This window comes from Brassica napus, chromosome A6, assembly GCF_020379485.1.
Source record: "Brassica napus cultivar Da-Ae chromosome A6, Da-Ae, whole genome shotgun sequence".
NCBI classification, from domain to species: domain Eukaryota; kingdom Viridiplantae; phylum Streptophyta; class Magnoliopsida; order Brassicales; family Brassicaceae; genus Brassica; species Brassica napus.
In genome coordinates, this window is record NC_063439.1 from 17,982,389 (window position 1) to 18,265,265 (window position 282,877).

Sequence of the window (282,877 nt, forward strand, 5' to 3'; positions counted from 1 at the left end):
TTTTTTTTTTTTTTTGCTCAACTTCAACTGATTCATTCACCCATAAACTTGGTACAAGACATTTTGACACACAATGTTTCTACCACATATACAACACTGCATCTTAGCAACACTCTGGAACACTCACTAGGTGAAAACTCACTCGGATCCAGCGCAGCCTAGAGTACAATGCTGTATTTTTTAACCACAGTGAGATGAGAGAGCTCCACGACTCGAAGCAAACCATCTCTTAAACCACCTAATTAGACCTCATGATACAGACACGTTTACTAACTTAATGAGACAATCCTAAAAACGAGATTACAAATTATACCAAGCTGTTGGTCCCTTAAGATCGGCGTGATAAACTTGACCCAACAACATCATCACCTTAGGCGTGTTCCCGCATTAGTTTTGTACCACCAGCTTTCAACGTGCTGATCCTCAGCCATAAAACCGGACAAACCTATCCGGAATGAAAGATCGAGCCTTGGTAGCCAGCACGAACCGGAACTGTGAATCCAAGTTTCCAGCGGTGTGGGGCTCGGACCACCGACTAAATTGATTTTCGCCGGCGCTGGGATGTCGAACCACCACCACGTACCCCTTAAAGGTAAGCTCCTCCAGTCGACCACTCCTTCGTCGCAGACCTTCGGTACATGTTATCCCCGAAAACCAGAAGACAAACCACCTTTCACTCGCCGTCAATCCTTGCCTCCGAAAGTCTCACCTCCATGTGCGAAGGTAGATCCATGACGGAGAACTCATCACACCGAGTCACGCGCCACCACCGGTTAGGAATCGCCACAGATCTGTAAAGGGAAAATCAGATCTTGCTCATCCTCAAGCTCTAAACGCCGACCCACTTCTCTTTCGTCGCCACCACAGCCTCGCCGCTGTTCCAGAGGGAGCCGGAATGCGACGCCAACGGATCCGGAGATCCGCCGGGAAAATCCCAACTAACCCAGAATCAACGAGCAAGGAGACCAGATGAAAGACAGAAAAGAAGAGAGCAAAGGAAAAAGGAGATGAGGGGAAAGGAGGAGCCTCCGGCACCGGCACCGCCGGACCGGAGTTAGGGTTTCACGGCTTTGATGTTAGAGATGGACGAGAGCGTTTGTTAGAGAGAGAAGTTTTTTTTTTCACCTCAGATGCTTTATTATCAGTTTTTTCATTTTTTTGTTTAGAGTTTAGGTTTAAGGGTTTAGAGTTGGGGAGTAGGATTTTGGGGATAAGATTTCAAATTTTAAAAAAAAAAAAAATTCAAAAGATAAAATGCTACTTTGGTCATTTTAGTTTTTGAAAATTATTTTTGTGACATGAACTTAGAAATGTGATATTTTGGAGATTTGCCCGTGTTATTAAATATATTTTGGTCTTGATCGTCCAAAACGTAACACGATTGGATGACTAAAAAACAATTGCAATGTTTGTTTCTCTCTCGAGTCGGTATGATCTCACAACCACCGAACCACAACACAAAATGTAACTATTGCGGCCACTGGTGACCGTACCGCCCCAAACGCAAATTAAAATATAACCTTTGTTCGGGACTGCACTAGACATAACGCGTGTGCGCGTATAGGCCCTTGCACCAAATCAATTAGTAGGAGATTATACAGACTAGTAGAGAGTAATTTAGTGGTTTCTATGGGTTTATATAATATGAATCATTAATAATGTGGACAGATGGTGTAGTGGTCAGTGATTTTGTTATTTATCACGTGTCATGGGTTCGAATACAGGTGTGTGTTTTTGGTCTATTTTATAACCTTTTAGGTTAAATGAAATGAATACGAAAATAATCATGTCTTTTACCTCAAATCCGCAATTCTTAGAACTAACTACAGTTGCCATTTTTTTTTGTGATTTCCATTGCTTTTCTTGCTAATCTTATATGTTTTAATCAACCTATGATAAATCTATTAAAGAACATTTAATTTCGGATTCCAAATCTACAAAAATGATAAGTTCAACTTTTCCGATTAACTGAACCCTACGTTCAAGGCCAAATCGCAATACGCTTTTCTGGTGTGACTTTCCGGTAGCCTTAAGCCGCATTTTTGAACAAGGCATATATAACTAATTAATTTCTTCAATAAATTAAACAAAAGAACTTTATTTGAAGATGTCGCATTCAATAGTTGGTAGATATAGCTCTAAAAGATCATATCACTTCTCTATCACACACACATAGAAAGTGAAACTTATTCAACACTTCAGGTAGAGAGAGGAAGAGAGTGATAGCTAAGTTATAATTAAAGACTCCCAAAAATCTGAATAGAATCTTCTCTTCAGAAAGTATAGAATAAAAAATCACATAAAATAAAATAAAAAAAGCACATTTCCTTTGCATCATGAAAGTTTTTGTCTCTGTTTACATTTACATGTGCCTATATATATGGGTTCATATAAGCCTAGAGAATCTGCCAGTATCGGAATATACATTCAGTACGTCTTTCATGATCTCAACAACATAAACAAGACAAAACGCTTTTGTCTCTTTGTCCAAGTCTACGAGGAACCAGGAGAATAACCCATTCTAAAATTCTTATAAATCTCGCATATATAAGAAGAAGATCCAAGTAAGTTTATTTCAACCATGTGCATGTGGTTTCTAGTTTTTGTGATATACAATCCAAATATTTAACTTTGGTTTTCCAGATCTTAGGTTATAACTTATAAATATAACTACTCTCTTCCTTTTCTTATTTAAAGGACAAGACGACATTGTTTTTTCTCCTTTTGTTGGAAAGTATGTGATGCTCATTACTTATTTCACGAATGTAGTTTTTTTTTTAATAAAACGATGTTCATTGTTATTTTTTCTCCTTTTAATAACATTTTCATGAAATATAGTGAGCATTATGGAAAGTTAACTACTTGTTTAAAACCCATGCATATATATCATGATTCTTTTTTGAAACATCTATAATATTAAAACTAAAGTACATTTTGATATTGTTTGGAAACATGAATAACAATATAAATGATAATTGTTTGGAAACATCGATAAGAGTATAAGAAAAAGATGTATAGTGTTATTTTAGTAATTTTTTTTTCTTTTAGTAATTTAATTAATATAATTAATTTAATTGTATTTCCATATTTCACACAGTTTAACAACTTCATTAATTATATTACTTTAACAAAAAATCACATCACTATTTATATTACCAAAATAATAATAGTGCAGATTTTTATTTATTAGTTAATCAACATTATTTTTTTGTCAATTATAAAATCAAATAACTGTGTTTTGCATATGGTTAAACGTTCAGTTTATTTTGTTTTACTAAAACTTTTTTCTTTTAGTTTCAATCGGTGAAAAATTACGTAGCCAAAAATATAATTCAAAACATGTTTTTGTGAATAAAATAACAACTTAAATCAACATAATAAAAAATGTATTACATTTTTTGTCACTTAATTTTTCACTCCATAAAATTATTTTACTAAATAAAAAACTCTTTCTATTTCACTTAATTTAGCCAAATACATATAAATAGTTCTTTTTATTAGTTTATAAAATCAGTTAGACATGAACATTGACTATCCATTTAGGTACATGTTGTTTCTTTCAGGTATCATTTTTTTTATTGAAACTAATCCCCGCTTGAATATTTATAAATTTATGTGTGGGTTTTGAGTTGGTCATTCTCGGTCTGGATGAGTTGGGTTTTGATGTATAGGAACCTAAAAAATATCTAAATAACAGATGTATCTGAAACGGGTCCGGACACTTCTAAAATAATTACGACGCATCTAAAATAATTACAATTAGTTATATTACGACACATCTAAAATAATTACAACACATCTAAAATATATGACACTAACTATGAAAAACAAATATCAATGTATACAAATGTAAAAACCAATATCCGCGCGAGATCAATCTCTTGTGTTATGTTATGCGTGGAATTTGGTACTAACGAGAGACATTATGAGTATTCCAACGTAATATTTATGATAAATTAAAAAAAAATAACCTTTTCATGATGAAATGGATCAAATATATACTTTAAATCATAACTATGTGTGTGGAAAATTAAACACACATCATCTCTATGTAGACTTACTTGAATACTTGATTTCACATTAGCTACATATATCTTTCTATTCACCTTTGATGATAGAGTATATGTTACACATTGCAACATTGCAACATTGCAGAAAATTAATTTTAAAAATATCAAATATATGGAGGGTCTCTCACTCATTCCTCCCGGTTACCGATTTCATCCAACCGACGAAGAACTCGTTGACTATTATCTTAAGAAGAAAGTTGCATTTCCAGGGATGCAAGTTGATGTTATCAAAGATGTTGATCTTTACAAAATCGAGCCATGGGACATCCAGGGTATGTATGCATTCTAACATCGTTAGTTGTTAAAGGGTAATTTTATTTAAATCAAATGACATTAAATATTTTTCCTATATGTTATATATTTTATAGTCGATAATGTTTCTTTTTTTTATAAATACAGAGTTATGTGGAAGAGGAACAAGAGAAGAAAGGGAATGGTATTTCTTTAGCCACAAGGACAAGAAGTATCCAACAGGGACACGAACCAATAGAGCAACAGGCTCAGGGTTTTGGAAAGCAACAGGTCGAGACAAGGCTATATACTCGAAGCAAGAGCTTGTGGGCATGAGGAAGACTCTTGTGTTTTACAAAGGTCGGGCCCCAAATGGTCAGAAATCGGATTGGATAATGCATGAATATCGTCTTGAGACAGATGAAAATGGACCACCTCATGAGGAAGGATGGGTGGTTTGTCGTGCTTTCAAGAAGAAACTAACGACGATGACGAATTACAACCATCCAAGAACAATGATGGGATCATCATCATCAGGCCAAGAATCTAATTGGTTCGTGCAGCAAATGGATGTCGCTAATGGTAGATACTACCATCTTCCTGATCTAGAGAGCCCAAGAATGTTTCAAACCTCATCATCATCGTTACATCATAATGATAATGATCCTTATGGTGTTTTACTAAGCACTATCAACGCAACACCAACCACATTAATGCAAGGAGATGACCAAGTTGATCATGGTCAAGTTATTACTAATGATGATGATCATATGATTATGATGAACACAAACACTGATAATCATAATGATCAAGTGATGGATTGGAAAACTCTTGACAAGTTTGTTGCTTCGCAGTTAGTCATGAGCCAAGAAGACGAAGAAGTTAACAAAGACCCATCTGATAATTCGAGTGAAACATTTCATCATCTCTCTGAAGAGCAAGCAACATTGGTTTCAATGAATGCATCGCCTTCTTCTCCATGTTCCTTCTACTCTTGGTCTCAAAACACACACCCATAAGATCCATCTTCAAACGTGCATGTGTGAATTCGAATGCCTTATTATAATTGAATTGAGGCTCATGCTTATTGATATGTCATACGCATGTCTTAACGAATTATTAATTATTATTTTTATACAAAAATTGTTTATTTATTATGTAAACTTTATAGCTTGTTTATCACCCGGTGCAACTTTATAGTTTTATGAAATATATAAACAAAGACTATAATTATTTCTAAATGTGGTTATATACATCTATTAACACAACCAACAAAAAACTTATATCATCCTTCAAGAAACACAAAAATCAAAACAAGGACACAAGCAAAATCAAAACATAAGCAATTTAAGAAACAAGAATCTACAAAGTTTGGGAACACAAAGGGATTACACATAAACTGATATAACACAACACACTAAAAAGACACCAGAGAGAAGATTCGAGGGTTGACTGATAAACAGACACTCCCATCATTATTATTTTTTTTCTCACCATAATTAGAAACATTCTGAAGAAGACACTAAACAAACAAAATAGGCTAATTAAATTATTCCAATACACAACAAAAACAACCTCTCAATCACGTACCCACATAGGTTCCATCACTCTTCTTGAGTTTCAAGCATCTGCACAATCTGAGTCACTCCCTCTACGATTTCATTGCGGATCATACTGTCTGGCATATCGAATGTTCTTCTCCTCATCGACAACGACTTCCCTTGCTGCGGTTGCGGGTCTACAACCTCAAACACTGCTTTCATCTCATCCACCATTGATCTCTTTGCTCCTCTAACCATTACATCAACTCCCTGATACCAAAAGTTACAAACAAGTCCCAAAAGTTCTTATCAGTCAGCACCTTAAAAACTGTCTAGCTTGATCTTACTATATAGAAAAACACTAAGAAGTACCTCTATGCAACCGTGAGGAGGAGGACAATGATCTTCTCAGAAAACTTCTAGCGCTCCTCTGCATCACGAGAGATCACGCGATTAGTTGAAGTTGTGGAATGAAGCTCTTAGCTCCTTAAGTTTGGTCTTTGTGATAGCTAGATCACGAAGAGCAAGCACGTAATGCTTTTGAGCGGCAAATCAGATAAGCTCTAAAAGACCTCTGGATCATCACAGCTGCATATTCAGGCGGCATTTCCTTGTTCTTTCCCTTCTTGGTCCTAACTGCTTCACTTCTTTTTGAATACGCCTTTATAACCACAACCATTAAGATAAAAGCAAGTACATCAAGATGGGTCTGTATATGAAAATTAGTATTGCCACACAAGGGAGTAAAGGTTCAACTTTTGAACACACTAATCTCAATCATGCCAATCAAAATCAAACTACTGTTTTCAGACAAGTTTATAAACTAAATACACACCAGAAAAACGTCTTAATCACATATAAACAGAGTAAAAAAACAAGAGAATATAAATAAGATGACTTCTTCTTCTTCTTCTTCTTCTTCTTCTTCTTCTTCTTCTTCTTCTTCTTCTTCTTCTTCTTCTTCTTCTTCTTCTTCTTCTTCTTCTTCTTCTTCTTCTTCTTTCTCAATCTCTACGACATGTGGCTTCTCTTTCTTCTTCTCCTTTTTTCACCTTCTTCTCGCCTCCAGAGGAAGCTTTGATCGTGTACGTGTGCTGCATCTCTCCGTTCTCCCTCTCCGACTTCAACTCTGTCATCCAGTTGTAACTCTTCTTCTTCTTCTTCTTCTTCTTCTTCTTCTTCTTCTTCTTCTTCTTCTTCTTCTTCTTCTTCTTCTTCTTCTTCATCTTCTTCTTCTTCTTCTTCTTCTTCTTCTTCTTCTTCTCTTTCTCCGCCTCAGCAGCCTCAGCCTTGGCCTTGGTCTTCTTCAGAGCAACCACATCCTTCTTCTCGCCTTAAATCTTCGTCGTCCACGTGTACTTGCCTTCCCCAGGACCCTCCAGCTCCGCCTCCCAATTGTACTTCCTCTCTCCGGAGCCCTTAGGACCGACCATTCGCTCGAACTTAGTTTCGAGCTCGGAAACTCGGTCGCAGAGATAGTGGAGAGGATACTCCGGCTCCGCCGTCTGGCGAACCAGCTGGTACTTGCAAGACGGGATATATCTTGATTTTGACCAGATCCGTCACAGTTTCGAATAGATCGAGAGGGAACGGTGATGGGAATCCGAAGGGGAAGGCGAGTTCTTCGACATCTTCATCGTCGTGGATGAAGGAAGGAAAGAATGAAGAAGGGTCGAGAATGGAGGTTTTCTCGGACAATGAGAGGAGAGCAGGTGTAGTAGGGATCGATGAGATCGAGTCTACAAATCCAGCTCATGATGGTTGTTTTTGACTCGGGGTTAAGTTATCTCAGCGAATCAGGCCACGAGTGAGTATGGTGTTCAAAGTAATAATGATATCGATGCGACGATGCCTAGTGTGATAAGAAACAAAAGCTCTTTTGATTTGTCCTTGTTTACGATGATGTCGATGAAACGAATACAAGAATGAACAAGACGACAAATTCTTGAGTTTTACGTAGAACAAGTGGGCTTCAAATGGCTAATTTGACACCTTTAAATCCGGTTCGCCATTTCCATGGTTTTTGAATTTCAATTTTCAAATAAAGCTTCCGATGCTTGCATTATAATATGTGTAGAGTACAAGAATGTTTCTCACTAATTAGACACCCACTTGTACACTTGCCGCTCATGTGGAGGACCATAGTTGTAACCTTTACTATTTCGATGCTCAAACTTCAGAGCAACCTCCAAGATGCTACTTTAAAGTGTATCTAAACATTAGAAATTTGATTATAAATTATAACCTTTTTGTTGACAATAAAAATATAACCTTCTTTCGTTTTTATTATAAATTGGTATACATCAGTTTTTTGATATAAAAAAGAAAAATTGGTTTAGATAACCGGGCCGATTCATAAATTTGAATAATTGAGAATAAACACACTTCCTACACGTATAAAAGGACCGAAAAGACCCTGAAACGTGTGAAGTATTACGGCAACAAGAGAATCTTTCGGTGGGTTTACACAAACCTGGTAAAAAGGTAGACGGCACATTGTGTTCGGTTTTTATCACGTGAGCCACACTACAAAAAAAAATCTTACGTGTTCTTTCGGCTGACTTTCTGACTAAGGATTGAAATGGCAAATCATATCAGGTAACCTCTAACGGCTCAATTGTCTATATCGCTTATTATATAACCTTTGCTTTGGTGAATGACCCATGTAAATCTCTCAGGCTCAGACCAGTTAAGTTGGCTATAACTTAATGGCCTAAGGCCCAAATATAATTCATCTGAATGATTAGGCCTCACAAACCCGTAAGATAATTAGGGTTTTCATTCCAGGAGACTTTATATTTAAGGTTAAATTTTTTTCTTCCTGGAAGAAGAAAGAAAGAAGTTGAAAACATGGCTTATGCAGCAGTGAAGCCCCCGAAGGCTGGTTTGGAAGAGCCACTCGAGCAAATTCATAAGATCAGGATCACTCTCTCCTCCAAGAATGTGAAGAACCTTGAGAAAGGTTTTTATACATCTTTTCCTTTTTGATTTTGATGGCATAACTGTCTCATTTTAGCAATCACTTTCTTGTAATGGTTTTGATTTTGATCAGCTCGAAATTTTAGGGTTTATAGGGCTTAACTATTTTAATCGGTTTAAAAAATCTGGTAGAGGAATCAAAATAGCCGATCTAGGGTTTTGCAATTTAGGATTTAGGGTTTAGCAAAGGTTGTAGCTTTATTCGAATTGAATGAAATGGAAGATTTTTGGTCAGAACAGTGAAGGAGTGTTTTTGATGTCTTACTTGTTCCGTGTAGTGTGTGCTGATTTGGTTCGTGGAGCTAAGGACAAGAGACTGAGAACCAAGGGACCAGTAAGAATGCCCACCAAGGTTCTTAAGATCACTACCCGAAAGGCTCCTTGCACTACAAGAAAACAACGGTATTCTGACGGACGTTCCGACGGAAAATGAAATCTTCGGAAAATCCCGAGAAATTTCCGAGGATATTCCGAGGAAACACAAAATTTGGTTTCCTCGGAATTTCCTCGGAATATACCGACGGAATTCCGAGGAAATATCGTTTCGTCGGAATATTCTTATGGAATACCGAGGAAAATTGTATTCCTCGGAAAAAACCGATGAATTCCGAGGAAATATTATAGACGTTAGAGAGCTGTTGGGGGATTTTAAAAATTCCGAGGAAATTCCGACGAACTAGCCGTTGGCATCGGAATTCCGTCGGAATTTCCTCGGTCTGTCGGCAGGATTTCAACTATAAATACAAGCACCCCTCTTCCTCTTCATTCACTCCATATCTTCATCCTCCCTCTCACTCTCTTTACACACGAATTTGATTCATAAAAAACATGTCTTCTTCAAATTATTTTCGTTCTTGGATCGATCGACCTCATTTGGATCCAAACACGAGATTGCTTATGGAAGAATACCAACGAGGTATAACCGAATTCATGGGGTTAGTTCACCGACAACCGTAAGCAAAAACAGGTATATTAAGATGTCCTTGCTCTAATTGTAAAAATAAAAAGGTTATTAAAGAGTGGGATGTTTGGATTCATCTATATTTGAGTGGGTTTACACGAAGTTACAAAATTTGGTATCATCATGGGGAAACTGATTATGAACATGGTAGTACTAGCGAACCTCAGCCAGCGGTTAGATTAGAAGAACCAATTAGAACGGATGTAGATTATGGTGTAGGTACTGAGCAGATGGTAAATGATCATTTTAGAGGGGAAGATTTACCCAAGCCGAAGCTAGGAGATTTTATGATATGTTGGATGCTGGAAAGCAACCATTGTACGAAGGTTGCAGAGATGGTCATTCAGCTTTATCATCTGCTACAAGATTGATGGGCATTAAGACGGATTATAATTTGGCTGAAGACTGTGTGGATGCGATTGCTGATTATGTAAAAGGTATTCTACCCGAAGATAATGTAGCTCCTGGCTCATACTACGAGGTTCAGAAACTCGTAGCTGGTCTTGGTTTATCGTATCAGGTAATAGATGTATGCAGAGACAACTGCATGATTTATTGGAGGGCGGATGAACAGCGGGTTTCATGCAAATTTTGTGGAAAGCCTCGTTATAAAGATACGAGTGGAAGAGTTCCAGTGCCATATAAAAGGATGTGGTATTTGCCTTTGACGGAAAGGTTGCAGAGGTTGTATCTGTCTGAACGCACAACGCAACCAATGAGATGGCATGCGGAGCACTCAACAGATGGTGAGATCAGACATCCTTCAGATGCAAAAGCGTGGAAGCATTTCCAATCAAAGTATCCCGAGTTTGCGTATGAGAGAAAAAAATGTCTACTTTGGATTATGTACTGATGGTTTCAGCCCGTTTGGCAAGAGTGGAAGACAGTATTCTCTATGGCCAGTCATTCTTACACCATACAACCTACCCCCAAACTTGTGCTTGCGACGAGAGTTTTTGTTTCTCTCGATTCTCGTTCCCGGACCGTATGATGTACTCGGCCGTCGACAAGGGACATCCGACTTTCACTGACTTTCCTCTCGAGAAGCAGCATATGTGGTTTCGTCAGTTTGCGGTAAGTATTCAAATTTTTTACTTATATTTTCTATTTATTAAAACTATTTTTTTGTAAATATTAAACTATTTTCTATATTTACTAAACATTTTAAATATTATTAAAACTATTTTTTTAATTATTAAACTATTTTTTATTTATTAAAATTTTTTTTTGTAATTATTAAACTATTTTCTATATTTATTAAACTATTTTCTATATTTATTAAACATTTTAAATATTATTAAAACTATTGTTTTTAATTATTAAACTATTTTTTATTTATTAAAACTTTTTTTTGTAATTATTAAACTATTTTCTATATTTATTAAACTATTTTTTATTTATTAAAACTTTTTTTGTAATTATTAAACTATTTATATTTTTGTCCATAAAGTTATTAAAATATTTATTAAACTATTTCAGCAAGAATTCAACTGAAATTCCGATGATACGCTCTCTATCTATCACCATTTTGTCCATAAAGTTATGGACAACTATGGGAAGCAGATGTACGAGTGGAAGAAGAAGTGGGAAGCAAACAAGGTAGTTTTTAATTTATTAACAATTTTTAATTTATTAAACTATTTTTTAAATTATTAAACTATTTTTTTTAAAAAAAATTAAAAGATCCCAAAGTCGATGAACGACACGGTCTGGAAGAAGTTGTGTGCGCATTGGGATAAGGAAGAGACGAAAGAAACTTCTTCCACCAACTCCAACAACCGCAGGAGCGACCGTAAAGGGAAGGGCATCTACAAGCATAACTTGGGTGCTCAATCTATTGCCACTCTGGGGGATCGCATGGTAAGTTCAACCGTTTTTTCTTCAATTATTTAAGTTTCATAATTTTATTTTTTGTGCATTTCTTCAAATTTCTAATGTTTGTTTAATTTATTTTTTTTCAAGGCGGAAGAAAATGAGGGCGAGCCAGTTGATGATCTCGCCCTAATGAAAAGGGCGTATACCAACAAGAAGACCGGCCAGATTGATGATGGCCTTGTGAGGGGCGTGGTCGACCTGGTCCAAACTCAAGTGTATGACGAAGTGTCTCAGCTTCAAACCGATGATGACGATTCGACGGCTTCGACCAACTTGTCCCGGGTTCGAATCAACGAAATCGTTGAATCGGTAAGTTCTTTTTTTTTAAAGTTCAATTTATTTATTTCTTGATTTTTATTTTATCATCAATTTATATTATTTAAATTTGGTTATTTATATTTCAGTCGGTTCCAAAGAAGAAGAGACGTTTGGTCGGTTTGGGTCGTCGCTCCCGGTCGGCTGTTCCTTCTTCTGCACCACCGCCATATGTTGATCCAGAAGTTCTTACGGCTCAGCTGAAGGACAAGGATGATCGGATATCTGCGTTGGAGATCCAGATGGCAGCTCAACAGGCGGGCTATGAGACACGGAAGAAGCTGAACGAGCAGATGATGGAGATGATGAGGAGGATGTACCCAAACGAGGTGTTCTCGAACATTCAAGACCCGAAGTTTTTTTTTTTTTAACCAAAAACTCGGAATGTTTTATTTAACTTTGAATATTATCTACTATGTTTTCAATTTTAATTTTAATTTTAATTTTAAATTTTCGAATTTAAATTTCAAAAATTTAAATTTTTTTAAAAAAATAATTTTTTTAAAAAATTATTTTTTTCCGAAATTCCGAGGGAAAGAAGTTCCTCGGAATTTTCCGAGGGACATAAGTTCCTCGGAATTTTCCGAGGGAAGGAAGTTCCTCGGAATTTTCCGAGGGACAAAAGTTCCTCGGAATTTTCCGAGGGAAAGATGTTCCTCGGAATTTTCCGAGGACCATGTTCCTCGGAATTTCCCGATAAACATTCCGAGGAATATTTCGTCGAAACTTCCGAGGATTGGGCCATCGGAATTCCATCGAAATATTCCGAGGAAGGCGTCCCTCGGTATATTCCGAGGAACCTTCCGACGAACTTGGTGTCCTCGGAGTTTCCTCGGAATTTAGTTTCCTCAGAATTCCGTCGGAAATTTCCGACGGAATTCTGAAGAAATATGAATTTCCGAGGAGATATTTCCGATGACTTCTTTCGTCGGTATGTCCTCGGAATAGCGTTATTCCGACGACATACCGACGATTTTTGAAACCTTCTGAATCGTCTGGCGAGTTTGGGAACTTCAGTTTCCCGCTCTTTTTGCTCCCAAATCCAAAAACCCTCATTTCAAAATTCCAAATCTGCTCACCTAAAAAAAATTATCCACACACAAAAAAAAATTGATTGCAGATTCGTCTCTCGCAACGATTCAATTTACTGTAGTAACCTTCAATCTCCGACTCCGATTAAAGCGAAGTTCCATCTTGCTTCTGGGTTCCCAATTTGCTTCATTTAATCTGGGGGAAGATGCACATAAAGGAGATATGCCTCGAAGGTTTCAAATCATACGCGACGAGGACGGTCGTCTCTGGCTTTGATCCCCACTTCAACGCGATAACGGGTCTGAACGGATCGGGGAAATCGAACATCCTCGATTCCATCTGTTTCGTTCTGGGTATCACCAATCTCCAGCAGGTCCGAGCTGCTAATCTCCAGGAGCTCGTCTACAAGCAAGGCCAAGCTGGGATTACCAAGGCCACCGTCTCCGTTACCTTCGACAACTCCGAGAGACACAGAAGCCCTCTCGGCTACGAGGAGCATCCCGAGATCACTGTTACTCGACAAGTAGACTACTTTTCTTCTTCCCTCTGATTTTATCTTTCATTTGCTCTTACTCATAGTAACGTTTTGCTTTTGGTTTTGAAGATTGTGGTTGGTGGTCGGAACAAGTATTTGATAAATGGGAAGCTTGCGCAACCAAATCAAGTCCAGAATCTATTCCACTCGGTGCAGCTCAACGTCAACAACCCCCACTTTCTCATCATGCAAGGGCGTATCACCAAAGTCTTGAACATGAAGCCTCCCGAGATCCTCTCCATGCTCGAGGAAGCTGCTGGCACAAGAATGTACGAGAACAAGAAAGAGGCTGCACTGAAGACGCTTGAGAAAAAGCAAACCAAGGTTGATGAGATTAACAAGCTTCTGGATCATGAGATATTGCCGGCTTTAGAGAAACTGAGGAAGGAGAAAGCGCAGTACATGCAGTGGGCTAATGGCAACGCAGAGCTAGATCGACTGAAGAGGTTCTGTATTGCCTTTGAGTATGTTCAAGCAGAGAAGATTAGAGACAACGCTGTTCATGGGGTGGAAGCAATGAAGGCGAAGCTCACTAGTATTGACGAGGAAACTGAAAAGGCACATGAGGAAGTAAAGGGTATTGAGAAACAGATAGAGGATTTGACTCGGGCAAAGGAAGCCAGCATGGGAGGGGAAGTAAAAACTCTGTCCGAGAAAGTGGATTCGCTGTCTCAAGAGATGACACGTGAGTCATCTAAGCTTAATAATAAGGAGGACACCCTTCTGGGAGAAAAGGAGAATGCTGAAAAGGTTAGAGAGATGACGAAAATGTTTTTTTTTCTGGTTCCTGTTACAACTGTTACAAATTCTCAGCTATTTCTGACGTCTATAACTTCCTACTTGTTGTTGCTAGATTGTTCACAATATAGAAGAGTTGAAAAAATCCGTAAACGAGAGAGCCGCTGCTGTTAAGAAGTCTGAGGAAGGAGCGGCTGACCTAAAACGAAGATTCCAGGAACTCTCCACCACATTGGAAGAATCTGAAAAGGAGCACCAGGTAATACCACGAAATAACATATTGTTGTTTCTTACCAGATAATATTCTTTTGATTTATGTTAACTAGTCTCCCTTGGTTATTAGGGCGTACTAGCTGGTAAAAGTAGCGGAGATGAAGAGAAATGCCTAGAAGATCAACTACGGGATGGGAAGATTGCTGTTGGAACAGCAGAAACAGAGTTGAAACAGCTGAAAACCAAAATAGGACACTGCGAAAAGGAGCTAAAGGAGAGAAAATCTCAGTTAATGTCAAAACAGGATGAAGCCGTTGAAGTTGAGAATGAACTTGGTTCTAGAAAAGGTGATGTGGAACGTGTAAAAAAGATACTTGAATCTATTCCTATTAAAGAGGGTCAAATGGATGCATTGGAGAAGGTTAGCATGGTCATCTTAGTTGATTTCATCAATTTTTACATTTAAGTATACATCTCTAACTGAAATATTCGTTTAGGACCGTGGATCTGTACTTGAAGTTGTGCAAAGGCTGGAAGATAAAGTCCGTGGTTTATCAGCTCAATTAGCAAATGTTCAATTTTCATACCGCGATCCTGTGAGAAACTTTGACCGATCAAAGGTGAAAGGTGTGGTCGCAAAACTAATAAAAGTAAAAGACAGGAACTCAATGACAGCGTTGGAGGTAAATTGGGTATCTTATCACTACACAATACGCATTGTTGGATTTTAATATTCTCAAGTCACTCTGCTTCTTGTTTTCAGGTTACTGCTGGTGGAAAGTTGTATAATGTTGTTGTGGACTCAGAAGAAACTGGTAAACAGCTCCTTCAAAATGGAGCTCTTAGGAGAAGAGTTACAATTATACCTCTGAACAAAATTCAATCTTACGTTGTTCAGCCTAGAGTGCAGCAAGCGACTGCTAGATTGGTATGTGGATTTTTTATATGGTATTTCCATATTTAATTTCATTTTTTTGGTTCCTTGCTAATTTTCCATTTATTTTCAGGTTGGGAAGGATAATGCAGAACTGGCACTTTCTTTAGTCGGTTATAGCCAGGATATAAAGGTATCTGATATGTAATTCTCGTTATATCAAGTTTTCAAGAGTATCATAATGTCCATGGCTGATAATCTTCCACTTCATTCATGAGCTCTGATAAATGAGTTTCAACTTCTGTTTTGATCGAATCATGGTCTTTTGCAGAATGCTATGGAGTATGTTTTTGGCTCCACTTTTGTTTGCAAAACTACTGATGCCGCAAAGGAAGTAAGTCTTTACCACGCATTTAGAATTATAGTGGTGTTGCAGCGGCTTCATATAATTTTTGACTTTACGTGGAATATGCATTGCGTAGATTATTTCATTTGTCTGAGCTATTTTTCTAGTTACCTTATATGCATTTGTAGCTCAGCCTTCGGTATATAGATTGTTAAAGCTATCTCTGATCATTAAAGCTAAGTGAAACACATGATATATGTCAAAATTTTAAACACCATGTACTCTCTTTATATTGATGGAATGTACATTGTATGGCCTTTTTGGATCTGGTTCTAGCAGTTGGAGAGTACTCTTGACGGATCAGATCTGATAACCGATTCTAAACTTTTATTGGTTATAATTCCAACATCTACTGTACCTTATTTCTTGTCTCATTGTCTTCGCTACTCTTTAGTGTTCAATCTATGCCCTGCCCCTCATTGTTTCTTCTGCAGGTTGCTTTCAATAGGGATATTCGAACTCCAAGTGTCACTCTTGAAGGTGATATTTTCCAGCCCAGTGGTCTTCTCACTGGTGGGAGTCGCAAGTATGTTTTTCTTTCTTGGAGTCTTAGATCTCTTACGAGACTTGATTTCTCATGGATGTGGTTCAGAAATGCGTAAACTCAAAGATAAAAGCATTATTTTCTTATATATTCCTTTGCCTTAGGGGTGGAGGTGATCTCCTTAGGCAACTTCATGACCTGGCAGAAGCCGAATCAGAATTACAAGGACACCAGAGGAGGTTAGCTGACATTGAAGCACAGGTAAACCCTTAATCTATTTTTCCGCCGAGATAGAACTTTATAATGCTATCTGATTGCTCTCTTTTAGCTCCTCATGTCACAGTAATAAAGTGTTTTCAGTACTTCAAACTTTAATTGCTTGTTTATCTTGACATCTCAGATCAAAGAGCTTCAGCCCCTTCAAAAGAAATTCACAGATGTTAAAGCACAGTTGGAGCTAAAAACGTATGAATTGTCCTTATTCCTGAAAAGGGCTGAACAGAATGAGCATCACAAGGTTTATATCTCCGTCTTCTATCTATATCTTAAACTAAATTATCTGTTTCGTATTGTCTTTTATTCATACTTGAGCCACATATTTACACTTTCGATCCCGCCTACCTATCTATATATAGCTTGGCGAAGCAGTACAAAAACTTGAAGTAGAGCTTGAAGAAACGAGATCCCAAATTAAAGAGAAGGAACTGGCTTACAATAATTGTGTTGATGCTGTCTCCACATTAGAGAAATCCATCAAAGACCATGACAAAAACAGAGAGGGAAGACTCAAAGGTTTGGAAAAAAATATTAAGACCATTAAAGCTCAGATGCAGGCAGCTTCCAAAGATTTAAAGGTATTCTAGATTTTTCAGTCAAGTACTTATACGCCACTGAACTACTTGAATCATAATTTCTTTTATTGTCCCGAATTATCCAAATTTATCACGGAAACATTGCCTTCTGAGTTTTCGGAGATTTTCATAAAATCTTTGGCACTTCCAAAACTCGCTGTAACGTTCTGTGGTTCTTCATGCATACAGAGTCATGAAAATGAAAAAGAAAAACTTGTGATGGAGGAAGAAGCGATGGTTCAGGAACAATCGTCCTTGGAAAGCCAGTTAGCTTCATTGAAAGCCCAGATTACCACTCTGACTACGGAAGTAGACGAGCAGCGGGCCAAGGTGATTATAGTCACTACTCTTGGTTAGATTTGTTGATAATGAGGAAATATATCATGTTAAGATATGATTCCTCTGCAGGTTGATGCCTTACAGAAGATTCATGATGAGTCTCTTGCCGAGCTCAAGTTAATACATGCAAAGATGAAGGAATGCGATACACAGATAAGTAGTTTTGTCACTGAGCAGGAAAAATGTCTACAGAAGCTTACTGACATGAAGCTTGAGAAAAAGAAGCTGGAAAATGAGGTTTTTTTCTAACCTGCATTGGTTTATGCTTTTTTTATGGAAGTGCTATTCGTCCTATCCCTTGTTCCTTTTTAATGTTTTGTATTTGCCTTAAGCTTCTTAATGGGTAAGAAACATTTATCAATTTAAGAGGGTATGCTGATTGAAGTGGAACTGAATATAAAATTAAAACTTCTGGTAACTTGATTATGATATAAAGAGGATAAAGTTGGTTTTGTTCGTAAGAATTTCTACAATGATTTTTAGTTTATTGTAACTTCTACATGTCGAGTGATATACTTTCCATGAGAACTCTCTCCAAATATATTTTATAGGTGGTAAGGATGGAGACGGATCATAAAGACTGCTCAGTGAAAGTCGACAAGCTCGTTGAGAAGCATACATGGATAGCATCTGAAAAGCAGCTTTTTGGAAAAGGAGGGACAGATTATGATTTTGAATCTTGTAATCCGTACGTAGCTAGAGAAAAGCTCGATAAGCTCCAGTCAGATCAGTCAAGGTATGTGTAACATGTATCTATACTAATCTTCACATTCTGGGAGTGCAACATAATAATCTTCTTCTGTTGCTGGTTATTCATTATCTTCATAAAGCTTGGAAAAAAGAGTGAACAAGAAGGTTATGGCTATGTTCGAGAAAGCAGAAGATGAATACAATGCGCTGATATCGAAGAAAAATACGATTGAGGTTAGTTACTGAGTGATGAGTGCCTGCTGTATTTCAATAGCTTCGTGTGCAAATCACTAATGGAACTTTTATTCACTAGAATGACAAATCCAAAATCACGAAAGTGATTGAGGAGCTCGACGAGAAGAAAAAAGAAACCCTGAAAGTTACATGGGTTAAGGTTAACCAGTAAGTTGCCTCCTTTTTTCCAACAATGAGTCTATTGTATCCCTTTCCATATCTTTTTCTGATGTGTATCTTTGTTAAATCATATGTTTAGGGATTTCGGATCAATTTTTTCAACTCTATTACCTGGTACCATGGCAAAGCTAGAACCTCCTGAAGGCGGTACTTTCCTTGATGGTCTCGAGGTGCGTGTTGCCTTTGGTAAAGTATGGAAGCAGTCTTTGTCTGAACTCAGCGGAGGGCAAAGGTCCCTTCTTGCGCTATCATTAATCTTGGCATTGCTTCTCTTCAAACCTGCTCCTCTTTATATATTAGACGAGGTATATCTTTTGCTTTTTCAATTTCAGATTTCTCAGCAAGTGAAAAAAGAGAAACATTCATGATTTTGTATTATTTGTCAGGTTGATGCAGCTCTTGATCTCAGCCACACACAGAACATAGGAAGAATGATAAAAGCTCATTTCCCTCACTCACAGGTCAAATCTCCATCTCAACCCTTTACTTAATCATATGTTGTCTACTTTAAATCCAATGTTTGGTCTCAAAACTGTCTCTGCTTCTGAAACCTCATTTTTCAACAGTTTATCGTGGTTTCGCTGAAGGAAGGAATGTTCAACAATGCCAATGTTCTTTTCCGGACAAAGTTCGTGGATGGAGTTTCTACAGTCCAGAGGACAGTAACAAAGCAGACCAAGTGATCAATCTCTGCTTATACCTCAATTGAATCATCAGCAAACAAGTATCCACCACTGCTCGGAACGTTTTCATTGTCCATAATTTATCTTTATGTTTCGTATTGCTCTTTGCTGTGAAGAGATACTCGGTTTAGATGTTTGTCTTAATGAGATTCAAAGCTGGTTCGGTTTTTTTATCGGTTCTGTTTGTTTTGTAACAGATGTTTCTTTGTAGCTGAACGGTATTGATGTTATATTTACGAGTGAAGAAACAGTATAATCAGGTTTTAGTATTAAACAAGTAGAGATTGTAGTATAAACAGAGCATTCATACTTTTTTCTACTTTTCAAAGAAGTGAAAGTAATGCCTCAGGGTGAAAAATGAGAAATCTCATGCAGGTTCTGGTCGGATCTTTCGGAAACATCCAAAACTTTCTACTCTCTCGCAGATACTCACGCATGGGGATCTTCTTAGCCGATGCAACTCTAGCACATATCTCTTCATTCATGGATACTACTTGCTGCCATGTCAGAAAATCAAGTCATTGTCCAGGCATTTTTCACTATCTTACAACAAACGCATGAGAAGATTTCTATGAATACATAACAAATCTTAGAGTCATTCACAATTATATCAAAACGGATCTTCAAGATATTCAAGATCCTTCTCTGAAGCAGACTAAAGTGATCTCTGCTTATACCTCAACCGAATCATTTGAAGTACAAATCACTAATCCAGCTTTTGCAAGCTCATTCAGATTTTTAGCAACTTTTTTTTATTTGTGGATCCATTGTCCTTGCTCTTTTCTGGCATTTTTTTTTGTAATTAAAGAAAATCATTTCAATGTTCGCGTCCGAAGACTAAGGAAAATAAAACCGAAATAGAACAATTTGCAACCAATAGGTGCGAAACAGAGATAAAGCTCCTAAATAAATCCAAGGAGAAAAGGTAAGGGCTGATATACTGCGAACGTCATCACCAAACGGTGTGTCTTGGTCACAGCAATAGCCGAGCTGGATAAGAGGTTGCTAAAGCTTCTCGTTAATGTGAAAAGATTCGGTTTAAGTAAATAATAATGCAAACCACTTATGATGGTGGTCTAATAGGATTCAATGCCGGTTCGGTTTTCTTTAATGTTCGGTCTGTTTGTATCAGTTAGGGGTTTACTACAAATGTTTATTTATAGCTGAAAAGAACTTCTGTGAGTTGGTTTTTATTGGTATGGTTAGGTTGATTAACGAGAAATACGATAGATTTATTTTTGTTTATTTTTATATAGCAATAACTACTATCACATCGTGATGCTCACAGATTAACAAGAAACCATAAAACTAATTTTAATTCATGGTTTGATTATTTTTACCTGTTTTTCTCTATAAAATATATCCAACTCAAACTACTTACAATGCATTTTGTAATGCTGATATTTATGTTCCAACCACCATAAATTAATTCTATTAGCAACCAACGGAAAGGTGCATTTGATCTAATTTTGTTTCAGTTTATTTTTAAGATAATTATTCAACATATATCATGCATGAGTCACTGAAATTATCACATAAGTAGCAAAAGAAATGGATTAAATAATTTAAAGCAGAGACACATTTTGTGATTCGAATTAATGTACACTTGAGACGTCAAACGGTTGATGAAAATTTTGATAAAATTAAATTGGTAGTAAGCGGTAGTTGACATTTAATTCAATTTACAAAGCAAATATTTATATTAATATGACTGCGAATTCCAAATAAAACAATAAATCACATTGGTAAGGATCCTGTGGGCCAATTGTCATACTCACGGGTTTGACGCCAGGCGGAGGCGAACTGCCCATTCTGTCACCAAATGCGGTACTGGGTGTTGGGCCTTGTCCCCAACCCAGATAAAAGCCCTCTCGGATGAAGTGGACCGATGCCTAACCGGACCCAGGGGAATGATCCACGTATGTGGAGAACCCCTGGATTATCAAAAAAAAAAAACAATAAATCACATGGAAAAGATTTGTGAAATCTTCTGGCGGTGCACTAGAAATGCAGGAACATGACTGTCTTTAGTTGTAAAATACTACAAGAACCAACATTGCATTGAATATGTCAACGCTTAAGTCATATGTAATTTAGTTAGTAAGCCAACGTCGATTGCATGCGGTCACCTTCGAGTTGACTTCCATTATATCAACTATTTTATGTAAATCAAATCATTGACAACTATTTTATGTCAAACCGCCCTTTCTAACATATATTATTATTATATCATCATTGAAACGAATATTCTTTCCTACAAAACGCCTCTTCAAATGTGGATGAGATTCTGATAGTATATGATTCATAATATCACAATCTGTTCCTGCTGATTCTTAATATTTGAAGTATATCATATCTTTGAGTGTTACGTTAAAACAACTTGGAAAGTAAGAGTATGATTAACCCGGATTTTTAATTTAGAATTTTTAATTCATAACACTTTTTTGTTTTTTATACACTTTTCGATTAAAAATCGGTATTTATATCTCTTATTTAAGAGCCGGCTCTTAGCTTTCTTAGTTAAAAGCTAAGAAACAGTTCTTAATCGAAGTTAAGAACTCCATCCTAAAAACTAATCATGGTCTAAGAATCACGCTGGCTTAACTAAAAACTAAAACATAACTACTAATTCATGGTTACTTTTATGACACAGACAAAAGTTAAGATTCAAATGTTTCTACTGTGATTTCAATCATAATTAATTATTATTAATGTTGTAAACTGTAAAAATAAACAGTATGTTATTAGTCTGATATATTATATTATGAAAAAGGAAAGATAACATGTATGATTTATGATTTCTGTTATGAAAAAAGAAAGATAACATATACTGTATGATTTATGAAATGGTTTGTGAAACAATTGGAATATTTTCTTAAGAAAATGTTTAAATTAACACTAATTCATTTCGATTAATTACTAGACTAACACCAATAAAAGCTTACTAAATATCCCATGTTTTTGGTTAAATACATAATATCCAATAAAATCAGAAATAAACCAGTAATACAATAACGAGTTTGTCTGTGTCATAATTAATTTTCTCTATTGTTGGTAACACTCACAATAGAGGAACTATATCTGGAAATATTACTTGTCATTTACCACTCAAATATTATTAGGCCGTTGCTTCGTTTAGAAGTCATATAGTATGAGTTAAGATTAAACATTCGCAAGCAATTAGCTTGTAAACTTTCCAATAAACCAAGTTGCAGAATAAAAATGTAAGAACAACCATATTTTGGGAAACACTCAAAACACTAATGAGGAAATTTATTGAGGAGACAAGATATCATCTTGAGGTTTGAGAGATGAGGATTTGGGTAGGCTAAGAAAATCCCAGAAGACATGGAAAACTCTCATGCTTCGATACCTCCCTAGTCCCAGTTCCAAATTACATTTGACAATTTAAAACATTAAACTATCATAGAATACTCCATATATATATGTCATATTCTACATATAATAATTCATGTCATAAGGGAAACTGTTTTAGAAAGAATTTAAAAGTCAAGATCGTTGACCTTTTAATGGCCTATATAAACACATCATAGTTTCAACATTCAACAGACAGAAAAACATTGGGACTATAGAGAGAGAAGGAGAAACAAAAGTAAAAGAGACATGAGGAGTGACATGGCACGTCTCAGGTGTGGGAAGACGATTCCATTGCTCGGAATGGGGACTTATTGTCCTAAAAAAGATCAAGAGAGCACCATCTCAGCCGTTCATCAAGCCATCAAGGTTCATATTTCTCTCTTCTAAAATAATTTCATGTCTTTACTTTTAACTACAAAAAAAGTTTACCAAATTATCTTGTAATATAGTGTGTTTTTTTTCTTGCATATCACTTTCTATACCATCCCTTGATGAGTATAGTAGTTATCACTTGACGACCAAATATGATTAAATTTTATAGTAGTATAAAATCATAACTTGTTATACAAATTATCTACAAGTAATATAAAATAAATTAGAAAAACCAAAATACAGAAATGTTAGCTATTCCAATTTCAATAAAGAGTTTGTTAAGAACGTTGTTGTAACTTCTGATGTCTCATAAGCTTACTTCTTGGAATGGTGGCAGATAGGGTATAGACATTTTGACACGGCAAAGATATATGGATCAGAAGAAGCTCTAGGAACTGCATTGGGTCAAGCTATCTCTTGCGGATCTGTCCAAAGAGAAGATATCTTTGTCACTTCAAAGTTATGGTCTAGCGATCACCATGACCCAATCTCTGCCCTCACACAAACTCTTAAGTGAGTTTCTCTGGACAAACACAAACACTCTCCTACAGTACTATGAAGTTCGACATATCAATCTCATGACCATATTGTTTCTGACTTTATAGGACAATGGGGCTAGAGTATCTAGACAGTTACTTGGTGCATTGGCCAATAAAGCTAAAACCAGGAGTGAGTGAGCCTGTCCCCAAGGAAGACGAGTTTGAGAAACATTTGGGGATTGAAGAAACATGGCAAGGCATGGAGAGATGCTTGGAGATGGGTTTGTGTAGATCCATTGGTGTTAGCAACTTCTCTTCTAAAAAGATCTATGATCTCCTCGATTTTGCTTCTGTTTCTCCTTCAGTTAACCAGGTTTGTGTGCAACGCATTACAGATTTCTTGCTTCCTTTTAGCTAAATTGGGTAAACTAAGATTTTGTGTTATGTATAGGTGGAGATGCATCCATTGTGGAGACAAAGCAAACTAAGGGAAGTGTGTGAAGAGAACAAGATCCATGTAAGTGGATACTCACCACTTGGTGCGCCAGGGAATTGTTGGGGGTCAACAGCTGTGATTGAACATCCTGTAATCAAATCCATTGCCCTCAGGCATAATGCCACCCCAGCTCAGGTAACTCAAAACGTAAATATATAACTTGCTTTGGGGCTCTTTACCTTTTTTCTAAGAGCCATATCTAATTTATATCTAAACATGAAGGTGGCTTTAAGGTGGGGAATGTCAAAAGGGGCAAGTGTGATAGTGAAGAGTTTTAATGGAGCAAGAATGAGAGAAAACAAGAGAGCCTTAGAGATTAAATTGGATGATCAAGACTTGTTACTTATCGACCAATTGGAGGAGTGGAAGCTCATGAGAGGAGATTTCCTTGTTAATCAAACCACAAGCCCTTACAAATCCATTGAACAACTTTGGGACAATGAGATATAATTGATTAGGGCTTCACATTATTCCATCCAAAATGTAATTTCGTCTTCATATCTGTTGCTTATGATCATCCTTTTTCCTTTGGTATATAAAGTTTTTACAACATGATTGTTCTATAATATATCCTTAAAAAATAAAACTTATGTAACTTAGTAAAAGCTCTGCTGTTGTGTCACAAATACAATTATACATTGATGCATCCAGATTCTTGTAAACATAAGAACTACTATACGAGTATTTAAGACTGAAATTTGTATTTTGTTTTATTTGCAAACCTAGTTTCATGTTTAGTAATTCAACAATAGATGACATGGTGGTATTAGAAATATATTTTGTTTCGTTCTTTCGAAGATTGATAAAAATGAAATTACATGGCATAATCGAGAAATAGAAAATGTGGCTTTTCTATGGAAAGATAGCCACGAAGAGAGATCTTCAGATCTAGAAAATCTCCCAAAAACACTGTGTGCTGTTTTTAATCTTCCAAAACAACATGGCGTCGGCTAATATTTTTGTTTTGATAGATAATTAAAACTCATCATTTTCATTATGTCTAAATTCCAAACGACATACATTACTTTAAGCCGAGTGGAGTGACTATCGAGGTGAATTGATGTGTATTTTTTCAATTGAAGATTTTGTTGCAAACAAATAAAGAATTAGGTTTCTTTACAAAACATCCAAAAACAAAAAACAAATTCGATGAAAGAGTGTAATTATAAAGAAGTTTGTTTTAGAGCTCATCTCATATCATTCTTAATATATTGCAAATCTCTGTCTTAGTGACGACAACGTATTCTCTTTAACTTGCACATAGAAATTTTGAACTGAGAAAGGATGTCGAAGAGATGAACAGTAGATTTGATCTGCTCAAAGTATCGGTGCAGCAGGTTGATATGTGGTGGTTTTTGTGTTTAGTTATTCCAGAATTGAATAAAAAATGATATCCTTTCCATTGATCATTCTTTCACTGAATAAATCTTTACTTAGTTGTTACATTTTCTCAGTAGTTTTTGTATCAGCAGCACACTTTTTGTTTGTGTATATCTTGTATAAGTCGAGAGTCTGGATGCTATGTCCTTATAAGTTCATATGTAATAGACGTATAGTAATTCTATGTAGAGCAGTTTTTAAGCGTTATAAATTACAATATTGATCACTAACACATGAACAAAGATAATATTTTGTTTTCTATGCTGTCTATATCTCATTTCTAGTTGTATTATTCTTTCTAGTAAATTGTCTATTTTCCCATTTCTAATGTACCGTCATTCTTAAAAGTGAAACACAAATAGAAAACTAATCCTTTATATACTAAAGTGCAAGTCGCACGTCCAATCACATGGCACATGTTTTACAAAATCCATAAAATCAAAATGATAAAAAGTTTCTTTATCGTAAATATATCTGTAACTGTCAAGAAATACAAATTCCTATTTTTTTCTCAAAACTATCACACTATAACACGTTCAACAATGAATTATATAACTTCTCATCATCTTGACTGTCTCATCTTCTATATCCTATCAACTGGTTGTCTATAATTTCTGGGTCTTCTTCTTTATCATTTTTTATGTTGTCTTCCAGTGTTGCAAAGCACAGTGACAAAAGTTTATGATTATTTATTTCAAATTCATCTTCTCTATTCCTAAAAGGTATTCTATTTACTTCAAATTCATCTTCTCTATTCCTAATAATCACGTCTATGTAATCTCTTGGAGACATAGATTTCGTCTCTTTCTGATTCAAATTTACAAGGAAGGACTGGTGTGTTAAAGCAACGAGTTCAACAAGAAGAATCTGTTCTTTTTTTTGAGCATTAGTTTTGTTTGACACTAAATTGTTTTGTTTTAACTATTTGATTTCTAATTTCAGGAAGTGTTTGTCGTTGGAAGAGAAGCTTTCAAGAGAGTTCATGGACTCTGAACTTTCAACGTGCAATTGATAGGTAACCCACAATTTTTGTGGACATTTACATGATCTTTTTTTTTTGAGTAAACTTTGTAGATATCATATTCGCTATAAAATAAACATGAAGTAAACCAGAAAAACTTCAAACTAATATTTGAATCCACTAAACTAACTAAAATTAAAGAAAGTTTTAAAACTAATCTAATTTAATTTTATGTGTTTTGGTTAATCAGTAATAAGTGTGTCAATGGTTTGTTAATGTATACACATTACTTATGATAAATCAGAGCTATTTTGTACCAGCAATTTTAGTTATATATAACTGAAACTTGGTCTTACATGCAAGCGAAAATACACCCGTACGAAGTACGGGATCAATACTAGTGTAAGGTAAACCATATGTTTCACTTTGTGACATTGAGGTGCAGGCCTCATCTACTACGATTGCATCTTCGTAGAGACTAACAAACCATGAGTAATCTGATATAAACACTCGGCAACAAGTCCGAGGAATCATCTCTTTCCATAGGAAGAGGGAATGGTGGTAACCCATTAAGGAGCCAGATAATGGGTTAACCATAATCAACTTCTTAGTGGACCCTGATCCAACCGTTTGAAGGAACTTGGTGGACGACATCCGACCAAGCAAACCGCAAAATGACGAGACGGAGGATAGGCTGCCGGTGGAGAGTATTGGAGATAACTCCTATATTTATCTAGATAATGATGTATTCAGTTGTGTGTGTCCTTATCTACTTTAGACCTGATAGTTGTATAAATACAGGGCTATTGCCTTCATAATAGAACAACACAAATTACTACTTCATATCATTCTCATACGATTTCAAGGTATCAGAGCAAACAATCTGAAAACCCTATTTTTTTTTAAATTCGTGTTCCTTGATCTACAAGGAATATGACTGAAACTACATCTTCTGCATCTAATACGTCTCTGACGTCTCTACCTACTACCTCCTCTACCGAGTCTTCCGGTTTATACTATCTACATCCCTCTGACAATCCGGGGGCTCTAATCACATCGGTCTCGCTTCGTGGGGACAATTATTCAGAATGGGCGACAGAGCTTTCCAACTCCATACAAGCAAAGCAAAAGCTTGGTTTCTTAAAAGGAACAATTCCGAAACCATCAACAGAACCTGATCTATCTCGATGGCTTGCTATTAACTCTATGCTGGTTGGCTGGATTAGGACGTCGATAGACCCTAAGATACGATCGACGGTTTCCTTTGTACCTGAGGCAGACAAGCTTTGGGAAAACTTGCAGAGGCGATTCTCCGTCAGGAATGGGGTCCGAATTCATCAGCTACGTGACGAAATAAATACATGCCAGCAGCAAGGACAGACAGTAATTGAGTACTATGGACGTCTTACAAAGCTATGGGAGGAACTCGACAACATCAAGACTACCCGGGCGTGTTCATGTGATGCCTCCGCAGACATTAAGAAAGAGTGCGAAGAAATTCGTGTTCACAAGTTTTTGTTCGGACTTGATGAATCTCGATTCAGAAACATACGGTCTCAAATTATTGATGAAGATCCACTACCGGACATAAACAATGTCTACTCCAGAGTAATACGAGAAGAGCAACACAACAATACCGTGCGGTCGAAGGAACTTAAACCAGACGCTATAGGCTTCACCGCGCAAACTGAACTTCCTAAAACTGACTTACAACAAGCATCGGTTATATCTTTTCGACCTCGTGATCCTAATCGTTCATGTACCCACTGTTCTCGTACAGGTCATGATAATACTGAGTGCTTTCTTCTTCATGGATATCCTGACTGGTGGCTAGAACAAAGGAACACAACTACTTCTCGTGGCTCTTCTCAGCGAGGAAGAGGAGGCCGTGCATCTAACTATGGAAACCGTGGTCGGGGGTGTTCTAACTCAACTAGAGCCGCTTCCAACAATATCACGGCGTCGCCTTCTACGAATGCTGATTCAATTGCCCAGATTACTCAACTTCTTCAGCAACTTCAGGGTGCTAAATCAACAATCTCAACCGAAAGACTTTCTGGTAAAACAACTATTGCAGATGTTATTATAGATACTGGTGCGTCACATCACATGACGGGTAATCTAGCTCTTCTTAGTGATGTAACAGACATTATGCCCTCGTCTGTCAAGTTTCCGAATGGGCGTTTTTCACAAGCAAGGAAAAAGGACACACTTGTTCTAAGCAAAGACTACTACTTATCAGATGTTCTTTTTGTGCCAGATTTTAACTGCACCCTAATCTCAGTATCACGACTACTCAAACAAACCGGCTGCATTGCTATATTTACTGATACTTTGTGTGTCTTGCAGGACCGTTTTACGAAGACCCTGATTGGAACGGGTGAAGAACGAGAGGGGGTGTACTACTTCACGGGTGTCACGGCTGCACGAGTTCATCATACTGAGGTTAAGAATTCTTCAACATCAGAACTATGGCATCGACGGCTTGGACATCCTTCTTATCGGATTTTGTCAGCTTTACCTATTTTAGATAGATTGGTTTTTGATTCTGAACAAGCTGCGTCTTGTGAGATCTGTTTTCGTGCTAAACAAACACGACAAGTTTTTTCTGAGAGTTCTAATAAAGCATTTGAGCCGTTTTTTTTACTGCACTGTGATGTGTGGGGTCCGTATAGAACTCCATCTTCCTCGGGCTCAAGATACTTTCTAACTATAGTTGATGACTTTTCCAGAGCTGTGTGGACTTATCTAATGTTGGAAAAGTCTGAGGTTGCTCAACTACTTCGTGAGTTTATTGCTTTGTCTGAGAGACAATTCGGAAAAACAGTTAAAACAATTCGCACTGAAAATGGGTCTGAATTCATGGTTCTCACGCCATTCTTCAAGCAACATGGGATTGAACATCAAACCTCATGTGTGGATAATCCTCAACAGAACGGTATAGTTGAACGAAAACATAGACATATCTTAAACGTTGCACGAGCGTGTCTCTTCCAAGCTCGACTACCAGTTTCATTCTAGGGTGAAAGTATTCTCACAGCAGCACACCTTATAAACCGGACTCCATCTCAATTACTTCAGGGACGAACACCTTACGAGCTTCTCTTTAATAAGAAACCAGACTTTGATAAACTAAGAGTTTTTGGATGATTATGTTACTCTCATCGCAAATCGCGGGACAAGGATAAGTTTGGTGATCGAAGCAGGAAGTGCATTTTTGTTGGATATCCATATGGAAAGAAAGCATGGACATTGTATGATCTTAATACGAATGAGTTCTTTGAGAGTAGAAATGTTGTTTTCTCAGAAACTAAATTCCATGGAGTTGATACTGAGGCATATGTTACACCTCCGTTGAGTGCCTTGGATCCTACGGTTGATGATTGGCTTCTTCCTCCTGCAGCAGTAAGGGGGAGTTCCTCGTCACCAACAACCACTACGCCAGTTCAGGGTCATGAGGCTCTGGTTTCTTTGTCACCATTACGTGACACCCCTGCTATGCCTACGACTGCCTCCTCTGTTCCCTCTACGACTGATATCAGTAACCCACCTACTAATGATATACCTGGCTCTCCTCCTGCACCTGTATCATCATCTGATGAAGTGCAATCTACCTCTCCAGGAATCCCTGAAATACTACGCCGCGGTGAACGTCTTAGGACACCTTCAGTTCTCTTGAAAGATTATGTGACTCACTCTGCTACACTACACCCCCCCCCCCCTCACTCTCACTCCAAGTCTGATCATGGGTCTCCACAAACGGTCATAGGTAACACACCTTATCCTATCTCAAGCTATATTTCTGACCATTTGTTTTCAGAATCACATAAGGTGTTTATGGCTGCGCTTATAAACGATGAGGTGCCAAAGAACTTCAACGAAGCAGTGAAACATAAGATTTGGAACGATGCAATGCACACAGAGGTTGATGCATTTGAAGCTAATGATACGTGGGATGTTACACAACTCCCACCAGGAAAGAATGCGCTTCGCAATCAATGGCTTTATTCATATAAATACAAGGCAGACGGGACTATTGAACGACCTAAAGCTCGACTAGTTGTCTGTGGAAATAATCAAGTTGAAGGAGAGGATTTTACAGACACGTTCGCGCCAGTAGCAAAGATGTCAACTGTCCGGATTATACTTAAGATTGCAGCAACCAAAAATTGGCTTGTCCATCAAATGGATGTTAGTAATGCATTTCTTCATGGTGACCTGGACGAAGAGATCTATATGAGGCTCCCTCAGAGCTTCAAAGCCTCTGGTCCTCGCATGGTTTGCCGGTTAAAGAAGTCTCTCTACGGCTTGCGCCAAGCCCCACGGTGCTGGTACTCAAAACTTACGACAGCATTGGAAGAGTTTGGATTTTCTCATGAATATGCTGATCACTCTCTTTTCTCTAAAGTTCGTGGGTCTATCTGTCTGCATATACTGGTCTATGTAGACGACTTTATTATTGCTTGTAATGACGCTACAGCACTGCAGGAGTTCAAAGACTACCTTCAGAAATGCTTTCGAATGAAGGACCTTGGAAAATTGAAATTCTTTCTTGGCTTTGAGGTGGCTCGCAATGACTCAGGCTTCTATTTGTCTCAACGGAAATACGCTCTTGATATTATCTCTGAGACTGGATTGCTTGGAGCTAAGCCTTCTCCGGTTCCTATGGAACTAAACCATCAGCTTGCACGTGCAGAAGGTCCTCTCGCGAATGCTTCTCAGTATCGTCGTCTCATTGGTCGACTAATATATCTCACTAATACGCGTCCTGATCTTGGTTATTCAATCCACATTCTTGCTCAGTTCATGCAAAAACCACTTCTACCGCATTGGGAAGCAGCTTTAAAAGTTGTTCGCTATCTCAAAGGCAGTGCTGGCCAAGGAATATTTCTGAAAGCCGCAGATTCTCTTAACATTAGTATCTACTGTGATGCAGACTGGGGTGCGTGCCCAGTCAGTAGAAGGTCTCTTAGTGCATACATCACTTTTCTTGGTGAAACTCCAGTGACTTGGCAAACTAAGAAGCATGACACAGTTTCTCTTTCTTCCGCAGAATCTGAATATCGGGCAATGTCGGTGGCTGTTAAAGAACTAAAGTGGCTGAAAGAACTCTTCGACTCTTTCGGCATTTCACCTTCTCTGCCAATGAAACTCTACTGTGACAGTCAATCGGCCTTGCACATCGCTGTGAATCCTGTCTTTCATGAATGCACTAAACACGTGGAGAGGGATTGTCATCATACTCGCGACGCTATTAAAGCCAAACTCATCACAACGGAACATGTTACGTCCAAGAATCAGCTGGCTGACATTCTTACCAAACCACTACCGCGTCCCTTGTTCGAGAGTATACTGTCCAAGTTGGCTGTTCGAAATCTCACACTTCCAACTTGAGGGGGAGTATTGGAGATAACTCCTATATTTATCTAGATAATGATGTATTCAGTTGTGCGTGTCCTTATCTACTTTGGACCTGATAGTTGTATAAATACAGGGCTATTGCCTTCATAATAGAACAACACAAATTACTACTTCATATCATTCTCATACGATTTCAGAGAGATAGAAGACAAACGTCATTGAGAAGCTGCCTTCACCGGAGTATGCAAGACGTCTGGAAAGATCTAACGAAGAAAAACATGAACACTGATAGCAAAGTAGATTTTGTCGGGACAGAGGCCTCGGAATCCCGGATCTGGTCGGCGAGTCGAGAGTGGATTTCCACGGACAAAGAACGCCTTAGCTGAGTTAGTGAGGTGGTTGGTGTTGCAGTTGAAGGGTGTGGAGTCGTCGAAAGAGGTCTTCAAAACGGAGGTGACCGTAGATCGAGATGGAGATGAAGCCAAACTTGATGGAGCAAAGATATAAAAAGACCAGGTGACAAAGCCTTCCAGGAATCCCCGGAGAAGCAATTTGTGCCGGTGGTGATGAGCCCAGTATCCGCAGCCAAAGCAGTCTCCGCCATTGACGATACAGTACGAGTCCGTACCAAAACAGAAAGCAAAAGAGAAGAGGTGGCCTTGCTAGAACAAAGAAGAGAAGAGGAGGAGAAAGGACGACGCCGGCGTCGAAAAACGCTTTTAGATCTGTTCTCTCGAAAAATTGTGTCAGAGAGGAAACTAGGGTTTTTAACTTTGGCTTTTTCTAGCCTAGTTTGGGTTCGAAGTCCACTCATCTAAAGTTCTCTTCTAGTTCACTTCAATTTTCACTATTTTCTTCCAATATCATGTCTCTTTTTCTACTAAAATAATTCATCAATTATCTGCTAATTGAATAATAATTTGGTTATACTATGATTTTCTAGAGAAAGGGACAAACTGCTTTGCAACAAAGTGAAATTATGAAAAGGCAAAACAAAACAAAAAGAAGAAAAAGCAACTTAACATGCTCTTTACTTTCATCCCCAACAAATACTGCCCACACTTTATAGTACTAAATTTAAATAACAAAAGGTTTAGGATATCACAGTTGTGGCCAATACTCGTTGGGTTGTCCGAAATATCTAAGTTGCTAGTGTTAGATACCAGACCCCTAGTTCAGAAAGAAATAATTTTGGAAAACAATGTGCGCCATCCTTTCTAGCGTAAATATTCAAAAAAGATAACGAATGAAATAAGAAAGATATGATATGAACTTTCTCAACATTAGTTTCAGACTGTGTCGTCGAGGGAAACAGATTGTCTATTTTTCTTCGTTTTAGTTTTAAAACAATATATCCAAAGAAAAATACTACGTACATGCAGTGCCGTGCGAAGGGTTTTAGGGGCCTAAGGCAAATTTTTTTAAAAAATTTATATACAACTATAAAAAAAGAAAATTTCTAATACGATATATCACCTTCGCGAAATACTTAAGTTTAACACTTATAAGAATAAGTTTATTACGTAAATATGCTATGTTATGTCCTATAAGAAAAAAATATATGGATTTAGAAATTGAGTTATTTGTTTTTCGTGGAAAATTTTTTTAGAAATAAATTTAAGCAACTAAACTAGAAATTATTTTAAATTTTGGGGCCCTAAAAACATAATATTATTCGGGGGCCTAAGGCGAATGCATTTTCCAATACACTGTAGGCACGCCTCTGCGTACATGCACTAACACAAGACAAAATATATGAACATTATACACGAGGTTCATTTTTTTTGTGCACCATACACGAGGTTCTTAAGCAATGTAAATTCCCTAATATTCACCATAGTTTCTTGCTTTTTGTTTAGCTTGTTTCCAAATTCAACAAAAACAAAATCGCATTGTCTTGAGCTTGTGCTGTCTTTTCGTGCCCACATTCAAACTCACAATAATTACGTATTGCATAAAAGAGGTAAAATTCATGAAACGTCACTTTTAGTCATTATCTGATCTTATCTTGTTTCTATTTATCCACTCATGTGTAAAGTGATGTCTACCTCATGTATATATTTTGCAACAGTCTTTTACATTTCTACTGTTTATCCCTATCAAACTATCGAATAGAATGCAAACAACAGTCAAAACGAACTTCTCTCACCGTTATTTATTCGTACAACAATAATCAAACTTAAACAGAACTAGAAATTTAAAAGTAATGATACAAAAATGTTTAAGCCTATGAATACAAAGTCAATCAGCAAGAAAAAGAAACTGTAAGCCACATCTACACATAAAGGTCTATATATAGTATGCATAGGATCACAGCCGTTCATGGAAATTGGCTGATCTTGATAACGCAGCTGGATTCGCACAGAGAACTAGAGAAGTCTCAGTTTCTTCTTTGCTAATCTTAACCTCTTTCTTCGAATCAAACCCTTTGAACATAACTTCGTTCTTGATCCCAAGTGTTGTCCATATAGAACTCTTTGCAGCTTCATTAGGATCATCAACTCTTAAAGTCTTAGGGACCAATACAGACCCATAACTCTGTTTTGGCATGATCGTCTCATCTTCATCTCTTGAATGCTTACCAAGAGTAGAATTAGGACTTGAATTAGGCGAAGAAGACAACATTGGAACGTTCCAATAAGGGTAAACCGGGTAAAACCCGGGATTCCACATGTATGGCCACGAATGCATTAACCTATTATCTGAGACCTTTTGATCATCCCCATGGGTGAAATTAAGAACCGGGCCATCTGTTTCAGAGATGGTGGCGTGCTGGTAGTTATGGGAAGAAGATGATGAGTTGTTCTTGTTCTTGCGTCGTCCGGCTCCGACAGGGACACTTCTCATGGTCCCACCAGAGGTCCAGTATCTTTGACAAGCTTTGCAGAAATGGCGAGGTTGGTTTACGTTGTAGTTGTTATAGTAACAAAACTTTGTTTCCATACTATTGCATCTTGGACAGGGAATAATCTTGGTAGGTTTCTTTAATGTTTTGTCTTTCTCCACTTGATCAGTTAATGTCTCCTTTTGGTTCTGAGCCACGAGAATGGGATCGGATTGTTAGAGACGTATGAATAAAAGAATAACAAGTTATAAAAGGCAGAAATTAACTAAAAATCATATATTGCTATGAGTATCTCAAGAAGAAGGTTTTTGTTGGAGAAAAAATGTCTTTTGATAACATGCTTTACCAAAAAGCTAAATTCTTTGTTTAACTTTTATTGATTTAATTAAAAGAAAAGCAATCGTTTTAATATTATTTTATGGAGAAACGAATTTGCTTTTTCGTTTCTTGAAAAGTCACTTAACAAAATAATAATACTACAACCTCAAGTTTACCAAAAACTTGGAAGCCGGGAACAGACATGTTTTGCCTTAAGAACTATCTTCAAAACACGATTTTACTCATTCGTCTAACTTTGAATATAAAACCTTGAAGTTTGCCTTTAACGAAAAAATGAACAAAAACATAGAAATCCTCTTTTCAGTTTAACATACAGAATCAAAACCATGTTTTCGTCTCAGTAATAAAGCAAGAACTAATACCTTTTCTGCCGATATTCCATCTTCTTCAGCCTCAAGAACCGTTGAAAGATGAATTTTCATGCCGAAGAGCTTAATCTCTTGATCTTTACTTTCCTGCATTATTTTCTTTTTTTTTGTTTGTTCAGGTGAGGGTCTCGTTGTTTCGGTAAATCGTGAGATTTGAGATTTAGATACGTTTTAACAAGTGAAATGGATAACACGTCAGCATTTTGTTCCATTTTCAGCCACAAGTGTATGTGGCCTCTGATATTTTACTTTTTTCCCAAACCTCTCCTGACTGGATGGGTTCTCGGATCGGGTTTTGGTGTCCATGGCATATACTGTCTTTTAATTTATTCCTTTATTAAGAAAAGTTTTTTCTTTCGGTCAACTTCTAATTTGCTAAGAAATGTTCACTATACCTTCCGTTGAACAAACAAAGGACAAATAATATATGTAACTAATTCTTGAAAGAAAAAAGGCTAAGATCTTAAGTTCTAGACACGGTAAGAAAGAACATAACGGCAACCATTATGTACCATTGAAAAGCAATATTTTTTAGAAGATTAAATATTACAACTTCTGAATTTGGGCAAGCAAATGTTTACTTTTCAGCTGTCATCATAAAACCAAACCTAGTAAAGAAAGGCTACACATTACGAACCATTTCAATTAGTAGATTTGTTTGAAAGATTTTTCTTTTCTTTTGGTCTCTCAGAAGTCACAAATCTATGCTATATGTATTAATACACAATCTATTCCATTAGTTTAAAACACAGACAACTAAAGGTTTTCTTTTATTTTTAATTAGAATATTTAGCAAATTATTAAAGTCTTAATCACATTTTGGTTCTACCCCAACCAAAATCAATCGGGCATGGTTAAGTTGAATGGATTATAAATTATGTATATAACCAATACACGTTTAGCAAAATCAAAGATATTCTGCCATTTCTCTTTAGACCTTTTTGGCTAAACAGAACTTTGACATAATAAATATATGAACAGTTATATACACACACATTTATGAATTGGAATAACATACCAAAATACAAACAATTTATGTAAAATGTTAAGAAACTTTTGGGTAGGTAAATGTCAGCATCGGGGGGGATGGCTTTGGTGCAGCTCACACGAGAGTTGTCTTCTTAGTTTATCCGTGTAAGGTTTTTATAGGCACGCATAAAGATAAAAAATCATTCATTTGAAAACGATATAAACTTGATTTTTGGAAAAAGACTATACGTTTTTCTTAGTTGGAATATTTTATCAAAGATTATATAAACAAAGCTAGCTGAATCTTTGTGAATATTTATACAAACGCAACGTTTAAATAAACGAACCACGCCAAATCCATATTTTGTGGAGTATTCTTTACTGAGAGCTCAATTATCGTAAAACACGACAAAAAATAGGAAAGATTTATTTTCCAAATTTAATAAAATATTTATCAACAAAAAAAAACTAATTCAATACCATAAAGTATGAACGAATTTCAGGTTGTACGTTAAGATAGAGGTCAGATAATGTCAGATGCCGCATATTTTTTTTTTTCCGCATTCTCATTGGCTATAACTGAAAATGTCTTTTGAGTTTTGAGGTCTCTGCCACATTAGAATCAGCTTACCCCGGGATCTAAACCAAACTGTCTTTTCCACGTCAGATTCTATTGTGGGTCCCGCGAATCACCTGTAAACCACTTTGTTACTTGTTAGATCAAGTAGATTTTTACAATCTAATTAGAAGTACATACTACTACTTGTGAAAACGACATAGCTACGGAGGAGAAGAGATGTTGAAGTAAGAAAACGAATACTATAAAAAGCCCAATAAAAGCCCAATAAACTTTGGTTGATATACTATGTAGTGTGAACATAGAGACAAGCTGTTGCTAGTTGACAAAAAAAAAATGCTGCTGCTTCTACTTCTACTTCAGTAGTGTGATATATAAACCGACAATTCTTCTCCAATAAAATAACATTAGCATCCGACAAGACCATAACTTAATAAGTTTTTCAGCAACAGAACTTAACTTGAAAGCTCCAAAATTTCGTTCTATAGCAAGGCAACAAGAGTCATCAAGCAAATTCATCTTCTGAATCTCCCTCTTCCACCACCACCACGACCACCTCTTCTTCCACCACCACCACGACCTCCCCCACCATGTCCATTGCCGGTAGATCCAGGAGCCTTCATGTTTTCAGGCAAGGGGAGGATCTGATCAACGCACTTCCTGAAGCTGAAATCGTCTGCGGAGTCGTCTTCCCTAACAAGAAAGAAGCACCGGCTTTTCCACATGGGGTGGGTTCTAACTTGGAAGGCTTTGATCCCTCCCCCAATCTTCTTGTCAGGCTCAGAATGGCCCTTCTTGATCAGATCTAGCAAGACCATTTGCTCATACTGAAATGAACAGTCAAGAACATAAATCAGTCCAACAAGTTAGTTAGAAGCTCCAAAAGAAACAGCAACAACTGTCACTTCAATCTTTTATCCACCAAAAGACATTAAGAATCATTCTAGGCACAATCCAACTATGAAACATAATGATGTGCATAACAACAAATAAAACACACTACATAATCCAACATCTACAATCATTATAAACAAACAATAATAAGAGACAAAACAAAGTTTCTAAATACAAACACAATCATATAACCGATTAAGAAACACAATTCTTTTGCAAATAACATTTGAGCAATAATCAAAACAACAACAACAACAGCTTCAGGTTAACTACTTTGAATAAATCTTCTTCCAAACAAATCGCATAACCCAATACATAAAAATTGAAACTTTACAGTTACAAAACCAAAGTAAAGTAACAACAACATGAGACATCATACCTTGTTAACATCGAGACCAGTTGGCCAAAAGTGCATAAACTTGGTAAAGTAGTCGAACATCGCCACAGAGCTACCGAACTCCTTCGGACCTAGCTTCACCAGACCGGTAGACTTCTCTTCCTCTCCCACCTTCTGCTTCTTCGGTTCGCCTCCGTCCTCTGTTTCCTCCGTCTGCTCTCTCTCACGCTTCTCAGAAGTCACATCAGCTTTTGGAGCCGCGGCTTCGACTTCCATCTCTGCTTTCGGGTCTGGGTTGGCTTCAGCCGAAACGGTATTGACGATCTCTTGTTGCTCCGCCATTGTCAAGCTTTCGTACGATTGCTAGGGTTTAAGGGCCTACTGGGTTAAGTGGCTTCTTTATATCGACATGAATGGTTTTCTATTGAAGCGAACCGGTTCGCTCCATTTTCTGAATTTATTATTTACTCCTTTACTTCTAATTAGGTAATGGGTATAAATATTTACAAAATAAATGTACTATAATAATTGATTGTTGTTTATTTTTAATTTTAAATTAATTTATAATTTTTATGTATAATTTATATTAACAATATATATTCTACAGTCTCATGCATTTATATAAATTTTACAAAAGAACTAAATTATAATTGTTGGTTAATACTTTATTTTCATTTGTTAATATGTTTTGAGTCATCCGTTTCATAATAGTTGATGTTTTAAAAGATGTTTGTTGTTTCAAAATAGATGAAGTTTTGATATATTTATATTATTTTTAACTTTACTGAAAACTGTGTAACCAATTAGATTTTACAGTCATTTTTTTAATTGGTTGAATGATTTTTAAATTATATTTGTAAAGTTACTTTTTGGAGAAAAATAAATTTCTTAATCTCAGTACAATGAGTCAGAACATCATGTATTGTGAAATAGAGGGAGTATATTCTTATTATAGTTAAATATATAATTTTAGATTTAAGTTGGATTAGTCGAGTCATTCATGTTGTGAGTATATTGAATTATATATTTTTTTTTCAAATTCAAACTGAAGTATAATTCTTTTTTATTATAATGGGTTTTTAGTAATTAAACCCCTCAACTAAAGATTAATCGTAAAAAACCCCTCAACTAAAAATTTTGTGAAATAAACCCTCAACTTTAATTCTATTAACATATGTTGCTTTCCGTCCAAAAAACCGTGACCGAAGATGACATACATCAACGGTTTATAAGTTGAGGGTTTATAATGTTGAAAACTTAGTTGAGGGGTTTTTTTACGATTCAAAAATATAATTTTTCTACAACATATTTGCAATATTATCCCTTATTCGAGCCATATATTCTCCATATATTGCATTTATAGCATTTAATGCTTCTGTGTCGTCTAAATCGTTCTCCGAGTTTGTGTCGTTTATTCTCGTCTATATCATCACTTCAGCAAAATCTGCATCTGCAAAATTTAAAATTTTGATAAAATCATGTAGTCGCATAATAGCCATTATCACTCTTTTTTGTATATCAATATCATATCTTGGAAAATCAGAAAGAATCCTCCATTTCTTCTTCCAAACCCCGAAAGTCCTCTCGATTACGGAACGTAAAGAAGCATGACGCCGATTGAAGAGTTCTTCTTTATTTATTGGAGGGGGACCATAGTTAAATTGTGACATATGATACCTCAAAACTCTATTACGTGATGACCTATAGAGAGCTAGAAACCCTTGTTTATTGGGATAGTCGAAATTGACAAGATAATACTTGTCTAGTAGAGGCATAGGAAACTCAGAATCACTTTCTTTTGTCATGGTTAGAACAACTGTGTCGTGACATGATCCTGGAGCTCCATTCCAAATATAAGTGAATAATATATTGAAGTCACATATTGCCATGATGTTCAATGATGCATTATCATGTCAATTCCAATACATTCATTGTAACTCAGGAGTGACTTTGACACAAACATGCGTTCCATCCATCGCTCCAACACAACCGCTAAAATACGGATAATTTACTTGGTCCACTAGAAGTCTTTCAGGAATTCGATGTAGTTCTTGTGTTGTTGGAGTTCTAATATAATCACATGCAAGAAGTTCAGTTGCTGTCAAAACTTCACTAAACTTTCTCATCACAGTCTCCTGATTTCGTCCAAACCTTAAACCGACATCTCTCTGAACTTCATTGTGTCCACATATCAGTAGAAATATAGCCACACTTTCTTCAATGTTTATATTGGATGTCGATTGTAGACCGTAATATATTTGTAGAATGTTACACAGTGCTGTGAAACATGGAAGTGACATTCTTAGTAACTGAAGACAAGCTGCATTATCTTCTTGTAAGCGATGCCAAATATTTCTCCATCCCAAACCTCTGCCAGTTCGTTGCAGCGCTCTTTGGAAATTTTGGTCATAATAATTCAAACTTGGTTGAATTACTAACTCCTAAAATTGTTCATTTTACAAATTCCACAACTCAACTCTCTCTCTTCGTAGCTTAGATTGTGAACACCTTGTGACCGCAGTTGGCATATACGAAACACCTGAAAAATTTAAAAGCAAAAAATAAAATCACAAGATTTCAATTTAAATTTTACAATGACATGACACAGAAAACATAAACATACAAAACATATTTTATAGGAACAATGATAAAACATTGTTATAACAAACTAATCTTCATCTTCGTCATCACTTTGATTTTCTTGTGTGTTTCCCCATATGTTGAACATACCTCCTGCTCTGGGTTGTCGTGAATTTTGTCCAGAATAAAAACGACTTGTGAAACCAAGACCGGGTGATTGTGGTTATTGGGTATCAGGCGAAGTTCTTTTTGTTGCGCTATCTGAAACTTCATGATGATTGTCCATAGAAAATCCATATTGAACATGAGTTGGATTTCCATAGAAAATCCATATTGAACATGAGTTGGATTTGTTCCAGCTGATTTGTCATTTCCATGATTAGGTCTTTGACGCCCCCATTGTTGAGCACTCGTTGGTGTATCCCACTGTTGAACATTTGATTGTGTATCCTACTGTTGAACATTCGGTGGTGTTCCCTATTGATTAGGATTCGGTGGTGTGCCCCATTGCTGAGCATTCGGTGGTGTGCCCCAATGTTGAGCATTCGGCAGTGTGCCCCACTGTGGTGCAGTTGGCGGTGCGCCCCATTATTGTGCAGTTGGCGGTGCGCTCCAATGCTGTCCAGTTGGCGGTGTGCCCCACTTTTACGCATTTGGTAGTTTTCCCCACTGTTGAAAACTAGGCTGTACACTCCATTGTTGTGGATTTGGCGGTGTGTCCCATTGTTGCGCATTTGGCGGTGTGCCCCACTGTTGTTGGTTTGGTGGTGCTCCCCACTGTTGAAATCCAGGACCCCATAAACCTGGTGAGCTTTGACCGCCAGAATTATTGCCCACAGAAGATGAACTCCCAGATGATAGTCCCAAACCCAACTGTTTTGGAATATCTTCGTTGTTTCGTGAAACACCAGTCATAGCTTCAAGCAATTGTAGCTTGTCCTCGTCAGTGCTTGAAGCTATATCAATAAAATACTTACGCCAAAATTTTAACTCTTGGAATGTATTAAGACATTTCTAATAAAATTTAGTATGTTTTGTAACTTGTAGATCAATGAATAACGCTTCCGGCTTTTTCCATTCATCGTAATCATCTTAGTCAAACGCACCAGGAAGAAGTTGTTGTAGACTTTGTCGTTGAAAATCTCTAAACCCAGTAATAGTTTCTTGCATTGTTGTCTCAAATGATTGTTTTCGCCGACTTCCTCGTGAATCACTTCCAACATTAGTTCCCGAGCTTCCACCTGATCTATGCAAACTACCCCCTCGTCTGCCACTAGAGTGTGAACTACTCCCATGTCTCCCACGTTGTTCACCTCTTCCAATATTGATTCGAACTGCATCATGGGTAAATTCATTAGAAGGATGTGAATCATCATCTAGGTTGACGCGATACACTTCTTCATTTTCTTGTGTGTTTGGAACTTCAGTGTCTAGCTTCTCATTCCCATCAAAATCTGAGCACCAATGTGTGGAGTCATCAGCTCGTCTCTCATTCATTATCTCTTGTCTTCTTTGTCGTGCAGAATGTTGGGGTTGCGAGTATACATCATGTAACGCAAAACATCGTACCATTATATCCCAAATTTTTGGCATCTCTCTACATCCCTATTCAAAATAGATATATATATATATATATGTATAATTATGTTAATTTTGTAATATGTATGTTAATATTTGATAATGTAAATATAATATTTAGTGGTTATTACCGCTTCGTGATTATCCCACCACTCCGGAGATGCTTAAATCATTGATGTTTCAGGATCAACCGAAATACCGGTGGATTTCATCAGAAACTTCCACATCTTGTATGATTTTTTGAATTCGTCGAGCTTATTTTTGAAAAACCCGTAAGTTATATTCATGTTAAATGCAAGATTGAATGGTTCAACGAGATAATCTCTGCCATGAGCCGTAGGATCTTTCAGAGTATACTTGTTCATAGAGATTACATGATCAAACAATTCAATGAGTTTTTTCTCTTGTTCATATGTTCATTTGAATCTGTCTGTGCTCTACAAATTATAATTTATATGTTTTAGCTATTATTTTGCATATATAAAATTAATAAAATATATAGAATTAAAACTTACTCTTGTTTTAGTTTCATTAGAAATATTCCGGCCTCTTTGTCTGTAAGAACTTGCATTGCCTCGATGAATAGACGACATTCTGCATTAATATATAAAACTATTAGTAAAAATTTTAAAAACTAAATCATAATTACATAATCATTTTATTTATCCTAATTGTATTAGTATTAGAATCTATATTTTATTTTTTTATTTAAAATTATGTATTTCAATATGGTTACTTATCAAGCATTATCTACAATAAAAAAATATTTTTATGTACACACTATCATGTTTTTAACAATACTTCTTATGATAAATTAACTCATAAACATATATAGTTCTCTTAATACATAAAAATCTAGGGTTTGTTAAACAGTAAAAATATAATTTAATAACAAAAATAATCATTAATTTGCATTATATATTCTACACAACTAAAATTGTTCTTACATTTTTAACTTCAATAAATAAATCTTAACATATATATTAGTTTATATTATGTATATTGCATATATTTATATATCTAAAAATAATACTTTTCTATTTTTATAAATGCAAATTATATTAAATATATTTTTAATAGAACTATTTATATTTAATAAGTTAAAGAAAATGAAATGAAAACTGAAATGAACAAATTTTCTTACACACGTAGTTTCAAATGGTCCAATTTATATTACATATATTACATATATTTTATATTTCTTTTCAGTTTTATAAACGAAAATTAGACTAAATATATTTTATACATAACTATTTATATATATATTAAGTTAATGAAAATGAAATGTAAAGGAAAAATTTGAAATGAAAAAAAAAAATCACTTTGAGAAAACAATTTATATATATATTAAGCAATTCAATTGCTTCCAATGTAGAACTTGGTGAACTTAATATAAATGTTTTAAAAACACTTTGAGAAAACAACCACCAACTAGAAAATTAACATTAAAAATTAACATAATATATTTTACGCAATTAAATTTTTTTTATAATAATTTAACTTAAATAATTAAGTTTTGATATATAAATATATAGTAGTTTATATTGTATTATTATATTTTAAAAATAACAGTTTTTTGTTTCATATATGAAAATAAGATATATTTTAATCTTAATTATTAATATTTATAAACTAAAAATGTGAAAAAAAATTGAAATATATTTAAGATTCATGGGTGCACCTTTCCAAAATTCAAATGTGATTTCAAGGTGCACCTTTCCAAAATTCAAATGTGATTTCAAGGTGCACCTGCAAAAAAAAAAGTGAAATTACACAAAAATTGTTATTGAAATTAAATAACAAAATAAACTGAAATAAAGAAAACCCCTGATATATTGCCATACCATTGCTCGTTGCTTTGAAGTTATGTCTGCAAATTTTCCTCTTTCATATCTATTTATACACGTAGAAAATTTCTGAAAGAAGAAAAAAAAAAACCACTCAACCACTTAACAAACCACACCTACTTTGCTACTTCTGTGGTTCACGTGCGTATTCTAAAACGTACTTCCTGTTTTTTTTTTAATTGTTTTTTTTTTAAATTTTAAACCACATCATGTGTTTTGGATAGTTGTTAGAGATGAATGGTACCCTGATTTCTGTTCCGTCATGCGTTCTCGTTGTTTCACTCATAACATTCAATACCTAAGAAACGAGACCTGAAGTCCAGCTTCTTTCAGTTTTTTTTATCTTGTGCATATTAGATACTGCGATATCAGTGTAGCTGCATCCAGTTTTCTCACAACTTCTATGGCCAAAGTCTGCCATCCACATCCAATCTCTAGAACCTTATGGTTCTTTTCTACTTTCATCTGAAGATATGGTGGACCAAAAATATCATTTAAAATAAAATAAAATATAAAAACCTTGGTGATGCAAATGAAAACGCGTAAATATATATAAAACGAATTACATAGACAACAAAAATTATACATTTGATCAAACAAAACGAAACTGACATCCAGAAACAATAAAATAACTACTGATTTTAATTTTACTATTGCCTTCACAGGCAACAACCCCAACGAAACTGCGAGACTTAACGTTGCTTAATCATCACCGATTTTGAGAGAAATATTAGGCTTCCGACGGTGGCAGAAGAAAACGATACATGCACTATATGCTTCGAAAATTACAACAATGAAAACAACCTATGTTTTCTTACTTGGGACCATAATTTCAATTTTTACTGCATCGATGAATGGTTTGGTTGTAACATAAGCTGTCTAATATGCAGGGAAACACATCTATGATTCCATTCTACTATAGGATTTCACATGTATTTCCTCGTGGAGTTCACATATTTAGAAACAGCGTTTAAAGTATGTTTTTAAAATTCTTAATTTTGTTTTTGCTTTTCCTTGAAATGGATTGCTACTACCACAATTATATTTTCAAATGGCCGATTTTCCCCAAAAGTAAACAGTTATACTAATTAAATAGTGGTATAATTAAAAAATGTGTTAATAAATTATACTTAGTATTGTGTTGTTGTTCTTCGAATGATACATTTGAGCTTGCTTTGTTGTTTAAATCCATTATGGAGAGCAGAATCATAGTTACAAATAATAAATTTCAGGAAGCTTTCCATTACAGATTACTGATAAAAATGAGCCTAACTAACTTACATTTTGGTAAGAAAGTTCAGATTAGTCTCTAAAATAAAATTTCAAATGTCGTTCCTTCTATATATTGTCCACATAGTACTTAACGGTATAAGTATGTTCTCCAAATAAAACATCCACTTTACTATATGTTTAAATTCCAAGTAAATTAACTTTGTTTTGACTATCAGCTTTTTATTCTACTTTTATTGAATCGGTTAGTCACAACCATTTATGCTATTTCACTTTGAACTAACCAACTAAAAATATATTAATACACAATAGTCGCTAACTACTGTCAAAAGGATTGAGAAAATATCATTTTCTTTCAACATATTTTCATATTTTTGAACATATATTCTTTACTACGACCATAACATGAATTGTATATTCATGTAACAATAAAACATACGATACGCGCCAGAATACCACTAGTTAACTTATAAACTTATATAGTACTCTTAACACATAAAATCAATGATTTATTAAATACAAGGTATGGACACGTGCGTTGCATGGATTTTATAGATGTTTTGATTTCACGAACACATAAAAAGAATGAAAATCATTTTCTCATTAGTTTTTGGATTTTTCAGTATATATTGGTGACTTATTTTAGTAATAATAATCTGTTTTCTTACAGAAATTTTGATTAGTATTTATATTTCATTAATCATGGTGTTTTAAATAGTATATTAGTTTTTCTTATTTTTTAAATAAATTGTTCACTTTTGGTTATTTTTAAAATAATACTAGTGGTAATTAATCAAAACATATAAAAATGTGAACTCTCTATATTGTTTATACTGTTTAAGACAAATTAAAAATAACAGAATTCAAATTATTAATGTTACACAACACCAATCAATATGTATTATTGATAGTAAGCTAAATATAAAATATATTTCTAGATAAAACATCAAATTTGTTATTATCTTAGTATATATATTTTTAGTTATGTTATAAATTAACACTTGTCATAATCTTAAATATATAATTGGCATGTGTCGCGATCATGTTAATTAGTAACATTAAAGAACCAAAAATTACTATTAAATAAAATTTATAATTACATTTTAACAAAATTCTTTTTTGTTATTTTCTTAGTATAGTATATTTTAAGTTATGAGATAAATTAACACATGTCACAATCTTAAATATATAATTTTTATGTGTCGCGATCATGTTAATTAGTAAATTCGAAGAACAAAAAATTACTATTATATAATATTTATAATTACTTTTTAACAAAATTTGTTTTTGTTATTATCTTAGTATATATATTTTTAGTTATGAGATAAATTAACACATGTCACAATCTTAAATGTATAATTGACATGTGTCGCGATCGTGATCATGTTAATTAGTAACTTTGAAGAACGAAGAACCAAGTGTTATATAATAAGATAATTTTGTATAGGATTTTAAAAATGGAAAATTAATATTAGATAACTTTTATAATTAATTTTTTAAAAAAATTCATTTTTTTATTATATTAGTATATATAATTAATTATGAGATGGTTTAACACATATCACAGTCTAAATATATAATTGTCATGTGTCACAATCTTGCTAATTAGCAATTTTGAAAAACCAAACTTTATATATAAAGATTAATAACTAGAAAATTAACATTAATTAACATTATATTTTATACACAACTAAAATTACATTTTAACTTAAATAATTAAGTCTTAACATATAAATTAGTTTAGATTATGTATATTGCATATATTTTATATTTCTAAAAGAGAAAATTCCTTAAAAATACACGGACCAATTTTCATTTGCTAATAAAATACACTAACTATTTTGGATCCCCGTTTAATAGACGAACTAATTTTTGTTACCTATTAAATACACAAACTTTTGAAATTCGCAGGTTTTACATATCGTTTTAGACGGCATTAACTATATTTAACGGCAGTGGCGATGACGTTAAGGTTTAATTAACACATGTTTAAATTTTGAATTTTTTTTAAAAAAAATACACAAACTATTTTTCCTTTACTAATAAAATACACGAACTATTTTTGGATTCTCGTTTAATACACAAACTAAATTTTGTTTTCTATTAAATACATAAACTTTTGAAATTTGCAGATTTTACAAATCGATTTAGACAATGTCAACTATGTTTAGCAGAAGTAAAGACAATGTTAGTGTTTAACTGGGCATGTGGTTAAACTGTAAAGAAAAAAATTCTTAAATGTCCTCTGATAAATTATATTGCTAGCTTTCTTCTCCATTACTCTTCCGTAGTGTAAAATTTTTTTTTTGATGAAATTTCAAATTTTTTGATCATAGTAGAAATAATATATGTATAACTTAATTCATAACACTAAACTTATTTATCATAGTGTAAATTAACCTGGAATCATAATCACTACTATCAAAGCGAAGAACAAGAATTAGAAATGCATAACACTAAACGAATTCCAAAATCAGAAACTCGTTTAAAAATTACGTAGTCTTCTTCGTCTTTTTCACGATATGGAAATCGACTCCACTTTAAATCGATATAAAGGGAAATCAAAGTAAAGAAGAAGAGAATAAACATAGTTTGGAGAATAAAAGAGGTTGGAACATATTAGAGTGCCAAACTCGAATAGAAACTAACTCAAATTAATTTCAATTGGCTGAGGGTGAGCGTGCTTTTCACAGTTAAACCATTTGTTTAATTTAAACATTGTCTTCACTTCTGCTAATCATAGTTGACATCGTCTAAATCGATGTGTAAAATCTGCAAATTAAAAAGTTTGTGTATTTAATAGAAAACAAAAATTAGTTTGTGTATTAAACGGGGATCCAAAAATAGTTTGTGTATTTTATTAGAAAATGAAAAATAGTTTGTGTATTTTAAAAGAAATTATTTTCAAAATTTAAACACGTGTTAATTAAACACTAACACCGTCGTCACTGCCGTTAAATATAGTTAACACCGTCTAAAACTATATGTAAAACCTGCGAATTTAAAAAGTTTGTGTATTTAATAGGCAACGAAAATTAGTTCGTGTATTAAACGGAGATCAAAAATAGTTTGTGTATTTTATTAGCAAATGAAAATTAGTCAGTGTATTTTTAAGGAATTTTCCCTTTCTAAAATAACAATTTTCTATTTTATAAATGAAAATTTAGATTACATATATTTTAAACAAAATTATTTATATTTAATAAGCTGGAGAAAATGAAGTTAAAAAAAAAAAACTGAAATGAAAAAGAGTTATTACCCCACCAACTCACTAATCCATACCTATTTACAGACTTCTGCGTTTCAGGTGTGTTTCACCAAATGCACCTATATTTCTATTTTTTCTTTTAGGCTTCGAATGGAGAAAACGGATCGAGCGTTGCGGATCTAGCGGACCAAACAGATCGAGCGGAACAAGAGTGGATCAAGCAGATCGAGCGGAGCAAGAGTGGATCAAGCGGTTCTAGCGGTTCAAAACATAAGTTTGAATGGTGAGAGTGCATAAAAAGTGGTTCAAAATACTGTACTATTTATTTTTATAATTAAAAAGAGTTATTTAAAAAGACTATGTACAAGAAATACTTATATTTTTGTATAGGTGGTATAAAATCAATTTAAAGTTATTTTATCCGTTACTATTTTCATAATTAAATTATTTATTTAAAATCTAATTTATAATGGCATATATATTAATTTTAATTCAAAATATAATAAATATTAATCTAAACATATATATAATTTTATTGAGATTTAAATTAAATATATAAATAAATTACTTTGGATGATTTTCAAATAAAATCTTATACATAATCGACATTATTAGGTTGGGCGTTTGGATATCTTTTTTGTACTCGGATCATTGTTAAATCAAAATTTTGGTTGGTTCGGTTTATGTAAATTGCATGATCAAAAAACATAAAATTAGAATTGAAACTTAAGTTTGAATAACTTTATAGATTATAGAAATCTTATTTTGTTTACGACTGAATTTTTGTAGATGTTTATGTGACAAAAACATTTAAATATAAAATTACCATGTATTACATATTATTAAAATAGAAAAACTGTATTTAAAAAAAAAGGTGAACCGCTAGAAACACTCAGAAATACCTGAGTAGCTACTGTAGATGGCGTTTCATGATTTTTACTCACAAAATTGAACCACTAGGCAGTTCACTATTTAAAAAGTGGATCATCCTACAATTAAAAATAACATGTTGAATGAGAAACTAATGGCAGTTCATACACCTAGGTGTCTCTTCCATCTTTTTCATGCCCTCCACTCAGACTCTTAGGCTCTGAATGGAGAAAGCGGATCAAACGCAGCGGATCTAGCGGATCAAGCGGATCGAGCGTAACAAAAGCAGATCAAGCGGATCTAGTGGTTCAAAACATATGTACGAATGGTGAAAGTGGTAAAAGGTGGTCCAAAGTAATGTATAAAATTTAAAAATACAATTAATTAGAAATATAATATAATTTGGATTAGTGTTTAATAATTATTGTTTAGTATTTATGGGATGAGATTTAGTGTATAAAATTTTATAAATAATTCTTAAACATTTATAACTAATTTAATAAATTAAAAATTTATTTTACTCTTTATATAAATTAAGTTATATAAAATTTATGTTACTCTTCATTTTTCATAATTATATATTGTATGGATTCCGTGGTTCAAAGTATTGTACAAATATATAGTAATTAATATAAATACTATTATTTGCTATTAAAATTAAATTTATTTATTATTTAACAATATTATTTAGTATTTTATACACGCTAATTAAATTTACATACATATTAATTACATTAACAAAATATGAAACATAAATATTATAATATATTAAAATCTAAATTATTAAAAGGTGAATTAAAATCATAAATATATTTTAATTTAGAAAATATAATTTATAAATACATTACATATTATTGCAAAGAGCAACATCGACTATCCATTAAGACTTTGATATTTATTTAAGTTATTTTATTACTTTTTATTGTTATTAGATTAGAACAAATGGACAAGTTTTTAAAAGGCGTAGGAATCCCTTCACTCACCAGGTAAAAAGCAGTTCTTTGATTTTCTTTCTGATCCACTATTCTTACAACTAGTTTATGAGTCATCATATTTTTGTATTGTGTGATTTATGTATGAATAGGAACAAAAGGTGGATGCCCTGCCCTTTGCGTGCGACCCGCCAATTTTTCCACCTCCCACTCATAGCCTTAGGCTTGGAATGAGAAGTGGAACAAAAGATGGTTCCTACACCAAAGTAGAGCATCCATCAATTTTTCTCATTCATAAAATTTTGCAAATGAATTGAGAATAGTGGAAGAACTACAAATGGTCTAATCTTTTTTGTCTTCTTGTTAAAAAAAGTGGAGGAATCACTTAGTTTATAAAACACACGACAAAAAGAGTATTTCCTCCACTTTTACTTATAAAACAGTTTTTAACTTTTTATTTATTTCTTTTCATATTTTAATGATAATGCTTTTTGTAACATATGTAAACATAATATTATAGTTTTTATCTTGTAAATCTTATTTCATTAAAATATTATTTAGTTTTGTATTTACACCATATTTATCATGTGTATCTTTAATTTAATATCATATTTTATTTTTAACAATCTGACATTTAAAATTATTTTACATATAATACTAAATATATATTGATTTATATTGTATTACATATTGAAAATTTGTTAATAGCTACTACAATGTATCATTATTTGAAATGTTGAAATTTTTTTAATTTAATATTATATTTTGAATAGAAATTTATATTTGTTTTATTTATAATTTTTTTTTATAAAGTAAATACTTTTAATTATGAAAATAAAAATAGTAATATAAAATTTATCTAAATTATTTTAAATTTGTACAGTACTTTAGACCGCTTTTATCCATATTCACCATTCAAACATATGTTTTGTACCGCTAAATTCACTTGATCCACTCTAGAACCGCTCGATCCGCTTGAACCACTCTTGTTCCGTTCAATCCACTTGTTCCGCCAGATCCGCAACGCTTGATCCACTTTTTCCATTCGGAACCTTAGTTTTTAAAAAGTATAACCACTATGTGTGTTTTGTTTCTGTTTCTGTTTTGTTATGAATGGAAGCATAAATCAGAATACACAAGTGTTTCATCGTAACCGCACTAACCATTGGGGGCATGAATATCTTAAAAATTGATTTTGACTGAATAGTTCAAATATTGTTTTTCACTTTCTGTTGCTCAAAAAAAAAAAAAAAACTTAGTCTTACCTTATGTATATCTATTATATAAAAACACACATATGAAAAGCAAAAGGTATAAAGACATGATCTCTGTCGGACGTGGGATTCTAATTATGCTACAGAGAAATATTTAAAGGTCATTAACAATTGTTAAAAATAAAGGTCATGCACAAATTAATATAGAATACGAACTTGTTATTATAAGATTCTTAATATCACTAGGGGGTTTTCCGGGCTACGCCCGGATTGTTTTCTATAATATTAATTTAGTTTAATTTTTATATGTATTCTATAAATAAACAATATGATATAAACTGGAACTGGTTATAGACTTATAAAAGTAAATGCAAATTTAAAACTATTTGAAATAATTTCTTGTTTTTATTCAAATTTTATATAGGGTATTAGTAAGATTAATAAAAAGTTAACTAAATTATTAGTTAAGATATATATATTCTTTATCTTGAAATTTCACTATTCAAAATTTGTTATTTTATTATTGTAAATTATATATCACCCGATAAACAAACATATTAAAATGATTTAAAATTAGTTTAATATGAATATATTTATTTTTTGACTGAAAGATTATATTTATTACCACATTTATTTAAGTTTACGTAAAATAAATTTTAAATTAACAGTCTTTTTAAATTTTTTTTTGTTAATGTTTCTTTTGGCTTGAAACCCATTAAATTTATAACTTTTAAGGATATTAGGACATTTATCTTTTGATTTATTTTGTTCCTCTCCATCTAAGTTGATGTATTTGCATTATATATATATATATATATATATATATATATATATATATATATATATATATATATATATATATATATATATATATATATAATTAGTTTGAATAATGTCATACTCGTATCTATATAATACTGCTATTTTCTTAGAATGGGTTGGTGATCAAAATAATTATTACAAAGTAAAAAAAAATTGCATTGTGGTTAAAATTAAAAATTAAAATATTGCAATTTAGCTGTGGTTAAAGAAAGAAGCAGGTGTTAGCTAGATGGACACTGATGATGGGTTTTATTATTCAGGAGAGAAGTATTGTAGAAAAGAGGAATTACAGAGGTACAGTTGGTAGACCTGATGGACTTCAACACTATTGAAAAACCTCAAGAATATTCGATGCGTATATAAGATTGGATTTTGATCCACTATAGGAATAGCTGTGAACAAATTGCTGGAATGTAGATTTTGATCTGTCTTGAGTTGCTGCTAAACATCCACACAAAAACAGCATAACACATTTAATATCCAGACAAAAGAAAAGAAGGGTTGCATTGCACACAAGTTATTAATATCATGAAGAGCATGTCTTCTCCTCAGAAAGAGATTTCTACTCCCTTCATCTTCTGATTTATGTCCCTGGTCTTGCTCTTCTTCTTCTAATTTCCTTCCCTGGTCTTGCTCTTCTTCTTCTTCTTCTGATTTCCCTATGTAGTCTCACTCTTCTTCTTCTGATTTCCCTCCCTGATCTTGCTTTTCTTCTTCTTCTGATTTCCCTCTGAAGTCTCACTCTTCTTCTGAACAGTGATGTGATATAGACTTGGATCATCTATCTGCTCTTTAGTCAAGCCAATTAGGTTACCTAAAAGGATAAAACAATCAGAGACGAATAAATGAAAGGTTTTACTCAGTTACAAAAAAAAAAAAAAAAAAAGAATCAAAATTTCTTTACCTTTTGAAGAATTTGTTAAGGTTTCTTCATACGTGAAGAATTTCTTCATATGACCTAAATCGAAGAATACGGTTTCCCATATTTGTTCGGTTATTGTGAAATTCTTCATTAGGTTTTTGTATAGTCATTAAAAAATGTAATAGAATATGCATCAGCTCTAGTTTAAATAAAATCATAGTGAATTGTCCAATTCATATGTAAGGTATGGACCAAAAGTCAGAGAGCATCATCATAAGTACTGCTGTTGAATCCGAGCTCTGTTCTCTTCCCACCACAAACTTGCATTTGTTTCTCCAAACCTATCTCGGCTACAACAACAACAACAGGAACCATATGCTGTCAAGTGCTTTTCTTAGCAACAGAAAGGGTAATGAGTTTTTGGTTTTTTACCTGAAGCGAACACGTCTAAGCTCACGACTCCCATCTGGTAAAGCTCTGATTGTGATATAAACACCATCTTCGTCTTGTTCCAGCCATTCTGTTTCCATGTCACTTGCATTACGTACCGAGACCTCCATTGAATAATCTCCATCTTCTTCTTCTTCTTCCCTTGATGAGCCACTACTTCTTGCAGACATATCAACCGATGATGTCTCGGTTCGGGTCCCACTTATGCTAGAAAGCTTTGGCGTCGTTGCAAGACCAGACGAATCACGGTGGAATCGACTTTGTGTTTGTGTTCTTGCTTGGTTAGCCGCGAGTAAGCCTTTTCCTCCAGGACATTCTTTGTTTAGAGGTGGAGTTGCAGGACTGTTCTTGCTGCAGCTCTAGTAAAAAAAAAAGGTTCTAGTTAAGACCCATTCATGTGTTCCATCAGAATCAAAGTACAAAGAGTGTATACCTCATCTTTGGATCTAGGAGGAGCGGTTGGAACCGGGACACTCTGCTGATTAAGTTGCTGCACATTGTATAACTCCATGACCTTCTCAAAATTCTCACCCCACCATTTTTAAGCTTCCCATTTATCAAACATCTCACGGCAACAAGCAAATAGACATTTGTTAATAAAAAAAAGTCAACAAATGAAGAGCTGTCTTAGTGACTATAGACAATAAAACAACCAAGTGAACAGTGACTCGATATATGTTCTAATCATCAATGAGAGCTGAAGAAAGTTAGTTAGCTAGATCATTGCTGCTCTCATACATGTGTCCCCACCTACAAGTTTCACTAAAGTCTTCCTTTCCCCCCCCCCCCCCCCCCCCCCCCCCCCCCCACACAACTGTTCTTGGAGTCTTTCATTTAAGATCAGATTAAAGTACCAAAAACATAATCCACATCTCAATAACGTTTCTCACAATACACAGCACACTTCAAGTAATTTAGTGTCATAAACCTCAAAGCTTCAGATTTGTTTTTTTTTTATAATGAAAGTCAAAGGGACTCTATAATAATAATTTCATAAAGAAACAATAATGGTTATTACCACTGGGTTTCTTCGAATCAGGTACGCTGAGTTTGGTCAGACTGGAGGAGACCGACGCTACTACTTTGGCTTGCTTCGAGTGGGGCTCGCCGATTGAGTGGCTGGAAGAGACACAGGGTGTGTCGATGGGGTTGATCGGTCCGGAATAGGACTCAGCCTGAACGCCTTTTGGTTTCTCCGAGGAGGAATCACCAGATAATGCGGATTTCCCGTTGGAACTCATTGCGTTGTATTAGTGGAAATTTTCTAGAAAACTTAATCGAAATAAGACTCCGATTAAGAGCTTTATAAACAAAATCTGTAGGGGAAAACCAAAACGAATCCATAAATGAGAGTAAAGGGATGAGGAAGTGGAGGATGTATTGATTGTTTAGAGGTGAGATCGTGAAACTGATGGAAGACGAGGAAGAGAAACCGCAGAAGATGGAATCGCAAGCCCATGATAACCAGAATCGTAAGCCCAAGATAACCAATCAGAACCGGGCCGGCTAAACTTTAAGCCCAAATAACTTCGCGGGCTTTTGACGTGGCAAATTTCAGATACCTTATTGGCTGATTTAATTTGCATACGTGGATAGGCTGGCTGATGCTCATATATCCCTTTTAGTATTAGTTAGATTCCAATGAGTATTACCTATTTTAAAAAATTAAAAGAATAATTTGGGAATCTTTAAACCTGTTTTAAATAGAACGTTTAAAAGAGTGTTCAGCCCGTCGGACACCTCTCCAAGACTTTGGACGTCCTTATGTTATTCTTGTTCAATCTCAGTTTTGCCAAAGAGGAACATGTCAAAGTCAAACTACGGGGGTGATTGGTTGGGTTGTAATTGTAGAAAATTTACTTTAATATTTTGTCTGTAGGATTTTTGATTTAGCTTTAAATGATGTAGCTTTAAAATTTCCTACAGCTAAAAAAATGGGGCTTTAGAAAATAAGATGTTTACAGCCATTTTTTGTGTGTTTTTGCTGTAGTTTTAATTTTTTGGTTGTAGCTTTAAAAACCAAGATAAAGCATGATTGGTAGTATTTAAGGTTGTAGATGAAAATTAAAGCTAAAGTCACTTTCTACAGCCCAACCAATCACCCCCTACATCTCTAGAAATTAATGTAACGTCTTAATTTTGCAATGCCGTATCAACACGTCAATCTTGAATTCCTAAAAATAATGAATTTTATCCAATTTATAGTATCCAAACTTGCAAAAAAGAAGGATTGGTACAAAATAAAAGAGCTCCGTTACCGTTTGGTTTGGAAGATTCTCAAGTCTTCTCAACATGTCCTTTTTAACGGACGTCAACTTGTCAAACCGTCAACTTACCATAGTCTTGTTTGAGTATTGTATACGTATACATACATCTGTGTATACACGCGCTTCTAGATATTTATTTACTTATTATATCTGAATCCTTCAGACAAAGAACATCATCAAAACAAAGAAAACACATTTTATCCGAGTTTCGTTTGAGAGAGCTGCGCCTTCAAGAAATCGAAAGAGAGAGCTTCTTCTTCTTCATTTCCCTTGGTTCTACGATTCGAAATTATCTCAATCAGGTAATAATAATAATAATAACAATAATCGTTGGTCTTTTTCTTCGGATTTAGGGTTACGGTTGTTCGTTTCTGCGAATTGGGAATTTTGATTTCTAGGGTTTCATTTCCGAATTGTGATTGCAATCGAGACTCATCTAATTAAGACCCTTATCGTTTTGATTTATAACTTATATGATTCTTGGCTCCGGAGAAATGACGATTTTTTTTGGGGGTTTTTCTCTCGCAGGTCAACGTTGTTTTTTGTGGCATTGAGGGGTAAGAGGGAGAGAGATGTCTGATCATCTGAGTTCATGTACCGACCGTCTCGTAACATCTGATCACCTTAATTCGGACAGAGGATCCATTGCATCTTCTGGAGAAAGCTCTGGCACCACAAGCCGTTCTTCTTCTACGACTACTAAAGCTATTGATGATAAAACTGTGCAAGTAGAAGAACGTGACGATGTCGCTGATGAAGAAGAGGAACCGCTCATCCAATCAGTTGAATGTCGTATATGCCAAGATGAGGATTCTGTTAAGAACCTCGAGTCTCCATGCTCTTGTAGTGGCAGCTTGAAGGTGAATTATCTTTGTTGAAGTCTATTGATGATCTCTTTTTAATATATTCCAGCTCAAAAAAAAAATGATTTTGTTTTGGTTTAATATCGTTTATGTGTGTGTGTGTTGCAGTATGCTCATCGGAAGTGTGTTCAGCGTTGGTGTAATGAGAAAGGCGACACTACCTGTGAAATATGCCACAAGGTAATACATCAAAATCAATGACATGTTTAATCCTTTTCATTGCAAGTTTACTATTTGCTTACTTAGTTTCTTCTCTCCCCCCTTTGATGGAAACAGTCTTATCAACCTGGCTACACTGCTCCACCACCTCCTCCCGCTGATGATACCGTTATCGATATCGGGTAACGTTTTCTGAGTCTATGTCTCTTTATATCATTTTCTATATATCAAAAACATTAGTTCTATTCAAGACACGTTACTCATGTTACATTGCTATTTGTGTGTGTGTAAATGCAGTGAAGACTGGGCCAATGGTGTTCCTTTAGACTTCAACGACCCTCGCATTTTTGCAATGGCGGCTGCAGAACGCCGTTTCTTTGATCCGGACTACGACGAGTATGCTGATTCTAACTCTAGCGGAGCTGCCTTTCTTCGCTCCGCTGCTCTCATCGTAAGTCCAGAGTTATAGCTTTATATATTATATATATTATGATATTTTTCTTGAAAATGGAAACGTTATTTAACAGTTTAAAATGACAGTTAATGGCGCTTTTATTGCTACGACACGCCATGAACCTTTCAAACAACAACTCAGACGACGAAGAAGATGACCCATCAGCTTTCTTCTTTGTAAGCAACATCTCTTCTTACTCACAGTCCTTTACATAATCTCTCATTTTGGTTTCTTGTGATAACATACACCTAATTGTTTTGTCTTCCTTGTCAGCTTTTCATGCTTCGTGCTGCCGCTTTTCTCCTCCCATGTTACATCATGGCTTGGGCCATCAGTATATTACAGCGCCGAAGACAAAGACAGGTATCTATATCTTTTCAGAAACACAAACAGACATGAATCTAACCGTATGTATATATACTCATGTTATGTGTTTGTGAATACCAGGAAGCAGCCGCCCTGGCCGCTGCAGAAGTTGCGTTTATGCTGCACAGCGGGGCTGGCGGAGTCCAACGCAGGAGAGGCTTGCACTTTGCTGTAGCTCCTGAGCTGATATCGAATCCACAACACCAATCTGAGGCTGCACCACAATGATTATATCCCTAAGCACCGGTCAAAGAAACCAAAATCATCCACGACCTTGGTCTCTCTCTATTTCGCTTTCTGTAGTAGCTGCTTGTTGTTTATGGGTATTCTTATGAGCTAAACACGAAACTGAGATTAAAACAAAATGCGGGAACTTTCTCTGTCTATGTTTCTTACAGCCGAGAAAATAAAGCTTGTTTATATGCTTATGTATTTACATATACTTTAAAAAATTTACCAACGATCTTAATATTTTTCAACATATATACTATTTATACAGTGCTGTTTGCATCGCATTGACCATTGCTAGTATATGTTTAGGTCTCCTTTGTATATATGGATAAAAGCCTCTCTTATATTTGTAAATTGTGTTCGTCTCCAACCATTATCTACACGACAAATTGCATATAAGAATATCTCGTGTGTGACGACTGATTGGTAAGTTACGGCATAATTACATTTTAACCACCAGTCATTGTTGCTTCTAGTGAACATCGGATGTTTGATCAGTGCCTGTGAAGCCTTGTTCATCGGTTTCGTCCAATGTTGTATGAAGCTTCCAGTCAATTCCTGAAGCTTTTTGCATAAACCCTCCTAATATTTCTAGTAAAATAATATCATTACACGTTTATGGCTATATTTTAGTAAGTTTTTTTTTTGGTCAGAAACATCATGAGTTGGGTCACTGTTTGCACAGCCACAAGTCAAGCCCTTCACATGTTAGCATTAAATACTCTTTTCTATATATTCTTTTTTTTTACATAATTATTCTTTTATTTTGTATATTTTTCAAAGTTCTTTCCACCACTAGATTTTGCCTCCATATTTATTGTACGCATACTGAATACGTATTAGATATGTCTACTCGTGCTCGTGCATATCTTCCAATTGTCTTTTGATTTTTCTGTTCCCCTAATTCTATTAACAACACGCCCTCTAAGGCTCCGAATGGTAACAGCGGTTTGAGCGGTGCGGGACAAGCGGATTGGATACTGCGGTGCGGTTTAGCTGCGGTTTGTATAAGAGAAACGCATGCTGTGGAACAACTGCGGTTCGTCTAAAAAAACGGTTCAAAACAAAGTATGAATGGTGACATATACCATAAATAGTACAATTGCGGGATACATATGATATATTTATATTTTACAAATTAAAAATCAGCGATACTAGTATAATTATTAAAATATAAATTTTCTTTTAAAAATTATTTTATATATCTCATATACATAATTTAATATGCTATAAATGAGATTTATAGGCAATTATTTTATGTTTAAAAAATAATAATTGTGCTAGTTGTCTTTAAACAAAATTAAATTAAAATATCCAAAAATATTCAATTAATTTATAATAAATTATAAATTTAGATACCAGTGATACTAGTATAAACAACTGTTATTTAATTTATAAAAATCTTTATATATCTGAAAAACTGTACAAATCATATCCACATATTTCTTCATCTAAAATATTGTATTTCAAATTTCAAAATTATAGCTAGTCACTGGCACATTTATCTGAAACAAAATCAAACCAAACCAAAAAACGAAATTTGGTTTGGGTATGGATCCTATCAGTTATACTAGTTGATCATATATTTCTAAAACTGAAAAATCGAAACCAAACTGAGAACTGAATAGGTACTTGAATTCATATAATATAGTTTATATATATAAATATTAACTACATTTAGGTTTAAAATAATAAAATATTATTTAAACTGAACATGCATTTTCGGATCGGTCTCGGTGCAGGTTTTTGAGTTCGGATAAAATATCTAAGTTTAATGTAAATAACAGAGAAATGTACGCATTAGCATTCATATTTTGTAAAGTTGATATTAGTTTTCTTTAGAAATACAATGATACATAACACAGGAGAGTATAAAGAAAATTGGTTTTATGAACATTTTTAATATAAAAACAAAAAACAAAAAACAAAAATATTTAAACCACCTACAGTATAGCCTAACCACACCTTATACTTACGTATTGAACACACCGTGCGTTCTGCCTTGACAAGACTATAAAGTAATATTTTGTTTTGTTTATTATTTTACTTTGCTCATTATCCAAGAAAACAAAATGCATATGAATGGTAACACAACATTGCGGACCGCTTCGTCCCGCTACGGAACGCGTTCAACATTCATAGCCTATGAATGTTGAACGCGTTCCGTAGCGGGACGAAGCGGTCCGCAATGTTGTGTTACCATTCATATGCATTTTGTTTTCTTGGATAATGAGCAAAGTAAAATAATAAACAAAACAAAATATTACTTTATAGTCTTGTCAAGGCAGAACGCACGGTGTGTTCAATACGTAAGTATAAAGTGTGGTTAGGCTATACTGTAGGTGGTTTAAATATTTTTTGTTTTTTGTTTTTTGTTTTTATATTAAAAATGTTCATAAAACCAATTTTCTTTATACTCTCCTGTGTTATGTATCATTGTATTTCTAAAGAAAACTAATATCAACTTTACAAAATATGAATGCTAATGCGTACATTTCTCTGTTATTTACATTAAACTTAGATATTTTATCCGAACTCAAAAACCTGCACCGAGACCGATCCGAAAATGCATGTTCAGTTTAAATAATATTTTATTATTTTAAACCTAAATGTAGTTAATATTTATATATATAAACTATATTATATGAATTCAAGTACCTATTCAGTTCTCAGTTTGGTTTCGATTTTTCAGTTTTAGAAATATATGATCAACTAGTATAACTGATAGGATCCATACCCAAACCAAATTTCGTTTTTTGGTTTGGTTTGATTTTGTTTCAGATAAATGTGCCAGTGACTAGCTATAATTTTGAAATTTGAAATACAATATTTTAGATGAAGAAATATGTGGATATGATTTGTACAGTTTTTCAGATATATAAAGATTTTTATAAATTAAATAACAGTTGTTTATACTAGTATCACTGGTATCTAAATTTATAATTTATTATAAATTAATTGAATATTTTTGGATATTTTAATTTAATTTTGTTTAAAGACAACTAGCACAATTATTATTTTTTAAACATAAAATAATTGCCTATAAATCTCATTTATAGCATATTAAATTATGTATATGAGATATATAAAATAATTTTTAAAAGAAAATTTATATTTTAATAATTATACTAGTATCGCTGATTTTTAATTTGTAAAATATAAATATATCATATGTATCCCGCAATTGTACTATTTATGGTATATGTCACCATTCATACTTTGTTTTGAACCGTTTTTTTAGACGAACCGCAGTTGTTCCACAGCATGCGTTTCTCTTATACAAACCGCAGCTAAACCGCACCGCAGTATCCAATCCGCTTGTCCCGCACCGCTCAAACCGCTGTTACCATTCGGAGCCATAGCCTAAATTAGGTGGGTTTCAAATCGGATGTTAACATTATAATATCATAAAACTATTAACTTATGTTGGTTGTTTGATTTTATATCTTTATCACTTTCATTTCAACATTATTTCTCGGATGCTGGATTATATGGAGAAAAGGAATCCAAACGCTACTTTTTATGTTTATTTGCCAAATTTAGTCATATTCTTTTTTGAAGGAACAAATATTTTAAAATATGTAAATAAAATCTTCATAACAAACACTCAAAACGTCCCTACAAATAATCTTGAAGCCTTTCTAAATGTTTCAAATTCAAAATTGTGGGGTTTTCCTTTAGAAAGGATTTTTATACTTTATAAAAAAAACTGAAAAAACATTTTTTTTGGTCAAAACCGAAAAACATTTTTATTTTTGAGAATTCGGCTGTTTTCTTAGGTGAGATGGATAATGTTTAGGCCAATTGCAAATATACATTGTTACATCTTAAGTCGTCAAAACATTATCACAATTATATTACGTAAATAAAAATGATTAAATGTATTAATAATGTTTGAATAACTCCAGTACGTAGACTCTTTTAAATTACTACCATTTAATGACATTTTGTCTCAGGGATTATGATTGATTTGTTTGGAATATTTGATAAATATGCTGTTTTATTTCTTTCATAAATTTATTTATAGGAAGAGAAACCGAATTGACAAAACATAATCTCATTTTGAAGTTAAAAATGAGCCTAGTATATGTTTTTTTCAAAAAAACAAAACCAGTTTAAAACTCCATTATTGGATCTAAACCAAAAAAAATTAAAATACTCCCTTTATTTCGTAATAAATGGCATTCTAATATTTTTTTCTTGTTACACAAAAAGTATCGTTTTACAATTACAATACTAATTATACTTATTTTCAGCTGAAAATTAATTGCAAACTGCATTGATTTTATAAATAATTTTATTTATCTCAAATATTATTGATCAGAGATGTGTAATTGATAACAATTTACATATATTTCAGCCACTTTTTAATTAGTGCAAAAAATATCAAAGTGACGCTTATTCAGAAACAAAGAGAATATTAATTATGTTTTAAATTTGATTAATATCGACACCAAACCGAATCAAACCAAGTATACTGGTTTTGACTTTTATGTATTTTAAATAACAGGTAAAAGAAAATTAATCTAACGGAAGCTAAACCCAAAATCAGATTGAACAATCACAAATAAATACATGTTAAATTGTGTAAAGACTGCTGCTAATTATGTTTTCAAAGTATTATTTGGGTTGAACGCTAGATTTCCCTTTGCTGAGATAGCAATTAGAGAAGGAAATCTATACAACGATGATTTCTTGTGTTGGATATATCTATAATTCAATAATATTATATATAAGAACATTAATACACAATCATATATAAGCGCCACAAAGTACAAACACATTACATTATTAAAGATCATAACCCTTTTGAGTTACGTTCAGAAACATACAATTGAAAAGCAAAAAAAAGAAAGATTATATCAGCAAAAGGGAATAAAGAGTGTTGTAGAGCTAAAAGCTACTAAAGACTCTAAAGCCCTGATGCAATAAAGAGGATAGATATATATTACTGGTTATAGTAATATTTGTTATAACTCATAACTAATTATGCCCTCAAATTATTCCACTTGATTTCGTTCTAGATCATCGCTTCTTGTCCTAACGACATACCAACCATGTTTTCATCAAATAACCATTTCTCCAACAAAGACAAAGATCCTTGCGATATCAAACCAGAATCTTGCTCCATTGTTACCGCCCGTTTACTCTCTTGGTCATGGAAGAAGCTAGTCTCCTGAGTCAAATTTTGAGTTTCTTCCATGGAATTGAAGCTAAAGAAAGATTGTTCAAACCCTTCTCCACCTTCTTCGGAAGTTGCTGAAGCAAGTGGTCCGGTCTCAGAAACTGGTGATGAGGATGTTAAAGTTAATGTTTTTGGTGTATCTTTCATGAAATCTTGAAGCAACCGAGCGATGTTCTCAGCACTTGACGCATATACCCCTGATGGGTATGGATTAGTATTGTTGCTTGTAGTGGTGGTTGTGGTTGTGGTAGAGGAAGAAGAAGAGGATGGATCATAACAACGGTCAAGTAGAGCTGATGAGAAGCTAGGGATGTTTTGTGGTATGATTACTGGTGTTGACAATGATGATGGAGAAAGTGTTGATGATGGTTCTTTGTCTAAAGACAAAGCCTCACAAAGAGCTTGCTTTGCCATGTTGATATCTGTCTGGAGTCTTCTCTCCCATTGACCTTTGTTTGAGGTTTGTTGTTGCTTCTGTGAAATAGTGTTTGATGAAGAGAAGTCATCATTATCTTCTCTACCAGATTCGTTGATCTTCTTGAGCTTCTTCTTCAAGTGGGTGTTCCAATAGTTCTTTATATCATTGTCAGTTCTTTCTGGAAGGTATGATGCTATGGCTGCCCATCTATACACAAAGAAAAAGATGTTTAGATCTTATTCTATTTCTATATATATACCCAACTAGAAGGGGTAGCCTTTGTGGTTAAATATATATCATGTGCATGCATATTACCTGTTGCCTAAAAGGGCTTGAAGATGAACAATCATCTTCTCTTCATGCTCAGTAAAATTTCCACGCTTAATACCGGGTCGAAGATAATTAGTCCATCTCAATCTGCAGCTCTTGCTACATCTCCTTAGACCTAAAAAACCAAAAATAAAATGATTTTAATCCAATAAAATCAAGGGAAAAGGGATACAAGTTGTGTGGACGAAAGGGTCGGTGAAATAACTTAGGCTATTTAATTCACTCATCTTCAATGATCATACCAACCAAGGCACAGAAAAATAGTAGAAAACATAAACCCTCAAATAAAATTCAGAAAAAGAAAGGATTAATAGTACAATCAAACAGGCTACAAATAATTGATCAAGACATTACAAAGACTAACCTGTGTTCGTTGGGACAGATCTCCAGTTTCCAGGACCATGTTCTTGAATGTAAGAAACCAAGATGATGTCTTCCTCTGGTGTCCATGGCCCTTTCTTCACTCCATTCTTTTCGCAACAAGGTGGTCTTACCATTTTTTTTTCTCCTTCCAGTGTGAAAGTATATTGTTTAAGGCAAGAAATTCGACTTTTAAAAAAGGATTTTGATGAGATATTAGAACAAAAACTAATATTTGAGGAGTTTTTCTCAAAAGCTTTTCAAAATTGTGAGGATTAATACAAAGGAAGTCCAAATGGGTTTGGTTTTGTCTGAAGAAGTGGAGAGAGATGTTGGTTATATTTATAGAAAAATTAGTAAGATAGATGAGAGAGAGGGCAAATAGAGCAAATATGAGTTAATTAGTACGTAATTATTAAATTAAGGGAATGAAAAGCAGCAATAATGAAGGGCCTGGCTTTGGCTTTGCTTTCAAAGAGTCAACATGTACAGCAAAATGCATTTACTCTCTCTCTCTCCAAAGTCAGCCTCCTTCTATCTCTTTCTCTCTTTCTATGGATTTACACGGTTTCAAACACAAATATTTTTGTACTTTTTTGTCATTTCATATATCCTAATTGCATTTTTGTTTGGGTCAATTTGCTCAATACGAACCTGACAATTAAAAATATAACTATACCTTGAAAAATGTGTCAGTTTAAAACATAATTAGACATATAAGGTTAATTATACATATGTTCGGTTATCTTCGGATATCTATTCGGGTTCGGGTATTATCCGTTTGGGTTCGGATATCCATTCTTTCCTAATTTAATACCCGTTCGGGTATTTTGCTACTTCAGTTCGGATTCGGTTCGGATTTTTCGGATCGGGTTCGAATGCCACTTCGGATATCGGGTAAAGTGTCCACCCCTATCAAATAGATAGAAGATGGGGATGCCGAATAGATAGAAGAGGATGTGGATGTCAGAGAGAAAGAGAGAGAGAGAGAGAGAGAGAGAGAGAGAGAGAGAGAGAGAGAGAGAGAGAGAGAGAGAGAGAGAGAGAGAGAGAGAGAGAGAGAGAGAGAGAGAGAGAGAGAGAGAGAGAGAGAGAGAGAGAGAGAGAGAGAGAGAGAGAGAGAGAGTATCATTATAATTCTATTTTACGCTTCGTAAATATAATAGAAAACAACAATATATTATCTGAACATTACATATTAGAGAGATAGATACAATAGGGAGAAAGGGAGTGAAATAAAGAGGAAAAAAGGAGGGAGATAAATATGGAGATTAGGGAGACTGATAGATGGCGAAATGGCGATTGAGAAGAGATACAGAAAGAGATGGAAGAAACGTAAATTTTATTACTACTATATTGTACAAAATCTTATTATAACTGTATATATTCAGTTTATAAATATATGTCAGTTTTATAAAATTCAAAACATGTCATATACAAAAAAAAATCTATGTTTTTATAAGTATATAAAAGTTTCAAATTATAATTTTTAACTTAGAAAATGAATTAAAAATGAGAGGTGAAAGTGAAAAACGGTAATATAGCAATTAATACATAAATATCATAGTTTAGTTGTTGTTATGGTTAGAGACTCCATTTAAATCCTACCATGTATATGCATCCAAATTTCTCTTTTTGTTTATATTTAAAAATATTTTTTTTGCATGAGAGTGAAAATATTAATTATGTTTTCTTAAGATAAAGTATCATAATTTACTAGTATTAAAACTTATTAACACGCAAATAATAACCAGCTTCCTGGATCATGCAATCGATTTTACTTAATCTATCATCAAACTCAGTACAGTAAAAACTCTATAAATTAATAATTTTGGGACTATGAGATTCTATTAATTTATAGAGTTATTAATTTAAAAAAAAATGATTTTTTTTATTTTAGAATATATATAAAAAAATTAGTTTTGCAGTATATATATTAATTAAGTTTTGAAATGTTACTTTCAGATTATTTTTCTTATACTATTTGGTGTATACAAAACTGTTTATATAATTTAAATGTGGTTTAAATATAATTTTATGAAATACTATCAAAATGTATATTGAATTGTTAAGAAAAAATAAAGATAATGCCATAGTGGATATAGAAAAAATACAATGTTTTTTTGTATATACATAAAATTTATATGAATATAAACTATTAATTTATGATTTTAATGGAACCTTATATTTACACATGATTTTTTTTTAAAAATATTTTATTATTTTATAGTATTTATTAATTTAAATTTGTAGAGTTTCTACTGAAAACAAATTTGACAAATATATTCTAACTATTTTTAAACCATTGAGATCGAAATCCTCTACACGTACATTTATTTTTACAGAGGATCGGCGGAATTTTGACAAGTATACATAAATATACATACTATATAAATATACGCTGATATGGATATCACATTCATGCATGTGTCTGTGTGTGTATATGAAAAGTGAAAACATATCAGCTTGGATATTCAAAACCGTGTGGTGCTGATAAATGCATGATATAGGTAAAGGAGGTGGCACCGAAAGAAGACAAGGAGATGAAAAAAGCTAATATTTCGATATAACGTGAAGTTTATTTATCGTATAAACGTTGACAAAAAAAAAATATGTATCGTATAAACACTGTAGCGTATAATAGAGGTTCTTTGGTTTATTAAATAGATTTGCTGGATTTACTATGATTAACCCATAACGCGGCGTCCGGCAGAAATTATCTTCCGGTTGTTCGATAAGAATAACATAAGTATTTGATTTTCTTGCTTCAAAATTTTGATCTAGAGCATCTCCATGCATTTTATATAAGTTTACATAATTAACATTATAAATAAATTCACTCTAATAAAATTATATATTTTTTCTGTATACATTAAAATAGCATTTTTTTATACGAATATATTGAGATTTCAATTCAACTTAAAATTATTATATTTTAGAGAATAAAATACATTGAAGGTGATTTTAGAAACAACTTTTTGATACTACAAATAAACAATTAGTAAAAAAGTGATATTGCACAAGAAAATAAAAAATGTGAATTTTTTTTGCTAGCTGATACATATATCACTTTCCAATCATTTTTACAATTGAGAATTGCCTTGATATAAAAAAAAAACATAACTGCACTGCCTAAAGTGTTTTAATTAACATAGTCTACGATTTGAATCGACGACATGTATAGCGAGCATAAAAGAATACATATATATATTAATATATATACGGATACACATTAAATTAGGGCTGCGTGGTGTTACTCTAATTTCAAAAAAAAAATCATCTATTTCCAAATTTTAGTAATTTACACCAGTAACACCACGCATCCCTAATTTAATGTCACCTTCCTTTTTGTGAATACATTCATTGAATTGTCGACCCATCAAATGTCCATAGCTTATGGGGTAATACATATTTATGGCGTTTTTTGTTGTTATTATTCTATGTCCAACTTATTAGGTTTGTTAAAAATATACTGGTAAGTTCACTAGAAAATAAACTACTTGAGCAAACATTGAAATCAAATAATACATTGTTTTACACACAACTGTAAGTCCGTAACCGAATCCTTAAGATCAAGTAGATTTGCTCGTCCCTATTTGACTTTTATGTTCATAGACTCATTAATTAACTCCCAGATTAAAGTTTTACGGAGATCAATGCACCTCGTCTTTAAATTTAAACCAACTTGAGAAATAAGTATGACTCATAAAAATGTTTAGCACAACATATTTCCGGCACTATATATAATAATACGGTAATCTTCCACTCACGCTTTACCCAATAAACCTTTCAATTGCATCATGAATATAGTTTATTAATCTTACTGTAACTTATATATATTAGTGTCCTTAATTACCACTACCAAATGAAAGTTAACAGTAATTAACGCTTTTCTTATATATTAACTTTATCGAAAGGACGACTATATTAGGGAAAACATTTTGGTTTACAGAAAGGTAAACCTAAACTATCTGACAATTTTATATACATCGATCTATGATCTATATGTTGATAAAAATAAGCAAATGTTTTGGTGAACTGAAATCTTTACAAGAAACAAGAGGAATGTTGCGATGCACGTCGTGGATGGGGGGTGCATGCATTGAGCTTCTTAAATTATTATTTCTACCGACGTGCATTGAGTTCTAAAATTAATAGGGAAATATATTCACATATATATATGCACTTTAGTACTAAGTTATGAAATACTCCCATAAACACCACGTCCTTGGGGATGTACTCGCCCATACCTTCTTATTTACTCATCTTCGGGGTTCACATATTAACTTTACCTTGACTATATGCCACATAGATACCTACTTATGCAGTACTTTATTTTATCAATATCTATTATTTGATAGGACTGTACTAACTAATAAATGCACATGTTACCGAGTTTCTTTTATATGTAACTAACGGTTTAGTTTATCTTTTCCTTTAAAATAGAGTAACTCTATAATAGAGTTAGATGTTGCTCTATTGGTACTCTATTTTAGAGTAAAAAATAAAGTGATGAACAAAAAAAAAATTTTATATATAGAGTAAAAAATAGGTTTACACTTAAAGTAGAAAATATAGTACCATTGGAGTATTTTTATTCTAAACTTTATTTTATAGGAGAAAATAGAGTGGAGTTAGAGATGTCCTAAAAAATAATGAAAAATACTAGTTTTTCGTTACCACCATAATATTATATGTGTTAGAATAAGAAAATTATTTGAGAGTTTAATTTCTAGAGAATGAAGAACTTGAAGAACAAAAGAGAGAGATGGAGATTTCAATGTGTAAGAGAGAGAAAGAGAGAAAATTATTTCCTTAGATCTGGAAAAATGTTATTACAAAATATTATATGGAAGAGGAGAATAACTAGAAACAATCTTACTCAAGAAGCCAAACACACTTGGCTTATTAGAAAAGATACAATAAAATATATAATTGTTTTTACTGTAGCTCCGCGAGTACTGTTATATTGGCAAGCCTTGTTTGTTTCTCTTTGGCAAGGCTTGCTAGCATTCACCTTAGCAGACCTTGCTGGTTAAAAGCTTCTTCCTATCATTTTAATACTCAACATTTTCTTCTTCATCTCAACACTCCCCCTCAAGCTTAACTTTGGAAATCAGTCAAGCTTGAAATCATGAAGAACTTGTCTCATTAAAACCTTAATGTGCAAAACCCAGTGGAAAAAAAACACACAAAGGAAAAAGAGTAGAAGTCTCCATGATAGGTAAGTCAGTGAAATGTGAGGTCTATGAGTCCAAGCTTTGAATGAATGAACTCACAAACCTTGGTACTTGCTGCCTTTGTGAAAATGTCAGCCAGCTGGTCTTCACTTCTAGTGTAGCAAGGTAGGATGATATGTTGCTCCACTGCTTGTCTCACTTTGTGGCAATCAACTTCTATGTGTTTAGTCCTCTCATGGAACTCACTGTTGGATGCTATATGAATGGCAACCTGGTTATCGCAGTGCATGGTAATATGAGTTGTAATCTCTATACCCATGTCTCTTAGCAGGTTCCTGATCCAAATAAGCTCACTAGTGAGCTTCCTCATTGCTCTATTCTCTGCCTCATCACTTGAGCATGATACTATATTCTGCTTCTTGCTCTTCCAACTGACTAAGTTGCCTCCAATAAATGTGCAATACCCAGTAGTTGATTTCCTATGAACTCTATCTCCTGTCCAATCTACATCACAATATTCAGTGATCTCAGTGCTTCCATTGCATGCCATCCAGACTCCTTGACCTGGTGCTTCTCTTAGATACCTCAAGATTCTTTCCACCATATTCCAGTGATATATCTTGGGTTTTTGCATGTGTTGGCTGACTTGATTGACTACAAAACACACGTCTGGTCTGGTTATGGTGAGGTAAATGAGCTTCCCAACCATTCTCCTATAGTGTTTGACATCTTCATAGGGTTTGTCTTCAAACTCCCCCTCACGCAGCACTTTATAGCCATCTTCAAGAGGAGTCTTTGCTACTCTTGATCCAAGCTCACCTGCTTCACTCAACAAATCAAGAGTGTACTTCCTTTGGGATAAGAATAGTCCTTCTTTTGATCGACATATCTCAATCCCTAGGAAGTACTTTAACTCCCCCAAGTCTTTAATATCAAAGGATGTCTTAAGGAAAGCTTTAGTCAAGATGATACCTTCCTTGTCACTGCCAGTGATGATAATATCATCAACATAAATCAGTATCACCACAATTCCTTGCTTGCTTGTGAGAGTGAAGAATGTATGACCAGCTTCTGAGTTTACAAACCCTCTTCCATTAAGAGTTGTACTCAGTTTTTGATACCAAGCTCTTGGTGACTATTTTAATCCATAAATTGCTTTCTTCAACCTTAGAATATTCCCTGGCTTAACCATATCTTCCATACCCAGAGGTGGCCTCATGTAAACCTCATCCTCCAGCTCTCCTTGAAGAAAAACATTTTCACATACATCTGCCATAAATCCCATTCAAGGTTCACTGCCAATGAGAGAAGAATCTTTATGGTGTGGAGTTTAGCTACTGGTGCAAAGGTATCTAGATAGTCTTTTCCATAGACTTGAGTGTATCCTCTTGCAACCAGCCTTGTTTTCTTCCTTTCTGGTTTTCCATTGGCGAATACTTGATGGTGAAGAGCAGGCGGCTTGTAACAGCTTTTTTTCTTTTGGGAAGCTCAGTTTCATACCAAGTATCATTCTTGATCATGGCACCAATTTCATCTCCAACTGATTCTCTTCATTCTTTATGCTCTATGGCTCTTGATCCAGATTGCTGATGAAGACTACATGCTCTTGAGGATAACTCGCAAAAAAACATGTTGCTTGGATAGGGTGAGCCACTGTATTGCTGTTGAAGTACACTCTGCTGTCGATCCACTTGGATGGTTTCTTCACTCTTGTACTCCTTCTCAATGGCTGAATCTGCTGCTCTTCTACCGCTGCCTCTTCCTGTCCTTGATCTCCATTAAATTGATTTTCACTTGGCTGATCAGATTCAACTCCATCTTGATCATGTGTGGTTGCTGAATCATCTCTTTCTTGCGGTTGTGATTCAGGTTCATGTCCCCCTCAGGATCAGGATGGATTGTTTCCACAACTGGTGATGCTTCTTCATTGTTTCCAGCAGCTGGTGGTGAAGGAGAAGTCCTTGGTACTTCACTGCTCCGAGGCTGATTGATGCCTAGACTCTCTAGAATAATTATTAAGTTGTTTGCCCTATCTGAAGGTCCTTGTAAGGAATTTTGAAGGTTTTCCAATTCTTCTCATCATAGTACCCTTTTGATTCCACAAACTTCACATCCCGTGAGACAAGAACCCTTCTTGACTTTGGATCATAGCATTTATACCCCTTTTGAGTTGGAGAGTAACCAATGAACATAGCCTTTGAACTTTTAGCATCAAGCGTGTTTCTCAGCTCCCCAGGTATCATCACAAAACAGAGGCACCCAAACACACGCAAGTGGTCCAAAGATGGGTTGGTCTTGTTTAGGACCTCAAATGGAGACAGATCGTTGAGGACTTTAGTTGGAGTCCTATTGATCAGATAAGTATGAGACATTACATCATCACTCTAAAATCTTTTGGAACATTGGTGTGGAACATCATTGATCTTACTACCTCCATCAAGTGTATATTCTTCCTCTCAGCAACTCCATTCTGTTGAGGAGTATAAGGGCAGTTTATTTGGTGAGTAATCCCATGTTGAGCAAAATATTGCTTGAATGCCTGACTTGTATACTCTCCACCATTATCTGACCTTAAAATTTTTAGCTTGGCATTGAAATGGTTGCAGATATGGGTCTTTAGACTGAATCAGTGTCATCCAAGTGTATTTGGACTTCTCATCAATGAAAGTGACAAAGTATTTGTGGTTCTCTCTGGACAAACACGGAGCAGTCCATACATCAGAGTGAACAAGGTCAAAACATCTTCGTAGATAGTGTTAGAATGTAGAAAAACTGTTCTACAATGCTTCCCAAAATTGCAAGCTTCACAATCATCATTTTTGAAGACTATACCTGGAAGTATCAGGTTTAGGGCTCTGGTAAGAGGATGTCCCAACCTAGCATGCCATAATGTGCTATCAACTCCGCTGGATGTACTGGCCAAACAACGAGAATTAGATGGTCCAGACATCCCTGTCTTCTGAAGATAATAGAGTTCGTTTTGAACGTGCTCTTTTCCAATCACCTGGCATGTCTTTAAGTCTTGAAATTCAACCTCATCTCGTCTGAAGACAACCTGACAACCAAGATCAACCGTAGCCTTTCTCACAGATAACAAGTTTGATGTAAACTAAGGCATATACAAGGCAGTTGATTCCCTATCAAACAACCTCAGGTTCCCTATCCTTTCTCTCTTAACCTTATCACGATTTGCTATAAGAACATTCTCTGAGGCAGGCTGGACATCACTAATCAAATTCCTATCACTAATCATATGATGGCTTGCTCCTGAATCTATAACGATATGTTTAGAATCAAGAGAGTGTGTACCAGCCTTCTTGGATGAGATAATGGCTTTGATAAAGGAATGAAGGTCACTCATGGTTGCTGGACTATCATTGTTGGCTGGACTATCAATACTTCTGTACGTTCCTCCTTCATTTGAATCATCACTGTAAGATAAATACATGGGTTTTCCTTGAACTACAAGATGCTCAAACTCCTTGATTACATTCCTGGCTAGATTCAAGTCACTTCTTCTTGGCATATTGCGCTTCTTATGTTGTTCCTTAGCCTTTTTGTACTCTGGAACGAACACCATGTTTGAATTCTCCCAAAAGATAAAAAGATGAATCCAACAGATTTTTGAAAATAATCTGAGAAAAGAATAGATTTGCGGAAGCTTTTGTGAGGTTCATGAGCTTAAAATTCTGATACCATGTTAGAATAAGGTAATTATTTGAGAATTTATTTCTGGAGAATGAAGAACTTGAAAAACAAGAGAGTGAGAGAGAGATGGAGATTTCAATGTGTAAGAGAGAGAAGGAGAGATAATTATTTTCTTAGATGTGGAAAAATGTTATTACAAAACATTATATGGAGGATGAGAATAACCAGAACAATCTTACTCAAGAAGCCAAACACATTTGGCTTACTAGAAAAGATACAATAAAATATATAACTGTTTTTACTGTAGTTCCGCGAGTATTGTTTATATTGATAAGCCTTGCTTGTTTTTCTTTAACAAGTCTTGTTAGCATTCATCTTGGTAGACCTTGCTGGTTGAAAATTTCTTTCTGTTATTTTAATACTCAACTAGATTTTGATCCGCGCTTTCAAAACGCGGGATCGATTCTTTTTAAAATTTCATTTAAATTAATAAATATTTGTCTAATATATATTTTAATAGATTTTTTATTTGTTTATAGTCAATTTTTACAATATTGTCTTCTTTATTTTTTTAATTATTATTAAAATAAAAATGTTTGTTTGTTTAATAATTAATTTGTTAAAATATTTTAAAATGGTGAACTTCTACTCAATAAATTTGATCATATTGTGATGATATATTTGGTAAGGTTATTTATTTATAATTTTAACTTATTAAATAAATATCATATGAAAAATGTAATAGACATTACATTTTTCATTCTACATATTTTTAATTAATGCATAAATTTTAAATTATAATAACATAAATAATTAATATTAGGAAACCGGTGCTGCCTATTTATAATATTGATCGGATTCAAAGCGAGGTGTTAGGTTTTAGGAAAAACTTGGGGAGAAAGTTGAGGGATCTTTTCTTTAAAATCAAATCTTCCTATATTTTAAGATTAGTTTTGGAAAATTCAGTTACCATGTCAAACAGTTAAAATATTTTTCTGCGTGTTCCTCAAGTTGGGAGATTTTCTTTTTATTTGATTTGATTCCGTAAATCTCTGAATAAATAGGATTTAAAACGACTTAATGGGCTTAAAAACGAAAATGTAAGTAGCAAATTTGTTGGGCTTTTCATTTTCGAAAAACATTTAAAACAATTGAAAAGATAATTGAAAAAAGAAATGAAATTTTTTGTAATTAATAGAAAAATTCAGGGGTAGATTCATAATAAGTATTCTGCTTTAATAGTATATATATTTTCTTCTTCATCTCAACACTATGCACACAGCCACGCGCACCATCGAGGACATTAGATTGCTTTTTCACTTTTTGTAAATAATCTATACTAATAAAAGAGACCTTTTGAGGTTCCATGGAGTGTCCACATCAGCAAAAAAAACTTCTCCCGAATGATGACACATGGCATAAAATATAGTTTTACATTTTAATATTACTATTTTTCGAAAATTATAAATAATATGTAAACATACATCATAAAAAAATGGAAAAACTACATTAAACATATGTAAGATTACCATTTTTCACTTAAAAAAAGACGGCTTATCTCCATAATGTAACATTACCGTTTTATAAAAAAAACATTATATATAATTTAAAAAATAATAAATATTTGTAAACATACAACATAAAAAAATGGAAATACTACATTAAACATATGTAAGATTACCATTTTACAATTTTTATTTTAAAAAAATAATATGTAAACATAGAACATAAAAAATGGAAAAATTACATTAAACATATGTAAGTTTACTATTTTCACTAAAAAGACGGTTTATCTCCATAATGTAACATTAATATTTTGTAAAAAAAACATTATATATAATTTCGAAAATAATAAATAATATGTAAACATACAACATAAAAAAATAGAAATACTACATTAAACATATGTAAGATTACCATTTTTTATTTAAAAATAACAATAATATATAAACATACAACAAAAAAAAATAGAAAAACTACATTAAACATATGTAATATTACATTTTTTCACTAAAAAAACGGCTTATCTCCATAATGTAACATTACCATTTTATAAAAAAAGAAAAAAAACATAAATATAACTATTTGACTATTTATCCAAGTTCTTCTATTAAACATTGCCGTTTTACATTAAAAAAGGAAAAATACATTAAGAATTAAACATCTATCTGAAAATATAAAATATAGATATTAACTAAATATAAAATATAAGAAAGAGAAATACTCAATATATAGAAAAATAAATAATAAATAAATATTATAAATATATAAATATACGAATTATATATACAATAATAAGTAAATGCACAATTTTTAAAAAAATAGAAAGAGTACATTAAATATTAAACATCTATCTTAAAATATAAAATATAGATATTGAGTAAATAGAAAGTATAAGAAAAAGAAATACACAACTTAAAAACAACGAAAAAAGTATATTAAGATTTAAACATCTATCTTGAAATGTAAAATATAGATATTACGCAAATAGAAAGTATAAGAAAAGGAAATACACAATTTAAAAAAATGTAAAAAGTACATTAGTATTTAAACATCTATCTTAAAATGTAAATCTATCTTAAAATATAAAATTATTAGTAAATAGAAAGTATAAGAAATAGAAATACACAATATAAAGAAAAATAAATACTAAGTAAATATATAATATAAGTAAACTAGGTTAAGACCCGCGCCTTGCGCAGAATTAATATTATATATAAATTATTTTTAAGTATTATATATTTTTTACATATTATGAAATAATAAATATATATTAATTAATTAAAAATATAGTAACTATTACGTATATAATTAAATTGGTACAAATACTTAAATAAATTTTATTAATCCACACAAACACTTTTTCTATTTATATGGTATAAAATTAAGTTTAAATGATATTAACATGGGAAATTACCACAAAATAGCACATTCATAGTACCACTTTTCATGTTTACACTAACCACTTTTACCCTCACTTTTAATGAAAGATAAAAGACAGTTATACCCTTAGGGTTAACTTATCTAGACTTAGGGTTTAGCTTTGAAGGATGGGGTAGGATTTTTGGAATGTGAAATTTAGGATTCTAATAAATATATAAATAAATACTTAAAAATATATAAAAATTTTTAAAAATAGTTTCAAACATAATTTTCGTTTTTCAAAAAGAAATTTCAAAAAAAAATTTCAAAAAAAGAAAAATTTATAAAAAATTTAATTTTGAAAAATTATAATTTTTATTTATTTTTTATTATTTTTTATTATTTTTTTATTTTTATTTATATTTTTTTATTATTTTTTATTTTTTTATTTAAATAATGATTTACTATATATATAAATAACAAGGGTATAAGAGTCTTTTGCCACTTAATAAAAAATGTATTTTTGAAAATGTCTTCTTAGTGGTGATAAAAATAAAAAGTGGTACTATGAAAGTGGTAAACATGTAATTTCTCATTTTAACATAGATATATAGTATATTTTTAATATTGACATCTGTTAAAAAATATTTTATACTCATATTATTTTTGATCATTTATATTTCTTTATAACAAAGTTTTTAAATCAATGTTAATAATAAAAAAAATTTTGGGATGTTTAATAGTTTTAGTAATTAATAATTTTAAAAACATTCAATGCAATGTTTAGATTCTAAACATTAAGTTATCAATAATTGTTCAAAATGTTTATCAAAAAAATTCAAAGCAAATTCTAAATTAAAATACTTATGTATTTTATATGGTATATATTTTATTTTTAAAAAAAATATTAATATATGTATATATATAATATTTATTAAATGAGATTTCATACTTATGTAATTTCGTATTCATTTTTATCTTGTTATAACATAAATTTTAAACCGTGGATCACAAAAATTTCAATGTGAGATTTTTAACAACTTTAGTCATTTATATTTGTTTTTAAAAATTCAAAATATAGTATACAAAAAAATCTAAATTTTTATTATATAGTTAATGTGGTTGTTTAATTTATTTTAATAAGTTAAAATTTTGAAAAATGATAGAGAATAGACTAATTTTTATCAAATCTTTATTACTCAAAATCATTAATTGTTATATATAATTAACCCACATTAGGTAATTCCGTGATTTTTATTTAAGGAAACAATGAAGAACATTTATGATTAATTTATGGTTAGTTTAATAAAAAAACTTATTATATATTTATATGAACCAACATATTTTCCTAAGGATCCTAAGAATGATTGTGGTGATGACATGTGGCTACAAAAATATGTTGTAATGCTTCTCTTTTAATATATAGGGGATACCCAATTTAAAAATGGAAAACTACATTAAGATTTAAAAATATATCTTAAAATTTAAAAGATAGATATTACGTAAATAGAAAGTATAACAAATGGAAATATACAATTTAAAAAAAAAATGGAAAACGTACATTAAGATTTAAACATTTATCTTAAAATGTAAAATAGAGATATTAAGTAAATAAAAAGTACAAGAAATGGAAATACATATACATGAAAATAAATAGTAAGTAAATAATGTAAATATATAATATATAATATATGAATTATATATATACTAATAAGTAAGTACACAATTTTTTTTGAAAATGGAAAAAGTTCATTAAGCATTAAACATCTATCTTAAAATGTAAAATATATAATATAAGTAAATACACAATTTAAAAAAATGGAAAAAGTACATTAAGATTTAAATATCTATTTTAAAATATAAAATATAGATAATATGTAAGTAAAAAATATAAGAAATGGAAATAAACTTTTTAAAAAATAGAAAAAGTACATTAAGATTTAAACATCTATCTTAAAATGTACATCTATCTTAAAATGGTAGTAAATTATATAAAAATGGAAATACCACATTAAACAAAAAAAAAATGTATAGTTTTACATCAAGAAAATCCTTATAAAACCCATTATTCCATCAACATTAACCTCACACTATCAAGGAAAACTTCAAAGCACTCGAGCAAAAAACTGGTTCCATCATCAACTCTTGCCGTCCTAAAAACCTTTAATGACTTTGAAAGAGATTTTTTATAACAACGAACTTTTTGTTAGGTGGATTCATTATTGAGGAACCCGCAACTTCTAAAAGCCAAACTTATATATGGAAATTGAATTGCTTTTCATAGACTCAAAGGTATTCTTACAAATTTAAATTTTATTGTTAATATTCATACTAACTCTTTCATGATCAAACCATTACAGTTAATAACCATTCAAGCGTTTATCCCGAAACACTTCCTTCCTCGCCGAATCAGGTATTGGTTTATGTTGGTTTAGTATTGTTTTTGGTTTATTAACCGGGTTAGGATGGTCCTATTGTAAATATAATTTAAGTTAGTTTCGTATATATTATGCTTAAAATAGCTTAAATTAAATAATAGTAATATTATGCTTAAATATAATTTTAGAGAGTTTTCAAATATAGTTTACAGAACATTATAGGTGATGAATTTAATTTATTAAATTCGTTTATTACTTAAAACTAAGTTTTTTTTTAAACATACTGAGTTATAAATATCAATGATGGATTGGTGAGTATAACATGAAGAAAAAAATATAAATATTTGATTTTCAAGATAAGAAATTTAACTTTTATTTAGTTACTCAATATATAATATCTTAAATTATTTTTTGAAAAATATACATAATTTATATATATAGATTAATCTTCCAAACTTAAACTATTATATTATATATGAATAATGTTTTTAAATAAAAATAATTTCTGATTTGAAAAAAAAACAACAAATGGTTATTTTCAAATAATAGATGTTATTTACATTATACTATCATTTAACAAGTATTAGATACGTTTTGATATATCATTATTTTCTATTTCCAGAAAACAATAAATTGTTAAACATCAATATCATCTAGGTTAAGAATACTAACAGCACAAATTCAAACATCACAAAAAATATTTAAATAAACATTATAATACAATAATTTAATCAAAAAATACAATTCAAAAAAACAATATTCAAAAGAATAGTTATATACTTAATATTTGAAAATCAAAGATATTTTTGCTAAAATTGTACTTAAATATCAATGATGGATTGGTGAGTATAACATGAAGAAAAAAATATAAATATTTGATTTTCAAGATAAGAAATTTAACTTTTATTTTGTTACTCAATATATAATATCTTAAATTATTTTTTGAAAAATATACATAATTTATATATATAGATTAATCTTCCAAACTTAAACTATTATATTATATATGAATAATGTTTTTAAATAAAAATAATTTCTGATTTGAAAAAAAAAACAACAAATGGTTATTTTCAAATAATAGATGTTATTTACATTATACTATCATTTAACAAGTATTAGATACGTTTTGATATATCATTATTTTCTATTTCCAGAAAACAATAAATTGTTAAACATCAATATCATCTAGGTTAAGAATACTAACAGCACAAATTCAAACATCACAAAAAATATTTAAATAAACATTATAATACAATAATTTAATCAAAAAATACAATTCAAAAAAACAATATTCAAAAGAATAGTTATATACTTAATATTTGAAAATCAAAGATATTTTTGCTAAAATTGTACTTACCTGGCCAAGGAGATCGACCATCTTTTTACGGATCGATCGATTGTTGAGCATGTGGTCAATCTAAAAATACTCTGCAGTTTAATTAAATATCTAAAACATTTATTTCAACACTCAACAGATAATTTTGCTAAATATGATAACTAAATAGCCAACAAAATTATAAAAAAAATATTTAAATAGTAAAAAATATGTTAATTTAACTTGTTAAAATTTAAAAATAAATTTTAATTATGACATGCATCTTAACATTTATATAAATATATATCATAACCTAAATATAAATAATTTAACAACTTAAATTAGAAAAAATAAAATCCCGGGCGTAGTCCGGGTTTATCCCTAGTAAAAGTATAAAAGTTTCAGACTAACTTTAAGTAAAAGTTTAGTTTGAAAAAAAATTAAGTAAAAGTATAGTTTTCTTCCGAAGAAAGGCTTTAAAAAGGTATTTAGAATGCATTATGAACTTTTGAAACTATCAATATAACAAAAAAAAAACGCTTTTCTTTTACAAAATATATATAACGAAAAACAGAACCGACAAAAAATCAAGAAAGCTACTCTATATTTACAGTAACATTATTATATATCAATCCAGAATTTATAAAATAAATTAGTCAACTGACGTAATATACTATTCACTTACTCGAGCTCGAAATTTGTTTTGTTTTTTTTAACTAATAGAAATTTGCCTTGTTTCTTTTATCTACAACCAGTTTGTAAGTTCCCACGATGTTTCGGTGTTTCCTATAGTTTCCTGAAGGTTAATATTCGATGTATATATTGAACAAGTCAACTACTACCGTCGTCTTTTGGATGTAGATAGGACAAACTTTAGATCATATATTATTGTATACGCTATCTAACCAACTAAATAATAGGTAGGTTGATTAGGGTTTAAAATATCAACACAAAAACTTATGGTTTAATATTTTTATCCCAAGATTTAAGGCTTTAATATGACTGTAGCGACACGTGCCAGCATCTAAAGAGAAAAATCAGGGAGGTTTCTTTAAAAAGTAAGAATACTACATAATACTCCATAGAGTATTGGACCCATCCTCTACTGATGGAACGATGATTGGATACTTCATCAGAGGCAAGCAGATGTATTTTTCAGGAACAAAGACTGCCAAAGTACCGATTGATTCAGTTTTTTTTTTTTTACCAATAACAAAGACTCTTACATAAGCATAATTAGCATTAGTGTACAATCCACTTTTGATTGTTGCGGACTTGCGGTATATGCTTTAATGCTTAACTAGAGAGCTTGACCCGCGTGGGTGCGTAGATGTTATTTTTTTTTATAAATGAATATTTATTTATATAAGTGATAATATATATTTTAAAATTTACCAGTTTAAATTTTAATATGAAATTTCTAAACACAATAATTTTATATTTTATATTAATTAGTTTTATTTTCTCATATAAACCTTTAGTTATATCATCCATTTACTTAGAATATGACATCTAAATTCACACAAATGTATTTTATTTTTTATGGATCAAAATTTTATGATGATATATAATAAAATGTTGTATAAACTGTTTTTATAGATCAAAATTTTATGATTATGTATAATAAAATTGTTGTATACTATTTATTATGTATATGTAGAATTAGTAAAATAATTACCATATAATGTATATAATTACGAAATGTATATATGAAATTAATTATTTTCAAACACACATATGTATAATAAAATAGGAAAATACAAAGAATGCTAAAAACTAGGTTTATTAATTATTGTTGCCATAATTTTTAGTTATAATTTGATTTGGAAATGTATTAATTAAAGAGGAAAAGACAAAAAAAATCTGAAAAAATAGGTTAATTAATAATTTCAGTGGCATGTCACTGTAAATAAACTGAAAAACTAAGAGCTATTTTATTTTTATACTTCTTTTTTAATAATATAGATTATTTATATTTTATGGAATTGTGACAGGTTACCTTTATAAGAAATAAATCTAAAGAATTGAGAAAGATTTAATGTGTATAACTAACCAGAATGACACGTAATGATGCTACCGCCCATTTTGTGAGCTAGAAAAATTGCTCTTAGCGTCATTAACTACGACCTTAGTAATTTGACCCATTCAAAGTGTAAGGCAAACACAAATCTATGAAAAGTAGGAGTATTACTTCCAATCTAACTTGTATCATCTGATTTTAAAGTGGCACGGATATCCCGTTTTAAGATTGCATAAGTCAAAATCTTTAATGATATTTTTTGGCTATTCAGACTTAAATCTTCTTAAGTCTGAACTATTACTCTATATATAGGTTAGATATTTTCGTTAAGATAAAAATTAATTAAATTCTAATACGATGAAGGCTTTCAAATTCCGAGCTAAAGGTAGGTAAAACATACTCCAATAAGGAATTGCTCTATTGTGATTGGATACCTTTTTCTGTTTTCATATCCTGATTGGAGACTTCACACTATTGTGATTGGATACCTTTTTCTGTTTTCATATCCTGATTGGAGACTTCACAAATCACAACTGTGGTTGCAGTCACTTCTCACATATATAATGTGCCTAGTGTTTAAATTGATTTTACTGGACTCAAATCTTAATATAATAGTTTAGGCAAGGACATACTGGTTTGGAATTATTATACTTAGTTTCTATTTGATATGCTCATGTTTTATACAAATTACAAAGGCCGTCTTGACGATTGAAAGAAATAGGAATTATATTCCAGTTTTATATATATCACCATATTCGAAATAACAATACTTACGTTAAAAACAAATACAATAACGAATCTAGTACTTAATAAGCGACTAGTGTAGCGCATTGGTTTGTTTCACGTTGTTAAAGTCTTGAGAGCATGTTAGTATAACTATATGTTCTATTCCTGGATTATGAACGTCGTTTAATTTTGTTCATACATTTGATCAATTAGAAGATATTAAATACATTTAGATTGAATATTTATAATTTCATCCAGCTATATCGTCCTTTCTTTCAGCGTTTGAAATACATCAATATGCATCATTTGTAATTGTATGTCTATTTTGGTATTTGTGTTCTGTATTTGGATGCGCAACCAATTGAACAAAAAAAAACTGAATATTTTAACTGTAAGTACAACTGGGTGAAAAATACATACTTTAACATGTCGTTCTGTAGATAGAGTACATATATATATAGCTTAATTCACTGTCTTGAGGATAATATTGATTTATGCTTAAATATGCATGATCAACTATTGGTTTTAGGCAATAGAAAGAAGTTAAAAATTCACGAAAAATCAGAATTTACTTTTTAATAAAAAACAATTTGTGTGATAACTAAAAGCCTACAATTATTTTTTTCCGAAGTACCAAACCCTTGAGACTATCAATGACAGCTTATTAGTTGTCTCCATTATTGAGAACTTAAGACTTGCTGTATCTGAAATGTAAACAGAACGTTTTGTTTACATATATGTGTGTGTTTTGTGTAAAATAATCTAACTTAATTAGTCTAGATTTTAAATCTCTAAGTACATATATGATGCACCATTCACTATTGCAACCATTTAGTTAAACAATTTTTTGTGTGTATGTATGACAACGAAGCTATACACATGGGTTTCTAACTATTGGATTTAGCTAAGCCACTAAGCCTATGCCAACATAAACTTATTCAATTGAAGAATGAATTAACGAATCGTAATATGATCTACTAAATCTTATATCAACCTAAACATTTTGACCTGACATGTCTAAACTATATTTTGTAGTACATGGCGTCCTTTTCCTTAGTGTATTAGAAATTATCACTTTCAAATTTCGGTGTAGGCTTGTGAAGACTAACCACGTACGTCATTGGTACGTACGCATTTTAAGGAAGAATCTACGCCGCGATCCAGATTGGTTCCGTTAGATTTTGAATCAGTATTTAAAATATACGTACGATACCGTAAAATATTTATAATCCATCTATAATAAGCTAGGACGTAGCTAAAAATGTAAAAATGGCTTGGTGGTGCTTAAAATGAGAGAATCATCTAGTTTCTTTTGTATTTCTGAATCGAAAAAGACACATTTCTGTATACATCCTTTGATGATAAGTGTCGAATTTAACGAAAAGAAACGAATCAAGCCACCTCACTTTCATACATTGATTTCTAGCCGTCTACAATGACACCCTAATTAAATATTACTCCCTCTGTTTTTAAAAGATGTATATTCAAGATTTTTCACATATATTAAGAAAACTCATTAAATATACATTGTTTTTTGTGAATAACAATTTTTCATAACTTTAAGCCAATAGAACTTCAATAAACACAATTAATTTTTTTTGAAACTTACAATTTTTCATAAAATCATATATTGAAAAAGTAAAAAATGTATCTTTTTAAAACAATTTTTTTTTCCAGAACATACTTTTTTAGGAACGGAGAGAGTACCAATTATATGCATAGTTAAAATGATCAGAGAACTATTTACAAAACAATTACATTTTTTTCTGAACAACTATAAACACTTACATTCTTGGAACATAGTAATGTTGGTTTAATCAGATTTAATTATCTGAAACTAAGTGTTGGTGGTGTTGGATATTTTGGTTTGCTAAAATGTGCAACTAATCATAGAGTAAACACGATACAATTCATGCAAGTTAGCCGTCAAATACCACCTTGGACCGAATACCAAATTAAGAGACCGCATAAATGTTCTTGCTTAATACTACACAAAACTCTTATAAATTGATATCGACACAAATATATGATTATATATCCCGTTTGAAAAAATTAATACCTCAAGAAGTCTGGATCGATTGACAAACACTATAAATTTAAATCGGAGGACTCTCAAATTTTATTTCAAATGTAACATGTATGATGCATATCAACTGTTCGGTTTAAGCTATCCGTGCGTTGACAAAGCATTATCAGAAATTGCCTAACGAATTGTAATGAACTTTTTTTTCACCACGCCAGAGCTATTAACACATGATACAAGGTAAAAAATTAAGAAAAACATTGATAAAGAATGAGAAAAATGTCATTTAAATTATCAATTTTCAAATTTAGTTGAAAAAAATCACTAACTTTTCTATAAACAAATAAAAAACACTCAATTTTTATTGACAAGTCATTTTAATCATAAACTGTCGTTGACCATATCATTTTAGTCATATTGTACTAACAGTAGGCCTAAAATGGCTTTAAAAGTTGGTAAATTCTTTTGGAAAAAATAACATTTTTTTTCAAAAAAATTAGAAGTTAACTTTTAGAATAAATTATTTAGTACTATAAAATTTTATAAATATAAATATTAAATAAATAAAAAATATTTTTTCATTATTTTCTTCAAAATATTAAATAATTCATGTTTTAAAATAGTTAGTTAACATATTATTAGTTTAACAATTATTTATTACATAATTATAAAGAACTTATATAATTATTTATGATAATTATGTCACTTTTTGTAACTATTCATGATTCTAATGATATAACAACATTTTGGATCTTGACAGTTTTTGGTGAAAATTATTTAAAATGCAGAAAGAATTTTGTAACACATTTATATAAATTATATAAAATTTCTTTTAAGGATATTTATTATAAACATAAAAACCCATGAAGAATCCATCAATCGATAACTCTTTTCGTTTGAGAATAAAAAGTTGAATTAACATTTCATTAACTAATATTTTGACAACAAAATTATAAAACATAATCCAAATAATATTATATATATAGTTACAAAAATTGATCGTAAATAATTATACAAGTTCTTCATAATCATTTTATATAACTAAATACTCAATTAATGATATGTTAACTTATTATTTTAGAATAAAAATTATGTTAACTTATTATTTTAGAATAAAAATAATTTTTTTATAAATTTTTACTTTGAGAAAATGAAAGACCTTACATTTTTTGTTTGAATTATTTCTTATTTATTATTTTATTGTTAGTATTATAGTTATTAAAATATATTTTTATTATTATTTAAAATCCAATATTTTGAAAAGTGACTAATTAGATTTGTGCTAAAAAAGACATCAACAAAAAGAGCCATTTAAAACATACTGTTAATCAACTATAACTATTGATTAACTACATGACTAAAATGATATGGTCAACGAAAATTTATGATTTAAATGGCATGTCAACAAAAGTTAAATGTTTTTTCGGTTTACCGAAAAGTTGGTGATTTATTTCGATCAAATTCGAAAGTTAACGATTTAAATGACATTTTATTCTATCATTTTCTTAAAACTTTGAAACCATTCCACCACTCATTACTGAGATGGAAGCATAAACGTGTACGGTATAGATCAGAACACTTTGCCTTCTCCGAATATGGAAAGCGAGGATCATGGACAAAGACATGTTTTGCACAATACGACAGAACATAATACTCAAAAGGATTAGGTATGCTATGGATCCCACCTTAAAAGCAATATTTTATCGTATTGCTACTCTTTGTGGTCCCCCTTTCTAATTAGGTCTATGCCACATGTCTTCGTATTGATGCGATCACTTACGCTTCTCCACTCTTTGTACAAGATCGTGAAGGTTCACACGTGTCGACCCTAGAACGAAGATCACAACGATAATCTCTAAGGTACGAAATCTTTCAATTCGAATTTACTCGATACATAACGGGCGGTGTATTTTTAAATTCTATTTTCAGGTTTAAATTGATATACTAAATGTATTTTTTATGCGAGTTACGAATTATTGGCGATTGAATTATTATGGAGAGGCAATTTGTATGGGACCATATGATGTGTGTCATACGTGATAGAATTTTGAGCGTGGCATGATATTAGAGGGGGTTCGTAGTTGACTATATTTGCAGTTTTGAGCTCGATGATTATAAGTCAATTCTCAGTTGAATTTGTTCACATTATGACTGTAGTTACGTAGTTATTAATTTTCAAGTTCCCGAAAAAGAGAGTTCATACGTACATACTATATTGCGTTGTGTAAAATACTCGTAGGGGTTTACTTTAAAATGAGTTGACGTACTTAGAGTAACCTATGGTTTTATAGCGAATATGTTTCGATGGTAGAATTGGTTATAAACCCTTTTCATATTGGTTTTAAGTTTTTAACAATTGGTTTACTTTGCGTCGAACATTTTTTTGGTTGAAATGTTAAAAACAGATTTAACGCAACGGATCCAACCATCGGCAAGCCGTTTTCTTCATTTCTCAGAAACAATGTACCAGCCGGTAATCGAACCGGGTCTGTACCGTAGCATCGTACTTCGAAGCAGTAACAAACACTCTCATACTTTCAATTTGTTGAAATACGGAAAAGAGTTGTCTTGTATAATACACCTATAGCAATCAAAACATAGAAATAAAATTTGCCTTAATAGTTAGGAGAAGTTAGTTTGTTGTGTTGTTGTTGATGCTGCTGACCGGAAGCTTGTGGTCAAGTGATAAGGGAAAGGGTTTGGAATGTCACCATATTTCAGGTTCGATCCACCTGCCATGCGACACTAAGTTGCATTTTCCTGATCACTTTACACGGATATGGACTATTACATTTCGACCCATTTGAATACCCGAGAAATGGTCTATCCGTGGACTACCTCCCACCTGGGGGTTAGGTTTGTGTCTTTAATAAGCCCGGGCTTAATCCATTTTTTTTACAAAAAAAAAAGTTAGTTTGTTGCCTTATTATCAATGAAGATGGTCGGACTCAATAAGAGTGCTAGGTTCGGCAAGATATGATCCACTATCAACACATAATATTGGGACCATATAGCTATAAGCCTATAATAAAATCATATATATGCAGAACTTCGTACTTGGAAAATTTATATTATGTGACCTGTCCATAGTCCATACAGATCCATAACAACAGCTTTATATATAAGTTAAATAAATTAACGAGAAATTTTAATTTGGAGAATTTGTATAACACACGCGATTCATTGAAATTCAGTAATGCATAGGTACATTGCTTGAAATATTTAGAAGCTAGTACAGTTGATTAGAAGATAAAAGTGCTAATTTAACTTCGAACTAAGAGATGCATGTATAGTGGAGTTACTGGAGTATATCTATCTATCTTTGCATATTTTTATTTGTCAGGGGTCGTCACAAATTACAATTTGCTGATTATATAATGTGTTCTAAATATATTATCTATAGTTCCGAAGCAAACTAATGAAATCGAACGAATCTTTTTTTTTTTGGTAAAATAAATCGAACGAATCTTTATACTCTCATGTAGCATCAAGTCGTGTTAAGGTTTTTTCAAAATATGAATGTAGGCTGCATGCAACTGGTTTTAAGTTACATGAATATGAGGAATAGGATGAATTCAAAAAAATGGAATACGAGTAAATGGAACAGTGGCAGTTATAAAAATAAAACATGTCTTCCAACAAGTTCAAAGCTTCTCATGTTATTTTTTTCATACAAACTCCTTTTAAATGATCTATCAACGCTTTTGATTCTCTTATTGTTTTACACAGGTCTCGTGATTGTATGAGGAAGAACAGTTAGATATAGCAAAACTTTCATAGCTAGTTAATCTATTGTAAACTTGTTTTTTTGTTCATAGCTAGTAAACTTAGTTTTTTTTTTCTTATCACGCATTCATCACATTAGCAACTCGTTCGTGCATGGCCTATATGCAGAGGACATTTGTAGGTGTCGTCTTATCCGCCCAAAATTTTAATAAGACAAAACCTACTCAGTAATAACTGCTTATATAGTCTCTCCAATTTGTGACTTGTTGTATTAGCTTTGAGTTATCATAAACGACTAAACGTTATATAATTCGATGTAACTTGCGGTATAAATTATAGGGTAAAAACTATAGATATATGTAGTGAGTTTATGTATAAATATGAGTTCATATCTTTTAAAAATGATTGATTTGATAATATTTTTGATATTTATAAGTCGCAGTATGTATAAATTGTAATAAAAATTTATAAATATCAAAAATAATAACATTTATTATATACTAAATCAAATAGTTTAGAAAAATTAAAATTTAAAAAAATATATTTATGTTTATATGATAAAATATGTATATATGTATATATTTAAAGAGAATTTATATATGTAAAGTTTTAGTTACTAAACAGAATTAACAATTAAATTTTATAGAAATAATTTGATTAAAAATAAGAAAGTTTATAAAAATCTTTGACAAAGTAGTTAATAACTATACAAATTATTTTTCGAATTTTTTTACTACCTAATGAAAGTGACGTGAAACAGAGTGATAGTGCAATAAAAGAACTTAACTTATAGTAAATCAGAAGTAACTTCTATAATATTATTTGAGAAGTCAGTTTCTTACGTGTCGCGCTCACGTTAACTCTCACAGTAGTTGATTACAATGATACCCTTAATGAATTGATTAATTATAATTATAATTGTCATTATTGATGTTTTCTTTTTTTTATAATATTGTCAATTTCCTTATTTTAAGTATTTTCCCTTTTTCCTTATTTGTTTTTCAAAATGAAATATATAATAAAAACGAAATATTAAAAGAGTAAATAAAAAATATTTTACAAAAAAAGAAAGAACATATTTTAGGAAAATTTATACTATATATAATGTGATTTTATAAAAAAAAGGAAAGTTCACAAAAAACAATCTTGATATTAATGTGAAATAAACATCTCTTTTACCAATAATAAATTATTTTAATTTTATCAATAAATTTTCCTAGCTTATTAAAAAAGTAATCTAAATAACATAAACTAGGATATCTTTGATGAACTAAAATATTTTATAGATGCTATAATTGATATTTTTCTTCATTTTTGCATAATTGTTTTTGCGAATTTTTTACTTTTCATTTGCAATTTTTTTTACCAAAATACATTATAAATACAAATATACAAACTATAATCAAACCTAATATACCACTAGAGTTTCTGTCAGGCTTAATATTTTTTCCTTTTTATTGAAAAGTTTAATATATTTATACAACCTAATATACATTTAATAAGAATACATAAACCAATATGAACTGTTATGGTTAATATTATTTAGAAGAATTTTTAATTTATTTTTTATACATTTAAAGTATACAGTTATTTAAAATTTACGAAAAAAATTACTTTGTAGATATCTATCTGTTCATGAGGTTTTAAAATTTTATTAAAGTATAGTTAGATATTTATGATGAAGAACTGAAATACTGTAATAAATAAAATCCATCAAATTTTGTTAAACTAAAATCAAAAGTAGTTGTACATATATTTGAAGAAATATATGTAACTCAATATAACCTACAAAGTACGTAACTTAAACAATCCAAAATTTTATACGCAAAATCATTAACCAAATTTTATCTATTTAGAACAATAAAAATAGTCAAATTATGTTATAATATATCCAAATAATAATCAAATTGATTAGATATTATAAATTAAAAGCACATATTTAATGAAAATAACAAAATATTAATCAAAAATCATACATATAAATTACAAAATAATTAAAGTAAGAACTTAAACATTAATTAATTTATAATATATTTATTTTTTTAATATTTTTATCTGTGCACACGCACGGAAAAGTCACCTAGTCGTAATTTAACTGCAAAAAAATACTAACTCAACTTATAATACATGAGAATTTGTTTGATGCTGGGTTATGACTTGAATTGTCCAATTTACTAAAGGGGCTAGTTCAAAATTGTAACTCAAACATAACATATTCTAACTCATACATTATTAACTCAAAAAGTTAAAAGTAATTCATGACGGGTAACATTTATGAGTTACTCCTGACTCAAAACTCATGTCACCAATGAAGACTTTTTGATGATGGTTAAGTGAAGAGTTACTTTTGGACGTCCCAAAATTTTAACAAGACAAAACGTACTCAGTAATAACTGCATAATAGTCTCTCCGATAATGGTTAAGTAACCTATTTAGGATTTTTTTTAAAATGTCTGACAAAATGTAAGTGATGATCTCTCCATATTTTTTCTGTTTCCAATGTCATTTAGTTTCTTTTGTATTCCGTTCAATATCTTACAATTTTCATCACTCGGAATCAGGTTGGCAAGCAATCTAGATCCTAAGCAAAGCATCCATGCACAATAGTCATATGACATAATCATTTCATATAATGAGTTAGATTGAACAAATCAACATCTTATCGATAAAATGAAGGAAAAACGGAAGATTATTTATTGGCATTAGTCAAGATAAGGGTAGAAGATGAAAAAAAAAAAGTTCATTTGTTGCTTTCGAGAGTTACCATTATCTCACAAGCAAATTTAATGTGTTAAATAAATTGTATCTAATAATAGAAACAAAAACGCGATAGTAGGCAATATGGGGTCCAGTTTTACAGACAAGAAAGATCGAAGGGGGGGGGGGGGGGGGGGGGGGTCAGTGGTCAGTAAGTAGTCGTTTTACCAATCGGCCGACCAACTTGTCTTTAACTGATTTACACCAACATCAAAAGGCAATCCAACCCAACCCAAACTGGGATAAACCAATATTGGCGTGGATATGCTATATTAGAGATAATGATCGAGAGTTTGTGATAAGTATTAGAGATATAGATAAACATATATTCCTATTGTTAAGGAAGTGATCGTTGATGATAAGGCTAAAGAGCCGACTCTCTTATTGTATAAGTAGGTTGGCATTGCCGTTCTAATAACACAAGTACTTTCGATATCTAAATCTACATGGTATCAGAGCAGAGATCCTTAAAACTCTGACTCAAAATAAATTTCTCGTGTGTTCCGTGCGAAACACGTTATGGCAGATTTGCAAGTTGTGAAGAAGGATGAGCGTGTCTCACCTTATACGTTATACGGCTCCGATAATCCTGGCGCCGCGATTACTTCCGTTCTGTTGAATGGAGAAAATTACAATGAATGGTCTTCAGAGATGTTGAACGCTCTCCAGGCCAAAAGAAAATTAGGTTTCATCACCGGAACCTTGGAGAAACCAGACGCAGGAAGCGTCGACTTGGAGAACTGGTTGACAGTTAACTCTATGATTGTGGGGTGGATCCGTACCTCTATAGAGTCAAAGGTGCGATCGACTGTTACTTACATCACCGACGCACATCAGCTTTGGGAAGATCTCAAGCAACGCTTCTCCGTTGGGAACACATTGCGTGTTCATCAGTTAAAGGCAAAACTCGCCTCGTGTCGGCAAGAAGGACAGTCTGTGCTAGACTACTTTGGCAAATTGTCTGCACTTTGGGAGGAATTGCAGGTCTATCAACCAGTTCACGTGTGCTCCTGTGGAGCGGCTACAGCGATGGCCAAAGAAAGAGATCAGGAAAGGATTCATCAGTTCGTGATGGGGCTAGATGACTCACGTTTTGGTAGCATGTGCACAAACATAATTGGTCTTGATTCTCTTCCATCTCTTGGTGAGATTTACAACAAGATTATCCGAGAAGAACAGAGACTTGCAGCAACACGAGTTCGTGATCAGCAGCAAGAAGCGGTTGGTTTTGTGACTCGACAAAACACCTCAACAACTTCAAATGATGCGTCAAGCAAACCAGAAAATACCATTCTGAGATCTCGGATGTTGTGTTCTCATTGCGGCAGAACAGGACACGAGAAACGGGATTGTTGGCAGTTAGTGGGGTACCCGGAATGGTACACTGAGCGCAATGCTGGACGAGGACAGAGTAGTGGTTCCAGAGGCAGAGGAGGCCGAGGCTCTGGCGGTCATGGTCGTGGACAAGTAAGCAACGCTCACGCAACCAGCTCCAACACCTCTTCGTTTGCGGAATTCACATCTGATCAGCTTAGAGCACTCAGTCAGATCCTTCAGACAAAAGCGAATTCTGCGAGTACTCCTGCTCCTGCGACTGATAAGCTCTCTGGTAAGAAACATTTTGGTGAAGTAATTCTCGACACAGGTGCGTCGCACCACATGACTGGAGATCAGTCACTTTTGACTGAAGACGAGATCATACCACCCTGTTCTGTAGCGTTTGCAGATGGCAACATAACACTTGCTGTTCGGATGGGTTCTTTACGATTATCTGAGAAGCTTGTTTTACATCAAGTCTTATACGTACCTGACTTGAAATGCACTCTTATCTCAGTTGCAAAGCTTCTAAAGCAAACAAATTGCTTGGCATTGTTTACTGACTCTATTTGTGTAATACATGACCGTTTTTCGAGGACTTTGATTGGAGCCGGTAAGGAGCGTGACGGTGTGTATTACTTGACGGAGGTTGTTTCAGCAAAGAGTCATCGAGCTTCTCTCAGTTCAGATCAAGTTCTGTGGCATCGGCGATTGGGACATCCTTCTTTTACTGTGCTTTCGGATTTGGTTTTTATTTCTTCTAAATCAGCTGGCTCCAGTCATTGTGACATTTGTTTTAGAGCCAAACAAACTCGTGAGATTTTTTATGACAGTATGAATAAAACAACAGATTGTTTTTCTCTCATTCATGTTGACGTCTGGGGTCCGTACAGAATCCCTTCATCATGTGGTGCTGTTTATTTTTTGACAATTGTGGACGATTTCTCACTAGCAGTCTGGACGTTCCTTCTTTTAGAAAAATCAGAAGTCCAAACCACTCTTAAAAGGTTCATACAATACGCAGATAAACAGTTTAATAAGCCAGTTCGTATGGTCCACAGTGATAATGGGACTGAGTTCATGGTTCTTTCTTCTTACTTCAAAGATAACGGCATAGTTCATCAGACTTCTTGCGTTGGAACACCACAGCAAAATGGACGCGTCAAAAGGAAACATAGACACATCCTAAATGTTGCTCGGTCTTTTATGTTCCAAGCAAGTCTTCCCATTAAGTTCTGGGGAGAGGCGGTGCTAACAGCGGCTCATGTGATCAATCGAACACCCACTGCTATTCATCATGGGCGTTCTCCGTATGAAGTACTTCATGGTGTGAAACCAGACTATAACACCTTGCGAGTGTTTGGCTCTGCTTGTTACACACATAGGATGGCTCGAGACAAAGATAAATTTGGTCAACGTAGTCACCTCTGTGTGTTTGTGGGGTATCAGTTTGGAAAGAAAGGTTGGAAGGTTTATGATATCGATCGTGATGAGTTCATTATTTCTCGAGACGTCATCTTTCGAGAGGACATTTTTCCTTACGCTGAGCCTAAGATGACTCCATCTCTACGACCAAATACAGTTCCCACTGATGATGATTGGGTGCTGGTGCCGTCTGACGACAGGGGGAGTAACGGTGTTATCTCTCCAGTCACTCCGCCAGATGCAACTGTGTCTCCTACTGTCCCTGCAACAGAATCGACTGAGTTTGCACAAGTAACACCCTCTGAAACAGTGCAGTCTAATGATACAAGTGAACCTCCTACGACTACCATTCCACCATCAGTACCAGTTCAGTCAGAACAACCTCCTGCTACGACTACTTTACCAGCAGAACAAGTCGCACCAGAACCTCTTGGAAGAGGCTTGCGTGAAAAGACTAAGACTGTTGCTTTACAAGATTATCATCTCTACAAAGTCACCGTCGCACCAGATGGTAATACACACTTCACGCCTCTGCCGACTACAACTTCCTCTGACGGTTCAGGTACTTCTCTTTACCCCTTGTCGGATTACATTACTGATGATCAATTCTCTCCTGGACATCGTGCTTTCTTGGTCTCTATTACCAGTGAAACAGAGCCAAAAAATTTTAAAGAAGCAATGCAGTTGAAAGTTTGGAGAGACTCAGTGGGCAAAGAGATTGTTGCGTTGGAAGATAATCATACTTGGGATATTACTGACTTGCCACCTGGAAAAGAAGCCATCGGATGTCTTTGGGTGTTTAAAATCAAGTTTAATGCAGACGGGACGATCGAACGACATAAGTCACGTCTTGTGGTCAATGGTAAGAGTCAAGTGGAAGGAGAAGATTACAAGGAAACTTTTGCTCCGGTGGTCAAAATGACTACGGTTCGATCCTTGTTGCGTTTGGTAGCGGCTAAATAGTGGGAGGTGTATCAAATGGACGTTAGTAACGCTTTTCTCCATGGTGATCTCGATGAGGAAGTTTACATGAAGTTACCACCAGGTTTTCGACACACTCATCCCAACAAAGTTTGTAAGCTTCGCAAATCACTCTATGGATTGAAACAGGCTCCAAGATGTTGGTTCAAGAAGCTTTCAGATGCCTTACTTAAGTTTGGTTTTGTTCAGTCTCGGGAGGATCATTCCTTGTTCTCACTTTCCCGCAAAGGCATCGAGCTTCGAGTTCTTGTATACGTTGATGACTTGGTGATTTGTGGAAACGATGCTCATATGCTTCGGCGTTTTAAGGAGTATTTATGCAGGTGTTTTGCGATGAAAGACTTGGGGAAACTTAAATATTTCCTTGGCATTGAAATAAGCCGAGGGCCAGAGGGAATTTTTATTTCGCAAAGAAAGTACAGTCTTGATATCGTTACTGATACGGACAACCTTGGCTCCAAACCTGCATTAACGCCTCTTGAGCAGAATCATAAGTTGGCTGAGTCAAAAGGACCGCTACTGGCTGATCCAAAGAAGTATCGTAGGCTCATGGGACGGCTCATTTATCTTCTCAACACACGTCCTGATCTCTGTTATTCCATTCACATTCTCTCTCAGTTTATGAAAGCTCCACGGGAAGAACACTGGCAGGCAGCTCTTCGTGTAGTTCGTTACTTGAAAGGGACACCTGGTCAAGGGATTATTCTTAAAGCTGACCCTGACATACCTTTGACAATTTATTGTGATGCAGATTGGGGGGCTTGTCCCTTGTCTCGACGTTCACTCAGTGCCTTTGTTGTCATGCTTGGTGGCTCTCCTATTTCCTGGAAAACAAAGAAGCAGAAGACGGTTTCCCATTCATCTGCAGAGGCGGAATATAGATCAATGGCTGCAGCACTCCGTGAGATCAAATGGGTCCGGCGCCTCCTTAAAGATCTTGGCGCAGAACAGACAGAACCAACACGTTTTTTCTGTGATAGTAAGGCAGCCATACATATTGCGTCGAATCCTATTTTCCATGAACGTACAAAGCACATAGAGTCCGATTGTCATTCTGTACGTGATGCGGTTAAGGATGGCACTATTGTTACTCAGCACATCCGAACAGAGTCTCAGATTGCTGACATTCTTACTAAGGCGCTAGGACGAGCTACATTTCAAAATTTAGTGTCCAAGTTGGGCATCGTGAATCCTCACTCTCCAACTTGAGGGGGAGTATTGGCGTGGATATGCTATATTAGAGATAATGATAGAGAGTTTGTGATAAGTATTAGAGATATAGATAAACACTCCTATTGTTAAGGAAGTGATCGTTGATGATAAGGCTAAAGAGCCGACTCTCTTATTGTATAAGTAGGTTGGCATTGCCGTTCTAATAACACAAGTACTTTCGATATCTAAATCTACAACCAAATATCTCAAAATAAAACTAAACCAGCTGGGCCCGCGTACCAGAAACGAATTCGGGTAGAGCCCATTAAGAAACAAAGCCCAAAATAACGAAAAACATGTTTCACCGTCGTTGAAAGCCTCCTCGAGCACTGTCTCTCTTCTCTCTCACTCTGTGAATCGCTCATCACAGGTTAGCTCCGATTGATAAACCCTAGCTATGCCCGGTTATATAGCTAGAAATTTTCAGTTAGAATGATTCAGGATGTGATCGGAAAGATCCGGATGGGCTCTCTGCTGTGACTTAGAAACACTCATTTCAGGTGTTCTGCTCAGGAGCCCTGTATTTGGGTTTAGATGACCAAAGTTTTCATCTTTCTTTCTTTCTGATTCATATCCATCTCGTTTACAGAAGAGGTTTACGCTGTAAAACAATGGCGGGTTGGCAGAGGAATCTACAGTTAATTCGTCAAATTGCTAGAAGAGTGACGACCAACAGTAATGTTTCTACAGCCAATTACGCTTCTTTAGCTCGGAGTTTGGAATCCCCTTTCTCAAAATGTGAATCCTTTTGCTCATCTGAATCCATGTGTTTGTGTTTGTGTTTTGTTTGAGTTGAGTGGGTGATGGTGATTCAGGTTACTTGCAGGGTCTCCTGAGACCAACCTACTCCTCAACACCACTGCATCATTATCTACAGCAAGTGGTAATGCATTCTCCGCTCTCCCACTTCTTCATTTGTTGATAGGTTTGCAAATATATGTTGCTGCAGTTCCACATTTGAACGATTTAGGATATTGAAATAGGGGAAGTTAAGAGTGTGCTAGTGGGATGCCAGTTTCTATTATCTTTTGGGTATGGAAGTCATGATGAGATCCTGTTCTCTGCTTTCAGGGAATTTCGACCTCTAGAAAACTGAAGGCTGGTGAGGAACCTGTGTCTTCACCTTTGTCATCTCCAGCTCTATTGGGTTCTGGAAAAGAAGAAGAAGAAGAGCAGAAGATTATCCCTAAGCGTAAGAAAGTGCAGGCTGTACTCAAGGCCATCAAGCAGGTGTGTGTTCTCTGACTCCTAACAGAAACCTCGTTCCACATGATCTGTTTCATTTTTCGTTTTGTTACCAATCTTGTCTGCTTGTTTCAGAGTCCTAAGAAGGTCAACCTAGTTGCAGCACTAGTACGTGGTATGCGTGTTGAAGATGCTCTGATGCAACTTCAGGTCACAGTTAAACGGGCTTCCCATACCGTGTACCGGGTAATCTCTCAGATCTTAGTTTGAAACAGACATCTCGTTTCTATCAGTACAAATTGAACCCATTATTGTCATACAGGTTATCCACGCTGCCCGAGCAAATGCTTCTCATAACCATGGACTAGATCCTGACCGTCTCATCATTGGTATGTACCGAACCCTTTGATTTCTTGTATGTTTGCTGCATTAAGGAACGATTTATTTGTCTTAAGCCTTTGATATGTGATGCAGCGGAAGCGTTTGTTGGGAAGGGACTCTTCAAGAAGAGGATATCTATCCATGGAAAAGGAAAATGCGGGTTGATGATAAGACCCGAGTGTCGTCTAACTGTCATTGTTAGAGAGACGACTCCAGAGGAAGAAGGTGAGATTGCCAAGCTCAAGGTTCACAACTTTAGGAAGCTAACCAAGCGGGAGAGGCGGCTTAACCCTCACAAGCTCATCGAGACAACTCCAATTTGGAACCGCAGAGGCACTAAAGCCAATCATCGTTCCTCAGAGTTGGTGCCATCTCGTTAGTATTATTGTTCACCAATGGTTACAAGAACGGATGAAAGGTACAATGACTAGTGTCGTCTTCTATGCACCTTCTTGTTTGTTTTTTGGTTTGACATTGTACCGGTACTTAATAGGATCGATTTATTATTTGCATTCAATAAAGTGTTGTCATAACCGATTAAGGTACAATGAATAGTAGACGTTACTTTCAAATCCAAAGTTTAGATAAATGAAACTTACATCAAACAACACAAACAAACGATGCAAAACCTAGGAACGAGAGAGAGACATCTGTCTGAAAGTCCTAAGAATCTCTAGGACTTGTTCATAAGGAGGAGTTAGATCTTTGACCACATCGGTTTCGTTAATAGCATTGAGCCAACAATAGACACCAGGAAGTGTCTCTGGGTCGACGATCTTCATACCCAAAACTTCTTCGTGTGCTTTGTAAGGGCTTAGCAAAGTGCACATCACAATGTCAACTAGGCTCATGGACTCGTTTGTCACGGTCGGTTCACCATCAGTGTCCGAGAAAATCTCCTTGAGGCCTTCTTTCTCTACGATGCTCAGCTTCTCCTTCACCTCTGTTATAGCTTTCTCTTGCTCTTCTCCTTCGGTTTTCACCACTTTCATCACCACATCGAAAAGATGTAACTGGATGTAGCTAGCCCAAAACCGGACTTTAGATCTTTTGTAAGGGTCTTGAGGCAGAAGTTGTGGACCGTTTCTCCAGGTTTCGTGGATGTATTCAATGATAAACAAGGATTCAGAGATCGGTTTACCTTTGTGGACGAGAACCGGAACCTTCTTGTGAACCGGGTTGTACTGGAGAAGGGTTTGGCTCTTGTTATGGAGATCTTCTTGAACGAAAAGGTAAGGTATGGATTTGAGCTTGAGGGCTAACTCAACCCTTTTGCTGTAAGGACTCATGAATGTTCCATGGAGTATCACTTTGTTCCCAGTTTCTTCTTCCATTTTGTTTTTCTTTTGGATCCGAGTATTGCTTCAATCATGGAGTTTATAGTCTAAACCACGTAGGAAAAAAAGGATAAAGACAAAAGCATTAATATATAGATCGGTCAAAGAACCTTGTCCATCAATCTCATACTTGCTTGGTTGATTTTGCTTCCTTTTTTCTTTCAATGTACATAGTTTAGAAACATTGACAAAAACAAAATAAAACTTTTGCAAGTAGTCTTGTATTATAATACAGAAGAAGTATATGTGTTCCACTAATGTTTTGAGTTTTTTTCTTCAATATTTTTCTTACGAGAAATCATCTCTATTTTTTGCATTAATTTTGTATGATGTTCATCGTTACTTTAGTTTCACTAACGTTAAAAAATAAAATATTAACGACACGACTTCCCAATTGAAATCCACCTAAATAGCGAAGTGATGAAAAACGAACGGTCATACCAAATTAAAAACCAGCCATGACTAACTAAGCTAGGCTTCCAAATCAAGCCACGTGGCTCAACCTTGTGTCGACTCCTCCCACAGCCATGGACACGTGTCTCTAGCCCAACTTCCTTCAAATGAAAGCATTCTCTTGTCCAGAAAACAATACAAACAAACAAAGCAAAAAGAAACAATCAAAAGTCGGCGGCAAAAATGAGTTCCGGTATTGGAAGTTTGGTGAAGGTCATCTTTAAGAACTTCGACGTTATCGCTGGGTAAAATGAATAAAACTAACACATAGCGTAGCTATTTTCTCGTTTAGTTGTCCCATTGATTTGATTCCTTTTTATTTTTGTTGCACGTGTTGGTGTGTGCAGACCTATTATTAGCTTGGTTTATCCTCTGTAAGTCTAATCTAACTTTCTCCATCTAATTTACTCCACTTAGAGTTTGTCAAATCTCAAAATACGTGTTTCACTTAAGTCATTACCGGTCTATACTTGAATTCAGATACGCATCAGTGAGGGCAATAGAGTCGGGAGCTCATGGAGACGACAAGCAATGGCTCACTTATTGGGCTCTTTATTCACTTATCAATCTCTTTGAACTCACTTTCTACGGACTCATCGAATGGTAAGTTCAAAAGTAGTCTAAAGAGGCATCCACATCCTTTTAAAGAGTCTAAGGACTCACTTTTGGTAGTGTGAAAGTTTCTTCTTTTACAATGGACTAATGAAAGTTTTCGAGGTTTATGGTATAATATCAGGATCCCGATATGGCCATACGCCAAGCTAGCACTAATTTCTTGGTTGGTGTTACCGGGCTTGAGCGGCGCTGCTTATGTTTATGAGAACTATGTGCGTTCATTCCTTTTACGCCCACACAGTTTTAATATATGGTATGTACCCGCTAAGAAGGACGAAGATGACTTACCAGCAGCTGCTGGGAAATTCACTCCGGTAAACGATTCTGGTGAGCCTACGGAAAAGCGTGTGAGCTCGGTATGACCTCTCTAAATTCTCTCGAAAACCTGGTTTGTGACCTACATGTTCGATCTCGAGAGACAGTTTAATTTGTTGATTATTAATGATATCTTCAGGTGGATACATCAGCCAAATATGTTGGTCACTCGGCCTTTGATGATACATATGTCTACTAGCTACCAAAGCTACTTCTGACCCGTTTTAGCTTAACATCGTTACCCACGTATTTCCTCTCTTTTTTCTCTCCGGTTATTATCGAGTTGTTGTTACCGGTTAATAAATTTTAAATATCAAAATAATATGTTAAATTAAATGCATGGTTAATTTATATTTGTTATGTAACAATATCAAATCACGAAAACAGTGAACTTGACGAGGCCAGAGCCGGTCCGACAGTTTAATTTTTTTTCTTAATGCCCAGTGCTTGTGTGTCTTTGTTATTCACATAAAAAAAATATTAAAAAATTATAGTGTATCGTTTTAAATCATGAAAGTTAGCAACTCTAAATTTGACAAAAAAAAGCATCTCTAATTTTACTCCATTTTTTATTCTAACTTTATTTACTTTAAAATAGAATGAAAAATAAAATAATAATCAAAATACAAAACCATGAATTTTTAATAGCATCTCTAATTCTTTTTTTATATTTACTTTAAAATAAAATGAAAAATAAAATAATAAACAAAATATAAAATCATAGAGTTCTAATTGCATCCCCAAAATATTTTATTTTCTTGTTAAAATTCTTATTTTTGACGCAATTTTGAAATAAAATATGAAATGTAACTAAAAATGTCTTGAACACTAGATTTTTTGCTTATGGTCTAGACGGTCTTGACTTTATACATACATGGGAGATGTGCAAAAATAAATTTTGAGATTTAACCAGAAAGATCTAAGTTTCGAAGAAAAAAAAAGATAAACACAGACATATGTTTATGTAGAAATGTATAATATTATAACCTTGACTAGGACCGGATAAATAAACCGAATCTGAAAATCCGAATCTGAAAATCCGAATCGAATCCGATTTCATAAAAATAAATCCAAACCGATTCGCTGACATAAATACCAATATATTTTGTTTTATGGTATTTTGTTTTAGATATTTTGGGTTATGGCATGGGTATTCTAATCTAAACCTAAATAGATATTTAATAGAATCTGAAACATTTAAAATCCTAAAAAAAATTGTACCAAGCATGTTTCAGTTTCTAATATGTATCCAAAATATATTAAGATATTATTGAACATCTAAAATAATTATCTATTATATGAAGCTTGATGGTTGAATGTGGCGGTTGAAGCTTAAATTTTTTAGATTTTGGTTTTGATTTCATTGAATAATGTTTTCATTTCATGAGAATATAGTTTTCGTTTTATGCTTTCATTTATTTGGTTTTCTTTTACCAATAGATATGATTACCTTTCGTTTGATTTTGAAAGATCACGTTTGATGTTTTTTTTTTATTTTTTTTTTGAATCAATTTTACTTATATTTTGTTTACAAAATAAGTACAAATCAAGTACTTCACAACTTGGTTATTGAGTAGGTACAAATCATGTATTTTTAAACCAAAGAACCGATTAGGATCCAAACCCGAAAGTACATCGGATTTTACCGGTTCTTTGAAAAATTTCTAACTCCGACCCGAACCCGTTAATATCTGAATCCGATAGAATCCAAACCGATTCCAAACCGAACTTTCATATAACCTGAATGGAGATAATTTTGATAAATCCAAAAGAATCGAAATTCGATTGGAACCCGAATATCCATGTCTAACTTTGACAAAAAAAAGAAGTATCTTCTCTATTAAAAATTTAAAAGAGAAGTAACATTTTTATCTACTATAAAAAAGTTATACTAGCTTTATTAGGTCAATTTCATTAATTACATTTATTTAATTATCTACATTAATCTATTAAATATATAAAGATACTAATAATAAATTAATTTTAACTGTAAATTTAAATTTTATCTTTAGTTATAACAAAATGTTTGAGAAAAAATCTAACAAAATCTTTCTAAAAATTTAAAATATTTTATTTAAATTAATACCATTGATTAATTTCATAATTAATAATATATACTATTATACTTTAATTTAAATAAGATTTTACTATAAAAAAAAAATAAAATAAAAGTGTATACTATTTTTCAAATTTTATAATTATATTCTATATCTTCTTTATTAAAAGAAATACCATAAAAATTCATACTAGGTCTATTTCATCAATTACATCTATTTAATTATTTAAGTTAATATATTTAATATATAACATTTCTAAAAAATCTTATAAATTATATAGATATTAATAAATAAATTTTAACTGTAAATTTAAATTTTATTTATACTTATAACAAAATATGTTGGAAAAAATCTAACAAAATCTTAATAAAATTTTAAAATATTTTTAAATTAATGCAACGATTGATTTCATAATTAACAATATAGTATTATTATAATCTATTTACTTATAAAATCTCACAATATACTAAAATAAATAACATAGAAATATAAATTATGCTAAGAAAATATCAGTTTTATAGTAACTAAATAAAATTTTAAAATGTGTTGTATTCAGTCTGTAAAAATTAGAAAAAAATGAAGGAGATTTTCAATTTGTTTATTTCATACTATGAATTTATTTTACCAAACTCGAAAATATATTAATATATAATAACAATTAATAATAAAGTAAAATGTATAAAATAAATAATTATATATTAATAATATCGAATAAGAAACATAACCAATATCATTTTGATTTACACAATATATAATACTAAAATTTAAATTATATATTTGAAAGTTTTGCGATAGGTATCTATTATATATTTATAAAATAAAAATCTATCCGTACGGATATGCGGGTGAAAAATCTAGTATATAATATTATAACCATGTTGCTGCTAGGGAAAGGCATCCCCACGTGAAGGCGTTACATATTACAGAGTCCAAAACCAGCATCGTCATAACTGTGAACTGACATTAGCTGTAACCGAAACGAACCAACAAGTTAATGCATCTCTTTCTCTGTACAACAAAATAAAAATGCCTCTTTCTTTCCTTGGTTTTAAAATATTATAAAGTCTTTCAACGCTAAATTAATCTAATAGCATAGTTTTTTTATAATCAACAATCTAATGTATAAGTTTTCTGTAGCTATCATATGATGTGTATCTAATAATTTACAACTCCTTTATTTTAATCACATAGATTTTCTTATGCTTATAAGTTCTGACCACGCAAAAGTATATTATATAATAAATAAAAATATTTAGCAATACTTGTAAGTAAAATAAAGAAATAAAATTAGAAAAAACGGGTTCACGCGAGAGACATCGTAACGACTAAATTAAGTTTTAAAATGAAATATTTGTTACTTTTTCTCTTTTCTCGCTGTTCCATTCGCTCACCGTCTTTATCTCTGCATCAGTTTCTCCTTCCTAACAAGCAAAAACCCCAAAACGGATCGAATCAAAAAATTTCTATTTTATAAATACAAAGAAAAATTCTTTCTTATTCAATTTCGTTTCGTTTCACCTAACCCATTGATTCTCTTTTAACTTTTTTCCTTCCGATCAATACAATCCATCATCGCATTGCATCTGAGTTCTCCCAATAGAACAGAGGAGGCTACTTTTATTCCGTTTGAGATGGCGACGAACATTGGAATGATGGACAGTGCTTACTTCGTTGGACGAAACGAGATTCTGGGTTGGATCAATGACCGCCTTCACCTCAATCTCTCTCGCATCGAAGAGGTATTGTTAAAGCTTGATTCTTTCTTTCTGCATGTGTGTTTCAATGGCCGATTTGATCAGAAAAGGACGTGCCTTTCGCTTTTGTTTTGATGTTGTCGGTGGTGGGTTATGAAGATTGGTTTTTGAGATGTATGCATTGTTGATCTGGTGCAATTTTGCTGGTTAAGATGCAGTTACATTCTGGCTAAGCTTTAAAGAACAAGTGTTACTTGCAGTTTATGTTGTGTAATAAAGATCTACATTTGTCTGCTTGATACTTGTACGCCTTTGATTATTAAGATGTTTTCTTTACTTGTTTGATTTCAACTGATAACTCTTGTAATTGGTCTTTTTGCTTGTGAGACTGTGTTTTATGATCTAACTGGGCTTATTGTAGGTTGCATCGGGTGCTGTTCAATGCCAAATGCTGGACATGACCTTTCCAGGAGTCGTGCCTATGCACAAGGTGATTGATGTTTATTAGTTTTTATCGGCATCATTCTCTTGTCTGCAGAGCATTCTAAATCTTTCCACTTCTCAGGTTAATTTTGCGGCGAAGAACGAGTACGAGATGATACAAAACTACAAAGTCATGCAAGAGGTCTTCACCAAACTCAAAATCACCAAGGTAGTTTTTATTCTTTATTCATACACTTTGCTTGTGATAAAGATCCCATGTGAGAGCTAATACCTTCAACATATGTCTATCGCTTACAATGCAGCCATTGGAAGTCAACAGGCTTGTCAAAGGCAGACCACTAGACAACTTGGAGTTTCTACAATGGCTGAAACGTTTCTGCGATTCCATTAATGGTGGCATTATGAACGAGTATGGATTCTTTTTGCTACCTTCTCTTCTCTTCTATTTATCAAAGCAAAAAAGTCTTACTCCACTGGTTTCATCATTGTAGGAATTACAATCCAGTAGAACGAAGATCGAGAGGTGGCAAAGAGAAAAGCGTAAAGGGGTCTAGTAAGGTCTCAAAGTCATTGCAAACAAACAATACGCATCATACTCCTACAGTCACTGCTTCCAGCAAACCAACTGGTATTCCACTTAAACTTAGCTTCCCTCTCTGTCCAGTTTCTAACTTTCGCAATCTTTGTTCGAAAATTCTTAACTGCTAGGTCCAAAGCAAGCAAGATCACATGCAATTGGAGGTGGGAGCAACTCGTCGGCCGAAGTGCAAGCTCTGTCAAAGGAGGTAATTGGCTTCTAATCATTCCCTCGTTTCTTCAGGTTAATGGAAAAAAAAAGGAATTGTAATGAAACATTCTTTCACAATATAACCAGCTTGAAGATCTCAAGGTCTCGGTAGATGTCTTGGAAAAGGAAAGAGATTTTTACTTCTCTAAGCTCAGGGATATAGAGATACTCTGTCAGACTCCTGAACTTGATGATCTTCCGGTAAATGTCAATAGCAATTTCCTTGGTTCCCCATAGTTTGGACTCAAATCAGCATGAATAACATGTACTTGTTATATGTGCAGATTGTTGTAGCGGTTAAGAAGATATTATATGCAACAGATGCAAATGATTCTGCTCTCGAAGAAGCTCAAGAGTGCCTAATCGAGTCTCTAGGCATTGATGTTGAGGAAGAAGAAGAAAACGAAGCAGAAGAAGCAGGGACTCAGACTTAAAAACAACAACAAAAAAAACAAGTTTCAAACTAGAGGACAATGACTATACATTGCCTTGTCTTAGAAGATAGTGTTTGGACAATACTCAAGTTTACCCTAACCGGTTATTCGGTTTTAAATGAAACATCCCAAACTCTGTTCCTTTCTTAACTTAAAAGATGGTCCAATTTGGTTTTTCTTTGTATCAGAGTGTTTTGTGTCCATATAAATATATGGGGAAAAAAATAATTTATTACTCCATCCGTTCTTAAAAAAATAGACTTTTTAGTATTTTCACACATATTAAGAAAACACATTAAATTACCATAATAAATGTATCGTTTTCTATAATTTTCAATTTTCAATAACTTTAAACCAATAGTAATTCAATAAAGTCAATTAATTTTTTTAAAGTTTACAATTTTTTCATAGAAAACACAAAAAATACATCTTTGTGAAACAAACATTTTTTTCTAGAAAGTCTATTATTAAGGAACGGAGGGAGTAGCATTTAACAGAGTTCGTGTTTAACACTAAGTATTAAAAAAGGTGTAGCATGTTAGAACTCCAAAGCAAAAGCCCCTCTTTTATGGTTAAAGACGTCCGTTGGAGATGGTTGTTGTATCTCTGTTGCTTCTTTCCCACTAGCAGATCCAGTAAAAGCTTCTCGCAGTAAACAAGACTACCTCATAACAAATCAGACGTCTCTCGTCCCCTCCATCAATATCAAAGCAAACAAACACAAGAATAAAGTTTAAAACAAGCAAAAGAATCAAAGGAAACAATTTTTTAAAAAGCAAGTACGAAACAATCTAGGCACAAAACAAGAAAACAAAAAAAAATGATTTTTAGTGCAAAAACGAGAGGGAAAACTGCAAAAACGAGATTGGTAATGAAAAACTACGTGATCGTGAGTGTCAACCAAACTGCAAAAACAGGATGTTATGTTCTATTTTCTTTTACACATAAATTTTCATTACCAATCAACAGCAATACAGATTTTACCCTCGCAACAAAAAAAAAACTTGAAAATACGAAGAGGAGGAAAATTACTTTATTACCAGATTGATTAAGAGAACTAAATGATCAAAAATGTAAAGCAAAAAAACATATACAATCTCTAACAATCAATTAATGACAGGATGTAATGTTTAATTTGTTTTCACAAATTACACATTAAATTTTCATTATCAATCAAATAATATAGAATTTTCCTCCTAAATATTTTGAAAGTTTTTTTCTTAAAAAAATGTTTTGACAAAAAAATCAGTTTATGAGTTAGGAGTAAAGAGAAGATCATACCTTGCAAAAATCAGTGTCAGATGGAGAAAAACGACGGTGATGACGACGTCAATGACTTGGCGAGACGAAATGGATAGATCCAATTTTATCAGTGATCCAGTATTGGCAACCTACGCATGAAATTTTATCATCACGTTTTTGACAATAATAGAAAAAATCAGACAGTAGTTCAAAAGAAAAGAAGACGTAAGAATCAGACTTTGAAAGGCTCACCTCGTCTACCTGAAAATGGAATCCACTGCTTCGCATAGGAACCCAACCCACCGAATCTACAAGAAAGCAGAGCAGGCCTAGCATACACGAGTACCCGTCTGTAACGAAATCGAGACTGAATCCACCACCACCTCACACAACAAAACCGGAACCGGACCTCAAGCGGGAGACCACCAGACCACTTAACTAGAACATCTCTCACTCACACAGGAGAGTTTACGCGACAAGTCGTTTCTTCGTTCTCTCTCTCTAACGTGTTCTCTCGTTGTGGTTGTTGTTGGACTATTGCCTTATGTGCACCAAACTATATATAGAAAGTAACTGATTCGTGCAATACTACCAATTTTCCTTTCTTTTCTTTTTTATTTATTTATTAAAATAAAATAAATAGTAATTCAAATATCAAATATACCCGTTGCCTCACACAACCCAATAACTACTAACTGTTGGACCAAGATAATTTATTGTTTTTTTTATTTTATTTTTGAAACACTTCAATATAAAACAAAAATGTTGGTATATCTATATTTTTAAAACTGAAATACATTTTGATATTGTTTGGAAACATGAATTACAGTATAAAAAATAATTATTTGAAAACATGAAAAGCGGTATAAAAAAAGTACATTGTCTTTTTAGTAATTTTATTAATATAATTACATTAATTATATTTTCATATCTCATTCAGTTTAATAATTTTATTAATTATATACTTTAACAATACATCACATCCTTAATTATATTACCATAATCATATTAGTGTAGATTTTTATTTATCAGTTAATCAACATTAACTTTGTGCAAATTATAAAATCAAAAATGTAAAATACCTGGGTTTTGCATATGGTTAAACGTTCGGTTTAGTTTGTTTTACAAAAAAAAATTTTAATTTTAATTTTGATATGTGAAAAATTACGTAGCCAAAAACATAATTCAAAGACATGTTTTGTGAATAAAATAATAACTTAAATCAAAATAATAAAAATGTATTACATTTATTGTCACTTAATTTTTTACTTCATATAATTATTTACTAAAGAAAAAACTCTTTTTATTTCACTTAATTTAGCCAAATACACAGAAAGAGTCATTTTTATTAGTTTATAAAATCAGTTAAGCATGAACATTGACTATCTATTTAGGTACGGGTTGTTTTTTTGGGTATCATTTTTTTGTTTTGAAATAGGTCCACTTAAATATTATAAATTTATGTGTGAGTTTTGAGTTGGGGACTTGGGTCCTTTTAATTCTGGATAAGTTCGGTTTTTATGTTATAGAAACCTAAAAGTATCTAAATAACAAATGTATCTGAAACAGGTTCAGATATTTGTACCAAAAATAATTATATTACTCGATTTGGTCCAGATCTTTTGAATACAACTAGTTATATTATGTCATCTAAAATATATAACACTAACTATGAAAAACAAATATTAATATATAAAAATGTAATAATCAATATCCGTGAAACCGCGCAGGTCAATCTCTGGTTGTCGTTAAATTCCTTGTTTGAATATAGGCCCAGCTAACTTCAGCCCAAATCTCTTTAATGTCCAACTCCATGTCCAGCTCCCAATCCTGCACAAAGAAGAAACATTAAGTTATTTCCAATATAAATTTATTTTAAATTTTATGAAACATATTTTATAAACACCAAATAATATAATAGAACCATTATAAATGTCGAATTAAAAAATAATTGATTTCGAATTTCAAAAATTAATTGATATCGAATTAAAAAAAATTAATTAATTTTGAATTTCAAAAATTAATTAATATACATACACCAAATTAAGTATTTTCTTAATTTTAAAAAATATATATCTCTAAATAGAAAAACAAAAAAAAGTTTGCATTAATAACTTGATAAATTAATTATAGTCTCAAAATTATTACTTTACAGGATTTAACATAAAAACAGTTATGTAGCGTGTTGACATAATTCATACTAACGATATTGTATAGAATATAAGTCATGGAGTTGCTCTTAGAACGCTACTCGAAAAAATTATATATCTCATATACATATATTAAGTAAAACTTAATAATATATCAAGTAAAAATTAATACATTAACTAAAAATTAATAAAATATTAAGTAAAAATTAATGATATATTATAAATATAGTGACTCATATGTATATCTCATATACACATATTAAGAAACAAATCAATGTTTTATTATAAATATGTATTACTTACAAAGTAAACAATTTTCTAAGAATCTCAGCTATAGTATTTTAAGAAAAAAAAATTTCTAAATAAATAATTCTTAAGATTGAAGATTTGATACCATTAAATAGTCAAGAATACATACAAATCTAAAAATACTATGTTTATAAGGTTAAATCTCTCTCTCTCTCTCTCTCTCTCTCTCTCTCTCTCTCTCTCTCTCTCTCTCTCTCTCTCTCTCTCTCTCTCTCTCTCTCTCTCTCTCTCTCTCTCTCTCTATTTTTATATATATATATATATATATATATAAGATGTTTGTTCATAAAGTCATATTTTTATAAATAAACTCAAAATATTTCTAAAGTTTAAACTAATATTAATTTAATAAAATTAATAATTTTCACTAATATATCGTAAAGTAATGACTCTAAATAAATACAATCGTAAAGTAATGACTCTCTCTCTCTCTCTATTTATATATATATATATATATATAAGATGTTTGTTCATAAAGTCATATTTTTATAAATAAACTCAATATATTTCTAAAGTTTAAACTAATATTAATTTAATAAAATTAATAATTTTCACTAATATATCGTAAAGTAATGACTCTAAATAAATACAATTGTATAAAAAACAAGTACATTTATCTATAGAAAGAGAAGAAAATCCGTTAAAAATTATTTTTTAGAAATGAAAATTTTATTTTTAAAATGAAAGAGTACTATACTAGATTTTGAACCGCAAAGAATACAAAATGTCGCGGGAAAAAGAGATCACCCACTAGTATATATATGTGTATTTGGTAAAGAAGATTTCATCATCTCAGAAATTAGAAACGTGTAGAGATAAAAATCCACCACAATCTATATCACCTCTATAGCCAATCTTTAAAAACCCTTACTTATTATTCTCCTCTCCTTTTTGATTCGATGTTTACGTTCATGGATGCAGCCAGAGTGAAACCTGCTCTTTCCACCAACCCACCGAGTGAAGTTGATCGGCTAAGCAGTTTGCCAGATTGCTTGATATTTCAGATATTCTTAAATCTTCCGACCAAAGATGTGGTTCAGACTAGTGCGTTGTCAACCAGATGGACAACTCTCTGGAAAGACGTACATGGTCTGGATTTGGACACCGAGGATTTCAATACACACGAAACATTCGTGAGTTTTGTCGATAACTTTCTTGAACGCAACCGTGGTTCGTCCATACATCTGTTTAAGGTAACGTACGATTCTTCTTATAAGCCTGATATTGTCAATCGCTGGGTCGACACTGCTGTTAGGCTTAAAGTTGAACATCTCGATGTTTCGGACGATTTACCTGCTCAGGATATCATGATGAATCCAACAGTTTACACTTGTAGTAGCTTGGTGTCCCTAAGGATCGTGGGATTGATCATACCTAGTCTTGAGCGATATATTAGTGAAAATTATTAATTTTATTAAATTAATATTAGTTTAAACTTTAGAAATATTTTGAGTTTATTTATAAAAATATGACTTTATGAACAAACATCTTATATATATATATATATATAAATAGAGAGAGAGAGAGAGAGAGAGAGAGAGAGAGAGAGTAATGACTCTAAATAAATACAATCGTAAAGTAATGACTCTCTCTCTCTCTCTCTCTATTTATATATATATATATATATAAGATGTTTGTTCATAAAGTCATATTTTTATAAATAAACTCAATATATTTCTAAAGTTTAAACTAATATTAATTTAATAAAATTAATAATTTTCACTAATATATCGTAAAGTAATGACTCTAAATAAATACAATTGTATAAAAAACAAGTACATTTATCTATAGAAAGAGAAGAAAATCCGTTAAAAATTATTTTTTAGAAATGAAAATTTTATTTTTAAAATGAAAGAGTACTATACTAGATTTTGAACCGCAAAGAATACAAAATGTCGCGGGAAAAAGAGATCACCCACTAGTATATATATGTGTATTTGGTAAAGAAGATTTCATCATCTCAGAAATTAGAAACGTGTAGAGATAAAAATCCACCACAATCTATATCACCTCTATAGCCAATCTTTAAAAACCCTTACTTATTATTCTCCTCTCCTTTTTGATTCGATGTTTACGTTCATGGATGCAGCCAGAGTGAAACCTGCTCTTTCCACCAACCCACCGAGTGAAGTTGATCGGCTAAGCAGTTTGCCAGATTGCTTGATATTTCAGATATTCTTAAATCTTCCGACCAAAGATGTGGTTCAAACTAGTGCGTTGTCAACCAGATGGACAACTCTCTGGAAAGACGTACATGGTCTGGATTTGGACACCGAGGATTTCAATACACACGAAACATTCGTGAGTTTTGTCGATAACTTTCTTGAACGCAACCGTGGTTCGTCCATACATCTGTTTAAGGTAACGTACGATTCTTCTTATAAGCCTGATATTGTCAATCGCTGGGTCGACACTGCTGTTAGGCTTAAAGTTGAACATCTCGATGTTTCGGACGATTTACCTGCTCAGGATATCATGATGAATCCAACAGTTTACACTTGTAGTAGCTTGGTGTCCCTAAGGATCGTGGGATTGATCATACCTAGTCTCGAGCGTGTTTCATTACCTTCTCTCAAAGATATTGTTTTAATCGTCGTTGAGTATACCAATCCATGGGCATTAGAGAAGTTAATCTCACAATGCCCAGTTCTTGAAAGCGTTAGTATTGATAGAATTTACGGTGATGGAATGCCCATTTTACGTGTGTGTTCCCAGTCTCTATTGAGCTTCATGCATTATTGGGATAAGAATGATGATTATGAGAAAGATCGTATAGTTGAAATTGATGCTCCCATGCTTAAGTGTCTGAGGATCAGTGATGGTGGAACTGCGAGTTTCATTATAAAGAATCAGCCTTCCCTTGTAGAAGCTGATATAGATACTGTGTTTAGTTTGACAACTGAAAGGTTGCTACAAGTTGCAAATGAAATACAAAAGAGAGATATGGTTCGTGATTTTCTCGTTGGGATCTCTAAGGTGAAAGATCTGACCATCGCCTCCTCTACTCTCGAGGTACCTATATTGCTTGATTTCCAACTTTAAACCAATTATATATTTCTCTCCGTTCAAAATGTATGTTTTTGAATTTTCACATATATTAAAAACATCTTAAATTTTAACTTTAAATATTATTTTTTGGTATTAGCTATTTCTCACAACTTTTAATCAATCAAAATTCAATAAACAAAATTATATTTCTTCAAAATTTACAATGTATTCTTATTTAACTAACAGAAAATACACTGAAAGTTGTACAAAACAAATACCGGTAGTTGTACAAAAAAAGTATATTTCTCAAAAAAATAAGTATATTTCTCAAAAAATAATAAGTTTTTGAAACATTTTTTTTTAAACATGGATCAACCCAAAAGAATGCTAGTTAATTATTCTCCAACTATCGATGTAATACTTCATTAATTAACACTAATACCTTTTTTGTTGATGTTGTTCTTGTAGGTCATATATGATTACGCAAGATATGTACAACTACCGGTATTTCGTAACATATATACCTTGTGTGTCAGGTTCAACAGCTACATGTGGGAGATGTTGCCAGTCTTTCTTGAAGTCTGTCCAAATCTAAAAACTCTTGTCGTGGTGAGGATTATCTAACCAACTCATGAACTTGTGAGTAAATTATTCTTAAACTTGTGTCTCGGTTGTATTGTACATGCAGGGAACTACTGAAAATCCCAAGATGGTGGACCTTACTGTTATTGCCAGGCCTTGGAATCTGTTATCATCTCTAGAGCATGTTGACATAGAAAGGCCATTGAAAGGGGAGGCGTTGGAGATGGCACTAGTGGGTTACTTACTCGAGAACTCACCAAACCTCAAGAAACTATCATTAAGTTTGCATGATTCCCTAAAGAAAGGAAAATCTGTCCACAAGCTAACATTAAGCTTGGATGATGCCCCAAAGAAAGAAGAATCTGACGTCTTCATAGAACTCCTTAACTTTCCGAGACTCTCTAGCTCATGCCAAATTATTGTACGATGATCCTCATAGTCATCACCAATGGACATATAAGTTTGTCTTTGATAACTATTTGTTGCTTCTTAGTTTATTATGACATTGGAGTGTTGAAGTTTGTATGATAATTATAGTATTTATCATATTTATGACTCAAATAAGTATTTGATTTATCGTGGCTAAAGGCATATATGCTTTGGAATTTGTTTAGATGGTTTTGTGCTTCCTTCTTTTGTCTTGCATGGCTATATATAATTTTTTTTGTATTAAACAAAACAATTGGTACCTATATGATAAACAATTGTTTTAAAAACCACAAAAAACATTTCTGGAAGCACATTTTTACCTCCAAAAATCACCTTTTTATTAGTGGGAGTAATATCTGATCAAGCTTCTGATTACATTTCAATTCATTAAGAATAAGAAAATGAAAAAAAAACAAGAAAAAAATAAGAAGAATCTTTTGTTTGAAAGACTCAAATGATTGCACGAGACTCTAAAATTAGGTGTCAAGTTATCTAAGAATGGAAATGGTCTTATGCTCGAACAATATTATTTATTGGTTTTAAAAAACTAGGGTTTTGTCTAGGTTTTCTATTTTTTGTCATCGTATTCATAAATCACGGTAATGTTTTCTATTTAGAAGCCGTTAAACTATTTTATAGGATAGTTTTTGATGTTTTAATAGACAACTATTTTTTTAAGCTTTTATTGTTCTTGATTGAACTAAATTTATTAAAATAGGAAGCTGATCTTAAGTCAGTATTGCAATTTTCAAACTAGAATTGCCTAATCTCTTAGGTAAAAAAGTTATGCTTATCGAATTAGTCATCTGATTATTTTTATGTACTTTTATATGGTTTTTGAGATTTTTAACTCATTTTTTTCAAAATCTAATATTAAGTTCTACTAATTCATTAATTGTATTATTATACATAGTGTATATGATAGTTCACATTTTTTATCATATAATGTTATAAAATATATACGAATAGTATGATGAGTAGTAATGGATAGCGTGATGCCATTGTTTGTAATCATGGAAGATATTGTAGAGATAATGGATAGCGTGATGCCATCGTTCGTAATCGTGGATGCTATTGTAGAGAATATAAGCCTTGGAGTTGCTCTTAGAAGCTACTCAAAAAAATTATATATCTCATATACACATATTTAGTAAAACTTAATAATATACTAAGTAAAATTTAATGAAATATTAAGTAAAAATTAATGATTTATTATAAATATAGTAATGTGACTCATATGTACATCTCATATACAAATATTAAGAAAAAAAATCAATATTTTATTATAAATATATAATTACTTACAAACTAAAGAATTTTCTAAGAATTTCAGCTATTGTATTTTAAGAAATTAATTATTCTAAATAATTATTTTCTTAAAATTTAAGATTTGTTACCATTAATTAGTCAAGAATGCATACAAATCTAAAATGACTATTTTTATAAGGTAAAATATCTCAATTTATATATATATATATATATATATATATAATATTTTTATAAATAAATTCAGAACACCTCTAAAGTTTAAACCAATATTAATATAATAAAATTAATGATTTTCACTAGATATATCGTAAAGTAATGACTCTCAATTAATAAAATTGTATAAAAATAGGTGCATTTATTTATCAAAGAAAAAGAAAAATCTTTTAAAAGTTATCTTTTAGAAACCAAAATTTTATTTTTAAAAATGAAAAAGTATTGAACCGCAAAGAATAAAACATTTTGCGGGAAACAAAGATCACCCACTAGTATATATATGTGTACTAGGTATTTTCCTACACCATATGCAGTGTTGAAATTTTTAAATAAAATTTTGTTAAAAGTTTAGATTTTATTAATTGTATAAAAATATTTTTATATAAATATTAATTTACTTGAACATAAAATTAAGATAAATAAATAATTTTATTTATTTAAAATTATATTTAGTAGAAGTCCTTCACCATGAAGATTGTATGCTTTCATTTTCACTCAACAATGAAAGTTAAACTAAACCGATTCCAATATCCTTTTCCTTATGTCAAAAGATTTGATTTGATATATGATTTCGGAACTTGATTACTTTGACTATATTACTAGATTGATAGCCAAAACTACTCAAAATAGGTTAGATAGATTTTCAGTTATTTCTTTGGGTTAAGATATATTAAATTAACTTGTATAATTTTTGTAAAAAATTGATATAATTTTTTTATAATTATCAAAATATGAAACTAGACAGAATTTCTAAAATTTGTAGATATCAAAAGAAAACAAATGATATTACGATTAAATATTGATATTTTTTTAAAAAATATTGTATATAATTTTGAAAATTTTGATTAATAATAAAAAATGTTTTTTTTTATAATTATCAAAATATAAAACTAAACAGAATTTCTAAAATTTGTAGATATCAAAAGGAAACAAATGATATTACGATTTAATATTTATAATTTAAAAAAATATTGTTTAAATGTTGAAAATCTTGTTTAGTAAGAAACGTTGTATGATTGTAAAATCATACTTAAATAATATTTCAAATTTTTTAAAATATTATATATTTCTATTCTTATATTATTTATTGACATATTTGAATTTATTTTATTCAATGATGACGTGTGAGTTATTACCATATTTTGAAAAATTTAGAAAAATTAGAAATGAACATTAAATGTAGTTGACCATGTCATTTTCATTTTTTCTGGTATATCATATCAGATTTTTTTTTAGTGAAAGTGATTATAGAGATGATATGTGTTAAATCAACTTCACAAATAATGTCTACAAAATTTTGGTGAGAAAATTTCATCATCTCAGAAATTAGAAACGTGTAGAGATAAAAATCCACCACAATCTCTCTGGCGTCTATAGCTAATCTTTAAAAACCCTTACTTATTCTCCTCTCCTTTTTGATTCGATTTTTATGTTCATGGATGCAGCCAGAGTGAAACCTGCTCGTTCCACCAACCCACCGAGCAAAGTTGATCGGCTAAGCAGTTTGCCAGATTGCTTGATTTTACAGATATTCTTAAATCTTCCGACAAAAGATGTGGTTCAGACTAGTGCGTTGTCCACCAGATGGACAACTCTCTGGAAAGACGTACCTGGTCTGGATTTGGACGCCGATGATTTCTATATACGCGAAACATTCGTGAGTTTTGTCGATAACTTTCTTGAACGCAACTACGGTTTGTCCATACATCGGTTTAAGTTAAAGTATGATTCTTTTTACTTTGAAGAGCCTGCTGGTCTTATCAACGGCTGGGTCGACACTGCTGCTAGGCTTAAAGTTCAACATCTCGATGTTTCGGACAGTTTTTCTGAATGGGATCCCATGATGAATCCAACAGTACTTTACACTTGTAGTAACTTGGTGTCCCTAAGGCTCGTGGGAATGGGCTTACCGAATCCCGAGCGTGTTTCTTTACCTTCTCTCAAAACATTGGTTTTAATCCTCATTGATTTTACCAACAAATGGGCATTAGAGAATTTAATCTCAAAATGCCCAGTTCTTGAAAACTTTTGTTTTGAGAGAAGCTACGATGATGGAATACCGATTTTACGTGTGCATTCTAAGTCTCTGTTGACCTTCATGCATGATGCGGGTTATCACGAGGATTATGATGAGGAAGATCGTTTTGTTGAAATTGATGCTCCCATGCTTAAGTGTCTGAAGATCAGTGATGATAGAACTTCAAGTTTCATAATAAAGAGTCCACCTTCCATTGTAGAAGCTGATATAGATACTGTGTTTAACTTGACTTCTGAAAGGAGTCTAGGAATTGCAAATGAAGTACAAAAGAGAGAGATGGTTCGTGATTTTCTCGTTGGGATCTCTAAGGTCAAGGATATGAGCATCTCCTCAAGTGCTCTCGAGGTACCTATATATGTTTTAACTTCTAAGTCACTATTGGAATATTAAATTTTCTTGATTTTCAACTTTAAACCAATTGTATATTTCTCTCATTTATTTTAGAATTTTCACATATATTAAAAGTATCTTTATTTTAACTATAAATATATTATTTTCTGTTATTAACTATTTCTCATAATTTTTAATCAATCAAAATTCAATAAACATAATTATATTTCTTCGAAATCAATCGATGTAATACTTCATTTATTAACACTAATACCTTTTTTGTTGATGTTGTTCTTGTAGGTCATATATGATTATGCAAGATATGTACAACTACCGGTATTTCGTAACCTATATACCTTGTGTGTCAGGTTCAACAGCTACATGTGGGAGATGTTGCCAGTCTTTCTTGAAGTCTGTCCAAATCTAAAAACTCTTGTCATGGTGAAGATTATCTAACCAACTCATGAACTTGTGAGTAAATTATTCTTAAACTTGTGTTTGTATTGTACATGCAGGGAACTTCTGAAAATCCCAAGATGGTGGACCTTACTGTTATTGCCAGGCCTTGGAATCTGTTATCATCTCTAGAGCATGTTGACATAGAAAGGCCATTGAAAGGGGAGGCGTTGGAGATGGCACTAGTGGGTTACTTACTCGAGAACTCACCAAACCTCAAGAAACTATCATTAAGTTTGCACGATTCCCTAAAGAAAGGAAAATCTGTCCACAAGCTACACATTAAGCTTGGATGATGCCCCAAAGAAAGAAGAATCTGACATCTTCATAGAACTCCTTAACTTTCCGAGACTCTCTAGCTCATGCCAAATTATTGTACGATGATCCTCATAGTCATCACCAATGGACATATAAGTTTGTCTTTGATAACTATTTGTTGCTTCTTAGTTTATTATGACATTGGAGTGTTGAAGTTTGTATGATAATTATAGTATTTATCATATTTATGGCTCAAATAAGTATTTGATTTATCGTGGCTAAAGGCATATATGCTTTGGAATTTGTTTAGATGGTTTTGTGCTTCCTTCTTTTGTCTTGCATGGCTATATATAATTTTTTTTGTATTAAACAAAACAATTGGTACCTATATGATAAACAATTGTTTTAAAAACCACAAAAAACATTTCTGGAAGCACATTTTTACCTCCAAAAATCACCTTTTTATTAGTGGGAGTAATATCTCATCAAGCTTCTGATTACATTTCAATTCATTAAGAATAAGAAAATGAAAAAAAATAAGAAAAAAATAAGAAGAATCGTTTGTTTGAAATACTCAAATGATTGCACGAGACTCTAAAATTAAGTGTCAAGTTATCTAAGAATGGAAATGGTCTTATGCTCGAACAATATTATTTATTGGTTTTAAAAAACTAGGGTTTTGTCTAGGTTTTCAATTTTTTGTCATCGTATTCATAAATCACGGTAATGTTTTCTATTTAAGAAGCCGTTAAACTATTTTACAGGATAGTTTTTGATGTTTTAATAGACAAATATTTTTTTTAAGCTTTTATTGTTCTTGATTGAACTAAATTTATTAAAATAGGAAGCTGATCTTAAGTCAGTATTGCAATTTTCAAACTAGAATTGCCTAATCTCTTAGGTAACAAAATTATGCCTATCGAATTAGTCATCTGATTATTTTTATGTACTTTTATATGGTTTTTGAGATTTTTAACTCATTTTTTTCAAAATATAATATTAAGTTCTACTAATTCATTAATTGTATTATTATACATAGTGTATATGATAGTTCACATTTTTTATCATATAATGTTATAAAATATATACGAATAGTATGATGAGTAGTAATGGATAGCGTGATGCCATTGTTCGTAATCATGGAAGATATTCTAGAGATAATGGATAGTGTGATGCCATCGTTCGTAATCATGGATGCTATTGTAGAGAATATAAGCCTTGGAGTTGCTCTTAGAAGCTACTCAAGAAAATTATATATCTCATATACACATATTTAGTAAAACTTAATCATATACTAAGTAAAATTTAATGAAATAGTAAGTAAAAATTAATGATATATTATAAATATAGTAATGTGACTCATATGTACATCTCATATACACATATTAAGAAAAAAATCAATGTTTTATTATAAATATATAATTACTTACAAACTAAAGAATTTTCTAAGAATCTCAGCTATTGTATTTTAAGAAATTAATTATTCTAAATAATTATTTTCTTAAAATTTAAGATTTGTTACCATTAATTAGTCAAGAATGCATACAAATCTAAAATGACTATTTTTATAAGGTAAAATATCTCAATTTATATATATATATATATATAATATTTTTATAAATAAATTCAGAACACCTCTAAAGTTTAAACCAATATTATTTAATAAAATTAATGATTTTCACTAGATATATCCTAAAGTAATGACTCTCAATTAATAAAATTGTATGAAAATAGGTGCATTTATTTATCAAAGAAAAAGAAAAATCTTTTAAAAGTTATCTTTTAGAAACCAAAAGTTTATTTTTAAAAATGAAAAAGTATTGAACCGCAAAGAATAAAACATTTTGCGGGAAACAAAGATCACCCACTAGTATATATATGTGTACTAGGTATTTTCCTACACCATATGCAGCGTTAAAATTTTTAAATAAAATTTTGTTAAAAGTTCAGATTTTATTAATTGTATAAAAATATTTTTATATAAATATTAATTTACTTGAACATAAAATTAAGATAAATAAAAAATTTTATTTATTTAAAATTATATTTAGTAGAAGTCCTTCACCATGAAGATTGTATGCTTTCATTTTCACTCAACAATGAAAGTTAAACTAAACCGATTCCAATATCCTTTTCCTTATTTCAAAAGATTTGATTTGATATTTGATTTCGGAACTTGATTACTTTGACTATATTACTAGATTGATAGCCAAAACTACTCAAAATAGGTTAGATTGATTTTCAGTTATTTCTTTGGGTTAAGATATATTAAATTAACTTGTATAATTTTTTATAAAAAATAGATATAATTTTTTTATAATTATCAAAATATGAAACTAGACAGAATTTCCAAAAATTTGTAGATATCAAAAGAAAACAAATGATATAACGATTAAATGTTGATAATTTTTTTAAAAAATATTGTATATAATTTTGAAAATCTTGATTAATAATAAAAAAAAATAATAATTATCAAAATATAAAACTAAACAGAATTTCTAAAATTTGTAGATATCAAAAGGAAACAAATGATATTACGATTTAATATTTATAATTTAAACAATTATTGTTTAAACGTTGAAAATCTTGTTTAGTAAGAAAAGTTGTATGATTGTAAAAGCATACTTAAGTAATATTTCAAAATTTGTAAAATATTATATATTTCTATTCTTATATTATTTATTGACATATTTGAATTTAATTGATTCAATGATGACGTGTGAATTATTACCATATTTTGAAAATTTTAGAAAAATTAGAAATGAACATTAAATGTAGTTGACCATGTCATTTTCATTTTTTCTAGTATATCATATCAGATTTTTTTTTAGTGAAAGTGATTATAGAGATGATATGTGTTAAATCAACTTCACAAATAATGTCTACAAAATTTTGGTGAGAAAATTTCATCATCTCAGAAATTAGAAACGTGTAGAGATAAAAATCCACCACAATCTCTTTGGCGTCTATAGCTAATCTTTAAAAACCCCTTACTTATTCTCCTCTCCTTTCGATTCGATTTTTATGTTCATGGATGCAGCCAGAGTGAAACCTGCTCGTTCCACCAACCCACCGAGCGAAGTTGATCGGCTAAGCAGTTTGCCAGATTGCTTGATTTTACAGATATTCTTAAATCTTCCAACCAAAGATGTGGTTCAGACTAGTGCGTTGTCCACCAGATGGACAACTCTCTGGAAAGACGTACCTGGTCTGGATTTGGACGCCGATGATTTCTATATACGCGAAACATTCGTGAGTTTTGTCGATAACTTTCTTGAACGCAACTACGGTTTGTCCATACATCGGTTTAAGTTAAAGTATGATTCTTTTTACTTTGAAGAGCCTGCTGGTCTTATCAACGGCTGGGTCGACACTGCTGCTAGGCTTAAAGTTCAACATCTCGATGTTTCGGACAGTTTTTCCGAATGGGATCCCATGATGAATCCAACAGTACTTTACACTTGTAATAACTTGGTGTCCCTAAGGCTCGTGGGAATGGGCTTACCGAATCCCGAGCGTGTTTCTTTACCTTCTCTCAAAACATTGGTTTTAATCCTCATTGATTTTACCAAAAAACATTTTTGGAAGAAAACTTCTACCTCCAAAAAATCACGTTTGTACTTGTGGGAATAATATCTCATCAAGCCTCTGATTACGTTTCAATTCATTAAGAATAAAAATGAAAAACAAGAAAAAAATAAGAAAAAAATAAGAAGAATATTTTGATTGAAAGACTCTCAAACGATTATGTGAGACTCTAAAATTAGGTGTCAAGTTATCTAAGAATGGAAATGGTCTTATGCTAGAAGTTTAATATTATATATTGGTTTTCAAAAATTAGGGTTTTTTCTAGGTTTCTATTTTTCATCGTTGTATTCACAAATTACGGTAATATTTTCTATTTAAGAAGCCTAAAACTATTTAATAGGATAGTTTTTGATATTTTAATAGACAAATAATTATTTTAAGTATTTTTTGTTCTTGATTGAACTAAATTTATTAAAATAGGAAGCTGATCTTAAGTCAGTATTGCAATTTCCAAATTAGAATTGTCAAATCTCTTAGGTAAAAAAAATTATGACTATCGAACTAGTCAGCTGATTATTTTTATGTAATTTTATATGGTTATTGAGATTTTAACTCATTTTTTCAAAAATTAATATTAGATTCTACTAATTCATTAGTTGTATTAACATTCATAGTGTATCTGATAGTTCACATGTTTTATCATATAATGTTTTAAAATATCCAAATAGTATGATGAGTAGTAATGGATAGCGTGATGCCATTGTTTCTTCTACCATATGATAGTATTTTTGCTCATATATTGTCTCAATATGTACACATTTACAAAAAGTAATTTTTAAGAGCATGATTAACGCTAAGGGGAACATAGGTTCATAGGGTTTTTTTTTATCCAATTTAAAAAAAAAAATTAAAACAGATCAAATCGCGGACCGTCACATGTCAGTGAAACCTACAAACAGTATCCAAACCCAACTAAAGTCGCTTCTTGCAGAAGAGGAAAAAGAACCAAATTTAAAGATAATAGTAGGACCCACCTCTTAAGAACCAAGTTAAGAGGTAGAGTTAATGCTGCTCTAAAGATTTAGAGGATCAAGCAGAAGAAAAGCAAGTCCATAAAATGAAATATGTAGCCGTTATAAACAGACTAACAGAGGTTCCTCTGTCACCTGCAAGAACCCTATTTTGTCGTGTTGAAGCGGTCATTGTTGACTAATGATGATAAATTTGAAACAATACTGTAATTTGATTCGTTGTCTCTGAGAGTCTGTAACTATTACCATAAACCCGAAAATATAAAGAACGTAATCTGATTAGAACCATACCAAACCGGGTTTTTAGGTTGGTTAGCATGGTTACAAATAATGGTTTTTCAATTACACCTAGTGCTTGAGTTTCCAAGAGTGAGCTCGAGATCATCAGAACCACTCTCTTCATGTATCCTCTCTCTCCTTCCCATGCTTTCGCTAACCCGTTTGCGTTACTCCCAAACGCAAACTCTGGAGGAGGAGCCACAGCTTCAGACATTGGAACATCTCCTGTCTGAGTAATTGCTGGGGAGCAAGTCCCGATTTTGTTAGTGCAGATGAGGCGACAAAAAACAAGTACAGAAAGTAAAACACACAAAATTTGTTAACGGGGTTCGTTTCCTACATCCCCGAGACCTTGTGGGAACCGAAATTCGCACTGTCGATTTCCGTTTAAATAAGGAAACTAGGAAAACCCTAATTTTCCAGAGGACCTGGATATCTGCTAATTACCACACGTCAAGCAATCAGAACACGAGAATGACAACGATAAAGAATAAGAAATCGAAAAAGAGAGCAAAGAAGATCTTATTCCGAATTTGCGTATGAGCGTTTACAACAAGGTATAAGCCTGGGCTCGAGAGCTGTCGGCAAGATTCCTAGTTCTAGCAACCCTAAGACGGCTAAACCTAATTGAGTCGCAGCTCGAAATAACAAAAACGGAAAATTGCCTAAATCGCTCTAAGTGCTAAGTTTGCTCTGAAAAAGTTCCCCCCCCATGCTCCTCGCCTAGGACTCCTTATATACTAGCTCCAAGGTCGGTTTACGCTTTTACTCTTCTGCCCTTAAGCCGTCATAGCATAAAAATGGAGATCTTCTATTTTTCCCGATCTTCACAATTATCTTCAAAACTTCCGTATTTATCCGCGGAAACTTGACATTTATCCTTCTTTGTGGACCAAGCGTAAACCGTTCTGCGGTTTACGGGCTTTTGGTTAAGAAATCGTAGGATGGGCCTCGAGTCGTGTTTTAGGTCCCTTTGGGCCGTCTTCCGACTCGACACGTTTACTACGATTTCTTTTGATAAAGAACAAATTTTCCACGGTTTCTAATCCGCGAAGTTTGATCGATGAGTTAGAATAGCGGAAAACATGGACTGAGCTTGCTACGGTCTTCGGGAGATAGCATTCGAAGGTTTGACGAGAGTGCATGGATTGGTGTCGTATCGATATTCGGAAGAGTTCAATCGCTACACAGCGACCGAACTTCGGCTCGAGCCCGGTTGCTACGTAGCGATTGAGCGGGACGGACGTTCGGTCACTGCGTAACAACCTGTTTCGAGCTTTCGTCGGACGTCTCGATTCTTTCTTCCGTAAAACTTTTTCGTAAGGAAGAATCTATCTCGAAAAGTACCCTTCGGAGAAATTCTTATTTTCTTCCTCGGACGTTTTGAATGTTAAATTTGTCGTAACACGTTTTTGACCCCAACAGACCTCGTCCAGATTTCATTGACTTAGAACAAGGAGCAACCTACAATTGCTATATGATACAACACACACACTAGTGTTTACCACTCTTTTCTAAGTAGCAATCTACAAAGATTAGGAATCAAGCACGCATGCATTTTACAAAACTACAAAGTCATGCAAGAGGTCTTCACCAAACTCAAAATCACCAAGGTAGTTTTTATTCTTTATTCATACATTTTGCTTGTGATAAAGATCCCATGTGAGAGCTAATACCTTCAACATATGTCTATCGCTTACAATGCAGCCATTGGAAGTCAACAGGCTTGTCAAAGGCAGACCACTAGACAACTTGGAGTTTCTACAATGGCTGAAACGTTTCTGCGATTCCATTAATGGTGGCATTATGAACGAGTATGGATTCTTTTTGCTACCTTCTCTTCTCTTCTATTTATCAAAGCAAAAAAGTCTTACTCCACTGGTTTCATCATTGTAGGAATTACAATCCAGTAGAACGAAGATCGAGAGGTGGCAAAGAGAAAAGCGTAAAGGGGTCTAGTAAGGTCTCAAAGTCATTGCAAACAAACAATACGCATCATACTCCTACAGTCACTGCTTCCAGCAAACCAACTGGTATTCCACTTAAACTTAGCTTCCCTCTCTGTCCAGTTTCTAACTTTCGCAATCTTTGTTCGAAAATTCTTAACTGCTAGGTCCAAAGCAAGCAAGATCACATGCAATTGGAGGTGGGAGCAACTCGTCGGCCGAAGTGCAAGCTCTGTCAAAGGAGGTAATTGGCTTCTAATCATTCCCTCGTTTCTTCAGGTTAATGGAAAAAAAAAGGAATTGTAATGAAACATTCTTTCACAATATAACCAGCTTGAAGATCTCAAGGTCTCGGTAGATGTCTTGGAAAAGGAAAGAGATTTTTACTTCTCTAAGCTCAGGGATATAGAGATACTCTGTCAGACTCCTGAACTTGATGATCTTCCGGTAAATGTCAATAGCAATTTCCTTGGTTCCCCATAGTTTGGACTCAAATCAGCATGAATAACATGTACTTGTTATATGTGCAGATTGTTGTAGCGGTTAAGAAGATATTATATGCAACAGATGCAAATGATTCTGCTCTCGAAGAAGCTCAAGAGTGCCTAATCGAGTCTCTAGGCATTGATGTTGAGGAAGAAGAAGAAAACGAAGCAGAAGAAGCAGGGACTCAGACTTAAAAACAACAACAAAAAAAACAAGTTTCAAACTAGAGGACAATGACTATACATTGCCTTGTCTTAGAAGATAGTGTTTGGACAATACTCAAGTTTACCCTAACCGGTTATTCGGTTTTAAATGAAACATCCCAAACTCTGTTCCTTTCTTAACTTAAAAGATGGTCCAATTTGGTTTTTCTTTGTATCAGAGTGTTTTGTGTCCATATAAATATATGGGGAAAAAAATAATTTATTACTCCATCCGTTCTTAAAAAAATAGACTTTTTAGTATTTTCACACATATTAAGAAAACACATTAAATTACCATAATAAATGTATCGTTTTCTATAATTTTCAATTTTCAATAACTTTAAACCAATAGTAATTCAATAAAGTCAATTAATTTTTTTAAAGTTTACAATTTTTTCATAGAAAACACAAAAAATACATCTTTGTGAAACAAACATTTTTTTCTAGAAAGTCTATTATTAAGGAACGGAGGGAGTAGCATTTAACAGAGTTCGTGTTTAACACTAAGTATTAAAAAAGGTGTAGCATGTTAGAACTCCAAAGCAAAAGCCCCTCTTTTATGGTTAAAGACGTCCGTTGGAGATGGTTGTTGTATCTCTGTTGCTTCTTTCCCACTAGCAGATCCAGTAAAAGCTTCTCGCAGTAAACAAGACTACCTCATAACAAATCAGACGTCTCTCGTCCCCTCCATCAATATCAAAGCAAACAAACACAAGAAGAAAGTTAAAACAAGCAAAATAATCAAAGGAAACAATTTTTTAAAAAGCAAGTATGAAACAATCCAAGTTACAACAAAAAAAGTACGAAACAATCTAGGCACAAAACAAGAAAACAAAAAAAAAACGAGAGGGAAAACTGCAAAAACGAGATTGGTAATGAAAAACTACGTGATCATGAGTGTCAACCAAACTGCAAAAACAGGATGTTATGTTCTATTTTCTTTCACAAATTACACATAAATTTTCATTACCAATCAAGCAATACAGATTTTACCCTCAAAACAAAAAAAAAAACTTGAAAATACGAAGAGGAGGAAAATTACTTTATTACCAGATTGATTAGGAGAACTAAAAATGATCAAAAATGTAAAGCAAAAAAACATATACAATCTCTAACAATCAATTAATGACAGGATATAATGTTTAATTTTTTTTCACAAATTACACATTAAATTTTCATTATCAATCAAATAATATAGAATTTTCCTCCTAAATATTTTGAAAGTTTTTTTTCTTAAAAAATGTTTTGACAAAAAAAATCAGTTAATGAGTTAGGAGTAATTAAAGAGAAGATCATACCTTGCAAAAATCAGTGTCAGATGGAGAAAAACGACGGTGATGACGACGTCAATGACTTGGCGAGACGAAATGGATAGATCCAATTTTATCAGTGATCCAGTATTGGCAACCTACGCATGAAATTTTATCATCACGTTTTTGACAATAATAGAAAAAATCAGACAGTAGTTCAAAAGAAAAGAAGACGTAAGAATCAGACTTTGAAAGGCTCACCTCGTCTACCTGAAAATGGAATCCACTGCTTCGCATAGGAACCCAACCCACCGAATCTACAAGAAAGCAGAGCAGGCCTAGCATACACGAGTACCCGTCTGTAACGAAATCGAGACTGAATCCACCACCACCTCACACAACAAAACCGGAACCGGACCTCAAGCGGGAGACCACCAGACCACTTAACTAGAACATCTCTCACTCACACAGGAGAGTTTACGCGACAAGTCGTTTCTTTCGTTCTTTCTCTCTAACGTGTTCTCTCGTTGTGGTTGTTGTTGGACTATTGCCTTACGTGCACCAAACTATATATAGAAAGTAACTGATTCGTGTGATACTACCAATTTCCCGTTTTTTTGCTTTTTTTTCTTTTTTATTTGTTTATTAAAATAAAATAAATAGTAATTCAAATCCTCCTATACATTAAAAGAGAAGTCAATTTATTGATTTCTGCTGAGGTGGCACTCATATAGAGCTTCTCAGGAAAAACGTTATAATTCTATTGGTTAGTTTTTTGAATTTTTCTTTTTCATTTATTTTAATCAATCGCTTATGTAGACAAGCCCAAAACTATTGTCGATTTCGTTAAGCTCATATATAGCTAGGGGATAATAATTATCTATTTAGTTTAGCCTTGGGTACCCGTTCGGGTTTAGGTCGGGTATTTCGAATTTTCGGGTATTTCGGTATAGAGGTGTAGAACCTGTTCGGGTATTTCTGTACTTCGGGTCGGGTTCGGGTATTTTTAGTTCGGATTCGGTTATTTCGGATCTGGTTCGGATATTTAAATTTTGAAAAAAAAAATTAAAATTTTTATTTCTCAAGTTTCTTATATTTAAAAATATAACTTTCAGTTAACTATTTTTTTATTTTTTATAGATTGAATAGTTAATAGATTTGGACATAACATTTTAAAACTAAAAATGCATTAATTTAGTTATTTTTTTTTAAATTTCGGATGTAACTTTTTGTTAATTTTTTAAATAAAAAACTTGAAATGCATTTTAAGTGAGTAGCAAATCATTTTTTTCGTAATTGTATGTATATCATATGAACTTAAAGTATGTGTAGTATCAATATAAATATTTTATATAAAATGAGAGATGTAAACTAGAAATATAAGGTTAATTATACATATGTTCGGTTATCTTCGGATATCCATTCGGGTTCGGGTATTATCCGTTGGGGTTCGGGTATCCAATCTCACCTTATTCAATACCTGTTCGGGTATTTTGCTACTTCGGTTCGGATTTCAGTTCGGGTTTTTCGGATCGGGTTCGGGTGCTACTTTGGATATCGGGTAAAATGCCCACCCCTACTAATTAGGTTGTTTGTTTTTAATAACTTACCTTTCTAATATGGATTACTTGCGCAAGTTGAAATCATTAAATATGCAAATAACTTATTGACAAAATTTGTTTTTAATAACTTACCTTTCTAATATAGATTACTTGCGCAAGTTGAAATCATTAAATATGCAAATCACTTATTCACAATATAGATTACTTGTGCAAGTTGAAATCATTAAATTTTATCGATTTAGTTTATCCTTGGGCAAGATTTAGAATTAAGACAAATATTAAAAACTTTCCTTATTATTCAAACGGTAAACTTGCGCATGTTGATATCATATTTATTATATTGCTTACAAAATATTTTAATGTTTCTAATTAGGTTGTTTGTTTTTAATAACTTACATTTCTAATATGGATTACTTGCGCAAGTTAAAATCATATCATATGCAAATCATTTTTTGACAATACATATTTAATATCTTTCTTTAAACGATTTAATTATTTATTGTGCAAAATATTAAAATCATTAATATGAGAATAAATCGACTGTATATATATAGGAGACACCCAAGGTCTTAAAATACAAACATTCTCTTTTCATTCTTTAAAGTATTATTCACAAATCTCTACTCTCATACTATTAAGATATTACGACAATGTTGCTTGTGTGCTAAGAAAAATGTGTTTAGACGCAAAGGCTCCTCATCTTTAGAACCCTGAAGTCAATTATTTGTGTCTTGTCTCCAAAAAGCATGTCTGGTCTATCTTTTCCATGTGTTGAATACTGGTAACGACAATATGGTCTTTTTTTTTTATATGTAGACCAGGTCGTGAGAGTGATAGTGATCCAGAAAACCTTGATTGAACATGCTGAGAAGCTTCGCCAAGTTAAAACAGTTTTTGTAGAGGTTCTTTAGTACTTTATCTCTCTTTGTTGAATATTGTCCGGGAAAGTATTACATAGTATCATTTAGTAATAATATCTTATATCATTTTTTTTTTGAATATACTATCTTATAAGTAAGCTAGCATTATGCATTGTTTATTTAATTCATGAGGTCATTTTCTCACAGCATATAACTTTTTGGAATGGCGCAGGGAGAAAATTTCTCAGGGATATACAGGAAGGTTCAACTGAAGCCGCTGAAGTGGGATGGTGAAGGCGAAGAATAAAGACCTGTAGAGGCCCTTATGATTCTTAAATACGGCGGTGTTCTAACTCACGCTGGTAGAAAACAGATGTTTACATACTTTACCATTTAATTTGTCATTGTTATATATATATATATATGTTTTCTAAATATGGAAGAATTGTTTCTTATTGATGTTTGCTTCATCTACATGCAGGCAGAAGAGCTTGGTAGATATAATTTTTTGCAGGTTTCTAATTGAATTTGTTTTCTTTATCGAGAAATGTACTTCATAATTTATATTATTTATGGATAATATTCCGATTTTTATTATATTTTCTTTTAATATGTCTACATAAATGTTTGTTTATTATTTATGGAAAAATAATATTATTCACCTAAAATAAAGAATTATGACACATATACAATACAATTCTAATTAGTGATAATATAAAATATGTTACTTCTAAAACTATACACTCTTTATTCTATTTTTTGAATGAAAGTATCTTCGTAAACACACAAAATATTTTGTGACGTTGCAATTATACATACACACAATATCTGCCTCTTCATACTGACATTACTGTGTTCCCTCTCATGAGGTGCGGGCCGAGAGGGAACACAGGGTGCGGGCCGTTCATGTTCTTATGCCCGCACAGGGTGCGGGCCGGTCACCTAGTATCAAATATACATGTTGCCTCACACAACCCAATAACTACTAACTGTTGGAAAATATATAATTTTTTTTTTGCTTTTAGTGGACAAAGATAATTTACTGTTTTTTTATTTTATTTTTGAAACACTTCAATATGGAACAAAAATGTTAATATATCTATATTTTTAAAACTGAAGTACATTTTGATATTGTTTGGAAACATGAATTACAATATAAAAAATAATTATTTGAAAACATGAAAAACAGTATAAAAAAGAAGTACATTGTCTTTTTAGTAATTTCATTAATATAATTACATTAATTATATTTTCATATCTCATTCAGTTTAATAATTTTATTAATTATATTATCTTAACAATACATCACATCCTTAATTATATTACCAGAATATTATTAGTGTAGATTTTTATTTATCAGTTAATCAACATTAAATTTGTGCAAATTATAAAATCAAAAATGTAAACTACCTAGGTTTTGTATTGGTTAAACGTTCGGTTTAGTTTGTTTTACTAAAACTTTTTTAATTTTAGTTTCAATCGGTGGAAAATTACGTAGCCAAAAACATAATTCAAAGACATGTTTTGTGAATAAAATAATAACTTAAATCAAAATAATAAAAATGTATTACATTTATTGTCACTTAATTTTTCACTTATAATTATTTTAGTAAATAAAAAACTCTTTTTATTTCACTTAATTTAGCCAAATACATAGAAATAATCATTTTGTTAGTTTATAAAATCAGGTAGGCATGAACATTGACTATCTATTTATGTACGGGTTGTGTTTTTGGGTATCATTTTTTTTTTTGAAATAGGTCCACTTAAATATTATAAATTTATGTGTGAATTTTGAGTTGAGGACTTCGGTCCTTTTAATTATGGATAAGTTCGGTTTTGATGTTATAGAAACCTAAAAATATCTAAATAACAAATGTATCTGAAACGGGTTCAGATATTTGTACCAAAAATAATTATATTACTCGATTCGGTCCAGATTTTTTAAATACAATATTTATATTATGTCATCTAAAATATATAATACTAACTATGAAAAACAAATATTAATATATAAAAATATAATAATCAATATCTGTGAAACCGCGCGGGTCAATCTCTGGTTGTCGTTAAATTCCTTGTTTGAATATGGGCCCAGCTAATTTCAGCCCAATTCTCTTTAAGGTTCAACTCCATGTCCAGCTCCCAATCCTGCACAAACAAGAAACATTAAGTTATTTCCAATATAAATGTATTTTAAATTTTATGAAACATATTTTATAAAAACCAAATAATATAATAGAACCATTATAAATATCAAATTAAAAAAGATAATTGATTTCGAATTTCAAAAATTAATTGATGTCGAATTAAAAAAATTAATTAATGTTGAATTTCAAATTTAATTAATATACATACACCAAATTAAGTATTTTCTTAATTTAAAAAAAAATATCTCTAAATAGAAAAATAGAAAAAAAGTTGGTATTAATAACTTGATAAATTAATTATAATCTCAAAATTATTACTTTACAGGATTTTAACATAAAAACAGTTATGTAGCGTGTTGACATAATTCGTACTAACGATATTGTATAGAATATAAGTCATGGAGTTGCTTTTAGAACGCTACACAAAAAATTTATATATCTCATATACACAAATTAAGTAAAACTTAATAATATATTAAGTAAAACTTAATAATATATTAAGTAAAAATTAATACATTAACTAAAAATTAATAAAATATTAAGTAAAAATTAATGAAATATTATAAATATAGTGACTCATAAGATTTATATTTTAGAAAGAAAAATCCGTTAAAAATTAGTTTTTAGAAACGAAAAATTTATTTTTAAAATGAAAGAGTATTATACTAGATTTTGAACCGCAAAGAATACAAAATTTTGCGGGAAAAAGAGATCACCCACTAGTATATATATGTGTATTTTCGTAAAGAAGATTTCATCATCTCAGAAATTAGAAACGTGTAGAGATAAAAATCCACCACAATCTATATCGCCTCTATAGCCAATCTTTAAAAACCCTTACTTATTATTCTCCTCTCCTTTTTGATTCGATGTTTACGTTCATGGATGCAGCCAGAGTGAAACCTGCTCTTTCCACCAACCCACCGAGCGAAGTTGATCGGCTAAGTAGTTTGCCAGATTGCTTGATATTCCAGATATTCTTAAATCTTCCGACCAAAGATGTGGTTCAGACTAGTGTGTTGTCCACCAGATGGAAAACTCTCTGGAAAGACGTACATGGTCTGGATTTTGGCACCGAGGATTTCAATACACACGAAACATTCATGAGTTTTGTCGATAACTTTCTTGAACGCAACCGTGGTTTGTCCATACATCTGTTTAAGGTAACGTACGATTCTTCTTATAAGCCTGATCTTGTCATTCGCTGGGTCGACACTGCTGTTAGGCTTAAAGTTGAACATCTCGATGTTTCGGACGATTTATCTGCTCAGGATATCATGATGAATCCAACAGTTTACACTTGTAGTAGCTTGGTGTCCCTAAGGATCGTGGGAATGATCTTACCTAGTCCCGAGCGTGTTTCATTACCTTCTCTCAAAGATATTGTTTTAATCGTCGTTGAGTATATCAATCCATGGGCATTAGAGAAGTTAATCTCACAATGCCCAGTTCTTGAAAACGTTAGTATTGATAGAATTTACGGTGATGGAATGCCCATTTTACGTGTGCTTTCCCAGTCTCTATTGAGCTTCATGCATTATTGGGATAAGAATAATGATTATGAGAAAGATCGTATAGTTTAAATTGATGCTCCCATGCTTAAGTGTCTGAGGATCAGTGATGGTGGAACTGCGAGTTTCATTATAAAGAATCAGCCTTCCCTTGTAGAAGCTGATATAGATACTGTGTTTAGTTTGACAACTGAAAGGTTGCTACAAGTTGCAAATGAAATACAAAAGAGAGATATGGTTCGTGATTTTCTCGTTGGGATCTCTAAGGTGAAAGATCTGACCATCACCTCCTCTACTCTCAAGATACCTATATTTCTTGATTTCCAACTTTAAACCAATTATATATTTCTCTCCGTTCAAAATGTATGTTTTTGAATTTTCACATATATTAAAAACATCTTAAATTTTAACTTGAAATATTATTTTTTGTTATTAACTATTTCTCACAACTTTTAATCAATCAAAATTCAATAAACAAAATTATATTTCTTCAAAATTTACAATGTATTCTTATTTAACTAACAGAAAATACACTGAAAGTTGTACAAAACAAATACCGGTAGTTGTACAAAAAAAGTATATTTCTCAAAAACATAAGTATATTTCTCAAAAAAATAATAAGTTTTTGAAACATTTTTTTTTAAAAACATGGATCAACTTGAGAGAATGCTAGTTAATTATTCTCCAACTATCAATGTAATACTTCATTTATTAACACTAATACCTTTTTTGTTGATGTTGTTCTTGTAGGTCATATATGATTACGCAAGATATGTACCGGTATTTCGTAACCTATATACCTTGTGTGTCAGGTTCAACAGCTACATGTGGGAGATTTTGCCAGTCTTTCTTGAACTCTGTCCAAATCTAAAAACTCTTGTCGTGGTGAGGATTACCTAACCAACTCATGAACTTGTGAGTAAATTATTCTTAAACTTAAGTCTCGGTTGTATTGTACATGCAGGGAACTTCTGAAAATCCCAAGATGGTGGACCTTACTGTTATTGCCAGGACTTGGAATCTGTTATCATCTCTTGAGCATGTTGACATAGAAAGGCCATTGAAAGGGGAGGCGTTGGAGATGGCACTAGTGGGTTACTTACTCGAGAACTCACCAAACCTCAAGAAACTATCATAAAGTTTGCATGATTCCCTAAAGAAAGGAAAATCTGTCCACAAGCTAACATTAAGCTTGGATGATGCCCCAAAGAAAAAAGAATCTGACATCTTCATAGAACTCCTTAACTTTTCGAGACTCTCTAGCTCATGCCAAATTATTGTACGATGATCCTCATAGTCATCACCAATGGACATATAAGTTTGTCTTTGATAACTATTTGTTGCTTCTTAGTTTATTATGACATTGGAGTGTTGAAGTTTGTATGATAATTATAGTATTTATCATATTTTTGACTCAAATAAGTATTTGATTTATCGTGACTAAAGGCATATATGCTTTGGAATTTGTTTAGATGGTTTTGTGCTTCCTTCTTTTGTCTTGCATGGCTATATATAATTTTTTTTTGTATTAAACAAAATAATTGGTACCTATATGATAAACAATTGTTTTAAAAACCACAAAAAACATTTCTGGAAGCACATTTTTACCTCCAAAAATCACCTTTTTATTAGTGGGAGTAATATCTCATCAAACTTCTGATTACATTTCAATTCATTAAGAATAAGAAAATGAAATAAACAAGAAAAAAAATAAGAAGAATCTTTTGTTTGAAAGACTCAAATGATCGCGCGAGACTCTAAAATTAGGTGTCAAGTTATCTAAGAATGGAAATGGTCTTATGCTAGAACAATATTCTTTATTGGTTTTAAAAAAACTAGGGTTTTGTCTAGGTTTTCTATTTTTTGTCATCATACTCATAAATCACGGTAGTGGTTTCTATTTAAGAAGACGTTAACTATTTTATAGGATAGTTTTTGATGTTTTAATAGACAATATTTATTTAAAGCTTTTATTATTCTTGATTGAACTAAAGTTATTATTAAAATAGGAAGCCGATCTTAAGTAAGTATTGCAATTTTCAAACTATAATTGCCAAATCTCTTAGGAAAAAAAATTATGCCTATCGAATTAGTCATCTGATTATTTTTATGTACTTTTATATGGTTTTTGAGATTTTTAACTCATTTTTTTCAAAATCTAATATTAAGTTCTACTAATTCTTTAATTGTATTATTATACATAGTGTATATGATAGTTCATATTTTTTTATCATATAATGTTATAAAATATATATGAATAGTATGATAAGTAGTAATGGATAGCGTGATGCCATTGTTCGTAATCATGGAAGATATTGTAGAGATAATGGATAGTGTGATGCCATCGTTCGTAATCGTGGATGATATTGTAGAGAATATAAGCCTTGGAGTTGCTCTTAGAAGCTAGTCAAAAAAATTATATATCTCATATACACATATTTAGAAAAACTTAATAATATACTAAGTAAAATTTAATGAAATATTAAGTAAAAATTAATGATATATTATAAATATAGTAATATGACTCATATGTATATCTCATATACACATATTAAGAAAAAAATCAATGTTTTATTATAAATATATAATTACTTACAGACTAAAGAATTTTCTAAGAATCTCAGCTGTTGTATTTTAAGAAATTAATTATTCTAAATAATAATTTTCTTAAAATTTAAGATTTGTTACCATTAATTAGTCAAGAATGCATACAAATCTAAAATGAATATTTTTATAAGGTAAAATATCTATATATATATAATATTTTTATAAATAAATTCAGAACACCTCTAAAGTTTAAACCAATATTAATTTAATAAAATTAATGATTTTCACTAGATATATCGTAAAGTAATGACTCTCAATTAATAAAATTGTATGAAAATAGGTCCATTTATTTATCAAAGCAAAAGAAAAATCTTTTAAAAGTTATCTTTTAGAAACGAAAAAATTATTTTTAAAAATGAAAAAGTATTGAACCACAAAGAATATAAAATTTTGCGGGAAACAAAGATCACCCACTAGTATATATATGTGTACTAGGTATTTTCCTACACCATATATAGCGTTAAAATGTTTTCAATAAATTTATGTTAAAGTTTAGATTTTATTAATTGTATACAAATATTTTTTATATAAATATTAATTTACTTGAACATAAAATTAAGATATTTATTTATTTCAAATTATATTTAGTAGAAGTCCTTCACCATGAAGATTGTATGCTTTCATTTTCACTCAACAATGAAAGTTAAACTAAACCGATTCCAATATCCTTTCCCTTATGTCAAATGATTTCATTTCGGAACTTGATTACTTTGACTATATTACTAGATTGATAGCCAAAACTACTCAAAATAGGTTAGATAGATTTTCAGTTATTTCTTTGGGTTAAGATATATTAAATTAACTTGTATAATTTTCATAAAAATAGATATAATTTTTTATAATTATCAAAATATGAAACTAGACAGCATTTCTAAAATTTGTAGATATCAAAAGAAAACAAATGATATTACGATTAAATATTGATAATATTTTTAAAACAATTTTGAAAATCTTGATTAATAATAAAAAAAAAGTTTTTTTATAATTATCAAAATATAAAACTAAACAAAAATTTTAAAATTTGTAGATATCAAAAGGAAACAAATGATATTACGATTTAATATTTATAATTTAAAAAGATATGGTTTAAATGTTGAAAATCTTCTTTAGTAAGAAAAATTGTATGATTGTAAAAGCATACTTAAATAATATTTCAAAATTTGTACAATATTATATATTTCTATTCTTATATTATTTATTGACATATTTGAATTTATTTGATTCAATGATGACGTATGAATTATTACCATATTTTGAAAAATTTACAAAAATTAGAAATGAACATTAAATGTAGTTGACCATGTCATTTTTTCTAGTATATCATATCACTTTTTTTTTAGTGAAAGTGATTATAGAGATGATATGTGTTAAATCAACTTCACAAATAATATCTACAAAATTTTGGTGAGAAAATTTCATCATCTCAGAAACTAGAAACGTGTAGAGATAAAAATCCACCGCAATCTCTCTGGCCTCTATAGCTAATCTTTAAAAACCCTTACTTATTCTCCTCTCCTTTTCGATTCGATGTTTATGTTCATGGATGCAGCCAGAGTGAAACCTGCTCGTTCCACCAACCCACCGAGCGAAGTTGATCGGCTAAGCAGTTTGCCAGATAGCTTGATATTACAGATATTCTTAAATCTTCCGACCAAAGATGTGGTTCAGACTAGTGTGTTGTCCACCAGATGGACAACTCTCTGGAAAGACGTATCTGGTCTGGATTTGGACGCCGAGGATTTCTATATACGCGAAACATTCGTGAGTTTTGTCGATAACTTTCTTGAACGCAACCACGGTTTGTCCATACATCGGTTTAAGTTAAAGTACGATTCTTTTTACTTTGAAGAGCCTGCTGGTCTTATCAACGGCTGGGTCGACACTGCTGCTAGGCTTAAAGTTGAACATCTCGATGTTTCGGACAGTTTTTCCGAATGGGATCCCATGATGAATCCAACAGTACTTTACACTTGTAGTAACTTGGTGTCCCTAAGGCTCATGGGAATGGGCTTACCGAATCCCGAGCGTGTTTCTTTACCTTCTCTCAAAACATTGGTTTTAATCCTCATTGAGTTTACCAAAAAATGGGCATTAGAGAATTTCATTTCAAAATGCCCGGTTCTTGAAAACTTTTGTTTTGAGAGAAGCTACGATGATGGAATACCGATTTTACGTGTGCATTCTAAGTCTCTATTGACCTTCATGCATGATGCGGGTTATCACGAGGATTATGAAGAGGAAGATCGTTTTGTTGAAATTGATGCTCCCATGCTTAAGTGTCTGAAGATCAGTGATGATAGAACTTCAAGTTTCATAATAAAGAGTCCACCTTCTGTTGTTGAAGCTGATATAGATACTGTGTTTAACTTGACTTCTGAAAGGAGTCTAGGAATTGCAAATGAAGTACAAAAGAGAGAGATGGTTCGTGATTTTCTCGTTGGGATCTCTAAGGTCAAGGATATGAGCATCTCCTCAAGTGCTCTCGAGGTACCTATATATGTTTTAACTTCTAAGTCACTATTGGAATATTAAATTTTCTTGATTTTCAACTTTAAACCAATTGTATATTTCTCTCATTTATTTTAGAATTTTCACATATATTAAAAGTATCTTTAATTTTAACTATAAATATATTATTTTCTGTTATTAACTATTTCTCATAATTTTTAATCAATCAAAATTCAATAAACATAATTATAATTCTTCGAAATCAATCAATGTAATACTTCATTTATTAACACTAATGCCTTTTTTGTTGATGTTTTTCTTGTAGGTCATATATGATTACTCAAGATATGTACAGCTACCGGTATTTCGTAACCTATATACCTTGCGTGTCAGGTTCGACAGCTACATGTGGGAGATGTTGCCAGTCTTTCTTGAAGTCTGTCCGAATCTTAAAACTCTTGTCGTGGTGAGGATTATCTAACAAACTCATGAACTTGTGAGTAAATTATTCTTAAACTTGTGTCTCGGTTGTATTGTACATGCAGGGAACTTCTGAAAATCCCAAGATGGTGGACCGTACTGTTATTGCCAGGCCTTGGAATATGTTATCATCTCTAGAGTATGTTGACATAGAAAGGACATTGAAAGGGGAGGCATTGGAGATGACACTAGTGGGTTACTTACTCGAGAACTCACCAAACCTCAAGAAACTTTCATTAAGTTTGGATGATTCCCTAAAGAAAGGAGAATCTGTCCACAAGCTAACATTAAGCTTGGATGATGCCCCAAAGAAAGAAGAATCTGACATCTTCATAGAACTCCTTAACTTTCCGAGACTATCTAGCTCATGCCAAATTATTGTACGATGATCCTCATAGTCATCACTAATGGACATATAAGTTTGTCTTTGATAACTATTTGTTGCTTCTTAGTTTATTATGACATTGGAGTGTTGAAGTTTGTATGATAATTATAGTACTTATCATATTTATGAGTCAAATAAGTATTTGATTAATCGTGGCTATGCTTTGGAATTTGTGAACATGGTTTTGTGCTTCCTTCTTTTGTCTTGCATAGAACTATATATAATTTGTTTGTATTAAACAAAACAATTGGTACCTATATAATAAAAAAAATGTTTTAAAAATCACAAAAAAAAACATTTTTGGAAGAAAACTTCTACCTCCAAAAAATCACGTTTGTACTAGTGGGAATAATATCTCATCAAGCCTCTGATTACGTTTCAATTCATTAAGAATAAAAAATGAAAAATAAGAAAAAAATAAAAAAAAAATAAGAAGAATCTTTTGTTTGAAAGACTCTCAAACGATTATGCAAGACTATAAAATTAGGTGTCAGATTATCTAAGAATGGAAATGGTCTTATGCTAGAACTTTAATATTATATATTGGTTTTCAAAAATTAGGGTTTTTTCTAGGTTTCTATTTTTCATCGTTGTATTCATAAATTACGGTAATATTTTCTATTTAAGAAGCCTAAAACTATTTTATAGGATAGTTTTTGATATTTTTATAGAGAAATAATTATTTTAAGTATTTATTGTTCTTGATTGAACTAAATTTATTAAAATAGGAAGCTGATCTTAAGTCAGTATTGCAATTTCCAAATTAGAATTGTCAAATCTCTTAGGTAAGAAAAAATTATGACTATCGAACTAGTCAGCTGATTATTTTTAAGTAATTTTATATGGTTATTGAGATATTTAACTCATTTTTTCAAAAAATAATATTAGATTTGTATTAACATTCATAGTGTATCTGATAGTTCACATGTTTTATCATATAATGTTTTAAAATATCCAAATAGTATGATGAGTAGTAATGGATAGCATGATGCCATTGTTTCTTCTACCATATGATAGTATTTTTGCTCATATATTGTCTCAAAAAGTAAGTCTTAAGAGCATGGTTAACGCTAGGGGGGCGTGGGTTCTTAGGTTATTTTTTTTATCTGATTTAAAAAAAAAATTAAGAACGGACCAATCGCGGACCGCCACATATCAGTAGAACCTATGAACAGTACCCAAACCCAACTAAAGTCTCTTCTTGCAGAAAAGGAGAAAGAACCAGGTTTAAAGATAATGGTGGGATCCACCTCTTAAAAACCAAGTTAAGAGGTAGGTTTAATGCTCCTCTAAAGAGGATCAAGCAAAAGAAAAGCAAGTCAATATATGTCGGAAAATGAAATCTGTAGCCGTTATAAACAGAGGCTCCTCTGTCACCTGCAAGAACCCTATTTTGTCGTGTTGAAGCGGTCATTGTTGACTAATGATAATAAATTTGAAACAATAATGTAATTTGATTCGTTGTCTCTGAGAGTGTGTAACTATTACCATAAACCCGAAAATGTAAAGAACGTAATCTGATTAGAACCATACCAAACCGGGGTTTTAGGTTGGTTAGCATGGTTACAAATAAACGAATATTTCACTTTGAGGCCTTACATGGGAAAATAAAATTGAAGCGACATATTGAAAAATGGTTTGATTGGAACCGGTTTTTCAATTACACCTAGTGCTTGAGTTTCCAAGAGTGAGCTCGAGATCATCAGAACCACTCTCTTCATGTATCCTCTCTCTCCTTCCCATGCTTTCGCTCCCGTTTGCGTTACTCCCAAACGCAAACTCTGGAGGAGGAGCCACAGCTTCAGACATTGGAACATCTTCTGTCTGAGTAATTGCCAGCGAGCAAGTCCCGCTTTGACCTGGCGTCCACATTCTCGACCCACCACCTCCACCAGCAGACGCCAGTTGATCTTCTCTAAACCCAAAAGGGTTTCGTGAGACGAGACTAAACGTTGGTGAAGCAGGAACGCTTAGCGCGAGTTGAATCCCAGCGAACCACTCAGAGTCAGGGACGGTCTGCTGCCTAGTGGGACTAGGCGGTGTTGAGGATACAAAGAAAGAGTTGTTGATTTGGTTCATTCCACGAGCTGTTGGGGAGCTTAAAGGTGGGGTTACAGGAGCGCTTATAGAGCCTCCAGGAAGGTACATGAAACTAGGGAGATGCTAAGCTGATAACATCTTCACACTCTTTGGTTTCTTTGCTATATTGCCGTGGAATAGTCTTTGAACTGCTAGGAGATGCTAAGCTGATCCATCATCTTCCTCCGGTGCCAGCGAAGAGGCATGACGGCGCTCTGTCAACGACGAAGCCAAACCGGTGAAAGGCCGACCAATCAAAGCGGCCTTCACGGAAGTTCAAGTCGGAATCTAAAGTAACAGATCTACGCTTCTTTTAAAAAAAAATCATCAATCATCTTCAATCGATCCGAGAACCAATTTTCCTGCATGAGCGAACTTCATCTTTAATGATTCAGATAAGCTTGAAGATGGCTACGACCCTAAACAAGGGGAGGAAAGAGACATCGGAGCTTCAGATCAAGAGTCGATCGGACTAAAGAAGAACAGAAACGCAGATCGAGACCAACCGAAAAAACGGTGAGAAGCCGGCGAAGGATGATGCTATGGGAGCAATCTCTTCCCGGAGACCATAAGCCGGCGAAAACGGTGATAAAGGATCCACCGCTTCCCAGAGTCGTAAGCCCGACCATCGGGAACTTTAATCGGAAAAATCAGATGAACAAAGCTCCAACGCTCTCTCTCTAAAAGATACGAGAGAGATAAGAGAGAGAGCGGAGCTCTAGCAGAATAATTTAAGTTTCATAGAGATTTACTCTATTAGTTTAGTTTAGAGTCCTATTTTTATCTATTAATAGAGTTTTATTTTCACATATATTAAGAAAACACATTAAACTACCATAATAAATGTATTGTTTTCTGTAATTTTCAATAATTTTTAACCAATAATAATTCAATAAAGTTAATTAATTTTCTTGAAGTTTATAATTTTTTCATAGAAAACACTAAAAATACATATTTCTGAAACAATTGTTTTTTCTAAAAAATCTATCATTAAGAAACGGAGGAAGTAATTATCATCAGATTTAAAAAGTTCAATAAAATATATAAGAGTATTTTTAATCAAAAAGGACATATAACAGTATTTAGAACATTATATATATATATATATAATAATAATTTGGTTTTAAATGATTTCCCATTATGTAGGATTTTAGTTTATATTGATTATTCAGAGGTTATAACTGACTAACAACCGTAATTCATTCAACTAGTTGCTCTTGTCTTCAGTTTGATGGCTTGGTCCGATTGGATGAGATCTCGATAGTCGATGAAGCTAGCTCTCCGATGTCTATGCTATGGTGATGAAGGCGGAGGTTGTGATTTCGGGATTAATTTCTGTATGGGTGGTTTGGTGATCCGGATGAGATCTCGGTTTGGTCGAGGGATGCTCTCCGTGGAAAGAATCTCCGGCGTTTGAGGTATGTGCTATGGTGATGAAGGCGGAGGTTGTGATTTCGGGATTAATTTATGTATGGGTGGTTTGGTGATCCGGATGAGATCTCGGTTTGGTCGAGGGATGCTCTCCGTGGGAAGAATCTCCGGCGTTGGAGTGCGACGGTCAGTTTCCGGCGTAATCTCGCGACGGTGAAGGTGAAAGAGTTCGGTGACGCATGTTATCCTTCGTTGTTGAGGGATTAACACGTGTTCTTAACACGTTTACAAAATTTGACGCGTATTTTGTGGGTTTCTTTTTGGGTGGGTTTAAGTTTAGTGGACTTTAGGTCCAGTTGTTTGTATGTCTTGTATGGGTCTCTTTCGGTTGGGCCTTCGGGCTTTGTTATTTTGTATGGTTTGTGGGTTTCGGTTTTTAACAAAATTAGATGGCAAAAAAAAGCATCCTAACCTATTATCTTCCAATTAAAAAGATCGAAACCCATTTATTTTTAATAGTTCAGTACCTAAACAGATATCAAACTAGTTGAAATCGAACTATAATTTAAACCCAACAAATCCAACTCATCCTCCTAATAAAGCTTTAGTAAAGCGAAACTAATTCCTAAATCGATTTTTCCTTACAAACTCTAAAATCGAAAAATCCGCACCTTGTGCGAGATGTGATTTTTCCTTACTATTGCTCCTGTAAACCGACTGTAAACGGCTCTGTGTTGATTTTAGTTTGTACCTTAAACATTAGGCGGATTCGGGTTTCGATTATTTAAACTAGGAATAAATATGCTTGATTAGTTTCACACATATGTGCAATCAGAACAAAATTAAAAGATAATGTGTATTTGTTATTATATATGATACTTTCGGTGTTGAGAAGGCTACCCTATTATATATTAAAATCATTATTTAATTGTTTTTCTCATTTAATAATAAAACTAGTCTAGTACCGCGCTAACGCGAATTATGTATCATTTTTATTTGATTTACAAATTAAAATTAAACTAATAGTGATAAATTTTGAGATGATAATGTTGTGTTAATTTTGGTTTTTTTGTGATGCTTATTTGAATCTGGATCAAAATATTTTGGTTCTGTTAAGGAGATGCATGATTGTATCAATTTATTTGGTTTCTTTATTACTTATAATGTAAATATTATATTTAATTATTTTATATAACCTTTTTTACATGGGAACTTTACGTGACCAATTATGAAATCATAATAAATATAAATGTAATATAACATTGTATAAAAAAATCCCATCACACCCCACGAGTCAAAATCGAAACCAAAACCCAATCAGACGACGGGATTAAAGCCGGCAACGCAGAACTCTAAAAGCCTACAACCCTAGAGTCATAAGCCGGCGACGACGGAGCTGTAGAAGCCTCCACATCCCGGAATCAAAATCTTGTCATATAAACCGAACCAGAAAGAAGACAAAACGGACCCTCCCCTTTCAGAAGACATGCACGGAAGAAAACAGACCCCCTCCCCCCTCACAAACCGACCGACGGTGGCTGTGGAAGCCCACCCCGTCGGCCGGAAATACTAATCTCACCGGAGGAAACCTAGAGAGAAGACAGAGAATAGTATATCGGGTCTTATCTTACTCCCCCCCCCCCCCCCCCCCCCCCCCCCCCCCCCCCCACTCTAATTCTTTAGGTTAGGATACATATAATGCGTAGAATTAGAATGAGGTTGAAAAATGGTGTGTAAATGTTATTATAGTAACCATGTCGTCTACTCTATATAATAGAAGGGAACAAAACAAGTAAAGGTATTCAAGTTTCAATGTGCATAATGTTTTCATTCTTATCCATAAGCACCTAGTATCACGGGGACGTCAATTTGGTTGTGTTGTAGTCCATTGATTGAAAATCGCATAAAATGGGATATTTAGAAAACATTGTCCCCCGCAGTGTTGCCCAGTAGTGAATAATCAAATCAGGTTATGTTAAGTCATGGACTTGTATAGTTCTTAAAATCCAAAACATTGACCCGAAGAGAGCTTTCTGTTACTTTAAAAGAAAGAAACAAATAAAATGGTGGTGTCTTATAGGTGAAGGGGATGTATAAAACGTGTGCCGCTCGTGGCTTCTCGGTATAATATTAATCTGAAAGTGCAAGTAATATTCGTCACTATTTCACCTTCTATTCCTAACAATCCAGCCCACGTTATCTAAAGGGTATTTTCGTCTTCTTGTTATCAGCCAAACCTGCTGACTCCAACACGGTACCGACCCATGTAAGATAAAAACAGCTAGCGGTTGACAAAACCTACCCTAACTAGTTGTACAACTAGACAATCTCTTTCTTTTGTTAAAGTAGATAGGCTTCCAACCTAAAACCAATTGGTGCTAAGTGGAGTGGTCCATCCATCTTATATATTGCTAAGGATCAATCCCTTCTAATATCCGATGTAGGACATTTATCCCTAATACGCCCCCTCGAGATGATGACTTTTTGAGCGTCAATCTCGGAATACTCGGGCAAGGATCGATGGACCAACTTTGGGCAAGGATCGATTGCCAACTTTGGGCAAGATCGATGTGGATCGGATTGGACTGCGTGGATCGGGCTCTGATACCATGTTAAAGTAGATGGGCTTCCAACCTAAAACCAATTGGTGCTAAGTGGAGTAGTCCATCCATCTTATATATTGCTAAGGATCCCTTCTAATATCCGATGTGGGACATTTATCCCTAATATCTTTTTCCCTGTAATAATAATAAAATCATATATTTATTTATAAAAATAGAGCGTGTTTAAACTTTGTTTACGTCTTCTCCACGTAGAAAAGGACAAAGACTACTGCGTTTCTTAGATTTAAAGGAGTTTCCTATAAATATATAAACAAAGGCAACACCGCCGATTACAGTAACCAAAGGCGGTTCTCCCACTTTCCATTTATGCAACTCTTTCCTTATATATTTGCACTTGGAGCTCAAGTTCTTGTTCTTTCTCATCAATCATAAACACACAATACTATTCAAACCTCGTGTTCCACACGGTTTGATTCTTTTCTTGTTCCAATGGATTACGCAAGAACCGAGTTTCAAGCTAGTTTAGATTCGGACCAAGAAGGATCAACGATATCTGAATCTGGAAGCTGTGATTCTTATGAGCAACCAAGACCTTCTTTCGCCGATGAACACGGTCTCATGGAGTTGTTTGAAGGCGACAAAGCTTACGATTTAATCTACCGTAACTGTAAGTCTGGTCTCGGAGATCAATGCCAGCTTCTCTCCATCCTCAGAAACGGGTTTCGCACCCTCGGGGCTCGTGCAAAGCTCAAGACTTTCCAGGTTTTTCAAGAGGCGGTGGAAATGAAACACGTCGGTGAAGGCGGCGGCGGGAGTAGAGTCAAATACGGTTGGTGCGCCGTCACGAAAACAGAGTTGAAATCTATTTTGGAATACGGGTTTAGCCAGCCGAGTAACGACGGTTCTTATGGTCGTGGGTTGTATCTCTCGCCTGATAATGCTCTTCTTGAATGGTAACTTTTAATCTCTTTTAATCTTTTTGTTTTTTATTTATTATTATTAATCTCAAATCTATGAAAGGGCTCAGACTAATCTTTTCTTGAAAAGGTTTGTTTCATTGGTCTCATTGTTTGTGTGTTCTCTTAGTGTGAAGGGTTCAGCTGCGGAGTCGGAAGATGGGATGAGATTCTTGCTGCTTTCAAGAGTTATACTTGGGAAGTCTGAGGTTGTTCCACGAGGGTCGACTCAGTCCTGTCCTAGCTCTCCAGAGTTTGATTCTGGTGTTGATGATTTATCTTCTCCGAAGAAGTATATTGTGTGGAGCACTCACATGAACACGCATGTCTTGCCTGAGTTTCTTGTCTGCCTCAAAACTCCGTTTAACTTCAACAGTCCAAGGAGACTGAGATCACCATGGATGCCGTTTCCTTTACTGATCAAAGCATTATCCAAGTTCCTACCTCCTTCTCAGATATTCATCATTCAAAAACACTATAGAGATCAGCAAGTAAGTGTCCTCTTTCTTTCTTCTTCCATCTTTGCTTCATTTTCATGTAATTTTCACACATTTCTGATTCTTGCTTCCTTTTTGTTCAACAACAGAACATGAGAATCTCACGGAGCGAACTAATACAACGAGTCAGAAGAATAACCGGAGACAAACTGCTTGTACATATCATCAAAGCTGTTGGAAATAAAGTTCAACAACAGTAAAAGACTCCATTGCAGAGACATCATCACTCTGCTGCATTTATGGATTCTCCTCAGTGTTCTCAGCATCACAAGGATCAAGACCGATTCAGAGATTTGTAATGTGTAAACATGAGAGGACTCTGCTGTTTGTCTTTCTCCATTGATAGTGACGAAATTTTATATTTATCCAATAGACTATTTTATGATCAATAGGTTTAACAGCATTACTTTACTGAAGAAAATTAACAAAGTTGACTTTCAACAACATTTGTATCATTTCTCTTTAGCTGATTTCTGAACAAAAAACAAATGAAAACGGATCTAAAATGTAAAAAAAATAACTTCAATAAGATTCAACAGAGTTTCACAATATTAATAACCAGCCTCAGCCGTTGACTAACTAAGTCAACGCTTTATTTCATGATTCAGAAGTAGTTGTTATACCTGCCCCCTCAATACTGAAACTACAAGCAGTAGAGAGGTAGTAAACTACAAAACTCCACTTTTATTCGATGCTTACAGCAAAACTAAGTGCTCTCTTTTGCTCATTTAAGTAGATGGAGGAAGCTCCCAACCTTGTGGAATCGGACCGTAGTCATAGATGACCTCTCTGTGGCATGACCACACCAGCTTTATTGCCTCTGGTGTTCCTATCCCTGCTCCTCTTGGATCTCCAGCAGGTCCAAACCTGTGTGTTATAATATGAGCATTTAGGTTTTCTTCTCAAAGAAAAAAAGAGAGATGTTAGTTTGAGGGGATTTTTAATAATCTCACCAATGATTCTGAGGAGCTCCAGTTGTTCTTCCTCTGAGTCCAGCATATGTAGTCCCATTCACCGAGTTTCCTATCACTTCCTGCACACATTTGTTACATCATTATCTCTGAGATAAGAGACTGGTTGATTGATGCTGATGATGGTGCAAAGACTTGCCTGGATAAAGATGGGATCGTTTGAAACAACAGCTGCAGTTAGGTGAGCGTGCATCCTCTCCAAAGCATCCAACACTAGAGGAAGTTGATCCTTTTTGTATTCCGTTACAATCTGGACATCACATACAGAAACAGAGCTAAGATTATTTTCAGCAAGGAAACACACGGGAATCATTCAGGTAGTAGAAAATGATATAATACCTGAAACGGTCCAAAGATTTCTTTGGTGACGAGTTCGTAGGTTTTACTGTCCTTCAAGATTTCTTCAATGGGAACATAAACTGCAGTAGGCTCCAGAGCTCCGTAGATAGAAGGAATAGAGTGGTTTTTCAATGGTTTCCCACCAAAGAGTAGCTTTGAGCCAGGAATCTGAAGCAGATTCTCCATGTGCTCCACCATTGCCTCAGTTGTGAACTGTAAACAGTAATATAAAGAGGATTAGTGTCAATGATACAATCTCATATTGGATGATTAAGCAAAAGTATGAAACTTACTGTTAGGACAGGGCCAATGGTCAAGTCTTCCAGCTTGCGTCTTCCCGCAAGATCTTTTAACTTGGAGAGGAGAGGGGTTTTTGACCAGTTCTGGAAGAAAGAAAACACATTCAAAGCAACAAAGACAAATTTAGAAACTGGAAGTAACAAAAAGAGATTCAAAGGCAGTTTCACCAAAACCAACCTCGTGCACAAAAAGCATAGACTGTGCAGAACACTTCTGTCCACTGCACGCGTATGCATCTTGATCACATACCCATGCAACATAATCAACCTGACATTAGAACACCGGGTCAAAGATCACACTCGCCATCTAAAGAGACTAATTGAAATAGAAATATGAAGTTTATATATATAATAAGGAACCTCCTGAACATCAGGTCCCAAGACTTTCCAATCAAATCCAGCATCTTCCAGTCTGATCCGACCCTTAAGATCAAGTGCTAACTTTTCAGCTACTCTGGAGCTACCCGTGAAGAGTGTCATCCTTGGATTCGCCTGCGAAATAGGCAAAACATGGATTCAGCTCAATTTAAGAAGGAAAAAAACATGTGGATACAAATAGACTTGTGTATTCCAGAACACAAACCTCTAGCAATATCTTGTTCATAGTCTTGCCATCGGAATTAATAAAGTCAACATCTTCAACGGGTAAACCACAGTAGTGAAGCAACCGCATCATTTGCTCCATTACAATGCTCACCTACCACAATAGTGAAACAATCATGAAAAAGGAGAATATGAATAAGTTTTATATGTGTGCCGAGATCATATAAGTACATATACCTTGCTGTCCACTTTAAGTAGAGGTTTGTTACCCATGTATAAAGCCCCCATCAGCTGAAGTAGTGGAATCTCAAGTGGGAAATTGAATGGTGTAACAATCGTTACCTGCCAACACAAATTAATTTAACGATTTCAAACACAAAGCAAGAAAACAGAATAGTCACAAGTTACAAAGAATCTAGTAAGAATGACTTACAGGACCATAAGGCCAGCGGTAGCCATGACTTTGCTGACCAAGGTGATTCCCAGGTACTGCAAAAGACCTTGCCAGGAACCGCACCTGATAAAAGAAAAAGTGAAGCAGACTCATTTCACAAATATTCTAAAGCTGTAACTTCATGGGGTTCAGCCACATCAATGAATGCATATAGTTCTTGAAAGTGGCAACCAGGAACCAACATAAAAATAGTTCAGGTACCTGATCACCGCAGAAGTTCTCTAAGAACTTCCGTGTGACGAAGACTTCTCCAGCAGCTTGCTGGTAACTCTTTGGAGCAACCCTTTGAATCAACCTCGTGAAGAAATCAGATACCTTAGGTAAGGCGAGCATATGCGCTGCCTTTGTCGAGATATCTCCATATAAAAGGTATCTGTAGAGAGCATGACCAAAGGCTTTAGTATATTGAAATGAGATGACACAATTTCTTAAATTACCAAGCAAATCATACCTCTCTGGAGACTTGAAAGGGTTGTGCAGACCATGTTTCGGACACTGTGCTAAGCTCTCAATAAACGGCTGCAACATTCAACAGAGAAAAGATAAAAGTTAGAATTGTGAAGGAGACCCATGTTGGCTATTACGATTAATGTTTTTTTTTTTAATGGATGATCTCCACACTTGAACTCCCGATTCCTCCACTTCAGCAACTTTGATGAAGGGCTCTCCATTGAGAGGATCCAGAAGCGTGTTGTAGTTCGAAGATCCTATCCACTTTCCTTGCACTACAGATACAAACGAAAGTACATCTCAGAGATTCCACACACAGCAATATTGAAAGCAAGAAGCTTTCACTCGTTTACTATGGCTACAATGAAAGATCAGAGAGATATGACACGTACCAAAGCTCTGTACTTCAGCAGGGTGAGCACCAGATATCTCCTCAGCATCTACGGTAGCAAACGGTATAGAATGATTCAATCTGCAAAAACGGTAAGCAACGATCACATCAGGAACATTGTAATTATATGTCAACGGCAATGAGAAAGCGGATCTCTAATCATTACATAAAAAAAACACAGTCAGATGCGGAAACTCGATGATGTAACCAAGACCCAAATCCAAATCTCAGATTTTTTTATAACACCAACTTGCTAAAGTTTTTGTCTTTTTACTTTTAATTAAATCTTTACTGAGACTGCTAAGGGCAAAACATGCAGTCTTTAAAAAGAAACATCACTTGGCGAGATCAAACCTGGAAGAGGTGAAAGAAGCGAGGAAGCTCGAGGCTTTGTTGTCACAGAGAGACTTAGCTCTCAATCCTCTGCTCGCCAAGACTCTGTACATTGCTTTAAGATCCAAAAGAGACGGAGAGAATGATGAAACTCGAGACGATTTTTGGAGGATTACGAGATTGGTGTGTGTGGTGGTGTAACCGAGTGATTGGCTTATAAAACGGAAGGAGACTAATTGATTTTGCTTGAATTACGTAAATGACTTTTTTAGATATTTATTGATTTTTCCCTTTATTTTATTATTATTTAACGTTCAACGTAATAGTTTTTAGAGTGATTTACACTATAAGACAGTTTATGAGTTTTTATTACACTTTAAGATAGTTATTGCTACTAAGGTAGTTTTTCCTAACTACAAGCTAACTAAACTTATTCTTCTAACAAAATGGGTCCCACAGATTTGGTCTTATTTTCTTTCTCTTTAATGGCAACGAAACTTGAAGAAAGATACGAAAACAATGGTTTTAATGGCAAAAGTGGACGAAGAAACTGAGGATAAAAACGTTTTGTTGCATTTCTTTTTATTTAATCCATCATCTTCTTCGGAAACAAAGTGTAACGTTTGAACTTCTCCGACCACCGTCTACGTCTTCCTCACTAGCCGCTAAATTAGGGCCAGATCTGTACTACGAACACCAAACGGCCACATCCTCTGTCATTGCTCCAGCTCTCATGTGTGAAGTGGCTGTAAATCAAAAACGACCACATCCTCTGTTATTGCTCGAGTAACGGCAAGCTCCTACAGCGAATCACCACTATGCTGCCTCATTTAGTCATCGAAGAATCACCTCCACCATGCTCAGATCTCTGGTCGTGTCTGTCTGGAATCCTTGTCGGTCTTCCTCTCCGTCACAGAATGAAAGCTTCAGAACAACAATGGTCAAGTTTATAGTTTTTGTACGTTTGGTCCTTCAAGATTTTTTTTTTCATTTTTGACTTTAGACTTTCAAATTTGCAGAAATGACATTTGATTTTATCCCAAATTTATTAATGTGCATTTTAACCTTTGTTATATGCAAATAAGCACACCAATGTTTTTCCATGGGGTATTATTCATTTATTGTGTACGCAGTTGTAACGATATATGTATGTAATCATATGTATATGTCATTATGTACACAAAATTTCACTATCCACATGGTGATCGTTCATATGTACACCATGTAACTTGTGCAATGATTCACATGTACACACTGTACAAAATGTTTATTTTAGCTAAATTGCAAAATATTCTCTCCATTTCCGAAAGAAGTATTTTCTAAAATATTTACGCATATTAACGCAAAAGACAAGTAATCACTTGTTAAAATAGCACAAACATATTACTAAGGTTTTACAAAATGCACAAAAAAATGAAACTATAACTTTTGAAGCCATTTGATGTGTACACTATACCACGTACACATTTTCTATTATCCACATGTACATTGATTCACATGTATGCAATGTTTTTTATTATCCATGTGTACATTGATTCACATGTACGCAAATTAACTTATACAACAATACATTGATTCATAGACCTCTCATGTAATGATGCAGCATGTATATTTTCAGGCAAAAGATAAGTAATCACCTGTAAAAATATCACAAACATATTACTAAGGTTTTACAAAATGCACAAAAGAAATGAAACTATAACTTTTGAAGCCATTTGATGTGTACACTAAACCACGTACACAATTTTTTTATTATCCACATGTACATTGATTCACATTCACATATAAATTATGGGACCAAATCCAAAGGATTTATTTTCCAATCAGGAACATCTGAGGCATAAACAAAATGAAACAAAACGGCATGTACCAATGTTGCAAAATCAGAATATTTGCTTGGTCTGGATTGCACAATTAAAAGTTTCAGGAAATATTCGTGAACATAATAGAATTTTGAGCCAAATTTGAGAATAAACAAGATTTGGAGGATCACATGTGAAAATAATCAAAATTTGACCATTGTTGCTTCAATGAAGCTTTCTCTTCGATCTGCGACTAAAGTGACAATGATTCCAACGTCCACAACTCTGGTCCCGAGCATGACGACCACGGCGAGGAGGAGACGATTTGAACTTGACGTGGATAGCGGTAGAGCTAAGTCGGAATGAAGCTTAGGGTTTGAGGTCGCCGACAATGGAGTTTCCGTTAGAGAAGAAACGACAATTGTTCGTTGGAGAAGAAACCAAAAGGTTTTTTACCACTCCAAAAATGATCTTGATTCTCTTTTTGTTCTATTTTCATGAACGATTGTTCATCATAAAAGAAATTCTTGTTTGAAATCATGAGAGGAATTGTCTATATTTTGTTACTAAAGATCAGTTCTTTTCATTGTAATAACTCGTTCTGCAAATTCAATGTCTTTTTGATCTGTAAAAAAAAAAATTTGAGCAAAGAGAAAACAAGGAAAAGAAGAAGAAGTGGGACCTAGTAGTTACAGCTTATTTTGGTTTCAACTAGCAAACGTAACGAAAAAGGAAGAAAGTTAGAAAAAAGTGTTCTGGTAGTTGAAAGTGACTTATTGTGTTATAAAAAATTTAAAACTGTCTCTCAGTGTAATTCTTTCTAGTTTTTAATTGCTAGTTATATAACCCCATGATGACTCATCATGATGAAGAAACATATTCTAATCTCCTCTAATTAAATGGAGTAAGAAGGTTAATCTTTTTTATTAAAAATTAAATTTGTAAAACTGAACAGATTTGGATGTAAACAAAAGAGAGTTTAGTATCTATAAATCTTAATTTTTAAATTAATAGTATCAAAATGGGGATAGCTTTGCTGAGTCACGTCCGCTTGGGTGCTGACGTTCTTGTTTTTGTCTTTATGCTAAACCATTAATTAATAAGACTATGGCGAGAGAGAAACAGAGTAATGCTATTGGATATTCTTACAAAGCTCACTGAAAAAGGGATCAGAAACAAGCTCAGTCTGATTACAATGAAGGGTGGGCAGAATATGGTGAATGTTCTTCAATATTGGTTCCAAGCTAGAGGAGTGTAGTTTGAATTTTGAGTTTTGAGGGTTGAGTATAACACTAGGTCCACACAAGCTGTAAGAAGGCTTTTTTGAATAAATTTAAAATTCATTCAAAAAAAAAGAAAGAACCGAACTTATTAATCCAAAACTCATTCCTTCTTGTTTCGAAGATTTGATCTCTTTATAAGTTTGGTATATCTTGTTTCTTTGATTCTGATTCGTATTTTACCTTTGGGCTTTAGTTGTATTTGAGCTTCTTCAGGTAGATGATAGATATGTAGTTCTTGGTCTTGGCGAATAATGAGATTAAAATTTTAGTTACATGTGAAATGCAATTACTATTACCACCACTAGTGACAGACAAGAATCATAAGAGTTTCACCTGATTACTTTCCAGCTATAGCGACTCCGGCTAAGAAGAGAGACTCATGTGGGACTTCAAGAGACTGCAGAAAGATCCTCCCGTGGGGATAAAGTGGTGCTCCTCAAGATAACGATATCATGCTCTGGAACGCTCTCAATCTTTGGGTACAATTTTTTTAACCATCATTTACGTGTTTTGTTTGTTTCAAACAAATGAACAATAAACGAATTTCATTCTTCACTGCCTTTGCAGACCTAATGACAGTCCACGGGATGGAGGTAAAATCTATCCTACTATACTTATTGCTTCGAGCAGACATGTTTCTTGCTAGACTAACCAAACTTTATATTAACCTTTAGGTACCTTCAAGTTGACTCTTCAGTTCACCGAGGACTACCCGAACAAACCACCAGTAGTTCGGTTTGTTTCACGAATGTTTCATCCAAACAGTAAGATCGATCATTCACTTGAATAAAATAGCAAAGACCAAATACGAGTGCTTGGTCGACGACTTACTTTGGTTTTTGTGAACTTATGCTGATGGAAGGATTTGCTTGGATTACAAAACTAATGGAGTCCAATATACGATGTTTCTGCAATACTCACATCAATCCTGGTGTATAACTTGCACATTGCGTCTTCTGCATTGTGGGGTTAGTGCATGAGCTAACCAACATCTTATTTTGTTTGTTTTACAATAGTCTCTGCTTCGTGACCCAAATCCTAGTTCGCCAGCAAACTCCGAAGCTGCAAGGTTGTTCATTAAGAACAAGCAAGAATATAACAGGAGAGTAATGGAGATTGTGGAGCAGAGCTATGTATATTAACATTATTCAATATTTGTATTTGACTATTGAGTAGTAATTGGAGATTTGAAATAGTTTTATCCAAAATATATATTTGATAACTATGAATAAACGAAGAAACACATCTCAAATGAAGAGACAGAGAAGAAAAAAAAAAACAGAACACAATTACATAACCAAGCAAATAAAATATTTGGTGTCTTCCAAACCAAACTTAGGAACGCGTTTCAACTATGTACCTTGAACAAGCATTCAAACCAAAAGGAAAAAAAGAGACGATTGAGATGTGAAAAAACGCTTCTCTGTTCTTCATTCAAACTTGGATTTCTTCTCCTGCCCCCACAACAACCTGCAGTGAACAAGTTCGTGTTAGTCATTTAGTTACAGAAGCAATTCGATCCTCTGAACTAAAAGAGATTTTACTCACGGAGTTTTCTTTGTTCTCCATTTTGTTCATGTGCTTCAGAGATTTAACTTCTTCACCTATACAAAAAAACATTTAACACCATATAAATGAACAACACAATGTCACAACCTTTCAAAAACACTGAATAATATAATTATTTTACCTTCCTTAGCAGCAGGTTTCTTGGTGGACTTCTTAGTCTCTTCTTGAACTTTCTTAGTCCTTGGCTTAGTTATCCTTTCAGGTTTCTTCTGAGACTTATTGTCCTTGTTTTCTGGAACTGCTCTAGGATTGACAGAGTTGGTCGCTACTGCTTTCTTTGTCTTCAGGCTGTTCTTAGAAACAGTCTCCTTCCTGTTTGCACGTTTCTTCTCTGAAGGTTGAACAACAGTCACCATTGGAGCTCCATCTTCTGATTCTTGAACAACCTCTGGCACATCCGCTTGGTTCACATTGATTACATCCAAAGACCTCCTAGTTCTTTCTTGTGGGATGTTTTCAGAGACCTCTTCCTCCTTGGCTTCTTCTATGACAGCTGAATCTTGGGAAACATCCTCTTTCATGATCTCTGATGTGATGATCGAAGCTACAGGAGTGGAGAGTGAACTCTGGACATCATCATCATTCTTCAAAGAACCAGTTGTTTCTTCAGCCACTACAGAACTAGTCTCTGAGACCTTCTGCGCCTGCTTGGATTCTTCTGAGATACCGTACAGTTCAGATAGTTCCTTCATAGCATCAGCAAGCCCATCCATGTTGTTACGAGCAGCATATGATTTCAACTCCTCTTTCATCTTGTCAAGTGGCTACATTCCAAACACACACACAAAAACACAGTGAGTGTAATCAAAACAAAAACAATCAAACTTTCATAGAACCAACAAACTTTTTACCTCACACCCTGCATGAAGAGCAAGTTTAAAAAACCCAAGAGAGATCGAGTGTTTCGCCACTGATTCAGCAAGTTTGATATGAGTCAGCCAGTAAGTAGAGGAAGACAAATCCTCCACTTTTCTCCGAACCCCTGATCTCATCACACTAGAGACAGGCGTTACATTCAAGCTCCTGGCACTGCCTACTGGTCTCTTCGCCTTGGTCTCAGACAAAGAAGTGACGCTGCTGCTTACAGATCGAACAGAAGAGTTGCTTGAGGCCTTGTTTGGAATAGACATTCTTCTTGGCGGCTTGGCTCGATCAACACTCTTCTTAGCAGACAAATCAAGAACCGTAGTACTCTGACTAACAGCAGATGCAACTCGTCCCCTGAGATCCAAAACCAATTCACAAGAAGATTTACATATAGCATATAGCCGGCTATCATCGTATCCTAACATTCAGAGCTACGAGAAATGTTCAAATCAGTAACCCAGCGATGCATCATACAATCTTAATCCTAATCAACGTGATGAACAGTACCTTCTGGGCGCTGAAGAGCCTGAGAAATCAGGAACAGGAGGCTTCCCTTCCTTGGATCTGAGAGCAGATCTGAGAGGATACCTCAGCTTCGAGTTGATTGAGTTTCCTATTACGATCAGAACAGAAAAAAATCACGAATCTGAAACTGGAATCGACGATCTAAGAGAGGAGGAGTTTAAGATCAAATTACCAGAAGCAACAGAGCTCACGCTTTTCTCCGTCGATTTCTCCATGGATGCTCTGATCTTTCTCCTTTGCTTTTTTGTTTGTTTTGGAGTGGGAAGAAACTGAAGATTTCAATTTTTGAATTATGTGTGAGCGGAGAAAGCTAACTTATAATAGCAAAGCAATCTGATATTTTTTTAAAAATAATAGACTCGCGTGTGCCCCCTGTACTATATATTACGTTCTCTTACGACCCCAATATTTCTTTTGGTGCTTATTTTGTCCAATGTAATTAGCATTTGACCAATAACTAATGGAGAAAAAAGAAATTCGGAATTATGTATGTAACTATTCTTATATTCACAGCTTCTTAATCATGAAAAAATGATTTTCAGGAATCATGTAATCGGGACTTTAAAATGGGGATTTGGTTCAATCAATAGTTTGGGGTTGAATAAGAAGATATCTAAAGTGTAAGGGTCTACTTTTGAATAGTTTACAGAATACACGCTTAACCTAAATTTTTGTTGCAGTTTGCCTTGAGAGCGGGAACTTTGTTGAAGTCTCTTTAGAGTCAATACGAACGGTCCGATTCGGAATATTTGGAATCTGAGGGCCTACCATTTCCCAGACGCTCCGTTGTGTGGGGTCTCTGTGTAGTTATTCTTCAAAAATTCGAATTCAAATAACGCGCCGCTGAATGATAAACCGTTGTTTTAAAGATTGAGATTCAAGGGCCTTTTAAAAGTGCAGACCCATTAATGTTTATTGGGCTTATTTTGGGCTCCCTCCAATAGTGTGAAAACATCCATCTTCTTACAATTAAGGAACATGAGACAAAGACAATTTCTTGTCCGAATAGCTCAAACGAGTCATTAATGTGATCTTTTATGGGAGCGGGAGAGAACACTATTGGAACGAGAGAAGACGTAAGACGTGTAGACTTTTAACATAGGATCATCAGTTCTTTAACATCATTATCACGTGTAGTTATACTATCTCCTCGATTGAAGCATTAATATATTATATACACGGAAAGTTTCCTCCGCTAGCTTCTCTTCATTCCATACTTGTAATGCTAATAATAAATTAATAAGCTTTGTATCATTCGTGATGTCTTCGTCCTAATAACATCCATTTCCCCCTCTCCACAACCCTAATCATATAACACACATTTAAAGAAGAGGTAGAAGAAAGGGAAATGAACAAATTATATTTCAGAAAACGGTTCTATTAACTTTTTTGTCAAGGGAATCTGAGGTTTAGGGGATTGGGAGTGAAGCAGGAGCTGAGGAGGTGTTGAAGGAAGTGGAGGAGAGATAGGGAAGTAGGGAACAGATGGGTGAAGGAGAAGGTGGCAAAGATTCTGCAAGCGATGAGAGATAGAGGCGGAGGAGATAGTGAGGTTGGAGAAAATGTGGAGGCGCGTGACTGGAACCGTTTGCTGGAACATATACTGGACTATGTCGGACATAGTCAGGGTCAGCTCAGAAATTTTGGGGAGGAGGATTCTGTGGCTATGTCTATGTATGTATTTTTTTTCAAAACTTTTGAAAACCTGTTGTGAATGTTTCACCTAAACCGGTCCTGGACATAGTTTTAGAGAGGGCAAAACGGGGTTCCGTTTGTTCCTCGCAGTTCTAACTTTTCTTTTAAATATTCCTTTGTTTAGCTTTTCTGTTTGATGATATAAATGGATGTAACTTATATTATTTTTTTCTGAATTGTAATATGTGATTATTGTAAGAGATGTCTTCTGTTTTTGCATTGTTTTTTTTTTATTCACCACCTCTCTGTTTAGTCTTTACCTTTTTGTTTATTCTTATCTTATTTTTTAGTTATGTGTTTTAATAATTGGCATATTTTCCTAAATCGATTTACAAAATAGAAAGATGCGAGGGTAGTTGAGAGAGAAAGGACACAATCAAGATCAAGGCCTTATAGACAAGGAACGTGCGTCTGATGGGATCATTTAGGAAATAGTTGAGAGAGAAAGGACACAATCAACTGGCAGTATTAGTCTTTGGTCAAAAGTCAGACAGTTCGTGGGAAGATGGCAACAAATGCTGAATTATTTCTACAAACATTCCTTGTGGTAAGATACAACACGATCCAGTAAACAAATCTTTATTAACCATCCTGTTTTTATTGCTAAACTAAATACAGACAAGAGGAAGGCCAAATTTTGAAAAAAATAATATAGTTGAAGTTTAGATGTTTCCTAAAAAATATGTAAATGATTAGCTTGATCTCTCGTCTTACACAAGTGAGCACTTCTATGTATATGTGCATAGCCCAAGAAGTGTTCTCGTGGGTTTTAAATTCTTGATGATTTTGGGTGATATGATTACTATTCGTCAAGTCTATGAGTAGTGGTATGTACTTGCGGTGTTCGGTTAATAAGTTGCTAAATTTCAGTTTTATTGCTTAAACGATAATTATTTATAAATAGTTTTAGACATCGTTGTAAATCATCAACGATCTTTTATACTTCACATTGCACACTGTATTACTTGTTCAGAGACTATGATTCTAGTTGTGTTTGAATAATGTGACTAAAGTGTTTCTGACAGGTTCGTATGTGTCGCTAGACTGCATAGTCCATGCTTATAATTTTAAAAACATACAGAAAACAACTTAGACCAACTCATTTTCGTTTTTGCTTTTTCGTTCTTTAAATCACGCGTCTGTTGAAAAAAGAATAAAGAAAATCACGCGTCTATGTTTATGTTATGGGTTGGTCTTGATAATGGGTAGAGATGTCAATGATAGAATATGCCCAACAAGATTCTCTGACGATGTATTGTACATTGATAATCAAGGAACATAAATCATTTTATGGTATCAGAGCTATAGCTCTTGAGCTCGTCTTTCTTCTTCTTCTTCTCTTCTTCTTCTCTTCTTATTCTCTCATCGATCTTTCTCTTTTTCATTTCCATGGCGGCCAATCCTCCGGTCAAAGAAAGGGCCTTTGGCGTCACTAACATCAAGTCCCACATTCCTATCATCTTGGACTTCGATGACCACAACTATGATGCATGGCGTGAGCTATTTCATACTCACTGCCTTGTGTTTGACGTCGTCGGTCATATCGACGGAACAAGCATACCGGCGGATGATAACGACGCTCCTTGGATGAAACGTGACGGACTGGTCAAACTTTGGCTTTACGGAACCCTAACTCAACCTCTGTTTCGCTCAACATTCAAGACCGGCGGGACTGCGAGGGACATTTGGGTGCGGATCGAGAATCAGTTTAGGAACAACAAAGAGGCACGCGCTTTGCAACTGGATCACGATCTGCGCACCACCGAGATAGGAGACCGTTCCGTTCATGAGTATTGCCAAACACTCAAATCTCTTTCTGACCTCTTGGCCAACCTCGACGTTCCTGTTCCTGATAGGACTCTCGTTATGTACCTACTGAATGGTCTAAACGAGAAGTTTGACAACATCACCAACGTTATCAAACACAAAGATCCGTTTCCAGCCTTTGACATCGCAAAATCAATGTTGCTGAATGAGGAAACACGTCTTAAACGTGGGCAAAAAGCGCCAGCCACTACTGATACTGCCTCCTCCTCTACGGTTCTTACTGCCTCCACAGAGAAACCTCAGCAACAAAAATTCAACAGAGGCAACCGCAAGCAAAATCGAGGACGTGGTCGCGGTGGTTTCAATCAACGGCCATGGATCAACAACTGGAATCCTAACTGGAACAACAACAACGCTCAGTGGCCTCTACCATTCTACCCCGGCTCAATGCCACAGTGGCCAACGTATCCTACACCATGGGCACAGCAGGACACGCGAGGAATCCTTGGGTCTCAGCCTCAACGTCCTCCTCAAGCTCACTTCGCTAATGCCCCGCTTCAACCAACGACCGATTTCGCACAGGCCTTCAACACCATGACAATTGCAGGCCCTGGCGCGGCAGATTGGTATATGGACTCTGGTGCAACGGCACACTTGGCATCTTCCTCAGGTATGCTTAACTATGTTCTTAAAGACTGCACCGGAAAGACAGTCATAGTTGGTAACGGTTCTCAAATTCCTATTACTTCCTTTGGCTCTACTTCTATTCCAGCAAATTCTCGTGCTTTAGCTTTGAAAAATGTCCTTGTTGCTCCTAATATCATTAAAAATCTACTTTCAGTACGTCGGTTTACTAATGACAATTGGTGCTCTGTTGAATTTGACCCTTTTGGCTTTACAATAAAGGATCTCAGCACCAGGAGAATTCTTCTCTGCAGTGAGAGTAATGGCGACCTCTACTTTCTACCAAGTCATTTCAATAAACCGGCTACTGCTCTCATGACTGCAGCCCCATCTTCACTTTGGCACAAAAGGCTCGGACATGTCAATAAAGCTTCTCTTCACTCTTTGATTTCTTCAAATTCTATTTCTTGTAATAAACAGGTATCTCACGAAATTTGTGAAGCCTGTCAGTTGGGTAAACACTTGAAACTTCCATTTTATGAATCAAAAACAACTGTTTCATCACCTTTTGAGCTGATTCATTCAGACGTTTGGACATCACCCATTTCGAGTTTAAGTGGAACCCGTTACTATGTTCTTTTCTTAGACCACTACTCACATTTCTTATGGGTGTTTCCTTTGCGTAGAAAATCTGAAGTGTTCTCAAAATTCATACACTTCACTAACTATGTTCAAACGCAGTTCAAGTGTCAAATAAAATCACTACAATGTGATAATGGTGGGGAGTACAACAACACTCAGTTTCACAACTTCTTCTCTTCCAAAGGCATTGTTGTACGTTTTTCCTGTCCTCACACATCCCAACAAAATGGGAAATCGGAACGTATGATTCGTACCATCAACAATACGATCCGAACCCTTCTCTTTCAAGCTCGCCTTTCACCTACTTATTGGGTTGAAGCTCTTCACACCTCTGTCCATCTTCTCAACATCCTCCCGTCCACCTCCATACACAACAAAGTACCATACACTCTTCTTTTCAATAAAAAGCCTACTTGTGATCATCTAAAAACTTTTGGCTGTTTGTGTTTTCCTAACATTAACTATGATCATCTTCATAAGCTTGCAGCTCGCTCTTCTCCTTGCTTATTTCTCGGATACCCAGCGAACCATAAGGGGTACCGTTGCTTAGACCTCAAGACAAGGAAAATCATTATTTCTCGTCATGTTGTCTTTGATGAAACAATCTTTCCAACGGCACAACCTCTGGCCAACAAGAAAGAAGAATATCATTTTCTTGACTCTCTCTCAGAAACTTCTCCTCTATTTAAATCCATTCTTGAGAGTCCTTTTCTTCAGCCTCCTCCTTTGATCACTTCCGCTCCCACTCAACAAAACATTCCTTCGGTGACCATTCCTCCTGCTCCATCTCAACCTCGTCACCATATGACAACAAGGAGCAGAGACGGCACTCGAAAAGAAAAACAGGTCACTTCCTTGCTCTCTACTTCAATTTCTCCAATTCCTACAAGTCATTTAGAAGCCCTTTTAGATCCAAACTGGAATCCTTCTATGACTGATGAGTACGATGCCTTAATTAAGAATGAGACGTTTAAGCTCGTACCTCGACCAAACGATACTAATATTGTTCGTTCCATGTGGCTATATAAGAATAAAGTTGATGCAGATGGCAACCCAACTCGCCACAAATCAAGATTGGTAGCTAACGGCAAGTCTCAAGAAGCAGGCCTCGACTATGACGAAACTTTCAGTCCAGTTGTTAAACCAGTCACTATTCGATCGGTTCTACATTTGGCCTTGCAGCGCGATTGGGCTATTCATTAGCTCGACGTAAAGAACGCTTTTCTTCATGGCAGGTTAGACAAACCGGTTTATATGCATCAACCACCGGGAATGATCGACAAGACTCAACCTTATCACGTATGTAAACTCGAAAAAGCTCTTTACGGCTTGAAACAAGCACCTCGTGCCTGGAATGCTCGATTCTCTGAGTTTGTGACAAAGCTTGGCTTCAACAAAAGCAACAGCGACCACTCACTCTTCGTTTACAACAAAGGACACGATCAAGCATTCATCCTCCTCTACGTCGATGATATCCTTCTCACGGCATCAACACCAGCGCTTAGACACACCGTCACAAATCTGCTCAAAGCTGAATTTGAAATGTCAGACGACAGACCCCTCTCCTACTTTCTTGGAATCAAAATTGAGAAGAACTCCAAAGGTATGTTGTTGAGTCAATCCGCATATGCCAAAGATATTCTTGCTCGTATGTCGATGCATAATTGCAATCCAGTAACAACACCGGTGGACCTCAAATCAAAGTTATCACAAGACGATGGCGATCCCATTCATAATCCCACTGAATACAGAAGCATTGCTGGTGCGTTGCAGTATCTTACACTTACTCGTCCGGACATACAATACGCGGTTCACCAGCTGTGCCTTTACATGCATGACCCAAGACTCCCTCACTTGAATGCTCTTAAGCGCGTCCTGCGATACCTCAAAGGCACTCTCGACCAAGGTCTTCAGTTATTCAAGTCCACGTCTACGCAACTGACTGCCTATACCGACGCAGATTGGACTGGCTGTCCGGATACTCGCCGCTCTACCTCTGGATATTTCATCTTCTTGGGAGACAACCTCTTGTCATGGTCCTCCAAACGACAACCCACGGTATCTCGCTCTAGTGCTGAGGCTGAATACAAAGGCGTAGCAAATGTGGTTGCGGAGACTTGCTACATACGCAATCTCTTACTCGAGCTAGGATGCCCCCTGACCACGGCTACACTTGTGTACTGCGATAACATCAGCGCGATCTATCTCTCCAACAACCCTGTCAAACATCAAAGAACAAAGCATGTAGAGATAGATATACACTTTGTGCGTGAAAAGGTGGCTATGGGACAAGTACGAGTACTACATGTACCATCTTCTTCTCAATTTGCGGACATATTCGCTAAAGGACTCCCATCCTCACTGTTCAACGACTTCAAGCACTGTCTCTCCGTCTGGTCACCCAACGATTCGACTGAGGGGGGGTGATAGAATATGCCCAACAAGATCCTCCGAGATCCTTGGATCACATAAGTTTGTTATATTAGTTCTCCTGTAATAGTGGAACAGACGAACGACATTGTGTATATATTTGACGATGTATTGTACATTGATAATCAACATAAATCATTTTAGTCAAATGGGCGGGTTGGGCGGGTTTGGGTATGTCCGGATGGGCTTTATTTTTTGCTGGACATTTTTGGTCGAAGTCCAAATAGAACTATGTCCAAATGAGACCATAACCAAATAAGACCATGATTTGTTGGGCTATCCATGGACGTTCATATGCTCACTTAATGTAAACAACATAATTTCAATTTTAAAGATTTAAATTTTTTAAAGTTTTCAATTTTAAAAATGTCATATACTTAAATTTTATGTTTTAAACTTCATGTTTCAAAGTTATAAAACACACAAAATAAATTCAAAAGATTTATGATTTCGTCTGACTTTCGGAAACAGAAACAGTCGTCAGACTCGCCGCAAGACTCGTCACCAGACTCGTTATGAACACAAATCACTGATCCATCTAACATGTAACCCATAACACAATATTAGTAGATGATACGAATCAGTAGCTAATAATGAAAAACCATAACATAAATCATGAAATCAAACCTTAAGAGATGATGAAATCAGAAGTTGGTGAAGAAGAACCAAAAGAGAATAGAAAAAGAACGAAGACGAGAAAGAAGAATCGAACACGAAGAGGAAGAATCGAAAACGAGGACTCGAAGAGGAAGAATCAAAGACGAGGATTCGAAGAGGAAGAATCAAACACGAAGAAAAATTGCAAGAGTGAGACATGAAGAAGAAAAAAGTGATTTGTGTTTTTTCCCAATTTTCCAAACCCTAGACATTTAAGTTTATTGGGCCGCCTATTGTCCAAGTGGTTAAGCCCAATGTTGTCCATGAATATAATTGGGCTCACCCATCTGGACAAATTTTAATTATTGTTTAATTTGGGTCTGTCCATTTTGGACCATATCAATTTGGATACGGGCCACCCATTTATAGCCCGCCCATTTGATATCTCTAATAATGGGTACGTCGACGTCTTTGTTTGCTCGCTAATGATGTGTACGATTGGTCTACAAGACAGGTTTCTGTGTCTATAAAAGAAGTACCTATATAGAATCACCGTGGAGAAGGAGAACTAACAAATCATATCAACTTCGTATAATTAACCTGCTTTTGGCACGATTTACGGATATATGAACTTAATAAATAAATCCACTCTTTTTTTTTTTGACTGATAAATCCACACTCTTAATATGATGAAGAACTGAAAAACATTTCACATCTGCAAGTTGGCAAAGAATAGTGTCAGAGATTCAGATCAGAGATTAACATATGTTGTTTGTTTGTTCTACTTGGAAAGACATAATCATAGGACAAGACCTTATGGCTGGGGCATAAATTATTGTTATCCATATGCTTCTTTTGTGACCTATATAGCAAACTGATTCATATACCATGTGACAATAACAACAAGGATGGAATTATGGGAGAACTTTTTTTTTGTCAACATTATGGGAGAACTTTAACATGATTTTATACGGATGATTGCAGTTTTTTCTCATGCTTAATGATTTCTTTTCTTGGCCATCCATAACTATTTTTCTTCTTATTTTTTTAAAAAAATAATTTAATCTAAAATTCGATTGAACAAAAACTAATATTTCTCTTAGGATAAAATCAAAATAACATTTTTAAAAAATCTATAAACTCCTCTTCTACGTACATGCTAAGTACATGTAATTGTAAGATACCTTTTCATCATCTACATTTGTAAAACCACTTTACATTCCTTTAATTTTTCTAATTTAAGTCGGTTTTGAAAACAATATTATAGATAATTTAGTGAAAGTTATAAAATAATGTTAACAATTTGAAAATTATTGCGTTTAGGTAAAAAAAAATTTTTAAAAAATAGGGATTCAAAATAAATATTGTATGTGAGAGCAAAGTTTGATTAAACGTAAAAACACTTATTTAAAGTTGTAAACAAGCCTTTTTTCAAAAAAAAAAAAAAAAAAAGAAAAAACTTTTAAAACGTGACGTTAGAAAATAAAGAAAGGTTCAAACGTGTGAGCAGATATAAAGGTCAAAACTTTTTAATTAAAAAAAGAGCTATTTTGGTAGAAATATACAAACAGAAAGATAATTAGGTTTCCATGCAAAAAAAAAATTAATTAGCTATATAGACAAATGAACGAAGCGAAGTTACCTTGTTGTCCTCTCTATACTCTCTCTCTGCTTCATCCTCCTCCTCCTGGCGTCAACACCATGACGGAGCATGAGCTCCGATCTCTACTCGAGTTCCGCAAACGTATCCGCATCGAGACCTCCAACTAACGCATATCTCATGCTCCGCTACGAGCAGACTCACCGACCCCTCCACTTGCCCCGAGAACTGGCCCGGTATCTCCTGCGACCCGGAAACGGTTCAATCATCGCCATTGATCTCGACCGGCTCGGTTTATCAGGAAAACTCAAATTCAGCACACTAACCGGTCTCACCTCCCTCCGCAACCTCACTCTCTTCGGAAACAACATCTCGGGTCAGGTCGTACCTTCCCTCGGAGCCATCTCGTCTCTCCAGAGACTAGATCTGTTGGATCACTACAAGAAAAAGACTTATAACCCGAGGACCACAATCCTCACATAATCGTCGGAGCTTTGTCGGTACTTATTACAAAGTACAAAGTCGTCGGTTGTTTCAGACGAGATTCCAGGAATCTGTTGGCCGGCAACAGTAACACCGGAAAATAGATAGAACAAGTTATCGGAGGAAAATAAATATGATTAGAAAAAAAACAAAAAGTAACAGAAACAACAAACAATGTTTTGATTTTATAGCGCTTTTACTAATATAGTGAAAGTATTTGAACATAATGGAAACAGAAAGTGAAGATATTGCTTCTGTAAAGATCAATTTTATTGAATGATGTGAAACCATAACACTCTGTTTTGGATATACAAAAACAGAGTATGGAAAAAACGAGCTGAACCGTCTTGGTATTATGGTGGTTTTACTTTCTCAGACTTTTCCAGTGAATCTCCACCGCACGATCCGACACTTTCAGCGTTCGATTTATCTAAATCACGACCAATTAATCCATCAGGAAAATAATCTAAAAAGCCCATGGATGGAGCAAAGCCTAATTTTTCAAGAATCTGAAATTTCTGGGTGCAAGTTATGTTTTTTCACATATGTGGCTTAGTTTAATATAATAAGATGTTTCGAGAAACGTTGTTTATCGGGAGTTCAAAACTGAACGAAAATTATTTTGGATAAGGTGGTGAAACAATAGATGACAAAGAGTAAAATAAAGACAACCAGACGTCGCATAATTTTGTTAGACGTCAAAGAGCTAGGGGCAATTTTGAGTTAAAAAAAAACTGTACAGTTTGTTTCTTTGCTATGACCATTTACCTAAGTAATCTTTCAAACATAGATATAGCGTGCAATTGCTCTTAAAAAAAAGGAAAAAAAAAAGAGAAAATCGAGGGGCACCTCGTCAGTAACGCGGTTTGGGTAGACCCTACCTAGACACGCAAACGCCACCACACCGAGAAAACTTCACAACACCAATTCTCTCCCCACTCTGTCTCTATCTGCTTATTGCATAGTCTCTCTTTTGTCTTCCTTTTAAGTTTTATTTGTCTGAAAGAGCTGGTGGTGTTGTGGTAGGGAAGAGAGGTGGCTAGATAGTTCCAATATACGGGTCTTGCTATCAGATTTAGGAAACTTCCGTTACACTTTTTGTTTGGATATAAAATACATCCTTCTTTCAGTACATATAGGTTCTGATTTTATCACAAAAAGAGGTTTTTGTAAATGGTTGAAACTCTCTGTGAATTTCGACGGCTCTTGTTGAATTCGTGGTGGGTATGTCGCACAAGAGGGAGTTTGAAGCTGGGAAAGCTCGGGTTGAAGGTGGCTCAACCCCGGAGGATAAGCGTAGACGATTCAAAAGGTATTCTCATCTTCTTAGCCTGTACCTGTAATAATAATATCTGTTTTGATTCAATCGATTGGATGATCTAGCATAAAAGCCAGTATATGATTTAGAGTCTAAACGTTTTGATCTTTTATTATTCCATGGCTGTGAACTAGAACATATTTCGTTTAAGACAAACTAAGGATCTATGTGTAAGATATGTGACCATGGATTCTTTAGGCTGATTACATGTGAGGAGACTAGTTGTTGTGTTTGTGGCTTGAAAGTGACAGTTAGGTTTGGTTTTGACTAAACAAAGAGTGGCATTTTTCTATGGAGATAAACTGGATTGGAACACAAAAGTCTTCAACTCCTCACACTACTAGCACTATATAATGTTTATAAAAGTTTTAGATTTTTCTGAGTTAAGTGTAACCCATCTACTATGAACTCTCATATATGTTTTTTTTTTTAATCCAAAAATGTAGTGTGGTTCAGGAGGTAATGAGATTGCAAACTGTCAAACATTTTCTCGAACCCGTTCTGGAGCCCTTAATCCGTAAAGTGGTACGTTTCATTTCATGTTAGTAATCTATCTAACAAGTAATTGTTTTAGCTATATATGTATTATATAAATATCCATTGGAACAGGTAAAAGAAGAAGTTGAATTGGCTCTTGCAAAGCATCTAACAGGCATCAAATGGTAAACCTGCCTTTTCAGAATAAAAAATATTAGATTTTTTATCTGGCTGTTCTCTAATAAACAACTTTGTTCCCATTCAGGATTTGTGAGAAAGATATTCATCCTTTGGAATCAAGGAACCTACAGCTGAAGTTCTTGAACAATCTATCGCTTCCTGTTTTTACTTCAGCTCGGATAGAAGGAGATGAAGGTCAAGCTGTAAGAATTGGATTAGTAGATTCTTCAACTGGTCAAATCGTCTCCTCAGGTCCAGCATCATCTGCAAAGCTCGAGATTTGTGTTGTTGAGGGTGATTTTGAGAGTCATAGCGGTTGGACAGCTGAGGATTTCAGGAACAACATTGTAAAAGAGAGAGAAGGAAAGAAGCCTCTGCTCAGTGGAAATGTTTTTGTGGTTCTTAGTGATGGTATCGGCGTTATGGATGAAGTTTCACTTACCGATAACTCTAGCTGGACTAGGAGCAGGAAGTTCAGACTAGGGGTGCGAATGGTGGATCAATTTGAGTTTGTCAAGGTTAGGGAGGCAATCACTGAGTCCTTTGTTGTAAGGGATCACCGAGGAGAATGTAAGTGTATTTTCTTAAGAACCAGCACCAGAGTTGAGAGACTGTTACTCTCTTAATCTGAGTATTTTTCGCTCTTTCTTGCAGTGTATAGAAAGCATCATCCTCCTTCTCTGTTTGATGAAGTATGGAGATTGGAAAAGATAGGGAAAGATGGAGCATTTCACAAACGACTCAACTATTCAAATATAAACACTGTGAAGGATTTTCTAACACATTTCCATCTAAACTCTCCAAAACTCCGGCAAGTAAGATTTGTCTTCCTTCCTCTAAATGATTATGTAACTAGAGGCTATTACCTAATGATGAAGACTAATGTTCTTGCAGATTCTTGGTACTGGTATGTCTTCAAAGATGTGGGAAATTACTTTGGACCATGCTCGATCCTGTGTTCTTGATAATAGCGTCCATGTGTACCAGCCTCATGGATTTCACAAGGAAACTGCTGTTGTCTTCAATGTCGTAGCTCAAGTTCTTGGACTGCTCGTGGATTTTCATTATGTTCCTGCTGAGAAGTTATCCGAGACTGAAAAGGTACTGAGATTCCCCTCTCTCCGTCTCTCTCTATAGATCTTCTAAGCTTTGATTGTTTCTGATTCAGGCTCAAGCTGAGGAGATGGTTATTGCTGCATTGAGTCATATAAATGAAGTAATCTCGTATGACGATGTGTCTTCCATGATGAGGAACTTTCTCAATGTCCCGTCTTCTCAAACCAGTGTTGGGATTGATTACTCCGGTTTGAGTCTAACCAGCATGGACGGTTATGGTTTTGTGCCAAACCTTCACAACACAGCAGAAGGTAGTGGCCATGTAGACATGGAAGTTACTCCACAAGGTTTATACGACGACTTCAACCTCTGGAACTGCTCTCAGATTCTTGGCTTGGAAGAACCTCAATCCGATTTGCAGAGTGCGCTTGACGGGTTCATCATGTCAGAGAAGAATGTTGTGGTCGGCAAGGCACATAGCAGAAGGTGGACAAAGCTTTTCAGTGTCTCGAAGTGGCTGTCTGTATTCAAGAATGTTACAGTTAGGAAAAATCTGAAGTGAGTGAGTTAGTTACAAAGCAAAAAGGAAACGACTCGCCCTGGACGGATTCGTGTGTATATACAGCTTTGTGAATCTCGGGTTTATGGTCGTCCAGAGGCGTTCCAAAGTGTTTTTTTTTTTCTTCTTCTTATGTTTGCTCTTTACATCTTTGTGTTGAAGATGTGAATATGTGTTAGGGAAAGCTTCATTTTTGTTGAAGGCTTGAAAACAGAGTCTTTACTGCAAGTAAGTAGAGATACACATCCACTTTTGGACTTGGTTTCTTGCTACTTGGATTATTATATATATTTTGGTTTGCCAGGTTATGTGAAACTACATAAGTTGAATAATTCATTTTCTGAATCAGATGTGTTTGCTTTTTTATTTGAATATAATACATAAAATAGTCAACTGATAACTTGATCTTGGATACATGTAATACTTTGCTGTTTGGGTGGAAGCTTCGATACCGGATAAATGTGCTAAGACCTATGTGGTACGGTTTACGAGAAATCTGATTAAGAGCTTCACTGGGCACAGTTAGATATCCATCACCTTTGTAGTAACTAGTAACCGTGAATGTCATAGGTTTCATTCATACACATGTTCTGTAGATGTGAATGGAAAATGTTTGGCAACTTTAAAACCATCCTCATAACTCTTTAAAAGATGTTCACTACATTGTCTGAAATTTTTCCTCAGTTACTATGAAAAGAAAGTTGCTCTTGAGATGTCACTTGTCCAACTATTTTGTTGAGCTTAGAGCAATATGAAGTCCCTATGTCTATGGAATTGCGACGTACATGATTTCAAGTCCTCTTTACTCGGAACTTAATCTTGATTATGCTTTCTTGTGTCCAGCTTGTTTTGTTTTTCAGGATGTTGCTATGATTTCTATATTAAAGCTGTGATGTATAAAGAAGCTAAGGCTGCAGGAACAGGCTCGTGAGTCTTGTCTTTCTATGCTTTTTTCTTCTTTTCATACATACAATCTCCTAATGATGTTTGTTTACTACTCAATGCTCAAGGCATCTAATAAAGTTGACAAAAAGATAAAGGAAAAAAGACGTTATCGAGTAAAACAAAACACAGGCTTTTTTCCCCGGTTCGGTGCAGCCAAACTACTTTGGGCTTTGCTCTGAGCCCAGTTCAGAAAAAGTCTTCCGGTTCATTCGGTGTAAGATCGGATCTCAAACCGAAATCTAGATTGTATATTACCAAAAGTGATTATCAATTTAACATATGTATGACTCAACAAGAACATTTCCATCACACATTCTGCACAAAACACGCTAATTAGAGCTTTCATGCTCCCATTTGATAACATTGGTTCACCAAAGATGTAAATCATAAAAATATTAGAATATTTAGTTGAACCACCTTGACAAGGGTACGTATAACAAAGAAGGCCATCAAACTAAGTTACTTTTTGCTTCATTTGCACATATTTGATGTTTCAAAGCTACCAAGTCATATGTTCTATATTATCTACATTTGTCAGAAATTCTATCAATCTATGATATTGATAGGTATGCAATTTCTTATAAGAAAAATCACATTTATAAAAATTAACCATAATATTATATTGATCTACAATAATCACCTTAAGTAATATAAGCATATCTCATCATGTTCCTAAACATTAAACCTTAAGTAAATATTACTTGATCAGACAATATCAATTCCATTAAATTGGTCATTTGACTATCCCTTTTATTAGAAAACTTATCACATTTTACAATAACTACTAGGTTAAGACCCGCGCCTTGCGCGGGATAAACGTTATATATATAAATTATTTTATATATTATATGTTTATAGCATATTATGAAATAATAAAAATATATTGAATAATTAAAAAGTCATTATCTACTACTTATATAATTAAATTGGTGCGAACATATAAATAAATTTAATAAATCGAAAAAATAATTTTTCTATTTGATATGATATATAATTAAATTTAAATGATAGTAACATATATATGGTATATGTTAATATTAATATTTATTAGATGATGTTTTTTGCTCATATTTGTTTTTATCATTTGTATCTGTTATAGCAAAAAGTCTAAATTAGTGATAACAAAATTTTCACTGTGGGAATAATGGTTTAAGTAATTTATAATATTTTAAAAAATTAAGTTGTCAATATTTTATCAAAAAAATGTTCAAAGTAAATTTTAAAATTACGATATTATGTATTTTTATATGGCATATAGTTTAATTTAAAATGATACATATATTTATATATCTTTTATTTTTGATACTTATTAAATGAGACTTTCAACTTATATTATTTTTCAATTATTTGTATCATGTCATAACAAAAGTTTTAAATCATAGATCAAAAAATTTGAATGTGAAACTTTTAACAGTTTTAGTAATTTATACTCGTTTTTAAAAATTCAAAATATAATATATAAATAATTTTTTGAATTTTTATTATATGGTTACTATGATTGTTTAATTAATTTTAATAGCTTAAAATTAAAAAAATATAATTATAATACACACTTATTTTTATCAAATCTTTATTACTTAAAAATCATTAATTGTCATATATACTTTAGCCACATTAGGCAATTCCGTAATCTTATTTAAGGAAATAATGAATCACATTAATAATGTATTTATTGTTGTTTAATAAAAAGCTTATTATATATTTAAATGGACCAACCTATTTCTCTAAGGATTCTAAGAATCATTTTAGTGATGACACGTGGTTACAAAAAAATATTGCAATGCTTTTCAAATAATATATAGGGGATGCTCTTAAATACAACATTTGACTAAATCCATTAACTAGAATATATCACAGTTAAAATTTTAAGATTTAATGATTTGTTCAATAACACGATTAACCCTGGCGCGTGAATTTAGACACCTGAGGAAACGGCATCGTTTTGGGTCATCATCTCTATTCCACCACCTCACCATAAACGGTATAAAGACAGATGACAGAAGAAAGACACGCAAACAAAACGGTAAAATAAAACCCAAACTGGGTCACAGAGTCAAACCTTCCACCACCGACCGAACACAGTCTCTCAATTAAACTACTACCTTATTATTTACACTAAATGCCACTGCCACCACCTCTCATTCCCCCAGATCCACCACCGTCTCCGCCGCATCACTAATCGCCGGAAAACACTTTTACAAATATCGTAAAAAAATGGCGAAGAACTCGAAGCAGAACATGTCGGTGCTACTAACAAAGCTCGGAGACCGAGACACCTTCACAATGGCGGCACGTGAGCTCGACTTGATGGCGAGACAGATTGATCCATCCTCCGGGAATCTCCAGTCTTTCATCTCCGTCATACTCTCCGCCGACACAGGCGACAAACCGGCGGTTCGCAAGCATTGCATCCACCTGCTCGCCGTCTTGTCCGTCTCTCTCCCTCCCAATTCTCTCTCTCCTTTCCTCTCCAAGATCCTCGCCCGCCTCACGCGCCGCCTCCGCGATCCCGACTCCTCCATCCGCTCGACGTGCGTGGCGGCCGTGTCGGCGATCTCTTCCCGGACGACGAAGCCTCCTTTCGCCTCCGCCTTCATGAAGCCGTTGGCGGAGGCGCTTTTCACGGAGCAGGAGGTGAACGCGCAGATCGGAGCGGCGCTGTGTCTCGCGGCGGCCATCGATGCGGCGGAGGATCCGGATCCGGTGAGGTTGGGGGAGGTGCTGCTTCCTCGGGTGGAGAAGCTGGTGAAGTGTAAGGCTTTCAAGGCGAAGTCGGCGGGAGTGGTTGTGATCGGAAGCGTGATTGGTGCCGGTGGTGTTGCCGGTGGTGGGGGATTGAAAGGGCTTGTGGATTGCTTGGTTAGTTTCTTGAGTAGTGAAGATTGGGCGGCGAGGAAAGCCGCCGCTGAAGCTTTGGGGAAGTTAGCTACGGTGGAGAGGAATGGCTTGGGGGAGTTCAAAGCTAAGTCTTTGAAGATCTTCGAAACCAAGAGATACGACAAGGTTTTGTTTTTATTATGTCTGAGTGTAGTTTTGTTTTGTCAAAGCATGATCACAAGTTTTGATTATGTGTGTTTAGGTGAAAGCTGTGAGAGATGTGATGAATCAGATGATGGAGGCGTGGAGACAAGTCCCTGATTTGTCTGAAGAGGTTTCTCCACCAAGATCTAATGCTTCTTCTAAAGGTATCTTTCCTCTACCATTAGATCTTTAGCTATATTAGGAAATTTTTTTGTTGTTTAGTGTACTTACTATTCTTGGTTAAAATCTTATTAGCTTTGTTGCTTGATTTTTAGGTGATGCAAGTGATGGACGTTACCCTTTATCAGCGTCTAGAGTTGCGTCAACGCCTGGTAAACCAAGAACGACTCCACCGGGGAGCTCACTAGCCACCACGGCTAGGAAACGGACTAACGTAAAAGGCAGTGATCAGAAGAAAACAAGTTCAGTACCATCGCGTGTTAAATCAAACGCAAGGAGAAGATTGGACTGGAAAGCTGGAGGAGAGCCTCTTGGAGAAGAGTATCATGATCATAATGAGAACACAAAGGAAGTGAGTCACTCTAATCACGAGAAGATGCAGAAGCTAGGAAGTGTTAGTAGTTCTGTTACTGGCAATCTCCCACTATCCGCTGCTAATGTAGTGGCTACAGGACATCATCATGTCTTGTCTGAAAACCAGAACAGTAGTAATAACTGCAAAGGGTTTGAAGATATGTCTCTGATCCGTAGTCAGCTTGTTCAGATTGAACAGCAGCAATCCAATCTAATGGATCTTCTTCAGGTAGCAATGAAACGCTGATTTTTCTTACATTTCCGTACTAGTACCTGAAACTCAGTTTGTGTTTTGTAATTTCATTAGAGATTTGTCGGAAGCTCGCAAAATGGAATGCGTGCTCTGGAAACACGAGTTCACGGCCTAGAACTTGCGATGGATGAGATATCTTATGACTTGGCAGTTTCAAATGGGAGGATGAGTAACGGTTCAGGCAGAAACGGCTGTTGTCTCATACCTCCTGGAAGTTTCATTAGATCCAAATTCTGGAAGAAACCAGAGCAGCAGCAGTATTCAGCACCGAGGATGGCTACTTATAGGAACAGGAATGCACAAACCATGGGGACTCAAGACTCCAGGCAGCGGTTCAATGGTGCTGCGGGATTTATAGTCAACCCACTAGCTGAAGTTCGACCAGAGCATGGATCTGCAGGTTATACAAGTTTTGTTATATTCAGTTCTTGTGTTTTAGTCAATAACGTGACGAATAATACTTGTTTGATTGTTTTGCAGCTTTTCCTCACAATTAAAAGGAAGAAGAGGAAACAAAAACTTCAAAGATTTTCTGAGAATTAGAAACCACTGTGTGAGAATATGGTGATTCATACTAATTACCAAGTTATATATTAGTACTACTACTACTACTACCCTAAGGTCGCAACCATTTTAGTATTTCTTCTTTCTTCAAAATATGTTGTGTACTAAAATCCTTAAAGAAAATTAGATGGTGATGAAGATATTCAATATATGTGTGAAATTTATGATGATATGTTGCTCTTCTTGTCAGAGTTTGCGTTATGATGTAAATGAGTCAGTTTTCATGTCTTATATTTACAAACGATGATTTGCTAAAATCTGTAACAATTGTATGTTTCTTTTGTTTTGTTTTTGGTGAGTTCAGACAATATACTAGTAAAACACTTGCCTAAAAAAGGAACAAGGAACAATACAATTTAATTTGATTATTAAGTAGCTGCCTAACTTGTGGTAGGTAAATTCACGGGTTAGATAATTGAAGTGGTTGGCAACTGTTTTACTTTCTCTACTTTGGAAAAGAAAATGAATTCATATCTACTTTTCGCTGAATTAAGTATTTGCCCACACTGTTGTCTGTTGCTATTTCTGCTGCGTTCTTGTGTCATAATGAGAACTTTATGGGCAAATAAATAGTTTAGTAGGTTTCTCGAAAATAAAAGAGAAACTTTACATTATCATTGACTCTTTGTTTGAGTATCGGAAATTTCAAAATTGATCAGTTCGTTTCGCTGACACAGTGACACTATATGAGAGATATACTGAAGTTTCGGATAATAAAATGATTTGCCAGGAATGGAAAACACATGAAATCTGACAGAAGAGAGAAGTATTCTAGAGTGAACTCAGGAAACAAAGCTACAACATAATGCTCAATCAATTGTGTTATCATGTGACTTTAGAGTAAAGACTACTCATGAAAAGCTGTCGATCACCAAGATGTTAAAATTGAGATTAAGATAAGACAGTATAGTAATAGAGTAACAAAGTGGAACACACAGAAATGCATAGTTACTGCTTTGCAATGTTAATTAGACATAAAGTGAGAAAAAAGGAATCAAGTGAAACCTGAAAGCAAAAAATATCACCTCACTTCCATCAAGATTTGCTTTTATCCTAAGGAAAGTAACATTCAAGCTCTGTTGTTGCCAATCTTCTTCACCTTTTAATTTTATTATCAATTTGAAACAATGTTGAACATCTTGTGTCTTATGACTTGGTTTGATCAAAAAACTGAGAAAAGAGTAATACTCTGTAAGCTTAACAAGAAAGAAGAACATGGATGCTTTTGTATATAATCCCCACTCAAAATCATACCAATCCCTGAAGGGGAAAAGGATCCCTTCTGTTTTCTCTCACCCGGTTTAATTAAAAATAGATTGAAGTTTGGTTCTTCGCACTGGGATAAACCGGCCAAAGAATGGAACAACGGCTCACACCAGAAAGGAATACAACAAAATAGAAAAAAATCTTTATGAACAAAAAACATCAAATCTCTCAACCTTTGGATAAAAGACCATCAAAAGGGGTCTATGCAAAAATTGACCTTTCTATGGCTCTTCCCACTTTTCTTTCTTTCTTTCTTTGTTTGTTTTCATCATCTTTATGATACAGGAGCAACCAGATTCAACTCAAGCGGCTTCAAAGCTGCCTGAACAAGTTCTTGAACAGTACGGTTACGGCGACAAACATCTGAAAGTTCCTCTGCGTGTCCTATCAGAGAATTCACATCTGCTCCATAAGCAGCATCGGATAACCCTTGTAAGAACTTAGCAGACTCGGTCTCTGTAACAGCTGTTCGAGGTATCAGGCTAACAGTTGCCTTAGCCCAACCCACTGCTTGTAAACCGTATGTTCTGGTCAGAGCTAGCAGCGCATATGTTACCTAACCCAAAACCCACATTCATAAACAAATGAACGGTGTTTCAAAGGCTTACAAAAACATCAGTCTCAATGCAGTAAGTAGACGATAGATAGATTCCTAAATTTACCGTATCCAGCCGAGAACTGGGAAGTGCTCCTGCTAATGATGAAATCAAGATTCTGGTGATTGTAGCTCCCCGGGGAATAATGACATTGTCCCTGATTCGTTTGAACTGCTCTTCATTCACAGATTTCTCGAGGTCAAAAATGTCGGATAAGAAGGTCAATATCGAGTGGCAGGCCTCTCTGGAGGAAATGATGTTCAAAACATCAATGTCAAAACCTTCAAGGAAAAAACAGCTTACGATGAACATCCTATAGAGTACGAACCTGTGCTGCACCGTCATTCCAATAATTGCGCAATCTACAATTGGTGAAAATATATGAGAAGGAATAAATAAATGCGGACAGTAACGGAGACATCTCGATGCCAACAAAAAGCAATCATCAGCTATGTCTGGTCTAGCAGTGACTTCCTGTAAGAATGTAAAAGGGAATCAGACACCACATAGGACATAGTAACTTGATCAGAATATATAATACTAATAAGTTAGATCATCAACCTTGATACTTGTCATAAGACATGTTGTGTGAGCAAAGAGTGTTTCAATCAGATTCTTCAAGTAGTCGGCACAAGACGGGTCTGAACCAAAAATCTGCAAAATCCCAGGAAGATTAGATTCTCTAGAGCTTTCTCTAAAGTTTTATTTTCCCCAAGCATTTCATGGAATGAAAATAACACAGAGTACCTTTATAACTTCACTGGAGAGATAGAGAAAGCATGGCTGATGATGCTGCTGATAGTGAAATTGAATTTTTGCCAGCATTTCCCCAATTGTGTTAATTATGTATCTTCGAGAAGTACGTACCTACAAACATAACTCCAACCATTAGCAAACAGAGGAACAAGAAGATATAAGTACAATAAAAAGTAAAAAAACAAAGGTGTGAAGCTCACAGCATATTTGCATGCTCTGCATAGAGCTTCCATTGTCCTCATGTCCCAAGGACGACTGCAGTAAAACAATTTTTTTCAAAGTAAGAAGTGACATACTAAGTATTTTGAAGAACATATGTTAATCATCATGTGTCTAGAAACACTCACGCATCAAAAATTACTCTGAAAATAGCCCAATGTTTATTGATCTCAGCAGCAACAGCTTCAGGGTGGTTCACATACCTAAAGGTAGTAGCTTCTGTTAGCAAGACCAAACAAATCGTGCGGAGTTACATTGCATTATTAAGATGGTATACAAACCTGAACAGGAAGGCAAAACGGTCAATATGAACAGTCAATTCCCGGGCATGCTTCTTGTCCAAATCTTCTTTCGCAGCTTCCTGATTCACATGATTATAGTTCTCATCATTATTAACATTGTATTATAACAACCATGCAAAAAGTCAAGATGGCGAACCTCTAAAGGAGAAGCGGCTAATAAGCATAATTTCTCAAGCGCACTCCTGGCTTGATCTAAAGGAAGTTCTGTAACAACCATACTGCATAAAAAAATATTAGAGATGTTAATAGCACACAATGAGGAGATATAATCCATCATTAGGTTGACCCCATACCCTAAAGCTTCAACGAGATTTAGCGAATCCTCAGCAGATACTTTATAACCACTGCCGCCATTAATTGCCATACAATAGATTGTAAATAAATCTTCGAAATACCCGCAAAGATTTTTTCGGCAATCTGCAGTTAAAAGTTGATCAAACAGGCGTCAGAATTTACTAACATTTTAAAACCAATAAGAGAGAATACACCAAATATAATATATGCGTATCAGATTAACAACAAGCAATCCGCATTTAAAAAACATTAGCTGTTAGATAGCTTTAAGTTTTGTAGTTACTACCAGTATGGTTTCACACCACATACATAAAGCATACAACAAAATTCTAAATACTTGCCAGTATTGCAATGCACCCTATATGCTAGCAAGTCAGTAGAGTCGAAGCATATCCGTTAGCGTGGGTTCCAGTCAGACCTTTCGACTAACTGCCATTTTTGAAGCAGGTCAGTATGCAATTGTATTTTTACAGAGGTCAGAACTTCACACTTCCTAAGAGAAAACTAACAACCAGAATTTAGTTCGCAAGTGAAATACGAAACTACTTAAAGTGTTATTCTTTCTGCCAGGACAGAACTTAAAAAACACTCAGGAAGAGCAATATTTATCAAAGGGGAGCTGGTTTATTCCTTTATAACCAACAGATAGTTGGCTAAAACCAAAATATCAATATAAAAATATGTTAGTCATGGTCGAGAAACAACAAAGAAATTATAGAGCAAGTTTTGAGGTATATGCATACTCGTCATAATGTCATTGTTATGCTTAGTAGTAAAAAGAGAAGGAAGACTTGTTAGGTTTGGAAGAATGAATACAATACCATCACAGATATGTCTAAAAGCCAAAGCTGCAGCTGCTGCACAATCCTCAGATGCCCCCATTCCACTCATAAGAATTCTAATGATCGACGGCAATATTGACACACTAGCTGGCGCAGCATTAAGCCATTTTGAATAAGCCCCAACAAGTAAGCATGCTGAAAGCAAATACGGAAATAGATGTCTCATCATTAAGGAAACGGCTTCACACACAAGGTTTCTTTAGAGGATAAGCAAGCTTAATCACCTGTCTGAAGCAGTTGCGCTTGCTGTGGAAGATTTTGAAGCAAGGCCATCACCTGAAAGTGGAATGTAAGAAGAATGAAATTTCCATGGATGATACACAAGTATAGCAGAGTAGAATCGAAGTAAAGTTGTTTCAAAACATTAAACACACAGATTTGATGGGGCAAAGACCCACACACCTATCCAGCAGAAAAACTAAATGAGAAACTCATATTCCAGAGACTGTGACAAAAGAAATCGCAGCAGCACGATATATGAAGATGCACAGGCAGAAACTATCCATAATACAGACCTGGGGCATCACTTCAGCTTCAACAACTGAAACATAATTGGATATTGCCCAGATACAGAACAAAATAGCTTCAGCAGGACGCCATTCTTGAAACCCATTTCCTGGCTGAGCATTGGCCTGAGTACATATTTCACAAACGTCAAAGATATTACATCCTCAAATAATGTACAGAATGTATCTCTTTGGTGGTAATAATACAAATCACGTTAACGTACTTCTTATTTTCTCTTTAAAATATCGACAGTGCACATTCTTTATTTGATGATAGAACAAATATCATTCTTGTTAAGCTACAGCACAAACCTCAAGAAGCTTCATATAGAGAATCTTAAGCGTTGTATCACCTCCCAGGATTGACGCAGCGTCAGTTAATACATCTGCAACAGCTGCCAATATAAAACATTACATTAGTAGAAAACAACGGTTCAACTAAATAAAATAAGAAAAGCCATATGCGGCTATCATTACCATATCTTGTCTGCTTGAATTCTTTAAGGTCCTCATACGAGAGGTCTTGATAATCTTCAGGATACTGAACTCTGAAGCCAACCTGTGAAGAGAAAACAGTTTATATGTTTAAACCCACAAGTGACATAAACCGCAGAGCATACAATAACTCATCCAATTTTCTGTTTTCCACCAAAATAAGAGCAATCAAATGAACGTCTTAATAACCCAGCATTTTCAAAAAGCAACATTAATAAACACAAAAGTCATCCATGCATCAGAAATCAATTCGTCTCTCTGGGTTAGAGCAAGTAACCCCTTATAAAAAAGTAAGACTTTAGAGTGGCTAACAAAAGTATCAGATGAGACCAACATAACTCACCAAAGATACAAGGTTCTCATAGGCTGGCCGGAAGACATGCTGTCTTCGATTTCTTTCCGCTTCAATAGATGCTTCACTACCCAAAGATATATAAGAATCCCTGGCAGATGAACACTCTTAGAATATGAAACTAGGACACCCAAAAAGCATATGCAAGGGCTGATGTTACCTCTTCGTCAACGTAAGTTGAAGACTGTGCCAAAAGTTAAAGGTCATTGAGGCTATATCAAATTCTGGGTGAGCAGTAACTTCCAGCAGGGCATGCACAATAACCATCGATTCATCTGAACCTGAGGTCAGAAAGAGTATGCTTCAAATATTTTGAGATTACCAACTAAAGAATTTGCAGTACCGAAGGCAATCAAGAGACATGAAACGGAACACTTAAAACAACAGGGGAGGGTAGTAGAACTGAGGCAGCATACCAGTCGCAATCAATTCAACATATGAATCCCCAACGTCGGCGAATAATCGACCAATGGCTTTGACATCTTCTTCATCCTGAAAATGGAATAATTCTAAGAGGCAAAAGAAAAAATACAATCGCGTGCCAAAATTACAACGAATTATGAGGGGTGGTATCTTTAGCAGCATTTACCAATTTCTCTAACCACAAATATTCCAAGTCATATAAGCAACAAAATCATAGGCTTTCAAGCCGCAACCAGTAGAACAGGAACGACATGAAATAACAAAATCTTAATACCAAGCAGATTCAGCCATCGACTTGCCTATACTAAAGGTGAACAGGATCATAACAGTACCTTTGAAGAATCTCTTAGATGCGCCTTAAGACTTAGAATTTGAGGCACAATAACTTGAATTAAGGGTGTTTGCGCAGAAATACCACCAGAGCTTGGCGATGCCGTGTGATGTATCAATTCGGAGATAACTGCGAAGTCGAAAATGAAGTTTATCTATGAATAGTCTAATAATGAATCCTAGATACGAGAAGGAACCATTGACTTGCTAACTAAAAGATAGTAGAAGACATTTTCTATTTAACAAAGTATTAAAAAGTTCAGTTCCTTATAATGCAGGTGAAAAAATATCTTAAAGCAGTACAGTATCTATACACTCCAACCCGCTTAAAACACACTAATCTCTAGAAGTCAACAAGGAAAGGTTAACACATATTTATAATAGCTCTATTTACAAATTTCGAACTGAGGATATTCCAACTATGAGACCAAGACACCAAGTACGCTAGAAAATTACAGCAGCTTCCATAAAATCACAATACTAGAAATGGTTTCACAATATCTACTCAACTATAAATAGTTATCCAAAATTAGTATATATGAGCTTTCCAACGAGCAATACCATTGACAGATGCATCGGAGAGTGGATCGCAGTTTAAACTTGAGAGAGCTGAGTGAACCAATGGGTGACAGGCAAGCACTGCTCCAGGAATCCTGAAAAAATACATCCCACAAGTTTACCATCATACAGCTCAGTCAGCATCATCGTTGCTAAGTTTAATATATCGGTGAAAGTAGTGAAAACTAGCTAGTCAACCAACAGCTATGGACCAAATACACTTGGCTCTGTGTCTAAGAGATTCTATAAGAACAAAACATTGCAACCCAGATAGCAAAACATGTTATATCTGATGCCATCAGTCCTATATTATAATGAATGTTTGGTATTTAATCTGACGAAACTCACAACGAATAATCTAGAAAAGCTTTCGCTCTAGATCAAAATGGAGATAGAAAAGCAAAAGAAAAAGAGCATACCCATGCCTAAGACGGAGCCAAGAAGCAAATGCCTCAAGAACCTGAAATTCCCAAGTCACAAAAGAAATAGTTGACGATAAGTGACCCCTCGCAACACCAGAAACACTAGCTGATCAAACACACAGAGACACAAAAACTAATTCTACCCGAATTTTAGACATACAAGCCACTTTTTGGAAGATGATGATATGCCAGAAGAAATATTAAAATTTGGCAGGAAAATGAAAGCGTAAGTTAATCAACACAACGGGCATAGGAAACATAAAACATGGCTTCTCGAAGATTTAAAGTGATGTTGAGAAGGATCACAGAGATTGGAAAAGGAATAACAAACTATATGTATGGAACTATGACACCACTCTATAGGAAAAAAGAAGAAGATAAGCTCTGACCTGTTCCTTAAGTTCAATTATATTCAAACATGCTGTTAATATACTAAGTGCAGCTTCCATTTGCGAAGTAAGCTCATTCTCAAATTGACGTCGTCGATCCGGACGAGCAGCTATTTTGTAGTTAAACGTTTCCTGGTCACAGCAGGAAGGACAACAAAAATCAAGACATTGCATTTGCATAACCATCTAAAGTGAAGTCCCTAAAGAGGGATCAAATTAACTAAAGGAAAGGTCGACATTATGGAATCTTCCATCATTTACAAATCTCAACATTTTCTACATATACGGTCATGCAAAATAGCTTTCCAGGAAACGACAACCTCTTGTCTAAGTACTACGTAAGGGACTGAAATAACACTTATAGAGTAACATAAAATGCATATTTAGAAACAGAAAGAAGGTACTTAATATTCGCGTTAGACATCCTCAACCTTAAGCTTAGTTTTACTCAATTTGAGGTCAACAATGCCAGCATAGCTAAGAAGTAAGCAGATCAAAGACAGACAGAAACAAGGCCTTTCACTACCGGCTAGACGAATTCATTTTCATAACTGGGGGAGGTGAACAATTAAATAAAGGAATGCAAAATACTCTACCTCGGGCAAAACTGTCAAGAGTTCCAAGAAACCAGGCACATACTCAGGATGCATATTCATCTCATCCCTAAGCCAGCTAACTATACCACCATCTCCCCAATCAGCCGCAGGGACGTGCACCGCCAAGGCAGCAACAGCAATACTAATCTACAATACAAATTAGTTGCATAAGATAATTCAACTTAAAGAGACAAGAGTTTTAACGCACAATAACAACTTCCACAAGTGCATAATGGAGAAAGATGTTGAAGCTAACCTGGGTCCTAACTTTGGGGGGGCCTTTGTGAAACTTTTTTAACAATGTCTGCACTCCAGAAAAAAGTGACAGTCAAATTATGCGGGGGGCACACTCAGAAAGTAGTTGTCGAATACAAAGAGTACATGCTGCATACAACTATAGCCTGGAATGGTAAAACCTAGATACCAGCAAAACACTAATTCTTCAAAAGAACAAAGATATATAAAACTACTCAGAAACCCCCAAAGTTACATGTAGAATAAAGACTTACCGTTAGTGATTGCCGTAGCTTCTGAAAAGCCCCAGGTGGTAGTTCTTCAAAATCTCGTTGAACCTTTTGAGTAAGACAGAGAAAATGTCAAGAGACAGAGTCTCCTCCAGTATGCATAATCAAAAACAATTAATTAGAGAGAGAGAGAGAGAGAGAGAGTTAAAAATGTGCTTTACCTTGCTTCGAAGGGTCTGAGAACAAAAGATCAAAGTTTCCAAATTGCTGGAAGAATCATGAAGTAAATTATCCGCAACCTAGAGAGAGTAACCATGGGTCAAAAAGATTATTAGAAAAAACTGATAAAACCCAGCAAATCGAGCTTCCTGCTAAAATCTAATAACTAAAAACAAGGAATGAAGAACAATCGAACCCAGAAAAATCCAGGTTAAATCGGGCAAAGAATAACTAGCCTGCCAAGCATCGAGGGTTCCTTGGAAGTTCTGGAGCCATCGATCAGCTTGAACACGTACTGTATCATCCGGATGATGATACAGTGCGTTTAGGGCTTCTTTGACCGCGTTCTCGTGCTCCATCGCTAAATCCCCTTTCCCGTTTCTGCTCGTATGGGAGAAAGACCCTGAGATTGACGAAGACGATATATTGCCCAGCTGGAATTCGTCAAATCGATTTCGCTCAATTAGAAACAAACAAAGTTCCCTCTTTGTCAAAAAGGGTTTTTTTTTTGGCGCCCCTCAACCTCAGTGAAAGAGAGAGAAAGAGATCGAAATTTCGGATTTTGATCTGAAAAGGGGATGAAGAAGAGAGAATCTCAGCCGTTGGATCCAATTACTTTGACTTTAAGTCAAATCCTTCTTTTTATTATTGGAAAATAATCTCCCATTTATTTTCAAGAAGAGATTATTTACAGGTAAGTCTACTTTTTTCCAGTGAACGTATCAACATAAAAGTGATTGTTACAGGTACAGGATCTGAGAGCAGTATATGAGATCTCTATGTGTTACTGAATCGATTTGCTAAAGCTATAACAGACAATACAACAATGTTGTTTTTATCAAGTGTTGATCTCTCTGGTCACTTTCAAATCTATCTTTACTTATTATAACAATGATAGACAAACAGTAGAAAGAAAAGGGGATGCACTCATTTTTACTGCCTACAAAAACACAACCATCAAAGAAGATATATGTTTCTAGGGTGGTTCGGTTTAAGTTGCCATCGACCTGTGTGTAGACCGAATTCTATTTTAGGCCCTGGAAATTGTGCACAGTGTGGTGTAGACCAACTTCCATATACAATGCACTGATCATGCAGCTCCTTAAAAGCTGCTTAATGTTATTCTATGGGCGGGCCGTTTAAGATGAACATTTATCGGGACCGGCTTATTGCATGCAGTCATGCAGAGGGCGAGCAGTGAGACCGTTTTAGGTCCATCACCAAATTCTAAAGTTTTAGAAATCCAATTTTCCGCTAATATATGTTATTACTTGATCAAACAGTTTAGTATACTTTTGCTATGAATATTGGCCAGTATTTAATTAAAAATATGTGTTCAAAAAAAAATTGAATAAAAAATCATGTTCAGTCTCACATTATTTGTAATTGCATAAATATGATGTACCAAAAATTCGACCTTTCCAATTACGATTGATCGGTTAGCTATCTTGTTGCTAGAGGTTTCTTTATGGATAGAGAGATGAGGAGAGGTATTTTCGTACGCGAGGGACTATTATTTGGTAACATTTTAGAAGATAACTAACTATAGGACTCTAAAAAATTATTTGCACAAGGGCCTTCAACCATTTTGAGCCGGCACTACCTTTATCATAAAAGCTTACGAGTCCTTTCGATTATCCAATAGCTCAAGAAAATATCATATTCTACCGAAGACTTCTTTTGTGGATGAAGTCTAATTCTATGAAAAGCTCTATTTCTTGAATTACAAAAGAGTCTGGGTTTCTTTTCTCATTTTCTATATATTTTAGGGAGTGCAAATTGTAGAACAAAAATAGATTCATCTTGTTAGATAGCTTAGACAAAAATAGAAAAGAGACAATACAGGAACTTTGTTTAGGTGCAAAAGAAAAGTGAAAGGAAACAATTAAATTATAAAAATGGAATAATATTCTGTTGATACGATGAAAAAGAAAGGAGGGAACTTGTTTTGTGGCAACTCTCTAGATTATCTTCTCTTGTTATTCATTACACATACGTATATATATATATGATCAGTGGATTTTCCTATGACAGGATCTTGGGTTTTACGTGTGCGGGGTTGCCTAAAAGTTCCTCCGAGGTCCCGGGCGGTATATATTACATCAAATGGAAGTTTATCAAAACGATCATTTATCTGTTTAATACTTGCCATCGATGAACACGCGAGTATACTAGCAGCTGTTCATGGAAGTTTATCAAAACGATTATTTACCTGTTAAAATTCTTTCTCGATGAACACGCGAGTATACTAGCAGCTGTTCACCTCAACTCTTTCGTCTTGGTTTAAGGGCGGGCAGCTTAAAAGCACAAAGGTATGCATGCAAATATTTATAATCACTTGAGACTTGATAATTTGATTGACCAGATTATAAATTAGCCCAACAGATACGCATGTTAACAAAAACAATTCGTGTTACTTAGGTTGTACATTTGAGAGAGATAAACGTTGATGATGTTGATATTATAAATTATGATATTCCAATCGTGCCATTCGTCCACCCTAATAAGTAATCTCTGCTTGCGATAGATGCACGGGTTCACTAGTTGGTTCATTTTTAACTATTTTGTTTTGCAACGGTTATAGACTTTATAGTCATGTCTCAAGAAAGAGAGTGAATAAAGGTGGAAAAGACAAGTGGATAAAGCAGAGACACCTAGGTGCAAATGTGTCACACATGAAGCCCAACTTACTCCTCGAGCTCCATTTCCCCATAAAAAGACTCTGGTCCCCATTTTCTCCTCAATATTCCCTATTTTTTTCAAAAAAAAATTGTACCCCAAATAAGAAATCTTACCATTTTATGTATGATTAAAGTTAATTGTTTTATACTGTGAAACATATAGTAACGACTTTGGTTTTATCAAATACAAACACACTTGATCGCCAACTGTTTTCATTTTTTAATAAATAATTTGTTTCTAGCTGGATAATCTTTAGCCTAAATTGGTTAAAACGTTTTAAATGTAAAAACAGATAGTTTTCCATCCCGAAACAAAATGACATAAATTATGAAAATAAAATCATTAAACTTTTTTTTACGCTAAATAGTTATACTATTACAAACTATAAAAAATATAATGAACTTTTAAATCAAATTACTGGACCAAAATGATCTCCACAACCATACAAACCAAATTATAGAACTCATTTTTTGAATTTAGAAAAACTTGAGATTGTTGTTCAAAAAAAAAAAAACTAGAGAAAAAAAAGAAGTCAAAGTAGCATGAGAACATGAGTCATTTAGTGACTTCATAGGTGATGCAATCAGTAATAAAAGGGCCCAATACAGAATTAGCGCAGTTGACCCATTCAGCACCGCTTAAACAACACTAATCAGCAATCATCTAAACCAGAATAAGAATCGTATCTACTAAAATATAATAAAAACCTATTCCAAATATATGAGTCAGTAGATTAACATTGTTTTTTTTTTCTTTAAATCATCTAATAGCTAATCACGAAGACACGAAGACAACTCCTTTGATTGCTTAAGCATTAGCCTTAACATTTCGGATTTAAGTGAAATAAAATTCGATTATTGTATTGGTGGACTTACCTTTCTTTAATCGAATTAGCAAAATTAAATAAAGTTTAATCATATACCGTCCATAAAGATAAATCCAACGAATATAAATAAAATAAAAAAGGAAAAAAGGAGATTCGAAAAAGGAAGAGAAGGAAGCAGAACGGCGGTTTATTCGGACGTAAGCAGCACTAAGTAAGAAGGGAGAAAGAAAGGCCTTTGTCTTCTTCCTTCCTTGCTCTTCCTTTACGCGTTTGTTTTTGCTTCTGCATCTCAACCATTCACACGCTCCTCTCTCTCTCTCTCTCTCTTCTCTCTAGAAGCTTAAAAGTCTTTTCCTTTCAGCGTTTCTTCTGAGTTTGAATTTTCTACAACCCCCACGATTTGGTCATTCGACAAGGAAAGTTCTTGAATTTTCTCGTAATTACTAGTACCCAACCGATCTGATTCTTGTTTTTCACAATAAAGTTTTGAACTTTAGAGAGACTCTGTTTCGTCTTGATCATCATCATCATCATCTAGGGTTTTCTAATCTTAAGAAAATGAGGAAGCCGAAGCTATCGAAACTGGACGTGTTCGTGTCCGTCAGCAAGCAGAGATCGGTGCAGATACTAATGGCGGTTGGGTTTCTCTACATGCTCCTCATCACTTTCGAAATCCCCTTCGTCTTCAAAACAGGGTTTAGCACCTTGTCTCAGGACCCGCTAACCCGACCCGAGAAGCAAAACAGCCAGCGCGAGTTGCAAGAGAGGCTACCTCCGAGCCGGCCTTTAAAGAGCTTGCTTTTCCAGGAACCCGAGTCCGAACCACCATCGTCGATTCAGGGTTTAAGGAGGAGGAGTCAGATCCTCTCCACCTTGAAGTTCGACCCGGAAACTTTCAACCCGGGTAGCAAAGACGGGTCGGTGGAGCTTCACAAATCCGCTAAAGTGGCTTGGGAAGTTGGTAGAAAGCTGTGGGAAGAGCTCGAGTCTGGAAAGACCTTAAAGTCCTTGAAGAAGAAGACTGAGGAATCAACCTCATGCCCTCTCTCGGTTTCCTTAACCGGGTCTGATCTTTCCAACCGTGGGAGCCTCATGGAGCTTCCCTGCGGGTTAACTCTCGGATCGCACATCACAGTGGTTGGGAAGCCAAGAGGTGCTCACTCGGAGAAGGACCCGAAGATATCGATGTTGAAGGAAGGAGAGGTTTCGCAGTTTAAGCTGGAGCTTCAGGGCTTGAAAGCAGTGGATGGGGAAGAGCCACCTCGGATCCTCCACTTGAACCCGAGGCTTAAGGGTGATTGGAGTGGTAAGCCTGTGATTGAGCAGAACACTTGTTATAGGATGCAGTGGGGATCTGCACAGAGATGCGAAGGGTGGAGATCTAGAGACGATGAAGAAACTGGTTAGTACTTAGTAAAGCATTTAACTTTTCATGTTATGTTGTTGTGGGGATACTAATTAGTGAGTATGGTTTGTAGTTGATGGTCAGGTGAAGTGCGAGAAATGGGTTCGTGACGATAGCATTGCATCTAAAGAAGAGCCTAGCAAGGCGGATACATGGTGGCTTAGTAGATTAGTAGGTCGGAGCAAGAGAGTAACCGTTGAATGGCCGTTTCCATTCACGGTTGACAAGCTCTTTGTGCTTACACTTAGTGCTGGTTTGGAAGGTTTTCACGTTAGTGTCGATGGGAAGCACGTCACTTCCTTCCCTTACCGAACTGTAAGTGTACTTCGCTTGTGGTTTTGATTAGTAAATTGGCGTGAAACTGATGATTGTCTGTGTATGAAGGGGTTTACGCTTGAGGATGCTACTGGCTTAACCATCAACGGGGACATTGATGTTCACTCGGTTTTCGCTGGATCTCTCCCGACCTCGCACCCTAGCTTTTCTCCTCAGAGGTATCTTGAGCTCTCGAGCAACTGGCAAGCCCCATCACTTCCTGATGGCCAAGTTGATATGTTCATTGGTATCCTTTCTGCTGGTAACCATTTTGCTGAGAGAATGGCTGTGAGGAAGTCGTGGATGCAGCATAAGCTAGTTAAATCTTCTAAAGTAGTGGCTCGCTTCTTTGTTGCACTGGTAAGTTTAAACATGTGTTCTTATCTTGTTTAAGATTGTGAGAGCTAAACTCTAGTGTTTTATTTGGAGCAGCACACGAGGAAGGAAGTGAATGTGGAGCTGAAGAAGGAAGCTGAGTTCTTTGGGGACATAGTTATAGTCCCTTACATGGATAGCTATGACCTTGTTGTCCTCAAAACTGTTGCCATCTGCGAGTATGGGGTGAGTGAGTGAGTGAGTGTGCTGATTTAAAAAAAAAACAATACTTGATTCAGTATCGATAAAGAGTTTCTGTTTTTTTTTATTTGGCAGGCTCATCAGCTTGTTGCAAAGTACATAATGAAGTGTGATGACGATACATTTGTACAAGTAGATGCGGTTCTAAGTGAAGCGAAGAGAACACCTGCAAATAAGAGTTTATACATTGGCAACATCAATTATTATCACAAACCGCTCCGTCAGGGTAAATGGGCTGTTACGTATGAGGTATAAAAGCTTATGTATGATCTTTTGGCTTAAAAGAGTCAATTTGTTTCGCAATATGAGTTAGAACTATGATGTTCCAGGAATGGCCCGAGGAAGACTATCCACCTTATGCTAATGGACCGGGGTACATATTGTCAAATGATATATCTCGCTTCATTGTAAAAGAGTTTGAGAAACACAAACTAAGGGTACGTTAGCTGAATTGTTTCAGGAAACTTTGAGCATGTGTATTATTGATATAACTCTTGTTTATTTTTTTTTGATACTACACTACAGATGTTCAAAATGGAAGATGTGAGTGTGGGAATGTGGGTAGAACAATTCAACAACGGGACCAAACCGGTGGATTACATTCACAGTCTCAAGTTTTGTCAGTTTGGTTGCATAGAGAATCACTTGACGGCGCATTACCAGTCGCCAAGACAGATGATTTGCTTGTGGGATAAGTTGGTTTTGACAGGAAAACCTCAGTGCTGCAACATGAGATGACACAAACCAAATCACTCTGTTTCTCTTTGGTTTGTAAAGATGAGGACAATAGAAATCAGAAATCTTTTTTTTTTGGTTTTGTAGCATTTTCATAGCATATAACTTTAGCTGTAGTATATCTTCTTGATCTTGGAGAACGAAATCTAAAATATATAAATCCTTTTTTTTTGTAGAATGCTCTTTTCTTGGTATGGTTAGACATTCGTATTGATTTCTGGAGATAATCGTCCAACGTCTGTGATACAGACAATGTCTGACAAAACATAGACATGACTTTAGATTAAAAGCATTCTATAACAAACGCAACCTCATGATTTGGATATAAAGGAATAGTAAGGAAAGCAAAAGTCAAGATTATGAAGATTGTGGTGAGAGGACTAGTGGAAGGATCTAGCATTTCACTACATTTTATTTTATATCTCCTGCTTTTAATAGTCGGACGGATCTCTTTGCAAAAAGAGGCCGCACGCAATTTTCTTATTTTTCCCTCGTAAACACTATGATCCCTTCTTGGTTAGATCCACAGTCTTACACATTTTCGGATCAGTTTAATGAATATGGAGCTTTGATGTCAAAAAAAAAAACAAAAAGACATAGTAGAAAGAGTAACGGAAGTAACTACATAATATTGAGATATTAATAAAAGGCATAATCATAGTTGATACGTAATCATAGGGATTGTGATACTCTTTCCCTTTATAGATTATACGTCAAAATTTAAGAGAATCTTCCAAACTTACTGCCTTAAACCTTCCGTTGCAATATCAATAAGTGTATGTTATTGGTAAGAAATCAGTTTATCGTATATGTGAAATTGTATATAAATACATGAAGAGTGTGCTTGTTTAATAAGAATTACTATCAGAAATGGAGAAAATGGTGTTCAGGAAAGCTATGCTTCTTGCATTCTTGTTTTCACTTTCATGTGAGGCCATCATCCAACTCTATGTTAAATTTCATAGCATTTTCCAAAGCGTTTTTTGTTTTTCTTTGCATGATACCTGATGTCCAAATACGAGTTAGTTTTCCAAGTTGTTATAGAAAACCTAAATGCATCATATTCGTGACTATTCAAACTCCTGTTGTGTGTTTATATATTAGGTGCATTGGAAGGAGAAGCAAGAGTTAACGAAGAAATGAGAGATGTAACGATACAACGAGGAGGTTCTTGTAACAACGACAATGTTTGTCATAATCATTGTCCAGGATGTGCTATCACGCGGTGTATTTTCAACCAATGTGTTTGTTCTCGGTGTAATCCTCCACAACAACAGTTACGCGATGTAACGATACGGCGTGGGGGTTCTTGCAACAACGACAATGTGTGTCATAATCATTGCCCGCGGTGTGCTATCACACGGTGTATTTTTAACCAATGTGTTTGTTCTCAATGTAATCCTCCACATCAACATTTACGTATTAAATCTCATATGTAAACTTATTTCTAACATTTCTTCAAATCTGAGATGAAAAGATGGTATCAATAAAACTTTTTGCATAGTTTAGTAGTACTTCTGTAAAGTCTATGCTACTTTTGCAAGGATCGACAATCGCATATATAACTAGACGTTTAATTCATTACTACCTCCCATTCTTAAAATAAACTTAGAATTTTATACAAATTAAAAGTTTGTTAACGTTTAGTCAGAAATGTTTTTATTCTGCTACAGTACTAAATATTAAACAATTTGTCATACCTCTACGAACCAACAGTAATTAAACAGTTCAAATACTCTTAGTTAATGTTTTTAAAGTTTACATTTCACGAACATTAATTAATAGAAATGTATAAGAATACTCCATAGATGAAGACTAAAAAACTTAGATATAATTTAAATAATTTACACAAACAAAAGCTTGGTGTGGCATGATTCAAAAATGGTCGTCAGAAAAAGAAACACAAACAAGTTAAAACTAAGTTAACTAACAACTACGTAAAGGTAGGGGTGTCAATACGGGTAAACCAACCCAATCCAATCCAAACCCAAATGGATTGAGCAGTTTATGGATCATGAGTTAATCCAACCCATTAACTAAATGAATTGAATTAAACCATAACCCATTTAAATTAATGAGTTAGTGGTTTTATTGGGTTGACTCATTAACAATAGTATTAGTAAACATAATTTACAAATATTTACTATATCACAATAATATTACCATCAATTTACTAACATTTAATAATTAAAAATGCTAATAAAAAATTAGTAAATTACATAATTTTCTTTTCTCAAGTTATATAATATAACTCATCAAAATATTTGAATTAACAGAAAATCAAATGTCTAGCAAGAAAAACAAGATTGCATCTCTAGTCTCCACCATTACACATTAACAATAACTATGGTCGTTTGGTAATAGAACACAAACAAAAGTCTCTAATTCCAATCGAGCCATTTCATCATTTCGTTCACTTCTCTTGTTATGTCTGCCCATTGTTTCACCTGAAACACAAAATCAACCATTTGAGTGCAAACTCATATCTTAAAATCTCTTAGAAGAAATACAACATTCAAAGAACCAAATTAGAGATAGAGAATATTCTGTTTGATGAAACACTCACTGTAACAATCACTAGCTACACTATTCATTTACCATCCAAGGTGTAAAATACTTTACATAACAAGAATCCAAAAAGAAACTCGTTTCAAAAAGGGATTTTCACAAGTGCTTTTCTTGTTGAATTATATTGAGGTCACAACAGCCACTACCAAAGAAAGAATCATAGTATCGCAATAAAATTAACGAAAATGACACACTCAAGACTCATGCATATCAAATTTCTCAGAAATAAGGAAAGTCAAAGAAAAGAGTCAAAATATTTACTTTGAGAATAATCAAAGAACTTACTCCTTTGGTGGACGTGTGATCATGTCTTCCACATTATTTGGACTCGGTCTAATAACAACCGTCTCACCTTCACCATTATCATCTACAATTTCAGAAGAGGATAGTGTTAGACTTTTATACACATGATCAGTTTATAAGATAAAAGTATGTTTACCTTCATCATCAAGCATATAACCATATATCCAAGAACGAGTATACAATAGAGCTTGGACGTTACTAGGCAACAGCCGGCTCCGGTATTTGTCTATCACACGAGTTCCAATACTAAATGAGGATTCAGATGCCAGAGTGGTTACGGTAAAGGTAATAAACATTATTTAAACTTAAGATAAAATAAAAATGCTTAAGATACTATAAGTTTGTTGGCAATTTTCAAAAATACATCCAATCAATTACTTTAATTACATTTTTTTTATTTTTTATTTACTTTAATTACATTTAGATTTAGGGTTTAGTGATTATTGTCTAGGGTTTAGTATTTAAAGTGTGGAGTTGGGTTTATAAACTTTTATAAATGATTAAAAACTAGTTTAGTCTTTTTCATCACAAAATATGGCATTTATAAAAATAATTATCGTTTAAATATAAATTTGAAAAGAAGTATTAAACTTATGGTGAAATTAGGATTCACCCAAAATAAAACAGTTTTAAAAAAATTTAAAATAAAATCTACTTATAATAAAACTTCAATGCAAATTGTCAAAACATAAATGTAAATATACGACCAGATACCAAAATATAATATACATTTATTTATTTATTTTATGTAACCATTAATATCTATATACATAAATTTAACTTTTTTCTCATATCATGACAAGTGGTAGGGGGTTTTGCGACACATGTCCTTCTTTGAAATTCTAAATTTTCTAATCTATAATAATAATTTATCTATGGATATTGAATAATCACAAAACTAATTACAAATTTTAAACAAATAACATATCCAAATCTAATAGGTTGAAAGTAGCAGAATTACAAGTCTGGCATATGATTTATACGGCAATCCTCACAAACTTTAGAAGAAAATACTCCTCGATGTTTAAAGATATTGTTACAAACTAATTCTACGAATCATTATATTAAGAACATAAAATAAATCTTTTTAAAATGTATATTTACAACAACTCACTTAAAAACCATCCAAAAAAATTTATGGACAACATTAATCACTCGATCAAAACAATAAAACACAAACTTAATATTTTTGAAACGTTACAAATCCTTTCTATGAATGACAATAGTAAATACATTAAATAAAAAAATATTATCACCATAACAATAACGTGCACTACAAATGGATGTAAATTAAATAGTTAACCAATGTTTTGAAAATCAGACCGGACATTGACTCGGAATTTTAGCTAGGACAATAATCGGACCGATTCAACTGAGTTTTAAATTTTAATTTAATTATAAATAAAATAACAATATATATATAATTATAAAATTATTTATCAAAAACTTTATATCATTGTTAAAATCTAAACTTTTTTTAAAACCTGAATTCCAAGAACCAGGTTTTAATATATTAAACTATAATAAACACTAATTTATTTAGATAGATATTGAAAAGAATATGATATTTTTATGAAATATTTTTAAAATTTGTAACTTTTTATTTGTTTAAACTTGAATTCAAGAGAACTATGTTTTAATATCGAACCAGATCACTGGTTTTAAACATGTATTTGACCGGATTTATAGTTTAGTTCAAATTCGGTTTTAACACAACCCGGAACCGGCTAGAAGAGCAAGTCACGGTCCAACCCGTCCGACTGACCGGTTCAGTTTCAAATCACTGCAATTAGCATAAATCCATCACCGCAATTAGTAACTTCTGTGTTTAAAATTTAAGTCTAGCTTAAAATGTATAAATTTGAATGATACTCCAATTTGAACGATACTCACATTACAATGATTGTTGTGTTTATACAGGTATCTATTTGAAATTTAAAATTGGATTTTTAAAAATAACTAGGATAAGACCTGCGCCTTGCGCATAGTAAATTTATATGAAAATTATTTAAGAAATATCGTATAGAAAAAAAATTATATTATTGATCGAATTAATATATTTGGCCCTTAAACAATTTTATATAAACGTTTTTGTTAATTACATAATTTGTTTACTAATGAACTGATCTCATTTTTTAAAATATTTTGGTCAAAAAATTATTTATCGCATAAAAACCTAACGTTTAGACCGAAGAATCTCATGTCTACTATTTGGTTACAATGAAACTATGCCAGCTCGGTTTTTTATCATGATTTAGCAATTTAAAATTTTATTATGGTTATGGGAAGTTTACGTTCACGTGTCAATCATATCTATCTTCGATATTTTTCTCCTTTTTGTGTCATTTTGGTTACTGCTCGATATAAATATTGATTTTTGAGTTTATTCTCATTTTTTCTTTTATTTTGGCCTCAGATTTAGAAAAATATTTAAGATTCAAAATTATTAAAGAGATACATACTTAAGTTAAGATCCGCGCCTTGTGCAGAATAAATACTTATTTTATATTTTTCTCCATGATATGAAATAATAAAATAATAATTATCTATTAAATAACTAAGAAATCAGTTACTATTATGTAATAAATAAATTGGCTTGCACAGATAAATCAAATGACCGCTCTTGTTTATTCGCAATCATTTTAGAATAATAAAATCAAAACACAATTTTATCTATCGTATATGATATATAATTAAATTTAAGCGATATGAAGTATATATATTAACATAAACACCTATTAAAATAAAATTATTTATTTATATGATTTTATTATCATTGTATCTTATTATAGAAAAAAAATTAAACATTGATCACAAAAGTTTATGTGAGACTTTTAACATTTTTAATAATTTATACTCGCTTTAAAAAATTCAAAATACAACATATACAAAAAAATCTAAATTTTTAATATATGATTAATGTAATTGTGTAACTTATTTTAGTAGTAAGGAATTAAACAAAATGATAGAAAACATACATTTTATTAGGAAATCTTCATTATTTAAAATCATTAATTACTATATATATCATAATCACATTAGTTAATTCCGCAAGTTTTATTTAAGGAAATAATATATAATAAATAACCATATTGCTTTAGTTAATATCATATGATATCATATGGTTAGTATTAAATGTTTCTATTGAGATATAAAAATCGAATTGGACCAACATGTTTTTCAATTTTAATGTGAGACTGACACGTAGGATTAATTAACTACTTAATTGATTGATACATAAGCAGGAAGTCTTTTTTAATTATTACAAAATTGAGGTTACATATTTTTAAATGTTCCTCAATTAATATATAGGGGATTCAAAATTTAAGTTCTAATTCACTATGTTTGAATGTGAGTATATATTAGTATGCTTAAATGATTTTTTACTTATGTGAAAAGTAATGTCAAAATATATGTGAAGCAGATAGATGGAATAACTATAACCTTTCACATTTTTTCTTTAATAACTATAATTTAACCCGTAAATGCATGCAGATTTTTTTCATTTTATAAATATACCTTTATTATTATCATAACATTTTTTATTGTTAATGTTTCTTATTAAATTATTGTTATACAGTGATTTATTTTACATTTTACATTTTTATTGATTGTTATGACTTTTTCAAATTTGGTACAATAAATTCATAATTTGAAATAATCAAATAGAGAATCTTCTTCTAAATATGTTTTTAAAGATATATAGCTGTAGTATAAAATTTTAACATATATTAATATTTTATTTTTGTGGAAAATTATTACATAGTTTACAAATTTTAACCCGTTTATTGGTGAAAGATAATTTATTTAAATGAACGTGTTTAAGAATAATAAAATAGGTTAGTTTTCCATATTTAATTCAAAGGATATTTTTATTTTAATATAATATAAACTATAATTATAACATTTATTAAAAATAACTTTGAATTTTATTTTTCTATAATATAAGATTAGTTAGCATTATTTTATAATAATATTATACTACTAATTACAAAATTAAATAATTCATTATTTAATAAAAAATATTTTAAAATTTTATTAGGTTTTTGTTAGATTTTTTTCCAACAGGTTTTGTTATAACTAAGAACAAAATTCAGATTTATATTTAAAATTATTTATTATTAATATCCTTATTTTCTAGAAATGTTGTATATTTAATTGGTTGATGTAATAATCAAATATGTCATATTATGCAAATTAAATAGTCCTACTATGACATGTCAATAGTAGATAAAGGGTGTCTCTATTTTAATAGAATGGATACAAAGCTTTTTACAAATAAAAACAAAAATCTTGACCAAAATTAAATCAAGTTGGAATGGATACAAATCTTGACATTCATTATTTAAGATTTTTTTTGACATCATATTATTTAAGATTATTAAGTTGGAATGGATGAAAGTTAGATTACTATTTCAGTGGAATGAAGTTATACTGATTACTAACAATTTAATATTGTTGCCTAAGACTATATATTGAATAGATATATAGGTGTGTGCGACATTAGAATGAAAGCATAAAAATCAAAATCATTAAAACGGAGAACATGGCGTCTAGGAAAGTGCTCCTTTTAGGCCTTTTGATGTGTCTTTCATGTGAGCCAAATCTCTTAACTTTTAACTTTTATCACATTTTCATAGTATTCTTGAAAGTTTTACATGATAATCATTTATGCCCAACACTTTATTGTCATTTTGTTACTCTAATAATTCACACTAGCTCTCTTATCACACCAGGTTTGTGGGTAGCTAAAGCATTGGAAGGAGATGCAAAATTTAGGGACGACATGACAGATGTACCGATACAAACACAACGTGGAGGATCTTGCGACAATGATGGCGTTTGTCAAACTTTTTGTCCAGGTTGTGCAGTAACAAGATGTATCTTCAAACAATGTGTTTGCGAGCAATGTAATCCTCCAAAACCAAAGTTACGTGTTAGAAGAGATGCAACGACGGAAGATGGAGGACAGACTTGACTTGCGACGACAACAACACTTGCATTAAGAACTGTCCCTGCTGTGCTTTTGTTCAATATATTGACCGAAAATGTTTTTGCATTAAGTGTTCCCCTCATTCACTACCAAATTTACTTGCTTAAATCATATTCGTAACTTCTTTATACTGAATAAAATATATATTTATACTTTTCGGTTTGGCTTGTGTTGGATTCGGGTTGACTTCAATTTGGTTCCTGTTTGGGTCATTTCAGTTTTTTGTTTTTAATTTCTTTCTAATTCGGTAAAACCAATTTATAAATCACAAAAAAAAAAAATTATTTGATCACGAAAGTCATTAAATTCTCCATTTTAATAGTAAAAACAAATGTCAAAAATAAACACATGGAAAATGTAATCTAAAAAATTTAAATCATCATTTTGAAACCTGATATAATATCATATTTAGTTTTGGATTTTGTAATTCCCTATACATCATTTGTAAAGGGATTTTGACACATATTTTCTCTACAATCAATTACACTAAATAAATGTGACATAGCATACTAGAAAAAAATGGAGAATTTTCATGTTTACCATTTTCTTGGTATCATTATTCATGTTTACAACTATTGAAGAGATATTTTCAAAGATACATTATTTATTAAATGACAAAAGACTCTTATACCTTTGTGTCTATATATATATATATATATATTAAATAAAATAAATAATTCTTTTTATGTTTTCGATTTTTTTTCATTTATTTCAAAATTTCTTTTTGAAAATCGAATTTTTTTTGAAACTATTGTAAAAAAAAATTTAAGTATTTATTTATATATTTATTATAATCCTAAATTTCACATTTCTAAAGTCCTACCCTACCTTTCAACTCTAGCTCTAAGTTTAAATTAATTAACTCTAGGGTTATAAATGTCTTTTACCCTTCATTAAAAGTGAGGATAAAAATGGTTAGTGTAAACATGAAAAATGGTACTATAAATGTGGTATTTTTGGTAATTTTTCCTTTACTTTTTGATAATTATACAACTTTTATATCAGATTTTTTATTCATTTAAACCAGTTGATTTAATATATTTTATCCAAAAATAGAAAAAATCTATCTACAACCATAATTTTAAATATATACATATCTATTCTTAAATATAATTTCAAATAATAAAAAAAATATTTTATCTTAATTTTATGTTCAGTTAAATAAAATTTTAATTAAAATATGGATAAAAAATAAAAAGTAAAATAATAATAAATTTTTATTTGATTTTAAATGTAATTTAAATTTAAAAAAATTATTACTGTACCTAGTTCAGGAAAACACCTAGTAGTGTAGAAAAATCATGTTTTCCATTGTTGGTTGTATTTTTTCTATTCATATATAAGTAGAATATAGAAATTGAATCTAATAGTTTTAAACCAATATCTATAAACCTAGTATAATATTTAGTTAACCTAGTTAAATATGCAAAATTTGGATTTTCAGTTCGGTTTTAAACATCACCGAACCGAACCATTCAGTTAAATTGAGATATATATTTGGTTTAGTTTGGGTAGATTTTGGTTCGATTTAGTTTTTTTGCCCACCCAAAGTAAAACCCATACATAAGACTGGACCAATATTAAGAATTAATCTTTCACATGACACTAGAGATAATCTTCCTTCTAACACACGCAGTATTAAATAGATGTTGAACAACCAACGCTCACAAGTGCTGTAACAAAACAGAGTTTGAAACAATAACAAATCACCATTTTAAGACAGTTAAACACATAGACAACATCAACAACAATAATGACATAAATACAGAGAAACAGTGATTTCTTGCAGAAGAAGGTAGAGACTGAGGAGGCCCAGCACCGTTGGGGCTCTGTTTTCCCCTAGAGGCAGTAGTATTTTCCTTGGAGCAAGCAAAGTTACAACGGCTAGGACGAACAATTCTGTACACACCCGAGCTTGTGAGCAAATGTATGTCCTTGTTATTGTCTTGTCCAAAAGAGTAGATGTAACCAAGTGCAGGTCCTGAGTCAGCTCCTCCTGGTGCCGCCGTGCACTTCACCGGTGAATCTTGGCTGCATTTAAATGGTATTTGAGAGTCAGTGAAGTTACCGCTACCTTCTGGTGATTCTATTGCTGCCCACATCGCGTTTGCATAAAGATCTGCATACAAGTACCTGAAACAAAAAAACGGTTGATGATTTAGGGTTAGGGTTAGGGTTTATGATTATGTATTTCTGGTTTAGGGTTTAGTGTTATGACTTACGTGCCGTAAGAGCAAGGATCAATGTTGGAACGATAGAAGTAACCACCAATAATGGAAGCAGATCCTTCATGTTTGTTGACTTCGGAGTGGTTGTAACCAAGAATAGGAAAAGTCAGGTTAGAGATCTCAGAAACATTCTCTCCGAAAGGCGATAAAGGAGAGAAAACATAAGGTCCTTCATAGATTCTCCAGCCATAGTTTCCACCCATTGTTATGATATCAACTTCTTCATATGTATCCTGTTACATACTTTTTCTTTAACTCAGCAACCTTATCTTAAGAGTCTGATGCTTAAACAGCAAGAAAGAAACAAACCTTTCCAACATCTGCACACAAGAAGTACTCCGGTCTCTCAGAATCAAAGCTGCAACGCCACGGGTTTCGAAGCCCTAAAGCATAAATCTCACCCTGTTCATCTGCATTGCCTTGGAAAGGGTTGCTCTTTGGGATAGAGTAGTTTCCCCGTAAACCAAGCTGAGAGATTTCAGATACGCCTGCAGAGTTATATCACAGAAAGTAAGTAGAAAGACACCAAACACAAACTCTCTAATACCAAACTGTTTCCGTCACTTAACTTGGCATAACATCGACATCAAGCCTCAAGATTTTGCCAAGCAAAGACTTCTTGTTCTGTGCAAAGTTGTGAGTATCTGAAACTCCTCCTCCATCACCAGTCATGAGATACAAATACCCATCAGGTCCAAAGAGAATCTGACCACCGTGAGACGACGAATAAGGAAGTCCCATTGTGAAAATCCTCCTCACTTCAGATGCCTTACCAGTCTTTGCCTACACAACAAGCAATCTTTGTTAGTTCCTTGCTCTCCAAGAAACTCACATTTTGGTTGAGAAAACACACAAAATCTTAGATTCTTTACCGTTGAAGGGCTTGAGGAAGTACCGTTTGCGGTATACTCAGCCACAACGGTCTGATAACGGCAAGGCTGGTCACCGTCGTCTTTAGGAAGCTTAGAGGCATCACAGTTTACATCAGAGTTACAAGCACAACGACCAGTGCATCCAGGAGACTTGACTTTATCACAGTTAAAAGACGCGAAGAACCTCCCGTTCTCTGCAAACTTAGGATGAAACGCCATCCCCATCATACCAAACTGTGTATCGAAACTAACTTGATCCGTTATGTCAACAAAAGGAGTTGACTCATCGAGTTCCATCGCTTCACCTGAGTCTTGATCCGGTATTGTACCTAACCAGATCTTACCAGGTTGGTTAGAGAAGAAGGCTCGGTTTGAACCGTCAGGATGAGCTACCATGTTGAGGTAAGACCCGGTTCCTATCTTCTCAACACATATCCCTTGAGGCGGCTTTAGATCAGTTTCTTGGTTAAGCGGTTCACCATTGAAGCATTTGGTTCTATTGTTGTTGTTGGTTTTTTCTGGTCCACCAAAGGCGGTACAGAACTCGGTTTGTGATTTCCAGAGATCGGTTAACGTTGAGGGGGTTGAAGGAGAAGTAGCACCGCCTAGTAGAGTGGGACTAAAGGGAGAAGAGACGATGGAGATGTTCTGACATGTGTCCCATAGCTTTGAGCATAAGTCTTGTGAAGTTGAGTTGCACAGTATTGGAATTGGAGAAGTTTCATTACCAAACAGTTGTCCAGAGAATTGATCACATTTCTGGTGAATAAACTCATGAGATTCAGAATCAAAACAAATCAAACAATTGCAAGATTTGAAACAGAGAATCTTGAATTCAAGAAAATGGACAAGTGAAAAGATCTATACTTACAGCACATAGAATGGATTTGAGAAGGGAAGAACAGTTTGAGTCAGAGATGTTCATGGAGTTGAAACGATTCTGTAATTCAAGATCATCTTTGGAGTTGCAGCAAGTTTTTCCTGAGTAGGAATCGCAGAACTCAAGTGTCTGGTTGGTGTTGACTTGAGTCTCTGACCAAAAAAAGACAAAAACTCAAAACGACATGAACACAACAACAATTGAACTCAAAACGACATGAGACTTACTTGAATCTGAGCAAAGAGGATGAGAAGTTGTTGAAGAGAGTAGAAGCAGAAGAAGTAAACAGATATGAAGAAAGATAGTGATGGCTTGGTTTGTTTTTGCCATCTTAGAGCTATGCGACAACACAAACTTGTCTTTGTTTCTCTCACAGCCACAGGAGATTCAAGGCTATATATACATACATGTGTCATGTTTGGTTAAGGAGGTAGGAACGTAGTGGTAGTCTAAATACGAAATAGACGTTGAATATTTTGTCCATAATAATAAAGAACTCTTAAAGAGAGAAATTAAATTAAATTAAATTCTTGGATAGGGTGAGGACGGTTACGCTAATTTGTCTATCTCAAAAAAAAAAATTTCTCGTGACAATCTATCTCAAATATTATACATTTTTTTGTATCAATTTGTCAACCCTGTTCTCGAAGTTTGATTTGGCAAAAAATGTACAACTTAGAAAATAAACATAACATCCAACTTTTCTCAATAGTTATTAATGGACAATGCGATGATCTAGTTTCTGACATATTATTGATTAATCATTATAGTGTTTGATATTTACATGCATCAGTCACATGGGAAAGCAAGCTATATGATTATATTATACTATTAGTCGTGCTCACATGACACGATCTCACATACAGCCACATAAAATTCTACTATTTACTAAAAGTTAAATAAGAATCGAATAAAATGCAAACAAGATTATAATCGATGCACGACCAGAAAATAAATCCAAGCTACCAACATTATTTTGACGATAAAAAATGAACATTTTGGCACAACCCTGCAAATAAAATGAGAATTTCATATTAACCATATCAAGAGATTAGTGGAAATATATGAAATTACCTAACGTGAACATTGGGTCAATTTACTCGTCCAGTGATGTTGACATTTTACATCTTTACCTTCAATTATTATTATGTTTTTCCGCGTTTCACTTTCCCACCTGCTTTATAAAAGTTTCGTTGTAAAAAAATTGCCATAGAAGAAACAACTAATATTACTTTCTGTGTCCTAAGTCACATGTCTATGCGATTAATTAGTCTTAGTCATAAGACGTATACACCGATACACTGCCGCAGTGATTGTGGCGAACTAAGATAACGCATTATAACTTTCACGAATCACCTCGACCCAAGTTGTACGTTGTTTTCTTTTCTTTTTGGAACTCAATCCAAGTTGTACGTATAAAGCAAGAAGTTTCTAAGGTAATCCTCGTTAGACAAGACAAGAACTGTACCTCACGAGCAAAAACTCAATTTCTTTTCCAAATAAACTATGACCTCTTATTAATATTTAATAACGTATTTACATTTAACAAAAAAAGTAAATCACTTAAATATATATATACAAACCTGCCTATTAAATATTTCTCAAAAAAAAAAACTGCCTATATAAAAGACGACCGAATAATCTGAACAACCCACTACGACTATTATACAATAGGCTCCATAGTTAACAGAAGACCAACTGTAAAGTTATAGTCTACATATCAGAGCGGGGCACGTCGAAGGAAACTGAGCCATGGTCCACAACTTTTCAACCTAATTAATACACAACAATTGACGGGATCAATTCAAATGGCAAGCCAAAAATGCAAATTGATGTCAACTTGAATCTCCTTAGCGACATATTTTATCTTAATTGCTTTCCCAATTTCTCACTTACTTTAAGAAAATTTAGTTCATTCAACGGCGTGGACTTTTTTTCATTAATGAACGCATTGGACTTTTGAAATACTAGTCTACATCTTCTAATCTTTTAGAGTTTTAGGGGTTATAATTACATTCTAGAAGCCAAGAGATTGGTCTTTTAGACATTTTCAAACAAACTACTCAGGAAACTCTGCTTTGAATTTGTGCTGTCATGTTTTTTACTTACAAAGTTACAATGGTTTGAAACAACTAAGCAGTAAGACTTATCCAAGAAAAAAACAGCTAAATTTTATTGTGATCTATGTGGAATACAGATGATACGAGATAACGAGAAGAATATAATTTGTCCACGAAGATGATGAAACAAACTGTATCTGCTGATAAACAAGATAAAGTTTCTATTATATAAATATTTTCAGGGTGGACTCTACTACACAAACACTTGCAAGGTTTTCAAACTCATTTGTTAGTTTGTTAAGAAAGAATCGTCACTGCTTGAATCATTAGATATTGTTAGTTGTATCCATGTGGGATTGCACATAGTGATTTGCTCATTGCTCTCGTTCGACGGCCAACGTAAACTAGTATTATATAGAGTATACTCCATATTCTTAATATTATATATAAAATGTAGTGCATTCTGAGTGCAAAGACGTATGAATAAGAAAATAATGCAAAAAAGAAAGCACGCGAAGCAATAGTTTTTGTGATGTTAGGTGTTGAGATATTCCATGTTAATTTACTAATCTAAAAGTCTTAGAGCATCTTTATCCCATATACTCTAATGGGTCTCTTATTATTTTTTTAATAATACTTTAGGAGGTAATTTTGGTAAGAGAATGGTTAAGAACTTTGAGTTTTTTCCCCCTCCATTGCAAGTTTCTTATTAAGGGTTTCTTTAAAATAAAATTTAATTTTTTTTATTAATAGAAATTTTATTAATTATCCTAACAACCATTCTGACCGAAGCTACACAATCTCATTACACACCAAAAGCTTAGCCACCACATTTCGGACCAGAGGAAAGAGAGAAAGACTAACCTGTGATGCTGCGTATTCCTCTGTAAAATGACCCTTGCTTAAGCACACTTGATACAGCCATCTAAACACAGAAAGATCGAACATATCAAGATGTATTTCATCTAACACAGAAGAGGATTAAGAAACAAAGACTACGAAGCAATTTCTTTTCAGTACACATTACATAAACTATTTTATCTAAGACAAAAGAGGATTAAGAAACAAACACTAACCTCAAACGCGATTTGATCCCGTCATCTCAGCACGCACAAGACATTGACAAAAGACAGAAACAAAAAAAAAATTATTCACCACAAAGAAGCTAAATCAAAAGCAACAAACAAAACGAGATTGAAAAAAAAAATTTTAAACTACGAAATGTATGATTGAAGAACATGAAACATAAGCTTTACCTGAGCGATTTGCAGAGAGCCATCGACAGAGAGCTCCGTCAGCCGTCGAGGAGAGCCACCGCCACACAGAGAGCTCCATCAGCCGTCGCGGAGAGCCACCGAGAGACATAGAGCTCCGTCAGCGGTCGAGGAGAGCCACCGCGAGGCAGAATTGAACCTACAAACAAACACAACTCGCAATCAGAACAAGAACAAGTCTAATCTAAACATGCATGATTGAAAAACACATAAATATATTTACCTTCTGATTCCAATAGAATCACGGCGAGAGAGGGAGATTCGCCTTCTCAGACGAGCCACAGAGACAGAGGATTCCGTTAGGAGGTGTGGAGAGAGGTAGTATCGCCGGTATGTCGACGATCGACGGAGAGAGTACGAGAATCGTCTTCTCCGACCTCCTATACGATTTCTAGCTGATTCGGTTTCGACAGAGAGAGAAATGACAAAACAAATACACGCTCCCCCTCTCTCCTCTCATTTTGCCTACACGTGTTACGAAAATACGTATCTTCTTAAGCCCAAATAAGAGACGTCTTTGCCTTTTAATTGTCTTTTTGATTTTCTTTTAATTATAAGAGACCACCTATATACGACCGATAATCATGCTCTTATGGTTTGTATTCGCACACTGATATATCACTTTCGAACGCAGATAAGATTTTGCATTTTCCTTTTTGACTAAAGGAGACAAAAATTTTAAATTTAATGAATACAGGAACTGGACCATTTCCGTATTACCCACTTCCAAATTCTTGTCGCTCAGCCTACTGAAGTCTTTGGTTGACCTATAAAAATACTTGCATCATCATGCCATCAGAGCCGGTCCCAGTATTTATGAGGCCAGAAGCAAATATTAATAAAGTGGCCTATAAATTAGTTGATTCTAATATTTTTTAAAAAGTTATAGAGGAAGAATCGAACTCACTCCCTCTTCCCCACATGAAAGCCTCGCAACCATTAGTGCTGTTAAGAACTTTTGTTAAATTTGTGGCCGCTAATTAACATAATCTCACGGCGGCCGGAAGCACAAGCTTCCTCCGCTTCCGTCCAGGGCCGTCACTGCATGCCATCATTCCGATTATACATCCATCCGTCATCCGTGCCTATGTGTTTCAAATACAACGTATGGTTTTTTTCTTGAAATTTCCACTAAAAATAACAAAAAGGAAAAGGAAAATCTATGACAACTATAGCAAAGGATCTAGTAATTTTCTTTTGCCGCAGTTACAAGTAGGTAACACTAATTTAAAGTGACAGAAAAACAAGAACCTATTCTGGCATTAACTTCCAAGAGTACCGTCAAAAAGGGGTAATTTGAAATCAATTATTGGCCATATTTCGTATACCCAATTTATAGGTGAGATTTTGTCAACCACATGTTCTCTTGAATGCTACAGCATTTCTACTTTATAAAATGTTTTCAAACAATGTATTGCTCCAAACTCAAAAAGTAAATATATGTTCAAAGAACAACAACGATGTTTTTAAAAGGACATAAGTCACACAGCCTATCCATCAAGTGCTCCAAGAGCTTTCATGTCCTCCAAGAAGGCACTGTAAGAATCATCAATGCTGGGTGGCTTTGAAGCTGCAGCTGTCTTGGTTGGCTCTACCTTCACCGGTGCAGCAGAAGCCACCATAGCTCTTGGTTTAAAACTTAAGCTCGTGGCTACCGAAGTCTTTGGCTTTGGTTTGGTTACAGCTGCGGATTCTCTTCTGACTCTAACCGAGGCAGGGACCTGTAGATCAATAACAACAAATTAACCATTTGAAAAGATGTACGGACGTCACATGAGACAAAACCACAAAGTGAATTCATGTATATAACTCACCATAGATGTAAGCGCAGGTGTGTGTTGAGCTAGTGGTCTTCTGACAACAGTAGGAGCAGCGGATTTTACATAAGATGGTTTGCTTGGTACATATGGCCTCATCATTACTTGACTGTCTTCAAAACTAGACGGTGGTGGTCCCGGCGGAAGTGGCGGTCTCATCATAGGCGGTGGTCCAGGTGGTGGGCCATACGGTGGCCTAGGGATTAGATGACCACCGTACATTCCAGGATGAGGAGGATGCATATCGTGTGGAGGAGGTGGGGGTGGAAAACGCATCATTCCTGGTGGCAGAAGACCATCATGTTGAAAATTAGTCATTGAAGCCGGAGCTCCTGCAAATGTTGGTTGATGTTGCTGATGTAAAGGTGGTGGTGGTGGTGGTGCAACCATCTGAGATAGGCTAGAATTTTGAAAACTACTGGAGTTGGGTTCTGGTGGACCAGTCTCAGATTCGTTGCTTGGAAGCTTGGAGGGAAGGGCAGGTGGTGGAGGCGGAGGGATGGAATGTATATTAGCATTCTGCACAGTGGAGATAAAAACATGTAATCAAGTTTCAATCTACTACATAAAATCATCTCAGATACACCATTTAAGACAGCTATGAATAACAGAATGAGGTTTTACCTGGCCTTCGTCGAAGGTTTGAACTGAAGATTCAGGGAACCTACCATCGCCTTCACTTCCATTTAGACCAGGAGGAGGGAGTTGGGAAGATTGAGGAAGTGGAGGACGAGGAGGACGAACCAGAGCCAGATCATGTTCATTTGGAGGGGGACCCGGAGGCGGTGGTGGAAATTGTGGATGGGGTAAAGCAAGGCCTGTAGTTGGTGGCAAGGGAGGAGGAGGGGGAAGCGGCAATGAAGCAGATAAAGCATTAGTACCATCTGGTAGTGGAGGAGGCGGAGGAGGAGCAACCAAGGTGGAGTCTTCCGACTCGGTATTGGAAGACAATGCAGCACCGCTAGATGAAGCACCATCTGAGGAGATTCTAGTTCCTGAAAGACGTTAAAAAAAATCCTTTTTTACTATAGAAAATAAAAAGGATGTAAGAAAAAATGACTGTTTCGGTTTTGTACAAAGTAGCAGTAACAAAAGAAATGTACCTATGGATGAATGATACATTGGCGGCTTTCCGGGTGGTGGTGCACCAGTGGGGTTCAAAGTAGGGTGATAATAAACAGAGTCCTGTCATGATATGCAGAAAAAATGAGAGACGTTTGTTTCGAAATCAAGCAGGGACTGGAAAGAAGAGAAACTAAGTACCTCTGGCTTTAAGTCCTCTTCACCGGCTATTCTTCGTTGAGGAGGCAGGTGACTGCATATAAGATTTTAAAATACAGGTTATATCTAATAAAAAGCTGATGATGACAACTTTAACGATGAATGCTTAGAGAGAGGTAACAAAGAGTAACGGAATAGAAGGATTATTCACCTGAACATAACAGAGGTAGTAGCCTCTCCTTGCTCCTTCCTTTTCTCCTCATATTCCTGTGAAAAGTAAAAACAAAAAAAAGAGATGCCACATCATAAGCTAGGAGTACTATGAAGCAAAAGAGTAAGAACGGAGAATTACCTTTCTCTTCTTCTCAACCATTTTGAGAGTATCTTCAAGCTGTCTCTTCTTATGTTTCCTGGCTTTGTCCAGAGCACCTTCAGCCTCTACACCAAATCAACAACCTATGTATTATTTTTTCAGAAACATTTGAACTAGTTTATTAACATGCAACTGGTTTTAGAGATACAGGAGAAACTTGCAAGCCAGAAATAACTAAGAAGCGGGGAAAAGACAAGTTTGATATATGAAGGAATAAGTGGAATTTGCATTGATTGAATAGAATACTCACAAGAGTGAGCACAGAGATAATCCTACTGAATAAAAGGGAGTAGAGAATGACTTACTAGACATATCAAGTTTCCTGATCTGTTCCTTGATTTGCTCAGGATCCTTCTTCAAAATCCCCACCTCTCTCACCTTCTGCCTCTCTTTCTTGTTCTGTTTAAAGAATCAAAACATAGCTAAAAGTTAAAAAAAAAAAAAAAGTATAAATATTGGTCGAGAGACAAGTCTTAACACAATAATGGTACAAAACTCTCATCATTTTTCTAAGTTTCGAATCAAACAACATAACGAACTTCACCAACAACAGCAAAAAAAAAAAGGTATATACTTTAGGGTAAAGGTAACCTTTTATATGCAGATTTATCCACCTGAGCTAAGTTTAAATCCTTCAAAACATACTATGAACAACAAAAATTTGAATCCAATCGAAATCAAACACCTGAATCCAATCGAAATCATAGAGCGACAAAGGACAATGATTTCCCAATTTCGAAAGAATTGAATCCGATAACTTACACGTTTGATCTCCCTCTTGCGGATCTGCTTGCGGTAAGCATCAGTAGGGTTCATCACTTTCCCTCCTTTCGTCGTCTTCATCTTCCCGATTTAGGGTTTTGGTTCACAATACTAATTTTCGATTTCTCTGCTTTGCTCGATCTATCTATCTTCTACGAACCTGCTTTTCTATATTGGGAGGAAGCTGATCACATCAAAACGGGCCATTAATGTGCTATTTGTAAGAAGGCCCATTAGTGGTCTTACTGATTGAAAGGCCCATTCTTAATTTTTGATTTTTCTATTTGATCAGAGACTTATTATATGTACGGAATCTTCAACTTTATACATTAACCACAATCATCTTTAAGTCTTAACCGTCAAAACAATGTTTTCATAACTGAAATGCTAATTTTTTTTTTTTGAATGAATAATTGAAATGTTATTGCGTGCAATGCAAGCTCAAAATTGTTTATACCAGAGAATCACTTTTTCATGAAACATTATTTTTTAATAATGTGAATACATGTCCCTATCATATAACAAGTGACAACAAAGGTTAGGCTACTATGATGACCTAGGAGGTGTTTCGTTACGGTCATCACCTCGACGTGACCACCGAGCAGAACCAGCTCTAGCCAAACCTGAATAGTAATCTCCAACGTTTGCAACGAACAACGGATCTCTTTCCTCCATCTTAAGAGGGTCGTAACGATTCGAACCATGAACACTCCCTTCATCGGACTGCTCCAAGTCTTGTGTTAAATCTTCCATTGTCTTCTTCAGGTTTGCCTTGCTCATATGTGCAGCTTCTCCTGTTGATATCCCTACCATTGTTATCTTCGGTAAGAATGGACTCCTCTGCATTTCTCTCTCTCTACTTTCCATCTCCCTGAAAAAATATCTTGTGTTTCTTAACCATTTGTATACTCTCTTTTAGAACATTTTGTTTTCAAACGTTGGAGAACAATGGTTACCTTTGACCTGATGAACCCTTTTGCGCGTTAAGCCAATCTCCAAAAGGAAACCAGAGACTTTGCTGTCTCTTTTCCTCCTCGCTTGGACTGCCGTCTTCTACTTTAAGCAGTGATGCAGAGGAGTCTGAATCACCAAGACATTTAGTTGTTGACCCTGACGCTCGTTGGATTGATAACGCGCTCCTATGAGCAATGAGGAAGAAAAAGTAAACCAGTTAATGACATACACGAGGCATTTTATGAGTGTTTAGGTGTTGGAAATCAAACTACTACCGCTTTCACTCAACCAATTTTCAAGAAAACGGAAATCCTAAGAAGCAAAAAGAACAACAGATGCATGCATACCTTCTTTCAAAAGAATCGACGAGATAAGGTAACTTTGGCTGGATGCCTGTGGCTTTCCGGAACCATCGACTACCTAGAAGCACTCTGTCTACGGCGTATAGGAGCTGAATCTCAGCAGCCTTTGCCACAACACTCAAAGGAATTCCAGAAGTGCCGATCTCTTCCATGGCTTCTTGAACCTGCAATTTGATTAACAAAATAGAACAACAACCACAAGTTTTTAGATATTCCAATACCAACTTCAAAGAAACGACCCAACAAAAGTCATTATCAATATTTTGTCTGCTAGAAATAATGAGCTATCCACATGCACCAAACAACATGATAGGAGTAGCAACTAACAGATTCTGTTCCGGCAAGTCACATTCCTGATTACTATAATACCACGGTCAATTGTCATCTTTACTTTTATCCTAAAATGAGTCAATCTGTGTACCTCAGGCGGCTCTAGCATGCTGTCTCCCATCTCTTCCATAATCTCTGAAGTTAAGCTGTCATCAACAACATCTCGTCTTCGTTGCACGTGCCGGGTTTGGATTAAAGTATGGAAATGTTGATCCACTGACTCTTCAAGAATGTTATCTAGTACCGCTTTATCAAAGAAATATGGGGTATACCTGGTAAAAGGTAGAACACTTTAGATACTAATATCAATCCCAGTTAATTTTTCTTACTATTGATAAATTCTTGAAGAAAAAAATTGCACAACTGTCAAATTAAACAACAGCAGCCAAGTCTGCACGAGAATTTTAAAGCTGAGCAGATTGAATTGAGGAACCATCAACCAAAAAAACTGGAGGGAAATGACGCCAGAGAACGAGAAAAGCAAATATAATTACACTTCCTACCAAATTCACATAGTGTCTTTCATCAGTAAAGCTCACCACTTAATCCCATCTGAAGTGGCAACAGCAATATCCAAGTTTTGAGCAGCGAAAACAGGAACCCCATCCACCCTTTGCTTTTTTTCATTTGGTGGCATTGACTTGAGAAGTTTGTTGGCAGCCTTCACCTGCAAATCAGATATCATTTCAGCTAGGAAGTATGAATATGGTAGTAAAGGGGACAGAGAAATGCATGTCACACTGGAGCATCTCCTACCTGTCTCTCATTTGGAACAAACTGAAATAAGTGAGGCTTCTCCTGAGCAAAAAAAAAGAAACAAATTAAATTCAGTATCTCAATATCTCCTAAGTTCAAGCATAATACATACTAGTGCCAATGGAGGCCTACCTTGAAATGCTCATACGCCAAATCAAGTCGACAAGCTCCAACCACTCCGCTTGGAATATTTAGTTTCTTAACATATGAAACTGTGAGAACACACATACATTAGGGAAAAACGGAAACCAGAAAACATTGCTTAATCATGCAGAAAGTAAAAGAACATGGTTTGCTATTGTGAGTTATAGGAGACAAGGAATAATGAAGGACAAAAGGAAAATGAAAGTTCCATTCGTTTCAAATTATCCCAGCAGCTTCTTAAAGACCATACACAAGTAGCATCTAGAGACTTATTACTGCAAATCGCTAAAATAACAAAAAAAAGCTTACAAAGGGAACTGTGAGTGCACCTGCATCACCAAGATCCATGAAAAAACGGAAGACAGGGCCTTTCCTCTCGCTCTTAGTGATAGTTGAAAACATTTTCTTTAGCCACTCTGGTGTTCTGCACATCAGTAGAGAAACAAGCATGAGAATCACATGATAAAGGGCACAGTAACTATATACAGTAGTAGTAAAGATTCAAGAACTACGAGAGATATGGAGTCTTCAGATAGAGATATCTGTAAACAGCTAATCTATAAAAAACCCTTAAAAATTGAACCTTTCCATGGAACCTGACACTGAGATGAAAGTGAATAAGAGTAGTAACCTCTTGGAGATGAAAGGAATATCGAAGTGAGTAGAAACCGCCATAAGACCAGTCCCAGTAAGGTCACACATACTGAACACCTGTCCCACGAAAGCCGGTCCACCGCGTTTCCCATCTGAGCTGAGAGATGATATCCTCACCGTCGAATTAAGCCCGGAAGATGACGTGGACGTTGATGATGCGTTCTTGACCGTCGATGAGACGTCCGAGAATCTAAGTGGGAGGCATACACGGGACGGCGTCGTTTTGGGTGGGAATAGAGGAATGATGGAAGAGATGGAGATTGCGGCGCCGTGGAGAATCTCGGCGGCGTTGTAGCGGCGATGAATCTTATCCGGCGAATCCATGTTCTGATTGTTCGTTCGGCCTCTCACTCGCTGTCTTCTTGTGCGCAAAACATATTCGATCAGTTTTTTTTTTTTTTTGGTAATTTGAAAGGCCGAAGCCTTTACATTATGTTATTGGAAACTACCAGCCCATTACAAATAAAGCCCAACAGCCTAAAGCTAATCCTTTCATAACCTTGGAATTAAGATGAAACAAATGAAACAAATTATGGTGATGAGAAAAGAGAGAATAGAGGAAGAAAATATGGGGATACTTCTTGATATATTGTTTTCGGAAGTATGCTCAAAGAGCTAGGTGTGGTTCTACCAAAGTACTAAACCGTGCAAAATATAGTTTCATTGGTTTTCATACCAAACCCGAAATTGATTGGAATGAAAGTAAGAGATGCAAGTGGAATTGTTCTAGGACATTTTCTGTGTCATAATGACAGTCGACCTAACACGGTTGCTTCCCTTGCCTTGGAACCCTTCTCCAACTCCTTCATCTTCCCAAAATTACGCTTCTGCTGTAGAAATAGCTTCATCGCTCCAACTTCTTGACTATTTTTTCTTCTGGTGGCTCGGTTGATGGTGTGTCTATCATCAGTTGTCCACCCTTGAGCCAAACGAGCATCAGTGTTGACTTTAACTTTGTAGTGTTTATGACTTGGATTCCACACAATAAATAAAACAATGTTAATAGCAAACACCCAAAATTTCAATTATTCTGATCTGAACTGAAGTGCTCTCACTTAAGTGGATTAACCATGGGAGGTTCCAGGAAAATTAACAACCTTGGGCCTCTTATCTGAAAAAATGGAAACAAGTGAGTTAATGTCATCAAATCTGAAAACATGAAGCAAAAGTTGAGATCTCTCGTTTGATCACAGTAACAAGTCTTATATATGTCCATTCATTGAGAAACTCGGAGCAAACACACTAATCTTTAAAAATATTCTAAAACTTCTATTTGACAAAATTATCATGTACCTGAAATAGTAGCAACAAGTGTAGCAAGAATCTCATGAGTTGGAAGTTGTGTTTCAGTGTCACTCTTCAGCTAACATCTAAAATTACAAACCAATCATAAATTTATAGAAACAAAACACTGAAACAAGTTTACAAACCTATAGTTCTTAACAAAAATAACATACAAAGCTTACGTTTAAGAGAATCTAAAACAAGTTTACATGAGTAATACAATAGTTCATGCAAGCAAAATTACACATGAAAACGTAAAATGATTTTAAAGCTTCTCTCTATCACATTTATAACACATCTGAGTCAGTAGCAAAGGCTAAATCAAACATCTATATTTCCAGTTTTGATGATATTAACTCATTTACTTCCATTTTTGGTCAACTAAGGGGTTCAAGGTTGTTAATTTTCCTTAACAACCTCCCAAACTTAATCCATATAAGAGAAAACAATTTAGATTTATTCAAAGTGGTTTAATTTTTGTTTCGGTAACATTGTTTTTACTTTATTCTCTCGAAATACAGGCTAGAAAAATAACAGAATTGAAGTCTGGGATTGAGACTTGGTTGGCTCAAGGGTGAGATTTGCATAATCTGCATGAATAATAATTTGTACAAGCTTTGAGCAATTCAAAACTCTGCTTGTGTCTGAAATGTTGTATGTATATACGAAATGTAGGTTTTAAATGGAACCGAAGTGATGCTGCATATTCAAAACCATTAAAACTTATAAAATAATAATGTTGAGAATACTACAATATTGTTTATGAAATTATTAGTTTACAAAAAGTCTTTTATTTTATTTTAAAGTATGTTTTATGTTAAATAAGAAGAAAATTATTTCACAATTATATATGATAAATTTTATAATTTCAATTTTTCTCCTTTTTTATTATATTATTTGATTATGTATATGAGATATAATATATTAATATAAGTGTGCTTTTAGCTATAATTGATAAAATAAAATCAAAAGATTTTGAAATGTTAAGAAATAATAATAATGAACAATATTGTGAATAAAATAAATAATATTTTTTCTTATTTATCTAATTTTTTATATATATATATATATTGATTATTAGTTGCTGGTTTTAGTAGAACCATATATTTTTATTGCTTTATCTGATAATGCTATTTTTGAACCATCATGATTTGAGACCTATCAATCTATCAGATATTAATTTGTCGAATCTACTCGTAACCTGAATTTCTTATTTGAATTGCAGCGAACTTTCAGAGTTTCAACCCTTGAGAAGACAACACATATTGGTTTCCAGAAGCTTGCCTCACCAGTATACATGCAAGTCAGCATTATAAATCATGTGACTATCTTTGTGACCGGATCCAGGCCCGGCCTTGGGATAAAGCCCGCAAAGCAAAGGCTTTAGACACCAGGATTTATATATAATTTTGGGGCGCCAAATATTTACAATATGATCATTGTAGCTTAGTGGTTCGCGTGCTTGTTCTCTAGTACTTCAGGTAGCGGGTTTGAATCTGAGTTTTTTACTACTTTCTGTTTTTGGAATTTAATAGCAATTAATTTGCCCAATTTAAAGATACTAGATGACCGGTCCGCACCCTGTGCGTGCATAAGAACATGACCGGTCCACACCCTGTGTTCTCTCTCGGCCTGTACCTCACGAGAAGGAACACAGTAACGTCAGTATGAAAAAACAGATATTATGTGTATGAATAACTGCAACGTCACAAAATATTTTGTGTGTTTACGAAGATACTTTCATTCAAAAAATAGAATAAATAATGTATAGTTTTAGAAGTAACAGATTTTATATTATCATTAATTAGAATTGTATTGTATATGTTTCGTAATTCTTTATTTTAGGTGAATAATATTATTTTCTATAAATAATAAACAAACATTTATGTAGAGATATTAAAAGAAAATATAATAAAAATCAAAATATTATCCATAAATAATATAAATTATGAAGTACATTTCTCGATAAAGAAAGCAAATTCAATTAGAAACTTGCAAAAAATTAAATAAATTTGGTAAGCAATTTGATGGGTTAACATTATTTGATAGATTTATAAATTTCTAAATTTTATTGAACATGAAATAATATTAAATTGACATACCGTCATCGAGAAATGTACTTCATCGAGAAATGTACTTCATCGAGAAATAATATTAAATTGACATACCTCGTACGGTGTAAAATAGTTATTATATAATTATATTCGAACACAATTCATCAAGTAGAGTATAAAACTATTATAATTATCTTATATAAAATTTCGTTCATTGTATTTTATAGTTTATAAATATATATATATATTTTTTTTAACGCTGATTTATTACGATCTTACAATTATGATATAGGAAAGATTACATAGACGATTCGACAACCGACAATACTACCTGCCTTATGAAGACCTACGCCTAACTGCATCACCTGAGCCGTCCTATGAAGATCCACGTCTGGCCAGTTTATAAATATTAAAAGTAATAAATAAAACATTATTAATCTTTCTATAATTTCTAGAATTAGTTTCCATAAATTGTTATTTGTAATATTCGTTAGATTATATTGCAAGTGATGTTAAATGATTTTAGAATTATCTTAAATTTTTAGATCTAAATTAAATAAATAAAAATTAAAAACAATCGACCAATCAAATTATAACAATTTCTTGAAACTTCACCTATGAACCCCAATCTGCGATAGATAAGTCCACGAGATTCACAAAAAAAATCTAAATCCCTTACAGGTTGGGTTACTTAAACGTAGATTTGTCAATTTGACATATATGCACCATGTTGGTAAGTTGACCATGATTATTGGTGGAACTAATATCCGGTCTAATAAAAAAAGGTAGCTGGTTCCATTATTAATTTTCTAGGTTGTTTGACTGCTTTGAAAATGACCTCATGAATTAAATAAAAAATGCATAATGCTAGCTTACTTATAAGATAGTATATTCAACAAAAAAAATGATATAAGATAGTATTACTAAATGATACTATGTAATACTTTCCCCGGACTATATTCAAAAAAAAAAAGAGAAAGTACTAAAGAACCTCTTCAATAACTGCTTTAACTTGGCGAAACTTCTCAGTATGTTCAAGGTCTTCTGAATCACTATCACTCTCACGACCTGGTCTACATATAAAAAAAAAAAGACCATATTGTCGTTACCAGTATTCAACACATGGAAATGATAGATCAGACATGCTTTTTGGAGACAAAACACAAAGAGTTGAGTTCATGGTTCTACCTTGTACGGAGAACTAACATTCTTGTTGTATCTAATATGTCTTGCAACTGGACTGCAGTTTTTAGTTTTGTCTACAAAAAGAAAAAAAAAATATAAAGTCGATTTATTCAAACGGAACCTATATATATACAGTCGATTTATTTCTCATATTAATGACGCACAATATTTTGCACAATAAATAATAAAATCGTTTAAAGAAAGATATTAAATGTGTATTGTCAAAAAATGATTTGCATATGATATGATTTTAACTTGCGCAAGTAATCCATATTAGAAATGTAAGTTATTAAAAACAAACAACCTAATTAGAAACATTAAAATATTTTGTAAGCAATATAATAAATATGATATCAACATACGCAAGTTTACCATTTGAATAATAAGGAAAGTTTTTAATATTTGTCTTAATTCTAAATCTTGTCCAAGGGTAAACTAAATCGATAATATTTAATGATTTCAACTTGCGCAAGTAATTCATATTAGAAAGGTAAGTTATTAAAAACAAACAACCTAATTAGTAGGGGTGGGCACTTTACCCGATATCCGAAGTGGCATCCGAACCCGATCCGAAAATGCATGTCAAGTTTTTTATTTAAAAAATTAACAAAAAGTTACATCCAATTTTTTTTAAAAAAATAACTAAATTAATGCCTTTTTAGTTTTAAAATGTTATGTCCAAATCTATTAACCATTCAATCTATTAAAAATAAAAAAATAGTTAACTGAAAGTTATATTTTTAAATATAAGAAACTTGAGAAATGAAAATTTTAATTCTTTTTTTCAAAATCTAAATATCCGAACCCGATCTCAAATAACCGAATCTGAATTAAAAATACCCGAACCCGACCCGAAGTACAGAAATACCCGAACGGGTTCTACACCTCTATACCGAAATACTCGAAAATCCGAAATATCCGATCCGAACCCGAACGGATACCCGAACGCCCACCCCTACTAATTAGAAACATTAAAATATTTTCTAAGCAAATGTAATTAATATGATATCAACATGCGCAAGTTTACTGTTTGAATAATAAAGAAAGTTTTTAATATTTGTCTTAGTTTTAAATCTTGCCCAAGGCTAAACTAAATGGATAATTATTATCCCCTAGCTATATATGGGCTTAACGAAATCGACAATAGTTTTGGGCTTGTCTACATAAGCGATTGATTAAAATAAATAAAAAATAAAATTCAAAAAAATCGACCAATAGAATTATAACAATTTTTCTGAGAAGCTCTATATTAATACAATGTCAGCAGAAATCACTAAAGTGACTTCTCTTTTAATGTATAGGAGGATGACGGTTTACTTACCATTTCTGATAAATTTGGTCTCTTTTATCTTAAATATTATATTAAATGACATATTAAATAAACAATTTACTAAAGCAAGCAGTAGTTTTTTTTGATAGCAAATTTTAGTTATTTATTTTAAGTAGGCGTTCTTAATTCTTGCCATCTTTATTTTCTTTTCTTTTTTTGTTCTTTTGGAAGAAAATAGATGTGTAAACAAGAGAGATACTATAACAATGAAATTAAATTATCAGTAGGTTCTTATCATTTCTATGTCTCTTTTGCTCTACTTATATTTTTTTTTTGTAAGTTCTAATCATTTCTACGAATTTATGAAATCTGAACAAACATATTATCATAAATTACGAATGATGTTGATGTTAACATAACTTTATCATATGTGTTGTCATATTATACTGTTTATGTTTATTTATTTATTTATAGAAAATGCCACAAGAACAAAGATTAGTAATCAATCAGTATAAACATTATTTCTCAAGAATAATAACTTTTCTGTATGTATTTTGTTTTATTTGATAGCAAGTTAATATTTAATAATATATTGCATTATTTTGTTTACATATTTAAAATGAAGTACAAAAAGTTTTGGTTTTTTTTTTTGAAACAATACAAAAAGTTTAGTTATAACTTATAACTAGGGCATCAACTTTTTTAAATTGCTTTAGGCACCACGTAAGTCCGGACCGGCATTGACCGGATCATGTAGTTTGTCTTGCAAGACTTTCTTTCTTGTAATGTTGTCTTTTGTGTAACGTTCTGGCATGTGGCTTTTGATAGTCTTTATCCTCTCAGAATTGGTTAGTATAGTACTTCAATATATGTTCCGTTTTCTTGACCATTTTCTTCCAAACAGGTGGCTATTCTACTTGTAATCTATGTGAATTGGAGCTTTGTTGTGACCAAAGGGTTCGGGTGGGGATGGGCCGGGGTCATTTGGCTCTACAACATTGTATTCTACATTTCTCTAACATATTGCTTTTTATAAGTATCTTTCTAAGTAATGTTTCCTTTTTCCTGTTGTATTATGAGGAATGACAGAAATAGAAACATGAAATGTAAGACAACTTATTTGCAATACATTTGATGTTATAAACTCTCTTTTCTCCACAATGATAGAACGAAAGAGATGTGTTCACACATAGTAACCAGTAAAAAAATAAAAAAGAGCCATGACAATTATATGACTACCGCACTTCTCATTGGCTTACTACAAACAAGTTCAAGGGCGTAAGAGGATTGAAGCTGACCAAAAACTATGCCTTATAAATTTCCAGAAGATGAGAAACCCATGATCATCAGGCAGTATTCTTGTCTTGTTGTTTGATGGGATCTACATTGGTTTCATAAGTTGTCACTTCATCATCACTTCCTTTGTATCTATACCATCTTGACATGACCAAGAAGTAAGCAAAATTAACTGCCAAGATTCCAGCGATCATGAAATAGAAGTAATCCAATCTTCCTTTGTTCAAATCCTCAGCCAACCAATTACCACCAGCCGAGTTCTGCGTCGTCCTGTGAACCATTGCAATCAAGAAGCTACCGAGGTAGCTCGAAACTCCTGCTCCTACATAGAAGATCGAACCAGCAAAACTCCTCATGTTCTCAGGGAATTGCTTGTAGTAAAACTCCATCTGTCCAATAGCTCCAAACGCCTCGGCTATACCCGCAAGGGCGAGTTGTGGGATTAGCCACATAGCTGACATTGAGGAGATTTCTCCCTTCCTTGGAGCCATACCAAGTGTTGGTTTAGTCAGCGCGAACGTTCTCCTCCGTTCCTCGACGAAACCTGAGACTATCAAGCTAACAAAGGCGAAGAAAATACCGGTTCCAATCCTCTGCAAGAGTGTTATCCCCGTGTCTATACCGGTTATTCTTCTTAAGGTAGGCACGAGGACACGGTCGTAGAATATGATGAAAACCGTCATTCCTGTCATCAAAAAGACAACGTAGGTGGCTGCCGGGATCACAAATCCTCTGGATCCTAAGCGACGGTCGCTCTGGAGGGCTTGGAAGACGGGGTAAGTCATTTGTTGCGTGATGGTCAAGTAATAAATCGATGCAGCAAACCATATAGGAAGCACTCTCACAATGCACTTCACTTCTTCAACTTGTTGCATTGTACAGAGCTTCCATGGATCCGCAGGCTTACCATCAGCCTCCAACTTGTCTTCGGGAGCCAAGATCGCAGCCTTATCAAGAAACCTGCCAAAACAGGAAACTTTCTCAGTAACCATATAACAAAAGTGGAAAGATATTAAAGATAAAACTAACTCTTGGCGTGTGTGTATTTTGTTACCTAAACTGGTCGGTGTATTTGAGTTTGGAGTTCGCGTATTTTGGTGGGTAGTAATTGTAAAGGTTAAGCCAAGGCTCTTTCGTTGGCTTTAACCCACGTTTCTTGATTGCAACCGCTATAACTTGAGCTATACCAGCCAATGGACTACCTGATGCTTTGATCTTCACATACAACTTATCTCCAGCAAAGAAAATCACGCAGGCCAAGAACATGAGAACGACCGGGATGGTTAAACCGATGGTCCAGCTGACATTGGACTGGATATAGACGATTAGTGTCAGCGACAGGATCTGCGCGAACGTGAAGGTGAAGAAGTACCAATTGAAGAAACTATCGATGCCTCGTTTTCCTGACTCGCTCTTGGGGTTAAACTGATCAGCCCCGAAAGCTAGATTACATGGTCTAATCCCGCCTGCTCCAACTACAAGAAAGCCGAGACCCAGCAGTAGAAACGCTATCTGGCCACCACTTGGCCCGATACATGAGAGAGCTGTTCCGCATGGAGCTGGATGTAATTGTGGCACTGCAGCTGTCAATAGTATCACAAGTGATCCCTACAAAAAAAAAGAACAACAATTATCAGATTTTTAGGGTTGTTAAACTAAGAACGCTTGTGGAGCAAGAAAGATTGCAAAGGAATGATCATTACAAGAAAACAGGCGATGACAGCGACAGTTAGAGTCTTGTATCGACCGAAGTAAGTGTCGCAGAGGAAAGCAGCAACGAAGGTTCCGAAGTTGATTGTGCCACTGAATGCATTGATGATTGTTGCAGCTGTGATACTCTTCATGTTGAAGACAGCAGTTAAATAAACCAGAAGGTTTGATAGTGTTCCAATGATCCCAAGCTTCTCAAACGTCTCATTTCCTGATAATACCAACAAACAAAACCAAGATGATCATAAGACTTTGATCTCATATGCCTCAAAGTTATGTTCTGAAACCTTCTCAAATTCTAGATCTCACTCTCTTTTTTTTAATTTTCTTAAAAAACTGGTTGACTAAGTCAAAGCTTTTGACAACAGTACAGAGAATCTCACGATTTTTTTTTTTTAAATCAAACCAATAAGTCTTCAAGCAAGACTGATGTTTTCCTCTTCATTTCTTCAACTATTGATTATTTATTTTGGAAAAAAACATGAAAAGCAATTAAAAAAAAAAGTTCTTGGAACAAAAGAAGAAAGTTTATAAAAAAAAAGTTTGTGTTACCAATGATAAAGGGCATGACTTTCCAGCCTCTGTAAACGACTTTGGTCTCCTCAACTTCTTCCTCAACAGAATCAACCGCCATAACAGAGCCATCGTACACGGCGGAGGGAGGCTTTTGGTGATCCGTTGACTCGACTTCTAGAGGCTTTCTCTCCATTTTTGCTGCTCGAGATAATAGTTACAACTACTAAAATAGTAGTTAAAATTTGTACTTTCTTTATAATATGTATGGTGTGTTATCTAAAAGGCTAATGATGACTCTGTTCTTCATTGTTAGACCTGTCTCTATTTATAGTGGTAAGAAGAAAGAGGATGGTGGGTGGAGATGTTGGAATCTAGACAAAATGGTCATTTGTGAATGTGGCCACGAAAGAGAGCTGTGTTAGTGATTAGAATATTGATTAAACATTAATTATTGAAGGTTTTTTTTTCTCTTTTTCTTCCGAGATTAAACTTGAGCTTATTTGCTAAATAACCAAAAAAATAAGGGAAATTAGATTTTTAGAGAGAGAGTAGAGAGAGATAGGAAGAGAAAGTAGGAGAGAGGGGGTGTTTTTAGTTAGTTAATGAATTTTGGTTTTTGTTGTGTATAGTGAATGCAATTTCCCATTAAACTTTGTAAAAACTAAAAATCCAAAAAAAAAGTTAAAAAGAACTAAAAATCCATGAAAATCTAGATTCCATTACAAGTGTTGTGTGGTCCCTTCGTAAACACTCTGTCTTAATAACGGCACGTTCTTTTAAGCTCTCCGTCCATTTTAATTTTTAAGTCCACTTATTTTCCATCGTCCAGTTTTAATTTATTTATCCTTCTTCTTCTTTATTATTTTGACATTTTATTTCTATCCATTTCGTTCTTTTTTATTCCATAAATCTTATGTATTTATATAGATATTTTTTTACTTTACGTCGATAAATCATAGGAACTATATTCCATTTGTCTTTGAAAATCAAATGAACCTGAACTCAATACAAATGTTTTAAAACATAATAGTTGAAATTCATTGTTAATAATTTTTTTATATTCATAAAAAAATTATTAACTTATGTTCATGAAAATAATACATGATATAATTCAAAATTCATAGATCGCCAACGCTTTACCATTCAAAAATATGTATTAGTATTATCCATTGACCAAGCTTAAAAATACAATTTTGGTTTTGGTTCTTAATTTCTATTAAATAACATTTGATCGGTGCACCATATTTGGTTAAGTCAAATTAGTTAGTGATAGAATTTTCTACACGTAATACTACCATTTATTGGTTCTTGGTTTATTTGGTCAAACCATTTATTGGTTCTATTCATTAAAAATGTCAAATTGTGTTATCCTTTTGAGCTTGATATTCACTAAAACGTCAGTGAACCTATCCTCTTCTTTTTTGCACAAGGCGTCAACTAGACATGACACCAATGAGGATGGGTACCATTTTTCAATCTCCGCAACTTGAGCTTTCAATTCACCTTTAATCCCTTTCGTTTTACCCATCTGGTCCACACCTAAAAATCCCCAAGCATATGCTGCCATTTTCTTTGCTTGTAGTTGTCAAAAAAATGCGATCGACAGTTGGTAAAATGACGTTTTCGTATACATTATAATGTGAAAGAAAATGATGTTTTAGGTCAGGATTCAATTTTTCTAAGTCCCACGTTTAATGCCAACTAGGTGTAAGTGCCCGCGTCTACGGCTCAGCCGGTTGGGTCTTTTTCATGCTCAAACCTAACTAATCCAACCAAGTCCTTAATACTGTTTCTTTGGTCGCACATCAAACTAATACTCCCTTTGTTCCTAAAAGATCCATGTTTTAGAAAAAAAATTATTTCAAAAATATATATTTTTATATTTTTAATGCATAAATTAAATATAAATTGTAAACTTCAAAAAACATAATTGTATTTATTAAAATTTTATTGGTGAAAACTTGTGGGAAATAATTGATTATAGAAAATAATGTATTGATAACTAAAATTTGATATACTTTCTTAATAAGTGTCATTTGATAGATTTTTGTAGTTTTTCCTAGCTTGAAATTACCTTATAATATTTCTGACTAGAGAAGGTTGTTTCAGCAAGAAAAAAAAAACTAGGGGAAAATGGCCCGTTCTACTCTAGCTAGATCCGTGTATAGCATTTTAAGTCAACTAGGTAGTTACTTATAGTTATATACATAATTGTTTATATATTACCTTGGCAAGCCGGTTCCACTTCATTTTTTGGAACTATATACAGAGAAGTCAAACTCCTTTTTAGGATGAATTTATTCAATAATCAAAATATTTGTAGCAAATGAGTTATACATAATATAAGCAAATAAACAACCAGAACGCCAGTTGGGTCTATACCGTTAGAAGAGTCGGACGTGACATGATAGTACGTATCTATTAAATAACTTGTTCAATCGGATTACTAGCACAAATAACAAAACAAAAACAAAGTATAATACTTTACTTTTTCAGATTTCTGTCTAAGAAAACCGGTTAGATTTAAAACTTGCACTCCGATATGAAAATAAAACAACGGTGTAGTTTGAAAGCGGAGCACCACTCGAACACATACGAATAAGCAACTAGGCATGCTTAAATATGAAAAGGACTACCGCAAGGGTTGAAAACTTTACTCATTTCAAGACTCTTAGTTAGTATCTAAAATAATACTACTATAATAGTGATTAGTCACATTAATTTCTTTGTTCCTTTGTTGATTTTTTATATAGATATTGACATTTGTTTGTTTCCTTTTTTCTTTACCAACTTGTGGGTTTACTTCAGTATTATAAGTTTCACCCACTAAGAAAACATTGGCAGATTAATGTCGTTTTGCGAAATGATTTTCTGGACGCTTTCTAGGAAAATAATCGACTTCAATAATTAAAAACTCCGTGACGACTCTCGCTGTATACGCAACAATAATTTATCTTCTTGTTGAATCATTGTAGGCTCACCCCAGACTATCTATATTTGCAGATAAATTCCATGTAAGATAAAATTACATTTCTTTTCATACAAAGATAGTTACATTTCTAAATTCAAATAATAATAATAAAATGTGTTTCAGTTCGTTTTAATTTTCAGTTCAAATAGACAATTTTTATAAAAAAATCGTCTTAGACCAATTATTAAATGAAGAGCTAATTTTATCTTAATACACCCCTTCTTCAATAATAATGTCACTTTTCATTCTAAGTTATCGTCTTCTGTTGCCAATGCAATATTCTAAACTAAATTATAATCTTATTCATATTAGTTTATCTTAATAACTGAAAGATAATATTACAGAGTTGTTCTTCTAGAAGTTTAGTATATAAAATAATAAGAATTTTAATATATTAAATTTGTGTGAAATTTTCTAAAACACTAAATTATAAAATGGATGACGACCGAATTCAGCACACAAATAATTTACAGTTTACATGCATCATACAAGACTATCTCAAAATAATTCAATTCATAGTTTGTATTGTCACTTGCTCTAAATTTTGGTACCAGTGAGTCAATGAGGCTGCTGCAGTATTTTGTTTCTTAAATTCGCACAATTGTTTTTCACTAGCTAACACGGTTTAAACACTTCAATAACAATTTCCATGATATGTACATCATTTATTAGATTATATAACAAGGAAAATAAATATTAAAAATGAACAAGGAAAGACTATCGTTTCGGCACTGACGCGGTTACAATAATCTGAAGCGAGACCAAAATTGCAAAAGCAAAATAAACAAGAGTCAATGCATTCACATAACTGCCCAGACCTTTTTCGTCTAGGACCAGTTAAGTTCCACGTGGTCAACTACAAAAATTTTATAATATCGTGTGAAAATGTGTTTTATTAAATTATTATCTACAATCCGTATTTCTTGATTTGAATGATTTCAATCTGTCGACAAAAAAAAAAAATGATTTCAATCTGTAGTGAAGGTCACAATGAAAATCAGTACACCCCAGCGACAGCCGACAAGTGACAACTTTTTTTCCGAGTGACAGCTTTTTTTTCGAGTGACAACTTTTTTAGGCTAATAATTGTATAAATATCAGGGATAATTTGCTCAAAAATAAAGGAAATGAATGAAATTAATGAACTAACCAAAACAGTGAAAAATGCAAAAAAGTTAGTGAGCTGGGGCAAAGTAATTGTCGAGACTACCCTCTGTTATAGCAAGGCTACTGTTTCAGAATGTAAGGTAAGTACAATTAGTATCTTTAGAAATCTGTCTACTTACAACAAGATTTGGCAAGGATTTTAGATTAGATTTGAAAATATTTTTCTTTGAAAAAGAATGGATTGTGTTTTTCTGCAAGTGAAACCTTCTCCACTTAGTATCTGACACATTCGGTGCCCAAGTAAAAAAGAATCCAACTATAGGATTTGCATCAGTAACATATAAGCTCAGAGTCGCCGCCACCGCAGCAAAACCAACAAAGCTCAGATGTTAGCTTTAACATGAACATGGAAGTGAACAGGTGAAGAAGAGAAGAGGTAGACCGAGGAAATAAGAAACGGAAACAGCAAAGCGTCACTGATTTTTGTACATGGACCTTCTTCTTTCACCGTTAGCCAACCTAGTGGAGAGTCTGGAGATGGTGGTGGCTCCGGCGGAGGGTAACCTTGCCTACTGTTAAGAAGATGAGAGGACTGACTACTTGTTATAGCCTTGGGTCAAACATTGGAAACAACACAACTGATGGAGCAAAAAAGAAGTCTTCTGAAGGGAGTGGGATCGATGGTGGGTGTGTAGATTTCTAAATCCAAGAGTTGACTTAGCTTTTCTATGGTGATATGTATATAGTTAAGTTTACACAAGAATGCATTTTGTGTGAAGTCTTTGGTTACAGATAACTTTAGCCTGGTTAAGTTTATTTTTGGGTTGATAAGATTTCTTTTCTTGTAACGAATGAGGGATCACTCTTACAAAACCGGTTATAAGAAATTTTAGCATCGTTTGCTTTCCCTTTTGGCTTGTTAAACTTTCTTGTAACCAATGATGTAATATATTATCATGTAATGAAATTGTTTTATCGTCAAGTTGTTGACTATACCATTTAACTTTCGTAAGATGAGCACTCCCAAGCATGATTAAACTCAAAATTTAGCCAGCCTTATTTTGTTAGAAAATATGGAAACTTGTTGTAGCAATGAAACTTTCTTGTAATAGATGAGAGATGGTTTTTACAAAGCCGGTTATAAAAAGATTAGCATGGTTTGTTGTACCTTTTGGCTTGTTAAACTTTCTTGTAACCAATGATGTAATCTTTTACCATGTAATGGAATTGTTTTATTGTACAAGTTGTTGCCTATATCATATAACTTTCACAAGATAGCTGGCAATGCTAAATATACGACAAAGTTAATTCATGAATTTAATTTGATATCATAAGAAGTCAAATCATAGCTATGACATATTAAATGAACATACTAATAATGTTTATGTATATGTACTCGTTTAAATGTCAATTTGTTGGACACCTAATATAATATATACCCGGTTAGACAATAAATTACATGGGATAAAAACTGAATTGTTGGTAATGTCAAATTGTTAGACAATTAATATAATATTTACACGGTCAACACATAAGTTATTTGGGATAAAACTTGTTTGAATTGTGTATATCACATTTTTTGATACCATATGAACCAAGATCATAGCTATGATATATGAAATGAAAATATGAATACTGTTTAGGTATATATGTTCGTGGTATATGTCAAATTATTGGACAGCTAATATAATATTTACACCCTTAGAAAATTAGTTACTTGAGATTAAATTTGGATTTGTTGATCATGTCAAGGTTGTTATACCCTTAATATAATATTTACACTGTTAATAAACAAGATCTTCGTTTATACGTCAAACCAAAGAATATCATATGGTCTAAATAAGATTGTTGATTAACATGGACATAATATATACATACAATATATATATATATATATCATCTATATCAGACAGAGACAGAGCGGTTGAGACCTTCAACGGAGACGCGGAGGTGGAGGGCTTGACCGGAGATGTAAAGGCTGAGAGACCCTACCTTGTATCATCACCTTGAAAATCCTTCAAATCCCTCTTCAAGCTCTACCATATCCGACTCTACTTGTATCATCATTACGCAGGTGAAAAGCTTCACCAGAAACACATAGGCTGAGATCTTCACATGTGACGCAGCGACAGATAACTTCATCGGAGACGCATTCGTTGCGATGAAAATTTGGTCCGGCATTTGGAGCATGTCGAGTTCATCATCTTCCATTTGGTGTTTAAAAATGGAGAATCTAGGATTTATCACAATATTGGGGTGTTTTCAGAGGAGAGAGATAGTAGAGGTGAAATGTTGAGAGATCTTTTGAATTGGTAAAATTACGATTGAAGAAAGAGAATATGGTTAGAATATCAGATTTGCCATATCTTTTAGAAAGATTTTGCCTTTCCACGCCATATACAAAGATATAGGGGTATCAGTGTCTTTCCAAATTATCAACAGTATCCATAAAGTGACTTCTTGGCAATGTTTTAAATATGAGATAAGTCTTTGGTAGACATCCTAATTTCTCTAAATATTATTGAAAAGCTTATTTGTGGAATAACTATAAAAAAGAACAAATTAGATTTTTAGTAAAAAGGTAGAGAGATAGAAAAAAAAAGAGGTGAAGTTAGTAGTTATTTAGTGAATTATATTTTTTTTGTTGGTCATTTGGCATAATTTTCCATTATTGAATCTGTTTTATGATTTATAAATATAAAACGAAAAAGTCTAAAAAAATTTCCATGTTTTGATTTTTAATCAAATATAAGTTTCAACCTTATACATTTATCTCTTATACCACTTTTAAATAATAAATACATAATATGTGATTGGATAGAGTTAGAATAAATGTGAGGAAATTAAAGTAACAAAATGGGTGAAAATTACGTGGAGCAAACAAAAATTATATAGCTGATGTTAGGAGTTTTCAAGGCTCCTAAGACAAATGTTGTAGTATAAAAGATTGTCGAACCAGTTCTGAGAGATATCAAAGCACCGAGAATGCAAGTAATCACTTAATCTAAGTGCAACCAATGATTTAGATGGGTTTTAAACTATAACTAACTAAAAGGAATAACTAAATGATACTTTCTTAACTATAGGAAAAGAGAACTTATGGATATAGGGATTAGACCTCGGGTGATCAAGTTTCGAACTAAGGATGGCAAACAATCAATCAGACTATCAACCTTAAGCTTAGACACAATCCTAAACAAACTCTATGTCTAGATGAATGTTCATTTACTAACACAATTCAAACATCAAATGTCTTTGGTTGAATAATATGAAAGCAATCATAACTAGCAAGTCCAATGGCTATCTTAGCACCTCTAACAACAAATGTCTTTGGCAAAGTATGCTAAAAGCTTAGAAGAGTTGTCTCGGGCATTTCCTAGAACACCTTTCGGGTGAGAAATGTCTAAGGATCAACAACTGAGTGGCCAACTCAGAAGATGCATTATGTTCACTCTGTTAGCAAGGAAATATGAATGATCTACACTAAAACATCCTAGCTCTAACCTAATCACCCTTAATCTCCCTAACCCGTGAATTCAAAAGGTGATTACTCACTAATCTCCATGATTCCCCTTAAACCATGTTGGATTTCAGATTAATCATGTAGAGAAACACAGAAAATAGATATAAGAACACAGAATTTCAATAACAAACTGATCAATTGATTCAAGAGATGACTTTCCAAAATTTTTTTGTGGTTTTTCTTAAGTACAAAGATGATCTCCTCCTGGTGGCTTACAGAGTATTAAAACATAGGTTTAGAAAATAAAAACGTGCATAATGAAATGACTAAAAGGCCCTTGAGAAATCATAAGTTCGAGCAGAAATAAGACGCGCAGCGACCTCGGCTCGTCGCTCCGACAAGTCGCTCCAGGCTTCGGGAGCGGCCTCGCTGTGTCGCTGCGAGAGGTCGCTCCGGACTCGTTCTCGCGTCTCCGGGTGATGAAAACGCGAGCGACTCTTCCCTGTCACTCTGGTAAGGTCGCTCTGATAGGAAGATCAAAGCGACTTGATGGTGTCGCTGCGGACTGGTCGCTCCCATGCGCTGCTCGCCCAATGATCACTTTAAACACTTCTTTTGAACTCCAAATGCACCCAAATGTCCTCAAGAACTCCATGTGGTACTCCAATACCTGATAAAGACTCATGTATGCAAAATGCAACCTAAACATGGTTAAATCCTAATCTATATGATCAAAATGCACATGGGTGAATGGATAAAACAATAGAAATATGCAAGATATCAATAGCATCATTGGTAAGAATAATATGTTTTACTCTGTTCAAACAGTAATTAGAATTTAAAAAAAAAAAGTAAAATTGGTTTTCAATTGATTGGCACAACAAAAACTAAAACTAGAGTATATGTTTTTTTCACTCAAAATATATTGTAATTATACTTTCCAATCACACTCATAAGTTGTGACTGTATAGCATCATTGGTAAGAATAATGTGGAATAAAAGAAAATGTATGCTATGTTACTCTAATTTTGTCCAATCAAGTGAAAAATACTTTTCACCTAGTTACTCAGTATGACTTAATAGCTCTTTTAGAGTAAAATGTCAGAGTAAAAGTTATTTTCAGCCGAATTACTCTGGAATTAAACCAATCGGAATAAAAACGTACAGTTTGATACAAGGGTTTATTTACCAAATAACCAAAAAAAAATGAAAATTAGATTTTGGGAGAGAGAATAGAGAGAGATAGGAAGATAAAGTAGGAGAGAGGGGAAATTTTGGTTAGTCAGTGTATTTAAATTTTTTTCATGTATATAGGGTGCAATTTCCCTTGATACAACGTAACTTTTTTTGTCTTTATGTGGATTTCTAAGGTAAATATTTCTTTATCTTTCCTATGGAGTAAAAATTTACTCCAGCGTAACTCTTTCTTTACTTATTATTTTTCCACTCATTTCCTTTAACTTTTATTCCACTCAGTTACGCCAATTTTACCAATCACACACTATTCAAATAGTGAAATTCACACCCTCATTTTTACGTACAGTTTTGTTAGAGTAACATTTATCATTGTTTCTCTCTTTCTTACGTGTTTTCCACTCTTTTTTACTTTTATATTTTATTTACTATTCAAATAGTAAAATTCACACCCTCATTTTTACGTTCAGTTTTGTTAGAGTAACATCATTTATATCATTGTTTCTCTCTTTCTTACGTGTTTTCCACCCTTTTTTACTTTTATATTTTACTCTGATTCACTCTCATCTTACCAAATAGTCTCATAGTTTGTATGTTCCAACTTCCAATAAACTATAACTGTTAAAAATATAATATCAAATATGATTATCTATCTGAAGAGATAATGCTTATCTCTGATTTTGTCTTATTAGTCAAGTCGGTTTATTCAACCGACTGAACCTATTATTTTATGTTTTCTTCTTCACTATAAATAGGCTTTCCCCTTCTCATTTGTGATGTACAAACATGAAATAAAAAGAAAGAAAAGCTGAAACACTTACTCTTCTCTCTTTCATCTGGTCTTGTCTTTTCACACACACACATATCACTCTACACTCTCTCTCTCCCTCACGTCCACTCTCCATCTCTCCCACAAATATAATAACTTAATTATTTACAACACGTTATCAGCTCGAGGCTCTGACCAACTGAAGTTTATTAATCCGAAAAGTTCTTAAACCAGCTGAGGTAATGTTTAAATTTATGTATTTCAATATACTTATTTTATTTAAATTTTATTATTGCTTCGGAGTGAGAGGCTGGACCTTCTCCGTTCGGGATGATAGACGCTGCCTTCCCCGACTGATCGTTATGGTAGGCTATGCCTTCACGATCAGAGAAACACGTGGTAAGCTTTGCCTCCGTGAATAAAAAGGTCAAAAATGCTAGACTAAGTCTCCTCGGACCTTAAAATAAATAAAGTCAAAATGGTAGACCATGTCTCCTCGGACTTTGAAAAATGATCAATATGGTAGTCTATGACTCCTCGGATCATGTGGTAGGCTGAGCCTCCCGATTTTATTTATGCTATTTAAATTTCTGCAATTTAAATTTCTGCAATTTAAATTTCTGCAATTTAAATTTCTGCAATTTAAGTTTATACTTTTATTTTATGCCTTTAATTTCTGCATTTAAATTACGCATTTAAATTCTCGTAATTACTATATTTATATATATTATTCTATGAATACAGTTATCATGTCGAATTTGACAAAGCTCGAAATTAATGCCCTGGATATTACGGGAAATAATTATATGACCTGGGCAGTGGGTGCAAAAATGCACCTGAGAGGAAACGGGCTTTTGGAAACCATCAATAGTTCAAAAACGGTGTCGGATGAGAAAAAGGCTAAAGCCATGATATTTTTACGACACCACATCCATGATGGTTTAAAGGATGAATATATTACGAAAGAGGATCCTTGTGACCTCTGGAAATCTTTAAAAGAGAGGTTCGATCACCAGAAATATGTGATCTTACCGAAAGCTAAACACGAGTGGATCCATCTCCGGTTCCAGGATTACAAAAGTGTTAGTGAGTTTAATTCCGCGATGTTCGGAATTACTTCGAGGATGATGTTATGTGAAGAGAAAATAAGTGATTATGATATGATCGAGAAAACTCTCTCCACGTTCCATCCTGAAAATGTAATCCTGCAACAACAATACCGAGTAAGTGGATATACCCGTTACTCGGAGTTGATGCAAGTCCTCCTTGTAGCGGAGAAAAATAATCAACTCGTGACTTTAAACCATCAAGCTCGTCCCACTGGATCTGCTCCATTCCCTGAAGCGAATGTTGCATCATCCAGTTATGATAATAGGAGTGGACGAGGTCGTGGACGTGGTGGAAACCGTTATCATGGTCGTGGAAGAGGACGAGGAAGAAGATTCCGTCCCTATGATGAAAGAAATAATAAAGACTTCCACGAAAATGAAAGGAATGAAAAGGGCCAGGATGATAAAAGGCAAACGGGAAAGGTTTGCTACAGATGCGGCATGAAAGGTCATTGGGTACGTAACTGTCGTACGCCAAAACATTTAGCCGATCTGTATAGAGAATCCCAAAAGGGAAAAGAGAAAGGAAGAGGTGAAACTAACTTCATCTATGATGAACCTGGCCATCCTTTCATGGTTTAAACGATGATACTCATCTCGACGTATCAGACTTTCTGGTTGAGCCAGAGAGTATCGATGAGTGATATAAATCGATGTGATATAAGTAGACTGTATTATAGTATCTATATCTTTTGTTGTAAGATATATGTTATGTTCCGTGTTTAATGTTTAATAATATATGTTTTATGAATATTTTATATTCAGAAAATGCCAAACTTTGAGACTATGGATGGAGATTTGTGTTTGGCAGATAGTGCGTCAATGCACACGATAATTAAAGATAAGAAATATTTCTCCAGTCTCAAAATAAGAGATTACGCTGGAAGAGCGAAATTTTCAATGCCAGGGGGAACAATATTTGAAATAAGTGATGCATTGTATTCCCCCAAGTCTCATAGAAACTTGTTAAGTTTTAAGGATATCCGAAGAAATGGATATCATATTGAGACTATGAATAAAGATGGCATTGAATTTCTTTGCATTAAGTCCGAGAGGAAACATATATTGGAAGAGTTAAGAATGTTATCCTCTGGACTATATTGTACAAAAATAACCATGACTGAGTCCTATACCGTGGTAAACATGAAGTTTACTGATACATTTAAAATATGGCATGAAAGGCTAGGACATCCTGGTTCAGTCATGATGAGAAAAATAGTGCAAAATTCGAATGGCCATCCGTTGAAAAACGGAAAAGTTTTGCAAACGGGCGAGTTTATATGTAATGCATGTTCTCAAGGAAAGCTTATAACTCGGCCATCACCTGCAAAAGTAGGCAATGAATCACCAATGTTTTTAGAAAGAATACATGGTGATATATGTGGGCCGATCCACCCACCGTGCGGGCCATTTAAGTATTTCATGGTATTGATTGACGCATCTACTAGATGGTCAAGTGTGTCTCTTTTGACGACACGAAATACGGCTTTCGCAAAGTTCATTGCCCAGATAATAAAGATGAGAACGCAGTTCTCAGAATATGCCATTAAGAAAGTAAGGCTTGATAATGCTGGTGAATTTACATCGCAAGCCTTTGATGATTATTGTATGTCAATGGGGATTGATGTGGAGCATCCAGTCCCCCATGTGCATACACAAAATGGCATGGCTGAATCATTGATAAAACGGTTACAGTTGATTGCAAGACCGTTAGTCTTGAGAACAAAGCTCCCAATTTCTGTATGGGGTCATGCTATATTGCATGCGGCTGCACTGGTTCGGCTAAGACCGAGTGCATATCATAAGTACTCCCCTTTACAATTGGCATCTGGACAAGAGCCAGATGTATCCCATCTCCGTATCTTTGGCTGTGCGGTCTATGTTCCGATAGCTCCGCCACAAAGAACAAAAATGGGCCCACAAAGGAGATTGGGAATATATGTGGGTTATACGTCACCAAGTATAATAAGATATCTGGAACGAGTAACTGGTGATATGTTTACGGCAAGGTTTGCCGATTGCCACTTAAATGAGGATGAATTTCCAGCATTAGGGGGAGGAATTAGAGAAATTCCTAAAGAGATTACTTGGTGTACACCGTCGTTGTTACACCTTGATCCCCCTACGAATCAAAGAGAGCTGAAAGTTCAGAAAATTATGCATTTGCATAATTTGGCAAACCAGCTACCAGATGCGTTCACAGATACGAGAAGAGTGACGAAGTCATGTATACCCGCTGAAAATGTTCCATCCAGAGTTGATGTTCCTAAAGAACAAACTGATGAAAATAAAATGAATGAAACTAGGGTTCAGTTAAAGAGGGGGAGGCCAGCGGGTTCTAAAGATGAAAATCCCCGAAAGAAAAAGAAATTGGCTGAACAAAGTACGGTTCTAGAAGAACCTGATATTGAAAGATGTGTGAAAGAAGACATAAATAGAAAGGTTCTAGAAGAACCTGATAGTGAAAAATGTCTGAAAGAAGACATAGATAAAGATGATCCAGATGACGAGAAGGGAACAGAAAAGTATGAGATTTCCATCAACTACGCCCGAGATGAAAAGATATGGATCAGAAATAAGATAAAAGATGTTGATGGAATGTTCTCCTTTTCTGTGTCCAAAGAGATCGATCATGAAAATGATGATCCCGATCCAAGGTCCATTTTAGAATGTCAAAAAAGACATGATTGGGAGGAGTGGAAGAAGGCCATTCAAATTGAATTACTCTCCCTGAATAAAAGAAATGTCTTTGGACCTATAGTCATAACGCCTGAGAATATAAGTCCTGTTGGGTATAAGTGGGTATTCGTGAGAAAAGTAAATGAGAAAAATGAAGTAACACGATATAAAGCCCGATTAGTTGCCCAAGGTTTTTCTCATAGACCGGGAATTGATTTTGAGGAAACGTATTCTCCGGTAATGGATGCAATTACGTTTAGATTTTTGATGAGCCTAACGGCGTCTAAAAATCTTGAAATGCATCTCATGGACGTTGTGACTGCATATTTGTATGGATCGTTGGATAACGATATATATATGAAACTCCCTGAAGGATTGAAAATGCCAGGGGCATTGAAAGAAGAATCCAGGGAGATCTGTTCGGTCAAGTTACAGCGATCACTTTACGGATTAAAGCAATCTGGACGCATGTGGTACAATCGCTTAAGTGAATATCTTTTGAGTAAAGGATATGTTAATAATGCGATATGTCCATGTGTTTTTATAAAGAAATCGTCATCTGGCTTTGTGATCATTGCTGTATATGTAGATGACCTGAACATAATTGGAACTCAAAAGGAGGTTGATGATGCTCGAACTCATATGAAAGAGGAGTTTGAAATGAAAGATCTCGGCAAGACAAAGTTTTGTCTTGGGCTCCAGATAGAGCATCTCCGAGAAGAAATATTTGTGCATCAATCAAACTATACGAAAAGTTTATTGAAACGCTTTCGTATGGACAAAGCAACTCCTTTGAGTACTCCAATGATTGGTAGAACTCTCAATGTTGAGAGTGATCCTTTTAGGCCCTGCGAAGATAGCGAGAAGATATTAGGTCCAGAAGTACCTTATATGAGTGCTATCGGTGGGCTATTATATCTTGCAAACTGTACCAGACCAGATATAGCTTTTGCTACTAATCTACTGGTGAGATATAGTTCTGCTCCTACTCGCAGGCATTGGGACGGAATAAAATATTTATTCCGTTACCTTCAAGGTACAGTTGATTTAGGGTTAATGTATTTTAGAAAACCCGAGTTTGGTATAGTTGGTTTTGCAGATGCAGGATACTTATCAGATCCTCATAAGGCTTGATTGCAAACCGGCTATGTTTTTACAATTGGTGGAACCGCGATCTCTTGGCGGTCCCAGAAACAAACTCTGGTTGCGACATCTTCAAATTATGCAGAAACTATTGCGCTTCACGAAGCATGTCGAGAATGTGTGTGGCTTCGGTCAATGAGTCACCACATACAAGAATCAAGCGGAATAGTCAACGAGAAAGAGCCGACGAAAATATTTGAAGATAACTCGGCTTGTGTCGCTCAACTCAAAGAAGGCTACATCAAAAGCGACAGGACAAAGCACATCCCTCCGAGATTTTTCTCGTACATAAAGGAGCTCGAGAAAAATAAAGAAGTGGACATCGAATATGTACGATCATGCGACAATCCAGCTGACTTGTTCACCAAAGCTCTTCCGACTACAATATTCAGAAAACACGTCTATGGTATCGGAATGCGGCATTTGCGTGACCTATAACAAGGAAGCTAGGTCCACTACTTTCAGAGGGAGATTACGGTAGTGTACTCTTTTTTTCTTGTCATGGTTTTTGTCCCAACGGGTTTTTCCATGACTAGGTTTTTAACGAGGCACTACGTAATACAAGATAGATAATCAAGGAGGAGTGTTAAAAATATAATATCAAATATGATTATCTATCTGAAGAGATAATGCTTATCTCTGATTTTGTCTTATTAGTCAAGTCGGTTTATTCAACCGACTGAACCTATTATTTTATGTTTTCTTCTTCATTATAAATAGGCTTTCCCCTTCTCATTTGTGATGTACAAACATGAAATAAAAAGAAAGAAAAGCTGAAACACTTACTCTTCTCTCTTTCATCTGATCTTGTCTTTTCACACACACACATATCACTCTACACTCTCTCTCTCTCCCTCACGTCCACTCTCCATCTCTCCCACAAATATAATAACTTAATTATTTACAACAATAACAATTTATTTCCAAATGCTCAAACATTTAAATATATATACGATACTATGATTTTATACAGAGTTTTAGTAGGACGATAAATAGTTTTAATAATTAGTTTTCTTTAAGAGGATAATCAAAAATTTGAACCCGTACACTATTAGTCCACCATGTTTTCTTTTTTTCTTTTAATTTTTTTTTGCTGAAAGACCGTGTTTTCTTTGTTTGAGCATTTCACATGTTTACCTTGATTTTAAATTATGTAATGACTTTTTGGGGTAAAATGTTAAGATAATTATGTAATGATTTACTAAGAAAGAAGTTATTATATAGATATAAAAATGAATGAAAATATGAAAAAAATCCCCAACACTTCTAATAGTAGAACAAGAAAAGAAATCTATTAGAAAAGGATACAATCATACACCCCAAAGGTCAAACAGAGATACATTAGGTTGCGGTCTGATTAAGCTTTATTGCACAGTGAAATTAATGATAAAATTTCATTCCAACACAAGTGGTGATCACCCTTTTTGTTAATGATTTTCAATCATTAATCTTATTTTGTTGGTGATACTAATCATAATGTGTTCCTTCCCAACTATATGACTTTTTAGAAATAGAAGACAATACCCATAATTAACAAAATTAACATAATCTTATACTCTTGAGTTTTTTTACTAATGTATTAGCCAAACTATTTAGTTTCATTATACATTGTTTTTATATAAAATGTAGAAAAATTATTTGTTGTCGCTGCGGATCCTTACAATTATCCTTAGTCATATTATGAACTTTTTTTATAATATGTGCCCGCTAATTATCAAAAATCGTTTATATACGAAATATAATCAATATAATAAACAAATGAAAACACTAGATAAAAGTACGCGATAAGATGCTAAATTTCCCAAATCTTGCTCCCTGTTCTCAAGTTGTTTATCAGTAAATAAAAATCTGCAGACTAGAGTAATATAAAGAGATACACAGTATACACTATGTAGAGTATAAGAGGAATCAACAAATCATGTTTGTTTAGTGTCTCCCAGCTATCAAACATGGACTCTCTCAAAGATTCTCTAGAATCTAGATATTTTTCTTTTGCAATCATTTTTTACAAATATAGATTACTTGTACTGGAAGGTCACATATCCAGAGAATACCATATGTTTGCATAGATTTTATGTTACATCTAGAAAAGACGAAATAATAAGGTATTCCACAATTTTGATATAGACTTTAGAGATACCCTTCAACTGGCGTAAATGGAAGCAACACTTTGGAATGAAGCACATGCAATAATAACACAACATGTCAACCATTTTAGGGAGCCGGAAATGTTACCACAGATACCGGGACAATGTTCTTTTACGGATGGTTCATGGAAAAAGGGAGAAACTTACTCAGGACAAGGACGGTATAGTACTTTGGAAGGTTTTTATGGGTTAATGGAGGCAAGGAATACGAGAGCAAGTCTATCACCCTTCATTCGAAAATGGAAGCTCTCATCTGGGAAATACAATACATGAGGAATCTACGTCAGTTGGACGTAACGTTTGCAATAAATTGTTCTTAATTGGTGAAGAGGGTTTTGGAAACAGAAGAATGACATGCTTTTGCAACATATTTGGAAGATATCCACATGCTCAAGGAGCTTTATTTACACAAGAGTTCATATATTTACCTCAAACCACTACAAGAAAACAGCGGTATTCTGACGGACGTTCCGACGGAAAATGAATTCCTCGGAATATACCGAGGAATTTCCGAGGCAATTCCGAGGAAACACAAAATTTGGCTTCCTCGGAATTTCCTCGGAATATTCCGACGGAATTCCGAGGAAAATTCATCTCGTCGGAATATTCCGACGGAATACCGAGGAAACTAGTATTCCTCGGAAAAAACCGATGAATTCCGAGGAAATATTATAGACGTTAGAGAGCCGTTGGAGAGCCGTTGGGGGATTTTAAAAATTCCGAGGAAATTCCGACGAACTAGCCGTTTGCATCGGAATTCCGTCGGAATTTCCTCGGACTGTCGGCAGGATTTCAACTATAAATACAAGCACCCCTCTTCCTCTTCATTCACTCCATATCTTCATCCTCCCTCTCACTTTCTTTACACACGAATTTGATTCATAAAAAACATGTCTTCTTCAAATTATTTTCGTTCTTGGATCGATCGACCTCATTTGGATCCGAACACGAGATTGCTTACGGAAGAATACCAACAAGGTATAACCGAATTCATGGGGTTAGTTCACCGACAACCGGAAGCAAAAACAGGTATGTTAAGATGTCCTTGCTCTAATTGTAAAAATAAAAAAGTTATTAAACAATGGGATGTTTGGACTCATCTATATTTGAGTGGGTTTACACGAAGTTACAAAATTTGGTATCATCATGGAGAAACTGATTATGAACATGGTAGTACTAGCGAACCTCAGCCAGCGGTTAGATTAGAAGATCCAATTAGAACGGATGTAGATTACGGTGTAGGTACTGAGCAGATGGTAAATGATCATTTTAGAGGGGAAGATTTACCCAATGCCGAAGCTAGGAGATTTTATGATATGTTGGATGCTGGAAAGCAACCATTGTACGAAGGTTGCAGAGATGGTCATTCAGCTTTATCATCTGCTACAAGATTGATGGGCATTAAGACGGATTATAATTTGGCTGAAGACTGTGTGGATGCGATTGCTGATTATGTAAAAGGTATTCTACCCGAAGATAATGTAGCTCCTGGCTCATACTACGAGGTTCAGAAACTCGTAGCTGGTCTTGGTTTATCGTATCAGGTAATAGATGTATGCAGAGACAACTGCATGATTTATTGGAGGGCGGATGAACAGCGGGTTTCATGCAAATTTTGTGGGAAGCCTCGTTATAAAGATACGAGTGGAAGAGTTCCAGTACCATATAAAAGGATGTGGTATTTGCCTTTGACGGAAAGGTTGCAGAGGCTGTATCTGTCTGAACGCACAGCGCAACCAATGAGATGGCATGCGGAGCACTCAACAGATGGTGAGATCAGACATCCTTCAGATGCAAAAGCGTGGAAGCATTTCCAATCAAAGTATCCCGACTTTGCGTATGAGAGAAGAAATGTCTACCTTGGATTATGTACTGATGGTTTCAGCCCGTTTGGCAAGAGTGGAAGACAGTATTCTCTATGGCCAGTCATTCTTACACCATACAACCTACCCCCAAACTTGTGCTTGCGACGAGAGTTTTTGTTTCTCTCGATTCTCGTTCCCGGACCAGAGCATCCTAAGAGATCACTTGATGTGTTTCTTCAGCCACTAATATATGAGTTGCAACAACTATGGGCTCAAGGTGCTGAAACATACGATGTTTCGTGTAAAGAAAACTTTCAAATGCGGGCAGTACTAATGTGGACAATAAGTGATTTTCCAGCATATGGTATGTTATCTGGATGGACAACGCATGGAAGGCTATCATGTCCATATTGTCAAGATAACACTGATGCTTTCCAACTAAAACACGGAAGGAAAACGTGTTGGTTTGACTGTCACAGGAGATTTCTACCACCAGATCATCCATATCGTAGAAGTAGGAATTTGTTTACGAAGAACAAGAGGGTGTTTGACAGTCCACCTCCGGAAATTCGTGGGAAAGATTTGAAGACACAACTTAGAGATTTTGGTGCAGAAAGGACGCCAGACGTCGGTGGACATGAGCATTTTCCGGTAGATGGTGTTGGAAACCTACATAACTGGCACAAAAAAAGTATTTTTTGGGATCTGCCATACTGGGAGGATCATCTACTAAGGCATAATTTAGATGTCATGCATATCGAGAAGAACTTTTTTGACAATCTCATGAACACGATCCTTAATGTTCAAGGTAAAACAAAGGATAATTTGAAGTCAAGACTCGATTTAGTCGATATATGTGATCGTTCAGAACTTCATGTTGATGAGAGTGGTAGGGCTCCTTTTCCCATATACCGACTTGATGCAGCGGGAAAGGATGCGTTCTTTGATTGGATTTCAAACGATGTGGAATTTCCAGACGGTTACGCATCTAATTTGCGTAACTGTATCGACAGAAAGGAAGGAAAGTTTACTGGCTTGAAAAGCCATGATTGCCATGTAATGATGCAGCGCCTCCTTCCGTTTGCCTTCAAGGAACTATTACCACGAAATGTTCATGAAGCAATTGCAGGGATAAGTGGTTTCTTCCGCGATTTATGCACAAGATCAGTGACTCTTGAAGGTATTGAAAATTTGAAGACTAACATAGCTGTGATTCAGTGCAACCTTGAGAAGATATTTCCTCCCTCATTTTTTGATGTTATGGAGCATCTTGTTATTCACCTGGTAAGAGAATTGGAACTTGGTGGTCCTGTGCAGTATAGATGGATGTATCTGTATGAGCGGTATATGTTCCATTTGAAGAAGATGGTGAAAAATTTAAGTAGGGTGGAAGGGTCTATAGTCGCACAGATGATCAATGAAGAAACTTCAAACTTTGCCGAGTACTACTTTCCAGCAGAAGTTCAGACCAAAAACAGAAGACCTGCTCGGCATGATGATAGAGGCGAACGGGCAACATATCATTGGAAGGTTCCAGACATTTTCACAGACGTTGGACGACTTAGCGGAAAACCAAAGGACCGTCGACTTACTGATCAGGAGCGCAGTCATTTGCAAACATATTTACTCACCAACTGCGAAGATGTTCTTCAATATGAAAGGATTTTCATGGCAGAAAAGCGGTTAGAATATAGATACGCCACAGAGGACGAACTAGAAGAAATGAAGCAGAGAGAATTTGGTGGATGGATGTTTACTTATGTGAGTGATGGTTTGGCCAGAGGTGAAACATTTGACGATTGGATACGCGAGATGGTCGTTGGACCAAACTTTGTTGTGAAGTCATATCCGAGATTTTGTACTCGAGGATATGCATTCACAACTCAGAAGAGGAGACGTTCGAGTACGACTTACGATGCTGGTGTTTGTTCTGCATCAGGAGATGATGTATACTACGGACACATAAATGAGATTTTGGAAATCAAGTATTTGGGCATGGTTGGATTGCGCTGTACTGTTTTCTATTGTGACTGGCACGACAACACTCCAGATCGAGGTGTGAGAACAGATGCATTTGGTGTTACATCAGTAAATTCAAGACGGAAGCTGCAATATTATGATCCTTTCATTCTTGCTTCTCAGGCCGATCAGGTTTGTTATATCAAGTACCCCCGGGTAAGGAACAGAGATGATCCATGGGTTACTGTTACAAGACTCAACCCGAGAGGCCGAGTTCAGGGAAGTTCTGAGCTGGAAGACCCACTACAACCAAGCACATCCGGCAACTTAAGTGCAGCAGAAGATTTAGGTGGAGTTGGCCTTGTAGTCGATTTAACCGACTTCGGAGAAGAAGCCGCCGTTCACGTAGAGGATGAACCAGTGATTGGAGAGTTTCACCAAGATCCAGATTCAGATTCATCTGGTGATGACGACTCGGAAACAGACTAGCGTCGACCTTTTTTTTTTTTTTTTTTAAAGGAAAATTCCGAGGAAATTCCGAGGACAGATAGGTTTTCCTCGGAATTTCCTCGGAATAGATCTTCTCGATTGAAAACCCAAAGTTCCTCGGAATTTCCTCGGAATTTTCCGAGGGAATTCCGAGGAACTCTTTATGTTCGTCGGAATTTCCTCGGAAAATTCCGAGGAAATTCCGAGGAATTGGGGATTTGATTATAGATTCTTTTTCCTCGGAATCTCCTCGGTATATTCCGAGGAAATGCCGACGAACATAAGGATCTCCTCGGAATCTCCTCGGTATATTCCGAGGAAATTCCGAGGAACTTGGGGTTTTAAATCGAAAACAACGTTTTACGGATTGAATAACACGTATATAACCTTCATTAAGTGTCATAACCAGATTATGATGTTTGGAACTATGAACTTTGGTGTTTTATCCAATAACAAACACTTTTACGATTGCATGAACGAAAACCACACAACATAAGAGAAACACTTATACACTTTAATAAACGGTAAAGGGAATACTTACAATTATTTTTGAAATTGTGTTATTTCATGGTTTATGATCATCTATACAAAGAATCCTCAATGGTATGCATTATAATTGTATAAGAAATGAAATACGGCGAAAATAATCGATGTTTTAAAACCCCAAACCCTGGTTCCTCAGAAATTCCTCGGAGATTACCGAGGGTATTCCGAGGAATCCTTGTTCGTCGGAATATTTTCATTTAACCGGGTTAACCAAGCCGCCAAATATTTCGGGAAAATTGAATCAAAGAATTCCGAGGAAATTCCGACGGAAATATAAATATTTCCGAGGAAATTCCGACGGATAGTTTCCGTCGGACCCCTCATAATATTAGGGCGAGCCCGATCTTCTTCCCCATTTCTCTCTTTCTCTCCGCGCCGCACAGCCTCTCCTCTCGCGATTTCCGGCGACTCCACCGTTCTCTCTCGCGTTTTTCCGGCGAATCTCCCCTAATCCTCCCCCATAATCATGTAAGAACCCTATCCCACTCTTTTAGGTTAGATTTGTATGGTTTTTAAGTAGATTTGATGATTTTGGAATGAGATTTATAGATTTTGTTAGGGTGAATGGTAGATTTGTGTAAAATCGAGTTTGATTATGTATTTCACTTGATTTGAATTTTTTTTTTAGTTTTTATTAATTTTGTGGTTATAAAAATCGAATTTGAAATTATATATATATATTGAAAACGTTTTTTGTATATAAAATCTATTTTTTGCATTTTAAATTCATTTATATATTTATTAAACATTTTTAAAATCTATAAAACTTTTTTTAAGATTAAAAATCATTTATATAATATTTAAAAACATTTTTTTGTGGTTATAAAACGTTTTATGTATTTTATATGTAAAATATAAATTTCTATATTTATTAAACATTTTTAATATTATGAAAACTATTTTTGTAATTATTTAACATTTTAAACATTTTTAAAACTATTTTTCGTTATTATTATGTTTTTGGGATTTATTTAAACTATTTTTAAAATTTTTAAACTATTTTTTATTTATTAAAACTTTTTTTATTAATTATTAAACTATTTATATTTTTGTGATTAAAAACTATAATTTTAAATATGTTTTTTTTTTTAATTTACAGGTCTAATGATGATCAGATCCGGCCTCGCCAGCGTCGTAGCCGGGGTGGTATGGGGAGCCAGTCTCGGGGTTCTTCCAGCCATGTTCAGGATTCCGTTTCGCCCCACAGCTCATACCATACATCTCCCTCTCCATTACTCGCTCCTGCTGCTCCCGCTCCCGCTGCTGCACCCGCTCCTGGTCCCGCTGCTGCACCCGGTCCTCCGGGAGTGATGAGCGTTGCGGAGTTGGTTCGACAGCCCGGTCGTGACCATCTTCCCTATCTCACTGAGTATCCACATGGACATGGTCAAACATGGTAATTTAAACTTTTATTTTTTATCCTTAAAATTTGATTGATTATTAATAATTTGTTCTTTTTATTAGGTTCAACCGATCCGGGAACGGGATCAGCGCATGGATCAACCGTATGATGTACTCTGCCCTCGACAAGGGACATCCGACTTTCACTCACTTCCCGTCGAGAAGCAGCATCTGTGGTTTCGTCAGTTTGCGGTAAGTATTCAAATTTTTACTTATATTTTTTATTTATTAAAACTATTTTTTGTGATTATTAAACTATTTTCTATATTTATTAAACATTTTAAATATTTTAAAAACTATTTTTTTAATTATTAAACTATTTTTTATTTATTAAAACTTTTTTTTTGGTAATTATTAAACTATTTTCTATATTTATTAAACTATTTTTTATTTATTAAAACTATTTTTGTAATTATTAAACTATTTATATTTTTGTGCTTAAAAACTATTTTTAAACTATTTCAGCAAGAATTCAACTGGAATTCCGATGATACGCTCTCTATCTATAACCATTTTGTCCATAAAGTTATGGACAACTATGGGAAGCAGATGTACGAGTGGAAGAAGAAGTGGGAAGTAAACAAGGTAGTTTTTAATTTATTAACAATTTTTAATTTATTAAACTATTTTTTAAATTATTAAACTTTTTTTTTTTAAATTAAAAGGTCCCAAAGTCGATGAACGACACGGTATGGAAGGAGTTGTGTGAGCATTGGGATAAGGAAGAGACGAAAGAAACTTCTTCCACCAACTCCAACAACCGCAGGAGCGACCGTAAAGGGAAGGGCATCTACAAGCATAACTTGGGTGCCCAATCTATTGCCACTCTCGCGGATCGCATGGTAAGTTCAACCGCTTTTTCTTTAATTATTTAAGTTTCAGAATTTTATTTTTTATGCATTTTTTCAAATTTCTAATGTTTGTTTAATTTATTTTTTTTCAAGGCGGAAGAAAATGAGGGCGAGCCGGTTGATGATCTCGCCCTAATGAAAAGGGCGTATACCAACAAGAAGACCGGTCAGATTGATGATGGTCTTGTGAGGGACGTGGTCGACCTGGTCCAAACTCAGGTGTACGACGAAGTGTCTCAGCTTCAAACCGATGATGACGATTCGACGGCTTCGACCAACTTGTCCCGGGTTCGAATCAACGAAATCGTTGAATCGGTAAGTTTTTTTTTTAAAAGTTCAATTTATTTATTTCTTGATTTTTATTTTATCATCAATTTATATTATCTAAATTTGGTTTTTTATATTTCAGTCGGTTCCAAAGAAGAAGGGACGTATGGTCGGTTTGGGTCGTCGCTCCCGGTCGGCTGCTCCTTCTTCTGCACCACCGCCATATGTTGATCCGGAAGTTCTTACGGCTCAGCTGAAGGACAAGGATGATCGGATATCTGCGTTGGAGACCCAGATGGCAGCTCAACAGGCGGGCTATGAGACCCAGAAGAGGCTCAACGAGCAGATGATGGAGATGATGAAGAGGATGTACCCGAACGAGGTGTTCCCGAACATCCAAGACCCGTAGTTTTTTTTTTTTTTACCAAAAACTCTGAATGTTTTATTTAACTTTGAATATTATCTACTATGTTTTATTTAATGTTTTATTCAATTTTAATTTTAATTTTAAATTTTAAATTAAATTTAAAAAATTTAAATTTTTTTTAAAAAAATAAATTTTTTCGAAATTCCGAGGGAATGGAGTTCCTCGGAAAATTCCGAGGAACTTTCTTCCCTCGGAATATTCCGAGGAACATAATTCCCTCGGAATTTTCCGAGGGAATGGAATCCTCGGAAAATTCCGAGGGAGTTTTGTCCCTCGGAATTTTCCGAGGAACTCCATTCCCTCGGAAAATTCCGAGGGAAAATATGTTCCTCGGAATTTTCCGAGGAACTTATGTTCCTCGGAATTTTCCGATAAACATTCCGAGGAATGTTTTGTCGAAACTTCCGAGGATTTGACCATCGGAATTCCATCGGTTTATTCCGAGGAACCATCCGACGAACATATGTTTCTCGGAGTTTCCTCGGAATTTTGTTTCCTCGGAATTCCGTCGGAAATTTCCGACGGAATTCCGAGGAAGTATGAATTTCCGAGGAGATATTTCCGAGGACTTTTTTCGTCGGTATGTCGTCGGAATAGCGTTATTCCGACGACATACCGACGATTTTTTCCCTCAGTATCCCGATGTTTTCTTGTAGTGAACGCAAAATACAAAGGCATATAACCTGGCACACAATGCTCGGAAACAACTGTTTTTCGTCGTTCACATGGATTCAGAGTTACCAATTTGGCTCGCAAAATCTTAGTTGAATCTGTTTAGAGATGACAAAAAAAAAGATGCTAATTTTTATTCCATTATAAATTTATAGAGATGCAACAGTTCAATAGGAATCTAACGACCCCCAACTAGTACAAGAGATAAAAAAAAAATTGATCTTCGCAATCCATTGTTATCAGCTTTTTGTAATGCACACCAAAGATCCGATCAGTAATGTTTTAGGTGTGATTCATAATGTTAGCTTTTGATATTTTTGGTCGGTTGGGAAAGTGCAGCACATTTTGCTGGTGTGACTTGTCTGATGAGTGCTTGCCCACATTTTTGGTACTATCCTCCCCAAACCTCAAGATATTTTACTTCTTTTTCTTTTTGTGTGCATGTGAAAGTGCAATCTCCTTCATTTTAAAAGGTATATATTGATGATAATGAAAGAAGCAGAAGCTCGTATAACAAAATTATAGTTGTTGGAATACCATTTAAAGTCTACGTGAATATATTTTGAATAAAAATGTAGATACTATTGGAAATTGATTACATCCTTTCACAAAACCCATCAAATAAGGAATCCGGTCGACGAAGTCGGCCCGACGTGGTGCTACTGTCACCAGCTCGACATAAGAGCACGGCTTAATAGTCTGACTTTACCCAACGAGTGCCAACTCGGTACAGAAGATCGGCTCAATAGCCCAATAAGCTCGGCCCGATAAGCTCGGTCCAGCTGATTAAGTTAAACCAAATTAGGACGAAGAAAGGAAGAGATTCACATAAGAAAATAGGACAAAAGAGACCAAGAAGAAAATCCAAACTTGACAACATAGAAACTGGCAGTTGTAAATAAGGGTTTACTTACTCTTTTATTCTTTTTCGCCAACTTGTACTTTTTTGATTAACTCTGATGAGCGTATGCTTGTATATTCTTTTGTTCACACATTTTGTAAGCTCACTCTATTCTTATCAATAAAAACACATTTGGAATAATTAGCCATCAAATTTGTTTTCCCTTATTCAAGTCCAACCAAATTCAAATTCAAGAGATTCAATGTTTGTGATAATCACCAAGCGACTAGAGCTCAATGATGATCAATGGGAAACTGGCTAAAAATGAGAAATGGGATGATAACAATATGTAACGGAAAGGGAAAATGCAAGATTCAGAAACAGTAGTGTTTGACATAACATTTTTTATTTGAATGGTGACAACCCACCACGAGCTAACAACGGTAGAGGTTCACCGGATATATTGCTTTTGTATCGCCTAATTAGATATATCATGTTACTTTAACTAATTAATTTGATTTGTGAAAATGACTAGTACTGATGTATGATTTAGTGAATCTCGCCATCTATATTGTTTTCACCTGCCATTTAAAACATCACTAATTCAGTAAGCTTCTCACCACAAACCAGATGGGAAATCAAGTTTTTCGTTGAATTTTCATATTTAATCGATTACAGATTTCTAAATGCTAAAGAAAACGCACTACATATTTTAATGTAAAAAAACTCAAAAGCAAACATAAGAAGAAGATATATACGTATATAAGATCCCGTGAAACATGTTGTAAATACACAAACGCGCATATGATTAGATGTGGATGCATTTAGTCCATCAAATTTTCTTTTAGAGTTAATCATGTGGACGAGTATTTAATTAAGGTTTCATATTATAATAGTGTTAAAATCGGAAAGTGGGAGGAAGGGATCGAAATGCGTCACGTTTTGGCAATTCAAATGGTATGGGACAGAAGAAGTGCGTCTCTTTTAAGTTTTAACCAACCCATTAAACTGATTCCAAGTCAAATATCAAAAGCGAGTGCGATAGTGATCATCCCATCCAACGGCCAACGCGTTGCGAATACCTTTTCACTTTTTTCTTCTATCTTCCTTACTAGAATAATATTATACATAAATATAGATAAGTACGTCGTCGACAAATACATGCGTTCAATATATCTTGTGACTTCGTGTGTACTTTACTTATGATGAGTTATGATAACAAAACAAAACAATCAAAAAACATCTGTTGTATGCTTTTCTTGACAAAAATGAGTTTGGTTATGACGTCAAACAAACCTACGAATTGGTGCAGTAAATGTAAGAAACAGGTTTATTTATGGCAAAAAAAAAATCGAACCATCAACATGTGCGTGTCTGCAGCTTTTTATAATAAATCATCCACTCTGGCCATCACTTACTCGTTTTTAAATATAAATTTGCCGTTGTTTAAGGATGCATTTTAATTCTATTTATATTAGTATTATTATGTGTCAAGAAAAAGAACATAAATGGTATATTGCAACCAAGAGTGTCTACCAAGTACAAATACCCTTGAGTTAATTCGAGATCTATTAAATATTAATAATATTTTCCCGAAACGATAATAGGTCCGATAAAATTTGCTAATATATGCGTAAAGTTATATATCTAATGTGCAGTTTGAAACAGAGTGAGGAATTGATGGCCAGAATGAGGAATTGATGGCCAGAAAGGAAAAGAAAAAAACATGGTTGTCTATTTGGTATAATATTATTTTTAAGTTGTCCCTTTAATATAACTTATTTTATAATTCCAAAACTAACTTTCAATTAATCAATAAAACACATTAAACACAATTTAAAGGTCACAATTTAAAGGTTTAATTGATTTTTTTAAAAGTTTAATAAAAAGGAAAACAAAGTTTTAAAAATGTTAAAATTTAAAATTTTATTTTTTTATAAAAAAAATTTTACAAACGTTTTAAACTTTTTATAAAAATAAAACTTTGTAAAACGTTTTCATCAAGTTTATTTAACGTTTTGATTAAAAACTTTTTTATAAAGTTTTATTTTTATTTTTATAAAGTTTACAAAGTTTATTTTATTAAAGTTTTATTAAAAGCGTTTTACAAATTTTTATTTTTATTTTTATTTTTTTACAAACATTTAAAAAAACGTTAAAATTACAAAGTTTAATTTTATATTAATAGTATAATAAAAAGGCAAAAAAATGTTTTTAAAGAAATTTTTTAAGAAAGTTTAATAAAAAATTTAATTAAAAAAAAAAGAATATCCGTTTTACAGAAGTTAGAATATTACAAATAATATTTTTGATATTTCTGACAAGGTAAAGCGACCTATACACGTTTTAGGAAAGTTATAATATCTATATTAATAAAATAGAAGAGAAAGGCTCCTTAGAGCGCCACCTCACCTCTCCTATCTCATTTTCTCGCCACGTGTCGAGTAGGTAAAACTCTTCTCCTCCATTTTGTTTTGAACTTTAAGTTCTTCTCCTTTTTTTGTTTTTTCTTTGTAGACTAAAATTGATTCATGAATTAAAACTGAATTACAATAATCTAAATCTAAATTAAAAAAACAAAACTAAACAGAAAAAAAAAACCTAGATGTAATCTTCTCAGCCGCATGGTGTTGTCTTCTCCATCAAATCCGGCGAGGTGAGCAGCGGCAGCGGCAGCGTCGGAGAGCTTCACCGGAGACGCAGAAGAGAGAAGCTCGAGATCTGCCAACACTGTTTTCCTCTTCCTCTGTCTAAGCGGAGAGAAGTTTGAGGCACCGTCATCAGCCTTTTTCTTATGCCTCCTCCGGTGCTCCGCTTTGCCACTAACGCTGGTACACGTAGCTCCTATGCCTTTCATCTTGCCACCGGTGATGCTCTGCCATATCTGAATCTCTTGAAGAGAAAGGATCTGGAGAGATTTAAATCTGTTTCTTTGCTACGACATCTCAAAAAAAAAATCTAACAGGAAATCTAAAAACAACTCACGAGAGAGAGAGAGAGAGAGAGAGAGAGAGAGAGAGAGAGAGAGAGAGAGAGAGAGAGAGAGAGAGAGAGAGAGAGAGAGAGAGAGAGAGAGAGAGAGAGAAGCGCACAGATGCTGATACCGTCGAAAAGGTTTGTTTGTGCGGCGGTTAGGGTTCTTTGCGACTCTTGGTATGCTCGCTGTTGTGAATGACAAAGCTTCGGGAGGATGAACCAAAGGATAAGACCAGAGTGGAGACATGACTCTCTAGCGAAGGAGAAGAGAAGACTTTGTGATTTTAGTATCGTAAAGAGAAGATTGATCTTAGACCACAAGATCAAAAACAATCAATGGCCAGAAATTCTAATCCTAATTTTGATAGATTGACCAACAAGGAGAAAGGATGAGGATTGACTAAAATTGATTTGTAACCATTGGATTAAATGCAATCAATGGTTGAAAATTAATCAATCAAAAATTGTTTTTGTTTTATAGTTATTTTAGAAATTATAATTTTATTGTTAACTAACTTTATTTATATAAAAATTAAATTATCATTTACATTTATAAAGTTAATGATATATAACATTAAAAAGTGACTATATTTCTTTTTTATCTAAAATATTCATAAAAATGTATTTATATAAAAGTATATATGTAAAGCGCTAATCTAAAGTTATTTTTTCCATCTAAATAAATGGGGGTACGTTTTAGATAGTTTATTTTTTTTTGAAATATAAATATATAACTTAAGTTATATATTTATTCAAAAATATAAATATATAACTTAAGTTATGTTTTCCTTAATCAAATAAACATGATGCTAATGAATGACAATAAATAAAAAGAGTTCATATAAGAATAATTGATTGCTAAAAAAATTAAAATAATAACATCCATATTAAACATTTGTGAAATGTAAAACTTAAATAATTAATTAATTTTCATCCAAAGAGTGGACACGTCCCTAGATACAATAATAACATTCATCATGTTTGATCATCCTAAACAAATTCAGTGTAAAATTCACATAATCTTCGTATATTTCATTTGAAACTTTTTAATTCAGTGTAATCTCAGTAATAAAATTTAAAATGCAGTAATTATTATGTGCTATCCAAATGATACTTAATAGTATATTTATGTTCTATAAATTAAATATATATTCACTACTCAAATCACAACGAGCTCATCATTAGCATGGATGGCAAAATGTTGGCTGCTAATTTCATGAAGAATTAAAACACAAAATACTAATCTCCATAATAAATAATTGTACAACATAAACAAAATCCCTTATATACTAAAGCGCAAGTCGCTTGACGAATAAAATTCTGACACATAGGATATTTTTTTTTTCAAATTTTAAAAACATAAATGCAAAGGAAAAAAAAACATAACTGCAAAGAAAAATAAAAGTAAAAACAGTTTCGTGTGTTCTTCGCAAGTGATTTTTGTATGTAGAACAAAAAACTCCTAATAGTTCTCACACTACACCCATGATCTCCTACTCTTTGGAACCGGTAATCCTTTTTTTTTCTGGATAACATTTAACTCACAACGATTTAACTCAAATTCATCTCTACTTGCTTAATTTCCTAAATCTGTGTAACAGTTTCTAACTCTATTTTATCAAAAAAAAAAAAAACAGTTTCTAACTCTCTCTCAAATGTGATGGAAATTCAATTTAAGCTGACAGATTGAAAAATTCTATTCACGGCATCCATAGTATCAAATGATGGACCTACATCAACAAAAATCTCTGGCAAACCCACGGTGACTCAACACCAGGCTTCAAACTGGTAAGCTGATCGTACTCCAAAGTTGGTTGACGAAAGCTAATGCCCAGGTTAGTAACTCTAAAAACAGTCGTCAACTCTTCCTGCTCAAATCCTAAATTATGTCATGTTGAGATTTCTTTTTCATAACTTTTTTCTATTCTAATCTACTGATATCTTCTTCTTTTTTTTTGCTTTTGCTTTCATAAAGGATAGGCAAAAGCTACATACTAGGTGAAAAGGATGAACGTAAAACAAGTCGGTAACATTTTCAAAATAGATTATACTAATTCTCGAGTTGTTGGAAATGCTAATTTTATATGGTGATGATAATTTAGGGAAGGAGATAAGATAACTCACCTTAAAGCACACGTACAAGACATTTTTGACAAGTGCCACAAGAAGAAAAATATGAGGGATCATTAGAAGACAAAAACGAAAAACACTTATATATCATGATGATATTATCATCTTATCTGATCAGGTTGGTCTTCCTTATTTTTTTAATTTATGTGTTTATTTTGTTTACTTTTGATCTATATATACATTTTGCTTTATTTTTCTTATAAATTGTAGCCAAATTTGTCGATTTTCTTGAAAACAAAAATGTCAAAACAATATAGCATTGAAAATGAATAACTGTAAAAGATACAGCGAAAGAAAACAAAACTATATGAAAAAGGTTGATAAACACTACTACAAAAGATTAATGTTGACATTTTAATAGTACTTATGCAAAATATATGTTTTTCTTCAATTTGTTTTTCATATGTAATACTTTTCTTTGATTTTGAAAGGAGATCAATAATTTACAATTCATGGATTATATTAGGGCTCTTAATATTAGACAACTCTAAGATATCTAGACATCAATCTTTATTTTTTCAAAATTCAGAAAAAATTATCATTGTTAAATTAATATATACAATATTTAGAATTTATATTTATCATCAAATAAATAATACCCGTGCATAGCACGGGAGATAATAATAGTATTTATAAAAACAGTAGACAACCGCACCGCGCGTAGCGCGGACACACCACTAGTTTTAAATATTTTTAGAATATTTTTTTAAATGAAACTTTCATAATTTTTTTGCCAAAATCAGGTTTTCTTATATGTATACTTTCTACACTATGTAGAACCAATACAAGATTCCATAAGAAGATTTTACCTCATGTAGCCGTTTATGTAGTGTCTAGATTTCACATTCTTAGAATTTTAGAATACCTCGTAAAAGTAAAAACTGCATTCGTAGAATAAATAGCTAACTATATAATTAGTAGAATTCGCATTCCTTATATTTAGAAGTTTAATTAAAAATAGGTTGTTTGTTCTAGAAAAAATATATGAACTTGTTTAATCCGGAATTCAATTTCTACTGACTCATTTTTTGTAGAAGACAAAATTATTAAGGTTTTTAACCAAACAAAAATACCAGTTTGTATATATGAGTGTTTTATCAATTATTTGTATTTTTATAAAAAATTTAATTCATAAAATTATTTATTTCATTAAGTTTTAGAAATCAAAAAAATAAAAGGAAAAAAAAAATAGACAGAAAATGTTTTTATACCAAAAAGACAACTATCCTCTTTTTTTTGTTTCGTTTTGACAACACTAAGGATTGGCTCTCATGAGAATGCGTCGCACTTAGCAATATCAATCATGCTTGAGTACGGAGCATAAACAAGATGTTATTTATATCTAAACTTATATTTGTTTTTCAACTCTCGTGCGGTTCATGTCTAACACTTGTTGGATGTGGGTTTATTAGGTTTAGAGTGCTTAATTCATAGCATTTATACATTTTTTAATGCACGTACCTAAGACGTGTGGTCTACACAAAGACCATTAGACCGAAAACTAGTGAGAAATATTAAACCTTTGAATTGTATAATACGTCAAAGAGATTCCTGGAAAGAAAATATGTATTTCTCATCTAATGCCGTCGCACCAACCTAGACAAGTATCTCATAAACAAGTTAGAGCACAAAAAATACCTAAGAAATTGTTCTTTAGGTCCAGATCTCCTACTTGATAATAAAATTGGGGACCAGAGATAATGTTGAGATAAGAGAAGAGATTGGTCCATATCTTGATTGATACTTTTGTACATGAAAGTGCCACTAAAGATATATACGACCACAATTACAAATGATGAGTATTGAATGGAAGGTAGAGCTGTATCACTTAAAGACGATGTATTCTGAAAAAGGGATTGTTTTATCTTTCATACTACTTCGACTAATAAGTCCTTGAAAAGACAACACTTGAAAACATATGCACTCAACTTTATTTGTTTTCTTTGGGTTATACATATGAAAAGTGCCAAAAGATAAAAGTTGGTTTCGGACCGCCGGTGTGTCGATTATGTTTGGTATATTATCGCTTCATTCATGGACTGGATGTTGGATAAAGCTTGAAGTTTCCTTTTCCTTATAAGTTGTGTTTATCTTTAAGGATTAGGATATTGTGTGATGATACTACTAGGATTAGGATTAATCTTAAGTTCTATATATAGTGATGCATATTGTGATGCATAATGTGTGAGTTTGTGTGACTTTGATATTGAACTTTGTGATTGAATAATAAGAAAGAACTTCTTATCGATATTGTGATTCTATATTTGGTATCAGAACCAAACAAGAACTCGAAGAATTGAAACAACGTGACACGCAATCAAGTAAACAATGAGTGATTCAAAAGACGAACTTGTGCTACGCAGCAAAGATGTCGGAGCTGCCTCTGTTAAACTTCCAATGCTAAATTCTTCTAATTACACAGTATGGACTATGAGGATGAAGATAGCATTAAAGGTTACAAAGTTTGGGAAGCAATCGATCCAGGCAGCAAAGAAGAAGAAAAAAACAACATGGCCACTGCGTTGCTATTTCAATCGATACCTGAAGCTTTAATTCTCCAAGTCGGAGAGTTAGATACCGCGAAGTCTGTCTGGGATGCAGTGAAGGCAAGACATATAGGAGCTGAAAGGGTACGGGAGGCGAGACTACAAACGTTGATGGCAGAATTTGATCGACTCAAGATGAAAGTTGCAGATACAATCGACACGTTCGTAGGGAAACTTTGGGAAATCACTTCTAAATCTGCTTCCTTGGGAGAGATAATAGAAGAATAAAAAATTGTTAAGAAATTTCTAAAGAGCTTGCCTAGAAAAAAGTACATTCACATAGTCGCTTCTCTCGAGCAAGTTCTAGATCTTAATTCAACAAGTTTTGAAGATATTGTCGGGAGATTGAAAGCATATGAAGAGAGAGTCACTGAAGAAGAAGAAGAAGAAGAAGCACTTGACGACTCTGGGAAACTAATGTATGCTGACTCGAAACAAGAAAACTATGGCAACACGTATAACAATAGGGGACGTGGACGTGGTGGTCGTTCAAACTGGCGAGGCAGAGGCCGTGCACGAGGTTCGTTTCAACAGCAAAGGGACGCATATCGCCAAGGACGAGGTGGAGGCGGAGATGCATCCTACATTACCTGCTTCAACTGTGATAAACTTGGACATTACGCCACAGATTGCCCTGATAAACTACTCAATCTTCAAGAGACTGTCGAAAGAAAGATGAAGAAACTGAAGTAGCTGATACTCTCATGATGAATGAGATAGTTTTTCTAAACGAAAATTTGGTGAATCCGAAAAAATTTGAAGCTGAAACAGATTCAACGGACATATGGTATCTCGACAACGGAGCTAGCAACCACATGAGTGGTAATCGCTCATTCTTCTACGAATTTGACAATTCGATTACTGGGCAAGTACGTTTTGGAGACGACTCGAGGATAGACATAATGGGAAAAGGTTCAGTCCGCTTCATCATCAAGAAAGGAGAGAAGAAAGTACTAAGAAACGTATACTATATACCAGCGCTGCGTAGCAACATCATTAGCTTGGGACAAGCCACAGAATTTGGATGTGAAGTGCGTATGAAGGATGACAAGTTGCTCCTATTTGATCGTGACGGACAGATGCTGGTAAAAAGCACGAGAGCAAAGAACCGGTTATATAAGGTAAACCTACAAGTAGACCTTATACAGTGCTTACAAGTGAAAGAGTACGGAGATAGCACGACATGGCACGCACGACTTGGACATATTAGTAGGGAAACAATGAGGGTTATGGTTCACAAAGAGCTTGTGGTATGCCTGATATCGATCGTACAAATGAAACTTGTGTATCCTGTCTAAAGGCAAAACAAACTCGGAGACCCTTCCCACAAGCAACACTATATCGCGCGAAGGAACTACTTGAGCTAGTACACGCTGACCTATGTGGACCTATCTCGCCATCCACCCCGGCTCAAAAACGATATATTTCGTTCTTATTGATGACTGTTCTCGCTACATGTGGACTTCACTGCTAAAAAAAAAGAATGAAGCCTTCGACAAAATTCAAAACCTTCAAGATACTTGCCGAACAAGAAACACACACAACACTCAAAAATCTTCGGACAGATAGAGGAGGTGAGTTTATCTCACGAGACTTCCAGGAGTTTTGCGAGAAACACGGTGTCAAACGATCCTTGACTGCGCCATACTCTCCACAGCAAAACGGTGTAGTAGAACGACGCAACAGAACGCTCTTAGAGATGGCTTGGAGCATCCTTAAGCACATTAATCTACCAAATCATCTCTGGGGCGAAGCAATAAGACATACTACTTATCTAATTAATCGTGTTGCAACTAGATCATTGGAAGGAAAAACACCATATGAGGCGTTGAAATCACAAAAACCCAACCTCTCACATCAAAGTGTTTGGATGCGTATGTCACGCAAGAAGAGAGACAGCCGGAAGGAAGAAACTCGACGACAGATCCAGGACTCTGGTCCACCTTGGAACAGAACCAGGATCTAAAGCATATCGACTATTCGATCCGGTGAGTAAACGTATTGTTGTCAGTAGAGATGTTGTGTTCGAAGAAGGAAAAGAATGGGATTGGAATAAGAACGAGTACGGTGATCCAGGAGAACTTGAAGTGGTCTTGAAACGCTTGATCAACAACAACAACGAAAGTGGATCGTCAGCTGTAGCAACTAATGACGTTGAGGGTCACGATGAGGATCATGATGAAGATAGCGAGAACGCTGACGAAAGTGAAACAGGGCCTTTACCCAGACGCTCGACGAGAAACACCAGCAAACCTTCGTATCTTGACGACTACGTGCTTATCTGTGAGCTAGAGGGAGAGCGACTGTTGATGATTGTTAACGATGAACCTTGGGATTTTAATGAAGCTAAGAAGATGAAGGTATGGGTTGACGCATGCAAGGATGAGATTTTCTCAATAGAGAAGAACAGCACTTGGGATCTTGTCGAGTTGCCAGATGGTATAAAACCAATAGGTTTGAAGTGGGTCTTCAAAATAAAACGGAATGCTGATGGAACTATTAGCAAATACAAAGCACGGCTGGTAGCGAAGGGTTACGTTCAACGACATGGAGTAGACTGCGACGAGGTGTTCGCACCGGTGGCACGTATTGAAACTATTCGGTTAATCATTGCCTTGGCTGGTTCACACGGATGGGAGATACATCATCTCGACGTCAAAACCGCCTTCCTCCACGGAGAATTAAAGGAGGAAGTCTTTGTGAGTCAACCTGAGAGTTTCACGGTCGAAGGAGAGGAACACAAGGTTTATAAACTTAAGAAAGCTCTCTACGGTCTACGTCAAGCACCAAGGGCTTGGAACATAAAACTTAATCAGATACTACGAGGATTAAACTTTCATAGATGTTCCAAAGAACCTTCTCTCTACCGAAAGGAAGAGAATAAAGAACTTCTCATCGTAGTGGTTTATGTGGATGACCTACTAGTCACCGGATCCTCTCTACATGCTATACTTGAGTTTAAGAATGAGATGGGAGCTAAGTTCGAGATGAGCGATCTTGGGAAGTTAACATACTACTTGGGTATAGAAGTTATGCAATACGACGGTGGCATTATACTCAAGCAGGACCGGTATGCTCGAAGGATCCTTGAGGAAAGCAGTATGAGCTCTTGCAATTTAACTCATGTACCATTGAAGCAAAACGCGCAGTTCTCTAAAGGAGCTGATGAGAATGAAGTCGATGAAAAGGAGTTTCGAAGGAAAGTTGGATGTTTACGCTACCTTCTACATACACGCCCAGACCTAGCCTTTAGCGTTGGAGTTTTAAGTAGATATATGCAAGCTCCAAAGGTGACACACGGAGCCGCAATGAAACAAGTCCTCAGGTACCTTCGAGGCACTACCTCTCTTGGTTTATGTTACGCACGTGGAATGGGAACGAGTCTGTTAGGCTATAGTGACAGTTCGTGCAATGTCGACTTGGACGATGGAAAAGGAACAACAGGACACATATTTTATCTCGGTGAAAGCCCTATAACCTGGAGCTCCACAAAGCAAGAGTTGGTGGCACTTTCCTCTTGTGAATCGGAATTTATGGCCGCAATAGAAGCTGCAAAGCAAGCCATTTGGTTGCAGGAACTCTTAAGCGAAGCTATCGGAGAGCCAGGCAAACGTGTGATCATCAAGGTTGATAACAAGTCTGCGGTTGCACTAACTAAAAATCCGGTGTTCCATGGACGAAGCAAACACATTCATAGGAGATTCCATTTTATACGGGAATGTGTCGAGAATGAGTTGGTTGAAGTAGAACACATCCCGGATAGTGAGCAAAAGGCTGACATCCTCACCAAATCGCTCGGACGAAATATGTTTCAAGAAATGCGAGAACTCATCGGAATTACAAATGTGTGTGGAGACAAGTTTAAGCTTAAGGAGGAAAATGTTGGATAAAGCTTGAAGTTTCCTTTTCCTTATAAGCTGTGTTTATCTTTAAGGATTAGGATATTGTGTGATGATACTATTAGGATTAGGATTAATCTTAAGTCCTATATATAGTGATACATATTGTGATGCATAATGTGTGAGTTTGTGTGACTTTGATATTGAACTTTGTGATTGAATAATAAGAAAGAACTTCTCATCGATATTGTGATTCTATACTGGAGACATACATATACGAATGGTTTGAATCGGGTTAGTATAGTAATACTGAACGTATATGTGTGGACAATTTAAATCTCATTTTACCAACTTTTTATATAAATATCTGTTTTAGTCTCCTTATTCAATTTTCCGATATTTATTTAAAATACGATAGAACGTATATGTCATTTAAGAATACACCTTTCTATTATAAGCTCAAAGGTATGACCGAAACATAGAACTTCTCAAAATTTTAGATTATTTTCACTAAATACAAGATTCATATGGAAATTTATCATATTTCAATATATGTGATGTAGTCTCGACGTCATATTCAACTCAAAATTGGTTTATTTTAAAATCTCTGTGAGATAAATCTAAAACAATGTTTTATGGTAGAAAAATATTAATTTTGGGCATTCAAAAACATTCGAATAATGTTAGATAAGGTGATTATGGATAAAGTAGAGATACAAGCCTAACCCGACTTCGAAAGCACCGCTTTACAGATATATATGTAGATAAAATTCGAGTTAGTAAAAATAATCTTAAACACTCGACCATAGCAATAATACAACAATCACTATCTTTACATAGGTTCATTTGTTCGAATTATTAATCTTTAAATAATTTATTTGCTTTACACACTGTAGATTTTATGAGAGCACATTAATTGTATACATACACTCATTCAAAATCTTTGAATTGTTATACTAATAAGGTTGTTATTGATATTTGGTATTAGTGGATTACTGATAAAAAGATAAACCAGAGGAACATGTTCTTGATTCCTGAAGCGATGGTTGTTATCTGTAACCCTTCAGTTTTTTTATGGAATCACTTCAGCGTTCACCTTTTAGTGGTTTTAGTATCTTGATTTCTTTTGAAAGCCGAGAAAACTCGTTTTGTTGTCTTCCCTTTCAGTGAATAGAATAATAACTTATTACGCCAATATTTTTTCATTTCCTAATGTTCCGATTCTTGCTCTATGTTAGCCTTCTGGAAAATCAAGGACCACATACATAATTTTCTCTAAAGATGAATCCACACCACATGTCGAGTTATATAATTATGGTGTTGTGTAGTGCCTACTCCATTAACACTGGTCCAAAAACTCTATGCTTCGGTTGTCTTCCTTGGTCCAGTTTGAAGAAGAACAAATTCTTAAACGACTATAATTATAATCCATCAAATGGATTCCACATAAGTAAAATTTGTATTTTTTTTTGTCAACTTAGTAAAATTTGTTTAAATCCTTAAAAACAACGTTTAGCAAATAAAAAAAAAATCTAAACACAATGAAAGCGATATATATATTTAAGAAATGCGTTAAGCATTCACGTGTAAGGACTTTCAAAGGTTCAAAATCAAAATTGAGTAACAATGGTATCAAGTCGACGCATTGATGTTTATTTTTTAAACTCGTTTTTCCAAAGTTTTGTTTACTTATCATATAGCTTTAGATAGCGGCCTTTTAGACCGTGTTTAACATATCTCGTACTTGTGTGACAAAAATAGCATATGTAACATGTACTTGTTAGAAGAAAGTTCGATGTGTAGATGTGTTGTTCTGCAGTTCTGAACATATGCCACTAATATGTAATTGTATAAAAAAAATTAAAAAAACTGTGTCTACAATGTATAAATTATTCAATCGGTAAGTTAGAAAACTACGTGGGTAAACTAAATTATGATTACATAATCGAAAAAATAGACGAAAATATGTGATCTCCCAAAATATAGAATATTAATAGGTTGAAATGTTTTGCTTTTGTGGCATCAATTGTGGTTTGATGTAATACTATTTTACTTGTCATGTATATGGATTCTTACATAAGTTTAAATTACATAACTTTATATGTTTAGTGTGTTTTGTCTGAAGACCAGTTTATTGACACATACATAACCAACAACAAAATAGTATTTTAGGACCATATCACACGTAGAGTGACGAATATTGTTTTTTTTGTTTCCCCTTTGACGCAAAAGTTCAAAATATTTCAAGTTGTACAGTAACGGAATAATAAATTGCATGTCGTTGTTATCAATAACTTTATATCTACGCAAAGTGTAGGAACAAAGAACCAGAAGTAGTGAACATAGAATCCAATAGAATAATGGTTGAAAACGGATAATAACGAATATTGAAATAGAAACAATGACAAAAAAAAAAAAAAAAAATGACTAAAGGAGTAGAGTGGTAGTAGTAGCAGGCTAGCAGCATGGAGGTCCAGTCGAAATTATTGACATATAACTATCAGTTTCTCATATGCGTAATGCGCTTCATTAGTTTAGATTCCAAGATTTTTCTGAAGAATAAACTAAACAAAAAGAGGAAGAGAGGATTACGAATAAGGATAATTCTGAGCCCATTGGTCATGAGTGGAACTAATCGGCCTCTTCTAATAGTTATTAGTTAACATGATTTATATATAATTAATCGGCTAATTTATAATTAGTATAGCAGAAATATTTAAAATATTATTAATGATATAGAGGATTTATCATATACAATAAGTAAAAGGCCAATATACTCATCGTTTAGACCCTTTATGTCGGATCAGAAAATCGACCAATAAAGGCGCTGCTTTCTGCCATGTCACAGACGGAATTGGGCAATGTAGGCTTCTGTTTTTTTATCCGTTCTGTTTTATTTTGTTGGCCCATCAGGCCCGTTTCCTGAAAATCCTAAGCTAAATGAATGTCTCTTCCCCTTTCGTGTTTCTTTGTCGTCTCTAACTAATCGAACATCCATGGGCATGAAACACGAATCTCCTAATTGTCACGTTTATATCGATCTGTGTGCTTTAATATCGATTCATCTCTTTCGTGTGTTTCGATATCAATTCATCTCCTCACAGGTGTTACAACCTGCATTGATTCAACGCCGTTAGCGATCACTCATTCAATGATTTTTACCCTTTTCCAGACAGACCGTGTATCTCTATAAAAAGGTAAACCCTCATCCCATAAAATCATCCTCACAATTATAAAAGCAATAGAATTTTTTCTCTCTCATTATAATGATGTTCTATTTTCTGATCTGAAGGCCGGTGGCCCCATGGAGGTGCGACTGCTCAAGTCTCGTCTCCTCCGTCCTCACGGATCAAACCTTCCTTATGCTTCACTCCCTTTTGTTCAAGGAAGCCTTAATGTGTTTGGCTGGAGACTTCTGAGGAAAGGCCATCGGAAGGAAGAGGACTCGATTAGCCATGTCTCGATTGTTTACCGTACCGGTCCGGATCCGTTTTTTGGGTTGCTTTGTCTCCATCCTCTCAAGGGCTTATCAGTCTGATGTCTGCTCAAGAAACTCTTCATCTTCCTTAACCAGTTCTAAGAAAGCTAATGAAATTGAGTCTGAAATCATGTGGAACCATTAGAGAAACAGAGTTCTTCTGTTTGTGTCTATACAATCTTGAAGAGATTGAGCTTAGGACATGTAGAAGTATTTTTTTGATAAAGAAAGAAGTATTGGTGATGTGGTTCTGCTGAAAGTTTCAGAGATTTTCGAATCTCTCAAGTCTCTCTTGATATATGACGGTAGTAGGAAATACACTTTAGTTTATTTCATGAACAATTCTAGATGCAATTATATTTTTTGAATCGTTAGATTTGCGTCTACCGACATCTCATCTCTCTTGCTGCAAATTTTAAATCTTTATTTTCTGACATGATACAGTTTAAAGGCATATCCAGAGTATATGGTTCGATTTTGAGAGCTTATTAAAAAAAATTTGGATCACAAGAGTATAAGACAGATATATATGTATCACTCTCTTCCCTGAAACCAATGATAATCACCATTATGAGTTTGTAGGAATGGTTTCCAGAAGCTGATAAGATCAAAGATTCAGCTAGACAAAGCAAGCCGCTTGGGGAACCAAAAGTATTGATTGGCGTTGTTTTTCTATTTTTTAGTTTAAATTTTTTTTTTTTTTGCTAACCGAGTATTTTGGCCCCACCGAGGTGGTCCAGACTAGAGACCAAAGTGAGCAAGGACGCTGCCAGGGCATCACCATGTGGCTCACCGTGTAACGGTCTTCGATCTCGGATGCTGCAGCCCATATGTAAATTTCGCAGTGGCCAAGGCTCGAACCCAGAAGCGGACACTTTTAGTTTTAAATTTATTTTGTGAAAAAAGAGTATTTGTTGCTTGGATCATCTTCTTGCATTTTCATGTGACTAAGTTTGAGTCTCAGAGAGCATCTTTACGATTTGTTTTTTCATGTAATGTACTGTTTCATATTTGCAGTGCTTACTTCTTTTTTTAGCACTCGCTAAAGAATAATGGTTAACTATAGAATAACATAATAGTATACAAATACGCGTCCAAACGTATCTTAAAGAATTTGTCTAAGTTTAGATTAATTGATATCTTTATCATGTAATTTAATCACTAAGGTTCGTTTATATACGCAGCTTCAATGAAAAAAAGTCTACTAAAAATTATTAAATACTATACGGATACGTGTGCAAGTAATAGATCAAACATCTTGCTCTCTTCTGTTTACAAAAATTATTCTAAAGATGTCTATGCGATTCATACCAATACGATTTGATCCTGATAACTATCACACGATCTAAAAAATTTACATCAGTACATGACATCTTCTCTACGTTAAAAGCCACATTAGTCAAAGGTGTGTTTCGATGCATCTGAAACGAAGTATATTTAACTGAGCATATCTTAAGCCGTTCAACAATGGGTACTGCTTAGTTTCTGTTGAAAACAAGTTGTGATTCTTAATCTTCGCAAACAAATAATCCGCGGCGGACGAAACCTCTTCTTATGAGACACCTATGGTTGCAATGAACGAGGTAGTGATCACACTTTGCTTCACTTACTACTTTGTGTTGAGAAGTGATTTATTGAGTAAAACCTGCAAATGAAAGAATGGAAGTCAGTGAGAAGAAGAAAAACTAAAAGGCAAGAAGAAGAAGAAGTTTCAAATCAATCCAAAGTCAAAGCTGAAGATGATGAACGTGAACCAGATCATAACAAGTCGTTAGTAAGAGTTATTGTTTGTTAAGGAGTTGTTGGAATAGTTAAGTTGTGGGTGTAAAGATTGGTCTAGAGACTAGAGGTATGGATTAGGTGTAAGTAAGCAAGAAAACATGATTAGAGTGAATAAGAAGCCTACTATAAAGATGGGGGTTATTGGAAAATAAAATTGTGTAGAGTTTGTGAACTTTAAAAATTACTTGGATAAGAAAATATATATACACTAACTTACAAAATTTGATCAAACTTTTGTAAATTGCTACTTCATGAATATTTTTTCGAATTATTTTGAATTTGTTTCTTTATATTTTTCAGATTGAAACTATTTTTATTTTAAATTTGAAAAAGAATTTCGATTTTTTTATAGCATATAATTTGAAAGCTATCTAAAATTTAAAACATATATTTTTTCTAAAAAAATCAAAAACTAAATCTGAAAACAATAAAAAATTATTTTATTTATTATTTATTGATAAAACAATAATTATACATTTCAAAAATCCATTTATATAAAATGTAATGAATAATAATTTTGGAAATTTGGGTTGAAAGTGCAAAAGATATTTGGCAATAATTATATTTTGGATACACATCATAATGAAAGGCAAAATTGTAAATATGGAACAAAAAAAACAAATAGATTGTCCCTATGCCATAATATGAATTATAAGTTGTCCACTTAGTATAATGTTTTATGAAAACCCAATTAAACCCTTAATCTAATCTTAATACGTTTTTTTATAAATTTAATTGTTTGAAAAAATTTAAATTTAAAAAACAAAAAAAAAGTAAATAAACAAAAGCGGATGTGGTTAAAAAAAGGGGTTAATTGATTATTTCCTAAATCGGGGAGACTAAGAACCCTAATTTCGGCTCCTTTTTTGGCGATAGAGAACAAGTCGATTTCAAGTCATTGGCTTCTAAGAGCTTGCCGTCGCCGGTGTTCCTTGTGCCGCTAAAACTCTGCCGGTGTTCTTCTTCTTAATCCAAGTCTCAAAGACCACGTCTCACTTCTTACTTTTAAGGGTTCAAATTTTTTCTTTTTAATGTCATTATCAAGAATTTTTTTTCTTTAGTGCTCAGTTACACTAAAAAGTCTAAATTTACAACATACACAGTTTTATTTACATCTTTACAACATAAATAACTGGAAACGCTATTCCAATCCATATATAAATGCGTTTTCCACATTAACAACACAAGAAAATCATGTTAGTAGAAAATGATTCTAAAAAAAGTGCCAGCACGAAGTGTTAGAAAATATACGAGAAAATATAATACATAACGTTAGAAATAAATTATCATTGATCACTAAAAAATCATGTTAGTAGTAATAAAAATGAAATGATAACACATTTATTAAAATCATAGAACGACACGCAACAAGATGTTATTAAATATACAAACTACAAATTAAATATGCTCAACGCAAACACACAAAGAAACTAAATTATTTAAAAAATTAATATACAAATAAAACTAAAGCAATATTTTGTAACGTCAAAATAATAAATAAATAAAAAATATATTATATTAATAAAATAGATTTTAGATTCTAAAGACTTCTAATTCATGTAATATTACAAAATTCAAAATTCGTTTATTACAATTAATATTTTACCTTTAGATATATTAAAATAATATTTTAGGTTGATATTCAATTGTCAGTTTTCAACTATTACACATAAAAAAATATTATTAAGTACACTTTTTTTAAAAATGGGGTTTTGTATTTTAAGTAGGTTATTGGAGTACTTTTTCTTTTCGTGAATTTATTCATGATGAGATTCCGATCTTTTAAACTAAGATAATTTATGTTCTATACATAATTATATTTTTTTACATAACTCTAAAATCTCGGACTTGATTCTTCATATTTTATTAGTTAATTGTGTTACATATAATAGAAATACTTACTTCAAACTAAAAATATAAAAAAATCAAATTTAAAAATTAGTTAAGTTAAGTTAAAAATGATAAATGTAACAAATTTAAATATATTATCCGCGCGTAGTGCGGAGAAAGGATCTAGTTGTATTAAAAACGAAAAAGGCACGTTTATACTTAGACATGATTACATTTACATAGTAGATGGTTAGATCAACTTTGTTGCAGGCAGAAAAATTGCCTACAGAACACATAGGCCTGGACATTCGGATCTTCGGGTCGGGTTCGGACCGGTTCCTGTCGAATCCGGATCCTTCAGATCCTATATATTATGATCCAACTAGGTACTTAAAATTTTCGGTTCGGATTCGGGTTGGGGATCCAGATCGGTTCATACCTATAAGTTATATACCCACAAAATACCCATAGTTTTCAGGTCTATTTTGGATTCAGATCGGTTCAGGTATTTAGAATCTGGAATACCCGTATTGAATATGAAAACCCGAAATATGCCCAAAACACGAAAAAATACCGAAAACCCAAAAAATACTCGAAAACCAAAAATACCAGAGTTTTTACCCGAAGTCTGACCCCAAGATCTAAAAATACCCGAATTATATTTGTGAAAATCTAAAATTTTACCCAAAACCCGAACCTATATCCGAAAACCTGAAACTTCAAAAAAATATCCATGATGCCAAAAATATACTTAAACACCCAAATATACCCAATATATATTAGAAGATTCGGGTATTTCGGGTAACCGGATCCAAACCAAGATCGCAGGTCCAAAATAATTATACCAAATAAGTACTTCAGTCTAGTTCTGGGCCTGGATCCAAACCTGTATTTTTGGGTTGGTTCTGGTTCGGACTCGGAGAAAAATGTCCAGGCCTAACCGAACATATGTAAAAAATCTGAAATCGAATAAACTGATTCGTCTACATGATTAGTATAGGCTTGTAAATTTAGTATTTATGTGAACTTAAATGGGCTTTTGGACTAACATTGAGGCTCAACTAAATTAAAGGCGATATCAACTTGTTAATTTGGCCCTTTGTCAAACAAGGCCCTTATTATACTTCGTTTTTAACCCTTAACTAAATAAACTGATGCACGTGCCCAGATTGTCGTAAATCATCAAAATTTGAAATTACGAAAAAAAGAGTTTTTTTTTTTGGTTTCGTTGTTGTGATCTGTACGTTATAAATAAATAGTAGTATAGAAAATAACGCACTATCATTTCAAATTTCAAATTTCGAAAAAACAAATCGGCACGTCTGACAGATATTTTAGGAGGGAAATAATTAAAAAAGAAAAATAAAACACAGAGCAATAATAAAAACTCTCTCTCTCTCTCTCTCTATCACTCACTCTATCTTGATTCTGTTCACTCATTTCAAAAAAACACTTACCAATCTCGGAGCCCTAGATCTCTCCTCTCCGTTTCCACCGAAGATGCGTGAGATCCTTCACATCCAGGGAGGCCAGTGCGGTAACCAGATCGGTGCCAAGTTCTGGGAAGTCGTCTGCGCCGAGCACGGCATCGATCCCACCGGTCGATACACCGGAGACTCAGATCTGCAGCTCGAGCGCATCAACGTCTACTACAATGAAGCAAGCTGCGGGAGATTCGTCCCTCGCGCCGTCCTCATGGATCTGGAGCCTGGAACCATGGACAGTCTCAGATCTGGACCTTACGGTCAGACCTTCCGCCCCGATAACTTCGTCTTCGGCCAATCAGGAGCCGGTAACAACTGGGCCAAGGGGCATTACACTGAAGGAGCTGAGCTAATCGATTCAGTGCTCGATGTTGTTCGTAAGGAGGCTGAGAACTGTGACTGTCTTCAAGGTATATACTAACTTCATCTTCTAGATCTATTCGATTTTTTTGGTTTATCGGAGGTTTGAAGAGTGAGATTTGGTTTTGCAGGGTTTCAGGTTTGTCATTCCTTGGGAGGAGGAACTGGATCTGGTATGGGAACGCTTCTGATCTCTAAGATCCGTGAAGAGTACCCAGATCGGATGATGCTTACCTTCTCAGTGTTTCCTTCCCCCAAGGTCTCTGATACCGTTGTTGAGCCTTACAATGCTACTTTGTCTGTTCATCAGCTGGTTGAGAACGCTGATGAGTGTATGGTTCTTGACAACGAGGCCTTGTATGATATCTGCTTCAGGACTCTCAAACTCACTACCCCTAGCTGTAAGATCTCATTATTTTATCCAATCTTGCTCTTCGTTAATGGTTAGACTATTATGTTGCTCTATGCTTAAATGGACTGTTGTAGATTGTAAGCATATCATTGTTTTGTATTCTGTTCTGATCTGCAGGTAATCACCTAATTGATGTTCATTCCAGTAATATCTGTGTGCTATTGATTTCATTAGTCACATCTTTGGTTTATTGGTTCTGTGTTTTTTCCTCAATATGCTTCCTGACTTGTGTGTTATTGATTCTATTTGTTATTCTGTGTTGTTCACAAAGCCTTTATAAATACTAAAACTACTACTTGTCAATCTTATTAGCACAATATACTCTTGTGGTATAAGGAATATGCATAATACATCGATGGTTCTTGATAGTGTACTGTCTGCGTTATTATATTGTTTTTTTTAGCAAGTTTTGGTCTTCATGTTGTTTGTTGTATGTCTGTTTTGGTCAATATGCCTCTGATTTGAGTGTTATTATCTCTTCATCTTTGTCATCGCATCACCATCATAAGCTGCTATTCTTCAAATCTTATTGGAGCAATACACTCTGGTTAAGAAGTGTCATGTTCATGTAACATAAATGATCTTTGTCATGTAAGGGATATGCATAATGCATTGATGTTTAACGATTGTGTTGTTGTCATGTTATTTAATCTATGTGTTTTTGATTCTAAAACTTGGTTCATTCTTTGTTTGCAGTTGGTGATTTGAACCACTTGATATCTGCCACTATGTCTGGTGTGACTTGCTGTTTGAGGTTCCCTGGTCAGCTCAACTCTGACCTCCGCAAGCTCGCTGTGAACCTGATCCCATTCCCACGTCTTCATTTCTTCATGGTGGGTTTTGCTCCTCTCACCTCCAGAGGATCTCAGCAGTACCGTTCCCTCACAGTCCCTGAGCTCACCCAGCAGATGTGGGACTCCAAGAACATGATGTGTGCTGCAGACCCAAGACACGGTCGCTACCTCACAGCCTCCGCCATGTTCCGTGGCAAGATGAGCACAAAGGAAGTGGACGAGCAGATGCTAAACGTGCAGAACAAGAACTCATCCTACTTTGTGGAGTGGATCCCAAACAACGTGAAGTCAACAGTCTGTGACATCCCGCCAACTGGTCTGAAGATGGCGTCAACTTTCATTGGAAACTCGACTTCGATCCAGGAGATGTTTAGGCGTGTGAGTGAGCAGTTCACAGCTATGTTCAGGAGGAAGGCTTTCTTGCATTGGTACACAGGGGAAGGAATGGACGAGATGGAGTTTACGGAAGCGGAGAGCAACATGAACGATCTGGTTTCGGAGTACCAGCAATACCAAGATGCAACAGCAGATGAAGAAGGTGAGTACGAGGATGAGGAAGAAGGAGAATACCAACAAGAGGAAGAGTACTGATGAGTAACTGCGTCACACCCTCTTAAACAATTTAGTCTTTTGCTACTTTATGAAAAAGAAAACCTCAACTACCAGTTGCAGGTTTATTTGGTTTGTATGGACAACTCTAGGATCTTCTTCTCTTTACTTTGTGGACTGTTGTTATCTCTCTACTTTATGTTCTTAATTTCGGTTTGGTTTATCGTTTGAATATTTGCCTTTACATGGTTGTTATCGTTGTTGTTACTTGTTTAGTTGGTATGTGTAACAGTTAAAAAAAATTCCTGTTTAAATTAGAGTGCGAAACCATTTGTTATGTTAACAGTAATCACTAATGTAGTCGAAATCTCGTTTAAACATTCATTGTTCGGCCAAACAACTGTTAAAAATTTTTAGTTAATATTTTCAACTTGTACTTGCTAAAAATTAATAAAACGACACTAGTGATTAGTGTTAACGTAATCAGTAGATTTGGTGAGAGTAAACATTTGCTTTTAACGCATCGAGACAAAGTAAACGACAGAGTTTCATATAACAACGTTCCACTCGCTCACTAGCGTGTCAGGTACAGATTCGGTAAACGAATCGCTGTCATTGACCCATTGATGACTTAAACAGTAGCGAGTAGGTTTAAAAACTGTACTCGCGAGTGTTAGTATATTCAATCTTAGACACGGATGATATTTGAATAATGTCTCCTCGCAACGGGTCTCCTCTCCTCACTCTTCTCTGTGCACAACCCTCCAAGAGTAGACAGATTTTCAAAAATCGCTCCATTCACTTAGTTCGAAAAGAAGAGGGAAACACACAAAAACAAAAACAAAAACAAAAACAAAAAAGATTAAAAAAAAAAAGAATTCTTTTGAGGAAAAACAAAAGTAAAGATTATTCATGATGAGTAGTAGTCCTCACACCCAACCACTAATCTCTCTCTTCATCCTCTAAGCTCATTTGGGGATAAATTTCTAATCTTTTTTTTTTTTTTTTACCTTTTGTGTTGTCTTCTCCTTCGAATCGAACTTAAGAACCTCCTTCTACTTTAGAATCAGTGAAATGGGTTTCTTGAATTGGGTTCTTTCAGTAATTTGCGCAGCTACCGTTTTCGTTTCGTGCTCATTTGCTCTAACTCTCGATGGTTAGTAGTATACACTTTCTCCTACAAGTCTTTGCCTTTTTCTTTTTGGTTGGTGAGGAATCTTAGATTTGAGATTTGATCTTGTAGGGTATGCTCTTTTGGAGCTGAAAAGCGGATTCAACGATACGAGGAACTCACTAGAAAACTGGAGGGCTTCAGACGAGTCTCCTTGTTCTTGGACTGGTGTCTCCTGTAATCCTCAAGACCAAAGAGTTGTTTCTATGTAAACAATGCTCTCTCTCCTCTTATCACATTCTCATTCTCCATCTTCTTTCTTTGATCTGAACTGTGTAATTTTCTCCTGATGGTGCAGAAACTTACCATACATGCAACTAGGAGGGATCATATCTCCTAGCATTGGGAAACTTAGTAGATTGCAAAGACTGTGAGTGGCACTTATGTACTAAAGCTTCCGTCTTTTAAGTTGTATAGTAGTTTGTTTAATTCCAAATCCGGTTCTGAGTTATGTAGGGCACTTCATCAAAACAGCTTACACGGAACAATTCCTGATGAGATCACTAATTGCACTGAGCTCAGAGCTATGTAAGCCACCATTTTTCTTCACACATTGAGAGTGTTGAGCCATGAACATTGGTGTCATCTGTTTAAACATGCTTTCAGGTACTTGAGGGGTAACTTTCTTCAAGGCGAGATTCCACCGAGTATCGGCAACCTCACGTTTCTTACTATCTTGTAAGATTCAAAACCAAAAACTCTATTGTTTTTTTTTTTTTTATGTTTCTCAGTGTTTCATGTTTGATCAATTCCAAAGAGTTTCTGATGGTTTGAGAGTATTTTTGCAGGGATCTATCAAGCAATACACTCAAGGGTGCTATACCTTCTTCAATGAGTCGTCTTACACGTTTACGCTCCTTGTAAGTTACACACAGCAAGTCTCTGTCTTTTTAGATAAATTGTGTGGAAGAGTTGTGTCTTTTACCGTATATGTTCTTAAACTCATTGTTGTATTCAGGAACATGTCAGCCAACTTTCTCTCTGGGGAGATTCCAGATATTGGAGTTCTCAGCAGATTCGGACCTGAATCGTGAGTGTTTCTCTTCTTTTAGTTGTGCTGATTGTTAGGCTAGGAATGCTATATTCTGATTATGGGTTTTGTGTCTGTATATGGTTAGATTCACTGGTAACTTGGACCTCTGCGGACCGCAAATTCACAAGCCATGTAGATCATCAATGGGCTTCCCTGTTGTTCTTCCTCACGCAGTAACTGATGATGAATCAGGCAAGTTTCTTATTACTTACTAAACCTACTCTTTTTGTTTCTTGAGTTTCCCTTTGGCTAAACTTTTCTTGATTTCTCTCCACAGATCCTCCAAAGAGATCGTCACGCTTGATCAAAGGCATCTTGATCGGAGCAATGTCTACAATGGCTGTTGCATTCATCGTAATCTTTGTGTTCCTTTGGGTTTGGATGCTCTCAAAGAAGGAAAGAACAGTAAAGAAGTACACTGAAGTCAATAAACAAAAAGAACCATCAGAAACAAGTAAAAAGCTGATTACATTCCACGGTGATCTTCCATACTCCTCGACCGAGCTAATCGAGAAGCTGGAGTCTCTTGACGAAGAAGACATTGTTGGCTCAGGAGGGTTTGGCACGGTCTACCGAATGGTGATGAACGATCTTGGAACTTTTGCTGTCAAGAAGATAGACAGGAGTAGGCAAGGATCAGACCGAGTTTTTGAGCGAGAGGTTGAGATTCTAGGAAGTGTCAAACACATCAATCTAGTGAACCTGCGTGGATACTGCCGCTTGCCTACTTCAAGACTTCTCATCTATGATTATCTAACTCTTGGCAGCTTAGACCATCTCCTCCACGGTAAATAATACACATATCTCTTCTCTTTCATCTCAGCCTATGATTCACACTGATCTTTCTTTTTTTTTGTTTTTTGGTCTCACAAGAACGAGATCAAGAAGACGGTTTATTGAACTGGAATGCGAGACTGAAAATAGCACTAGGTTCAGCGAGGGGGTTGGCCTATTTGCACCATGATTGTAGCCCAAAGATAGTTCACCGTGACATAAAGTCAAGCAACATTCTACTCAATGATAAGCTAGAGCCTCGAGTCTCGGACTTTGGACTTGCAAAGCTTCTTGTTGACGAAGAGGCTCATGTTACCACCGTGGTAGCTGGCACCTTTGGCTATCTTGCTCCAGGTCCTTTGTTCTCTCTGCTATATCTACTTTCTGATGAATCTTTGACAAAAAGTTTCTAACTTTTGTTATATGTTTTGGAAACAGAGTATTTACAGAACGGTAGAGCTACGGAGAAGTCTGATGTCTACAGCTTTGGAGTTCTTTTGCTTGAGCTCGTTACCGGAAAGAGACCAACAGACACGACATTCGTTAAAAGAGGCTTAAACGTTGTCGGATGGGTAAGACAAAACGAAGAGCTTTTCTGTTTTGGCTTTTGAGGATTCTAACTAAAATGTTCTTTCTTTCTTTCTTTCTTTCAGATGAACACTCTGTTGAAAGAGGATAGATTAGATGATGTAATGGACAAGAGATGTGTTGACGTGGACGAAGACTCTGCTGAGGCATTGATTGAGATAGCTGCCAGGTGTACTGCTGCTAACCCTGAGGACCGGCCGGCTATGAATCAGGTGGTTCAGTTACTTGAGCAAGAAGTAATGTCGCCATCTTCTGCTATTGATTACTACGATGATTCCCATTCTGATTACTGTTAGTGGGTATGCGATGTTGAAAGTAACCGGAGAATCTTTGAACCGGGCCGGTTTGATTTATGATCTGCTTTGCATTATGATTGTGGTTTTGCACCGAGGGACTCTGTTTGTAAATTAGAATTTGAAGGATTGGTGTAAGATTGTAAGATTATTGAGGTGCATTATTCTTGTGCACGTTAATGTTTAGTAATGAAATGTTTTATTTTGCAACATTGTAAGCAGAAGACAAGGTCTGCAATTTTATTTTATGCTAAATGAAGAGAATTATGTATTTAAAAACTGGTATTTTTTAGCAAAAATATGAATTACAATTTGATCTTATAAGAGCAAAGAAATAAAGAAAAAAAATGTATGAGGCTAGACAATGTTTTTGATTTTTCTTTTGTGAGATATTTTAATGTTGTCCTCTGAATATTGACCTTTTGTTTATGTAATATAGCCTATTCTTCATAATGTTCTTTTTGAAAATATATATATACTTGAATGAGGAGAATTTTGTGTATGGTATTTGTCAGCAAAAAGAACAATTTAAAATGATCGTATATGAGAAAATGCAGAGATTTTTAATTAAAGAAAAAATGTATGAGACTAGACAAAGTTTTGATTTTTCCTTTGTGGGATATTTTAATGTTATCCTCTCTGAATATTGACCTTTCGTTTAATGGAAGAGTCTTCGTCTATCTTCCAAGCCCCATCCACCTCCTAAAAGGGCAACGCTTTTTTTTTTGCCCTATACGCTTTACAAGTTGCTACACACGCATATATAAAGTCATTACTCTAATTGTTACAAAAAGTCATTATTCTAGTATTCATCTTCATACATTTATAATTTTGCACATATGACCAAAAATTTCTACGTTTATATAATTCGATATTATGTCGTAAAGTAATTGATAATATGATACTAATTTACATATAGATGTGCAAATACAAGAGACCACTGATGTCATTAGCACTTTCGTAAGTAATCAACTTTTGAAAGAGTTCTATTGTTTTACATAACTATAATCAAATTAAGTAGTAATGGTAGCCTAGTGAAATTTCAACTTCCACTAGATATGTTTTTGACCTAACAATCCTTTCACATAGCGATTGAAGCTCTCAGAAGTCAGTTTGGGCTTCACTTTGAGATCTTCTATTATAGAAAATATATCAAGAGAAAACAATTTTAATGAATTATTTGCAAATTGTACTCTAAAATTTTTTTTTTTTAAATTACGACCATGACAGTGAAACTCATTCATACCATTATATATGTATATTCATAAATAATTAAAAGGCTAGTATGAAAAGTTAAGAATATGCTAATCTACCTATGTATGTATATGTACATATATGCAGATACGTGCTGCGTGCATATATAAATAGAGATGGTAAAGATTGTCTGTCTCCTATTGGTGAAGGGGACAGAGAAGAAGAGTATTTTAGCCTTTTTCTTGTGATATTTTTCTAGATTTTGAGTATCTTTATTTCTCCACCTCAGATTACCATGTCCACGGTTCCGGTAAAGCCACTAACTCCGGTTGGCTTACATCCTATTCGCCGGAACCTCACTAGTACGACGACTTTGAAATCTCAGGCAATGCTCACCGCCGTTCCGAGCAAGCATATTATCGGGTTGTCTACTTATAATAGATGCTTTGAGTTTAAATCTTGGAGCCAAATGAGAAATCCAGCGTTTTTAAGCCACCGTCGGCGAGTTAGCACGGTGGTGGCTTCGGCGGGAAACATAACTGCACCGTCGTCTTGGGAGTCTTGGATGCCAGATAAGAACGCGGCGGCGACAACTCTATTGCTGAGTGATGTCATTTGGCCCGCAGCTGGTAAGTGGACTATTTAAAGAAACGTATATGCTAATTGATAATCAGTGATTAAGATCATAATTTGTATTGTCTAATGATCATAACTCATAAGGACTATTAATACGTTTTTTCATCTTTGTTTTATCTAAATTTGATGCCCTTTTGTTTCTAATTCAGAAGAACTACAACAGGCGATTAGTGTATAAAAGTTGAAAACAAAAAAGAACTAGGAAGAGAGAAGAGGTACACATAAAAAGAATATAAAATTAATAATTAATGGACAATATTAATTTCAGTCTGACCCAAAAGATGAGGAGAGATTAAAAAAAATACGGAGAGAGAGAGAGAGAGAGAGAGACATTGTGGCTCTTCCTACGGCCAAATGGTCATTTATATAACATGCATTTCCAATTTCACCAATTTATCGATTTTTTTTGGTCAAACACCAATTTACCGAATATACCTTGATATTAAGGTATGTTTCTTTTTCAGGATAAATGTGAAGAAATTAGCTTAAGCAAGAAATCTAGATAAATTTAACTGGTTGGAAGAAAACTAGTCCCTGTAAAATAGCGTATGAAAAAGAGTTATACCTAAATATATTATATGTGATCCTCTAATTGAAGTAAATGCTTGAATCGTGAAACATATATGGTATAGTCAAACTTATGTTTATTTCTCGAGGATCCTAGTTGTTTTGTAGTCAAAACCCTATGCTGACAGATAGGTCTACCTATTATTCAAAGGTTATAGCTGACTTCTACCAACACATATGAAATCATGTGTGTCTCAGCTAGAGTTGTATAGATACATCTCTGGTTTGAGCTTTAATCTGAATTTCAAACGGATATCCAATGGTAATTGTGACTGTATAGTTAAAAATGTTACCATTACAACATTTTTCAAAAAAAAAAAAAGTATTTCTGGAACAATTTGATTTTTCTTGAAAGTTAATGGTTCTTAACTAATCACGTCTGTTGACAAAAAAAAAACTAATCATCCTTTTTTGTGTGAATAGGAGCGTTTGCGGCGATGGCTATAATGGGAAGAATGGATCAAATGTTATCTCCAAAAGGGATCACAATGTCAGTTGCACCACTTGGTGCCGTCTGCGCCATTCTTTTCACCACTCCATCTGCTCCTGCTGCTCGGGTAATCCTTAAACACATGTTACATATATAGTAGGAATCTAATTATACATGTGGTTGAACGAAAACGCTTCTTTGTCTTTTTCCGTGAATGCAAAACGCAAATTCATACCAAAGTCAATTAACTTTTAGGGTTTAAATGTTTACATTTAAGTTCTATATCCACAAAGGGACTAGTTTAAGAAATTCCCCACTTTCACTTTTCTATGGAATAAAGAGATCCATTATTTTCTTTTTTTTATTGTTTAAATTAAGCAAGAAAACATATTCCACCTAATTACTTTCATGTATTTTGGGTAATCAGTCACAAAACCTATTTGTGCCATCACATCACGTTATTAGTTCATAGAGATGTGATCACATCACATCATTTGAAAAAGGAACTTTAAATGATGGTTCATAATATTGTCGTTATTTTAGTTATTTTAAACAATTTAATGATTTTGTCTTTTTATTACATTTTCAGAAATACAATATATTTTTAGCTCAAATAGCCTGTGCTGCGATTGGAGTGGTAGCGTTCTCCGTATTCGGTCCAGGTTGGCTCGCCCGGAGCGTTGCCCTCGCCGCTTCTATCGCTTTTATGGTCATTGCTCGTGCCAATCACCCTCCTGGTAAATTATATTTTATTTGTCTCTATATTAATTATAAAATGGATTTTTTTACCACAATAAATATAAATTCAAACCTTTTTCCAGTTTCATAGAGTGACGAAAATTAATAAAATAAAACCGAGCAACCTAATATATTGAATGATGTAATTTTAATATTTTAATGGATTAACGATAGTAAGTTAAAAAATACCATATGATTTTTAGCCCATGTTTTAAACTATATGAATCAAAACTAAAGCCCATAAAGAAACCAAACCAGAGAGTCCATACAGCTGACAAAAGTAATATAATCTGCCCCCAAGCAACTCCAACAACAAGAAATCATATAAGTTTGTTTCTAAATTTTTTTAAAAAAAAATATTATAGTTAATCAATTATATTTTATTTTTTTAAGTCAATAAAAAACACTAACTTTCTCCTACATTTTTGTCTAATAGATTCTAAAAACCTCTAAATTTAGAATTTTTTGTGTTCTTTCTTTAATTTCATTTTTTTTCTTAAATACTTAGATACTTCTTCATATTCATTGTCGGTGATGCGCTAAGAAATAATAATAAACTCTTAGATCATATAGATACATCCCTTCATGTACTCTTCACAACGTTCTCTCTCTTTTTAATCGAAATCAAATGCGATCAATTCTTCCTTTTTCCTTGCTAATTAACTTACTTATTGTGAGAAAAGTCATAGTTAATTGTGTTCGTTAATTAATCTGATTAATTTATAAACAAATAAAAACTACAGCGGCGAGCCTACCACTAATGTTCATAGATGGAGCAAAGTTTCATCACTTGAATTTATGGTACGCATTGTTCCCAGGGGCAGCCGCATGTGTCATTCTATGCCTGCTCGTAAGTTTTCACGCTCTTTTCTCTTAGTTTATATTTAATCTTCTAATTTCTTCAAAATAGCAAAATTAAGCAATGTCTAGCGGTAAATATTTTGGTTAATTATAAGGTTTAACGTGATTAAATTTTGGTCTCTTTGCAGCAATCGATCATATGCTACTTGAAGGAAAACATAAAATTTTGATGAATCCTCAAGCGACACCATACGATCGAATGATATATATAAATAAATGTACAAATACACATACTGATGGAACCATTGTGAATGTATTTGATTCATCTATGTATACCCTTGTACGTATCAATACGTTCATTCAGAATATGGAGTTCACTTTCTTTCTTTCTTTTTAGTTATCATCTGATGACATTTAACGTATCACAAAATAGACGGGTTAGTTCCTTTGTTTCTTTATACTTTATTATTTACTTGGCACTCCACGCAAGGTTTAAACTGAGTATATTTTGGTTATTGTTGTCAACTATAGAGTATAGTCTATAGAGATATACGACAGGTAGAACCAAAATTACGTTACGTATAACTTTAATCGTGTTAAATTTTTATTAATCATGTGTAAATTTCATTTTAGACTCTTAGTGGTGGACTATTTTGCACATGTTTGGACGGCTATCGTGGAGATGTTGAGTTTCTAAATATGGATATATGAAAACCTAGTTTGTTTGGGAAATTATGTATACTAATTAATTAATGTATGCTCCTTTTTTGCATTCCACTACGTAACTGAGCTTAATTGTAAGAATGAAAGATTATACAAAATTTTCCAGAAATTTATGTGCAATAAGAAAACTAAAAGATTATTTGATGATTCATATTTATTCAGATGAATCCATATAATTTCTGTACATGTCTTTTTTTTTTTTTACCCAAAAAGTATTTTCAACCGGATTCGCCTTTACTATTTTGAATTTTACACCAATATACAGATGGTCCAGTTGATAGATGTACATGTGTTAGTCAGTCTTTCACCCACTGAAAGAAAATGAAGTTGGTGGAAAGTTGAAATGTGAGAGCTAAACTCTATATATATATATTTTTTCTTAAAATATATGGCCTTTCAAATATTTTTATAGTTTATACATTCAATAAAAAAATATGAACTTTTTCATGAACCTTAAACTATTATTATTTATTATCTCATGAATTCAGTTAAAAATCTCAATCGCCATTTTCTTCCAATGCAAACGATCTACGTTTTCCTCAGCCAAAGCCGGAACAATACTTCTGGTTTGGAGTGTTGTAGTAACATCTAGAGATTTTAGAGTTGTATGGGTAAGAAGAAAGGGTGGGGCCTTTCGTAAATTGCGGGACAAACTAGGCAACCACCCAAATTGGATGATTGTGGAAGATCGATGGTTATACTTATCATATTATCGTACCGATTGATAAAATTTTGATCCTGTCAAAAATTTATCATCCACAGAAAGCGTTTTATGAAGGGTGGTGGATTGTGGTTGTTGCAGCAGGGGTGGTGGTGGCCCAAAAGTGATATACACAATCTCATGGGGATTTACCAAAGCATACAACTTTGTCTTATGCACATGTTAAAATTAAGCATGGACGAACCGATTTGGTTTAGGCAAAGCTGACCCTAATGTTTTTGCCTTAAACATTTATAAGAATTTAACGAAAATTGGAAATTTTTTATCAATACTATTAAAACAGAAGCAATTTTTATCTACTTACAAATAGTCTAGGTTGGACCATTATATTTAATTATATTTTCTATTATTTCTACTCATATCTAATTTAATTGTTAAATATACATCGTACCTAAAATTAAGGAACTAACTAATTTATTATTTTTTAGACTAATGAATTTAATTTACATTAATTCGAAATTCAAATAACTAATCAATTATATTTAGTTATTAATGTAATAAATAATTATATATATATATATATATATATCTATTCATTTGTATATATACAACTATATATTAATTCAAATGCAAAAAAAAAAATGTTCAAAACCCTCACCAAATACATAAAAATATAATTATTATATTTAGAGTATTAAAATATATATAAATATATATTATAAAATAAATATTAATAGAAATTATATGATGGAACATGTTACTATTGATAGTTTAATGAATATATCTTTTACGGGTTACTCAAACAGACATGTAATATATATATCAAGTATAAACTAATTGAACAAATATATTAACACAAATATATCATAAAACATTACATTAACATAAATCGAAGCCAGAGAGTAAGAGTCAATATTTTAATTGTTAAAAAATATAATTATATATATAAATTATAAAATTAAGAACTAAATATAATAAAAATATATCAAAATTAAAATAATAAATATTTACATTTCTAATGCGAATAATGAAATTAACTTTTAAATTTAAAATAAGCCATAGACAAAACATCAAAAAGTATCTAATAATATGTGAATAACAAAAGTAAACTAAGTAAATAAACAATTGTATTTTTTGGCAAACGTAAATCATTAATTTGTAATAGACGTATACACATTATTGATGCTCAAATCTATTTTATTTTTAGTATGCATCCACTTAAATATTAATCCATTAACAAGATGAAATTTTAGTTGGACTAAAATTGTATTAAACTTGGAATATCAATTTCATAATATATTCTCTATTCATCTGAACGTTCATGAATATATATTACAATACTCTAAATATAATATTAAATCAAACCGGATTACATATTGGGTCATCTATCAGTTCAACCGATAACCAGATCTCGGGTTTTAGCGGTTGTTATGGGTTTTATAGAATTTTTAAATAACAGTTTTTTTTTTGAAAACTAAAATGGATTATATATGAACCATCGAATTTGGCAATTTAACTGCGGGTCGGGTTTCAAAACATTGAATATAATGTTTCATTTGTAATATCTAAGTGCAGATACAATTAAAATATAAATTTATTTGATATATATTTGAAATGTTTCGAAAATAATCCTGCGCTTTGAAAGCACGGGTCAAAATCTAGTCTATACTATTAAAAGAGAATCATTCTGAAAAAATCTACTTAAATAAGGTTGTTGCACCCTTTCATTTTTAGTCCAATTTATTATATATAACTAGATATTATAACTGAACTCCTATTATATAGTAACCAAATAATATTTTCCAACATTTATAAATATATTGTAGTCTCCCTTTTAATTCTAATATTTTTTTGGATCCACTTTTTATCTACATATAATACCAAACGTAATTGACCTTTATAAGATCTACAACTTATCACATCTACCATTAACTAACGTGCTATACCAATATCAACACTATTAACAAAACAAATTATATCAATGTAGAAGGTTTCATATTATGTTATTAGATTATATATTTGGAACTGCAATACTAAATTGAAAAAATATGCTAAATAAATCTTAAGTCTTATCAACTCAACAAATAAAAATATTATAAAATGCGCACCAAATATAATGAGAGAGAGTAAAGTTTAATATTTGGATCTTCGGGCCGAGTTGGATCGATTCCTTTTATGTCCTAGACATTTAAACCAACTAGATATTTGAAAATTTCAGTTCGGATTCGGGTTAGTTCCGGATCGGTTCAGATTCGTAATTCAAATAACTATAATTTTTGGTTACATGACGGGTCTGACCGATTTGAATATTTAAAACCCGAAAAGATTTGAAATACCCGAAAACGCAAAAATATCTGAAACATGAAATTTTTTGAAAACTCAAACAAAACTCTAAAAAATTCAAATAGTTTATATAACCCAAAACTTTACCCAAAATATGAACTAAAAAACAGAAAATATCCAAAATTTTACTTGAATACCTGAAATATATAAGTAAATTTTGATAGCATCACCTTTTAACTTAAAAATATTCATAATACCAATCTTAAATATCCAGATATGCCTAATATACACAAAACAATTGGGTACTTTGTTTAGCCGATCGAGTCTCAGATAAAACTCAGACCTAACCGAGACCCGCGGGTTCAAAAGTATACCCAATAAGTACTTTGTTTTAGAAATTGACCAAATTGAATATGTATTTTTGGATCAGTTTTGGTTCAAATTTTTGGGTTCTGATAGAATACATATGCCTAATAGAAATTTACATAAAAATATACATTGAGAATCTCAAATAAGCTAATTAAATCTAAATAAATATTCTTCTTTGATATAATACGACTCTGTAACGTAATAATGTAAAACAATCTCAAAATGATAATTCATATCAAATTGTGTTTTTTTCTTTATAATCCAAAAACCCGCGCTTCAAAGCGCGGGTCAAAATCTAGTTTATATATTAATTCTTACAAAATTAGAAGCAAATCAATCTTTGATTTCGTTATGTTATAACCGGCTTTGGGTTTGTCGACCGGCTAGTGTTCCTATAACGTTGTAAAAAAGTTAAAGAGAATAATTTTGCAAACTAACGCTGTAGATATGAAGCCACATCGATTTTGATTTATCTGAATATTTGTTATTTGCATATAAATCAGTTTGCATGATCTTGGTGTTCATTTGAATTTACGTTTTTGTTTCATGTATACATATGCTTACTAACAATGTATGGTTCTGTTTGGCGAAAAATTGCAATTTAAGATGTAAATTTACCAAGCTAAAATCATCTCATTAACTTTTGGTT

At 34.0% G+C, this 282,877-nt stretch overlaps 36 protein-coding genes, 2 long non-coding RNA genes and 5 pseudogenes across 42 annotated transcripts; 28 read left to right on the top strand and 15 right to left on the bottom strand.

Annotated features, from left to right (window-relative positions):
• Window positions 1-3,541: 3,541 nt before the first annotated feature.
• On the top strand, window positions 3,542-5,448 carry LOC106351801 (NAC domain-containing protein 101-like). Its single transcript, XM_022687744.2, has 2 exons — window positions 3,542-4,342; window positions 4,470-5,448. The coding sequence occupies exons 1-2, from the start codon at window positions 4,183-4,185 to the stop codon at window positions 5,318-5,320; spliced, it is 1,011 nt and encodes a 336-aa protein (XP_022543465.1). The 5' UTR covers window positions 3,542-4,182; the 3' UTR covers window positions 5,321-5,448.
• A 1,666-nt stretch (window positions 5,449-7,114) lies between these two features.
• Window positions 7,115-7,680, bottom strand: LOC106350344 (annotated as a pseudogene).
• A 936-nt stretch (window positions 7,681-8,616) lies between these two features.
• On the top strand, window positions 8,617-13,198 carry LOC106350343 (40S ribosomal protein S20-2-like). The gene is made up of 3 exons (XM_013790244.3): window positions 8,617-8,804; window positions 9,100-9,223; window positions 13,093-13,198. The coding sequence occupies exons 1-3, from the start codon at window positions 8,693-8,695 to the stop codon at window positions 13,196-13,198; spliced, it is 342 nt and encodes a 113-aa protein (XP_013645698.1). The 5' UTR covers window positions 8,617-8,692.
• LOC106347790 (structural maintenance of chromosomes protein 2-1) lies at window positions 13,032-19,484 on the top strand. The gene is made up of 20 exons (XM_013787390.3): window positions 13,032-13,527; window positions 13,609-14,289; window positions 14,393-14,536; window positions 14,621-14,911; window positions 14,988-15,173; window positions 15,254-15,418; window positions 15,498-15,557; window positions 15,696-15,758; window positions 16,205-16,296; window positions 16,419-16,515; window positions 16,655-16,771; window positions 16,890-17,108; window positions 17,295-17,435; window positions 17,514-17,681; window positions 17,996-18,180; window positions 18,275-18,368; window positions 18,448-18,536; window positions 18,628-18,853; window positions 18,935-19,009; window positions 19,115-19,484. The coding sequence occupies exons 1-20, from the start codon at window positions 13,210-13,212 to the stop codon at window positions 19,229-19,231; spliced, it is 3,528 nt and encodes a 1,175-aa protein (XP_013642844.2). The 5' UTR covers window positions 13,032-13,209; the 3' UTR covers window positions 19,232-19,484.
• A 1,742-nt stretch (window positions 19,485-21,226) lies between these two features.
• LOC106351800 (NADPH-dependent aldo-keto reductase, chloroplastic-like) lies at window positions 21,227-27,127 on the top strand. The gene is made up of 5 exons (XM_013791539.3): window positions 21,227-22,975; window positions 23,319-23,494; window positions 23,587-23,833; window positions 23,912-24,091; window positions 24,179-27,127. Exons 1-5 carry the CDS (start codon window positions 22,856-22,858, stop codon window positions 24,404-24,406), a joined length of 951 nt encoding a protein of 316 aa, XP_013646993.2. The 5' UTR covers window positions 21,227-22,855; the 3' UTR covers window positions 24,407-27,127.
• Window positions 27,128-33,787: 6,660 nt separating this feature from the next.
• Window positions 33,788-35,441, bottom strand: LOC106351799 (cyclic dof factor 1-like). The gene is made up of 2 exons (XM_013791538.3): window positions 35,205-35,441; window positions 33,788-34,691 (listed from the first exon to the last, which is right to left on the bottom strand). Exons 1-2 carry the CDS (start codon window positions 35,301-35,303, stop codon window positions 33,969-33,971), a joined length of 822 nt encoding a protein of 273 aa, XP_013646992.2. The 5' UTR covers window positions 35,304-35,441; the 3' UTR covers window positions 33,788-33,968.
• Window positions 35,442-37,122: 1,681 nt separating this feature from the next.
• Window positions 37,123-38,424, bottom strand: LOC106351798 (protein EMBRYO DEFECTIVE 514-like). Its single transcript, XM_013791537.3, has 2 exons — window positions 38,030-38,424; window positions 37,123-37,583 (listed from the first exon to the last, which is right to left on the bottom strand). The coding sequence occupies exons 1-2, from the start codon at window positions 38,327-38,329 to the stop codon at window positions 37,272-37,274; spliced, it is 612 nt and encodes a 203-aa protein (XP_013646991.2). The 5' UTR covers window positions 38,330-38,424; the 3' UTR covers window positions 37,123-37,271.
• Window positions 38,425-41,212: 2,788 nt separating this feature from the next.
• LOC106383394 lies at window positions 41,213-42,510 on the bottom strand (annotated as a pseudogene).
• Window positions 42,511-53,200: 10,690 nt separating this feature from the next.
• On the bottom strand, window positions 53,201-54,348 carry LOC125575712 (protein Brevis radix-like 2). The gene is made up of 3 exons (XM_048781886.1): window positions 54,014-54,348; window positions 53,563-53,939; window positions 53,201-53,480 (listed from the first exon to the last, which is right to left on the bottom strand). Exons 1-3 carry the CDS (start codon window positions 54,089-54,091, stop codon window positions 53,402-53,404), a joined length of 534 nt encoding a protein of 177 aa, XP_048637843.1. The 5' UTR covers window positions 54,092-54,348; the 3' UTR covers window positions 53,201-53,401.
• A 1,554-nt stretch (window positions 54,349-55,902) lies between these two features.
• LOC106424816 lies at window positions 55,903-58,204 on the top strand. The gene is made up of 8 exons (XM_013865563.3): window positions 55,903-56,149; window positions 56,376-56,707; window positions 56,819-56,890; window positions 56,987-57,051; window positions 57,167-57,320; window positions 57,410-57,499; window positions 57,597-57,686; window positions 57,771-58,204. Exons 2-8 carry the CDS (start codon window positions 56,420-56,422, stop codon window positions 57,915-57,917), a joined length of 906 nt encoding a protein of 301 aa, XP_013721017.2. The 5' UTR covers window positions 55,903-56,149; window positions 56,376-56,419; the 3' UTR covers window positions 57,918-58,204.
• A 4,475-nt stretch (window positions 58,205-62,679) lies between these two features.
• LOC106347787 (transcription factor MYB96-like) lies at window positions 62,680-64,561 on the bottom strand. The gene is made up of 3 exons (XM_013787388.3): window positions 64,218-64,561; window positions 63,839-63,968; window positions 62,680-63,730 (listed from the first exon to the last, which is right to left on the bottom strand). Exons 1-3 carry the CDS (start codon window positions 64,348-64,350, stop codon window positions 62,941-62,943), a joined length of 1,053 nt encoding a protein of 350 aa, XP_013642842.2. The 5' UTR covers window positions 64,351-64,561; the 3' UTR covers window positions 62,680-62,940.
• Window positions 64,562-96,349: 31,788 nt separating this feature from the next.
• Window positions 96,350-97,921, top strand: LOC106424824 (50S ribosomal protein L22, chloroplastic-like). The gene is made up of 6 exons (XM_048781887.1): window positions 96,350-96,521; window positions 96,599-96,666; window positions 96,855-97,013; window positions 97,104-97,214; window positions 97,291-97,357; window positions 97,443-97,921. Exons 1-6 carry the CDS (start codon window positions 96,395-96,397, stop codon window positions 97,727-97,729), a joined length of 819 nt encoding a protein of 272 aa, XP_048637844.1. The 5' UTR covers window positions 96,350-96,394; the 3' UTR covers window positions 97,730-97,921.
• On the bottom strand, window positions 97,911-99,133 carry LOC106424825 (glutathione S-transferase U9). Its single transcript, XM_013865576.3, has one exon. It carries the CDS (start codon window positions 98,681-98,683, stop codon window positions 97,979-97,981), a length of 705 nt encoding a protein of 234 aa, XP_013721030.2. The 5' UTR covers window positions 98,684-99,133; the 3' UTR covers window positions 97,911-97,978.
• A 122-nt stretch (window positions 99,134-99,255) lies between these two features.
• Window positions 99,256-101,095, top strand: LOC106424876 (HVA22-like protein b). Its single transcript, XM_013865621.3, has 5 exons — window positions 99,256-99,384; window positions 99,487-99,513; window positions 99,620-99,742; window positions 99,876-100,110; window positions 100,209-101,095. Exons 1-5 carry the CDS (start codon window positions 99,323-99,325, stop codon window positions 100,266-100,268), a joined length of 507 nt encoding a protein of 168 aa, XP_013721075.2. The 5' UTR covers window positions 99,256-99,322; the 3' UTR covers window positions 100,269-101,095.
• Window positions 101,096-103,443: 2,348 nt separating this feature from the next.
• Window positions 103,444-105,722, top strand: LOC106424817 (microtubule-associated protein RP/EB family member 1B). The gene is made up of 8 exons (XM_013865564.3): window positions 103,444-103,865; window positions 104,242-104,310; window positions 104,386-104,472; window positions 104,567-104,673; window positions 104,756-104,892; window positions 104,973-105,049; window positions 105,139-105,252; window positions 105,336-105,722. The coding sequence occupies exons 1-8, from the start codon at window positions 103,758-103,760 to the stop codon at window positions 105,483-105,485; spliced, it is 849 nt and encodes a 282-aa protein (XP_013721018.2). The 5' UTR covers window positions 103,444-103,757; the 3' UTR covers window positions 105,486-105,722.
• Window positions 105,723-110,085: 4,363 nt separating this feature from the next.
• Window positions 110,086-110,595, top strand: LOC125609971 (F-box/LRR-repeat protein 13-like). The gene has a single exon (XM_048781605.1). It carries the CDS (start codon window positions 110,086-110,088, stop codon window positions 110,593-110,595), a length of 510 nt encoding a protein of 169 aa, XP_048637562.1.
• A 658-nt stretch (window positions 110,596-111,253) lies between these two features.
• On the top strand, window positions 111,254-113,640 carry LOC106424846 (F-box/LRR-repeat protein 13-like). The gene is made up of 3 exons (XM_048781888.1): window positions 111,254-112,198; window positions 112,643-112,783; window positions 112,863-113,640. Exons 1-3 carry the CDS (start codon window positions 111,254-111,256, stop codon window positions 113,184-113,186), a joined length of 1,410 nt encoding a protein of 469 aa, XP_048637845.1. The 3' UTR covers window positions 113,187-113,640.
• Window positions 113,641-114,948: 1,308 nt separating this feature from the next.
• On the top strand, window positions 114,949-117,875 carry LOC106424843 (annotated as a pseudogene).
• A 2,898-nt stretch (window positions 117,876-120,773) lies between these two features.
• On the top strand, window positions 120,774-121,382 carry LOC125609972 (F-box/LRR-repeat protein 13-like). Its single transcript, XM_048781606.1, has one exon. The coding sequence runs from the start codon at window positions 120,774-120,776 to the stop codon at window positions 121,380-121,382; it is 609 nt and encodes a 202-aa protein (XP_048637563.1).
• Window positions 121,383-124,147: 2,765 nt separating this feature from the next.
• Window positions 124,148-125,450, top strand: LOC106424849 (microtubule-associated protein RP/EB family member 1B-like). The gene is made up of 6 exons (XM_048781889.1): window positions 124,148-124,200; window positions 124,295-124,401; window positions 124,484-124,620; window positions 124,701-124,777; window positions 124,867-124,980; window positions 125,064-125,450. The coding sequence occupies exons 1-6, from the start codon at window positions 124,165-124,167 to the stop codon at window positions 125,211-125,213; spliced, it is 621 nt and encodes a 206-aa protein (XP_048637846.1). The 5' UTR covers window positions 124,148-124,164; the 3' UTR covers window positions 125,214-125,450.
• Window positions 125,451-131,658: 6,208 nt separating this feature from the next.
• Window positions 131,659-133,843, top strand: LOC106358624 (annotated as a pseudogene).
• A 2,762-nt stretch (window positions 133,844-136,605) lies between these two features.
• LOC106358623 (F-box/LRR-repeat protein 13-like) lies at window positions 136,606-138,479 on the top strand. The gene is made up of 3 exons (XM_022698040.2): window positions 136,606-137,649; window positions 137,936-138,076; window positions 138,156-138,479. Exons 1-3 carry the CDS (start codon window positions 136,690-136,692, stop codon window positions 138,477-138,479), a joined length of 1,425 nt encoding a protein of 474 aa, XP_022553761.2. The 5' UTR covers window positions 136,606-136,689.
• Window positions 138,480-139,658: 1,179 nt separating this feature from the next.
• LOC125610116 (BES1/BZR1 homolog protein 4-like) lies at window positions 139,659-140,629 on the bottom strand. The gene has a single exon (XM_048781890.1). It carries the CDS (start codon window positions 140,621-140,623, stop codon window positions 140,132-140,134), a length of 492 nt encoding a protein of 163 aa, XP_048637847.1. The 5' UTR covers window positions 140,624-140,629; the 3' UTR covers window positions 139,659-140,131.
• A 4,169-nt stretch (window positions 140,630-144,798) lies between these two features.
• On the top strand, window positions 144,799-146,331 carry LOC125610117 (probable inactive poly [ADP-ribose] polymerase SRO5). The gene is made up of 3 exons (XM_048781891.1): window positions 144,799-145,442; window positions 145,576-145,936; window positions 146,032-146,331. Exons 1-3 carry the CDS (start codon window positions 144,979-144,981, stop codon window positions 146,140-146,142), a joined length of 936 nt encoding a protein of 311 aa, XP_048637848.1. The 5' UTR covers window positions 144,799-144,978; the 3' UTR covers window positions 146,143-146,331.
• A 98-nt stretch (window positions 146,332-146,429) lies between these two features.
• Window positions 146,430-149,992, bottom strand: LOC106437368 (delta-1-pyrroline-5-carboxylate dehydrogenase 12A1, mitochondrial). Its single transcript, XM_013878267.3, has 15 exons — window positions 149,744-149,992; window positions 149,391-149,470; window positions 149,170-149,273; window positions 149,000-149,067; window positions 148,750-148,921; window positions 148,528-148,611; window positions 148,332-148,436; window positions 148,135-148,248; window positions 147,912-148,043; window positions 147,730-147,819; window positions 147,546-147,635; window positions 147,253-147,465; window positions 147,053-147,163; window positions 146,896-146,975; window positions 146,430-146,809 (listed from the first exon to the last, which is right to left on the bottom strand). The coding sequence occupies exons 1-15, from the start codon at window positions 149,833-149,835 to the stop codon at window positions 146,671-146,673; spliced, it is 1,674 nt and encodes a 557-aa protein (XP_013733721.2). The 5' UTR covers window positions 149,836-149,992; the 3' UTR covers window positions 146,430-146,670.
• Window positions 149,993-152,631: 2,639 nt separating this feature from the next.
• LOC106424852 lies at window positions 152,632-154,121 on the top strand (annotated as a pseudogene).
• LOC106424828 (neurofilament heavy polypeptide-like) lies at window positions 154,001-156,108 on the bottom strand. Its single transcript, XM_013865579.3, has 6 exons — window positions 155,941-156,108; window positions 155,751-155,856; window positions 155,228-155,597; window positions 154,498-155,140; window positions 154,356-154,411; window positions 154,001-154,277 (listed from the first exon to the last, which is right to left on the bottom strand). Exons 1-6 carry the CDS (start codon window positions 155,981-155,983, stop codon window positions 154,242-154,244), a joined length of 1,254 nt encoding a protein of 417 aa, XP_013721033.1. The 5' UTR covers window positions 155,984-156,108; the 3' UTR covers window positions 154,001-154,241.
• A 5,542-nt stretch (window positions 156,109-161,650) lies between these two features.
• On the top strand, window positions 161,651-162,923 carry LOC125609973 (uncharacterized mitochondrial protein AtMg00810-like). Its single transcript, XM_048781607.1, has one exon. It carries the CDS (start codon window positions 161,751-161,753, stop codon window positions 162,921-162,923), a length of 1,173 nt encoding a protein of 390 aa, XP_048637564.1. The 5' UTR covers window positions 161,651-161,750.
• A 3,605-nt stretch (window positions 162,924-166,528) lies between these two features.
• On the top strand, window positions 166,529-169,562 carry LOC106347839 (calmodulin-binding protein 60 A). The gene is made up of 7 exons (XM_013787447.3): window positions 166,529-166,918; window positions 167,371-167,449; window positions 167,534-167,586; window positions 167,667-168,151; window positions 168,236-168,396; window positions 168,476-168,682; window positions 168,750-169,562. The coding sequence occupies exons 1-7, from the start codon at window positions 166,833-166,835 to the stop codon at window positions 169,197-169,199; spliced, it is 1,521 nt and encodes a 506-aa protein (XP_013642901.2). The 5' UTR covers window positions 166,529-166,832; the 3' UTR covers window positions 169,200-169,562.
• A 2,573-nt stretch (window positions 169,563-172,135) lies between these two features.
• Window positions 172,136-174,468, top strand: LOC106347838 (TORTIFOLIA1-like protein 3). Its single transcript, XM_013787446.3, has 5 exons — window positions 172,136-173,144; window positions 173,221-173,326; window positions 173,438-173,925; window positions 174,004-174,349; window positions 174,430-174,468. The coding sequence occupies exons 1-5, from the start codon at window positions 172,356-172,358 to the stop codon at window positions 174,444-174,446; spliced, it is 1,746 nt and encodes a 581-aa protein (XP_013642900.2). The 5' UTR covers window positions 172,136-172,355; the 3' UTR covers window positions 174,447-174,468.
• A 1,216-nt stretch (window positions 174,469-175,684) lies between these two features.
• Window positions 175,685-184,078, bottom strand: LOC106347835 (transportin MOS14). The gene is made up of 27 exons (XM_013787444.3): window positions 183,779-184,078; window positions 183,545-183,622; window positions 183,369-183,431; window positions 183,116-183,163; window positions 182,860-183,006; window positions 182,264-182,395; window positions 181,872-181,912; window positions 181,456-181,547; window positions 180,897-181,024; window positions 180,558-180,633; window positions 180,302-180,422; window positions 180,133-180,232; window positions 179,772-179,853; window positions 179,607-179,689; window positions 179,304-179,420; window positions 179,013-179,064; window positions 178,768-178,923; window positions 177,946-178,069; window positions 177,789-177,870; window positions 177,632-177,711; window positions 177,479-177,553; window positions 177,332-177,386; window positions 177,123-177,242; window positions 176,937-177,029; window positions 176,704-176,849; window positions 176,442-176,619; window positions 175,685-176,335 (listed from the first exon to the last, which is right to left on the bottom strand). The coding sequence occupies exons 1-27, from the start codon at window positions 183,899-183,901 to the stop codon at window positions 176,054-176,056; spliced, it is 2,874 nt and encodes a 957-aa protein (XP_013642898.2). The 5' UTR covers window positions 183,902-184,078; the 3' UTR covers window positions 175,685-176,053.
• Window positions 184,079-187,210: 3,132 nt separating this feature from the next.
• LOC106347837 (hydroxyproline O-galactosyltransferase GALT6) lies at window positions 187,211-190,259 on the top strand. Its single transcript, XM_013787445.3, has 7 exons — window positions 187,211-188,452; window positions 188,529-188,770; window positions 188,840-189,130; window positions 189,203-189,331; window positions 189,422-189,595; window positions 189,676-189,783; window positions 189,872-190,259. Exons 1-7 carry the CDS (start codon window positions 187,609-187,611, stop codon window positions 190,082-190,084), a joined length of 2,001 nt encoding a protein of 666 aa, XP_013642899.2. The 5' UTR covers window positions 187,211-187,608; the 3' UTR covers window positions 190,085-190,259.
• A 616-nt stretch (window positions 190,260-190,875) lies between these two features.
• On the top strand, window positions 190,876-191,593 carry LOC111198930 (defensin-like protein 266). Its single transcript, XM_022688273.2, has 2 exons — window positions 190,876-191,009; window positions 191,186-191,593. The coding sequence occupies exons 1-2, from the start codon at window positions 190,952-190,954 to the stop codon at window positions 191,518-191,520; spliced, it is 393 nt and encodes a 130-aa protein (XP_022543994.2). The 5' UTR covers window positions 190,876-190,951; the 3' UTR covers window positions 191,521-191,593.
• Window positions 191,594-197,136: 5,543 nt separating this feature from the next.
• On the top strand, window positions 197,137-198,100 carry LOC125610118. The gene is made up of 2 exons (XR_007340132.1): window positions 197,137-197,547; window positions 197,689-198,100. It is a non-coding gene; the product is annotated as an uncharacterized LOC125610118 (long non-coding RNA).
• A 1,462-nt stretch (window positions 198,101-199,562) lies between these two features.
• LOC106347840 (HIPL2 protein) lies at window positions 199,563-202,364 on the bottom strand. The gene is made up of 7 exons (XM_013787449.3): window positions 202,153-202,364; window positions 201,917-202,077; window positions 201,046-201,804; window positions 200,743-200,956; window positions 200,483-200,661; window positions 200,168-200,406; window positions 199,563-200,078 (listed from the first exon to the last, which is right to left on the bottom strand). Exons 1-7 carry the CDS (start codon window positions 202,253-202,255, stop codon window positions 199,652-199,654), a joined length of 2,082 nt encoding a protein of 693 aa, XP_013642903.2. The 5' UTR covers window positions 202,256-202,364; the 3' UTR covers window positions 199,563-199,651.
• Window positions 202,365-206,620: 4,256 nt separating this feature from the next.
• On the bottom strand, window positions 206,621-209,619 carry LOC106347842 (protein EARLY FLOWERING 5). Of its 2 annotated transcripts, none has more exons than XM_013787451.3 (9): window positions 209,433-209,619; window positions 208,976-209,069; window positions 208,650-208,735; window positions 208,509-208,564; window positions 208,340-208,391; window positions 208,180-208,261; window positions 207,701-208,071; window positions 207,074-207,595; window positions 206,621-206,980 (listed from the first exon to the last, which is right to left on the bottom strand). In XM_013787451.3, exons 1-9 carry the CDS (start codon window positions 209,511-209,513, stop codon window positions 206,750-206,752), a joined length of 1,575 nt encoding a protein of 524 aa, XP_013642905.2. In that variant the 5' UTR covers window positions 209,514-209,619; the 3' UTR covers window positions 206,621-206,749. The 2 variants fall into 2 exon arrangements, with proteins under 2 accessions (XP_013642905.2, XP_022543478.2); XM_022687757.2 differs by lacking the exon at window positions 209,433-209,619 and adding an exon at window positions 209,262-209,280.
• A 247-nt stretch (window positions 209,620-209,866) lies between these two features.
• LOC106347843 lies at window positions 209,867-213,033 on the bottom strand. The gene is made up of 9 exons (XM_013787452.3): window positions 212,610-213,033; window positions 212,308-212,402; window positions 211,967-212,046; window positions 211,835-211,876; window positions 211,618-211,745; window positions 211,170-211,350; window positions 210,734-210,912; window positions 210,389-210,571; window positions 209,867-210,303 (listed from the first exon to the last, which is right to left on the bottom strand). The coding sequence occupies exons 1-9, from the start codon at window positions 212,954-212,956 to the stop codon at window positions 209,979-209,981; spliced, it is 1,560 nt and encodes a 519-aa protein (XP_013642906.2). The 5' UTR covers window positions 212,957-213,033; the 3' UTR covers window positions 209,867-209,978.
• A 6,508-nt stretch (window positions 213,034-219,541) lies between these two features.
• LOC106347844 (protein NRT1/ PTR FAMILY 2.11) lies at window positions 219,542-222,334 on the bottom strand. The gene is made up of 4 exons (XM_013787453.3): window positions 221,984-222,334; window positions 221,425-221,642; window positions 220,776-221,329; window positions 219,542-220,681 (listed from the first exon to the last, which is right to left on the bottom strand). The coding sequence occupies exons 1-4, from the start codon at window positions 222,138-222,140 to the stop codon at window positions 219,772-219,774; spliced, it is 1,839 nt and encodes a 612-aa protein (XP_013642907.2). The 5' UTR covers window positions 222,141-222,334; the 3' UTR covers window positions 219,542-219,771.
• A 9,947-nt stretch (window positions 222,335-232,281) lies between these two features.
• Window positions 232,282-233,204, top strand: LOC111199967. Its single transcript, XM_048781608.1, has 2 exons — window positions 232,282-232,867; window positions 233,170-233,204. Exons 1-2 carry the CDS (start codon window positions 232,282-232,284, stop codon window positions 233,202-233,204), a joined length of 621 nt encoding a protein of 206 aa, XP_048637565.1.
• A 29,289-nt stretch (window positions 233,205-262,493) lies between these two features.
• On the top strand, window positions 262,494-263,779 carry LOC125610119. The gene is made up of 2 exons (XR_007340133.1): window positions 262,494-263,407; window positions 263,497-263,779. It is a non-coding gene; the product is annotated as an uncharacterized LOC125610119 (long non-coding RNA).
• A 3,874-nt stretch (window positions 263,780-267,653) lies between these two features.
• LOC106347845 (tubulin beta-2 chain) lies at window positions 267,654-270,281 on the top strand. Its single transcript, XM_013787454.3, has 3 exons — window positions 267,654-268,262; window positions 268,344-268,613; window positions 269,321-270,281. Exons 1-3 carry the CDS (start codon window positions 267,869-267,871, stop codon window positions 270,007-270,009), a joined length of 1,353 nt encoding a protein of 450 aa, XP_013642908.2. The 5' UTR covers window positions 267,654-267,868; the 3' UTR covers window positions 270,010-270,281.
• Window positions 270,282-270,702: 421 nt separating this feature from the next.
• LOC106347846 (LRR receptor-like serine/threonine-protein kinase FEI 1) lies at window positions 270,703-274,038 on the top strand. Its single transcript, XM_013787455.3, has 12 exons — window positions 270,703-271,123; window positions 271,211-271,346; window positions 271,437-271,508; window positions 271,595-271,666; window positions 271,745-271,816; window positions 271,927-271,998; window positions 272,097-272,168; window positions 272,257-272,363; window positions 272,449-272,958; window positions 273,045-273,299; window positions 273,384-273,517; window positions 273,599-274,038. Exons 1-12 carry the CDS (start codon window positions 271,042-271,044, stop codon window positions 273,827-273,829), a joined length of 1,815 nt encoding a protein of 604 aa, XP_013642909.2. The 5' UTR covers window positions 270,703-271,041; the 3' UTR covers window positions 273,830-274,038.
• Window positions 274,039-274,637: 599 nt separating this feature from the next.
• Window positions 274,638-279,311, top strand: BNAA06G22230D. Of its 4 annotated transcripts, none has more exons than XM_013787456.3 (6): window positions 275,094-275,199; window positions 275,310-275,649; window positions 276,647-276,780; window positions 277,243-277,390; window positions 278,135-278,241; window positions 278,381-278,578. In XM_013787456.3, exons 1-6 carry the CDS (start codon window positions 275,197-275,199, stop codon window positions 278,420-278,422), a joined length of 774 nt encoding a protein of 257 aa, XP_013642910.2. In that variant the 5' UTR covers window positions 275,094-275,196; the 3' UTR covers window positions 278,423-278,578. The 4 variants fall into 4 exon arrangements, with proteins under 4 accessions (XP_048637851.1, XP_013642910.2, XP_048637850.1 ...); XM_013787457.3 differs by having other exon boundaries at window positions 275,161-275,245; XM_048781894.1 differs by lacking the exons at window positions 275,094-275,199; window positions 276,647-276,780 and adding an exon at window positions 274,638-274,786 and having other exon boundaries at window positions 278,381-279,311.
• The last annotated feature ends 3,566 nt before the right edge of the window (window positions 279,312-282,877 follow it).

Coding starts and splice junctions, on each gene's coding strand:
- LOC125610116 (XM_048781890.1), bottom strand. CDS start 140,623: ATGTACCTTCCTGGAGGCTCTATAAGCGCTCCTGTAACCCCACCTTTA.
- LOC106347837 (XM_013787445.3), top strand. CDS start 187,609: ATGAGGAAGCCGAAGCTATCGAAACTGGACGTGTTCGTGTCCGTCAGC. Junction 188,453..188,528: donor TAGAGACGATGAAGAAACTG/GTTAGTACTTAG, acceptor TATGGTTTGTAG/TTGATGGTCAGGTGAAGTGC. Junction 189,131..189,202: donor CTCGCTTCTTTGTTGCACTG/GTAAGTTTAAAC, acceptor TATTTGGAGCAG/CACACGAGGAAGGAAGTGAA.
- LOC106347790 (XM_013787390.3), top strand. CDS start 13,210: ATGCACATAAAGGAGATATGCCTCGAAGGTTTCAAATCATACGCGACG. Junction 15,174..15,253: donor ACTCAATGACAGCGTTGGAG/GTAAATTGGGTA, acceptor TCTTGTTTTCAG/GTTACTGCTGGTGGAAAGTT. Junction 18,537..18,627: donor ACATGGGTTAAGGTTAACCA/GTAAGTTGCCTC, acceptor TCATATGTTTAG/GGATTTCGGATCAATTTTTT.
- LOC106424849 (XM_048781889.1), top strand. CDS start 124,165: ATGCAAGAGGTCTTCACCAAACTCAAAATCACCAAG. Junction 124,621..124,700: donor TGCTTCCAGCAAACCAACTG/GTATTCCACTTA, acceptor CTTAACTGCTAG/GTCCAAAGCAAGCAAGATCA. Junction 124,981..125,063: donor CTGAACTTGATGATCTTCCG/GTAAATGTCAAT, acceptor TTATATGTGCAG/ATTGTTGTAGCGGTTAAGAA.
- LOC106347838 (XM_013787446.3), top strand. CDS start 172,356: ATGGCGAAGAACTCGAAGCAGAACATGTCGGTGCTACTAACAAAGCTC. Junction 173,327..173,437: donor ATCTAATGCTTCTTCTAAAG/GTATCTTTCCTC, acceptor CTTGATTTTTAG/GTGATGCAAGTGATGGACGT. Junction 173,926..174,003: donor ATCTAATGGATCTTCTTCAG/GTAGCAATGAAA, acceptor TAATTTCATTAG/AGATTTGTCGGAAGCTCGCA.
- LOC125610117 (XM_048781891.1), top strand. CDS start 144,979: ATGGATTACGCAAGAACCGAGTTTCAAGCTAGTTTAGATTCGGACCAA. Junction 145,443..145,575: donor GATAATGCTCTTCTTGAATG/GTAACTTTTAAT, acceptor GTGTTCTCTTAG/TGTGAAGGGTTCAGCTGCGG. Junction 145,937..146,031: donor AACACTATAGAGATCAGCAA/GTAAGTGTCCTC, acceptor GTTCAACAACAG/AACATGAGAATCTCACGGAG.
- LOC125609972 (XM_048781606.1), top strand. CDS start 120,774: ATGTTCATGGATGCAGCCAGAGTGAAACCTGCTCGTTCCACCAACCCA.
- LOC106347843 (XM_013787452.3), bottom strand. CDS start 212,956: ATGGATTCGCCGGATAAGATTCATCGCCGCTACAACGCCGCCGAGATT. Junction 212,403..212,609: donor ATTCCTTTCATCTCCAAGAG/GTTACTACTCTT, acceptor ACTGATGTGCAG/AACACCAGAGTGGCTAAAGA. Junction 211,746..211,834: donor TTGTTCCAAATGAGAGACAG/GTAGGAGATGCT, acceptor TCTGATTTGCAG/GTGAAGGCTGCCAACAAACT.
- LOC111199967 (XM_048781608.1), top strand. CDS start 232,282: ATGCACCTGAGAGGAAACGGGCTTTTGGAAACCATCAATAGTTCAAAA. Junction 232,868..233,169: donor TGGTGGAAACCGTTATCATG/GTCGTGGAAGAG, acceptor TCGACGTATCAG/ACTTTCTGGTTGAGCCAGAG.
- LOC106424824 (XM_048781887.1), top strand. CDS start 96,395: ATGGCGGGTTGGCAGAGGAATCTACAGTTAATTCGTCAAATTGCTAGA. Junction 96,522..96,598: donor GGAATCCCCTTTCTCAAAAT/GTGAATCCTTTT, acceptor ATGGTGATTCAG/GTTACTTGCAGGGTCTCCTG. Junction 97,014..97,103: donor TACTCAAGGCCATCAAGCAG/GTGTGTGTTCTC, acceptor TGCTTGTTTCAG/AGTCCTAAGAAGGTCAACCT.
- LOC106347844 (XM_013787453.3), bottom strand. CDS start 222,140: ATGGAGAGAAAGCCTCTAGAAGTCGAGTCAACGGATCACCAAAAGCCT. Junction 221,330..221,424: donor CTGTCATCGCCTGTTTTCTT/GTAATGATCATT, acceptor TTTTTTTTGTAG/GGATCACTTGTGATACTATT. Junction 220,682..220,775: donor AAATACACCGACCAGTTTAG/GTAACAAAATAC, acceptor CTGTTTTGGCAG/GTTTCTTGATAAGGCTGCGA.
- LOC106347846 (XM_013787455.3), top strand. CDS start 271,042: ATGGGTTTCTTGAATTGGGTTCTTTCAGTAATTTGCGCAGCTACCGTT. Junction 271,667..271,744: donor TGCACTGAGCTCAGAGCTAT/GTAAGCCACCAT, acceptor ACATGCTTTCAG/GTACTTGAGGGGTAACTTTC. Junction 272,364..272,448: donor AGTAACTGATGATGAATCAG/GCAAGTTTCTTA, acceptor TTCTCTCCACAG/ATCCTCCAAAGAGATCGTCA.
- LOC106358623 (XM_022698040.2), top strand. CDS start 136,690: ATGTTTATGTTCATGGATGCAGCCAGAGTGAAACCTGCTCGTTCCACC. Junction 137,650..137,935: donor TCTCCTCAAGTGCTCTCGAG/GTACCTATATAT, acceptor TTTTTCTTGTAG/GTCATATATGATTACTCAAG. Junction 138,077..138,155: donor ATCTTAAAACTCTTGTCGTG/GTGAGGATTATC, acceptor TTGTACATGCAG/GGAACTTCTGAAAATCCCAA.
- LOC106350343 (XM_013790244.3), top strand. CDS start 8,693: ATGGCTTATGCAGCAGTGAAGCCCCCGAAGGCTGGTTTGGAAGAGCCA. Junction 8,805..9,099: donor TGTGAAGAACCTTGAGAAAG/GTTTTTATACAT, acceptor TGTTCCGTGTAG/TGTGTGCTGATTTGGTTCGT. Junction 9,224..13,092: donor TGCACTACAAGAAAACAACG/GTATTCTGACGG, acceptor AATTGATTGCAG/ATTCGTCTCTCGCAACGATT.
- LOC106424825 (XM_013865576.3), bottom strand. CDS start 98,683: ATGGAAGAAGAAACTGGGAACAAAGTGATACTCCATGGAACATTCATG.
- LOC125575712 (XM_048781886.1), bottom strand. CDS start 54,091: ATGGAGTTATACAATGTGCAGCAACTTAATCAGCAGAGTGTCCCGGTT. Junction 53,940..54,013: donor CTCCTAGATCCAAAGATGAG/GTATACACTCTT, acceptor TTTTTTTACTAG/AGCTGCAGCAAGAACAGTCC. Junction 53,481..53,562: donor CTTAGACGTGTTCGCTTCAG/GTAAAAAACCAA, acceptor TTGTTGTTGTAG/CCGAGATAGGTTTGGAGAAA.
- LOC111198930 (XM_022688273.2), top strand. CDS start 190,952: ATGGAGAAAATGGTGTTCAGGAAAGCTATGCTTCTTGCATTCTTGTTT. Junction 191,010..191,185: donor ATTCTTGTTTTCACTTTCAT/GTGAGGCCATCA, acceptor TTTATATATTAG/GTGCATTGGAAGGAGAAGCA.
- LOC106347787 (XM_013787388.3), bottom strand. CDS start 64,350: ATGGTAAGACCACCTTGTTGCGAAAAGAATGGAGTGAAGAAAGGGCCA. Junction 63,969..64,217: donor ATCTGTCCCAACGAACACAG/GTTAGTCTTTGT, acceptor TTGGTTTTTTAG/GTCTAAGGAGATGTAGCAAG. Junction 63,731..63,838: donor CAAGCCCTTTTAGGCAACAG/GTAATATGCATG, acceptor CTTTGTGTATAG/ATGGGCAGCCATAGCATCAT.
- LOC106351799 (XM_013791538.3), bottom strand. CDS start 35,303: ATGCAGGAAAGTAAAGATCAAGAGATTAAGCTCTTCGGCATGAAAATT. Junction 34,692..35,204: donor ATGGAATATCGGCAGAAAAG/GTATTAGTTCTT, acceptor CTCGTGGCTCAG/AACCAAAAGGAGACATTAAC.
- LOC106424846 (XM_048781888.1), top strand. CDS start 111,254: ATGTTTACGTTCATGGATGCAGCCAGAGTGAAACCTGCTCTTTCCACC. Junction 112,199..112,642: donor TCGCCTCCTCTACTCTCGAG/GTACCTATATTG, acceptor TTGTTCTTGTAG/GTCATATATGATTACGCAAG. Junction 112,784..112,862: donor ATCTAAAAACTCTTGTCGTG/GTGAGGATTATC, acceptor TTGTACATGCAG/GGAACTACTGAAAATCCCAA.
- LOC106347839 (XM_013787447.3), top strand. CDS start 166,833: ATGTCGCACAAGAGGGAGTTTGAAGCTGGGAAAGCTCGGGTTGAAGGT. Junction 166,919..167,370: donor AAGCGTAGACGATTCAAAAG/GTATTCTCATCT, acceptor CCAAAAATGTAG/TGTGGTTCAGGAGGTAATGA. Junction 167,587..167,666: donor CATCTAACAGGCATCAAATG/GTAAACCTGCCT, acceptor GTTCCCATTCAG/GATTTGTGAGAAAGATATTC.
- LOC106347840 (XM_013787449.3), bottom strand. CDS start 202,255: ATGGCAAAAACAAACCAAGCCATCACTATCTTTCTTCATATCTGTTTA. Junction 202,078..202,152: donor TCCTCTTTGCTCAGATTCAA/GTAAGTCTCATG, acceptor TTTTTTGGTCAG/AGACTCAAGTCAACACCAAC. Junction 200,407..200,482: donor TGTGTGCAGATGTTGGAAAG/GTTTGTTTCTTT, acceptor AGTATGTAACAG/GATACATATGAAGAAGTTGA.
- LOC106347835 (XM_013787444.3), bottom strand. CDS start 183,901: ATGGAGCACGAGAACGCGGTCAAAGAAGCCCTAAACGCACTGTATCAT. Junction 179,854..180,132: donor ATGAGAACCTTGTATCTTTG/GTGAGTTATGTT, acceptor TTCTCTTCACAG/GTTGGCTTCAGAGTTCAGTA. Junction 176,336..176,441: donor CCAGTTCTCGGCTGGATACG/GTAAATTTAGGA, acceptor GTTTTGGGTTAG/GTAACATATGCGCTGCTAGC.
- BNAA06G22230D (XM_048781894.1), top strand. CDS start 275,316: ATGTCCACGGTTCCGGTAAAGCCACTAACTCCGGTTGGCTTACATCCT. Junction 275,650..277,242: donor TGTCATTTGGCCCGCAGCTG/GTAAGTGGACTA, acceptor TTACATTTTCAG/AAATACAATATATTTTTAGC. Junction 278,242..278,380: donor GTGTCATTCTATGCCTGCTC/GTAAGTTTTCAC, acceptor GTCTCTTTGCAG/CAATCGATCATATGCTACTT.
- LOC125609973 (XM_048781607.1), top strand. CDS start 161,751: ATGCATCAACCACCGGGAATGATCGACAAGACTCAACCTTATCACGTA.
- LOC106347842 (XM_013787451.3), bottom strand. CDS start 209,513: ATGAAGACGACGAAAGGAGGGAAAGTGATGAACCCTACTGATGCTTAC. Junction 209,070..209,432: donor GCAAGAGGGAGATCAAACGT/GTAAGTTATCGG, acceptor TTCTTTAAACAG/AACAAGAAAGAGAGGCAGAA. Junction 208,392..208,508: donor ACTACCTCTGTTATGTTCAG/GTGAATAATCCT, acceptor TCTTATATGCAG/TCACCTGCCTCCTCAACGAA.
- LOC106424876 (XM_013865621.3), top strand. CDS start 99,323: ATGAGTTCCGGTATTGGAAGTTTGGTGAAGGTCATCTTTAAGAACTTC. Junction 99,385..99,486: donor AACTTCGACGTTATCGCTGG/GTAAAATGAATA, acceptor TGGTGTGTGCAG/ACCTATTATTAGCTTGGTTT. Junction 99,514..99,619: donor ATTAGCTTGGTTTATCCTCT/GTAAGTCTAATC, acceptor ACTTGAATTCAG/ATACGCATCAGTGAGGGCAA.
- LOC106424828 (XM_013865579.3), bottom strand. CDS start 155,983: ATGGAGAAATCGACGGAGAAAAGCGTGAGCTCTGTTGCTTCTG. Junction 155,141..155,227: donor CTCTTCATGCAGGGTGTGAG/GTAAAAAGTTTG, acceptor TTTGGAATGTAG/CCACTTGACAAGATGAAAGA. Junction 154,412..154,497: donor GAAACCTGCTGCTAAGGAAG/GTAAAATAATTA, acceptor TTTTTTGTATAG/GTGAAGAAGTTAAATCTCTG.
- LOC106424817 (XM_013865564.3), top strand. CDS start 103,758: ATGGCGACGAACATTGGAATGATGGACAGTGCTTACTTCGTTGGACGA. Junction 105,050..105,138: donor TGCAAGCTCTGTCAAAGGAG/GTAATTGGCTTC, acceptor CAATATAACCAG/CTTGAAGATCTCAAGGTCTC. Junction 105,253..105,335: donor CTGAACTTGATGATCTTCCG/GTAAATGTCAAT, acceptor TTATATGTGCAG/ATTGTTGTAGCGGTTAAGAA.
- LOC106351801 (XM_022687744.2), top strand. CDS start 4,183: ATGGAGGGTCTCTCACTCATTCCTCCCGGTTACCGATTTCATCCAACC. Junction 4,343..4,469: donor CGAGCCATGGGACATCCAGG/GTATGTATGCAT, acceptor TTATAAATACAG/AGTTATGTGGAAGAGGAACA.
- LOC106347845 (XM_013787454.3), top strand. CDS start 267,869: ATGCGTGAGATCCTTCACATCCAGGGAGGCCAGTGCGGTAACCAGATC. Junction 268,263..268,343: donor GAACTGTGACTGTCTTCAAG/GTATATACTAAC, acceptor TTGGTTTTGCAG/GGTTTCAGGTTTGTCATTCC. Junction 268,614..269,320: donor CAAACTCACTACCCCTAGCT/GTAAGATCTCAT, acceptor CTTTGTTTGCAG/TTGGTGATTTGAACCACTTG.
- LOC106351800 (XM_013791539.3), top strand. CDS start 22,856: ATGAGGAGTGACATGGCACGTCTCAGGTGTGGGAAGACGATTCCATTG. Junction 22,976..23,318: donor CCGTTCATCAAGCCATCAAG/GTTCATATTTCT, acceptor GAATGGTGGCAG/ATAGGGTATAGACATTTTGA. Junction 23,495..23,586: donor GCCCTCACACAAACTCTTAA/GTGAGTTTCTCT, acceptor CTGACTTTATAG/GACAATGGGGCTAGAGTATC.
- LOC125609971 (XM_048781605.1), top strand. CDS start 110,086: ATGTTTACGTTCATGGATGCAGCCAGAGTGAAACCTGCTCTTTCCACC.
- LOC106424816 (XM_013865563.3), top strand. CDS start 56,420: ATGTCTGATCATCTGAGTTCATGTACCGACCGTCTCGTAACATCTGAT. Junction 57,052..57,166: donor GATACCGTTATCGATATCGG/GTAACGTTTTCT, acceptor GTGTAAATGCAG/TGAAGACTGGGCCAATGGTG. Junction 57,500..57,596: donor ACCCATCAGCTTTCTTCTTT/GTAAGCAACATC, acceptor CTTCCTTGTCAG/CTTTTCATGCTTCGTGCTGC.
- LOC106437368 (XM_013878267.3), bottom strand. CDS start 149,835: ATGTACAGAGTCTTGGCGAGCAGAGGATTGAGAGCTAAGTCTCTCTGT. Junction 147,636..147,729: donor CTATGCTTTTTGTGCACGAG/GTTGGTTTTGGT, acceptor TCTTTCTTCCAG/AACTGGTCAAAAACCCCTCT. Junction 146,976..147,052: donor ACGATCCCATCTTTATCCAG/GCAAGTCTTTGC, acceptor AAATGTGTGCAG/GAAGTGATAGGAAACTCGGT.
- LOC106351798 (XM_013791537.3), bottom strand. CDS start 38,329: ATGGCGGAGCAACAAGAGATCGTCAATACCGTTTCGGCTGAAGCCAAC. Junction 37,584..38,029: donor CTGGTCTCGATGTTAACAAG/GTATGATGTCTC, acceptor TGTTCATTTCAG/TATGAGCAAATGGTCTTGCT.